This window comes from Bos taurus, chromosome 3 (assembly GCF_002263795.3).
Source record: "Bos taurus isolate L1 Dominette 01449 registration number 42190680 breed Hereford chromosome 3, ARS-UCD2.0, whole genome shotgun sequence".
Lineage (NCBI taxonomy): Eukaryota > Metazoa > Chordata > Mammalia > Artiodactyla > Bovidae > Bos > Bos taurus.
Window position 1 is genome coordinate 36,307,574 of NC_037330.1, and position 288,358 is coordinate 36,595,931.

At 39.4% G+C, this 288,358-nt stretch overlaps 1 protein-coding gene, 1 long non-coding RNA gene, 1 other non-coding gene and 1 pseudogene across 3 annotated transcripts; 2 read left to right on the forward strand and 2 right to left on the reverse strand.

Annotated features, from left to right (window-relative positions):
* Nucleotides 1–3,939: 3,939 nt before the first annotated feature.
* PRMT6 (protein arginine methyltransferase 6) lies at nt 3,940–5,298 on the reverse strand. Its single transcript, NM_001014962.1, has one exon. The coding sequence runs from the start codon at nt 5,282–5,284 to the stop codon at nt 4,157–4,159; it is 1,128 nt and encodes a 375-aa protein (NP_001014962.1). The 5' UTR covers nt 5,285–5,298; the 3' UTR covers nt 3,940–4,156.
* Nucleotides 5,299–17,359: 12,061 nt separating this feature from the next.
* On the forward strand, nt 17,360–94,194 carry LOC132344868 (uncharacterized). Its single transcript, XR_009493905.1, has 4 exons — nt 17,360–20,629; nt 23,235–23,386; nt 92,799–92,874; nt 93,663–94,194. It is a non-coding gene; the product is annotated as an uncharacterized lncRNA (long non-coding RNA).
* Nucleotides 33,226–33,297, reverse strand: TRNAC-ACA (transfer RNA cysteine (anticodon ACA)). Its single transcript has one exon. It is a non-coding gene; the product is annotated as a tRNA-Cys (tRNA).
* Nucleotides 94,195–121,699: 27,505 nt separating the features above from the next.
* LOC539546 (FK506 binding protein 1A, 12kDa pseudogene) lies at nt 121,700–122,288 on the forward strand (annotated as a pseudogene).
* The last annotated feature ends 166,070 nt before the right edge of the window (nt 122,289–288,358 follow it).

The following is a 288,358-nucleotide window of genomic DNA, read 5'->3' on the forward strand; positions in this document are numbered from 1 at the left end:
CATTTTTGCACTTGGGAAAAATTTTAAGGATGAAATTGGTAAGAGAGCTGGCCTCTCATCCTTCAGCAGGGGTAAGATTTAGTTGGAATGAAATGTTTCCAAGCTAAAGAATGACTGGAAATTATTGAATTCCCTGCTGCACCCCAGGTTTTTAAGTAAGATCTGCAATGGCACCCCACTCCGGTACTCTTGCCTGGAGAATCCCATGGACAGAGGAGCCTGGTAGCCTGCAGTCCATGGGGTCGCTAAGAGTCGGACATGACTGAGCGACTTCACTTTCACTTTTCACTTTCATGCATTGGAGAAGGAAATGGCAACCCACTCCAGTGTTCTTGCCTAGAGAATCCCAGGGATGGGGGAGTCTGGCGGGCTGCCGTCTATGGGGTCGCAGGAGTTGGACATGACTGAAGCGATGCAGCAGCAGCAGCAGCTTGTCACAGAACTTAAATGTTAGCTAGTTGGTGTTTATTAAATGAGTGACTGGTCAGAGGTCTCTCTGCTCTCCAGCACCAAGTACCAAGTAGAATGGTAGAGTCTGTCTACCTCTGCTACTGTGTTGAGGATTCAACTTCCTGGGGGAACCACATTTGCTCTGTTAGGGAATGGGAAGCAGCTTCCCAAGTGGCTCAGCAGTAAAGAATCCACCTGCCAATGCAGGAGACACAGGTTTGATCTCTGGCTGGGGAAGATGCCCTAGAGGAGGAAATAGCAACCCACTCCAGTAGTCTTGCTTGGAAAATCTCATGGGCAGAGGAGCCTGGCAGGCTACAGTCCATGAGATTGCAAAGTCAGACAGGACAGAGAACACATGGACACACACAGGGAAATGGCAACAGGGAATCCTTTGTTGAGTGTCTAGGATCTGTCAAGCTGAAGATCCTATATAGTGAAGGTGGCTCTTTGAGGCCCATGAGATAGAGCTCCAGTGGGACTTCCTTAAACTTGGGATTGTTTGGGGGTTAGGAATTGAAAAACTTGTGTTCAATTGTCAAGAATTAGCTGTATAGTCTTACGCTAAATTCTTCAAAATGTGTTAACTTTTTCCCTAATATGTAAGGGGCAGATAGTTACCTGCCCACCCTAACAACTACACCATCCTAGTCTTTTGCCCATTATTTTTTATTTACTGGTTTATTCTGTGAACATATTATACCTACTTGGAGATAGGAACTATGTTTTACTGGCTTCTATCCTAAGTGCTTATCACAATGACTAATATACTGAATACTCAATAAATGTCCACTGGTCCAGTGAGTTAATGGAAATAGCTGGAGAGTTTCACTGTGCTAAATAAATGCAAGCTATTTGAGGGAAGCAGGTAAAACTTAATCTTGTTTTCCTCTCCTTAGGGTTGGTAGGTCCTTCCTGTTGCCCAAATGACCCTAAGGATTCAGTACCAGTTCATACAGAGTCTGGACAGTGCCTGAATGTTGGTGCATCTCACAATCTCATCCTTCTCGAAGTATCATCACTTCCAGGGTTTGGGCTTCCTTTGGATCATGTGGTGTCCAGTGTCACACTGCTTATCATATACAGCCATGTTCACACTTTCAAACACCTGTAAAAAAATCAAAACGTTGCCTCATTTATTCTGTGGTACATTTTCTGTGTGTCTGAGTGCTCCAGGTTTGCATGTTAATTTTCTATAATTACAACAGCAAGGATCTTATTATGTACCAGGTACTACGTGCTTATGTGTATTAACTCACTGTATCTTCACATTTCTATGGGACAAATGTGATTGTTGTCCCATTTGCATGACAGCAGTAGAGGAAAAAACAGATACTAAGTATTTTGCCCACAGTCACACAGTTAAGAGTGATGGAGCCTAGATTGTAGCATGAGATGTCTGGCTCTACAGGCCATGACTTTTCACCACTACACTGTTGCCTCTTAACTGCTTTAGCTGTATAGCTGTATTTTTATGATAATCCATCTTACTTGGGGGAAACAGTTACAAAAAGAATTTTTAATTCTAATTATAAAATACTTACCTTTACTTCTATAGTTAACCAAAGTTTTAACTAGTGTCCCTTTCTGTGCTTATACTGGTAATGAGAACTTTATAATACTTGTATAAGACATATATTAAAAAATGGAATTTGGAAGAATGCTTTCAAGTACTCATACAACAAAGAGATTGTGGTAGGAAGTTAAAATAAACACTGGAAATTTACTCAAAACTGTACACTAAAATGCTAATAAATGTTCAACATAAAATATAGTTGACCCTAACACAAGGAACTCGGAGAAGGCAATGGCACCCCACTCCAATACTCTTGCCTGGAAAATCCCATGGACAGAGAAGCCTGGCAGGCTGTAGTCCATGGGGTCCCTAAGAGTCCGGCATGACTGAGTGACTTCACTTTCAATTTTCACTTTCATGCACTGGAGAAGGAAACAGCAATCCACTCCAGTATTCTTGCCTGGAGAATCCCAGGGACAGAGGAACCTAGTGGGCTGCCGTCTATGGGGTCGCTGAGTCAGACACGATTGAAGCGACTTAGCAGCAGCAGCAGCAACACAAGGAACTAATCTGTAACTCTAGTTTAAACTAGACCTAAGTTGCTATGACTGTACCATTTGCTTAAGCTAACTATCCTAATACCAACAATGGTGACAACTGTAAATGTATTGCAAGTCAAGGATCTTGTAAAGCTGATGACTTTGTACATGTATAGTTCCCTTACTAAGGGCAGATCTCATGTGTTGATACCAAATTTTAGCAAATTAGTTATACTTAAGTATTTTAATACGTAATGAATAAAGAAGAAAAAACTGTTACAATAAACAGAACTATGCTAGAGTGCTTCCGAAGACCAGATTTTCACACCTGTTTTCTATTAGCATACAAAAGCTACTAGTGTAAAGAAACCATACATTAAGCATAATTGATTATCCTTAAGCTATGCTCTGTAGGGGTTATCACACCATTTTTAAGAACAATATTAAAAAGGCAAAAGTTATAACTCAAACAGTACACAAGACTTCTTACTTCATCTATAAAAATAGAGAATGCCAGTGCTTTATTTGCCAGAGATAAGGAGGGAAACATGGGTAAAATAAATTTGATAACATAACTCACATTACAAATGATTTTCCTAAATTCACAACTTTCACATTTAGCTGACCTAAATAAAAAGAAAACAAACCAACAAAACACTAACAAAAAAATTTTCACTTGATATAAGTAGGCCAAATCACATCCCTCTGAATGAGGGATTTTAATTCTCAAGCTGGGAAAATATTTTCATTACTTAAATAATTTACCCAAGGTGATAAATAAGCCCTTGGACCAAGTTCAGAAGAAATCGCCTCTATAAGTTTGTTTTAAAGAAGCATACAAAATTTTTACTATGGAACTTGCATGAAATTTTCTTGGTTAAATCTTAACAGTAAAGACAAAAAGTCCATACTACCTTATTGTGTTTCAGGTCTTTTTCTTCCAAACGTACCTTCTAGATTTCTTAGGTATGCTGTACTAGTACATATGAAGTTTATTTCACTTAATGGAGTAAGGTGTCATCAACTTTAGCATCCTAAGGAAGTAGTAGGTGTTATTTAAACTTTATCCTCCTTCACCTCCCCCACGTTACCAGTAGTAAAACTTATTAAAAAAAAAAAAATGAGGACAAAATAGTCTAGAGGCACCTGGGAAGACAGGGAATTCAGAAAATGAGAGAATATGGCTCTGGAGTGATATCCCGTCTTATTGGAAATACATAGGTGTAACTATAAACCCCTTTACCCTTTCCCTGGCTTTAGACTTAGGGTGTGAGGTGTCAGGGATGTGAATGGAGCCTTCACAAACTGATATTTTTATACCCCTTTCCCCCCTTTATTTACACGAAACAAAAGAAATAGAAAAAGGAGTGCTTGGTACCACGTGCTTTTGAGGTTTAAAGAGGCCTTAATAAACACGCTGTTTCGGTCGTGGCAGGGGATTGAAAACATTTTTTAATAAATACCGCCAGAAGAATCTCCTGGAAGGGAGACTGAAGTCACTCTCCCTCCCCAGGAGCCCTGGGGGAAAAGGGAGACGGAAGATAATGCCCCCTACTTGCACGTGAAATCTCCCTTACTCCGCCGACCAACCCTCCGCCTCTCCCGCGCCGGTCTGGCCGCCTTGGGAGGTAGCTGGGAGAGAAGACCGCGCTCAGTCCTCCATGGCAAAGTCTTTGGTCTTTTCCTCCTGGTCGCCCACTTTGTAGCGCAGCAGCACGCGCAGGTGACGGTGGTGGTCCTGGGAGGGCAGCAGCGTGATCTCTCCGGAAACATCCGTGTCTTGCTCCACTTGCACCGGCTCGTTCAGGTAGAGGAGCGCCTGCTTCCAGTGCGTGACGGGGTGAAAAGGCGAGGTGGAGAGCACCACGGGTTTCTCCGAGTCCCCTCCGGGGAAGGTCACCTGGAACCAGATGGCAAAGCCGTGCATGGGAGCCGAGCCATAGCAGCTGAAGCGGAAGCGCCCGCCCACCCCGGCCTCCAGCTCCTGCTCCAGGCCGGCGCGGGCCAGCTCCAGCCGAGCAAAGCACTGCGGCCGGGCCAGCACATCCTCGCCGGAGAGGCCTTGTACCACGATTTCTGAGTGGCCCATGAGGCAGCGCGTGGCGAAGCTCTCCAGGCAGCTCATGTCCACGCCGTAGAGTTGCTTCATCTGGCTCCAGAAGCTTAGGCGCAACTCCAGCATCTGGTCGCTGATGGGCGCCACGAAGAGCTCGGCGGAAGCCGGCAGGAGAAGACCGCCCTCCTTCAGCCACTTGGTCCGCGCATGGAGCACAGAGCTCAGCATGGACTCGTGCAGAAGTCCGCAGCCCATCCACTCGCTCACGATGGCATCCACCTGCTCCGGCAACTCCACCGTCTCCACCGGTCCCGGCAGGACGTGCACCCGGTCCTCCAGCCCGTTGAGCCGCACCACTTCCCGGGCCTGTTGCCAGATGTCGCTGGCCTCCACCGCGTACACGCGCCGGGCCCCTGCCTGGGCACAGAAGATGCTGAGGATGCCGGTGCCCGCGCCCACGTCCAGCACGGTCTTGCCTCTCAGCGCTGCCCAGTTCCGCAGGATGCCCAGGCGGTAGGCATCGGTGCGGACGCGGTCGGCAATCATCTCCTCGTGGACCGATACGTCCGAGTAGCACTGGTAGTACAGCTGGTCCCGCTCCCGCCTAGTCCTCCGGGGTCGCGGCACAGCCACCTCCAACTCTCCGCCATCTTCCTCTTCAGTTCCCTCCCCTCCTTCGCCGCCGCCCCCCGACTCAAGCTTTCTTCTCTTGGGCTGCGACATCTTGGCGGCTTGGGCCGACTCCCGGCGTGCATTGCGCGCCGCGTCTCGGGCTCCAGGAAGCGGGGCCTTATGGTAGTTGTAGTGCGCGCTCGTGCCTCCCGGTTTTGGCAGGTCGCCGGGCTTATGTCAGCCAGATACCAATGATCTGTACTCTGCTCTTTTTCCTGCTCCTTTGGTGTCTTGGAATCCCCTTTCCATCCCCTGCACCCACATTCCATGGTTCTGTACGTTCCTTCTCCTTCTCTCAGATTCTCCAGTCTCTTGCTTTCACGCCCTTCGTGACACGGACACGCCCACTTAAAACTGAAAATCCATGTTTTGTCTTGTCCAACTCCCAGAATTTTTTATTACACAGAATTTTCTGGGCGGCACCGTGCACCTACTGCCTCATCTGGACAGTTGCAACTCTTAAAGCTCTCCAAACATGGAGATTTGGAAATTGCACTACGTGTTTTTTTTCTCCGTTTTCAGGGGAGGTAGAATGCAAAAGGGAAAAGGCAATGGCAGCCCACTCCAGTACTTTTGCCTGGAAAATCCCATGGACGGAGGAGCCTGGTAGGCTGCAGTCCATGGGGTCGCTAAGAGTCGGACACGACTGAGCGACTTCACTTTCACTTTCCACTTTCATGCATTGGAGAAGGAAATGGCAACCCGCTCCAGTATTCTTGCCTGGAGAATCCCAGGGACTGGGGAGCCTGGTAGGCTGCCGTCTATGGTGTCGCACAAAGTCGGACACGACTGAAGCGACTTAGCAGCAGCAGAATGCAAAAGTGTAAATGAAACTAAGTAAAAACCCAACAGTGTAAAACCCTGGTTTGGATTCCAGTGAGACCACAAATGAACGGAATGATTAGGACAAGTCATGTAAGTCCTCTTGCCTTCAATTACCCATGCACCTTCCAGCAACAAAGAATCTTCAAGGCAGTTGAAAATTAAGTTTCTGGTCTCTATTTTAGGAGAATAGTTATTTGGCTTTTAGTTCTGCTTGGGTAATTCTGTGACTCATTCAAGGGTTAAATCTTGGAAACTTCCAGTCCAAGGAGTAGTTGAAAAGCAACTGTTGCTAGGTGTATTCTGGTAGCTGATTTTTTTCCCTCCATAGGTAACTGAATCCTTTATCACCTGTGATCATTTCTCTGCTTCAACTCACTTTTTTCTGCCTGTTTCCATGTCTGGGCTAGATTGGTACTCCCTTCTTCCTCTTCTATGTTCCTTTCAGTCAACTATCAGCTGTTAACCTCTTCCCTCTGAGATGTTCATAGTAGAAATAAATGCATTTAAAAATACATGTGATGTCTATATGGGTGTCTGTGTTCTTCACAAGTAAGGTGAGGAAAAAATTTTCTCCTGGCTTAAAAAAAAAATAACACGAAGAAAATTGACTTATTTTCTTGTAGTCTCAAACTGTTTCTTTTTAACAATGGGCCTGTATTCCTTATCTGGGGGAGGGTTCCTTCAGCCCATTCTCTATTAATCTGTCATTGAATGAAATAGATTTATTGACCTGACATCCTCAGCTGTACTTGTTTATTACAGTTTTTTCATTTATTTTTGGCTGGGCTGGATCTTTGTTGGGCTACTCTCTAAGTTGTGGTGCCAAGGCTTCTCTTTGTGATGGCTTCTCTTGTCTCAGAGCAAGGGCTCTAGAGCATGAGGACTTCAGTAGTTGAGATGCACTGGCTTAGTTGCTTGCCTCGCTGCATCTTCCAGGACAAGGAATTGACCCCAGGTCCCCTGCATTAGCAGGAAGATTCTTAACCACTGGACCACCAGGGCACTCCCTTTAGCTGTATTTCTAACTCAGGGCTCAACTCTGGCTGCTCATCAGAATCCTCTGTGGAGCTTTTAAAAAATACCTGTGTCTCACCTCAAACTAATTAAATCAGAAGCATTCCAGTGGAGCCTGCACATATAGTTTTAAAAACTACACAGGGAATTTGTGCAGCCAGAATGAGAACTATTTCTCACTAAAATGATGTTAGTTAAATTTTGCTTCATTAGTTTCATTGGGTAAATTATCTTTTTTCAGTGGCCTAGGCTGAAGCATTTAAGGCTAAAAATCTTCAGAGCATTTCCTCTCTGCCCAGCTTGATATCTTTTTAAGAAAATAGAGGCCCAGAACAGAACATGTGATTAAAGTTATAAATGTGACCACTTTAATATATTACTTCTAGGCTATTACTTAGTGTATACTTCTCTCATTCCTTTTGTCCTCAAAATCTTCTCCCTCCTGTTTTAAATGTATTCACTCACTACCTTATTTTCAATTTACTTACTTGCAATCTTTTTAAGGAAACATCTGAATATAAGTTTTGTTGGTTTTACCTCCAAAGTATATGAATCCATCTTTTCTCCACTGCCTACACCCTAGTCTAATTTTCCATCTTTGCTTATGTGGAAATCAGTCTCCTAAGAAATCTCTCAATTTCCAGTCTTACCCCTGTCTAATCCATTCTCCACAGAGCTACAAAAATTAGTTGTTCGAAGTCTAAATTGGACTATGTCATTCTCTAGTAACTTCTTCCAGTTACTGAAGCAATCCAGTAACTTCAAGTAACTTCCCATCTTATCTCAACTACTCATCCCAACTCCTCCTTGGGCTTGAGATAGACTGGTCTTCCACGTTTTTCCTGTCTTAAGTCTTCACTTAAGCTCTTGCAGAGGCTGGGACATTGTTTTTCTTCTTAGCACTTCCTTTTCATCTGTCAGATTTCAGCTTAAATATTATTGCCAAAGAAAGTCCTTCCCTGGCTCTTTTAAATACTATTTTCTGGGACTTCCCTGGTGGACTAGTGGTTAAGGTTTCACCTTCCAAGGCAGGAGTTGTGGGTGTTTGATCCCTGGCTGGGGAGCCGAGACCCCACATGCCTTGGGGTCAAAATACTAAAACATACAACATAAACAATTTTGTTACAAATTCAATAGTCAATAAAGACTTTAAAAATGGATCACATCAAAAAGTCTTGAAAAAAGGAAACCCTATTAAAAAAAAACAACTCACTATTTTCTAACCCCAGGTATGGTTTATTTCCTTCATATCTTTATTATTAGCTGAATTTCCAGCTGAATGTATGTAATTTGTCTATTTTCTGTAAAATATAAACTCCAAGAGACTTGGAGTTTTCCCCCCCATTATTGTATCAATAGTTCCTAGCAATAGAACAGAGCCTGACGTAGAGTATAGAGTATTTAGTAGTCTTCAATGAAGACTTGTTGTGGAAACGATTTTCAATAAAGTTGCCTGATTTATAGCAGAAATTGTTAAATTGTCATAACCAATATTTATACTTAATATTGTTAAAATGCCATATTTAATACACTAAGGGCTCAATAAATTTAAATTGAATTGCTAATTGTGGATTAAGTTCATAATATCCCTGTTGTGACTACCTAAACAATTCAATACACACAATTTTCAAAAGAATTAGAACTACTCATAATATTATAATCAGGGAACTATGAATTTGCTATTCATCTGTTTTAGTATTATGTTTAATCATGGGCCAATACACTGTGGATCTAAAAGATACTATACATATTATGAGAGTTACATATACCTGGGCTTTCTATTTTTGATGTTCCAGTTTGTTTAAATACAGAAATCACCACCTTTTGTGTTCATTTTCTATAAAGGATTTTTTTTTTTTTTTTTTTGACAGAAGTGCCTCTTTTTATGCTGGCAGCTTCCAAGTAACTGAAACATGGCAAGAACTACATCATTTAATGAATATTCATATCAAAGAGATATTTATAACATTTTCATGTCATTGTTCCTTTACCCTTCCCCAACATACACTTAGAGAATTATAATTAATTAATCCTTGAAATCCTAAAGAAACTACCTTCAATTCTTATACTAGGATTTTAAAAAATATATTTTTAAACAACAGATCTTCAAATTAAAGAGGAAAAGAATTTAAAAATAAGCATTTCTGGGAGGAAATCACATCAGAGCCAAAGATAAACAACTAACACAAGAAAGAAAGTTGAGAGTTAAAAATGGTATAATAATTTACCTATGTAAAAAAAATGTAAGAATAACAGATAACATTAACACAAAACATAAGCTTTTAAGGGTAAAGGGTTTTGTCTTTTTGTTTATTAATGTGTCCCTTGTTTCTAAATACTTAGTGTAGAGTAGATGTCCAGAATGTTTGTGGAACAAATGAATGAATGGATAAATGCATGAATGTGTACGATGCAGAAATTTGAGAACTCCTGCACTGGACAACCTGCAGACCGTTGCAGGCCATGCAGAGATTATGGGATGAAAGGTCTATTATTCTTTCTGCTGTGGTAAAACAAATTACTACAAATTAGCAACTTAAAACTACAAACATTTTTTAATCTCATGGTGTCTGTGGGTCAGAAGTTCAGGCATGCCTCACTGGGACCTCTGCAAGGCTGCAATCATGGTGTCCATCTGGCTACATTTGTTTCTGGATTTTGGGATTCTCTCCTCAAGCATGTAGTTGCTGTTCCTTGCAATTGTAGGACTGAGGTTTCCCTCTTTTCCCGACTTCCAGATGGAGGGTATTTTGGCCCTTCGAGGCTGCTGGCAGCTCCTTGCCACAGGGTCGTTTCCCAGGTTCTCTCACAACACACAGCTTCCCCAATGCCAGTAGAAAAAGCTGTCTTATCTCAGGGAGGGTCCTATTCCAAATAACTTCCCTGCCTCCCACCTTGCCAGGATGATGTTCCTTTTGATAAATTCAAAATAAACTCATTTGGGATTTCAATTACATCTGTTAAATAATGCTTTCTGCTGGAAAAAACAGCTCAGCATAGAGACCAAGTGTGTATTCCCACTGAAAGTTGCTAAATATTGAAACTATCTCAAAATTAGTCTATGGCTCAGAGAACTATGGGTATGGCTCATGGCAGTGGTAAAGAATCCTCCTGCTAGTGTAGGAGATGCAAGAGCCGTGGGTTCGATTCCTGGGCCAGGAAGATCCCCTGGAGTAGGAAATGGCAGCACACTCCAGTATTCTTGCCTGGAAAATTCCATGAACAGAGGAGCCTGGCAGGCTATAATCCATGGGGTCATGAAGAATTGGCTGTGACTGAATACACATGAGTAACTACTCAAGGCATGGGGAGATGACTGATCAAATAGATCAGAAACAAAGTTTTGAACAAGCTGTTCACCATATCTAAGCCAAAGATTTTAATACAACAAAGTTGCCTTAGTCACCCTTGAGTTTCTGAACCCCGCCATGTGAAAAAAAAAAAAAATCATGTATCATGGCTACATTTTTAGTTTGGGTCCAGGAAGAGAAGATTCCTGGAATGAAGCCAAGCTGAGCTGAGCCTAAATGAACCCAGTAGACTGTAGCTCTCATATAATGGAAGAAAGAAACATAAAACTTTCGTTGTTAGAAGCCACTGGGATATTGGAGTTCTTGTTACTACAGCAAAAACAAAGCTGTCTATTAATAACATAAATATACATACAGAATGAACAATCATTATTGTTCAAGATCAAGATATAAAACATTACCAGTGTCATAACTGTACCTGTGTGCCTCTAATCCTGTACTTTTTCTCCTTCCCAAAGGCAAGTATCCTGATAATACCATAAAATACTCAGTGACCTGGCTTTTTGAACCTCATATACACCTAAATCATGCAGTATATGTTCCCTAGTGTCTGATTTCTTTTGCTCACCATTATGGCTCTGAGATTCACCCATGTGACTATGTGTAGCAGTATTTTTCACTTTCCTTGCTTTATTTTGTAGTATTCCATTGTATGAATACACAATTTGTTTAACTAGGTTTCTGTTGTTGCATGGGTCCTTTGAGATAGAAATAATCATTCCTATCAGTAATTTCATATTTTTTGTATGGTTATTTTGACTCAATATTTTATACTTTATATAATTTATTTATTATTATATATTAAGTGCCTTAATAATAGCTAAAGTTTGTGTGTTTGCCATGTATGAGGCATTGTTTAAATGTTTTATATGCATCATTAATTAATTCATTCAGCAAATAGGTGCTGAACACTCGACACTCTATATCAAAAAGTATAAGGGTAAACAATACAGAAAAAATCCCTGCTTTTATGGAGTTTATACTTTAGGGAATAATCTCTGATTCTCAAAATCTATGAGGTGGACATTAATAAATCAAGGCACATAATAGTTATGTCAATCACTTATTTATCTTTTCTATAGGATCGTAAATTTCTTTTAGGCAGGAACCAAGTTCCTTTATCTTCCTACAGTCTAGTGGAACACCATACACATAGACATAATATTAATTATTTTGATGGCAATTAATATTTATTTTGTGCTTTCTATTCCCCAGAGACAACTGAAGTTTCATAAAACCTCTCTGGTTCAGTTCAGTTCAGTCACTCAGTCATGTCCGACTCTTTGCAACCCCATGAATCGCAGCACACCCAGGCCTCCCTGTCCATCACCAACTCCCGGAGTTCACTCAAACTCACGTCCATTGAGTCGGTGATGCCATCCAGCCATCTCATCCTCTGTCGTCCCCTTCTCCTCTTGCCCCCAATCCCTCCCAGCATCAGAGTCTTTTCCAATGAGTCAACTCTTCTCATGAGGTGGCCAAAGTACTGGAGTTGCAGCTTCTGCATCATTCCTTCCAAAGAACAGCCAGGGCTGATCTCCTTCAGAATGGACTGGTTGGATCTCCTTGCAGTCCAAGGGACTCTCAAGAGTCTTCTCCAACACCACAGTTCAAAAGCATCAATTCTTCGGCACTCAGCCTTCTTCACAGTCCAACTCTTGCATCCATACATGACTACTGGAAAAACCATAGCCTTGACTAGACAGACCTTTGTTGGCAAAGTAATGTCTCTGCTTTTGAATATGCTATCTAGGTTGGTCATAACTTTCCTTCCAAGGAGTAAGCGTCTTTTAATTTCATGGCTGCAGTCACCGTCTGCAGTGATTTTGGAGCCTCCAAAAATAAAGTCTGACACTGTTTCCACTGTTTCCCCATCTATTTCCCATGAAGTGGTGGGACCGGATGCCATGATCTTCCTTTTCTGAATGTTGAGTTTTAAGCCAACTTTTTCACTCTCCTCTTTCACTTTCATCAAGAGGCTTTTTAGTTCCTCTTCACTCTGGTAGGTATCATAATTAACCCCTTTAGAGATCAGAAAATAAGCAAAAAGAGGCTACCTGACTCGTCATTGGTCTAGGTTCCTTTGCTGTCTATATGTGTTTTGAAATTAATCCATGTCATTGCATAAAACAGTACTTCCTCCTCTTATATTTCTGCATAGCATTCAGTTTTCAGCTTCCTCAAAGTCATTATGGATCATACTGTATCTATGGATGACTTTGCATCAAGGAGGGACCCAAGCTTTTTGTTTTTTTTCATCTCTGTTCTGCAGCTTTTCTTTTTCTATACATCAAAGAAAAGGGGAAAATTATACATCATGTTTTTATCTAACCACTGCCTGTGTTTTACTCAGAAGAGTTGTGGTGTGGGAATTGTTAGTAATGCTGTACTAGACTGACTATATATATGAAAACCTTAGTTGGTTTAATAAAAGTCAACTATACTTCAATAAAATGAGAAAAAAATAAAGTGAAATTTTTAAAGAAAAAGAATATTAGTTTATTCACTTAATATTGTTGAGCTCCCTCTACATATCTAGCACCATGCTGGGTTTTAAGGAAAAGAGGAGGAAACAGTATCGTTTTTCACCATAAGGAGTTCACAATTGTTGGAGGAGGTCACTCAAAGGATTTTACTGCCTATTGTTGGACCTGGGCAATCAGAGGCTCCCTGCACTCTCTCCTGCCCTTGGAATGTATGCTCTGCCCATTCTATCTCATCAATCAGTCAGTTCAGTCGCTCAGTCATGTCCAACTCTTTGCGACCCCATGGACAAGCAGCACACCAGGCCTCCCTGTCCATCACCAACTCCCGGAGTCTACCTAAACTTGCGTCCATTGAGTCGGTGATGCCATCCAAACATCTCATCCTCTGTCGTCCCCTTCTCCTCCTGCCTTTAATCTTTCCCAGCATCAGGGTCTTTTCAAATGAGTCAGCTCTTCACATCAGGTGGCCAGAGTATTGGAGTTTCAGCTTCAATATCAGTCCTTCCGATGAACATTCAGGACTGATCTCCTTTAGGATGGACTGGTTGGATCACCTTGCAGTCCAAGGGACTCTCAAGTCTTCTCCTACACCACAGTTCAAAAGCATCAATTCTTCGGCACTTAGCTTTCTTTATAGTCCAACTTTCACCTCCATACGTGACTACTGGAAAAACCATAGCCTTGACTAGATGGATCTTTGTTGGCAGTTTTTAATATGCTGTCTAGGTTGATCATAACTTCCCTTCCAAGGAGTAAGCGTCTTTTAATTTTATGGCTGCAACCACCATCTGCAGTGATTTTGGAGCCCCTAAAAATAAAGCCAGCCACTGTTTCCCCATCTGTTTGCCATAAAGTGATGGGACTAGATGCCATGATCTTAGTTTTCTGAATGTTGAGCTTTAAGCCAACGTTTTCACTCTCCTTTTTTGCTTTCATCAGGAGGCTCTTTAGTTCTTCACTTTCTGCCATAAGAGTAGTGTCATCTGCATATGTGAGGTTTCTGGTATTTCTCCTGGCTATCTTGATTCCATTTGTACTTCATTCAGCCCAGCATTTCTCATGATGTACTCTGCCAGAGCAATATCCAGGATATATAGTTTTAAGAAAAGTTGCAGTTGAGACCATCTGTATGTGTATATGACTGAACCCCATTAAAGCCTTTATATAAAGTTTAAATAAGAGTGGCAAACAGGTATGGAGACCCACTCAGCTTTCTGCCACCCAAGAAAAGCCTTGTATACAAGTTCCCTTGCTTATTAAACCTGCCACCTACCAATTCAGATTGATCTTCCTGATTCTTTGGTCTCTCCTTGCTCTCTGTGTAGGAGGCTAGTTTCAGATTTTCTTTGGGTAGCTCCTAAATTTGATGAACCAACAATTGGTGAGCCAATCGGGAGACCAAAGACGTGAGCCTTGAGAAAGAGACATCAGCTGGGGAAGACTGGAGCTGGCCACTGAGCTCTGTGTGGGAAGGGGTGGCCCATATGTTAGTTAGATGATTATGGACTTTATGTGTGTGCAGGATCCACAGACACAGCAAAGAAGGAAAGCACATGGCTGGGCAGGGGGCTGGCCTCTACTGTGGGCTGGCTGCCAGCCACCAATGCTCGACTAGAGGCTGACGCCCAAGTCAGAAAGCAGGAAGAGGGGCTGCTATTAGAGAACGATGTGTGGCTGTCCACTACTCTGCCAGCTGTAAGCCTGGCAAACAAGATGGGAGAGCAGGATAAGACGCTGGAGATCTTAACATGCCATTTGCAAAGACAGAAGTGCTCAACCTAGAGGCTAGGTGATGAACTCTCAAAAAACTAAAGGCACAGGCACAACCATAAAGTTTTTGGTAGTCATATGATCAGGTAAAACCTGCATTGTCCCACAAACAATGATTGACAAGATGCAAGCCTATCCAGTCTATAAGAGCATGCAGTGCAAGCCTTTGTGGATGTGGGGGTTTGGGAAGACTTTTACTCCCTGCTGTTTTGATGCCTCCATCCCTCACACTGCCTGGTAAAGAAAGGGCATATGTGGGACTGGGGATCAGAGCGATAAATCACCTTTGACAAATGAAAAATACTAACGAAATGGGTAAAAGTTCTAATCATCTCCCAAGCTGGGCTACCATTTAAATTAGATGTGTTTGTGATTTATAAAGGTATGGGTTGGGCACTGAGATCCTGTTGTGCCACTGTAAGCTGGACCTACTGAAACATGCTGTATCTGGAATAGAACATGCACCATTGAAAGATGGGAAAACAGGAGGGTCCTGATCTAGAACATCCCACCTTCAGCATATCTCCACATGCCTGACAGTGCTGCCTCCCTTGGCCAATATGTATGGTATGTGCAACCAGGTCAAATTCTTAAAGCTGCAGTCACTTAAGGATCAGGCCACATGTGTAATTCTTAAAAGGAAAAGACTTTCCCATCAAGATTTCTCTTAAATATCTGTCTTTTGCCCTTAGGCGTCTGCTGCGCCTCTGTTTACTGGTCACAGGATGAACAAAAAAATGGAAATACTTTTATATAGTGAGCCCACATGTATGCCCAACAAAGGAATCAATCCAACTGTTGGGTATTGTGGAAAGCGGCCCCTTTCTAGCGAATCAGGATTACTGTGGTGGCAGTGCCATTCTGGGGAGAGAACTGGAAGGCCATAAAACAGTACATAAGGTAGAACAAGCTAGGACTAGTACTCTTAATTCATCTGGCATTACCAATACGTGATCTGAAGACCTGGCCTGTGGCACGGATATCAACAACTCTGGGCATGGGTATTCTTTTTCTCAGTCAAACTACACAGGCAACCCATCAAACTGCTGACCAGAAGGGTCCAAAAAATACCACCACTATCATCAGGGGTGACTAACACTCAGATTTAGGATAGTTTCCTGTGGCTCACGCTGGGTTATTGACATTTGAACACCTGACATCCCCATGCTGGAAACAGATGAATCACTCTCGACAGAACCAACACTATTGTACTAGGAATATGGGATGGATACCACCAGAACAGTGTGGTCATGCCGTCGCATGGAAGGATAGTGACCTTTAGGCATTGACTGGTTGTGACACCCAGATATTTGTTGGAGAGCCCAAAAGGAACCAGTGGTTGTATGGCACAAATCTTTGGACATGGCTTCCACCAGGGTGGTTGGGCCACTGTGCTCTATCCAGGTCTTCCCTGGGGACTGGGGAGACACCCGCCCCCCCTCTGCCCTGCCAGGGTCCAGCCCCAGCAGGATCCAGGAGTACCCTCAGGATGAGGGCTTAGGCGATAAGGATAGCAAAGCGGAGAGCAGGGCTTGATCTTCCTTGATAAACACAGAAAGCCAATAAAGCTCCTGTGTTCCAAGGAGTCATCCTGAAAGAAGAACAGAGAGAGAAAAGGAGGGAAAAGGAAAAAAAGAATGACACGGGGAGACTAAGCTTCCGTGAGTGAGGCCCATAACTTTATTTTCAAAAGGACCTTTTATACCTTGACTTGTACATAGAGGGAAATGAAAGATGCAAAGTCATACAAAGTCAGCCCAAACATTACATCTGTTTTGTCTTTATCAAAACCAGGATTTTTTCTGCACACCTTCCTCATAAACAATGTTGTGTACATTATCTTCTGGCCTTGGAGGCCTGTGGACATTTTATGACCCTTTTTTGATAAAGGTTGCTCAACCAGAAAACTTGTTTTCCCTTAAAGTGTTTCTTCTTTATTTCTCCCAGCCTCAGAAAGTACTAAATAAAGATACATTCTCATGGAGCAAAGGTGCAGTGGGTCACAACAAAGAAAGAACCGATTAGCTCAAAGGTCTGATGTGGTTAATTCCAAGGCTGCTACTTGTTTTTCTTACATTCCAACTATGTTAACCAATGCACTTCCAGGTGCACAATGGATAAGGGATATGGGAACTCTGCAGCAAGCATTGGCTCAATAATGAAGCCCTTTACCAGTACTATCTATTCTAATAATTTTTCATCCCTTAAAGGACTCTATGCTCATTAGGACTTTTAGAATGTTTTGGCTTCCCGTGCCTTTCAAGGTTGAGGAGTTGTGAACAATCATGTGTGTTAATTGCAAGAGTATGGCTAAACCTGTCAGGCAAGCTAGAATGCCAACAGAGGGGCTAAAATAGAAGTATTTCTTTTATGTCCAAGAGACTTATTAACTAAAGCCCTAAGTTGACTTTTTCCAGAGAAAGCTGGTTGGGGACAGCCCCCTGTTAATGTCAGAAGAGTTGGTGAAAGGCATAATATAATAAACAACAGACAGATTCTGGTTTTGGGGTGGATGCTCGAGCAGATTCAGGGGGTCCCTTGAGGCCTGATCCGCCTTTGCCTGTCAGGTCTCTTCCGCATGACCTTTGTCATGGGTGGGATCTCCCGTGGTGGCTCCCGGCACACCGCCCCCCCCCCCCCCCCCCCGCCCCCGCCAAGTAACAAAAATGGTCACCCTCCTTCTCCTCTGGGCCGGATGAGCACATTCTGTTTTCCACTGCTACAGTCACTTGGCTACTGTCTTTGTTCCCTTCACTGGCCTGAGGATGTTACAGCCCACATACAAAGCCCTCACTGAATTCACCCAGCAAACCTTAAATGATAGTCAGCAAAGCCTGTCTTTACTGAACAATGAAATGCCTCTAATGAAATGTCTCTAATGAAAAATACTGTCCTCCAAAACTGGATGGCCTTGGACATTATTACTGTCTGGAAAGGAGGCACTTGTGCCATTATAGGAACAGAATGTTGTCTGTTCATACCTAATGAGTCTGCTTATCTTTATTAAATCACATGGGGAAACACGTGACAGCTATGTGATCTGACCACCCCACCCCCATGCCCATCCTAGGGGGCTTAATAAATCAGCGGTTCAAATAATCACGGCCTTTTGGTGAAAAACACTGTTACTTATTTTGGGAAGCATTATCTTTTCCTGCATTTTCTCTTGCATGTGCCTATATGGCTTCTGTGGAATCTGCCTCCAGTGCAGCCTGAGAATTGCCAAATGAGCCACCTTCCTGCTAGTGAAACCCTTTGCTGACCGCTCAGGGCACAGAAATGCAAAAAAGCAAAATGGCTGTCTGAGGAGGCCTTACAAACAGCTGTGAAAAGAAGAGAAGCGAAAAGCAAAGGAGAAAAGGAAAGATATAAGCATCTGAATGCAGAGTTCCAAAGAATAGCAAGGAGAGATAAGAAAGCCTTCCTCAGCGATCAATGCAAAGAAATAGAGGAAAACAATAGAATGGGAAAGACTAGAGATCTCTTCAAGAAAATTAGAGATACCAAGGGAACATTTAATGCAAAGATAGGCTCGATAAAGGACAGAAATGGTATGGACCTAACAGAAGCAGAAAATATTAAGAAGAGGTGGCAAGAATACACAGAAGAACTGTACAAAAAAGAGCTTCATGATCAAGATCATCATGATGGTGTGATCACTCATCACACCTGGAGCCATACATCCTGGAATGTGAAGTCAAGTGGGCCTTAGGAAGAATCACTACGAACAAAGCTAGTGCAGGTGATGGAATTCCAGTTGAGCTATTTCAAATCCTGAAGGATGATGCTGTGAAAGTGCTGCACTCAATATGCCAGCAAATTTGGAAAACTCAACAGTGGCCACAGGACTGGAAAAGGTCAGTTTTCATTCCAATCCCAAAGAAAGGCAATGCTCAAAGCACAATTGCACTCATCTCACACGCTAGTAAAGTAATGCTCAAAATTCTCCAAGCCAGGCTTCAGCAATACGTGAAACGTGAACTTCCAGATGTTCAAGCTGGTTTTAGAAAAGGCGGAGGAACCAGAGATCAAATTGCCAACATCTGCTGGATCATGGAAAAAGCAAGAGAGTTCCAGAAAAACATCTATTTCTGCTTTATTGACTATGCCAAAGCCTTTGACTGTGTGGATCACAATAAACTGTGGAAAATTCTTCAAGAGATGGGAATACCAGACCACCTGACCTGCCTCTTGAGAAACCTATATGCAGGTCAGGAAGCACCAGTTAGAACTGGACATGGAACAACAGACTGGTTCCAAATAGGAAAAGGAATATGCTAAGGATGTATATTGTCACCCTGCTTATTTATCTTACTATATGCAGAGTACATCATGAGAAACGCTGGACTGGAAGAAACACAAGTTGGAATCAAGATTGCCGGGAGAAATATCAATAACCTCTGATACGCAGATAACACCACCCTTACAGCAGAAAGTGAAGAGGAACTAAAAAGCCTCTTGAAAGTGAAAGAGGAGAGTGAAAAAGTTGGCTTAAAGCTCAACATTCAGAAAACTAAGATCATGGCATCTGGTCCCATCACTTTATGGGAAATAGATGGGGAAACAGTGGAAACAGTGTCAGACTTTATTTTTTTGGGCTCCAAAAATCACTGCAGATGGTGACTGCAGCCATGAAATTAAAAGACGCTTACTCCTTGGAAGGAAAGTTATGACCAACCTAGATAGCATATTGAAAAGCAGAGACATTACTTTGCCAACAAAGGTCCATCTAGTCAAGGCTATGTTTTTTCCAGTGGTCATATATGGATGTGAGAGTTGGACTGTGAAGAAAGTTGAGCACTGAAGAATTGATGCTTTTGAACTGTGGTGTTGGAGAAGACTCTTGAGAGTCCCTTGGACTGCAAGGAGATCCAACCACAAAGGAGATCAGTCCTGGGTGTTCATTGGAAGGACTGATGCTGAAGCTGCAACTCCAGTACTTTGGCCACCTCATGGGAAGAGTTGACTCATTGGAAAAGACCCTGATGCTGGGAGAGATTGGGGGCAGGAGGAGAAGGGGACGACAGAGGATGAGATGGCTGGATGGCATCAAGGACTCAATGGGCATGAGTTTGAGTGAACTCCAGGTGTTGGTGATGGACAGGGAGGCCTGATGTGCTGTGATTCATGGGGTTGCTAAGAGTCGGACATGACTGAGCGACTGAATTGAACTGAACTGAACTGAACAGGGCACATTGTGGAGGATGGGTGGGTGTGAAATTTTAAGAGCCAGTCAGGAGCGATGAAGTGCTGAGGGAAGTAATTGAGAGGATGTGACCGCCTGTTGACCTGTAAGCTGGATCCAGGCAACTGGAGGCTCCTAACCCCTCCCCTGTCCTGGAAATGTACATTTTGCCCTCCGTTACCACACCCGCGTGCTCAGTTGCTTCAGTTGTGTCCAACTCTTTGCGACCATATGGATTGTAGCCCGCCAGATTCCTCTGTCCATGGGCGTTTCCAGGCAAGAGCACTGGAGTGGATCGCCATGCCCTCCTCCATACCCAGGGATCAAACCAGCGTCTCGTGGGTCTCCTGCATTGGCAGGTGGATTCTTTACCCACTGAGCCATCTAGGATGCCCCTCCGTTCCCACAGCCCAAGCCATTTCATGGATGAAGCCTTGAGAGAGTAAGACGTTGTTGAGACCGTCAGTCAGGTATTGTTGGACTTTGTACCTGATTGAACCCCATTAAAGCCTCTATTCAAACTTAAGATCCTGCCAGACGAGTGGGGAGATCTTACCGTCTTACCGCCACCCACGACAAGCCTCTTAGGTAAGTCCCCTTTCCTTTTAACCTGCGGCCTACAGTCCACAGGGTGGAAACGTGCCCGGCACGACTGAGCATGCGCGTGCATGCCACCAGTCTGGACAGGTCTGTTTCTTTGTTAAATCGCCTGGAGCCAGTTTCAGATTGCAGTGGAAAGTCCAGAGGGTGCAAACCAACATGAGTACACAGAGTTGAAAATCGACTTGCTAGTCCTTTAAACCAGGTTTGTATACGGTTTGCAAATAATGCTGAGTTTCTTTCTTGAAAACTTGAGGGTAATTCTTGTATTATTCAAATGTTTTCCTCACATGGCTCTGCAGATATTTAATTCTCACTCTGAGTTTTCTTGCTGATTTGAGGCACTATGGTGTTACTCTTCTGATGAATACTGTTACGTTCTCCATTTACATGCCTTTAGGATATCTGGATAGTGTAATGGCCATACTTAAGAATTCAGTTAATTTTCACTTTCATGTGTATTAAAGCTCTTTGTAAAGTGCTGTAAAATGATATTATAATTATTGTTGTTGTTATTGGGTTTATGCTTTCTCTGCCTAGTTAACACGAGGAAATGCCTGGATGATTAAATCTGCTTTTTTGTTTTTAAAATGTCTATCAGGTTGAAGACTTTCTTCAAGGACGGAAAGCTAAATTTAACAGATACTTGCAGGCTTCTCTTTATATTCTCAAGTATGGTTTACAGCCTCAAGCATGGCTGTCTTTAATGACAGAACTACCTTTTATCTTCTCTTTGCAAGATAAGATTGATCTATTTTTTAAGTTAATACACCACTGGCTTTATATCCTTGTATATAGGCTTTGGGAATAGGTTAAAGCCTCTTTCTGTTGTATTATTTACTGTGCAGCCCTATTCGAAAATACAGTGAATACACTGAAATTAATAACTCTAGAAGGGTGCAAAGTGATAGTATTCACATTCAATTACAGAGCTCATCTATTACATTAATATAATAGTGATGTGATTTGAATGTAATATTTTAGTGAATAAAAATAAAGTGACAGGCTAACAGAATTTTAGCTTTTGAGTTGAGAAAAAAGAAGGAAGATAAATGGTTAGCAGACGTGGCTAATAGCTCAAATGCATGTGCTATAAGCCCTTATTTGAGTGTCAACTCTTAGCAAAGGACACCAAAGAAATGAACTTGAATATCCATTTGATTAACTAACTTCTTAAAAACTGAAATAGGCTTTTATGTACTTTGGAGAGAATTGCTAGCAAAAAGGATAAGAGGGTGGGTTTTTAATGGAGTTAATCTTCTAAGAAATTACTCCTTAGGAGTTAGAAATACAGAAAAGCAAGATAAACTTGAAATAAGCCTGATAAATCCTATCTTACTCATTGTCTTCACTTAATAGATACTTTGGATCCGGATTAATGTTGCTCAAGCACCAGGAGAAATCCTATTCTTTATGTGTCATCTACCCCTCTTACTGAACTAATGATTACTTTTCTACTTACAAGTTATGAGTTAAGTCACTGAAAGCAGTTACTGGGTAGAGTCCTAGTTCTTGCCTTAAGGCTCTAATGAGTCTTCATATGTTCTGTAAATGGCTATTGTCAGACCTGCCTGAGGATTGGAATCATCTGTGTAGCTTGTAAGAAATATGCATGCCTGGGTCTCTTTTGGAAAAGACCCTGACGCTGAGAAATATCGAAGGCAGGAAGAGAAGGGGACGACAGAGGATGAGATGGTTGGATGGCATCACTGACTTGATGGATGTGAGTTTGAGCAAGCTCTGGGGATTGGTGATGGACAGGGAAGCCTGGCGTGCTGCAATCAATGGGGTTGCAGAGTTGGACATGACTGAGCTATTGAACTGAACTGAACTGAAGTAATACCTGCACACTGTAAAAACATCGGAAAAGACAAGCAAAAAGAAGAAAATAACTTCAAATATGACCACTGTTCATATTTTAGAATACATAAATGGATATTTGGAGTTTAACTATAGTACAGAGCATTTGCCTTTGCAATCAGAAGCTTAATTCCATAGGTGCTCCATAGAGTGTTTTTTTTTTTTTTGTATAAAATTATATATTATTTGTTCAATTGACCTTCTTTACTGAAGGGAAGATCCCACTCATCCTTTCTTTCTCTTCTCAAACATTTTTCTGGTTCTTTCCTTAGTTAAGTGTCTTATCTGAATTTACTGTGGGGGTCCAGCAGAGCTGATAATGGGTTTTTGGAATGATCAGCCTTGGGGACATACCAAACTGGTGTGATGACAATTCCCCTATCCAATTACTTATCTGCTCAAAACATTTACTGAGCACCTACTTATATGCCAGACACTATGCTATGTGTTGGTAACACCCAGTCCCTTCCCTGGAGAAACTTTGCACTCGAATATGGAAGATTGACAACAAATAGAAATTAGGGTATATTCCGTATGAAATATGAAAGATGTATGCACAGGGTGTTGAGTGCACAGATAAAGGATATCTAAATCAGAATAGGGAATTGGGGGCAGGGGGATGCATTTATAAAAAGGATGTGAAATCTGGATGTGGGAGCCCAAAACACCAAATGTGATTGTTACTGATTCTGGAAATCCTTACCAAGGAGAGTACTCAGTCTTTACCTACTGTGTTACAGAGGAGACTGGAAAGCTGTTTTATTTCCTGATGCTCATTTTTAAAAATAGCATTCTGTTCTCTTTTTCATGGATGCAGTATTTTTTTATTTTATTTCTGATAGTCTTAGTAATATTTTGAAAATTTCTTCTCCCTGCTTTAGTGACTTTTATTTCTTCTGAGGTGACTTTTCCATTTACTTGTTTGTTTTGATCCCTATCTGTCAAGGTAGACATCATATTCTTCTGAGAAAGCTCTTCTAATCGCCTGTCTGACAAGTTATTTTTAAGCCTGACTTTCCACCTTTGTGAAGTACAAGGGTAAGCAGCCTGAAGTCTCAGCATTCAGGATGTGAATGTGCCCTGCGGAGAAACCATCACCCAGGTGATCTGGTCTTATAATGGTGGGCGGGATTCCTGTTCTTTAAAAGACTTCTTACCAGACTTCTTGTTTTGGCTTTGTTTTCACCTATGCCTCAGACAGGGGTGGGGTGGGATAGGGTGGTGTGTGGGTATGGGGCACAGTTATAGTCTTAAATGGGGTTATTTTTCACTTCCTTCATTGCCTGCTTTGCCTTTTGCCTTCCTGAGTCTGCTGTCAAGTTCCAATTACTTATCATTTACTTTTTTGACTTCTAAACTTTCCTTCCTTTTCTCTGTTCTCTTTGTCCTTGTGGCTTTGTGCCTTAAAACAACTCCATTATGGTATGGTTTAGGAGGGAGAGAGAATAAATTCATGTAATCTGTCTCTTTTTGACCTGCCTTAAGTGCTTTCTTTTTTGTTGGACATTGTACTAAGAATTTAATTTATAATAATTCTAAGAGACAGGCATTATTATTGGGAAGTGAAGATTTATCATTTGGAGATTAGGCAAGTGAAGTTCAGAGATCAAGTGGCCAAAGAGCTAGTGGTGGAGCTGTGGCAAGTAAGTGACTCTCAGATCTGTAGAGTGGTTCACGTAGGTTATGATTCTTCTTTGGGCCTAATGCAGCAAAGATAAGATTGTCCTGCATTTATCAGATTCCTGGTTCCAAACCCAGCTTTAGATTTGAGGACAGTAAGGACCATAGGAAATAGATGGGGAAACAGTGGAAACAGTGTCAGACTTTATTTTTGGGGGCTCCAAAATCACTGCAGATGGTGACTGCAGCCATGAAATTAAAAGATGCTTACTCCTTGGAAGGAAAGTTATGACCAACCTAGATAGCATATTGAAAAGCAGAGACATTACTTTGCCAACAAAGGTCTGTCTAGTCAAGGCTATGGTTTTTCCAGTGGTCATGTATGGATGTTAGAGTTGGACTGTGAAGAAGGCTGAGCGCCGAAGAATTGATGCTTTTGAACTGTGATGTTGGAGAAGACTCTTGAGAGTCCCTTGGACTGCAAGGAGATCCAACCAGTCCATTCTGAAGGAGATCAGCCCTGGGATTTCTTTGGAAGGAATGATGCTAAAGCTGAAACTCCAGTACTTTGGCCACCTCATGAGAAGAGTTGATTCATTGGAAAAGACTCTGATGCTGGGAGGGATTGGGGGAGGAGAAGGGGACGACAGAGGATGAGATGGCTGGATGGCATCACTAACTCGATGGACGTGAGTCTGGGTGAACTCCGGGAGTTGGTGATGGACAGGGAGGCCTGGTGTGCTGTAATTCATGGGGTCGCAAAGCTTTGGACATGACTGAGCGACTGATCTGATCTGATCTGATCTGAAGGACCTGTGAAGGGAACATTAGGTTTGCAGAGCTATGAGAGACCCCATCTCTGGGCAGAGCAGTCTTGTATCAGCTCTGTTACCAGTATGGATTGGACCATATTCTGATATAGGAGCTTTTAGGAGCTTGACAAAGTTGCATTTTGATGATCTATTTTAGTATTTGCTAATTATGAAACAAAAGCCACCTGCTTTCAAAAGAAGCTGAAAGGAAGGATAACAGAAGTGTAAATATGGTGACTTTCATGGGCAAAAGAAGATTTTTAGCCGCATGTTTTTAAAAATTAAGTATTTAACAGCTGTTTTGAAAAATAAATGAAAGGCTTCCATATTGTTGAAGAATGTGCACAGGTAATTAATTTTAAAGTAGACCTTGTGACCTCATTTGACTATTTAACATCACTAAATTAATTAATTAACTAATTTAATATCTCAAATTATTGGCCAGATTCTAAGTCTCTGCTCACTAAAAGTATTATTTATTTATTTTTAATGAAAGGTAAATTAGCAGAACCAATTTTCTTATGTACTTTGTGAAATTGACTTTTATGTCCATAATTGGTATGGAATGGAATATATATTACCTTTTCTAGAAAGATTTCAAGATGAGATTTTTGGTGGTATAATAGTTGTAAATTAGAGAGTGAAGTTTTGAGAGGAGACAGTTTTAAAAAAAAATTCTTTATTTATTTTGGGTTGTGTGGATCTTTGTTGCTGTGGGCAGGCTTTCTCTAGTTGCAATGAGCAGGGTCTTCTTTATGGTGCATGGGCTTCTCATTGTGGTGGCTTCTCTTGTTGGGAAGCAGGGCTTTAGGCATGAGAGCCCAGTAGTTGCAGTACATGGGCCCAGTAGTTTTGACTCCCAGGCTCTGGGTACAGACTCAATAGTTGTGCATGGCCTTAGTTGCTCTGGGGCCTGTGGGATCTTCATGGACCAGGGATCGAACCTGTGCCTCCTGCATTGGCAGGCAGATTCTTTACCACCGAACCACAAGGGAAACGCTGTGTGGAGAAAGATTTTTAACTACACTGAATTTGAAATACAAAAGAGTGGAAGAGATCATTGAAATGTCATATCTCTTCTAACCACATTTCCATTAACTTTCACATTTCTTACTCAGCAAATGGTTTACTTCTGCTTCTTTTATGGACCAAATGTTTGTGTCACCCCCATAAATTCATGGGCTTCCCAGGTGACTCAGGGGTAAAGAATCTGCCTGCGAATGCAGGAGACTCAAGAGACTTGGGTTCGATCCCTGGGTTGGGAAGATCCTCTGGAGTGGGAAATGGCAATTCACTTCAGTATTCTTGCCTGGAAAATCCCATGGACAGAGAAGCCTAGAAGGCTACGGTCCACGAGGTCACCAAGAGTCAGACACGACTGAGCGTGCACAAGCACACACAAATTCATATGTTGAAGCCTTGCCCCTGCTATCCATGTGGCTGCAGTTGAAGGTGGGGCCTTTGGGAGGTAAACAGGCTTAGATTTGGTCATGAGGGTCTTGGGGCTCTCATGATAGGATTAATGGTTTTATAAGCACAGGAAGAGAGAGGAGAGAGATAGCTGACTACCCCCCACGTGTGTTCACAGCAAGAAGGGCTCTCTGCAAAGCAGGAAAACAGCTCTTACTAGAACCTGAACATGCTGGCACCCTGTTCTTGGACTACCAGCCTTCAGAATTATAGGAAAATAAATTTCTGTTGTTTGAGCCACTCAGCCCATGGTATTTTGTGATGGCTGCCCAAGCTGTCTAATATACGCCTCAACACTGTGCTTCATCTTGTTGTAAGCTTTCTAGGCTCCAGGCCCCTGGTGGTTTCTCTCACATGGTGCTTCCTCTGTTCTCAGTGTAAAAGACATCCCAGGGTTCCTTAACACTTCTACTTCTCAATGCTTGGTGGTCCTCTGTGCCCCAGTTTTGAAAAGAAACTGAAAATCCAGATTTTTATATGAAAGTGGCTAGCATATTTAGTATTGACATAGCATTCTATAATAAAATATATTTCTGTGCTGGACTGACTCTCAAGCAACAAGTTTATAAACTTGGTTTTAATGTGCATGTCCCATCTCCAAAGCTCCCTGGAGGGAGTGTTTTTTTTTTTTTTAATTTTCTGATTCCCAAAGTCTGAAATGCTTGGTAATTAAATAATGTGTTCTTACTGATGCTGATTCTACTCACCTTTTTTCTTACCCTTCTTTTCTTTAGGTAGAATACTCCCAATTCCATTCATTCTTACATATATCTTCAATTACATTTTCAGTTCATTTGGTTACACCCCTTTGATCTCCCAGTTTTTGGTGAAGACTCTTGTTAGAGCTATTAGTGGGAGAAATCTATTTGTCTGTACTTGTACTCACCACTTTTGAACAAGATACTTTTGTACAAAAGTTTTGGCATCAGAGTCTTCCTTCATCTGAGGGCCTTGAACTATACATATAAAGGAATTAATAGATGTAAAATATAAGGAGGATTACCTTCAGTTTCTGTATTTTCCTTCTGTTTTCATCACCCACTATCTTGATTGTTATTTTAACAATAGTGCTGTGCTGCTCCTCTGTGGTCCAATTTTTCTTGGTCTCAGTGGGAAGGCCTCTCTTTTATTTATCTGTTTGTTCCTATTATGTGGAAATTAAACTTTAAGTGGCTATACACCTGTTTATTCATTCTGCAAGTGGTATTGCTCACTGTGAGTGGTTGTTTTTGATGCTAATACTGCTTCTTGCCTTGTTTTATTTGGATTCCTGACATGTTTTCAGGCCTGCAGTATCTAATAAATAACAGTAATGAATTCTTTACCAGTTCCTGTTCTTCCCTCGCCACACTCATCCTGTAGTCAAAATGGAGAAATGTTCTTTTTGTCTGTTTTCATATTTGGTATATATAAAGTGTTTAGTCAAGGTGTTTATAAAAGTAAGTTAGTTGGAATTTCAATGATGTAGCATTGATATGATTTTCTTATGAGCTATTTATCTGCAACTATTTTTAAAATGTGTTTATTAGGATAGATAATACATTATCATAGTTGAAAAATAATATACAAAGTGCAGAAAGATACACAGTGAAAAGTTTCCTTGGTGGCTCAGATGGTAAAGAATCTGCCTGCAATGTTGGACACCTGAGTTCAATTCTGAGTTGCGAATAACCCCTAGAGAAGGGAATGGCAACCCACTCTAGTATTCTTGCCTACAGAGTCCCCTGGACAAAGGAGCTTGATGGACTACAGTTCTTGGGGTTGCAAAGAGTTAGACACGACTGAGCAACTAACACTTCCACCTCTTTATTCTACAGGTAACACTTATATTAATTTTTGAGAAAGTCCCCAACATATGAACAGGTTCCATTCTGAAGGTGCATTTGTAAATTCAGTTTGTTCAGAAGTCCAACAAGGTTAGCCTAGGCACCCAACTAACACAACTGGCTATGTAACAGTGTGCTGTGTTAGGTTTACACCACTTTTCACCTAAATTATACATAAAAACAAATAAAACATCCTTAATCTTACAATACAGTACTTTGAAAAGTACAGTAGTACCCTACAACAGCTGGCATGCAGGGGCTAGCACGAAGTAAACAGGCAAGAAGAGTTACTGACTGGAGGAGGGAGGGTTTCTTGCTGGAACCATATGCATGTTCACATCTTTGAAAGTTCTCAACTTGAAGATTCATACGTAGGGGACTTACTGGGTGTGCTTCTAGTGTTTGTTCTTATACATGTAAGCAAATGCCAGTATTTATGTGTATTCTTATTTCTGTTTTTTAAACATAAGATACTGATGTTCTGCTTGATGTAGTATTCACTTAACATTGTATCTTAGAGTTTCTGTCACAACAAAATATAAAGTTTTACATTCTTTTATACAGTTGAAAAGTATTTCAGTTGGTGGAGATATCATTTATTTAACCAAAGTCTTACTGATGAACACTTTCCAGCATTTTAATAATGCATGGTGTATTACAATGAATTATCTTTTACAGACCTCATAATATGCAAATAGATTCATACAGAATAAATTTCAGAAGTGGTATCATTTATTCAGAAGGTCTATTCATTTGTGATTTTGTCAGATTTTGATAAATTGCTTTACAAAGAACTTGTACCAATTTGTACTTTCAGCAGCAATGTATGAGCACATCTACAAAGTGCTTTTGGATTTTATCAATATGATTCATAAATATAGTATCTCATGGTAGTTTTAATTTGTATTATGAGAGAAGTTGGGCATATTTTCATATGGTTAAAAACAATTATTATTTCCAGTCCTGTATAAATTGTATATGTGAATCAAGATTTCTGGGAGAAGTATCAATAACCTCAGATATGCAGATGATGCCACTGTTATGGCAGAAAGTGAAGAGGAACTGAAGAGCCTCTTGATGAAAGTGAAAGAGGAGAATGAAAAAGCTGGCTTAAAATTCAACATTCAAAGAACGAAGATCATGGCATCCAGTCCCATCAGTTCAGTTCAATTCAGTTCAGTCACTCAGTCGTGTCCGACTCTTTGCGACCCCATGAATCGCAGCACGCCAGGCTTCCTGTCTATCACCAACTCCCGGAGTTCACTCAAACTCACGCGCATTGAGTCCATGATGCCATCCAGCCATCTCATCCTCTGTCGTCCCCTTCTCCTCCTGCCCCCAATCCCTCCCAGCATCAGAGTCTTTTCCAATGAGTCAACTCTTCATATGAGGTAGCCAAAGTATTGGAGTTTCAGCTTTAGCGTCAGTCCTTCCAAAGAATACCCAGGACTGATCTCCTTTAGAATGGACTGGTTGGATCCATTTCACGTGAAGTGATGGGACCAGATGCCAGTCCCATCACTTCACACCAAATAAATGGGGAAACAATGGAAACAGTGTCAGACTTTGTTTTCTTGGGCTCCAAAATCACTGCAGATGGTGATTGCAGCCATGAAATTAAAAGACGCTTACAGCTTGGAAGGAAAGTTACGACCAACCTAGACAGCGTATTAAAAAGCAGAGACATTACTTTGCCAACAAAGGTCCGTCTAGTCAAGGCTATGGTTTTTCCAGTACTCATGTATGGATGTGAGAGGTGGACCATAAAGAAAGCTGAGTGCCGAAGAATTGATGCTTTTGAACTGTGGTGTTGGAGAAAACTCTTGAGAGTCCCTTGGACTGCAAGGAGATCCACCCAGTCCATTCTAAAGGAGATCAGTCCTGGGTGTTCTTTGGAAGGACTGACGCTAAAGCTGAAACTCCAATACTTTGGCCACCTCATACGAAGAGTTGACTCATTGGAAAAGACTCTGATGTTGGGAGGGATTGGGGGCAGGAGGAGAAGGGGAAGACAGAGGATGAGATGGCTGGATGGCATCACCGACTCAATGAACATGAGATTGAGTGAACTCTGGGAGTTGGTGATGGATAGGGAAGCCTGGTGTGCTGCAGTGCATCAGGTCACAAAGAGTTGGACATGACTGAGGGACTGAACTGAACTGATCAATTGTATGTTCCTAGCCTTTATCTATTTTTCTATTGGATTTATAAAATAATAAGATTATCTTATTAATTTTTAGGAGGCCTTTATATATTATAAGGATTAACCATTATCCATGATATGAGGATCAAATTGTTTTTTGAATTTGAGATTTGTTTTAGTTTAAGGTGCTTTGTTGGGCAAATTAAAAAAAAATTATTATATTCAAATTATTTATCTTTTTTGTGGATTTAGGGTTTTGAGATCTAATAGAGAGGCCTTTTCTATACAAGTCTCCTACCCACTGTCACCTTACTCAACACGCAATTTTCTTCCAGCATTTGATAAGCTTATCTTTTTAACATCTAAATTTTTGTTGGATTTGTTCATCCATTTATAGAACACATATTTATTGAGTGTCTCTCATGTACTAGGAACTATTTTAAGTACTTGGGATGTATCACTGACCAAGACAAATATCCATCCCATTGTGGAGTTTATATACTAGCGGAAGGAGATAGATTTAAAAACCAAACCAAAGCAGAAATCCCCAAAACAATATAATACATAAATTATGTAGTATGCCAAAAGTGATGAGTGCTATTATAGTTAAGGTAGAGAAAGTTGGTGAAGGGGAACTGGAATACCAAGTGGCAGGCGTATGCTGCAGTTTAAAATAAGGTGATTGCTGTAGACCTCATTGAGAAGATAACATCTGAGTAAAGATAGGAAGGAAGTGAGTGACTTTTCTCTGGGAGAAAAACTGGCTAGGTTAAGACTCTTAAGTTAGGAGCATGCCTGAGAAAGAGCAAGAGCCATGGGGCTGGAGTGTAATGAATGGCAGTTTAGAGAAATCTCAAGAAATTTTGTTAGGAGGGAAGAACAAAATGAGATGGTATCTGATAGAGAAAGTGAGGCTGAAAGAAAGTTTAAAGAATTGTTGTTTTGAGAGAAATTAAATGCACATACAAGCTATGCTGATGGACATGGGACAGAAGGAAACAAGAATTTGATGATAAAGGAGAAAGTGACAGAAAATGTTAAATATTGACTTGCTAAAGTGAGGGGTGGGATCTAATGTACAAGATTATAAAGATGGATGGTTTATCTATGCCAATAGGAAGGAAGACAGACTCTTCCTGAGTCTAGATGGACATAGGTACACAGATGTCGTGGTGCCAGGACTTTCTGAATCCTTTAATTATCTCAGTGAGGTTAGTAACAAGGGCTTTAAGAATGAGGAGGTATTGGAGGGTGGGAAGAGAGAACAGGTGTCATGGTCATCTTGGAGTGTTGGGGAGTGAATATATATGGATCATAACTGTTCTGGTAGCAGCAAGGGCCCTCTTGAGGAATTTAGAGTGAGACTAGTTTTGTTCAGCTGTAAGGTATGCAGGAACAGAATGGTGAGAGTTGGATTTAACCAGGATTATAGCATTTCCAAATTAGTTCAATGAAGGGAGAGGAGGGAAAGAGAAGAGGGGAATCGTAATATCAAAGGGCTGGGGTAGGTGATAGGAATCTTTTTACTGGGACTAAAGGGTTACTGTGACTGAAATATTTTTAGGAGTAGGCTGGGAAGAGGAATCACCAGAGGTTGGGAAGCAATAAATTGAAATTATGAAAGAGTTGCTGTTATAGCAAAGCCTCTATGCAGTCTTGATAATGAGTAGCTCAGATAGGTGAATGACATAATATGACGTAAATATTTAAAGGATCTATCTTTAGTGACAAGATCATTAAAAGACATGAAAGCACACAAAAGAGAAGACAAGTATGAAATGGATCATCCACAAATGTTATGGGCTGAATTGTGTTCCCTCAAAATTGAAGCTGTAACTCCTTAAACTTCAGAATGTGACTGTATTTGGATGTAGAGTCTTTAAAGAGATAATTAAGAAGTTATCTTTTTAAAATGAGGTCATCAGGGATGTTAGGACATACAGAGACCTTAGAGAGGTTTGTGCACATAGAAAAACCATGTGGAAGGGAACAGCAGGTGGGTGGCCATCTGTAAGCCACGGAGAGGTCTCAGAGGAAATAAATTTGTAAGCACCTTGATCTTGGACTTTCAGCCTCCTGAACTGTGAAAAAATAATTCTGCTTACTAAGCTACCCAGTCCCGTGTATTTTGTTAAGCCGTCCTAGCAAACCCTTTTAGACTGTTCACTGCTGTTGTTATTCAGTCACTCTGTTGTGTCTGACTCTTTGCTACCGCATGGACTGCAGCATGCCAGCCTTCCCTGCCGTTCACTATCTCCTGAAGTTTGCTCAAGCTCATGTCCAGTGAGTCTATGATGCCATCCAACCATCTCATCCTCTGTCACCCCCTTCTCCTCCTGCCCTCAAGCTTTCCCAGCATCAAGTTCTTTTCCACTGAGTCTGCTCTTTGCATCAAGTGGCCAAAGTATTGGAGCTTGAGCTTCAGCTTCAGCATCAGTCCTTCCAATGAATATTCAGGATTAATTTCCTTTAGGATGGACTGGTTTGATCTTGCTGACCAAGGGACTCTCAAGAGTCTTCTCCAGCATCATAGTTTGAAAGCATCTATTATTTGTTGCTTAGTCTTCTTTATGGTTCAACTCTCATATCCATGCATGACTACTGGCAGGAAGGTAGAGTATTGTGAAGAGAGACTCAGGGGCTGGACTTTTTGAGAAATTATCAAAAATGATCTAGAACATTTGATATGTCAGAAAAATAGGGAATATTTAGTGATGTAATCTGCTGACAGTGTATTCAAAGCAGGTTATTTTAGGGAGGGAACAGTCTGAAAACAGCAATGAGGACTGAGGCTGATATTTACCTCACTTGTAGCTTAGTGACATTCAGATTAGGGGTCAGTAACAGCTGCCACTTCAAAGAGTTGCAGGAGAAGGAGGGTCCATGGGGAGAACCAGACTTCTTGAAGATGAAGGGAAGATGATCTTGCTGATCATGGAACCATGAATTGCAGAGGGTAGAGTGGAAGATGAAAGTGAAGTGAAGTCACTCAGTCCCGTCCGACTCTTTGCAACACCACGGACTGTAGCCTACCAGGCTTCTTCATTGCCATTTCCTTCTCCAGGAGATCTTCCCCATCCAGGGATTGAACCTGGGTCTCCTGCATTGTAGGCAGATACTTTACCATCTGAGCCACCAGGGAAGTCCCTGGTGGGAGATGTAAAGATGAGCTCAATAAGAGACAGAAATGGTATGGACTTAACAGAAGCAAAAGATATTAAGAAGAGGTGGCAAGAATACACAGAAGAACCGTACAAAAAAGATCTTCATGACCCAGATAATCGTGATGATGTGATCACTACCTAGAACCAGACATCCTGGAATGTGAAGTCAAGTGGGCCTTAGGAAGCATCAGTATGAACAAAGCTAGTGGAGGTGATGGAATTCCAGTTGAGCTATTTCAAATCCTGAAAGATGATGCTGTGAAAGTGCTTCAATCAATATGCCAGCAAATTTGGAAAACTCAGCAGTGGCCACAGGACTGGAAAAGGTCAGTTTTCATTCCAATCCCAAAGAAAGGCAATGCCAAAGAATGCTCAAACTACTGCACAATTGCACTCATATCACACGCTAGTAAAGTAATGCTCAAAATTCTCCAAGCCAGGCTTAAGCAATATGTGAACAGTGAACTTTCAGATGTTCAAGCTGGTTTTAGAAAAGGCAGAGGAACCAGAGATCAAATTGCCAACATCCACTGGATCATCGAAAAAACAAGAGAGTTCAGAAAAACATCTATTTCTGATTTATTGACTATGCCAAAGCCTTTGACTGTGTGGATCACAATCAACTGTGGAAAATTCTGAAAGAGATGTAAATACCAGACCACCTGACCTGCCTCTTGAGAAATCTGTATGCAGGTCAGGAAGCAACAATTAGAACTGGACATGGAACAACAGACTGGATCCAGATAGGAAAAGGAGTATGTCAAGACTGTATATTGTCACCCTGCTTATTTAACTTATATGCAGAGTACATCATGAGAAATCCTGGGCTGGATGAAGCACATGCTGGAATCAAGATTGCTAGGAGAAAAATCAATAACCTCAGATGTGCAGATGACATCACTCTTATGGCAGAAAGTGAAGAACTAAAGGGCCGCTTGATGAAATTGAAAGAGGAGAGTGAAAAAGTTGGCTTAGAGCTCAACATTCAGAAAACGAAGATCATGGCATCCAGTCCCATCACTTCATGGGAAATAGATGGGGAAGCAGTGGAAACAGTGTCAGACTTTATTTTTTGGGGCTCCAAAATCACTGCAGATGGTGATTGCAGCCATGAAATTAAAAGACGCTTATGGCTTGGAAGGAAAGTTACGACCAACCTAGACAGCGTATTCAAAAGCAGAGACATTACTTTGCCAACAAAGGTCCGTCTAGTCAAGGCTATGGTTTTTCCAGTAGTCATGTATGGATGTTAGAGTTGGACTTAAAGAAAGCTGAGCTCCGAAGAATTGATGCTTTTGAACTGTGGCGTTAGAGAAGACTCTTGAGAGTCCCTTGGACTGCTAGGAGATCGAACCAGTCCATCCTAAAGGAGACCAGTCCTGAGTGTTCATTGGAAGGACTGATATTAAAGCTGAAACTCCAATACTTTGGCCACCTGATGCTAAGAGTTGACTCATTGGAAAAGACCCTGATGCTGGGAGGGATTCGGGGCAGGAGGAGAAGGGGATGACAGAGGATGAGATGGCTGGATGGCATCACCGACTCAATGGACATGAGTTTGAGTAAACTCTGGGAGTTCGTGATGGACAGGGAGGCCTGGCCTGATGCAGTCCAAGGGGTCACAAAGAGTCCGACATGACTGAGTGACTGAACTGAACTGAGAGTGGAAGAGTTTCAACAATTGTGTGGATTGGTGGAATTAGAAAAATGATGTCAGGATTCTTTCCATGATTAGAATGTAGCTGTCTGTTCTAAGAGTGTGGTGATGGACACATCTGAGGATAAAGGGCCTGATGAAGTAAGTCCCCAAGGGTATTTAAGGCAGAGAGCCTCTTTAGGACTTAAGAGTTTAAATTGGAGAAGGGAAAGGTGAGTTTCTGGTTCAGTTCAGTTCAGTTGCTCAGTCGTGTCAGACTCTTTGTGACCCCATGAATGGCAGGAGGCCAGGCCTGCTTGTCCATTACCAGCTCCCGGAGTTCACTCAAACTCATGTCCATTGAGTCGGTGATGCCATCCAGCCATCTCATCCTCTGTCATCCCCTTCTCCTCCTACCCCCAATCCCTCCCAGCATCAGGGTCTTTTCCAATGAGTCAACTCTTAGCATCAGGTGGCCAAAGTATTGGAGTTTCAGCTTCAGCATCAGTCCTTCCAATGAACACCTAGGACTGATTTCCTTTAGAATGGACTGGTTGGATCTCCTTGCAGTCCAAAGGACTCTCAAGAGTCTTCTCCAACACCACAGTTCAAAAGCATCAATTCTTCAGCGCTCAGTCCAACTCTCACATCCATACATGACCACTGGAAAAACCATCCTAGTAGGTATTGTTTTAGTCTCTTGACCTTGAATGGAGTGGGGGTGATCTATTCAGAATATACTGTGTCTTACCCCATGTTGATGGCCTTGAGGACTCTGGGGGAGCAGAGTGTTACACTAAATGTATGAGCTGCTTCACTTCTGATTATTTGGAACTTTATCCTATTTTTCTTTGTGAAGTATTGAATCAACTTCACTGTATTCTAGACAGTTATCAATTGGCTCAAAAACGTTCTTTGGACAGGCTGTCTTTCCTGTCATGAATTTGAGATGTCGCCTTGAAGGTATTATTATTCCCATTATTATTCTGGACTCTGTGCATGTATGTATTATTTTTTTCAAAGCTATTGTGATGAACATATGTTCTTTAAGAAGCGTTACATAATTTATAATTGTATATTTTGTTAATGTGATTTTCTCAAAAGTAAGTCATAAAAGTATACTATCATTGGCTGGTGGTTTATTTGCTCAGTTGTGTCCGACTCTTTGCAATCCCATGGACTGTAGACCTCCAGGGGGTTTTCCAGGCAAGAATACTGGAGTGAGTTGCCATCATTGGCTGGGGGAACATTAAATCATTGAAGTTTCCTTTATGTTATAATAGAATTATTAAACCAAAATGTGTGAGAATAAACTTTTCCCTCTTTTTCTTCACTGAGTTTCTAATTCTGCAGATGTTGGTCACTGCTTTTCACTATCAGTGGTGCAGCAAAATAGCATAACTCTCAGGAGTAACGTTATCACATACTACCATCTGCCATGTGGTAAGTTAAGAGTGCAAGATTGATCGAGTCTCTCTCTAAAGTAACCAGTAGATCCTGGCAGGTCAAGTACGTATTATAGTTTCACCTGGGACATAGATTGTTTGTTCTCCAACCAATTAAGTTAGACTTACAAATGATTAGTAGTAGTGATGATAATAAAAACTACTGCTACTACTTATAAATCAGATGTTAATCTTTAAGCACCCTATTAAATGCCTGGTACTGTGCCATGGATTTTGATAGTGTATGTTTTAAACAATAAGTAGTTACAGTTTTTGTTTTACAGAAGAGAAAGTTAAGGTTCAGAGAAGCTGAGTAACTTGCTCAGGTCATGCAGCTAGTACGTGACAGAATTACACATCTGTGCCTTTCTCTTAAATTGGAGATTTTTTTGTTTGCATCTCATTTTACTGCTAAATATTGTTTTGATTAGTTATATGACAAAAATTTCATAAAAACTAACCTCCAGAGCAAATAATATAAGACTATCTTAATTATTTTGGTTGTAGTTATCATGCCCAATTGATATACTCATATAATTAATGCATACATACTTTAATCCATCTCACAATTTATCTATCCATCCATCCCCAATGCCAGAATAAATTTGTATAAATTATTATAAAAATAACAAGCTCTTAATGTAAATTAAAATATTAAAAAACAAATAAAAGTGGTTTGTTTTAATTTTATAAAATCCAGGATTATGGAAATTCCAATGGCAAAAATATATAATTGAGAGCCTCTTATCTGTTGTTATAAAGCACATACCTCAAAAGAGATCATCTTTATTAATAGTGTCCAGGGGAGTTTAGGGGCTTCTCTGGTGGTTCTGAAGGTAAAGGGAGTTTAAGAATGAAAGTCTAGTTTTATCAGGCTGTGAAGTTTGTATTCTAATTCCCCACAAGAAGTGAATGGATTTGTAAGCATTTTTTTTTTTTTGCTTTCATATGGAATGTAAGTTAGATTTTTGATTTGACATAGAAAATATAATTAAGTAATTTTCTAAGGCATCAGAAAAAATGCAACAATACTTTGGTTTTTGTTTAATAAATCACGATTGTGTTTTTTCTCCTTAACCTAAGTGTGGTCCACATATTGATCATATTGACTTTTACTCAGTATGTCTATGCATTTTGTGCAAAGCTTTTACTCTTAATTGTGTTAGGCAGTAGGCATTTAAGACCATGATGTGGAAATCTAACAGTCACTGTAACACAAACTCTAACATGAGGGATTTCTCCTTGTATTCTACTGACATGTACCTCAGTTCTGTTCCCAGAATTTGCCCAACACTCTGCCATGAGGCCCAGGTGCTAGTCTCCTTGTCCCAGCATGCACTGACCCCAGGTATCCACACATCTTTCTCCCTTGTTTCCGTCAGGTGTCCTGTCATCTCTGACTTCGTTGAGTCTTTCCTGGGTGGCCTTTCTAAAAGGGTGTTTCCTCTTCTCTGTAGCCCTGTACCTTCCTCTTATCCTGAACTTAGGACTACCTCAGACTCTATTTTATATGTATATATTTGTTTATTGCTGTCTCTACACTAGAATATAAATTATAGTCTATCAGAGATTATTGTTTGTTCACTAATGTATCCCCAGGATCTAAATAGTGAGACACCCAATGAATACTCCAAAAGGCATCTGTTGAGTGTGTTGACTTTTTTGATCTAAGAGAGCACCTTTCTTTTTTTCTTTCTTTAAAACAGAGTCACCATATATTGTATCTTGTTAGATGGTGTGAGTACTATCCCATAGAGTATCTTCCATGATCTTTTTCTTATTTTTCTGTAGAAAATGTATGGAATCAAATGATTTCATTTAAGCAAGTCATTAGAATTCCCAACACATTTTATCCAGTTTGTAAAGAACTGTAAAAATATTCATTAAAAAGAAACATGAAGAGAATATTTATCTTTACATAAGGATCTTCAAAGATGTGTATTCCACTATTTATTGACATATTTAAGATTGATTAATATGAATAATGCCTATAAAAATACTTTGAAGTACTTTTTAGGTATAAGATATAATTACTATTTAATATTTTGACTGTATTTGGAAAATATCTCTTGAATAAACAGTGACATTTTAATTTTCAACAGAACACATTTACTTAGATTGCCCAAAGTCCATTTCTAAATATTTAATCTTAAAATCATGCAAAATGTGTTAAGAGATTTGAAATTTCACTACTAATGTAGCTTAATTGCTTATAATTGGTGAAAACCCAACACTAAATATTTAAACTTAAAAGTCATGGGGAAAAAACATTTTGGATTAGTAGTCGTTTTTTTGATAAGCAGTCTGCCTCTGTTGAGAGCTGGTCTTCTTGGAAAGTCATTTAGACCATTTAACAAGAGAGTAAACCCATTAAAAATAAGCAAACTCTTGGAAAACAAAATCCAGTATACTAATTAGACTTTTTAAGGCAATTACAAAGAACTATAAATGATGTAAAAGTTGGGTTCCTGATGGTACCACTGACAAAAAACCAAGGACTCCCTGTTTTTCTAAATAGAGATAAAGAATCTGGGTGATTAATTTCAGCACTATCGAGTTAATTTGCAGTGAGTCAACAGCAGAAAGCATTTCCGTGGGCATCAAACAATGGTAGAAGATGATTATACCACTTGATGGTAATACAGCTATTTGTCAGGGAATGCCTTAGTAATGAAAGGAAAAGTACACCCACCTGTTGCCAAGAAAAAAGAGACATAAAAAGTTTCCTGAAACAGTTTGTGGTCTTCACTTGCAGCTAAATCTCGGAGATTTCCCTGATTAGTGTGCACAGTTGAGAAGATTCTTAACTGCTGCCTTAATATTCTTTGATGGGTGATCAAAACATTATGACTTCTGTTTCAGAAGACAACTTCAGGCTTATGAACCAGTAATAGAAATTTCAAACTTGTCCCTTGAAAGGCACCGATTATTGTATGGTATTATGGAAAACCATCTCATTTAAGGAAATTAAAAATGAGACTGTGGTTGATAAAACCTTAAAGAAAATGTTGTCTGTACAGACTTGTGAGAAACTAAAATCTTTTTAAAGTACTTAAAAAAAAAAACCCTTCAATTATTACTTAGAATCACTCTGAAGTAACTGAAACAGATATAATTATTCCCTATAGCTATTCTCTTCAGATGAATGATTGAGGCAGAAAAGTTAAGAACTTTCCATAAGATTTTCAGTAAGGGAGGAGAAGTATTAGGTCAAGACATATCTTTTCCAACTCCTTATCTAGCATAAGATGGCTACAATGAGGTTGTCCCTGATACCCTATGATTGTTTCCCCAATCTCAGCTGCATAATGAATTTTCTGTTGTTGGTGCCTTGTAGCATCCCCTATTGCATAAGCATATTTATTATTATTCACCAAATTATGACAGATGTGCAAAGTCAGCTAGGGTAGAATAAGCGTGAAGGAAGGACAACCAACAGCATATGTGCAGATGTAGCATCTATTAAAGTCATCCTCAGTGGTTTTGCCAGGGACAGAAAGCCATCAACAGAACTGCTTGAGGCTGCAGAATCTCATACAGTGCCCACCTCCAGAGCTAAACACAGCAGAACAACTTAGTTGTGTTGGTTTTGCATTCGTGATTGTCATCTACACTTAATGTGTTCATAAAAACACCATGCATACATTTTAATTGGTATATGACCCATGACAGAATGGAGTAATATAAGAAGATGAACCAAAAATAAATATAATTAATGGCTCATTTTTACCTCCTAAGATCCAGGATTTAAAAATCCCAATTGCAAAGACATAGTTAATTGTGTCCCCTCTACTGCAGCACACATTCTTTAAGAATGGGTATTTCTTAATTGAGGTCTTTTTAAAATTAATATTTTCTTTTTCTTCTGACAAGGTATAGATTAATAATGGTGTGAAATGAATGCCTCAGGGAATCGATAGTCTGTAGACTGAGCAGCTTAGTTCTTGGTCTGTCTTCAGATTGCCTGTCATGATCTTAAAATGCATTGACCATGTAAAGAATCCGCCTGCAATGCAGGAGACCCTGGTTCGATTCCTGGGTCAGGAAGATCCGCTGGAGAAGGGATAGGCTACCTACTCCAGTATTCTTGAGCTTCTCATGTGTCTCTTCTGGTGAAGAATCTGTGTGCAATGCAGGGAACCTGGGTTCGATCCCTGGGTTGGGAAGATCCCCCAGAGAAGTGAAAGGCTACCTACTCCAGTATTCTGGCCTGGAGAATTCCATGGACTATATAGTCCATGGGGTCGCAAAGAGTCGGACATGAATGAGCAACTTTCACTTTTCATGTAAGGCATTTTTTTGGGTCAAGTTCCATTACAAGCTAAGAGTTCATTGACAGCAGAAACTTTCTCTCTTTTTATAAGTCTTGCTTAATATTATACAAGTATTGAATAAATGGTGAATAAACCCCAAATTTTATATCCAATCAACAAAGTATTGATCTAGAGAGACTTTGTATGTAGTTCTGAAATGGCTGACTGGGAAGAGAACTTTGTCTTTGGAGAAATTACACAGGAGACTTGGTGAAAGTAATTGAACATGATTATAATTTTACTATAGGATGAATAAAGCTTCTGAGAAAGACCTAGAGAGCGCATCTAGGGTCTGTGAAGAATTGGGTTCTTTCTCCTTGGAGGAGAAAGGAAGATAATATTCAATTAAGAACTTGGTTGCTAGATGATGTCAACGTTTTCCTGGACAACTGTTTAAGACTGCCAAAATGATGAGCTCATTGTGGGAAAAATGTAACTCCAAGGATGGAGAAAATTCTTTTAATAAGAGGTCTGTCAGGCTGATCAGCTGAAAATAGATCAGGCATTCTAAAACATGTAAATATATTCAGTTATTGCAAACTGACCTAGAAAGGGGAATAACAATGGAGAAAGTTGCCAATAGGTCATACTTAAAAAAAAAAAAAAGAAAATACCAGAAAAATCCTCACAACTTAAGGTGACAGAGTATGACACATCTTAATTATATGAATCTAAAGATATTAGTGAGATTTAGGAAAATAGGATATATAAGAATTTTGGTTATGGGACAGTGTGTGTGTGCACGTGTGTGCTCAGTCATATCTGTCTCTTTGCAACCCCATAGACATAGCCTGCCAGGCTCCTCCATCTATGGAATTTTCCAGGCAAGAATACTGGAGTGGGTTGCCATTTCCTACTCCAGGGGATCTTCCTAACTCAGGAATAGAATCCACATCTCTTATGTTTCCTTCATTGCCAGGCGGGTTCTTTACAACCAGCACCACCTGGGAAGGCCAGGTTATGGAACAGTACTTGAGCCACATAGTTAATTTAACAATATTTGGTAGTCACATTAGTAGTGTAGCCGCAGTGGACTTGCCCTAAGAGAGGTTTAGCTTTTGTCCTTGCTTGTAGGAGTCATCTATACCATATCTGATGTCATAGCTTCTGTGTCTTTGTTTAGGGTGGGGGCTGGCAACATCAGATCTTCAGGTGGGACCAGCCACACCTAATAGCCTTGGAGTGGAGTCTGGGCACTCTGTGCACTGAAGCTTGGGTGAGCACCTCTGGTTGGCAGTGCTCTGTGTGGATTGCCATACATCCTGTGCAACAACCATGGCAACTGCATTTGGAACTGTCCTAGACTTTTCCTTATGGGTTTCTTCTCATGGTTGATTTCACTTTATGTCCTTTCCCTATAATAAAACCCTACTGTTCATGGGGTTCTTGAGGCAAGAATATTGCAATGGTTTTCCATTCCCTTCTCCAAAAGAGCTGGCTTAAAACTCAACATTCAAAAAACTAAGATCATGGCATCTGGTCCCATCACTTCCTGGCAAATATGGGGAGAAAAAGTGGAAACAGTGGCAGATTTTATATTCTTGGCCTCCAAAATGGCTACAGATGGTGACTGCAACCAGGAAACCAAAAGACACTTGTTCTTTGGAAGAAAAGCTATGACAGACCTAGACAGTGTATGAAAAAGCAGAGACATCCATTTTGCCAACAAAGGTCCATGCAGTCAAAGCTATAGTTTTTCTAGTAGTCATGTGTGGATGTGAGAGTTGAACTGTAAAGAAGGCTGAGAGCCAAAGAATTGTTACTTTCAAATTGTGGTGCTGGAGAAGACTCTTAAGAGTCCCTTGGACTGCAAGGAGATCAAACCAGTCCATCCTAAAGGAAATCAATGAATATTCATTAGAAGGATTGATACTGAAACTGAAACTCCAATACTTTGGCCACCTGATATGAAGAGCTCACTCATTGGAAAATACCCTGATGCTGTGAAAGATTGAGGGCAGGAGACGAATGGGGTAACAGAGGATGAGATAGTTGGATGGCATTATTGACTCAATGGACATGAGTTTGAGCAAACTCCAGGAGACAGTGAAGGCCAGGGAAGCCTGGTGTGCTACAGTTCATGGGGTGGCAAAGAGTAGGACATTACTTAGCAACTGAACAATGTGATAAAACCATAACTGTGAGTATAATAGCCTTCAGTGTGTTCTGTGTTTCCTTTTAGCGAGTTATCAAAACAGAGTGGCTTTGGAAACTCATTGAACTTGCAGTTCATGCCTAAAGCGAGGGCAGTTTTCCTTCTGATTTTGTGTTTGGACTGCAACTCCTTTTAATTGATATCAGAAGTCTTGGGCACACTTGGTGATGAAAGTCTTGGGCACTGGTGGGGGGTGGGTGGGAATGGATTGGGATATTGGGATTGACATATGTATACTTCTATGAATAAAATAGGTAACTAATGAGAACCTACTGTATAGAACAGGAAACTCTACTCAGTGCTCTGTGGTGACCTAAATGGGAAGGAAATCCAAAAAGAGGGGATTTATGTATACATATAGCTGATCCACTTTGCTATACAGTAGAAACTGACATAGCAGTGTGTTGGGGGCCAGAGTGAGGTACTCCGCCCGTGACAAAGGTCATGAGGAAGGAGGCTCGACATACGCAAAGGCAGGATCGAGCCTCAGGAGATCCTCGAGCATCTACCCCATAACCAGACCCTGCCTACTTTGTGCTCATCTACACCTCTGACTTTACGGGGGGCTGTCCCCCACCACCTCTTTCGGAGAAGGAGTTAATTTAGAGCTCCAGTTAATAAAAACTCCTGGGCGTGACAAGAGTGTTTTAACCTACAAACTCCTCTGAAGGTTCTCTGGCCTGCCTGACAGGCTTGTCTGGCCACATGTGATCACTCACAGCCTCCCAACCGTGAGAGGCACGAGATGCTTTAAATCTTCTAAAAACAGGTTCCTTAGAAAAGTTAGAAAACTATTAGTATAAGTATAATGGGCTGATTAGAAATTGTATTGATGAAGGGTTTTTCATTTGTTGAGCCAATGTTTGTTGCTAAGTCTCCACATCCCCTGCCCTTACACACATTAATGAATATATAGAAGAAATAAGTATTAACCTTTGATATTAATCACGTTAGACCTTAGGCTAAGTAAATTCTTTCCTTAACTAAAACCCACTACACCCTCACCCTATAGGAATGTAACTTTATTTGGGTGGCGTCTGTTTTAAGAATAATCACCCTTGGAGAAAAAAGTGTTCTGGTTGACTGACCACTGTCACAAGGAGAGGGTCGTAAATTGAAAGCAGGCCCCCCTGGCCAGAAGATGATGTAACACCCCTAAGACCTCTGTATACATTTGTGTGAAGCACCTGACTTTAATAAAAGTCAGGACTGCTGTCCCCACGTGACTTTTGTATAACATCTCAGTGTATAAAAACAGACTCTGGAAAATAAAAAATGGGGATCAGTTTCTCGAAATACTGGTCTCCCCATGTCTCTCTCTCTTTCACTCTGGCTGAGTCTCCATCTGGAGTGCGGAACCCACCATGCTTACTAATTATGCCTGGGCTTCTAAGATCCGACCGGGGAGGCCTCAGTGTCTTCTCTCCTTCGGGAGAACAGAAGGACCCCTGCGGCCTACGTAAGTGGTGCAAACTTCTTGTCTTGAAGTTTTATTGGTCTCCCGCGTAAACCAAGCTACTCAGCCTCTTTTCTCCACTGAATTTTCCTACTGAGCTATCCTTATTCTATTACTCTTTATATCTTTAATTAATATCTAATTGAAGCTATTGTATCCTGACCCTCGCCAACGCCGTCCCCGCTTCGAATACCCTGAATCAGCCGGGGCTGGACCCCGGCAGCAGTGCAAAGCAACTTTACTCCAACTAAAAAAAAGAAGTCTTGGTTACAGCTGGCAGTCTGGAGGAATGTGCCTTCAACTTGGCTAATTCTGGGTACATATTAGTAAAGTAAAAAGATACAAGTTAAATAATATTAGCTAAATATTTTATTTAACTCAATATATTAAAATACTATCATTAAAACATGTAATCAAATAAAAATGATTAATCAGATTTTTATGTTATTTTCTACATAATAAGTTTAATGGCTAGTGGCTACCATGTTGGACAGGGCCAGGTACAGACTGTTGAAAAATAACAGAATGCTAAACAGAAGAGATCAAATATTATCATTTGTTAAGACAACATTCACCTATCATAAAAACTCATGAACCTGAAGGTTAAGGCAGATTGCAGAACATTTGGATAAAGAGTAAAAGGGAAAAGAATAGAAGTAACAAAAGACTGCATATACAGGTCAAATACAATACATGGGCTTTGTATCCCTGAATCTGATTATAAAACTGGCATAGAGGCAGTGCATGGCAGCAGCATTGAGGGATTTTAACTGTCAGATCATCTACTGATATTTTCATCCAGGAAAAGTCAGTACTTATGATAAACTCTTGCCACTTATTGCAGGGCATCTCTGTTTCTCTCTGTCTCTTTCCTCCTTGACTTCTGCTTTTCCTCTCCTCTTCTCTCCTCCCTCCCTTCTTTCTCCATTATTTTTTTTTCCTTTCTTTCAACAAATGTTTATTGACTACTTCTTTATATGCCATGTACTGTTTTTCTCCTAGCAACTTGATCCTGAATCCCAGTGGACAACTGACTGTGTCTGAAGACATTTTTAGCTGTCCTAACTTGAGGCAAGAGTGCTACTGGAGTAGAGGCCAAGGATATTACTAAATACTTGATGGTGTATAGGAAAATGCCCAACCTTGGAAATTAATCCAATCCCAAATATTAATAGTACTGAAGTTGAGAAACCCTGTCCTAGAATGTTTTAAAGATTAAGGGAACTTGTATTCAAGGTGTAACTTCGCTTAAGAAGGAAAATGTGGAAGTTTAGTGAAACCAGTAATTACTAATACTGCTAATATAATAATTAATGCATTTACTATTTTATAAGGAAGATGTTAAATGTTTTACTTATATTAACCTCCTTGATCTTTTGTTGTTTTCATGTACGTGCCCAGTCATATCTGACTCTTTTTAACCCCAAGAACTAGCCTGCCAGGCTCCTCTGTCCATGGGATTTCCCGGGCATGAATATGGAGTGGGTTGCCATTTCCTTCTCCAGGGAATCTTCCCAACCCAGGGATTGAACCTATGTCTCTTGAGTCTCCTGCATTGGCAGGAGGATTCTTTACCACTAGTGCCACCTGGGAAGCTCTGTTGTTTTTAGTCACTAAATTGTCTCTGACTCTTTGTGACCCCATGGACTATAGCCTGCCTTGCTCTTTGCAACCTAATAAATAAATATAACTATTATCTTAATTCAAATAAATATTACTCTTGCTTAAGGATGAGGACATTGAGACCCTTACCTATCAGCTGAAGCTGTGAAGTGATGACATCATCATGCTTGAGTAATGAGAGCATTTGACTCACTCAGGTGCTTACCATCAACACTAAAGATATGGCTTTCAAAAATAAAGGAAATATAGTGGGATTCTGTGATCTGGAGCTATAATATAGGATGGCTTAATAAGATTTGGGGGTTTCCCAGGTGGTGCTAGTGGTAAAGAGCCCACCTGCCAATGCAAATAGACTTACGAGACGTGAGTTCGATCCCTGGGTTGAAAAGATCCCCCGGAGGAGGGCGTGACAACACACTCCAGTATTCTTGCTTGGAGAATCCCATGGACAGAGGAGCCTGGTGGGCTGCAGTCCAGAGGGTTGCACAAAGTCATCAGACCCAACTGAAGCGACTCAGCACGCATGCACGAAATAGGACTTGGAGTTTTGAAAGTGCATCCTAATAATAATATAGAGAAAGATCATTAAAATAAAGAATGGGTGTCTTTTTCCATTTTTATTTTTTTAAGACTAAAAACATATTTATTTGTTTTTGGTTGTACCAGGTCTTCCTTGCTACAAGCCAGCTTTTCTCTAGTTAAGGTAAGTGGTAGGTACTCTCTAGTTGCAGTGTGAGGGCTTCTCCTTGCAGTGGCTTCTCTTGTTACAGAGCGCAGGCTGTAGGGCATGTGGGTTCAATAATTGTGGTGCACAGGCTTAGTTGCCCTGTGGCATAAGGAATCTTCCCGAACCAGGGATCAAACCTGTGTCCCCTGCATTGGTAGGTGGATCCTAACCCCTGGACTACCAGGGAAGTCCAAAAATGGGTATTTTTTATAGAGACATATTAGTCATTTTGGTGTGTAGAAGCAGATGCTGTCCATATACTTGACCATTTCCACTGAACACATATAGTCCCCATGCTTGCAGAGCTGACCCAAGAGCCTCCTACTGTAAATACCTGCAGCTCTTTGCCTGAGACTTTTGGTGGAGAGTTCTTGGCTTGCAATGGGCAGCCCAGACAATTTTTAGAATTGATTTCTTTGGTATAAGCCTTCACTAATGGTTTACAAGATTGTGTCCATTAAGTGAGCTTCCTTGGTCCTCTGAGGTGGATTCTATGCAGTTTCCCAAGCTTCTCAGTAGAATTGATCCTCTGTTACCTACAGTAGCATCCTGGTTTTTAACATGGCTTCCTTTGAATTCCTTCCTTTCCCTGTCTCATCTTGATAGCTCACAGTGAATGATGTAGGGGTTTGTAATCTCTGATGAAGAAAATTTAGTTTTAGGACCAGGGACCAGGCTTGATCACTCAGAGCTTTTGTGTGGCGGAACTTTTACTACAGTGAAAAAGGACGGAGAAAGGTTCTGACACAGACATCAGAAGGGGGTCCGAGAGTGCCCCACTGGCTAGTCTTTTATACTTTTACCAGACCCACTCCCACAACATACATCTTAATTGAATAAGATTAGAACCAACAATAGAAAGATCTTACCAGACCTACTCCCACAACATACAGTCTAGTTAAGGAGAAACATGTACTTGAGCAAGTTACATTGTTGTTATATACTCCCTGGTGGCTCAGACAGTAAAGCATCTGCCCACAATATGGGAGACCCGGGTTTGAACCTGGGGTTGGGAAGATCCCCTGGAGAAGGAAATCGCAACCCACTCCAGTACTCTTGCCTAGAAAATTGGGCTACAGTGGGCTACAGTCCATGGGGTCGCAAAGTCGGGCACAACTGAGCGACTTCACTTTCACTTTCTTTCACATAGAGCTTAAGGAAAAACGTGCCCTTGAGCAAGATGAGTTATTTTGTTGTGTAATCATAAGCTCTGGGATTAAAGAAGCAGTAGTAATTGTTGTCAGACTCTGACACCCCACAGACTGTAGCCCACTAGGCTCCTCTGTCCATGGAATTTTCCAGGCAAGAATACTGGAGTGGATTGCCATTCCCTTCTCCAAAGGATCTTCCCAACCCAGGGTTTGAACCCAGGTCTCCTGCACTGCAGGCAGATTCTTTACTGTTTGAGCTACAGGGAAGTTAGTCTTAAAGATTGTTGTCATAACAACTCAGAGTTTAAGAAAAAACATGTGACTAAGACATAGCAATGTAAAAAAAAAAAAAAAAATTGTCCCTTTCTCCTCCTTGAGGGATCCAGACTCCTTTAGTTCAGTTCAGTTGCTCGGTCATGTCCAACTCTTTGTGACCTCATGGACTGCAGCACACCAGGCCTCCCTGTCCATCACCAATTCCCGGAGTTTACTCAAACTCATGTCCATTGAGTCGGTGATGCCATCCAACCATCTCATCCTCTGTTGTTCCCTTCTCCTCTCACCTTCAATCTTTCCCAGCATCAGGGTCTTTTCCAATGAGTCAGCTCTTTGCATCAGGTGGCCAAAGTACTGGAGCTTCAGTTTCAATATCAGTCCTTCCAATGAACATTCAGAGGGGTCTATGGGGGTTCATCAGAGAAGGCAATGGCACCCCACTCCAGTACTTTTGCCTAGAAAATCCCATGGATGGAGGAGCCTGGTAGGCTACAGTCCATGGGGTCGCTAGGAGTCAGACACGACTGAGCGACTTCCCTTTCACTTTTCACTTTCATGCATTGGAGAAGGAAATGGCAACCCACTCCAGTGTTCTTGCCTGGAGAATCCCAGGGATGGCGGAGCCTGGTGGGCTGCTGTCTATGGGGTCACACAGAGTCAGACACGACTGAAGTGACTTAGCAGCATGGGGGTTCATGAACATTCTATGGGGTTGCAAAGAGTTGGACACCACTGAGTGATGAACAACAGATGTTGAAGAAACAGAAACAACATTGCTTATGTTTTCTCTGTTAAGAAAAAATACCTTTACCTTGAATAAAAAAAAAAAAAAACAAATTTAGTGAAAGGGAATTGAAATGAATTCAAATACTTTGAAGGCATGAACATTTCTCAGATCAGGGGCAGGCAAGACAAATTTGAGAGTTAATCACTTTCTGAAATGACTTTAACTAATGATTGACAAGAGTTTGTGCATAATAATTTAGCTTCATTGCCCCTCTGAAACGTCTTCTATACAGTCTCTGAGGTCTTCAGCAGTCTAAACTACTTAAGAATCTTGATCCAAATTATACTGTAGGAAACAGGACACTTGAAAATGATATTGCTTAACTTCTCTCATAGAGCCTAGAAGAACAATGAAAAACAGGCAAGAATAGATATAATCTGTATAAGAATAAATATATTTTACTGATCAACTGACTTCTGCCTACTACATATGGACAGGACTCCAAAATAAATTATAGGGAAGAATAGTTTGTGAGCATTTGTCAAGTGAAACTGTAACTCTTCAGTGCTTATATTGGTTCTTTGAGTATTCCTGGTTTACTTGAATTTGGCCACCTCATACGAAGAGTTGACTCATTGGAAAAGACTCTGATGCTGGGAGGGATTGGGGGCAGGAGGAGAAGGGGACGACAGAGGATGAAATGGCTGGATGGCATCACTGACTCGATGGACGTGAGTTTGAGTGAACTCCCGGAGTTGGTGATGGATAGGGAGGCCTGGCGTGCTGCAATTCATGGGTCGCAAAGAGTCGGACACGACTGAGCGACTGAACTGAACTGAACTGAACTGAAAGAAATAAAATGTCTTCCCTGATAGCTCAGAAGGTAAACAATCTGCCGGCAATGCAGGAACCTTGGGTTCACTCTCAGGATCAGGAAGATCCCCAAAAGAAAGGAATGGCTGCCCACTCCAGTATTCTTGCCTGGAGAATTCCATGGACAGAGAAGCATGGTGAGCTGCAGTCCATGGGATCCCAAAGAGATGGACACGACTGAGTGACTTTCACCAAAAAAAACCCCAGAACTCTCCCCATCCAATGACAGATAATTTAGTCATGCTTATTGTAACTCCAACTGTTACAATTTTTAAAAGATAAGGAAATTAGAAATATACATTAAACTCAGATTTGATTTTTTATCTCACAAATAAATGGTGATATAAGGAGTCTTAACTGGATGAAAATAGCTTACTACCTTTTGAAAAACAAGCCTAAAATAAATTAAAAGGGATGTATTTGGAAACAACTTTATTTCTTTTCTTTTTTTTTCCTGTTGATTGCTCAAAGCTTGCAACAGTCTAGAAGACTAAAGAAAATTAAACCAGCTGTAAGAGAACTACATAAATTACAAACTCTTTGAAGTGATGTTGATTATATTAACTTAAATATTAACATAGAGATACAATTTAAGGTGATTAATGTTTTCCAGTATAATATTAACGATTGGAATGTCTGGTGACAAAAATAATGAAGTATTCTATTGTTACTTTTGTGCCCTGCTTTTTGACTCATTTAGATATCTTTGCATTTCTTTTGAAGTATATACAAGGAATTTTCTCTGTGCATATTTATGATTTAGTATGCACACTCAACAAATATTAAAATGTTAATCTATTTGAGAAAACATAGTGTTCTCACATGCATCAGACAAATTCCAAAATAGGAGATCCAGTGAATAGAAACAGGTTTGATTCTCAAAACATTGTTTTCACTAAGACAAGATTACAGTTTGTTGGTGTTTAGTCGCTCAGTCATGTCCCACACTTTGTGACCTCATGAACTGTAGCCCACCAGGCTCCTCTATCTATGGGGTTTCCTAGGCAAGAATACTGAAGTGGGTTGCCATTTCCTTCTCCAGGGTATCTTCCTGATCCAGGGATCGAACCTGTGTCTCCTGCTTCGGCAGATGGATTCTTTACCTCTGAGCTCCCAGGGGAGCCCATATTACAGTTTACTCATCTCTAAATGTCTATATTTTTAGTATTTTATGGTGGAGGTGGTGATGATAGTGACAACGAAGAATTCAGGCATGGGTCTCGGTGCACAGGAAGATGGTTAGATCTATTAGGAATATGTTGGCAATTTAAAAATTAGGTAGAGGAAATGAACAACTTGACATGATTTAATCACAAGGGGTTCGGATATCTGCTTCTCCTCAGCACATAACCTAGAGTAGGGCTGTGTCTAGGTCAGTGTTATCCTTTCATGTTAAGTGTCCAGTGGCTGAAAATAATCATCTCATGAATACCTATTAGTGGTTTTTAAAGCTCTGTATTGCTCTTTAGCTACTCCTGAGACAGAGCATACACAGATGTAAGATCCTGACTGTAAGCAATCCAACAATTTATCTCTGTGTTTTGTAGGCTCTTCTGATGCGAAATTGTTGAGCCATCAGGAAGGTCTTACTTTGTCCCCACATTTAGTTAATTAAACATTTGTGTGTCCAGTAAACATAATGAAAACTATGTGGATCAGTTCTTTTCTATTTTACTTTCAAAACTTTTGTCAAAGCTCATTCTCAAATCAGCCTTGTGACAGCTCTCTCTCACACACAGGATTGCTGGGTACTTGGAGGGTTAGACAATAGGGTGTTTTGGTTATATGAGGAGTCAATCCAAATGAAATATACGCAAGTATCAACTTAGAGTAACACAGAAACATTGAACAAGGCTTTATTTTTTTAAATCAATATTGCAGTTTTAAAATTTTAGAGTTATAGATGCCTCAAATGTAACCACATAATTTGAAGAATCAAATAAATTAATTCATTAAATAAGATTTGCTATGAAAAAACAGTCTTCCTCTTCCTTCTCTCATTCATTTTCCCTTCCTCAAAGAAATCGCTTTTATATCTTTTAAATATCTATCTATCTGTCTGCATTATCTATCTGGAGCACATATGTGTGTGCATGTGGTATTTACCTCCTGTTAACATGCTTATGGGAGAAGGCAATGGCACCCCACTCCAGTACTCTTGCCTGGAAAATCCCATGGACAGAGAAGCCTGGTAGGCTGCAGTCCATGGGGTGGCTAAGAGTCGGGCACGACTGAGCTACTTCCCTTTCACTTTTCACTTTCATGCATTGGAGAAGGAAATGGCAACCCACTCCAGTGTTCTTGCCTGGAGAATCCCAGGGACAGAGGGGCCTAATGGGCTGCCGTCTATGGGGTCACACAGAGTTGGACATGACTGAAGCGACTTAGCAGCAGCAGCAGCAACATGCTTATACTGTTACTTTTTGATTTTTCATTATTTTGGCATTATCTACTGACTCCCTGTGGGCTTCCCAGGTGGCTCACTGGGTAAAGAATATGCCTGCAATGCAGGAGATGCAAGAGACACAGGTTCAAACCTTGGTCTGGAAGATCCCTTAGAGGAGAGCAGGGCAACCCAATCCAGTATTCTTGCCTAGAGGATCCCACAGACAGAGGAACCTGACGGGTTGTAGTCCATCGGGTCGCAAAGAGTTGGACACAGCTGAAGCGACTGAGAACGCATGCAAGCACTGACTCCCTGCAATGGAAAGCAAAGATTTTACTCTGTTTTCCCTCACTGTCATCTCTCTCCCCTCCTACTCAACTCTCCTCCTCTTAATATGTTGTTGTTCAGTCACTCAGTGGTATCTGACTGTTCATAACCCCATGGACTGCAGCACACCAGGCTTCCCTGTTCCTCACCAACTCCTGGAGTTTGCTTAAGTTCATTTCCATTGCATTGGTGATGTCATCCAGCCATCCAATCCTCTGTTGCACCTTCTCCTTCTGCCCTCTATCTTTGCCAGAATCAGGGTCTTTTCCAGTGAGTCAGTTCTTCACATCAGGTGGCCAAAGTATTGGAGCTTTAGCTTCAGCATCAGTCCTTCTAATGAATATTCAGAGTTGATTTCCTACAGGATTGACTGGTTTGATCTCCTTGCTGTTCAAGGTACTCTCAAAAGTCTCCAGCACCACAGTTTGAAAGCATCAATTCTTCAGCACTCTGCTTTCTTTATGGTCCAGGTCTCACAATCGTACGTGACTACTGGAAAGACCATAGTCTTGACTACAGCTGTATTATAATTCTGGTTGGAGTAGATTTCAATATTTATATTATAAAGACTAGGGAATTTTATCCAGAGCTTCACTATAATCTTGAGATATTGGAGTGTTGCTGTATAGAATTCAAGGCTACTTTGATTCCTGTTTGTTTGTGTATAAACTCTCCCCCACTCCCACCCCCCTGAAGCTTTTAGGATTTTGTCTCTTACCTTGGTGTTTGGAAATTTCATGATGTTCAGTGAGATGGCTTTATTTTTACTTTTTTTTTTTTTTTTTTTACTGACACTTGTTGGGCTTCTCAGTTAGTCCTGGGACATTTTCTTTCATTATTTCCCTGGATCGGGTTTCTGTCAGCATTCTGTCTTCTTTTGTTTCTATTATTTGGAGTTTGGGTCATCTAGATCATCAGGTCCTCTCTGGTGGCTCAGATGGTACAGAATCTGTCTGCAATGCAGGAGGCCCAGGTTTGATCCCTGGGTAGGGAAGAACCCCTAAAGAAGGGAATGGCAACTCACTTCGGTATTCATGCCTGGAGAATTCCATGGACAGAGGAGCGTGGCGAGCTACCGTCCATGAGGTCTCAAAGAGTCAGACACGACTGAGTGACTAACACTTTCTCAGTTCAGTTCAGTTGCTCAGTCATGTCCAGCTCTTTGCGACTCCTTGGACTGCAGCATACCAGGCTTCCCTGTCCATCACCAACTCTCGGAGCTTGCTCAAACTCATGTCCATCAAGTCGGTGATGCTATCCAACCATCTCATCCTCTGTCGTCCCCTTCTCCTCCTGCCTTCAATCTTTCCCAGCATCAGGGTCTTTTCAAATGAATCAGTTCTTTGAATCACGTGGCCAAAGTATTGGAGTTTCAGCTTCAGCATCAGTCTTTCCAATGAATATTCAGGACTGATTTACTTTAGGATTGACTCACTCATCTGGATTAATCCTCTCATTATATTATTTTTTTTAGTTGTTTTAAGATTTTTAATATTTTTGCTTCCATTGTGGCCTATGTATTCATTGTTATGTATTGAGTTTCGCATATGTGTTATCATATTTTCATTTCCAGTAGTTTTCCTTTTGCTCTAAAAATGTTTCCTAAAAAACCAATATTCTGTTTTTGTTTCATGATTTTGATACCTTCTTTTGTCTCTCTGAGGATACTGATGATCTTTTTTTTTTTCTTTTCTCTTTTAAGAGTTCTCTGCTCTGGATCCAGTTTTACTCCCAATTGCTTTTCCTCTTGGATTATTTTGTTATCAGTTTCTCTTGTTGACTGTTTTTCTCAGATGCCTGGTTCTACTCATTTGTTTCATATTCAAAAGTCAGCGACTTAAAATCTTGGGGAGCTCTGAGACTATGAAAGAGGTTAATCTTCCATAAGCTTTGCTGTAGGATGATGAGGCTGAACAGTTTAGTTGTGAAGACCCTGACACCTCCATCTATAGGGCTTTTTCCTTAGGTTGGTCACGTTCTGCAGAGAACGATCCTCTATTCACCTGTGTGAAGATGAAAGACACCTGTTGGCATTCTGGGATTTGGAGCTGTCCTTCCCTAAAACTCTTCAGAGACTCAGAATTAAGTGAGATCAGTTTTCAGCTTTGCCCAGATCCCATTTAGGATTCAGTTGTATGCCAGTCTTCCACCTGTTTCTGACTTCCAAACCCTTATGCTGTTGTCCTTTCTCCCATACTCCTAGTTATTTTGGGATAATGTTAAAAAAAAAAGTTCATTTATTGTCATTTTGGTGGAGTTTTTTTGAGAAATAAAAAGTAGATGGGTGTGTGAAATTTGATTTTATCTGGGATATTAATCTTTCTGAAGCTATTATATAGAGACTGAAGATGAAAATCCATTTATTATCCTGGTTATGTTCAGGATTTCTGGGAATGTGGCTCCTAAATTTATCCTGTAAGATAAGCATTAGCCAAAATTGAAATGTAGTGTAAGAGCAAGGTTGACCTCGTGATGATATTGGTTGAAATTGGATGATACATACATGAAAGTTCGTCATACAAAAGCTCTGCTACTGCTAAGTCGCTTCAGTCGTGTCCGACTCTGTGTGACCCCATAGACGGCAGCCCACCAGGCTCCCCCATCCCTGGGATTCTCCAGGCAAGAACACTGGAGTGGGTTGCCATTTCCTTCTCCAATGCATGAAAGTGAAAAGTGAAAGTGAATTCGCTCAGTCGTGTCCGACTCTTAGCGACCCCATGGACTGTAGCCTACCAGGCTCCTCCGTCCATGGGATTTTCGAGGCAAGAGTACTGGAGTGGGGTGCCATCGCCTTCTCCGACAAATGCTCTAATATTGTATATATTTGAAATTTCCTACAATAGACAGTAAAAAAAAGTTACTGTACAGCCCTCAGTAGAAGTGTTTCTAAATTCAAGAAGCAAGTAATTTTTTTCTTAAGTTATTCATAGCATGCTGTCCTATATGTTATAAATTCAAAAGAGTTTAAATTATATGCCTCTGTGAAAGCTGTGGACTTCAGTCATAACACCATGAGTGTTTTTGGATTAAAATCAAATTAACTTCCTGATAATCGGGCATGCCACTGTTATTGACTTAAGTAACCTCTTCATTGCTTACTAGTACGTCCTTTTAAGGACCATTCTCAGTTTCTTCTCTTTCTCTTCTGCTTGAAACTCTAGCTTAATCTGGTTCACTCCAAATCTCAGCTTGGTATACATCCAGTTTCTCAATTTAGGTGCTCAATTTTTTTTTTTTTTTGCCTTTCACTGCTTCCCCTATATGTCAGCTGACATATGAAAAAGATGACCTTAATTATTATACCTTATTTTATACCTTATAAAATAAGGTATAATAAGGTATTTTATTATACCTTAATAAAATAAACTCAAGGACATTAAATATCAATGCAATTACAATTTGTCTAAAAATACATAATTCTCATGGAATAAAAATTTAGCTTAATGTTTTATAAAAAGTAAAATTTTGAAGTATGAAAATTGTTTTAGATGCTGTATTGTACTTGGAGAAAAGCAAACAGTTATGATATCCTGTAGCAGTACTGCAAAATAGTAACTCTTTGAACAATAATGCACTTGATCAACTATATGAAAATATGTCATGGTCATTAGGAAATTTTGGCTATTTTTAGCAATTACTTTAGAACTTGGAAATTAGAGGCAAGCAGGCAGAAATTGAAGACATTAATAGTAAAGAGAAATGTCAAATTTATGAAAATGCTCTTTGCAATCGTACTAAATATATTTAGTTCCACTGGCTACACTTAGACCTTTGTGTTATCATCTACTTTGTTTTCTCTTGAATTTACTCTGGTTTAATATGTCAAAACCCAAGTATATCTATAAAATGACATTTCTTCAACATGAGGTGTCTGTACAGAACCTTGATTTCTGTACTTAAGAACATGTGTAATTAAAACGAAAGGATCAAGAAGAGGTTTTCTATTGGTATGTGGGAGATCAAAGATTCATGTTTGGAAGAAGCCGTCAGAGTCCCAGCTAGTCAAACAGTTCTCAGCTGGGGTTGCTTATAGCCCCTCTAAGAGGGTATTCAGAGATATGGGTATTTTTCATTGTTACGTGACTGAACGGAAGGCCCCGCACTAGCATTTTAGTGGCTGGAAGGCGGAGATGATAGGATAGATACTCTATAATGTCTGAGATGGTTAGGATGACAAGGAATTGTCTTTCCCAATTTCTCATCAGGCCAGTCACCATTTGACAATTGAATCCTTTCCGCATTATGGATTTATTGTAAAAATAATGAATAGGAAATTCAATTTTAGAATTATAATCATGAAATTCTGAAAATTTGAGGAATAGATATGAGTGGAGACAATACAAATTCATTGGAATTGGAAGGTCACATAATTGAAATCTATCTATAATCTCTCTATAACAGTTAAGGTTCCCAAGATTTTCTGTATAAAATATCTCCAGATTTAAATTCACTCAAATTAACTCAAGTATGTTAAAATAATTGTTCTTTCCTTCCCAAATGGAGTTTCGGGATTAAAACAAAGCAAGCACCTGCTCCTGCAAATAATCCAGAATATAGAGAAGCACAAAGAAGAAACAACCATAACTATTAATTTTATTACCCAGAGAAACTGTCATTAATGTATACATCAGGATTTTTCAATAGTAGCACAAATGAAATTTTGAATTAGGTGATTCTTTGAATTAGATAATGGGAAGCTGTCCTGTGCATGGTAGGATGCTTAGCAGCACTCCTGGCCTCTACTCACTACATTTCAGAAGCATCATACAGCTTGGACAACCAAAATGTATCCAGAGATTGCCAAATGTCCCCTAGGAGAGAAAATCACCCCTGGTTGAGAACCACTAAGTTTAAATGTGTAACCTTTCCTCTGTGTGTGTGTGTGTGTGTGTGTAGGTGTTTAAACACTATGTCCCTTTGGATGCTATTAAGAATTCCAGTGCTTAAGCAAACTAAACTCACTATAGCTAGATGCCATAGTGTATTTTGAAACACCTTTCAGGGTTGTGACTTTAATGGGATTCCTGGGGTTCAGTGGATTACATAGATTCTTTTACGTGTAGCAGGAGGGTCTTCTTTCCTTACTATGATTTATTCTTTATCAATTTTCTCATCTTCTAGATGTGAACCAAGGTCTCCAGTGATGATGATTTGCATAGGTAAACCACCTGCTCTAATCTGCTTGGGGAACGTCATGGTCTCACCTTGTAGCCATTTAATTTGTTGCTATTTTTTTTCTCTCTCTCTCTCTCTGTAGTCTGTCCGTTCTGGGCTGACATCTGTTTTAATTCAGGCTGAATATCTTCCATTGGTGGTTGTGTGTGCTGCTTGCATGATGGAAAGACATTTTTAATAGACAGCACACATTTTCTTCTGTACTGTCTTGGCAGTTTCATACTCATTTCTGCTTAAGCTGGTCACTAGGCTGACTGATGAGAATTCATTCTCTGGAAGAGCATGACAACTATTTTCTACTTTTTCCAAGTGAGTCCGATTGTGAATGCTATTTCGTGATTTATTAAAACATGAAAAATATAGTGGCAAGTAATAACATGTGGTAGATTTACAGTGTGCATTCTGAATGGACACATCAGGACTTTTTTTTAGCTTTCCTGCATCCATACAACTAGACTCACATGACAAGTTCTTTACATAAATTAAAAGAGCCCCTCCACACCTGGACTCCGCGTGTCATTCTCTTTGTCTGTGACAAAAGAGGCAGCCAGGCAAGGTATCACCCCACCCTCTATCCTCAGCCCCACCCAAATTATCCTGAAAGAATAAACATTTACTAAAAACTGTGTTATCAAATTGTTGGGAAATTGAATGTATTCCAAGAGTAAGAGATGCTAAGATTGGAATAAAGTCCCCTCCTTCCCCCACCCCTGAGACCTTGTTCTTTGAGAGTGAGCAAAACTGTAGCATTAGAAAATCTCAGCTAAAAGAAGAAGCATAGTTGCAGAAGTTCACATTAGTGTCAGAAATGATGAGCGCTTAACCACTGCCTATGCACACCTCCCAGCCTCCCTTGCATATGTTGGTTCTAGCCAATGAAATGTGAGTGTACCTCTTGCAGGATATAGAACCAGAAGCCACCTCATCCCCATATTTTCCTGCTGTGACGACCTTAGAGCCTGCAAGTATTGGATGACATGGCTATAAGATGAAAGGCACCTAGATCTCAGAGTTGCCACACACAACTGTGCCAGTCCTTCCTGTGACCTGAGGAAGATGTTTTTGTTACTGCAGTATGGCCTCTCCTAGACTAAGATATCAGTCAACCTTAAGGGGTTGGAAAATGAAAGAGAGGAAGTGTGACTCAAACACAATCAGATAAATGAAATGGAGCAGAGAAGCAATTAGCTCAATTTGAGAATTACAGAAACATTTTAGACAATTGTTTTCTTTATAGCAGAAAGAGGGATTTTGTCTGAATTGTTGGTCTGTTGATGGCAATCAAATTTCCCAGGAAATTTCTGGGAGGAGAACCTCATTGTGTTAGTATTTTACTCTTCTGTTAAAAAAATTAAAACCCCAAAAGCTAAAATAATTATTCTTTTATTACAAAGTTTAAGTTGTATTAAGTGCCAAGTGTTTATCAGATGTGCTTCAAAATTACCCTTTTTATTAAAGTTTTATTTGTACTTAAAAGGAAAAATATATATTTTTAATTAAACATTTCTTTTTGTTTTTCTTTAACATGGTGTTTTATTGTTGTTTAGTTGTAAATCATGTCTGACTCTTTGTAACCCCGTGGACTGTAGCCTGCCGGGCTCCTCTGTCCATGGGATTTCCAAAGCAAGAATACTGGAGTGGGTAGCCATTTCCTTCTCCAGGATGTCTTCCTAACCCAGGGATCAAACCCAGGAATCCTGCTTGGCAGACGGATTCTTTACTAGGGAGCCACCTGGGAAGCCTTTTGTTTAACATACCTGCCTGAAATTGTCACAGTCAGAATCACAGTCTCGTGATTAATGCTGACCTTTTGTGTTGATTTTGTTTCAATGCAGTTCTTGGGTGCTCTTATTATTGTTGTTCAGCCTCTCAGTTGTGTCTGACTTTTTGCAACCCCACTGATTGCAGCATGCCAGGCTTCCTTGTCCTTCACCATTTCCTGGAGCTTGATCAAACTCATGTCCATTGAGTCGGTGATGCCATCCAAGCATCTCATCCTCTGTCGTCCCCATCTCCTCCTGCCTTCAATCTTTCCCAGCATCAAGGGTCTTTTCCAGTGAGTCAGTTCTTCACATCAGGTTGCCAAAGTATTGGAGCTTCAGCTTCAGCATCAGTCCTTCCAATGGATATTTAGGACTGATTTCCTTTAGGATTGACTGGTTTGATCTCCATGCAGTCTAAGGGACTCTCAAGAGTCTTTTCTAATACCACAGTTCAAAAGCATCAATTCTTTGGCGTTCAGCCTTCTTTATGGTCCAACTCTCGCATCCATACATGACTACTGGAAAAACCATAGCTTTGACTAGATGGACCTTTGTCAGCAAAGTAATGTCTCTGCTTTTTAATATGCTGTCTAGGTTGGTCATAACTTTTCTTCCAAGGAGCGTCTTTTAATTTGACGGCTTCAGTGATTTGGGAGTCCAAGAAAATAAAGTCTCTCACAGTTTCCATTGCTTCCCCAGCCATGAAGTGATGGGACCGGATGCCATGATCTTAGTTTTTTGAATGTTGAGTTTTAAGCCAGCTTTTTCACTCCCCTCTTTCACCTTCATCAAGAGCCTCTTTAGTTCCTCTTCACTTTCTGCCATTAAGGTGGTGTCATCTGTATATCTGAGGTTATTGACATTTCTTCTGGCAATCTTGATTCCAGGTTGTGCTTCATCCAGCCCGGTATTTTGCATGATGTACTCTGCATATTATTTAAATAAGCAAGGTGACAATATACAGCCTTGACTTACTCCTTTCCCAATTTTGAACCAGTCTGCTGTTCCATGTCCCGTTCTAACTCTTGCTTCTTGACCTGCATACACATTTCTCAGGAGGCAGGTAAGGTGATCTGGTGTTCCCATCTCTTGAAGAGTTTTCCACAGTTTGTTGTGATCCACACAATTAAAGGTTTTAGTGTAATCAATGAAGGAGAAGTAGATGTTTTCTGGATTCTCTTATTTTTCCTATGATCCAACAGATGTTGGCAATTTGATCTCTGGTTCCTCTGCCTTTTCTAAAACCAGCTTGAACATCTGGAAGTTCTTGGTTCACGTATTGTTGAAGCCTATCTTAGAGAAGTTTGAGCGTTAACTTTTCTTGCATGTGAAATGAGTACAATTGTGTGGTAGTTTGAACATTATTTGGCACTGCCCTTCTTTGAGACTGAAATGAAAACTGACCTTTTGCAATCCCATGGCCACTGCTGAGTTTTCCAATTTGCTGGCACATTGGGTTCTAGGCACAATTTAAAGGCACAATGATATTTTTATTCTTTTTAATATTCACTCTTACTACAAATCTCAGAAGCTAGGAGAATAAAAACAGTTTTGAACATTTTTTTAGTTTATACTTGGTTGCAGTTCTTCTTTTTCAACTTTGTTGTTACATTTTAAATATAAGTGAAACCTCAAAAACTAGTTATATTGTTAGTTTTAAAATGTTTTCAAAGGATTCACTGCTGTTGTAGCACTAGCTAAATACCTGAACATAAAAAGTTTGGGAGAAGATTTAGAGATCCCAGATATCTTCACTCTGACCTTCTTAAAAATACCTAAACATTTCCAAAAGTTGTAGGAAGAAGGGATTCCCCTATTTTTGTCATCTTCAAAAGATGACAGAAAGAATTGGCAAATAGATTAAGTCTGGGAGGAAGGCCACCTGGCTCTTGTAATTAGACAAGAAGGAATCAGTCAAGCCAAAGGGTTTTCCCCATAAGGAGACACTGGTAGTGAGAAAGATTCTTGACGATGGATAGAGATAGAGTGTAAGAAGCTGGAATCTAGCCTAGATCCACACATAATTTGGAGAGCTAGATTTCACACTAAAATTGAGCCAAGGCTTAGTGAAAGCTTTGCAGTTTAGCAAATGTCATTTGAGTTTCAGATTTCAGAAAAGAGCCTTAAAGAAGAAACAGAGTTTTGGCAGTGATGGTGACTGGCTGCTAATGGCTGCTGCTAATGGTGGCCACACAATTTGCACTTCCTGCTCCCCCAACCACCGCCACCCCCCCTCACCCATTACTGACTCAGCTAAATGATGCAGGGGTACACATTTAATTTCTGAAAGTGTGTAGCAGTAGTGCATATCATGTGTTCTCAGCTCTCTGGATGTTTTTCATGTTGAAATGCAAAGAACCAGTAGCAATTTAAGAAATACAGAGGAAATGAAGGGCTTTTTAAAAAGCATCTATTTAGTTACCTATTTATTTTATTCCATGTATTGCAGCCCACAATTACACAAATAATTAAAATAAAGATGCAGTCAACTCTTGGCTATCAGCTATAATAAGCTTTCCCGACACAAGCTGTATTATAATAGGGTAAAGTGGCCAATTAAGGACTTGTTTCTGAGCAGTGAACAGAGGTGTTAGATCCAAAATCTAAAGAGTCAAAGAGCAGGAGCAGACAAAGAAAGGTCCCCATGCAGGCTGGAAAGCAGATCCTCCACTGAGAGAGGAACCAAAGTTTGTGAAGAGGGAGATAAAGCTTTCAGACTTAAGTCCTATGTCTTGGCAGAACATTTACAAATATTCTGACAAATAGATAACTTCCTGCTTATCATCTGTAGGTTATAAGCATCTTGATGCTTATAACTTGTGGGTACACTCTTAAGAAAGTAACTAGGACAAAGACAAAAGCAAAAAATAGTTGGAGTAATAGATGCCAATGAATTTTGCCATGTTTTTCATGCTGGCTAGAGTGTACTGTGGCTCTTTGGTGTAATAAAACATTTATCATCACATTTTAGGTTTTAGTTCCAACATTTTTCAGGTTCCAGTGTTTACTCATGTGTTGGGCCTTCTGTTTAACAGACACATGTGTAATTGGCTCTTTGTCTTTGTCTGGCCCTTAAAATTAACATTTCTTTACTCCAAACGCTGTTTTGATTTGTTTGATGTTATTGTGCATCAGGTACAGAAACTTGGGTTCACCATTGACAATCACAATAAATGTGAATGGATTAACCTGCCAGGTGAAAAAGAAATTGCCAGACTTGAATTTTTAAAAAAAATCTAGCAATCTGTCTTTTTTTTTTTTTTTTTAAGTGCATATTTAAATATATACAGAAAATTGGAAGTGAAACAATGAAAAATGTATAACAGACAGCTATTAAACAGAATGAAGCTAGTATATATAAAAATCAGACAAAATAGATTTTAAGGCAAAAAAAATTATCAAGCTATCAAGACAGTTTTGTGCAGTGCTGGAATAGACAAGTTGAGGGAATAGAGATCTCAGAATCAGACTCAGAAACTTAATATATGACAGAGGTGGCATTTCCAACTCTAGGGAAAGGTTGATCTAGCTGGAAAAAAAAACGGTACTCAAACAATGATGACCCATAAGGAATAAAATATATATTAGATTCATATCTCTCACCATACCCACAAGTTAATATCAGAAGATTAATAAAACCTACTGTGCAAATTAAATCTTTAGACCTTTAAGAAGTTATAAAGAACTTCTCTGTTAGAAAAATATCTTTTAACACTTCTAGGAGAGGAGTATAATAAATTGAATGCACAGAAAATAAACTATAAAGGGAAGAAATTAAGTTTTACTACATAAAAATTAAAATGTAAAAAAGTATATTATGAAGAGATGCCATAAGTAACAGAAAAGTAAAATCATAAGCTATATACTAGAAGATAATTTCAATGCATATAGCCAGGAGAGGATTAAGATGCAGAATTTACCAAGACTCCCATAAATCATTACAGAAAAGATTAACAACTCAATATAAAAAAGACAAGGTATCTAAACTTAAAAGGAAATTAAAATGTCCAACAAACAAGTGAAAATATGTTCAGCCTAACTAGTAATCAAAAAATGCAAATTACAACCACAATGAAATACAATTTTACACCTATTTGATTGATAAAAATGAAAAAAACCTTGAAAATACTAATCGGTGGAGAGGATGTTGAACAGTGGAAGCACCCATACACTAGTGGTGAGATTATATATTGATAAATCCATACAGGAAATGGTTAAGGACTGAATGAGTTTCCCCAAATTCATATGTTATAGCTCTAATTCCCAGTGGGATGATAGTTGCGAGTAGGGCCTTTTGGCCTGGAGGAAGGCATGGCAACTCACTCCAGTATTCTTGCCTGGAGAATCCCTATGGACAGAGTTGCCTGGTGGGCTACAGACCATGGAGTCGAAAAGAGTCAAATATAGCACAGCCCAGCACGGGGCCTTTTGGAGGTAATTAGGCAACCCACTCCAATATCCTTGCCTGGAGAATTCCATGGACAGAGGAGCCTGACTGGCTACAGTCCATGGGGTGGCAAAGAGTCAGACATACCTGAGCAACCAACAGACACAGGTTTAGATGAGATGGTGAGAATGGAGGGACCATTGATGGTCTCCTAATCTCTCCATGATGAGATTAGAGTCCTTCAAAGAAGAGGAATACAAGATATCTGTCACATGGGGTCACAGCAGAGAAGGTGGTTGGCTGTCTGCAAGCTAGAAAGAGAGCTCTCTCTAGGAACCAGATGGGATGGCACCCTGATCTTTGAATTCCTATCCTCCAGAAGCATGAAAAATAAATTTGTCATTTAAACCACCCAGTCTATTTTGTTATGGTATCTGGAGTTAACTAAGAGATCAATTTCACAGTATGTAGCCAAGTGTAAGGTGCGTAGATACTCTGTGGTGGATACAATGAAGGTACCCCAGCATTGCTTCCCAAGTTGGTCGACTGTGCGTGTGTGCTGCCAAGTCACTTCAATCGTGTCTAACTCTGCAACCCTATGGACCATAGCCCGCCAGGTTCCTCTCTTTTGTTAAAAGTTTGAGAGCTAACATCAATATTTCTCAGACTCTTGAGAAGTTAGAACACCAGAAACATGTGGTTCTGTTAATTAAATACAGTTGGGAAATACTCAGGGAGTCAAAATGATATGGGGGCAATTCCTAAATTTATGTTTTGGTTGTCAGGCAGAGTTTGTTTGGTTTTTCTTACAGTAACACTGAATGTCAGGTCGCTATTTTCATCAGAGTTGACAGACAGTTGTAGTTCAGAGGCTGTGGTTTCTTGATCCTGGGGTCTCAGCGATAGTGGTTTATTTCTCAACTCAACAGTTCCAATAATGGCTTCCTGATTTTCAACCTTTCTGACAGTAGCCAAGGTGGACTTCTAGTGGGTTCTTCTAGTGGCATTGTTCTGAGTCATTCTTAAAAGTCTGGAGCCCACTCATGTAGCCTCTTCATTGATTTTTGAGGCATTTAATACTGTGTTGTGTATTTCTCTCCTTAAAATAATTGTTGTTTCTGTCTCCTACAATTGAACACTGACCAAAATTTGACCTAGAATCCTACATCTAGATATATACCCTAGGAAAACTTTTTGCATATGTACTCAACTTCTACATATATTTCCTAAGTACACTCTGGTGTTTGTGCCCAAGGAGACATATAAAAAAAATTCATAGTGGCATGGTTTCTAATAGCAAATCTATACTTGATAGGAAAATGAATAAAAAAAGTAGTATAATCTTGCAATCTCTGACATATTTTATAATAATTAAAAATAATAAACATAAGCACGTAAGACATAATAGCAGCATTTGGTTAGCTTAACAAAATAGTGGCAGTTTCTAAGTGCAAGGCTTTAGGAATCAGATGATTAAAAATGAATCTCCTTCTCCTTAGTTCTCAGTTATATATTCCTAGGGTTTGTTCACTAAACTTTTCTTCTTACCATACACATTCTTCCAGGGCTTTCTCATGCATTCCTACAGTTTTAAGTACACTGTACATATTGATGATTGTCAAATATATATCCCAAAGTTTCCAATTCGTTATGTCCACTGACTACTGGCCATCTCTCCACGTAGGTATATTGAGGTTATTTTGAATTCAGTAAGGCAGCAAATGATCTTTTCTTCCAAACCAGCTTTTCATTTGGTTTTGCCAATCTCAGTCTAGAGACGATGCCATTCTTTATTTCCCCAAATTAGAAATCTGGTATCATCCCTGCCTATATTGTTTCCTTCACACCCTGCCCCTCACACACAGTCACTTTGTTGAAATTTTTCTCATCAATTATACTGTCACTTCATATATATACCATTCAAAACCCTTTTAACTTATTGTCACCTTGCCTGAAATCTTACCCACCTATCCATTCCATATAACAAAATAAGTCACATTTCTAAAGCAAAATATCATTATATCATTCTCTTTTTTAATATCTCTCAGTGGATTCTTATTGCTACTAACCATAATACTCATGGCCTTCATGATATAGCTTCCAACTACCTTTCAGTGTTCCCACTTTTTTACTGCTCTACAATGCAATCCGTATTATGCCTCTCAGTTTCTCAGATTGTGGTCTTTCTGATATTCACAGCTTCCCATGTGCTTTTTGTTTTGTGTGGCGTACACTTATCTTCCCTTTTTACTCATGTCTATTAGGTCTCAGGTGAGACATTGATATCTTCCAGTAGTATGTATCTCTAACATTCTCTTCTTTCCTCACATTACATTCCCTTTCCCACAAGTCTGTATGTGTATCTAACAGTTAAGCCCTTAAGAAGAACATAACCACCATATCCTCATCATATTGACTATATTTAGCAGTTAGTCTCTATATCAATTAATGTTCATTCTGTGTACAAACTTCCTTGATTGACTCAAAACAGTTTACAGTGGATTTGCTTGAATCAGAATCAAAATCCACACATTGCTCTGCTATGCTATGCTAAGTCACTTCAGTCGTGTCCGACTCTGTGTGACCCCATAGATGGCAGCCTACTATGCTCCCCCGTTCCTGGGATTCTCCAGGCAAGAGTACTGGAGTGGGTTGCCGTTTCCTTCTCCAATGCATGAAAGTGAAAAGTGAAAGTGAAGTCACTCAGTTGTGTCCGACTCTTTGCGACCTCATGGACTGCAGCCTACCAGGCTCCTCCATCCATGGGATTTTCCAGGCAAGAGTACTGGAGTGGGGTGCCATTGCCTTCTCTGCCACACATTGCAATAGGTTTATTAATACGTCTTGTCTATTGTAGTTGCTGTTGTTCAATCACTAAGTCATGTCCAACTCTTTGCGACCCCGTGAACTGCACCATGCCAGGCTTCCCTGCCCTTCACTATCTCCTGGAGCTTACTCAAACTCCTGTCCATTGAATCAGTGATGCCATCCAACCATCTCATCCTGTGTCACCCCCTTCTCTTCTTGCCCTCAATCTTTCCCGGCATCAGGGTCTTTTCCAATGACTTGGCTATTTGCATCAGATGGGCCAAAATATTAGAGCTTCAGCTTCAGCATCAGTCTTTCTAATGAATAGTCAGGGATGATTTCCTTTTGGATTGACTGGTTTGATCTCCTTGAAGTCCAAGGGCCTCTCAAGAGTCTTCTCTGGCACTACAGTTCAAAAGCATCAATTCTTTGGTGCTCAGCCTTCTTTATGGTACAACTCTCTCATCCATACATGACTACTGGAAGAACTATAGCTCTGACTGTAAGGACCTTTGTCAGCAAAGTGTTGTCTCTGCTTTTTAATAGACTGTCTAGGTTTGTCATAGCTTTTCTTCCAAGGAGCAAGAGTCTTAATTCTGTGGCTGCCATCACCATCTGTGTTGATTTTGGAGCCTGAAAAAATAAAATGTGCCACTGTTTCCACATTTTCTCCATTTATTTCCCATGAACTGATAGGACCGGATGCCATAATCTTTGTTTTTTGAATGTTGAATTTTAAGCCAGCATTTTTACTCTCTTCTTTCACCTTCATCATGAGACTCTTTAGTTCCTCTTCACTTTCTGCCATTAAAGTGGTGTCATCTGCATATCTGAGGTTATTGATATTTCTCCCAGCAATCTTGATTCCAGCTTACGCTTTACCCAGCCTGGCATTTCACATGATGTACTCTGCATATAAGTTAAATAAGCAGGTGACAATATACAGCCTTGACGTACTCCTTTCCCAACTTTGAACCAGTCCATTGTCCCCTCTCCAGTTCTAACTTTTGCTTCTTGTCCTGCATACAGATTTCTCAAGAGGCAGGTAATTTGGTCTAGTATTCCCATTTCTTTAGTTCCTTTTCCCATTTCAGTGGCATTTTAGGGAAGAACTCATGGATTTTTCTGATGGAATTTCCATATACCATATTTTACTAATGTGAGTTTCATGGTTACATTTAGCTGGTTCCTCTATCCACCACATTTTCTAATAGTTAGCATTTAAATCTAAAGGCTTGATTAGATGCATATCATGATTTTAGTAAGAATATTGAACAGATTGTGCTGTGTGCTTCCTGTTGTGTTCAAAAGGATACAAATAACAGCTAGTTGTCTCTCTTTTAGGGCTGTTAAGGTGATCAGTCACTTCAGGTGGTTCCAACCTAATCTGTCTATTACAAAGTTACCCATTAATCTTTTATCTAATGACTTTCATAGTCACTGATGATTGTTGTCTAAACCCAATATTCCATTAGAGTTGTAGTATGATGATGCTTCTCATTCTTTCATTTCTCCTGCATTTGGTTGCTCTGGAACATAACTGATAGAGAAAAAGCAGCATGGGTGTTTGATTCTTTCTCTTTACTTACTAATTTTAAGAATATTGGCTTGGTGCCTGTTTTGATTACCCCATGGGAAAAGGGCTCAACTTCCCACACATTATTTAGTTGAATATTGATATTGAGGATGCCACAAATGCATCAAGAGGATATGAAGAGATTTGTTATTCATATAATGAGTCTTCCTGAGGACAGCTGCAAGCTCCCAAGGAGCTCTCTGAAATGGTTCAGAGAGCAAGGTAGGAGTGACTGGGTTTGCCTTCTGTTGTGGTTAGTGGATGGGGCTGGAGGAATGGCTCCTGCCTAAAGATTGTGGCTCATTTGGCTTAAGCATTGCAGAAGGGAGCACACAGGCTTTCCCAGGAGTGGAAATTATATGAGAAGGGGGAAAAGTGGGGCTTGAAACTATCAACAGTCAAAAATTAAAAAAAAAAATACAGTCAACCTGTTTACTGTGGTTCACCCTGATATTTGTCCAATGATTGAAAGGTGCTACATTTTATTTAATTAAATTTGAAATTAGCCATTATGGTGTTTATGAGGCCTGAAGCCTAAGGCTAGTGGAGGAGGTAAAATTTCTATTGAATGCCTTAGTGTCATCACCTCTTCTCTAAAGAGTCTTATATAATGGGTTTCAATCTGTGAAGGACCTATTTTAATTTACCTTGGGCCATATTAATTATTTTTAACCAGGGGGATACATGGATTCCCATCTTGTCAAACTGATTATAAGTGCAAAAATTTAATATAATTTAAATTTATCACTTGTTGGTTCAGAGTATACATGCCCACCCTGGAATACTTTAGAGCAATGAGTGCTACAGCTGTAGAGAATTTAGACATGGAAACAGTTCTGATGGCTAAGGTGAATCTTGCCTGTTTGTCTTTTACCTTTGGTGACTACCTTAAAAATATAGGGTTTACATTATTGAAATTTAGTGGAATCTCAGGTATAATTGTAAATTGAACCCCAGTATAAAGATTTGTTAACAGATGCTTTTCATCACATGTTAAAGTTAACTCAGACCTTATGCTTATAGAAGCACAAAAGCCAATCACATGTCTATATTTGGGGGCAGAGGATTTTTTAAACAAACTTTTCTTCCCAAAGAAATTTTAGCCTCACAGTGAAATGGAGCATAAGGTACAGAAATTTCTTTATACTCCCTCCCCTGACGTAAGTGTTGCCTCCCCCATTATCAACATCCACTACTAGCCTGGTACATTTGTTAACTGCTTAACTTACATTGATACATTTTTTATCACTCAAAGTCCATAGTTTACATTACAGTTCACTCTTGATGTACTTTCTATGGGTTTAGTATAATGTACAATGACGCAAGTCTGCAATTATAGTATCATATATACTAGTTTCCCCCTGGAGGAGGGCATGGAAACCCACTCCAGTATTCTTTCCTGGAGAATCCCATGGACAGAGGAACCTGGTGGGCTAAGGCCCATAGGGTTGCGAAGAGTCAGACATGACTGAAGTGATTTAGGACGCATGCAAGGATGTATTTATTACATTGAGCATATTTTAATATGCTGTGCCTTCTTTGGTGAGGTGACTGTTCCTGTCTTTATATCTTTCATCCATTTTTAAATTGAGTTGCTTATTTTCTTATTGTTGTGTTTTAACTGTTCCCTGTATATTTTGGATAACAGTCCTTTATTAGATATATCTTTAGCAAATATTTTCTTCCAGTCTGTAGTGTCTTCTCATTTTCCTAAGAGTGTCTTTTGCAAATCACAAACTTTTAATGTTAGCAAAGTTCAGCTTAGTGATTTTTTTCTTTTAAGAATCATGTGTTCGGAGAAGGCAATGGCAACCCACTCCAGTACTCTTGCCTGGAGAATCCCATGGATGGAAGAGACTGGTGGGCTGCAGTCCATGGGGTCACTAAGAGTCGGACACAACTGAGCGACTTCACTTTCATGCACTGGAGAAGGAAATGGCAACCCACTCCAGTGTTCTTGCCTAGAGAATCCCAGGGACGGTGGAGCCTGGTGGGCTGCCATCTATGGGGTCGCACAGAGTTGGACACGACTGAAGCGACTTAGCAGCAGCAGCAGTGTTTGGCATATCTAAAAAGCCATTGCAACAGCCAGGCCATCTAGGTTTTCTCCTATGCTACCTCATTGTGAGCTGAATATTTTTGTATTGCTATAAATATTCTTGGGCTTCCCTTGTGGCTCAGATGGTAAAGACTCCGCCTGCAATGCAGGAGACCTGGGTTCAATCCCTGGTATTCTTAAGATGTGTTCTGGGAATGCAATACAGTCACTTGAAACCATTTCATCCTTTTGGTCTTGCTTTTAAGATTTGCTATATGGAGATACAGCAGCATTTAGTCTGGGGCTAATTTTACTCTGGGCTTCCCTGGTGGCTCAGCGGTACAGAATCTGCTTGCAATGCAGGAGATAAGGGTTTGACCCCTGGGTTGAGAAGATCTCCTGGAGAAGGAAATGGCAGCCCACTCCAGTGTGCTTGCTCAGGTAATCCCTTGGACAGAGGAGCCTGGAGGGCTAGGGTCCATGAAGGTGGCAAAAGACCTAACCTAGCAACTAAACAACAGCAATTTTCCTCCACTACTGAGGAAAAAAAATCCTTATGAGTATTCCTTCCAGTGCCCTATAAGTTTTGATGTCTTTCAGCTTGGCTCGTGGGAATAGACAATATCCCAGTGAGTTTGGTCCTGTCCCTTCTAATCCTTCCTAGGACTTAGGTTCTTTTCTTACACACTATGGGTCTTTAGAGTTCCTCCTCTGTGTAGCATTTTTAAAGTCCTCCGTCCTGTGAAGTTTAACTTTTTTTTTTAATTTTATTTTATTTTTAAACTTTACAATATTGTATTAGTTTTGCCAAATATCAAAATGAATCCGCCACAGGTATACCCGCGTTCCCCATCCTGAACCCTCCACCCTCCTCCCTCCCCTACTCTCCCTCTGGGTCATCCCAGTGCACCAGCCCCAAGCATCCAGTACCGTGCATCGAACCTGGATTGGCGACTCGTTTCATACATGATATTATACATGTTTCAATGCTATTCTCCCAAATCTCCCCACCCTCTCCCTCTCCCACAGAGTCCATAAAACTGTCCATACATCAGTGTCTGTTTTGCTGTCTCGTACACAGGGTTATTGTTACCATCTTTCTAAATTCCATATATATGCGTTAGTATACTGTATTGGTGTTTTTCTTTCTGGCTTACTTCACTCTGTATAATAGGTTCCAGTTTCATCCATCTCATTAGAACTGATTCAAATGTATTCTTTTAATGGCTGAGTAATACTCCATTGTGTATATGTACCACAGCTTTCTTATCCATTCATCTGCTGATGGGCATCTAGGTTGCTTCCATGTCCTGGCTATTATAAACAGTGCTGCGATGAACATTGGGGTACATGTGTCTCTTTCCCTTCACACTGGTTTCCTCAGTGTGAAGTTTAACTTTGTATGCCCTGAGCTCACAAATCCATGTTTTTACCTCAGGAAACTATTGTCTTTTGCTTGGGTTCCTCCCACCCAGTCTGTGTCATGCCTGGGAAACCTTTCAAGGCACTAAGCTGAGAAAATTTTAAGGATATCCTCATTTGACTCCTGTCCCTCAAGGATCAATATTCTCCACTACCTGATATCTAGTATCTTTAAACACCATTATTTCATGTATTTTAATCAGTTTTTTGGTTCAGGTAGGAGAATGAGTCCAATATACGTCATTTGATCTGAGCTGGAATTCGAAGACTGTTTGGTTTCTTTTAGCAATTAAATAAAATAGCATGTTAAAATACTCCATACATATACTCATTACTTCCAGAAAATGTGTGAGGTATGCCAACTACAAATTGGCACTTGCCATTGACATTTGCCGTCTACCTCTACAAGGATTAAATCATATGCTGCTGTAGCTGCTGATTTTCAACATGCCCTGAAAGGAGTTCAGAGTAGGGAGCAGAAATGAGGCACTCTATCCTGGGGGAAAAATGGCTGCACAGGTCTTCTGATAATGAGATATTTTCTGGAGCCCATTTTATAAGCCCAATTTTTGTATCTCATACTCTAGAAGAGCACTAAGTCCTTCACGGTGATGACTGTTCCTCATGACTAGCAGAAACCTTCAGTAAAAAAATATGTGCTTGATTGCATGTGTTACCCTTCATCAAAATTACATATACAGTTACCTTCCCCCTTGCTTATTTGGGGCAGGTTCTTGGAGCTATCTGAGGTGCTGGGTCCTGGGCTGCAATCCCCATTTTGCTCCATATAAAGTTTAACTCACAACTCTCACATTGTGCTTTTTTTTTTTTTTAAGTCAGCAGGTATACATGTGTGTGTGTGTGTGTGTGTTAGTTGCTTAGTCGTGTCCGACTCTTTGCAACCCCAACCCCATAGACCACAGCCCACCAGGCCCTTGTCCATGGGATTCTCCACACAAGAATACCAGAGTAGGTTGCCATTTCCTTTTTCAAAAGAAACTATAGAAAGAAAGAAAGTGAAGTCACTGAGTCGTGTCTGACTCTTTGTGACCCCATGGACTGTAGCCTACCAGGCTCCTCCATCCATGGAATTTTCCAGGCAAGAGTACCAGAGTGGGTTGCCATTTCCTTCTCCCAGGTATAAATATCATCTTATTATTCAAAAAGTTAACCGTGAAGTTCTATTTTAATATGGATTTTTTAAAATTATAAAAGTCATAGTATATGTATTTTGTAGATTATTTGGAAAACAGAAACACTAAAAAGAATATTAAAATCATCTATAATCATACAATCAAGATATAACCAGTGATGATATATTGGCGTATAGTCTCCTAATTCATTTTTTTGCATGTACTGGGATCCTTCCCTCCCAGTATGATACGATAAGAATTTTTGATGACATTTTTGATGACATGGACTGTTTTTTAAAATATGATTCTCAATGAATAGATGAAAATCTATTTATAGATCCACAATTCTTTATTTAACCATTGTCTTTCTATGGGGCCATTTAGATAATTTTGAATTTTTGCAACTCTCACATTTTCCATAATCTTTTTCATAATTCTGATTATTTCTTTAAAGTAGATTTTTTAAAGTAGACAGATAATTACCAGTTCAGTCTTTCTTGTAGAAATAAAGGAAGGTCATAACTTTTGTTTGTAAAAGGTCTTTTTTTAGTAGATAGTATATTTTCTTTTGTGGGATTAGAGTTGATTAATGCTAAAAATCATTTGCCATACTGTATTGTAACACTGCAGGTATAAATAAACTTAGTTTAGTCAAGACACTTCTCTGTATTCATGCTGGTTAATTGAAAATCCCATAACCAGAAGGAAGATTCTCAAAGATTAATGAAGTTTGTCAAAGAAGCTAGGAGACAGTGATCCAGATGCTGAGATAATTTTTCCTGCTCCCCTTTTTACTTTCACCATATTGGAATAAACACATCATTGGAAAAAAGATGACTTCAGTAAAAAATGTATATGAAGGGACTGGTATACCTATAATGAATGAAGCTATGATCTGGTGACCATACCATTGGTATTCAAATTCTGGCCTTTTCATTTAAGAATTAGGTGGACTTCTTAATATCTTTGGGTACCAGTTTTTGCTTCTGTAAAATGAGAATAGTGTAATATCTCAAATGGTTATTTTGAGAATTCAGTGAGTAAATCCATAGCATTAGAACAGTGCTTGGCAAGTAGTAGTTAAGATTTAGTAGATGTTACTGTCAATCCTCTACAAGACCTTGATGGAAAATTCACTTTTCCTTTGTAAATTATTATTAAATACTTATTAGATGAATTAGTTGGTTAGTTTCTGTTAAAAAAAAGAGAGAGAGAGAAAGTTCATATTAAAGCCTTATGAGGTCAGTAGGTTTTACGTAGTCTTCTAGTCATGAACTTTATCATCAATCAGTGTCTTGTAAAGGAAACCAACTTCTGTCTACCATAAGACTCCCTTTTAAAGTTTCTTTGGCAGCTGGTCTCACCATTCTTTTTTATTATTGATTTATTTATGGCCGTGCTGGGTCTTTGTTGCTGCTTAGGCTTTTCTCTAGCTGCGGCGAGCAGGGGTTACTCTCTAGTTGCAGTGCTTGGGCTTCTCATTGTGGTGGCTTTTCCTGCTGTGGAGCACAGGCTGTAGGGTACTCAGGCACATGGCCTCTGGGCTCTAGAGCACAGGCTCAGTTGTTGTGGCTCATGGGCCTAGTTGTCTGTGGCATGTGGGATCTTCCCAGATCAGGGATCAAACCTGTGTCCCCTGCAGTGCCAGGCAGATTCTTTACCATTGAGCCAGCAGGGAAGCCCCTGGTTTTACCACTCAATCCCAGTCCCCAAAGCTGACTTCCTTCCTGAAATTGTATGCTTCATTGTGGGATAGTGAAGACTAAAAAAAAAAATATTCTTTATGTTATGTATCCATTATTTCTACCTTTGCCTTTAGGTTTCACTTTGAAGAAGTCAACTATCTCCACTTTTATCTACACTATAGCTTAGGTTTTACTCCTTCAAGCAATTCACTAGATTTTCTTTAATCTTTTTCTGTTATAGACAAGTTTTCCTTGTCTTTTATTATCATCCTGGGCCAATCTTTCTCAGAGAAAACAACCAAACTGCATAGTTTTTAGCTCCAACATCAAGTAAAAAAGATAGCATTTCTGTAGCTAAATTTAGCTATAGAGCACTTAAAATTGAGATATTAGAGAGGCATATTAAATTTTTATTTTTTTCATGTATGTGAAATAGAGATTTATCATGAGTGTAATTGTCTTCTTGTGTAGTAATTTTCAATTCCCTAGGATATAGGGAATTATACAGATTTTGACATATTTTTAAAATCACTGCACATGTTTGACTTTTCTTTCCTAGAAACTGTTTTCTCTTTCAGTAACATCAAATGCTACAAAAATTTACATTAAAAATCAATTTTACATTTCTGATTCTCTGTGCTATGAAATTGCAATAGTAGATCCAGGAATAAACAAATAGGATCTCTTCTTTGCTCTCTTTTTTAATTTATTTATTTTAATTGGAGGCTAATTACTTTACAATATTGTAGTAGTTTTTGCCATACATTGACATGAATCAGCCATGCATGTACATGTGTTCCCCATCCTGAACCCCCCCTCCCACCTCCCTCTCCATCCCATCTCTCAGGGTCTTCTCTGTTTTAACCATCTACCTATTTTGGTTTTTTAAACACTTATCCTTAGTCCCTTTGTTCACTTGTAATTGAAAAAAAAATTGCTAATTTTTTAAAGTATTTAAGCCAACCCATTTATTTTACAGGTGAAAACATGGAGGCTCACAGATATTAAGTTACTTGTCCTATATCATTTAGCTCTTTGACATAAAACCCTAAATTAAAAATGAGATCTAACATGTATGGTTATTACTAATATTTTAGAAAAGATTTGATTAACAAATAGCTTACTGGTAATCATTTAAAATTATTTCTCACTTACTGAAACTTAAGCATGACTAAGTGCTTGGCAGTAATACGGACACTCCAAGGCGACCCCAGAGATGCAATACTGCATCTCTACTCACTGTACTCCCAATGGAGGAGACATATACAGGACTTTGAGGTAAACTGCAGTGGCAGACCCCACTTCTTGCCTGGAGAATCCCAGGGACGGGGGAGCCTGGTGGGCTGCCGTCTCTGGGGTTGCACAGAGTCGGACACGACTGAAGCGACTTAGCAGCAGCAGCAGTGGCAGACAGAACTGGAGGTGGTAGATTGAAGCGAGGGCCACCTGGGGAGAAAGGTGAGGAAGATAGAGCAATCAACCAGAGTGAAAGCAGTTACAGAGAAATCATTTGGGAAATTGTGAGAACATTAATAGATCCACCTAACCACCACCTTACTCTTATCTACCTTGTGCTATGGGTTAGAGCTGAAGAAAATACCTAACAGAATGATGGAAGCAATTCTTTACTTCCAGCAATTATTTACTTGAGGTCAGGTGAGCCTCAAGTTCCCAGCAATCCTATAGATCCTAATCAGTTCTTTTTCCATTGAAATCATGTGGCTTTCTAAATTCTTCCGTACTAAGACCCCTAACTGTACACACCTCTTAGAATTGATTGATGATGAAGATTATTTTGCTAAGTTTTATTGTTATAACTACAAATGTAAGTACACTTCAGCTAAAAAGAATACCATACTATTCATACTAATTGGAGAATCTATTACCATTAGGAAGAAACTAAACAATTAAGGAATATATTCTTTCCATTTAATTCTAAGTGAGAATTGACACTGGGGGATAAAACTCTTAACTTGCTGCTGTTTTTTTTCCCCATCACCACCATTTGTTATCTTTATAACTTTATCCAACTTTTCCACCTTCTCTCCCAGCATAGAGAATGAAATAAGCCTTTGCATCCTAAGTGAATCCATCTACTTGCTTTCAAGTGTCTCGATCCATTATATTTTTTTCATTATGTTTTTAGTCTCCCATCATTTACTGGCTCCTTTATACTATGTATGCTCAACTGTTTCTCATTTTTGTAAGAGAAAATAAATCTCTATCAAGATTGTTTAATATTTAATGCCTTATCTCTTTCCTTTCATAGTCAATTTTCAAGTAAGTACAACCTCTACTTCTTTAGGAAATATTCACTATTTCTTAAAGCAGCTTTATTGAGAAACAATTTACAGACTGTAAAATTTACCTATACTTAAAATATACTAAATTTTAAGTATATAGGTCTCTATGAGTTTTAATAAATATATACATTCACCACACTCTAGTTTTATGAATACTTCCATTATCCCAAAAAGTTCTTTCATGCCTTTTAGAGTTAATCCCATTCTTACTTCTAGCCCCAAACAATCACTGACCTGATTCTGTCTTCACAGTTTTCTAATTTCTAGAGATTCCAAATACTTGGATTTGTGCAATATGTAGTTTTTTGTGTCTAGCTTTTCTCAGATGGCACAGTGTTTTGGGATTCACTGTTATTTTACATGTATTGCTTGTGTGTTCTTTTTTTATATTGGAGAGGTATTTCATTGTACAGATATACCATAGTTTATTCACCTGCTGATAGACAGTTGGATGTTTTCCAGGGTGTGGCTGTCATAAATAATGCCTCTATGAATATCATGTACAAGTCTTTGGCCGTATGTTTTTATTACCCTGGGAGATATCTAGGAGTAGAATTGCTATGTTATACAGTAAGTTTTTGCTTACCTTTTTCAGGAAATACCAAACTTTTTTCAAGGTGATTGTATCATTTTTACATTCCTAACAGCAGTGTATGAGAATTCCACTGTCTCCACATTCTTTCCAACTTTTGAAAAGCCTCCACTATTTATATATATAATTCAGACATTTTTAAAATTGGAGTAAAGTTCCTTTACACTGCTGTGTCATTTTCAGCTGTACAACAAAGTGAATGAGCCATGTTGCTGCTGCTTAGTCGCTTCAGTAGTGTGCAGTGTGACTTAGTCGTGTGTAACGTGTGCAATGTGTGTTTAGTCACTTCAGTCGTGTGCAACTCTGTGCAAAGCTATGGGCTGCAGCCCACCAGGCTCCTCTGTCCATGGGATCCTCTAGGCAAGAGTACTGGAGAGGGTTGCCACGTCCTCCTGCAGGGGATCTTCCCCATCCAGGGATTGAACCCAGGTCTTCTGTATTGCAGGCAGATTCTTTACCACTGAGCCCCTAGGGAAGCCCCTGAGTCAGCCACAGGTATACATATATCTTCTCTTTTTTGGATTTCTAGGAAAGCCCTTTGGATTAGATTTATTCAAGTGGGTTTTTAGTGGTATTTTTTGTGGTTGAGTGTATTTTGATGTTGAGTATTATTTCCTGTATTTATCATTTGTATATTTAACTTGGAAAGGGCTTATTCAAATTTTTAAATCAATTTTAATCTATTAGGTTTTTCATTTTATTACCATTGAATTATAAATTTGTATATTCTGAATACATGTGTTTTAAGAATTATATTATTTACAAGTATTTCTTCAGTATAAGATTTGTCTTTCCATTTTTGAGGTTATTTTTTAATTTGAATTTATAAAAATAAAATGTCCCTTATATAGACTGTAGTTTTGGTGTTGTATTAAAGAACCATTGCCTAACCCAATGTCACAAAGATTTTCTCCTCTGTTTTTGTCTTACAGTTTTCTAATTATAGGTTTTACATTCAAGTCTGTGATTCATTTTGAATTATATTTGGATATGGTACAAACCATGGATGAAAATTTGTTTTAATGCATATGGATATCTGATTGTTACCACAATTTGTAGGAAGTCGATTATTCCCCCTGACATGTGTGCTCTTTGGAAGAAAGTTTCAATGGACAGCCAGTTCTTCAGGACTGACAAATTATGCTCCATCCACCTGAGAGTGGAGTAACTATACAATTATATGGAATTCTTCTGCATAAATAGTTTATCTGTTTTTCCACAATTATTAACTTATTCATTCATTTTTATCAGTGTAGACTCGATATTTTGGAGAAGGCAATGGCACCCCACTCCAGTACTCTTGCCTGGAAAATCCCATGGATGGAGGAGCCTGGTAGGCTGCAGTCCATGGGGTCGCTAAGAGTCAGACACGATTGAGCGACTTCACTTTCACTTTTCACTTTCATGCTTTGGAGAAGGAAATGGCAACCAGCTCCAGTGTTCTTGCCTGGAGAATCCCAGGGACAGGGGAGCCTGGTGGGCTGCCGTCTATGGGGTCGCACAGAGTCAGACACGACTGAAGTGACTTAGCAGCAGCAGCAGCAGCAGCAGACTTGATATTTATCTTACACTCTGGGTTATAATCCATTACTGTTTTATATCCTTCTTCTTGTGATATTCCAGTTATGACTAAGTTACACTTTTAGAAATTGTCCTACATTTCTTAGATGTCTGTCCTATTTTTTACAAGTCTCTTTATTTTCATTGCAGTTCAGTGTGGGAAGCTTCTGATGAATTATCATCACAGTCAATGATTCTTTCCTGTGCTATGTTGAGCCTACTGATCAGCCACTCAAAACACTCTTTTTCTTTATTACAAAGATTTTTATCTGTAGCATTTCTTTTTGATTATTTTTAAGAGTTTCCATCTCTGGCATGGTCCAGAGTTTTGTTTGCTTTTAGCATTAGATCCCTTAAAAGGTTAATTGTAGTTATTTTAAGGTCCCTGTGGGATGATACTAACATCTGTGTCATAACAGATCCGGTTCTTTTTTTTTTTTTTTTTTCCTCTGCTGTGTTTGGCATGCCTTGTAATTTTTTGTCCAAAGCTGGACATCTTGTACCAGGTAATAGGAATTGAGGTACTTTAGTGTAAGAATATATGGTGATCTGGCTGGGAGTGGGGTGTGTTTAATGTTTTTTGTAACTATAGGTGCCAGAGGCTTCAATTTCTCTAGTGACCTGCTTTTGTCTCCATTCTTGACTTTGGGATTTCCTTATGCCTCCTTCTGAAAGAGCCTGTGTCTTGCAGTTCTTTCAGCTGTAATCCACTGTCTCTATATTGGAGCCCTGTTGGTGTGATGGTGAAGTGTTGGGGAGAGAGGTATTCTATAATCGTACATTTAAGTCTCGATGTTTTAATGGATTTGTGTCTTAGGTTTATGTCTTTTACAAGCGTTTCTCAACTGGTATAAGCATTTTTTGTTTACTTTTCCTTCTTTTGCCTACCACTTTCCCTGGATTTATTTCTCCCTATCCTCTTTTTTTTTTTTTTAATTTTTATTTTATTTTTTAACTTTACAATATTGTATTGGTTTTGCCATATATCAACATGAATCCACCACAAGTATACATGTTCCCCATCCTGAACCCTCCCCCCTCCTCCCTCCCCGTACCATTCCCTCTGGGTTGTCCCAGTGCACCAGCCCCAAGCATCCAGTATCCTGCATTGAACCTGGACTGGTGACTCGTTTCATATATGATATTATACATGTTTCAATACCATTCTCCCAAATCATCCCACCTCTCCCTCTCCCACAGAGTCCAAAAGACTTCTATACATCAGTGTCTCTTTTGCTGTCTCGTATACAGGGTTATTGTTACTATCTTTCTAAATTCCATATATATGCCTTAGTATACTGTATTGGTGTTTTTCTTTCTGGCTTACTTCACTCTGTATAATAGGCTCCAGTTTCATCCACCTCATTAGAACTGATTCAAATGTATTCTTTTAATGGCTGAGTAATACTCCATTGTGTATATGTACCACAGCTTTCTTATCCATTCATCTGCTGATGGACATCTAGGTTGCTTCCATGTCCTGGCTATTATAAACAGTGCTTCGATGAACACTGGGGTACACGTGTCTCTTTCAATTCTGGTTTCCTCAGTGTGTATGCCCAGCAGTGGGATTGCTGGATCATAAGGCAGTTCTATTTCCAGTTTTTTAAGGAATTTCCACACCGTTCTCCATAGTGGCTGTACTAGTTTGCATTCCCACCAGCCGCTCCCTAACCTCTTGAATCTTGACTTTTGTTGAATTTTTCCCACCTTTTTATGAAATAAAAAGGCTAGATAGTGCTGGAGTGGGAAAATGCCCTTCTCCCAACTGGGATAGGCTTTGGCCAAATATTTTCCTCTGGAGCACAGGTATATGTCCTGATAAGGGTCTGGACACAGTTCTTAATGATTATTCTTCCCCCTGTTTGAGATGTAAGGCCAAAAGTTAAAACTGTGTGTTGTCTTGGCATCTGGTAAAACCAGGAGGACCTTGAATGTCTTAACCCAAATTCCTTTGTTTTCGAGGTAGCTGTGATTTGTTTTATTCAGGTATGGTAAACACATGACATGATATGACTGTCATGAAGGAAGAACGTCTATACTCACAGATCCCCAGAAGTAGGAAGCATAGCACATTACACAGGGCCACAAGGGGAATTACCACGGTCGATCAGCAGACAGGAAGCCAGGGGAGGATGTTGTCAGGAATCTTTATTGTAGTTTCCACAGGAAGGAACAGGTAAGGCAGGGTAAACATAAGTGGCTACTTTGAATAATTTCTGCAGACTTGGGTGTATGGGGACTATTCCTGGTTGTCTGATACCTGGTCCTGGAGTGAGTACAGTGGGAGATTAATGGCTTGAAGTGTAATAAATTCAGGGGGTGGACACTGGAGTGGGGTGCCATTGCCTTCTCCGTGGCTTTTTAGTTCTTCTTAATTTCTGCCAGAAGGGTGAGGTCATGTACAAATCTGAGGTTATTGATACTTCTCCCAGCAATCTTGATTCCAGCTTTTGCTTAATCCAGCCCAGCATTTCGCATTATATACTCTGCATGTACGGAGAAGGCAATGGCAACCCACTCCAGTACTCTTGCCTGGAAACTCCCATGGATGGAGGAGCCTGGTAAGCTGCAGTCCATGGGGTTGTTAAGAGTCGGACACGACTGAGAGACTTCACTTTCATGCATTGGAGAAGGAAATGGCAACCCACTCCAGTGTTCTTGCCTGGAGAATCCCAGGGACGGGGAAGCCTGGTGGGCTGCTGTCTATGGGGTCACACAGAGTCAGACACGACTGAAGCGACTTAGCAGCAGCAGCAGCAACTCTGCATGCAAGTTAAATAAGCAGGGTGACAATATACAGTCTTGACGTGCTCCTTTTTCTGTTTGGAACCAGTCTGTTGTTTCATGTCCAGTTCTAACTGTTGCTTCTTGACCTGCATACAGATTTCTCAGGAAGAAGGTCAGGTGGTCTGGTATTCCCATCTCCTGAAGAATTTTCCACAGTTTATTGTGATCCAAAGAGTCAAAGGCTTTGGCATAGTCAATAAAGCAGAAATAGATGTTTTTCTGAACTCTCTTGCTTTTTTGATGATCAAATGGATGTTGGCAATTTGATCTCTGGTTCCTCTGCCTTTTCTAAAACCAGCTTGAACATCTCGAAGTTCGCAGTTCACATATTGTTGAAGCCTGGCTTGTAGAATTTTGAGCATTACTTTACTAGCATGTGAGATGAGTGCAATTGTGCGGTAGTTTGAGCATTCTTTGGCATTGCCTATCTTTGGGATTGGCATGAAAACTGACCTTTTCCAGTCCTGTGGCCACTGTTGAGTTTTCCAAATTTGCTGGCATATTGAGTGCAGCACTTTCACAGCATCATCTTTTAGTATTTGCAATTGGTTCAACTGGAATTCCATCACCTCTGCTAGCTTTGTTTGTAGTGATGCTTCTTAGAGCCCACTTGACTTTGCATTCCAGGAAGTCTAGCTCTAGGTGAGTGATCACACCATAATGGTTATCTGGGTCATGAAGCTCTTTTTTGTACAGTTCTTCTGTGTATTCTGGCCACCTCTTCTTAATATAGTCTGCTTCTGTTAGGTCCATACCATTTCTGTCCTTTATCGAGCCCATCTTTGCATGAAATGTTCCCTTGGTATCTCTAACTTTCTTGAATAGATTCCTAGTCTTTCCCATTCTGTTGTTTTTCTCTATTTCTTTGCATTGATCACTGAGGAAGGCTCTCTTATCTCTCCTTGCTATTCTTTGGAACTCTGCATTCAAATGGGTATATGTTTCCTTGTCTCCTTTGCTTTTAGCTTCTCTTCTTTCCTCAGCTATTTGTAAGGCCTCTTTAGACTTGGTTTGCAAATGAAAAGTGTACTCACAGGCAAGTCCTAGCCTAGACTAAAAAGTGGCTAGTCCTGAGACTGGCAGTTCCTCCAAGGTCAGCAACGCCCAAGTGTCAATACATCAGTTACAGAAAATAGAAACCTTTGTGGTTACTTTCGCCTCACTCTGCTTCCTTTGATATGACCCTCTGCTTAACCATCCTCCCTATCAAATGGACTAAATACAGGTGGTTTTAATCCGTGAGTAGTGAGTTTCAGTTCCATGCCAGATTACAGAATTATTTAAACAAGCCAACCACACCTTTATGTAGAAACTGAGGTGCACCTTCTCCTCTTGCTACTATAAAACTTGCCTTCCACAGTCCTTCACTTTTCACTCTGTTCCCAAGTGAAGCCCCCATGTGTTCCTTTAATGCATATGGTGTCCTCCTCTCTCAGGCTGTGACTAGATGTGACTCATAAATTGCTGTCAAGCTCATTTATCCTGTGTCGGTTGTGAGTTTGGCCATTCTTGTAATCCTAGAGCGAACCCCTGCCTCACCAGTGGGGTGAAGAGGAAGTGATCAAAACACTCTCCGTGACTGATTCAGGGAGGGATTTTTGCTAGATGATCACCTGGAAGGAGAACCCATGATATTCTGGAAGGTCCCAGGAGTTTCTCACACTCATGCTAGTCCATGCTCATCCTCCAGTGATTTGCCAAAATAACCTTTTAAGTATTCCAATCAGTTGATGGCTCCAATGGCTTCTACTTCAGGTAAACACAGCAGGCTCATTTTTCTTGGATGATCCTTTCTCCAGATTTTGGAAGTGTGTCAGTTTTCTTTTGGGTCCAAGAAAAGTCACTTATTTTCAGTTTGTCCAACTTATTTTTTGTTGTTATAAGGATAAGAGCAATGAATTCTAAACTTTTTACAAGTTGTGGCTGAAACCAGAGTCCTAATTCATTCATTTTTTTTCTCCTACCCTAATCTCGTTTCATCACCATTGAAATTTTTCTTAGCAAAGTCACAACTGTGTTCATTTCCAAATGTAATGGATATAGTTCTTCTCTTACCTTAATCTCCCTGTGACATTTAAAACTGTTGATCAACTCCTCCTTCTTAAAACTGTTGCCTTGTTGAATTTCTAAAATATCATGATTCTGTTTTTTCTCTCCCAAGTTTTGCACCCGTCTATTCTTTAAATGTTAGTGTTTTCCAGATTCCATCTTCCTTTTTTCCAGTTTCCAGTTTTTCCCATCTTTCCAGTTTCCTTCACTTGTCATACTCTCTCTTTGGGTGATGTCCTCTGTTCCCTGTTTTTTTGTTTTTTTAAATTAGCTCTTCAACTTTAATCGCTCCTAAGATCACTTTTATCTTAATCCTTCTTCCTATATTCAGATCTCTCTGTTGTATTATGATTCTGGACATCTCCATTTGAATGTCTAAAATTTCAGATATGATGCATCCTAGGTGGCTCAGTCTTCTCTTGTGTTGTTGGAAGAGGGTGTTTGCTATGACCAGTGCGTTCTCTTGTCAAAACTCTATTAGTCTTTGCCCTGCTTCATTCCTTATTCCAAGGCCAAATGTGCCTGTTACTCCAGGTGTTTCTTGACTTCCTACTTTTGCATTCCAGTCCCCTATAATGAAAAGGACATCTTTTTTAGGTGTTAATTCTAAAAGGTCTGTAGGTCTTCATAGAACCATTCAACTTCAGCTTCTTCAGTGTTACTGGTTGGGGCATAGGCTTGGATTACCATGATATTGAATGATTTGCCTTGGAAATGAACAGAGATCATTCTGTCATTTTGGAAATTGCATCCAAGTACTGCATTTCTTACTCTTTTGTTGACCATGATGGCTACTCCATTTCTTCTAAGGGATTCCTGCCCACAGTAGTAGATATAATGGTCATCTGAGTTAAATTTACCCATTCCAGTCCATTTTAGTTTGCTGATTCCTAGAATGTCGACATTCACTCTTGCCATCTCCTGTTTGACCACTTCCAGTTTGCCTTGATTCATGGACCTGACATTCCAGGTTTCTATGCAATATTGCTCTTTACAGCATCAGAGCTTGCTTCTATCACCAGTCACATCCACATCTGGGTGTTGTTTTTGCTTTGGCTCCATCCCTTCATTCTTTCTGGAGTTATTTCTCCACTGATCTCCAGTAGCATATTGGGCACTTACTGACCTGGGGAGTTCCCCTTTCAGTATCCTGTCATTTTGCCTTTTCATACTGTTCATGGGGTTCTCAAGGCAAGAAAACTGAAGTGGTTTGCCATTCCCTTCTCCAGTGGACCACATTCTGTCAGACCTCTCCACCTTGACCCTCCTGTCTTAGGTGGCCACATGGCATGGCTTAGTTTCATTGAGTTAGACAAGGCTGTGGTCTGTGTGATCAGATTGGCTAGTTTTCTGTGATTATGGTTTCAATGTGTCTGCCCTCTGATGCGCTCTTGCAACACCTACCGTCTTACTTGGATTTCTCTGACCTTGGGCGTGGGGTATCTCTTCACAGCTGCTCCAGCAAAGTGCAGCTGCTGCTCCTTACCTTGGGGTATCTCCTCAGGGACGCCCTTCCTGACCTTGAACATGGAGTAGCTCCTCTCGGCCCTCCTTTGCCCATGCAGCCGCTGCTCCTTGGATGTGGGGTTGCTTCTCTTGGCCGCCACCCTAACCTCGGGCGTGCGGTAGCTTGTCTCAGCCACTGCCCCTGAGAGATGGAAGATAGATGGGGAAACAGTGGAAACAGTGTCAGACTTTATTTTTTGGGGCTCCAAAATCACTGCAGATGGTGATTGCAGCCATGAAATTAAAAGACTCTTACTCCTTGGAAGGAAAGTTATGACCAACCTAGATAGCATATTGAAAAGCAGAGATATTACTTTGCCAACAAAGGTCCATCTAGTCAAGACTATGGTTTTTCCAGTGGTCATGTATGGATGTGAGAGTTGGACTGTGAAGAAAGCTAAGCACTGAAGAATTGATGCTTTTGAACTGTGGTGTTGGAGAAGACTTTTGAGAGTCCCTTGGACTGCTCGGAGATCCAACCAGTCCATCCTAAAGGAGATCAGCCCTGGGTGTTCTTTGGAAGGAATGATGCTGAGCCTGAAACTCCAATACTTTGGCCACCTCATGCGAAGAGTTGACCCATTTGAAAAGACTCTGATGCTGGGAGGGATTCAGGGCAGGAGGAGTAGGGGATGAGATGGCTGGATGGCATCACCGACTCGATGGACGTGTGTCTGAGTGAACTCCAGGAGCTGGTGATGGACAGGGAGGCTTGGTGTGCTGTGATTCATGGGGTCGCAAAGAGTCAGACACGACTGAGCGTCTGAACTGAACTGAACTGAACTGAGGTGGCTCAGTGGTAAAGAATCCTCCTGCCACTGCAAGAGATGCAGGAGACGTGGGTTTGATCCCTGGATCAGGAAGATCACCTGGAGAAGGAAATGGCTACCCACTCCAGTGTTCTTATCTGGGAAATTCCACGGACAGAAGAGCCTGGCGGGCTACAGTCTGTGGGGTTGCAAAGAGTCGGACACAACTGAGCATGCGTGCACACAGAGAGAATAGAGAATAAGCATTTATTTTCTATGCTGTACCATTAATCTTATATTTTCTTATATTTCTATATCTCTCAAAGGCTCCACTAGGCATCAGTCACACAAATCATAAACCTTCAATTTTTTTTTTTGATTTCTTCCTTGTCATCTAACCAGTCATCGTGTCTTCCAGTTCAGTAGTAGCTGGAAAGTGCGTTTTCTGCTCTCTGAAGCCATTTCCACTAATCTTGTTTCCCAGTACTCAGTCAGTGGCTCACATCCTTCAGTGTGCATGAGCATCACCTGGAAGCCCTGCTACAGTGCAGGTTGCTGGGATGGAACCTGTAGTTTGTGCTTTGGTAGGTCTAGGATGGGGCGTGACCATTTGCAGTTCTAACAAATTGCAGTTTCAGGTGATTCTGATTTTGATAATTTGGAGGCCATGCTTTGATAATAGTTGTCCTAGATAATTACAGCAGCCTCCTAAAGAATCTCCCTGTTTTATATTCAAGGCTTCCTCCAAGTCATATTCCACACCTAAAAACCAAATCTCCTTAAAACCTCAAATTGCCCCTTATGGCCTTTTGGAGCCTAGCAAGTGCCGAGCACATGCTCAGTGTTCTGTGCTTGTATATACAAGATAGGCTTTAGAGCATGAGTAGAATTTGCAGAGGAAAAGTTGAGACATATTTTGTTCTGGCAGTAGGGTGGAGTGAGAGGAAGGTCAGGGCATAGCATTAGTTCTAATAGCACCATAAGGAGGCAAAGTCTTTCATGGAAATCAATGGCTAAATAAGTAAATTTGTTTTGAATATACAGTCAGTGAGGAAATGAGCTAGACTAGAGCAAAAAGATTGTACTAGAGCAATCTCCTCAAGGACAGAGAGGAATTCAGTGTTTTAAACATTTTATTTTGCTTCACAGTGTTAAAGAAAACTGGATTTACTTTTACACTTTCACCCATCTTGCATAGTTTGAATATATATTTTAGCATTCCTCCATGTGTGTGTTTTTTTTTTTTTTAGAACTCAAGAAATATATATTTATAGAGTATGTCTACTTATTCGGTGTGTGTGTAGAAATTTTTCCATTAAAATTAGCTCAAGGACTTTATTTAGCTTGCCACCACAGTCAAGAATATATTTGCTATATCCCTAGAGTCTTAATATTATGATTTCTTTATGAAAAGAATTGCGGTTTCCTTGAAGCTTCTCCTTCAAAGAGCTTTTTTATGTGGAGCATAAAAACTTGTTTCCTAAAATATGATTTCTCTTATTTAGGAAAATCCATTGTAAACTATTTGTCCCCTGTCCATAGAGGTGAATAAATTCAAGAAAAACACAAAATAAAAAGATATGGGTCTTCCAGGGATGAGAGTTGAGGATTCTCCCATGAGAATGTGGATGTCAATTAGGGTCTGTATCAGAATCTTATATAAGAATACACATCTCCCGTCCCTCTCCTTCCACTTTCCTTCTGAGAGCTCATAGCACAAGGGGTGGGGAGGGGGGTTGTGCTTGTAAACTACTTCCAAGGTAATGCTAATGTACCCTCTGGAAGAGAACTGACTCAGATTGTTGGGTCTCAGACTTTTTTTTTATGGATCAGAATTTTGAGGGGTAGGTGGGTAATATAGTGTTGTTGATTGTTAATTTTAATCATTAAGGCATTGAAATGAACAAATGAACTACCATATTTTGTCACAATCTCTTCCAATTACATGGTATTTTAATACAAAACTGTATGTAGAATGGGCTTCCCAGGTGGCTCAATGGTAAAGAATCCACCTGCCGGTGGAGGAGACACAGGAGACGTGGGTTTCATCCTCGGGTTAAGACGATCCCCTGGAGAAGAAAATGGCAATCTGCTTCAGTATTCTTGCCAGGAAAGTCGCATGGACAGAGGAGCTTGGCGGGCTATAGTCCATGGGGTCACAGAGTTGGACATGACTGAGTGACTGAGCACATAGGTAGAACATACTCCTAGAATAAGTATTAATCCCTTTTTAAAAAAACAACTACCCTTAATAAAAAAAAATCTTTTAATTTTTAAATCTTTTAATGTTGTCCACTTTGTAGGAGAACATTAAAAACATCATTATGGACCAGCACTTTTTCCAGCATCTGAAATCCATTGCCCTAGATAAGTTAGCAGCTTCAGGAAAGAAAGTTAACATCACCTTTGCTTTCTTTACCCTTTATTTTAATTTGTCATTTTGAAGCTTTGATTTCCATGTATGTCATAGTAGCTTATTTTGGTTCAATTAAGCATTTTCCTTTTCTGTTTTTCTCTGTTCTGCTCCAGGGGAGCCATCGTCAGCGCTAAGAATTCATGGCTTTAGATCAGATGGTCCTTTCTTTCTGTCCTTCATCCAGTGGCAGGTTTAAAACTCTTTGATGGTTTAGCTCTATAATATTTAAAGTTCTATTTCAAATCCTTCGAACTTAGGGTTTTAGGAAATAGCTAGCTGCGTGGGAAGGCAAGAGAAGAGTCTATTAAAATCTACAATCCTCTTAGTGACCCATTCACTGGGGCTCTCAGCAAATCTGTTTGAGTTTTTCCCTCTACTGAAAACAAAGGAGAAAGCAAATGGGAAACAGAAACCCTACCAAGACAAATCTAAGAGGGGCCACTTCGAAATAAACCTTATTAAGAGAAAATATTGTAAGTACTACCAATTTTGTACACTCTGAACACCAGAATCTTAAATTTAACAGCTGAGTGGGGGGTCCAGCCAGTTTAGGCAACTCTCTTTTACAATCCCTGAAGGGACTTTTATATTTAGAGGTCTATAAATATGGGAAAAAATTAAGGCTCCATACTATACAAAGAACCATATACTGTTTGCATATATAACAACAAACTTTCAAGGCTTAGTAAGATTTCTGATATCAATGTCATTTTCTTCTTCATTCATTGGTTATCATAAGCTTTGAAGAGAGGTAGCCAAAGGGATGCCTCAGTCCCAGTCTGTCTTCACCTCCTTCTCCCCATGGTGCTGTCCTCAATTCATCCAAGTTAGTCAGATCTATTCCACTAAATTTGAGTTTGTTATGTATAATACTTACTCAAAGACTTGTTATTAGATACTGACTTTTTAACAGCTCATTTCCATGGAAGGCTTTGCCTCCTTTCAACATTTTTGTTTATTGTTAGTTGGGTCTGTATAATCCCCAGCTTTCTGTATCTCTGGGTTCATGCATGTATGGTCAGTCGTGTCTGACTCTTTGTGACCCTATGGACTGTAGCCCACCAGACTCCTCTGTCCATGGGATTTCCAGGCAGGAATACTGGAGCAAGTTGCCATTTCCTACTACAGGGGATCTTTCCGACCCAGGGACTGAACCAGCATCTCCTGCATTGGCAGGCAGATTCTTTCCTACTGTGCCACCTGGGATCCCTCTGTATCTCTAAGCTGAGCCTTTTAAGTGTCTCTTGTTTGGGGATCAGTGTCCTTCTGCACACTAAAGCAATGGTTCGTGAGGAAGGAGTAATAAATCCCTTTGGCAAGAAGAGTGATTTTCTGTTTGAAAAAAAACTGGAAACACATTTACCCATCTCTGTAGGCTATATATGTATATATAGTCCTGATTATATTGGTATAGTATTATTAAATATCTCTTCTGCCACTCATCCCAGCCTCCCAAGTAATAGTAGTAATGGTAAGTATATTAATGAGAAGCATTTCTATGTTGCTTCCTATGTGCCAGGCATTGCTCTAAGGCTTTTAAAAAAATCAATTAATTAAATATTTAAATAATACTTTGAATTAAGTACCTTTATGGGGCATCCCTGGTGACTCAGATTGTAAGGAATCTGCCTGCAATGCAGGAGACCCAGTTTCAATTCCTGAGTTGGGAAGATCCCCTGGAGAAGGGAATGGCTACCCACTCCAGTATTCCTGTCTGGAGTATTCCATGGACAGAAGAGCCTGGTAGGGTTTGTAGGTTCATGGGTCCATGGAGTTGCATAGAGTCGGATACGACTGAGCAGCTAACACTTGACACTCTGCTCACTTAACAGAGAAGAAGTCTGAGGCACAGAGATGTTAAGCCTGAAGTCATCTAGGTAGTGACAGAGCTGATATTATGAACATAGCAGGCCTTGCTGTAGAATCTGATTCTGGAACTGCTATTTTTTCATTGTGAGAATGTAAACCAGAAACTGCCTTTCAATCACTGCATGTCCAAAAATCATATGTGTTATATATTTTTGTAGACAACAAATTTGGGACCAAAACATATTATAATAAGTAATAACCATCTTGCAAAATCTCTGGGGACTCTGGGTAAGCAGAGTATAGAGAGCACAGATTTGAAATCAGACATACTAAGATTATAAATATTGGGTGTCAGGTAAGATGTGGACAAGTTTCTTAACCTCTGTAATCTGCTTTCTCATAATTATATACAGCAAAACCCTTCTCCTAAGGTGCTCTGAGCTGGAGTATAAAGAGGGAAGGACAGCTGAATAACTGCATTAATAGAGAATTTGAACATACGCAGTCCTTTCTCACGTGTTTATTTAACCATTATGCTTATCACATTTACTGTTCTGTGCTTAGGTTCTTTTCAAAAAATTTTTATTGAAGTATAGTTGATTTACAATGTTGTGTTAATTTCTTCTGTATGGCAAAGTGCCTCCATTATACCTATATATTCTTTTTCATTTTATTTTCTGTTATGTTTTGTCACAGGATATTATTGAATGTATATAGTTCCTGTGCTGTACAGTAGAATGCTGTTTATCCATTCTATATATAATAGTTTGCTAATCCTAAACTCCCATTCCTTCCCCCCCCCATACCCCTCCTCCTTATTGGTGCTTTATGTCAACTCATCAAAGCCTCCTATAACAACTCCATGAGAAATTACTATTGTCGTCAGGCTATTTTACAGATGAAGAAGCTGAGGCACAGAGTGGTTAATTAGTTTGCCCAGGTTCAAACAGGGTTGGGAATTAGCAGAGCTGGGATTCAAATCCAATCACACTGGTACCATCTGTGTTTTTAACAGCTAGGCTGTCCTGCTTAATGCTGGTTAAGCCATGGAATGATAGGCTGTTTGGCATCTTCCCAGTCATGCCTTTGCATAAAGAGGGAGATTGGGACTGCCACCCAAACTGCTTAGAAACATTTTAGGGCACAAGCTGAGTGGTTGAGCTGGAGCTAGAAGTGTTTTCTCATCAGCCACAGATTTGGGTTTCAAAGTCACAGTGATCATAATTTTGGAACCTAAGGATAGCACCTAGAATTGATCAAGTAGGAATTTGGGACTTTTCCAGAAAATTCAGGGCCTAAGCTCACGAAGACTATACCCTGCTGCCAGTGATATAATCATTCCAATATTATATCCCTGCACAAGGATAGATAAGCTAAGCTCACACTATATTGTTCTCTTAGGTAGAGAGGTAGTGAATAAGACTGAGATGGGGTTTTCTGCTTGGTTTGTTCATGAAATATCTGAAAGCCCTTTCCGCCACAGTAACAAAATGCTCCTGTACTGGTAATGCAGACAAATTCCAGCTGAGTGATTACATTCTGCCTAGTTAAAAATTCTTTCTCTAATTTCAGATTTTCCATGTTTACAATGTTCTTTACCTTCTGTCCTAAATTGTTGTTTATTGTGTTTTCCTGCTGCTAAATTCTTTACTGCATTTCTCCCTGGAGGTAGTTGTATACTGATAATGGTTAAAATAATTCTATATGTAAAGTAGGCATGGTATATGTAAATATTTATACTTTAACATTGGAATAAATCTAAATTAAAATGTATAAATATATTGTTCTCAGAACTTATCTTAAATGCCTCACACAGTCACAATTCCTTTTGAATGTGGGTTGAAGATACGACACGTAGTTGTAATTATTTATTAATCATACATTTAATATCCCCACGCTGCCATAAAATGTCTGAGGGGACATGCTGCTAAGAATAACTTGCTCAGCATTGCAGTACAATGCAGACAATTTTCCATAGGGAAAGAAAAAAAGAAACATGTCTTTTCACCTATTGCTGAGCAAATCGCTAGCGATTTTGCCTGTTTGAGCTGAGAAGTAATTAGTGGTATGGGATAGAGGCCAAGCATATCAAGAACTTGAAAATGTGTTCCTGCTTATGTACTGATATGCCCATTTTGGATTTAGCTGTAATTTCTGCACACTTTATGAATTTCCCTTACTTGTGTCACAACCTTAATCTTGATAACTTGCTTTTCTGAAATAGTAATTTAAAAATAATGGTCACAGTTTCTATAGACACAAATTTTAATTATATGAATAATAATAATAAAACCTAAGCCAATTAGGTGCATATGTTAATTTTTGGGGGATGACAGCTCAATCTGACTTTTATTTCTTCTGTAACTCAGCTCCAAGCAGTACAGAGGCTCAGAGCAGGCTCAGAATATTAGAAAATTTAACAGCTAGTGGCAATGGCTTAATGAATTAATCCCTGGCATTGAGTATAGCCTTATTATTTTAAGGTTGTAAGTGGCTTTTAAGGTTATCTGGTTTTCTACCCTGATTTAATATGTTGTTGTTTAGTCAGTAAGTTGTGTTCAACTCTTTTGCAACCCCGTGGACTGTAGCTCATCAGGCTCCTTCTGTCCCTGGGATTTCACAGGCAAGAATGTTGCCATTTCCTTCTCCAGAGCAGCTTCCTGACCCAGGGATCAAACCTGCATCTCCAGCCCCCGCAGGTGAGTTCTTTACCCCTGAGCCACCATGCTTTCAAATAGTGGCCTTATCCAATCTTTCAAACCTTCTAATAGATAGAAGGATAGACTAATGTGTAGCCTCCCTACACAAATTTTTCCGGGATTTTAACTACCCTGGAAGTAAAATAAATCAGTAATCAAATGTATAATCTCATCCTTTGTTTCAGGAAGGATGGCAGCTTTACTAATGTTTATTTCTGTGTCTTTGTATAATGTGTTAACTGACATGGGTCTGGATAATCTTAGAAGCTGAGAATTAGTGAAAGACAGGCATCCAATTTACAAGAAAAAGGACAGGAACACAATAGAAAAACACAGTTTTTATTTCAGCAGTCATGCTTGCAGTTGTTGCCATTTTTAAAGTGTATGTTCTTGGACATGTCTGCTGCTAATGGTGAGCCATTCTTGCAAAGAAGAAATTATATTTGTACTTATAAAATACATTGCACAAAATTTATAGGTGGTTTTCTAAGATATATAAGTGGCATTCCAAGAAACAAGTTCTGAAAACAAATCATTTCATTGTAACTTTGGCATGTGATTCTGTGTAGTGCTGTTGCTTTGCTAGACTATCTTAATAATATTGCGCATACTAAGTTGTTTCAGTCACGTCTGACTCTGTGCAACGCTATGGACTGTAGCCTGCCAGGTTCCTCTGTCTATGGGATTCTCCAGGCAAGAATGCTGGAGTGGGTTGCTCTTCCCTCCTCCAGCGGATCTTCTGAACCTAGGGATCGAACCTGACTCTCTTATGTCTCCTTCATTGGCAGGTGGGTTCCTTACCACTACCACGACAGATGATGAGATGGTTGAATGGCATCACTAACTCGATGGACATGAGTTTGAGTAGGCTCCAGGAGTTGGTGATGGACAGGGAAGCCTGGTGTGCTGCAGTCTATGGAAAGAGTCTCTCTATGCAAAGAGTCAGATAGGGCTGAGTGACTGAACTGAACTGAACTCTACAGTTCTTTTAGACACTTTAACAGAGGACATGCAAAGAGAAAAAAAGTTGTGACTGTTGTATGGAATGCTTTAAATGAAATCAGAAGTTGATTTAAAATCTGAATTAGCAAAAGCAATATTGACATTGATGGCAAAGCAAAAATCAGAACAAGGAGAAAAGATATTTTCTTCCTAAAAAAAAGAAAACCAGCTGATATGGAACAGCATATACTCTAATGTCCAATTTGAAGATGCTTTTAGAACCAGTCTTAAGAATTTAATCAAGGAAAATGAAAAATTAAGGTTTCTATGTCTGAAATATTTTTAATGAAACAAAGAATAAAACTATCAAGGAACTAATGCTTTGTGTATTTTAAAATTTCATTTTAAGAACAATAACTTAAAGGAGGTGGGTGATATTATCAAAATGCAGTCCCCTAACAAGACCAACCAGGGGCTTCCAAGATGGCAATGGTAAAGACTCTGCCTGCCGGTGTAGGAGACACAGGAGATGCAGCTTCAGTCCATGGGTTGGGAAGATAACCTGGAGAAGAAAATGGCAACCCACTCTAGTATTCTTGCGTGGAAAATCCCATGGACATAGGAACCTTGTGGGCTACAGTCCATGGGGTTGCAAAGAGTTGAACACAGCTCAGTGACTGAGCATACACAAATAAGAGCAACTAGCCATGTGCCTAGACAGGAGAGCGTTGTGAAATCAAAGAACCCAGCTGAGGCTGAAACACTTGCTAGACAACAAAGACTGAGAATGAATGAATTATAAGAGTAAGAGGAGCAGTTTCACTTTGACCACATCACCTCTCCCTTGGTAGGGGGCACAGTGCCCTACTGAGAAGGCTCCCAGGACCAGTGAGAAAAACAGAACCTGAGGTGGAAATCCAGCTTCCCTAGCATTTTTGGCTGCTTCCTGGTAGGCTCAGTTAGGTCCTACCTCACAGGGATCACTGGGAGAATCTGTGGAGCTCAATTACTGGATTCAGTTCACCACCTGGCCAATGGCATTCCTGCTTGCAGTAGGGCTTAAGCAGAGATCCCAGCCAGCAGTTCTGCAAAATTGCAGAACCAAGCCAATGACCCAATCAGGTCAGGGAGCTCAGCTTGCCGTTTGGCCTGATTTGGATCGCCACCACCAGGCCATGCTGGCCATGGAGCACATACTATTCCCTGGTAGGAGAGCAGATTCACAGCCCAACTTCTGATTATAGCATCTGGATCCACTGCTTTAGAAATCATGGCCACAACACTCTGCAGCATTGGAAGACATCTTCTGGCTTTTGCACGCAGGGAGCCAAGCCAGCAGCCCTGTCCATCTGTTAGGCATAGTTTCTGTCCCTGAAACCAAAGCTATGGTTTTTCCAGTAGTCATGTAGGGATGAGAGAGTCAGACCATAAAGAAGGCTGAGCAGTGAAGAATTGATGCTTTTAAACTTTGGTGCTGGAGAAGATTCTTGGGAGTCCCTTGGACTGTAAGGAGATCAGACCAGTCAATCTTAAAGGAAATCAACCCTGAATACTCATTGGAAGTACTGATGCTGAAGCTGAAGCTCCAGTACTTTGGCCACCTGATGGGAAGAGCTGACTCATTGAAAAAGACCCTGACCACTGGGAAAGATCGAAGGCAAAAGGAGATGGGGGTGGCAGAGGATGAGATGATTAGTCCACTGACTCAATGGAAATGAAATTGAGCAAACTCTGGGACATAGTGGAGGACACGGAAGCCTGGTGTGCTGCAGTCCTTGGGGTTGTAAAGAGTCAGACATGACTTAGCAAATGAATAACAACTGGCCCTAAATAACCAGGGGGCCTGAAAAGACCCCAAAGAGGCTGAAAACTCAGCCTGTGGAGCCACCCAGCTACAGAGCTCAGCCCACAACCCTACCGATCAGTGGAGCAGGGCATGTGATCCTAAGGGATTGCTGTACTTCCAGTAGCCTCCCTGATGCAGGGACCCCGACCCTACCCAATCGCAGAGCATAGCTTGTGTCCTTACCTGACCAAGAAGCCAGGATAGAGATTCTTCTCAATCCTAGAGCATACTCATCATCCCCACAAAACTATGGGGTACTAGCATGCCCTCCAGACCAGAAAATCCACCCTACAACCTCTCCCAACTGTGAGCACTCCCTGATCTACCCAACCATAAAGCCAAGCTTGTGGCCCTGCCTTAATATAAAGACCACACAGGGTACCATCTAGGTTGGGGAGGACAGCCTGAGGCCCCATCTGACCAGGGATGATTCCAGAGCCAGATAGTGGCTCCATCCAAATATGGAAAACAGCCAGCAACTCTGTCCAGCTGGGGAGCTCACCCAGAGACACGGGTTGAACAAGAAGCTCAGCTAGAAAACCTACCCGACTGTGGAGCCCAGTCACTGGCAACTCTTCCCTCAGCCTAAGAGGAAAAGGCAGTGACCTCACCCAACTAGGGATCCCTGTAATGTGCTCCATCTGTCCACAGATACTACTACCTGACCCATCCACTACCCTAAGCAGAAGTGATTGCCAAGGGTCTTAACCTGCTAACACTAAAACTGTTAAGTCTGAAAGAAGAGATTGTTTACTCAAAGGCACAGAAACCTACAAGTTTACAAGAATCACAAATAATCAAGTAAACATGACACCAGTAATAGGAACTAAGCTCCCATAACTGATGCTAAAGAAATGGAGATCATTGAATTGTCTGACAAAGAATTCAGAATAACCCTCTTAAAGAAGTTCAATGAAGTACAAAAAACAGACAGACAACATTAGGAAAAGCACGCATGAACAAATGAGGAGTTTAACAAAGAAATAGAAACCATCAAACAAAGCAAATGAAAATGCTAGAGCTGAAGAGTGCAATGATGGAACTGAATAATTCAAAAGAGAACTTCAACAGCAAGTTCGAAAAAGCAGAAGGAAAAATTAGGTTCCAATTGCCATTGAAAATTATCCCATCAGGGGAGCAAAAAGAAAAAAAGGATAAAAAATTTATGAAGAAAACCTGTGGTATTTTTGGAACACTGACAAGTAAAATAAACTTATGCATCACAGTAACTCTAGAAGGAGAAGAGAGAGAGAAAGGGACTGAGAGTCTATCTAAATAATGACTGAAAACTTCCTAAACTTAGGAAAGCAATGGATATTCGGATTCATGAGGCTCAAAAGACCCTAAATAAGTTGAACCCTATAAAAGGGTTAAACCAAGACACATTATAATTAAATTGACAAAATTCAAAGAAGAGAAAAATTTGAAAACAGGGGAAAGGCAACTTAGCACACATGGGCAATCCCATCAGATGGGTGAGGAAGTTCATTATATTGAAAGAGAAACACCTTACATTATTTTGAACCCCTTTGCTAATTCATCTCTAAAGATGAACACTGAGGATGTATTTGTTTTCATAGTGATAATATGACTACAAATATTACATTACTATATAGTGCATGGTTAAAAAATGGTTTTCTCATAAATTAAGAAATTCATGGGGCAGACATGTGCAGGAAATTTGTTATGGTACATGCATAGTTTATAATCCAAACAAGCTACTGCATTCTGCTTTTTGATTATGCTATTTTTTGAAGTATAGCTGTAATTATCAAAATTTACAAATATCTTATACATACACAAAATTTTGGGACTGGTATCATTGTGACAATATATTAATATTTATTTTCTCTTCTTATGGCCTATCACAAATGTAATTTTAGGTATGTTTGAACCTATAATAAATGATTTTGTAATTTCCCTATAATTCTATTGACCCTTTTTTGTAGTCAGGTTCTCTATTTCATTTTATTAAAAAAATTGGAAATATTTAATCACAGTGTTAAGAGTTGAACAAATTTTTGAAGATTCAGAGGAAATTTTAAATATTAATAGGGCTTTAACCAATAGCTTAGTTGGTAAAGAATATGCCTGCAATGCAGGAGACCCCGGTTCGATTCCTGGGTTGGGAAGATCCTCTGGAGAAGGGATAGGCTACCCACTCCAATATGCTTGAGCTTCCCTGGTGGCTCAACTGGTAAAGAATCCACCTGCAATGAGGGAGACCTGGGGTCGATCCCTGGGTTGGGAAGATCTCCTGGAGAAGGGAAAGGCTACCCACTCCAGTATTCTGGCCTGGAGAATTCCATGGATTGTATAGTCCATGGTGTTGCAAAGAGTCGGACAAAACTGAGCGACTTTCACATTAACTATTAAAGACAAAACATGCAATCAGGTAGACACTGAAATTTATCCCTACAAAAGAAACAATTTAACAATTAAATGATGAGAATGTAATGAGAATGAGAATATAAATGTGCATAATTGTCTTTTGGAAAATCTTACCTGCTGGTACGAATTGTTTAATCAAACTTTTGATTTTACTTGTATAAATAAATCTTATATCCATAATAAAATGAAATTGAGAGGATTACGAATGCAAATTTAATGACCCATTCAAAATAATAACAGAACTAACTAGTCAACTTAATGACATTGTAATTATAAAAAATTTGTTGAACATTGTTACTTTTAGTGGAGGCAGAAGATAGCTTCTGTGAAAGTATTTAGCTGAAATATTTCCACATTTAATAGGAAAAATATAATTCAGATTAGCAACCCCACGTCTAAGGAGTGGTGGCTGCGTGGGCAAAGGAGGGCCGAGAGGAACTACTCCACGTTCAAGGTCAGGAGGGGTGGCTATGAGGAGATACCCCTTGTCCAAGGTGAGGAGCATCGGCTGGACTTTGCTGGAGCAGCCGTGAAGAGATACCCCTCGTCCAAGGTAAGAGAAACCCAGGTCAGACGGTAGGTGTTGTGAGAGGCATCAGAAGGCAGACACACAAACCACAATCACAGAAAACTAATCAGTCTAATCACATGGACCACAGCCTTGTCTAACTCAATGAAACTAAGCCATGCCATGTAGGGCCACCCAAGATGGGCGGGTCATGGTGGAGAGGTCTGACAGAATGTGGTCCACTGGAGAAGGGACTGGCAAGCCACTCAGGTTTGCCAAGGTTTTCTTGCCTTGAGAACCCCATGTACTGTATGAAAAGGCAAAATGATAGGATACTGAAAGAGGAACTCCCCAGGTCAGTAGGTGCCCAATATACTACTGGAGATCAGTGGAGAAATAACTCCAGAAAGAATGAAGGGATGGAGCCAAAGCAAAAACAACACCCAGTTGTGGATGTGACTGGTGATAGAAGTAAGGTCTGATGCTATAAAGAGCAATATTGCATAGGAACATGGAATGTTAGGTCCATGAATCAAGGCAAATTGGAAGTGGTCAAACAGGAGATGGCAAGAGTGAATGTCGACATTCTAGGAATCAGCGAGCTAAAATGGACTGGAATGGGTGAATTTAACTCAGATGACCATTATATCTACTACTGCAGGCAGGAATACCTTAGAAGAAATGGAGTAGCCATCATGGTCAACAAGAGTCTGAAATGCAGTATTTGGATGCAATCTCAAAAACGACAGAATGATCTCTGTTCATTTCCAAGGCAAACCATTCAATATCACAGTAATCCAAGCCTATGCCCCAATCAGTAACGCTGAAGAAGCTGAAGTTGAACAGTTATATGAAGACCTCCAAGACCTTTTAGAACTAACACCCAAAAAAGATGTCCTTTTCATTATAGGGGACTGGAGTGCAAAAGTAGGAAGTCAAGGAACACCTGGAGTAACAGGCAAATTTGGCCTTGGAATATGGAATGATGCAGGCAAAAGGCTAATAGAGTTTTGCTAAGAGAATGCACTGGTCATAGCAAACACCCTCTTCCAACAACACAAGAGAAGACTCTACACATGGACATCACCAGATGGTCAACACCAAAATCAGATTGATTATATTCTTTGCAGAATATGGAGAAGATGGAGAAGCTGTATACAGTCAGCAAAAACAAGACCGGGAGCTGACTGTGGCTCAGATCATGAACTCCTCATTGCCAAATTCAGACTTATATTGAAGAAAGTAGGGAAAAACCACTAGATCATTCAGGTATGACCTAAATCAAATTCCTTATGATTATACAGTGGAAGTGAGAAATAGATTTAAGGGACTAGATCTGATAGATAGAGTGCCTGATGAACTATGGATGTAGCTTCGTGACATTGTACAGGAGACAGGGATCAGGACCATGCCCATGGAAAAGAAATGCAAAAAGGCAAAATGGCTGTCTGAGGAGGCCTTACAAATAGCTTTGAAAAGAAGAGAAGTGAAAAGCAAAGGAGAAAAGGAAAGATATAAGCATCTGGATGCAGAGTTCCAAAGAATAGCAAGAAGAGATAAGAAAGCCTTCCTCAGTGATCAATGCAAAGAAATAGAGGAAAACAACAGAATGGGAAAGACTAGAGATCTCTTCAAGAAAATTAGAGATACCAAGGGAACATTTCAGGCAAAGGTGGGCTCAATAAAGGACAGAAATGGTATGGACCTAACAGAAGGAGAATAAGAAGAGGTGGCAGGAATACACAGAACTATACAAAAAAGATCTTCACGAGCAAGATAATCATGATGGTGTGATCACTCACCTAGAGCCAGACATGCTGGAATGTGAAGTCAAGTGGGCCTTAGGAAGCATCACTATGAACAAAGCTAGTGGAGGTGATGGAATTCGAGTTGAGCTATTTCAAATCCTAAAAGATGATGCTGTGAAAGTGCTGCACTCAATATGTCAGCAAATTTGGAAAACTCAACAGTGGCCACAGGACTGGAAAAGGTCAGTTTTCACTCCAATCCCAAAGAAAGGCAATGCCAAAGAATGCTCAAAGTACCACACAATTGCACTCACCTCACACACTATTAAAGAAATGCTCAAAATTTTCCAAGCCAGGCTTCAGCAATATGTGAACCGTAAACTTGCAGATGTTCAAGCTGGTTTTAGAAAAGGCAGAGGAACCAGAGATCAAATTGCCAACATCCATTGGATCATGGAAAAAGGAAGAGAGTTCCATAAAAACATCTATTTCTGCTTTATTGACTATGCCAAAGCCTTTGACTGTGTGGATCATAATAAACTGTGGACAATTCTGAAAGAGATGGGAATACCAGACCACCTGACCTGCCTCTTGAGAAACCTATATGCAGGTCAGGAAGCAACGGTTAGAACTGGACATGGAACAACAGACTGGTTCCAAATAGGAAAAGGAGTACATCAAGGCTGCATATTGTCACCCTGCTTATTTTTTTTTTTCTAATTTTATTTTATTTTTAAACTTTACATAATTGTATTAGTTTTGCCAAATATCAAAATGAATCCGCCACAGGTATGCATGTGTTCCCCATCCTGAACCCTCCTCCCTCCTCCCTCCCCATACCATCCCTCCGGGTTGTCCCAGTGCACTAGCCCCAAGCATCCAGTATCGTGCATTGAACCTGGACTGGCAACTCGTTTCTTACATGATATTTTACATGTTTCAATGCCATTCTCCCAAATCTTCCCACCCTCTCCCTCTCCCACAGAGTCCATAAGACTGTTCTATACATCAGTGTCTCTTTTGCTGTCTCGTATTCCGGGTTATTGTTACCATCTTTCTAAATTCCATATATATGCGTTAGTATACTGTATTTATGTTTTTCCTTCTGGCTTACTTCACTCTGTATAATAGGCTCCAGTTTCATCCACCTCATTAGAACTGATTCAAATGTATTCTTTTTAATGGCTGAGTAATACTCCATTGTGTATATGTACCACAGCTTTCTTATCCATTCATCTGCTGATGGACATCTAGGTTGCTTCCACGTCCTGGCTATTATAAACAGTGCTGCGATGAACATTGGGGTACACGTGTCTCTTTCCCTTCTGGTTTCCTCAGTGTGTATGCCCAGCAGTGGGATTGCTGGATCATAAGGCAGTTCTATTTCCAGTTTTTTAAGGAATCTCCACACTGTTCTCCATAGTGGCTGTACTAGTTTGCATTCCCACCAACAGTGTAAGAGGGTTCCCTTTTCTCCACACCCTCTGAAGCATTTATTGCTTGTAGACTTTTGGATCGCAGCCATTCTGACTGGTGTGAAATGGTACCTCATAGTGGTTTTGATTTGCATTTCTCTGATAATGAGTGATGTTGAGCAGCTTTTCATGTGTTTGTTAGCCATCTGTATGTCTTCTTTGGAGAAATGTCTATTTAGTTCTTTGGCCCATTTTTTGATTGGGTCGTTTATTTTTCTGGAGTTGAGCTGTAGGAGTTGCTTGTATATTTTTGAGATTAGTTGTTTGTCGGTTGCTTCATTTGCTATTATTTTCTCCCATTCTGAAGGCTGTCTTTTCACCTTGCTAATAGTTTCCTTTGATGTGCAGAAGCTTTTAAGGTTAATTAGGTCCCATTTGTTTACTTTTGCTTTTATTTCCAATATTCTGGGAGGTGGGTCATAGAGGATCCTGCTGTGATGTATGTCAGAGAGTGTTTTGCCTATGTTCTCCTCTAGGAGTTTTATAGTTTCTGGTCTTACATTTAGATCTTTAATCCATTTTGAGTTTATTTTTGTGTATGGTGTTAGAAAGTGTTCTAGTTTCATTCTTTTACAAGTGGTTGACTAGATTTCCCAGCACCACTTGTTAAAGAGATTGTCTTTAATCCATTGTATATTTCTTGCCTCCTTTGTCAAAGATAAGGTGTCCATATGTGCGTGGATTTATCTCTGGGCTTTCTATTTTATTCCATTGATCAATATTTCTGTCTTTGTGCCAGTACCATACTGTCTTGATAACTGTGGCTTTGTAGTAGAGCCTGAAGTCAGGTAGGTTGATTCCTCCAGTTCCATTCTTCTTTCTCAAGATCGCTTTGGCTATTCGAGGTTTTTTGTATTTCCATACAAATTGTGAAATTATTTGTTCTAGCTCTGTGAAGAATACTGTTGGTAGCTTGATAGGGATTGCGTTGAATCTATAAATTGCTTTGGGTAGTATACTCATTTTCACTATATTGATTCTTCCAATCCATGAACATGGTATATTTCTCCATCTATTAGTGTCCTCTTTGATTTCTTTCACCAGTGTTTTATAGTTTTCTATATATAGGTCTTTAGTTTCTTTAGGTAGATATATTCCTAAGTATTTTATTTTTTCCGTTGCAATGGTGAATGGAATTGTTTCCTTAATTTCTCTTTCAGTTTTCTCATTATTAGTGTATAGGAATGCAAGGGATTTCTGTGTGTTGATTTTATATCCTGCAACTTTACTATAGTCATTGATTATTTCTAGTATGACATAATCCTCTACATAGAAAACCCTAAAGATTCCACCAGAAAATTACTAGAAATAATCACCCTGCTTATTTAACTTATATGCAGAGTGTGTCATGAGAAACGCTGGGCTGGAAGAAGCACAAGCTGGAATCAAGATTGCTGGGAGAAATATCAATAACCTCAGATATGCAGATGACACCACCCTTATGGCAGAAAGTAAAGAGGAACTAAAAAGCATCTAGATGGAAGTGAAAGAGGAGAGTGAAAATTTGGCTTAAAGCTCAACATTCAGAAAATTAAAATCATAGCATCTGGTCCCATCATTTCATGGGAAATAGATGGGGAAACATTGGATACAGTTTTTTGGGCTCCAAAATCACTGCAGATGGTGATTGCAGCCATGAATTAAAAGATGCTTACTCCTTAGAAGTAAAGGTATGACCAACCTAGATAGCATATTGAAAAGCAGAGACGTTACTTTGCCAACAAAGGTCCGTCTAGTCAAGGCTATGGTTTTTCCAGTGGTCATGTATGGATGTGAGAGTTGGACTGTGAAGAAGGCTGAGCGCCGAAGAATTGATGGTTTTGAACTGTGGTGTTGGAGAAGACTCTTGAGAGTCCGTTGGACTGCAAGGAGATCCAACCAGTCCATTCTAAAGGAGATCAGTCCTGGGTGTTCTTTGGAAGGACTGATGCTAAAGCTGAAACCTCAATACTTTGGCCACCTCATGTGAAGAGTTGACTCATTGGAAAAGACTCTGATGCTGGGAGGGATTGGAAGGATAATTGCTTTACAAAATTTTGCTGTTTTCTGTCAAAAAATAAAGTTTGACACTGTTCCACTGTTTCCCCATCTAATTCCCATGAAGTGATGGGACCAGATGCCATGATCTTTAGTTTTCTGATTGTTGAGCTTTAAGCCAACTTTTTCACTCTTCTCTTTCACTTTCATCAAGGGGCTTTTTAGTTCCTCTTCACTTTCTGTCATAAGGGTGGTGTCATCTGCATATCTGAGGTTATTGATATTTCTCCCAGCAATCTTGATTCCAGCTTGTGCTTCTTCCAGTCCAGCGTTTCTCATGATGTACTCTGCATATAAGTTAAATAAGCAGGGTGACGATATATAGCCTTGATGTACTCCTTTTCCTATTTGGAACCAGTCTGTTGTTCCATGTCCAGTTCTAACTGTTGCTTCCTGACCTGCATATAGGTTTCTCAAGAGGCAGGTCAGGTGGTCTGGTATTCCCATCTCTTGAAGAATTTTCCACAGTTTATTGTGATCCACACAGTCAAAGGCTTTGGCATAGTCAATAAAGCAGAAATAGATGTTTTTCTGGAACTCTCTGGCTTTTTCCATGATTCAGCAAATGTTGGCAATTTGATCTCTGGTTCCTCTGCCTTTTCTAAAACCAGCTTGAACATTCATGGTTCCCGTATTGCTGAAGCCTAGCTTGCAGAATTTTGAGCATTACTGTACTAGTGTGTGAGATGAGTGCAATTGTGCAGTAGTTTGAGCATTCTTTGGCATTGCCTTTCTTTGGGATTGGAATGAAAACTGACCTTTTCCAGTCCTGTGGCCACTGTTGAGTTTTCCAAATTTGCTGGCATATTGAGTGCAGCACTTTCGCAGCATCATCTTTCAGGATTTATAGTACCCCAACTGGAATTCCATCGCTTCCACTAGCTTTGTTCATAGTGATGCTTCCTAAGGCCCACTTGACTTCATATTCCAGGACAGCACAGAAGTGCGGCCTAGAGGAGCTACCCCATGCCCAAGGTCAGGGGTGGCGACCAAGAGCACCAGGCTGCCACTGAGCAGGAGCGGTGGAGAGGAGCTACCCTACGTCCAAGGAGCAGTGGCTGTGCGGGCGCAGGAGGTCCGAGAGGAGCTACTTCACATTCAGGGTCAGGAGGGGTGACCTCATCCAAGTTAAGGAGCAGCAGCTGCACTTTGTGGGAGCAGCTGTGAAGAGATACCCCATGTCCAAGGTAAGATAAACCCAAGTAAGACGGTAGGTGTTGCAACAGGGCATCAGAGGGCAGACACACTGAAACCATAATCAGAGAAAACCAGCCAATCTGATCACACAGACCACAGCCTTGTCTAACTCAATGAAACTAAGCCATGCCGTGTGGGGCCACCTAAGATGGGCGGGTCATGGTGGAGAGGTCTGACAGAATGTGGTCCACTGGAGAAGGGAATGGCAAACCACTTCAGTATTCTTGCCTTGAGAACCCCATGAACAGTATGAAAAGGCAAAATGATAGGACACTCAAAGATGAACTCCCCAGGTCGGTAAGTGCCCAATATGCTACTGGAGATCAGTGGAGAAATAACTCCAGAAAGAATGAAGGGATGAAAAAAAAAAAAAGAAAAAAAAAGAATGAAGGGATGGAGCCAAAGCAAAAACAACACCCAGTTGTGGATGTGACTGGTGATAGAAGCAAGGTCTGATGCTGTAAAGAGCAATATTGCGTAGGAACCTGTAATGTCAGGTCCATGAATCAAGGCAAATTGGAAGTGGTCAAACAGGAAATGGCAAGAGTGAATGTCGACATTCTAGGAATCAGCGAACTAAAATGGACTGGAATGGGTGAATTTAACTCAGATGACCATTATATCTACCATTGTGGGCAGGAATCCCTTAGAAAGAAATGGAGTAGCCATCATGGTCAACAAAAGTGTCCGAAATGCAGTACTTGGATGCAATCTCAAAAACGACAGAATGATCTCTGTTTATTTCCAAGGCAAACCATTCAATATCATGGTAATCCAAGTCTATTTTCCAACCAGTAATGCTGAAGAAGCTGAAGTTGAACGGTTCTATGAACACCTACAATACCTTTTAGAATTAACACCCAAAAAAATGTCAGTAAAGTTAGTAATTGTAAATTGTAAGAATAAAAATCTTTATAGATTTCTATGAGTTATTTTCATTTTCAATTCTAAAAATGGGCCTTCTTTATATCTTTTAAAAATTTTAATCTGTATTGGTCCTAATGCAAAGATTTAGCTCACTACTGAGACAGAGGGCATGGTGGCTGTTAAAAACAACCTCAGGGTCTCCATTGCTGTCCTGCAGATAGGCTCATCAGTACCATCTTTCTAGACTATGAACATGGGCAAGAGGCGAGGAGGAAGGAGAAGGTTGAACTAATGGAGAAAGTAGCACGGAAACATATACACTGCTGCTGCTGCTAAGTTGCTTCAGTCGTGTCCGAAACTTTGCGACCCAATGGACTGCAGCCTACCAGGCTCTTCTGTCCATGGGATTTTACATGCAACAGTACTGGAGTGGGTTGACATTTCCTTCTCCAAACATATACACTACCATATGTAAAATAGATAGCCAATGGGAATTTGATGTATGGCTGAGGGAACTCAACCCAGGGCTCTGTAACAACTTAGAGGGATGGGAAGGGGTGGGAGGTGGGAAAAAGGTTCAGAAGAGGGGATAGATGTATACCTATGGCTGATTCATGTTGATGTATGGCAGAAACCAACACAATATTGTGAAGAAATTATCCTTCAATTAAAAATAGATAAATTAAAAAAAAAAAAACAAAAAACAGTAACCGCAGGCTCAGAGGATAAGGAGATAATAGCGTTGGGGCAGCTGCCTTTGCTTATAACACCTTTCTAAAAGGACAGGCCACGTAAGGTTTGCTGCTCCCAGAAACTTCTTTGTCATCGATGTTTGTCAACTTCTTTGATTTCATAGATGTTTGCCTGGCCTACTGGATAAAAGATATTCAAAATTTGCTTTAAGAAATTTAAAAATTTGAGGTGAAATATGGTCATAAGTTAGACTGAGCACATATGTAAAGGAGCTAATTTTTAAACATTTTTGAAAACTGTTTCTCTGTTTACAGTCTGCTCTCTCTTAAGATGTATGTTCAATAGATTTTTTTCTAAAGATGAACTATCTAATTACCCTCCTATACACAAACACAAACATGTTCCTTTTACAAGATTGCCTCCTTTCCATCTAAGTAAATTTCTCTAGCAGTTACCACTCCCCCTCTAAGCCCTGACTGTGACTTCTGTCTCAACTACTAGTACTTTCTTGTCCTTTGAGGTGACAACAGGCAGTGGTGGCAGTGAGGATGCCATTGACAAGAGAGAAAGCCCCCCCAGGTAACTAGCATTTTCAAGTGTCTATCATTTACTGGGGTGATTTGGTATTTTAACATCCTCTGCTTCTCTGGTGGCTCAGACAGAATCCTTCTGCAATGCGAGAGACCTGGGTTCAATCCCTGGGTTGGGAAGATCCCCTGGAGAAGGGAAAGTCTGCCCACTCCACTATTTTGGCCTGGAGAATTTCACGGACTGTATAGTCCATGGGTCGCAAAGAGTCAGACATGACTGAGTGACTTTCACTTTCATTATCATGAAAATTTTAAAAAGAGAATTTTCTGTGGTTGCTCTAAGATTTAGATAATTTTTTTCATAAAATAATCAAACATTCATTAAAAAGTAAGCATGTAGTACATATCTTGAAGCAGCTTAGTTTTTATCTCCACATATACATATGTTTTTATTTTAACTTCCTCCATTCTTCCTCCCTACCTGTTGATGGCTTACTGTATTTTCTGAAAATGTGTAACAACTATTCACAAATTCTAGGAGAGGTATTTGATAAGTATTAAATAAGTAATTCTTTTAGTAGCATTGGATGTCAAACCCATAAATTAGCTCATATAATTCTCACAACAACCCTTGAGAAATGAGTGTATTATAATTTATCTTTATATAATATGTGACAAAATAAGGACAGGAAGCATATAAGGGCTTAAGTAACCAATGTAAACACAGAGCTAGTGAGTAGTAAAGGCAGGATTTAAGCCCATGACTCCATATGCTGATTTCTGTGTTTTTCCCCTTATTTATACTGCCTTCCCGATGCTGCACTGTAGGAGTTTAGGCAAATCACATGACTGGATTTAGGTGGTAGAAAGAAGACAGTCCATAAGAGGTGTGGCACATGGCACGAGCTTTCTTGTGAAAATGGTTTTGGAGGAACTGGTCCTCCATATAGAATACAAGCCCGTGACTTAAAGTCTATCTGCCATACCTCTCGGCATAGCCTTGTTTTTTCTGTCACTCATTTTATAGGATCTTAACAGGGAGGGATTGGGGGCAGGAGGAGAAGGGGACGACAGAAGATGAGATGGCTGGATGGCATCACCGACTCGATGGACGTGAGTTTGAGTGAACTCCGGGAGTTAGTGATGGACAGGGAGGCCTGGCGTGCTGTGATTCATGGGGTCGCAAAGAGTCGGACATGACTGAGCGACTGAACTGAACTGTACTGAACAGATTTTAATGGCATAGTATTTTCAATACATTTTATGATGAAAGTGTGCTATGATAAAGAGGAATTATAATGCTGCAGTGTAGCCCTAGATCAATAACCCCTAATTATAAATGTTATACCATTTGTAGGATTTTTTTTTTCACCAGAGGAAAAGTATTTGTGCTTGTCATATAAACATGTGTGATACACATAGTTAGTAAAACTGATAGTATTAATAAAAATCTTAATAGGCTTCATGATTAGGATAAAATGATATTTTGATCCAAATCCCTAATTAGAACAGTACATTTACCAACTGTTCTCATGGGAAATGGAGCCAGAATTCATCATTTAAAGTAATACCTAATTAATCCTTCTTTGTAACAGATGTCAGCCTTATTTTCAAATCTTTTGTAGACAATGACTTGCTGTATGAATCTTTTAATTGTCTATCTTAGGTTATTTATTTTTAACACTATAATATATGGTTAAATAAAGGAGATGGAAGTAATCAGTTTAAGTGTGATTTGAGTCTGCGTAGCTACTGTAGTAGAGAGACAGGTTGTTGAACACAGCAAACATATTCATAATTCCATCAGAATCAGTTTAAAACAAAATGCAATAGTAAATCTGTTAATCATGGTATAATTGAGAAAAACTGGGCTAGGCATTAGGTGATCAGCATCATGATTCTGCCATACAATATTGCCTGATCTCAAGCAATTCATTCCAACTCTTTGGACTTCAGATACTGAATCTGCAATATTAGGCTTCTGAACTGTGATTTTTACTGTCCCTTCCAGGGCCAAGATTCATTATCTTTTAAAAACCATTCTGTTTTTAGACTCACAGACTTGGAAAAATGAACTTATGGTTACCAGGGGGCAGTGGTAGAGGGAAGGGATAGTTAGGGAGTTTGGGATATTTAAAATGGATAACCAACAAGGACCTACTATATAGCACAAGAATCTCTGCTTAAAGTCATGTGGCTGCCTGGATGGGAGGGGAGTTTGGGGGAGAATCGAGATACATCTATATGCATGGTTGGGGCACTTTGCTGTGTGCTTGAAAGTATCACAACATTGCTTATTGGCTATATTCCAATAAAAATAAAAAGTTTAAATTAAAAAAAAATCTGTTTTTATAATTTACATTCCATTTTTATTTACTCTGTACATATGTATATAGATATGTATATGAGATTATATGTGTGTGTATATACACATAGACACAAACACACACACATATTTATCTCTACTTACACTTAGTTTCAGTTCTATTCTACGGGTCTTTTGATGAAGAAGAGGAATAGGATAATGATTTCTGATAACGTTAAATAAGTTTTTAGATAATATATTCACTATTATAGGTAAAAAGGGAACACCTTATTCACTGGAAAATTTCAGCATGTACTTCTGGGAAGCATAATATATTACATTTTAAATGCTTTTTCATTGGTTAGTTGGAAAGATAATTATGACATAAATTTAGAATATGTAGCTTTGGAAGTATATATCAACACCTCCTTACTTAACTAATGCATATTTGTATTCCAGTAACCACTTATTGAGCTTCCTTGGTAGCTCAGCTGGTAAAGAATCTACCTACAATGCAGGAGACCCTGTTTGATTCCTGGGTCAGGAAGATCCCCTAGAGAAGGGATAGGTTACCCGCTCCAATATTCTTGGGCTTCCCTGGTGGCTCAGATGGTAAAGAATCCACCGGCAATGTGGGAAACCTGCGTTCAATCTCTGGGTTGGGAAGATCCCCTGGAGGAGGGCATGGTAGCCCACTCCAGTATTCTTGCCTGGAGAATCCTCATGGACCAAGGAGCCTGGCGGGCTACAGTCCATGGGGTCTCAAAGAGTCAAACATGACTGAGCGACTAAGCCCAGCACACAGCACAACTACTTATCAAAGATGACAAAAGTATAATCTGAAAACAGAAAAAACATGGAATATTATATGTCAAAATGGTGTCAGTTAAAGGCAACAACTTGTAGTTGTTGATGATTTTTTACAGTGTGATCTATATGTGGATGAAGACTGAAAATATTTAACCTGTGGGAGTTTGTTGGCTTTGCGTTATCTCTATAACGTTAAACAAATGTCCATGAATTTGGTAGCCTTTTAGTACCAAAAAAGGCTATAATGTCTAAGAAGTATTAAGAGCTCACTCTGTGCAAAGCTATTTTATGCATATTACTTCTTTTGTTTCATTTGACCTTCAAAACGATCTTGTGAGTTGGGTCTTTTCATTAATTTTATTTTACAAATGAAAAAACCTGAGGCTTGCAGAAGTAACTTGATGGAGACCTCTGAACAACAGCAGACGGGACTCAGAATTCTAATTCAGGTATCTTGGTTCCAGAGCCTTTTGAATACCCAGTGACAACAAAAGCAACCAATTACCCGGCAGTGATGGAGATCCCTCCTAAATGTGGACAGATAAACCTAAATGTGTTTATCTTTAATCAGACCTGCCAACCTGAGCCCTGGACCTTTTGCCCGCCTCCTGCTAGACTCACTGACTAGGAAGTCTTAGGGTCCCAGCCACGGCAGACAGTCACTGGGCTTTCACCCTGTGCATGAAGTTTGCTCTTCCTCCAGTGATTTTTCTGTTTAGGCAACGGCTCATCATTCATCTATAGTTCGAGATTGGGAACAAACACTTCTCTCACTTCACTTGCTACATCCAATTATCTATTACATCAATTCAGTTCTATTACTCAAATACTTTTTAAATCCAATTGTTCTTCTGTATTGCCGTGGCCTCCACCCTGGTCCAGGAGACTGTCATTTCTCATGTGGACAACTGTAAAATTTTCCAATACTGGCTGCTTTTCTTCCAGTTTTGCTTCTCTCCAATCCCTTCTCTATGTTTTAGCTACAATGCTGTTTTACAATCACATATCTGATCATATAACAAGCTGCTTAAAACATATATCTCTTCATTACTTTTGGATAAAGTCCCTCTTCCTTAACATGCTTATCAGTTCCACTCTTTTCTTACCCATCTGCCCCTCAGCCCCAGATTGCCTGGTGCCATTATTTCTTTCTCTCTTATGTCACAGATTTAGTGCTTTTCTTTTAGTGTCTTGCTTTTTTTTTTTTTTTTAACCTTTACTGCTTCAAGACCTTCACATATTCATGTAAAAGTCACTCATCAATCACCACCTAAGTGATGGCCACTGTTCTAAGCATTCAAGTCTAGTTAGTAGTAAGCAAGATTGATAAAGTTCCTGCTCCCATGGAAATTTTCTTTTAATGGTTTAGAGGGACAGACCATAAGCAAGGAAAATAATGTATTTTCAGACTGCTGTGAATTCTATGAAGAGAACAGGCAATGCTACAGTGAGGGGATGTCTGGGCTGGAGAATAGGACAGACATGTGCTTATAGATGCCTGGACTATACATTCTTCCCTTGCCATCCCACCCCAGTTTCCACTCCCGAGGCCTGGCTAACTCCTACTTACATCTCAGCGCTCAGCTTAACCTCACTTAATTGGAACTCTTTTCTTGACCTCTTCTCTATCCAGAGCAGAATATGGACCTCTCTGTTCTCAGACCTCACACTACTCTGTGCTTTATCTTTTTGTAATTCTCATCACACTTTAAATGACTAAACTATTTAAATAAGTAAAACATTATATATATAAATTTTTTACATAAAATTATTATACTTATATAGTTATAATAAATAACATAGTAAATTGTCTGTTATAACATATAATACATAATGATACTTAAATGATTACTTAAAAAATAATTACTTAATAATTATTTTAAATAACTATTTTCAACCTATTTCATATACTCTAAATTCTGCACACACACACACACACACACACACACAAAAGACCACTTACTTATTTCTGGGAGATACTGCAGTATCTTATGGTACCTGATTGGCAAAAAGGATGCAGCCATGAGAATGCCAGGACCGTACAATTTCAGAAGGAGAGGAGAGGACAGAAGTCCTAAGATATGAATGAGCTTGGTATCGTCTAGGAAAATTAAGAGAACTAGCATGGCTGAGGCACAGTGATCAAAGGGCATTGTGGTAAGAGACAAGGCCTGAAAAGCAGGCAGAGGCCAGATCACAGAAGGCCTCACCACCCATTGCAAGGAATTTGGACTTTATTCTATTTGCATTGAAAAATCTGTAAGGTTTAATGCAGGAAAGTAGTGTGTCTTATTTATATTGTAAAAAGATTACTCTGTAGACAAAGGATCTTAGGGAGCAGGAGGGCAAGCATTGAGACCAGTTAAAAGCTCATAAATAACATAAAAGATCACCTTTGTAATGTGAATGAAGGGCCAGAATGGAATGTTGTACACTCTATCATAGGGATTATTTTCTTTGGGAACAAAAGAAAGATGCAGTGAAAATACTTAGGAGTCTGGAGCTTGCTATGGAACCTTGAATAAGGAATTTATATGAAAGGAATTCCTCACAGAGTTACTGAAAAGACCAATGAGGTAGTGCTTTTGAGCCTATCATAGTATTGGTGCATGAAGAAGCCCAATAAATAGGCTTCCTTTCTCTCCCTTTAAAAGACACTTGAGGAATAATAACATTAAATCACTGGTGACGATTGAATTTACAGCAGAGAATATTGTCTAAGGGTCTGCTATATGCCAGGCACTGTGCCAGGAGCTATGGGTACAAATTACATTTCTCAGGCACTTACAGAAGAGTGGGAAAGATAGACATTAAACAATTATGTGAAGAGTTTTATGATGATACTTGCCATGAACCCTGCAAAGGACAAGGTTCTTAGAAGTGTATACTAGGAAGAGGTTATCCAATCTGAAGCTCAAGGGAGGGTTTTAGGTGGAATTTAGTGGGAGACCTGAAGGATGAATCTTAGTTAGGTGATAATTTACTTAATCTGGTCATTTCCAGGGTGACAACTTGTAAAAAATAAGTTTTGATAAGGATTAGAAAGAGAAACCAAGGAATGAAACCTGGCCTGAAATGAGAAGCCCAGTATCAAGGATCCAGGTGGTGGGGGTCTGTGATCAAGAGGCGGAAGAGGAAGCATACAAGTTCACTGTTCAGTGTAGACAGTGGGCAGTATCCTGGAGGGCCGAGGCAAGTATCATGCTCATAACATCATATGTTTTCTCACCGGCTTGTAAAACATTGTGAGCGTAAATGTGGAGGAGGGTTTAGACTCAGGGAAGTGGGGTTAATAGTTTAGGAGTTTGGGTAGTGTTTTCAGTAATGTGAACTGAATAGTTTCAGGCATAAATAATTGAATGATAATTTCTTCTTGCTGGTATCCATAAAAAAGCAAAACAAAACAAGATCTATTCAGAGCTCCTCTACAAATTTGCAACTGTGTTAATTATGGTTTGAACACTGAAATATAAATTATGATCCCAAATTTAAATTGATTCATGAATAAAAAAGACCTTATAGATATAAAAGTATTTTTGATCTATTAGTGCCTATTATCTCACAGATCATTTACTTGAAAAAACATTATGTAAACGCAGAGATGATGAAGAAATTCAGAATGTAAGGAGGCTGTTCCTATACCTCAATTCTGTTTTGTTAAAACTTTCAGCTTGAAATGAAAGTAAAAGTGTGCAGAATATAGCCTTTGATCGAATACCTTTTTGTATTTGAAAAATAATATTAAAGGGAATGTATAAAGTCTGTATTCTCATTTGGCAAATTATTATGAATACATTGAAAAAAAACACTACAACAAACAAAAACAAAGGCCCAACTCCATCCTGGGAGAAAAATATTTTTGCTATTCAAAGTCTCTTCATTGGGAAGGAATTTCTCCCCTAGATTTTGAAGCCACATTCATTTTCTGTCCCTGCCCATTGCATTTAGTGAGGGCCAAGTTGACAGTGTTCCTTCCTGTGTGTGCTGATGTAGCTGAAAATCATAGCAGCCAATCAGCAATTTTTGCATGCTCTGGTTTCCAGTCCAGTCTGTCCTTTGAGCAAGGATCCTAAGTGCAGATTGCCAAGCGTGCTCTGTTGGTGGTCTTGGCCGCAAAGTCAGAGCGATGTCAAACTGAATTGTTTCACCTCTGATCACAGAACCTACAGCTGCTGTGTCTTCTTTATGTCCTACAAGGTTACAGTCCTTTAAATTGGGTCATTGGAAACGTTTTTCTTGCCTGCTGCACACAAGCCAAAACCCCTTTGGTTTCTTCTAGTTATTCTTCTCATCACCTGGAATATTCCATTCTTGTCTTGGGAGAGGAAGCTCAACTTTTAAAAAAATTATGAGTCAGGATGGAACTCTGCCATTTAGAGATATTCAGCTTTTACAAAGGGAGCCAGAATGTAAGAACAGTTTCTCTCTTTGCTCTTCTAACTTACAGGGAGAGTATAAATCACTGCAAGCCTCTGGCTAGATTGACTTGGTATAGGGGTTAATTTCTCCTGTGTGCTTTCTGAGGACAGTCAACGCTTTTTGCCTGTGGCCTGGGTTCATACGTGTGCTCATAGAATGTAAGAAAGGGTATTCTTTAAAGGAAATGTGGAATTTTACTCTGATCTGGTGCTTTCATTCATCCTCACCCTCTCCCTTCAATTTAGGCTCTTTTAACCTCTTTAAGAGAGAAAGCATCAGCTTTGACTGGAGTGTTGTTGGCTTCCTTAAACATAATATATAAATGTAAAATGCCTAGCAAACTGCCTGATATAAAATAGGTGCTAATATAGGTAACTTTATTTCATTTTTTTCTAGTACATTCACCTTTAAAGTAACTAAAATGATTTTTCTCTTTCTTTGAAGAATTTCCATAGTATATTCTTTATTTCCCAAATTATTTTAAATCACTGGGATTAAAATAGTGTTAATATGGAAAGATGTATGGTTCATCAGAGAACAGATTTAGGACTGGATTTCTTTGTTTATAGCTTTTTTTTTAATGGAATGAGGAGATGTTTGCATCTATTATTAAATAGAAAAGGAAGTTACAAAACCATAATATACAGTGTATAGTGTATACCTACTTTTTATTGTGTTTACAGTTTTAACAAGAATAAGAAAGAAACATGCTTAAACAATGAGTTCATCTAACTTTTTTTGGTTAACGATATGTGCTGTTTCAAGGGATAAATTTTTGAATTCATAAATGGATCTTCATACCTTTTAAGATATTCTCAAAATGACAGTTTCTATGAAGCAAATGCCATCTAATAATGTGTGTCTTGAGAAGGGCTTTATCTAAACAAGCTGCTACAAGAATAGGTTTGTAACTCCTACATCTGAAAAACCCATCATCCTTCTGCTTCCATTGCTTCAGGATAGATTCTTGCCTCCCAAAGGGAGATGTTCTTCATCATCCATAACAGCCAACCAACTGTTTTGATCACTGGCCTTAGAGGCACCAATCACATTACCCTCCTCAACACAGATTCTTCTAGAGACGGTTGATAAAAATAGTATGAAAGTGAAAGTGTTAGTTGCTCAGTGGTTTCGACTCTGTGACTCCACGGACTACAGCCTGCCAATCTCCTCTGTCCATGGAGTTCTCCAGGCAAGCATATTGGAGTGGGTAGCCATTCCCTTTGCCAGGGGATCTTCCTGTCCCAGGGATCAAACCTGGGTCTCGTGCATTGCAGGCAGATTCTTTACCATGTGAGCCACCAGGGAAGCCCCAAAATAGTATAATTTCCTTTAATCTCCCTGGAAGTAATACAGATTTTATAAAATAATTGAGAAATTCAAGACAGGAGTGAGTCTTAAGCTATCAGTAATGTGCAGAAGAAAGTTAGAGGAAAAAAAAAAAAACATCATCAGGGAAACTGCATGGAGAAAAGGAATTTGACCAGATACCCTCTTGTGTTTTCTTCCAACCCACATTCTGCAAAGTCCCAACACTTGCTTGATCAAATATTTCTTTTCAGGGGTAGGAAGAGAAATAAAAATAAGTATTATAGAGCTCTAACCATCATAGATTATTGAAATTCAATAAACTCATAGAAAATTCGTATATATTAAGCAGATTTATTTTCATTATGTGAGCATGAAAATGAAAAAAAAAAAGTTTGCATAACCTTAAAAGAGCTGAAATGATTTTCTCTACAAAAACTGTGTTCTCAAGTTTCATTGCCTTGTGCCAGTTTTCAGCCTAGAGTGAATTTTTATAGTTGAGTCATAAACCTCTGAAAATCATACCATAGGTTTATAGTGGAAGGAAGGCTGACACCACTTTAATTACAGAGTGGCAGGGGCTGGGGTGAGAAGCATGGCATTAACTCTTTCACTCATAAGCCACTTCACAACACTTCAAAACAAGTGGATTCCACCATTCAATCCTGAAAACTTGGATTTCAAAAGATCACTGAGTTTGTACAAGTCTTTTTTTTTTTTTTAATTTTATTTTATTTTTAAACTTTACATAATTGTATTAGTTTTGCCAAATATCAAAATGAATCCGCCACAGGTATGCATGTGTTCCCCATCCTGAACCCTCCTCCCTCCTCCCTCCCCATACCATCCCTCTGGGTCGTCCCAGTGCACTAGCCCCAAGCATCCAGTATCGTGCATCGAACCTGGACTGGCATCTCGTTTCATACGTGATTTTATTTCAGTTTCTTTGCCCCTTCCAAGAAATGCTATCTTTAGAGTTATAATGAATAGTTTGGGTCCTCATATTTGGATCAAAGCAATCTGCCATCTCTGCAGAAACCAACCTTCTTAGGCTATTGCAGCGAACCTACTTCAGGCTTGCATTTATGAGCTGTTCTGATGACTGTTATTACTAAGATCTTTCTCTGCCAATAGATAAAAAGTAAAGGTTTGGTTTCTACTTTGCAGCTAAGAAATGACTTCAAAACTCATATCCTGAAAGAGGAAAATCCAAGGCTTTTGGCTGCCACTATTTCTTTGGCTGCATTGCCCACATTTTGACGAACAAGGAAATGATCAAGCAACTGTTTAAGAGGATCAATGGCCCCAAATAACTGACTCATGAAAGCAGCAAAGCTTTTCATAGCCATCTTAGGGATCTCAAATATGGAGGCTTCTTTCATATATATCCATAGGGCATATTTATATAAACTGCTGAGGGATCATAACCATGTGTTATATAGCTTAGTACATTGTGAGCTGTTAAAAAAACACAAATCAATTATAATATGTTGAGGAAAAAGAGTAAAGGAAGAGAGGCGTTTTCTTTGTACTAAGATACCTAGGAAATTTCATCCTAAAATGGCTGAGGAAACAGCTCTAATGAAATAAGCTAAGCTGGGACAGATCCATCAAGTCAATAACTACATTAGCAATTACATCCTTTTAGTGAAAAAGCAGTCCTGGGCCATGTCTCCATAGCTATTGAGGGGACGTCTCTTCAGCTATGCTGGAAGAGTCCAATACCTTTGGCTGCCTCAGCTCTCCAGGGCTTTCACTTAAAGGAGTTGATGGATTAAGTTGGCAGCACACAAGGGCCAGCCACCAGAATGTATCGGGATTGTGTCTAGAAACTCATGGAAAATTCTGAGAGTCTAGCTCCAATCAGAGTTTAGAAAATAGACTTGATAGACCCTGAGATGTTTCTTTCTTTTTTTTTTTTATAAACGGGTCATTCTCTTTTCCATTAATGACTAACAAACAACTACATGCTACTATAGATGGAGATGCTGATAAACCATGTTTTCAAGGTATCTTCACAGAATCATCTGTTAATGCTGCAAGAGATCTTAGAGAAAAACTGCCTAGCAACTTACCCAAGGTATTTTTTTTCCAATTCATAGACTTATAATTCTTAAAAAATGAATTTAATACTATAGATGTGTTGCTCATACTCTACTAATTTTATTTTTCACTTACTAATTCATGCTGTGTAGGTAGCTTATTTTGTGTTTTAAAATCCACAAGCATTGCCCCCTTTCTCCCCAGTTTTGTTCCCTGTTGTTCATCTCCAGGGTTTATAATTCTCAAAATCTGGTAAGATAGAGACAATGAGTTTAAAGTCGATATAAGCAGTGGAAGTTGAAAAACCTTTGTTTATCTGTTTAGCTGACTGGTGTTCTGAACCACTCAATCAATCAATCTTGGCTAAAAGTGGTTCCAGCTGATCTCCATACATTTAGTCCTGCTTGGAATTGCTATTATATTACTTAAACTGTTGAATTCTCAACCATTTAATGGACAGGCTTTGTCTTCTCCAGATAACCTGCATGCTGCTTGATTAGCACTGGTTTGATTCTCTTCTGGACACTTTTCCTTTAATTAAATCCGACAGCTTTTTTGGCATGGTACGTTTACAAGCACCCTAGGATCACTGTGTCCTTTCTATTTATAAAAGTCAGCTCCTAGATTCCACAGAATAATGTAGGTGAAAGTGTTTTGAAAAAGTGAAATGCGTCATAGAAGTACAAAGTGTGTGTGCTGTGTACTTAGTCACTCGGTCATGTCCGACTGTGACCGTATGGACTGTAGCCCACCAGGCTCCTCTGTTCATGGGATTCTGCAGGCAAGAATCTGGAGTGAGTAGCCATTCCCTTCTCTAGGAGATCTTCCTGACCCAGGGATCACACCCAGGTCTCTTGCGTTGCAGGCAGATTTCTTTTACTGTCTGAGCCACAGTACATTACTGGTATTTTCTCATTTGGGAAAGCAACCTTAGTAAAGCAGGTTTGGTACAGCAACCTAGTTCAACTTTTGTTCTAGATCTTTTTCTGTTTCTTTTTCTCTCTCTCCTTCCTTTGACGCACTTTGAAAACTTTCTCCTTTGTATCTCTGAAGACCCGAAGTTGCTTTTCCAGTAACATAAAGAATAAACAAAGCAACAGATAAATATTTCAGAGCTAGCATTTTGGGAAAAAAACCCTATCCTTAGGGTCAGCTGTTTAATGATTTTCCTTAATCCATCCATACATTTGCTTCTATTGAAATTTATAGGTCCACTCACATGTAAGGCTCACACGTAAGAAAAAATATAGTTAAAAGATATTAATTAATTTTATATTTCTGTTTTCTATAGTTCTCTAGTGTTTCTTCCACAATCAAATGGCAAAAGATATTATAATTAATATAAATATGATAGCTATTAAAAATAATATATCCCAAAGATTCAAAGATAGCTCTAACAGGTTTTGGGTAAAATTGCTAGTCAAAAAGAAAAGTAATTTTTTAAAAAATGGCAGAGAAAAAGAGTAAGTAAACTCAAAAGCTTCAGTTAACAAAGTTAATACCATGTTGGCTAATGCACAAACAGCTTCAATTTCCTTTAATTAGTTCAGAGTTAGGTGACAACATATTTAATCAGTGAGCTAACAAGTGCAGCAGCTGATTGCTCTCACCGCCCTGTGTGTATGTGTTGACTGAAAAAGTAAATAAAATTACTTTCACTGCAATAATAAAGTGGCATCCTAATTTTATTACAGTAGCAACCTTTTAGAAGTGGCATGCAGCAGTGAAAATTGATTATTTCCTAAGTGCTTTCCCCCCCTTTAACATGTCACTGTGGTTTAACCCTTTGGGAATGAGATGGCTAACTTCGAGTACATCTGTCAAAAAGACTGACCACATCACCCCCATGTTCTGTGTCTTTTCTGCAAGGTATTGAGATGGTGCAGAATGCATTGCTTGAATTCATGTTAGCATCTGTATTCCTAGGTGGCAAAATGTAGCCTTCAGCAGACAGAGGAATCTGCTCAAAATTCAGTGTTTTTCCAATTAGTTAAACACACCTAGAAGCCAGCCGTTGTCTTTTTTTTTTTTTTTTTAAGTGTCTTTGTCAGTGAGATAGAAAATAGGTGTCATTTTTCTCATCCTCTTCATGACCTATATAGAGATATTCATTTATTTTTTATATTAATTAGCTTGGATTTTGCTATGATTTTCCTGGGTTGGCAAAAAACAATGCTATTCACTCAGGAAACATTTATTCCAATATCCTCAGTCCTTTGAGGGTTACAGTGTTTAGAGTACATTGTTCTTCAAACAATTGTGCAATTGAAACCAATAAGTGGTAATAAAAATTGCTAAGTATAACCTGTTCCTTTTGCCATCATTACCCATATCATATGAAGGACTTAGTTGATCTTCATTGGGTTTCCATGCCTTTAGCCCTCATAGAAAATACTGAGACAAAGATCTTACTAAAATGTCTTTTGTTATTCCCTTATAAAGACTCTTGATCAAGCATATCAGGAGGAATTTTAATTAAAAGAAAACAGAATCTATATTGTAGGATCCAAGATACTTTTGTTAATTTCAGCTGGAGTTGTGATGTTGTCGCTTCATTGCTCGCTTTATTTGATGCGTAGGTGCCAGGTAACCTACCTGCGTTATTTCATTTAATCCTCACAACCACCCTGGGAGGTAGACACTATTTCAACACCCATTTTTCTGGTGAAGAAACAAATACAGAAAAGTGAATACTGCAGCTGGAGCTGAACCAGGCTCGTACTGTGAATCTCAAGGTGGGAGAAAGGTGATCTTGCCCACACTGCTAAATTCCTTTCCATTCTGCATATGCATTAGGGCTACTCCGGAGAAGGCAATGGCAGCCCACAATAGTACTCTTGCCTGGAAAATCCCATGGATGGAGGAGCCTGGTAGGCTGCAGTCCATGGGGTCGCTAAGAGTGGGACACAACTGAGTGACTTCACTTTCACTTTTCACTTTCATGCATTGGAGGAGGAAATGGCAACCCACTCCAGTGTTCTTGCCTGGAGAATCCCAGGGATGAGGGAGCCTGGTGGGCTGCCATCTATGGGGTTGCACAGAGTCAAACACGACTGAAGTGACCTAGCAGCAACTTGGTTTTGGCATCCTGGATTTTACAGGAAAGTATTACAGGAGTTCTTTATCTGCGATCCCAGTGGGGCTCTTAGTTTTCCCCATAAGACAGATATGCACCAAGGTCTCTGTTTTACAGACCAACTTCCTCTCAAGACCAGAGATTGATTCAAGTGGGACATCATTGTTTTTCTTTCCAGAATGATAAACCTCTTTCTTTTGCACTTATTTCAAAAGACAGGATAACCTAGGTCTTGGAGCCTGGTAGGCATGGGTTCAACCCCTGACTTATTATCTATGTAACTCTTGAGTAAGTTACTTAACTTTTGAACTTAAGTTTCCTCATTTATAAAATGGAGCTGCAGAAAAACACCATTGTATATAAAATAAACAAGGATTTACTATATAGCACAGTGAAATATATTCAATATTTATAATAACCTATGATGGAAAAGAATCTGAAGGAGTAGATACATACATATATATACACACACATGTAGGTATAACTGAATCACTTTGCTGTATACTTGAAAATAACATAATATTGTAAATCAATTATACTTCAACCTAAAAAAAAATGGAGTTACAGATACCTACTATATAGACCTGTTGTCAGAATTAAATGAGATCACAGAGCTCAAAAATTATTATTCAGTTCAAGAGATGTATGAAACCCATCAAACAAAAAGTCTTGAGCAACCACCACACCTCCACAATTAACAGAGCCAACAAAAATTTACGTAGTACAGCAGAGCCGTGGAATCCCGCGAGATCCGGTCTCGGTCCACGCTGCCGGTCGCGCAGCCCTTCGGCCAACCCAGCGTCCGCCGCTACCGCAGCCATGGGAGTGCAGGTGAAGACCATCTCTCCCGGAGACGGGCGCACCTTCCCAAAGCGTGGCCAGACCTGCGTGGTGCACTACACCGGGATGCTTGAAGATGGAAAGAAATTCGATTCCTCCCGGGACAGAAACAAGCCCTTTAAGTTTGTGCTGGGCAAGCAGGAGGTGATCCGAGGCTGGGAAGAATGGGTTGCCCAGATGAGCGTGGGTCAGAGAGCCAAGCTGACTATCTCCCCAGACTATGCCTATGGTGCCACTGGGCACCCAGGCATCATCCCACCAAATGCCACTCTCATCTTTGACGTGGAATTTCTAAAACTGGAATGACAGGAGTGGCCTCCTCCCTGAGCTCCCCGTTCTTGGATGTGCCACAGAGGGATCCGGCGCCTCCAGAGGCACACAGTGAGTCTATATGGAGCTCTTCCTGATGTTCCACTACACTCTTTGTGTAAACATCTTCCCAGACTGAATGTGTTCTGCCACCCGCTTTGCTCTTCCCCTTTCTCCTCGTATGTGTGTTGACCTGAACTATATGCCGTAAACCTCAAATTACTCAGTTTGTTTTTGTTTTGGGGTGAAGATTGAGTTTCAGTCCTTTGGATCTAGGTTTCCAATTAAGTATTAGCCAAGTATTAACAGCACAAATAATGGGTTAACTTTAGGAATTGGTGTTGGGGTGAGGTGCAAGAATATTTATTTTATTTTTTTGGATAAAAGTTTTATCTATTATATATTAAACGTTCTTGCTGCTGCACTGCAAAGCCATAGCAGATTCGAGGTGCTTTTGAAGGCCGAATTATTCTCCAAGTTGAGGGATGTCCTCGGGTTGAATTGAAAGCCCTACCCAAAATTGCAGTGGGAAGGGGGAGAGCCTTTGCCTCCACTGCCCCACCCTCACCCTCCTTGTAGACCCTCTGCCTTTTGAAAGCACATCATTTTCACTGAGATGTTGGACATTGCAGATGTCTGTTCCCTAGGCCAGCAGGGACCTCTGAAACCTTCATGGCCTGGCCTTTTTTTTTTTTTTTTTAATCCTGTGGTTTTTCTAATGAATATCCAGGATTTCTGTAATTGCATAGCTATCCAAGCTCTACTTCCTAAATTTTAAGAACTTTAATCCAAAGTTAAATTGAAGGCGCTGTTTGTAGACACTTAATACCCATGAAAGCCCACCTATCGTGACAAATCCTGGAGTGTGTTGTCTTAAGAAAATGATGCTGGTCATCACAGCTTCGGCATCTCCTGTTTTTTGATGCTCAGCTCCCCCTGCAGATCTGAGTTTCTGACTTCTCATTGCCCCCTCTCACCCTTTTGCTGTCCTGTGTAGTGATTTGGTGAGAGAAATTGCTGCCTACTCCCCCAGCCTACCCCCACCCCCTGCACTACACATGAGTTTCAAGTTTTATTATTGCAATAAAAGTGCTTTATGCTGGCTTTTCTCAAAAGAAAAAAGATTTACATAGTACAGGCTGGCTTCTCATGTTTGTAGTATACATACCACTTGTGCTATCGATGTCTGGGAGGCTGGAAATCTAGTTAAATGAGGAAAAGTTGATGTTTGTACTACTACTAACAGATATTATGTGGGAGTACCCTGACTTTTGAAATGTCTTTTTCTACTTCTACGGGATGACTTGAGTAGTTTACATTTCTCAGTGCCTCCGGGTTTCTGCTGCCATTGAATTCATTTAGTTGTGGGTTATCTCATCATCACAAATCTGTTGCTGCTGTTTTCCAGGGGCTCCCCACAACTGGATAACCCTGTTATCCTTCTTGTCTCATGGTATCAGTGACCCAAAGCTATGAGATTAGCAGTCATTCATGGAAGCTTGTGGGCAGTGATTATGTTGCACCTTTAAGTAAGCAATTTAAATTTGAGATTTTGTGATTCGCAATGGATCAACCAAAAGCAGATCAAATTTTCACACTTGTGGAGCATCTCTCTTCCTCCCTCCCAACTTATTCCACTTTCCCAATCCTTCTGGAAACACTCAAGCTTGTACTTACTCATGCAAAGAAATCATTTAATTCTTCTCCTTTCTCCCCTCTAAACTTTTCTTTCTCCCACAATTAAATGGCTCATCAGTGTGTTTTTTTGTGATGTTTCAGAGAGAATTAATTGATACTGTCTCAGAAAATAGAAACTGCCATAGTCAGTTATAGTTTCAAATCACCTTCCTCCCTTCCCCAACTCTTAGTTCTTTCATAAAGCTTTTATCAAGTTCCTATTGTATGTGCAGTTCAGTTCAGTCGCTCGGTTGTGTCTGACTCTTTGCGATCCCTGTCCATCACCAACTCCCGGAGTTCACTCAAACTCACGTCCATCGAGTTGGTGAGGCCATCCAGCCATCTCATCCTCTGTCATCCCCTTCTCCTCCTGCCCCCAATCCCTCCCAGCATCAGAGTCTTTTCCAATGAGTCAACTCTTCGCATGAGGTGGCCAAAGTTCTGGAGTTTCAGCTTTAGCATCATTCCTTCCAAAGACCACCCAGGACTGATTTCCTTTAGAATGGACTGGTTGGTTCTTGCAGTCCAAGGGATTCTCAAGAGTCTTCAGTAGTGGTAAGCAAATGATAAACAATGTCTCTGAGTCTGAAGTGTTCTTCTTGGTTATCTTTATCATTCTTGTCTGTTAACTATTGTGACTTTGGGGAACATCAGCAGAGTGAAAACGGAGATAAAATGTATTCTTTCCGAATAATGTGGGATTATAAAAATGCTGCTTCTAAGTCACTGTCTTCACTGTTGGAGGGTCAAAGTAGCATACTAGAATTGATATTCTGAAGAGTAATAAAGTAAAAAAGATAGTAAAGACCTCACAGAACAACCAGGTCCTGAGAGAGAAAAAAAATGGCCAAAGAAATGAGAAACAGAATCTGGGTTTAGAATTTAGGTTCTTGTTTTTTTCACTTCTGGAGTCACAATTCTTCCATTGTCACAATGGGGCCATGTCTCTATATTTCTTTGTCCCCCTGGAATATTCATTTATGACTCTAAGAGAAAGTTGGCAGGTAATTACTTATTATAGTATTTTGAGGGAAAACACAACAAAAAAACCACCAGCTGGAATAGTCAACATGGTGGATACACAAGTGAAATGGAAGTATTAAAACTTCTATTGGGTAGACTATTCATATATTCATCTTTGGCTTTAAGGTTATAAATTTTGTAAAAGCCAAAATTTAGTATATTAATATGGCACACATGAACTCTTAAAATCTTGTTTTTAATGGCAGCAATGACTGAAGTGAAGTTACATCAAGGCATCTGAAAGAGGCCGTTAAAATAAAACCTCAGTTGTGATCTAAAAGGCTTAAGTTAGAAAGCTAACATATGTACCAGGTGCCTCCCTGCCTAAAATACTCTGTAAATTAAGACAGGATTCTCAGAACAATGACCAAAATGCACATGTAGCATTAAGATATTTTGTTGCCTCCTAATGATTCATGTGAAAAACATTAAATAGTTTTAGGTGGACATCAGTCTTGTTTTCCTGCCCCTGTGGATTAGGCTATTTTATCATCTGCAGGAAATCAGAGAAAAATAATTGTATTGTAAAAATGATTTTGGCTTCCTTCAAAGTTTTTAATTGCTTTATTTTTTCCCTTTGAAACACCTGATATTTAATAGGCAGAAAAAGTACATGGATAATAAACATCTTTAGAAATAAGCGAGAAACACCAAAGATTATTATTGATGCTGCTGCAGCCTCCCACAAAAATAGATTAATAGAAAAAAATAAGGCTCTCTTCCATAAATTGGCTTAACAGGATGTGCTGTCTTAAGGTTCTCTCCTGGATTGTGAAATACTGTCACTTCAGTGATGAGAGGAAGCTAAGTAAATTGTACTCACTAGTGACATGTCTGGCGATGCAGACATTTCACTCCTTGCTGAGAGCCCAGACACAGGGCAGAACTAGCCAAAATGGACAACAGCATGGAAATGTTGCTCCAAAGAGCAACTCTACTGGTATTTTCCTCAAGTTTTAGCACAGAATGGGGCCTTTCCCTGCTTACAAGAAAACTCCATTTTTCATCCTCGGGAGAGCCATGATTGCATCCTGTTTTTAATGCCTCAGAAGGAACTGAAGCCTTTATTCAGATTAAAGCCATCGTCTGAGAGACATCAGCAAAGAATCTATCAATTATCACCCAGGGAACAGACTTGTCACCAAGGGAACAGTTTTAGAGGAGCAAAGGCCTGAAGGTATATTTTTATAAGACACAGGAGTTGGCTATTTCCAGGATTTTTAATGGATAAGGTTGCAAGTTGAGATAATTCTACGGCAGGAGAGTTGGTTGCTCTGTCCATAAGAAGTTCAGCTACAGCATTCTCCATTTTGATTAAAGCCAAACTAGGTGTGTTTAGTTTCCATTGGAAATATCCCTGTTTCCTTTTCTCTGGAGTGAATCCTGCCACAGGCATACTACAGTTTCTGTTATCCACAATCTTTGGCCAGCAAGGATGCCAAGCAGGATAATGAATGTTGAGGGCAGTAAAGGAGTAATCCTGTGTGTTCATATTTAAAAGAAATACACTCAAACAGCTGCCAGAGATGGGCTGCAATTCATTTTCTCCTGTGGTTTAATATTCTTTGGAAACTGGAAACACAGTTTCTCTCTGCAGAATGGTGTGCTCAGGGTAATTGTCAATGGAAATGACAAATTTAGAGAAAAATTACATCCTTTGGTCAGAGTGAAATAGTAATAGATAGCAAGACAAAAAACAATCCTTCTCCCTACCCACAAAGTTTAATTGACCTCTTCTTGCAAAGGATCAGTATAGTGAATTGTTTAAGAATATCAGCCAAGGGAACCTGAAAGGCTGTTGGTTTGTTTTAAATATTTATTTATTTGGCTATTCTGGGTCTTAGTTGTGGCATGTGGGATCTAAGTCCTTGACCAGGGACTGAACCTGGGCCCCCTGCATTGGGGGCCTGAAGTCCTAGCCCCTGGACCAACAGGGAAGTCCTGAAAGGGTTTGCTTTGAATCTCAGTTGTATTAATCCGTGACCTTGAATAGTTCAGTGCCTCATTTATAAAATGAGGATGATAACTGCATTACCTTATGGCGTTGCCATAAACAGAAGATATGTGACATTCTTGGCACGTGCCTGGCATACAAGACGTGCTCAAAAATGATAGCTGTTGGTTAGCATAGAAGTATGGCTGTGCGGGAACATAGCTGCTTGATTAAAGAGAGGTGAATAGAGTTTACTGATTAGTTCAGCAAAGCACTGACACTTTAGACTAGATATAGGTACTGTGCTAAAAAAGCCAGTCTCTACCCTTATGGTGCTTAGACTTGAGTGGTGGTTATATGCATTAGATAAAACACATGCATATGACTATATGAACTGCAATTACACTAAATGTCTTAAAGAAAATATAGCTAATGCCATGAGAAAATATAACAGAGATCCTAAACTGTACTTGGGAGTCAGGAAAGAGCTCCCTGAGAAGGTAACATTCAAGCCTAAAGTTGAAGAATCAGTAAGAGTTAGCCAGATAAAAGGGACTAGGGCTGGTGGTGTGTACTTCAAATAGAGAAAGCCATGTGTACCAAAGGGCTAAGATAGAACTCACTTAGCATATTTGAGGAAAGGAGAGCTGGTCAGTGAGAAGAAGCTGAGTAAGAGAGGGAAAGTGTGAGACAAGAGAAAAAGTTCCAGAGGCAAGTAGTGGCTAAGTTATGCAGAAACTTCTAGGTTTTTGCTAACGATCTTGATTTTTTTTTTTTTCCTAAAAATGTCAGGAAGCAGTTAAAGAGCTTTGAGTATAGTGAGTGACATAACCAGACTTGCCTTTTGTAGAGGTCATTCTGGCCACTGTTAGAGAATGGATTTGGAGCGGAAAGAAAAGATGTACAGAGAAGTCAAACTTATACTGGACAAGTCTTTGTAAAGGGTGATGGACTAGGCTGGTAAATCATGAAGACATGGGAAATCTGAGTGAATTAGAGATGTCTGAAAGGTAGAGGTGAGTGGAGTTGGTGGTGAATTGGCAGTAATTGGGATGAAAGAGAGGCAAGGCTCAAGGATGACTCACAGATGCCTTGGCATGAGCAAGTAGATAGAAACATATGTCAATTCCTGATGATCTATTTGAGTTAATACCATTGCTGCTGATAAGGCTTGTAGATAGCCATTAAGGATAATGTCATTTGGTATAAACATTATTGATTTTAGCTTGTGAATGTATAATCAAAAATTCCTACTAGCGTTTTGTAATAAGTTGCCAAATAGATCTCCAGTGCAAAAGTTCGTTTCTCTTATGTACCCCCACTGCAATCCTAGTGTTTTTTGATGGATTTTACACATACAAATGTGTATTTAGTAATTTGTTTTCTTCCTTCTCATCCTCCCTCTCCCCCTTGTCTCTCTCACAGCATCTAGCCCTTCATCATAACTTCTATGAGAGCTGCCTCGATAGGAGACAATAATAAGATGGATAAAACTAGAGCACTAAATAGACACCAGCCACAGAAAAGATAAGGCTAAAGAGGTGAGGTGGCTTTCCCAGTGGCTTGCTGGGTGAATTGAACGGGAGGAATAGAAGGGATATTTCTTGTTTCCAGAAGTTGGAGAACTCTTGGATGTTTGCCATTGCTATAATCTCATACTTGGGGATACACATGGGATAAAATGCTATTTCTGCTGCTTCAGTCAAACTGTTCTAGTGGTGACTATAGCATTTTGAGGTATTTTGACATCACTGCCCAAAGGTAATGAGAGAATATGGAACTGTGTTCTTTTTTCATTATATTTTTTTTCTCTATTTCTCTTTATCTATTGCATTCCTATTATTTTCAAACAAAAACTCAGTTAAAAAGCTAAATTAGAGAATCTTTCTCATTTGTTTGACTCTGCAAAGAAAACTTTGTCATTCCAGGTATTGGTTTATAAACTATGCTTTTTAAAAATTTCTGCTTTAAATTATTGATAAAATATTACCAATATTGTTAACAGATAATAAGCCAATAAAGTGACTGCTGTTCAAAATAACCATATAACACCTTCAGAGTCATGAAATGGAATGAGGTGGCTACATTTTGCAGTTTTATGAGTAATACATGACGTGTGGTATGGACTTAATGGGTCCTCTGCTCCAATCCATATGTTGAAGCTTTAATTCTCAATATGATGGCATTGGAGGTGTGGCCTTTGGGGTTAATCAGGGTAAGATTAGGTCATGTGAGTTAGGCCCTTATGTTGGGATTAATGCCACAGCAGGGTGCTGCAAGTTGGATATATACAAGTCAGAAGTGACTCATCAGAATGCAACCAAGCTGGCTCCCTGATCTTAGACCTCTAGCCTAGAGAACTGGAAGAAATAAATGTTGTTTAAGCAACTCAGTCTAGGGTGTTTTGTTATATCAGCCTGAAGTGACAAAGATACAACATGGTTCCAGGACTTTTGTGTGTTTGCGTTCTTTCTGAATGAGTCTTTCCTTAGGTCAGACATGTATTTCTTATATTGTTGTTGGGTTCAACAGTTTTTTATCCGTCACAGTATTCTTACACAGGTATCAACTGCTGGGAATTGTGTTTGGGTGGGGAGGAGAAAGAAAGAGTTTATAAGGCAGAGATGGAGAAGCAAAGAGATTGAGATTCCAGGTTCTGGTCTCTATTGGATCACTCAAAAAGGAAATGGGAACTGACATTTATTGAGTCCTTACTATGGCCCAGGCAGTGTGCTAGACTTTTTGCGTATGTCATTTTTCCTGGCCCTTGTAAGACCTTTATTTTGTACACAAAGAACCTGAGGCTCAAAGAGGTTTAATAATTTGCCCACAGTTGCACAGCTGGTAGAAGGCCGAGTTATAGTTTCAAACTGGGTTCTGGACCTCAGTGTCTAAGTTCTTTTCTATAATTCTCATTCCTCTATGAGGATTTCTTCCAACTTCACTCAGTTCATTGACTGTGGAAGTTATGAGATAGCCCTCACTTAGACACTGCCTGGTTCACTGGGGAAGTACGACAGGAAACCCTGATGGCACTATATGCAATGACTAGATGACCCCACACACAGAATGACTGGGTGGGAGTTAGACTCCAGGCACATTCATGTTTGGAGAAGAGCAGTGCATTGTGGTTAGCATTAGCTGTGAATACCCTCTGAGGGGATACACACACACACACACACACACACACACGTCTTGAGAAGACCTCTATGGTCTGTGGGATGTTTAGGTGTCAGAGAAGACAGTGGAGGACATGATTCTTCTCAGAGATGATTATGAACACCGAGAGTGGCAGAGCTGGCGAGGCGTCTCCATACCAGGCAGATGAAGCCACGCACTGACCGAGACCTCCAGCCAGATTGAAGAGCCTGGCGTTGATCCCATTTTAGTGAAACAGTCAGTTCAGCTCAGCACTTGTAGTGAGGTCTGGGAGCTGCTTGTCCCGGTCCCCAGTGCTAAGCTTTTAGGCTGTGCCAGAATCAGAAGCAGTCTGGCCAAACTATGCAAAAGTTATGTCGGGCTTACAGTGCAAATAAGACTAAATTCTAGTTATTTTGTTTTCTGGTTTAGTTTGGATGCACAGGAACTCTTTTCTGCAAAGCTGATGATAAATTAAGCATGTTTTCTGTCACAAAAATTGACAAGATTAAGCGTCCCGTGGTCACTGCATTTCTGATTATGGAAGGATCATTAACAAGCAAACATCTGGCCATTATTCCTGATGAATCTGTTTCTTGATATCTCTTGACAAGGAGAGTGGGAGGGGTCAGTGAATTCAAGCACAGATGAACCGCGTTGTGGTGACCCTGGCCATTGACTCTAGTAGTTATTGTTAATGAAGCATTTTGCATAATTGATTATTTGAAACCGAAAGATATATCCATCATATTGTGCCATAGGGCACTTGCGTTGGCTCAGAAGCAGAAAAGCTACTCAGAAGAATGTGTGTTTGAAGCTGGGGAGTCGGCAGAGTGGATGCAGGAGACAAGGGGGTGCTGGGTGTGAAGCGTCCATTAGTCGCAGGTTCCTGACATCAATCTACAGATAAAGGAGCAAAAAAGTAAAAGGTCTCCCCCAACATCCAGAAAGCCTGGTGCTTAGTGGGCTGTCCTCACAGACAGCCTTTTCCTGAGCTCTGAGGACAGACAGCGCCCTGCCTGAGTACCTGCCATGGCAGGTGACACCTCAAAAGCTTGCTGAGAGAACCATCAGGGAGGGCATGCACCAGGACAGCCTTCTGCACTGGGTGTGCTATTTCTGAACCCTGCTGCATAGAGGCAAGCTGCCAAGGCACACCTTTCTGGAGCCTCTTCTGCCACCTCATCAGGCCATGTGTTCAACTTGAGCTTGGGGAGAATGACAAACAACCAAGCAGAATTCTCCTTGAGCTCAGACAGGAGAGCGACTTCTTCCTCCTCAAACCCTCCGGCTCCAAAGATGTGTGCACCAGCTTTGTTCCAGGTGGAAGCATCTTTCCACCTGGCAGCCACCTTGGCTCCCGTGTGTCGTCTCACGGCTGAGATTTAGAACCACTGTCACAGAGTGGGAAGGGGCATCAGACATCATCCAGACAAGGCCTCCTGTTACAGGAGACAGCACGAGCTCAGAGAAGTGACTTGCTGGACACTGTGAAGAGTCGGCACAGGTCTGGGATGGAGCACAGGGTTCTTTCTGTCCTACTCTGTCTCTTCTGTATTCAAACAGGAATTAATAATGGGTTTATAACAATAACAATAACACAGATTTAGGGCAGAAGCAATTACTCTCCACTACTCCCTCTCATTTTCCTGCTCTGCTTTTCTTCCCAATGGTTTGGTTGTCCTTTCACAGTGCCCCTCATATCTGTCCCATCTAAGGCATTCGTGTGCCACCACTCTGGTTCAGGTGGGAGCAATGTCAGCAACATCCCTGCCTGTCTCCCTGCCTTTAGCCTCTACCTCTCCTCTTACAGTGCTGGTTGAATCTGACGTCTGCATCCCTGATGAGGATTCTCTGCTGCTCAAGGTTTATCAGTGTCATATCACTTCTAACAGAGGAAAACTAAGACCCTGAGTACGATATTCAATTTCATCCATTTTGTGTTCTCAACTATTAGATAATGGAAACTGAACCAGCCTGGGAAGCTGGGTTGCTGAGGGGCACCTCAGCTCAGCCATTAACTGTGTAACATGGGGATGACAATTAATCTCTGAGATGCAATTTCCTTATGTGTGATGTAAGGGGTTAGGACTGGCTAAACATTCACACATGTGTTTTCAGGTTGTTCTAATTCTAACCTCCACGCTTGCTACTCTCCATCATGATTCCTGTACTTTGGTCAGTTCTACCTCCTGTTAAAGTTATTTTCTAGCACAAGCCATACTTCCTATCATTTAATTTCAGCCTGTTGAAATCCCATCCTTCTTTCAAGACACAGTCAAAAAGCTGGTGGTGGTAAATTGTGTCTGACTCTTGTGACTCCGTGTCCTGTAGCCTGCCAGGCTCCTCTGTCTATGGGATTTCCCAAGCAAGAATACTGGAGTGGGTTGTCATTTCCTTCTTCAGTGGATCTCCTGACCCGGGGATCTAACCCAGGTCTCTTGCATTGCAGGTGGATTCTGTACCAACTGAACCAGCAGGCAAGCAGCCAGAAAGCTGCCTGGAGCCATTTCTGACTGCAAACTCTTGACTATGTTCTCTTAAACCTCATTTCTGTACTTCTACAACACTTTTCTTCATGCCTACCTGTGCACCCAACTTATTTTTCTTTCTTCCTTACAGGTATGTCTGTGTCTTGCTCATCTGTTTCCCTTATAATGTCTGGCTCAATGCTTTCCAAAAAGTCAACGTCCAATAAATATTTGTTGAATTGAAAAACTGTAATTTTTGCCAAGAAAATGTCTTTTTATCTTTGAAAAATTGATTCAGTTCAGTTCAGTTCAGTCCAGTTCAGTCACTCAGTCGTGTCCGACTCTGCGACCCCATGAATTGCAGCACGCGAGCCTCCTTGTCCATCACCAACTCCCGGAGTTCATCCAAACCCACGTCCATCGAGTTGGTGATGCCATCCAGCCATCTCATCTTCTGTCGTCCCCTTTTCCTCCTGCCCCCAATCCCTCCCAGCATCAGAGTCTTTTCCAATGAGTCAACTCTTCGCATGAGGTGGCCAAAGTACTGGAGTTTCAGCTTTAGCATCATTCCTTCCAAAGACCACCCAGGACTGATCTCCTTTAGAATGGACTGGTTGGATCTCCTTGCAGTCCAAGGAACTCTCAAGAGTCTTCTCCAACACCACAGTTCAAAAGCACCAATTCTTCGGCGCTCAGCTTTCTTCACAGTCCAACTCTCACATCCATACATGACTACTGGAGAGACCATAGCCTTGACTAGATACTGGGTATACCTAAATTCATCAAGAAATTATGTAATGAGATTTAGTTATAAGTCACCTGGATATTTTTGCTAATTGGTTCATTCAAGCATTATTGAGGTATTCAGAATTGAACTAGTCTGTTCATTATTGGACAGTTAGACACAAATGTATTAATTGGAACTATCTGTCTTGTCTGTTACTATTTACTTTTTTTTTTTTTTTTGGAAGTGGTCTTAGCCTATATCTATCATATTCCATGGAACTAAGCACATCTAGGTATATTTGGCAGTTGGATGAGAAGGTTCATATAGATCCAATTTGCATAAGGGAACAAGGAAAGTCCTTAAAGAGAATGTATCCTAAAGGCAGATGGAGTCAGACAATCTTGGTCAGTAATAAAGACCCAGTAGTAAGGGAGAACATGTCCTAATGAGAAACGATAATTACAATACTTAACATTTATTGAATCTTACCAAATGTCAAACATGGTGCTAAGAGCTTTATAGGCATTATCTTGCTTAATCTTCATTCTGTCTATTAAGGTAGAAACTATTATCCATCTTTTAGAGATGAAACTTAGGGAGATCAAATGTATCTGGTAAATATTTAGTTAGTGACAAAGAAAGAATCAAACCACAATCAGACCTGACGGATTGGTCCGACTCTAGAGCAGGGTTTGGCAAACTACAGGCGAATATGGCTTGTGGCCTGTTTTTCTGCAGCCTCCAACTAAGAATGTTAGTACATTTCTAAATGGTTATACAAAAACAGACCCAAACAAGACAGCTGGCATATGAGGCTTGCAAAGCCTGGAATATTTACTATCTGGCCCTTTGTAGATAACTTTTGCTGAGCCTTGAGTTCTAGTACCATACCCCATTGCTGCTCAGTATGTCAGGGCCTTCATCTCACTGGGTTTAGTTCTCCCATGGGACTTGTCTTTCAAGACTAGGGAGAGAAAGTGTAGCAAATAATACCCGAGAAAGTGATCTTACTGAAGATTCTTTAAGATGCTGTGTGATAACAGTACCACTTTTGTCCACATGTGACAAAAATATAGCACAAGAAAAGGACAGAGGCATGGAATACAAGGTGGCTTTTATATCCTAAAGATTACCAAGATTTTGCTGTGCTCTGGTATTCAGGGAGCTGCAGCTCTTCTGCTATTTAGGCCGTGCCCTGCATTGGTGCTGAATGTCTGTGGTATGAGGCAGCCTGTGACCACAGACCAGCCTGAGGAAAGATAAAACGGGGGAAGAACGAAGAGTCCCTCACAGGGCAGCTGACAATAGATTTTTATGAACAGACATTACTTAAAACCTAGATTCTATCAAGGAGGGAGAGATGAATAGGTAGAGCACAGGGGATTTTTACAGCAGCGAGGCTATTTTGTGTGATACTGCAAATAGTGGCTATGTGATACTATGCATTTATTGAAGCCCATAGAACTATACAACACAAAGAGTGAACCTTAATATAAACTACGGGCTTTGGTTAATAATACTGTATCAATATTGATTTTTTAGTTTTAACAAATGCAGCACTCCAACACAAGATGTTAGTAGTAGGGGAAGCTGTACAGAAGGATGGGGTAGAGGATATATGGAAACTATGCTTTCTGACCAATTTTTCTGTAAATCTAAAAACTTTATTAATTAAAAAAAACCCATTGAGATTGTATCAGAAAAAATTATTTGTTGGGGGAGATTTTTCATAGGGCTATGATCTCATAATAAAAGGTGAGACTGACTCATGAAATGCTATTTATTCTCTTAAGAGAAACTCATTAATGTCCTTCTTCCCAGAAGACTCGTGTGGCCTGAAGAAATCCATTTACTTCCAGTAATTTATGATTTAACTGTTGTCAGTTTGAGTTAAAATTAGCAGACATTTCTCTTATTAAGAAAAGTATTTAGTAGTTAAATGGAGAAAGTCTGTGATTTCATCAAAAAATTGTTGGAGAAACATGAATAAATGTATCAAGGAAGCAAATATTTACTAAATTCTCACCAAGTCACAAATTCTATCAGTACATCAAAAGGAGTGTAAGACGTGACTTTTATCCATAAAACAAGTGTCTCAGTGGTGATGAGATCAAATGTATATGCATACGAGTAAGAGCACATTTTTCATTAACAATTAGTTATCGAATACTCACCGAGTGCCAGACACTGTTGAAATCCCTGAAGAAAAACTCCTATTCTGTGGAGATGATATTTTAATGACAAAAATCATATAGTAAGCACAGGAAAAAATACGTGAACAAAATAATTTTAGTTAATAATACATGCTATGAAGGAAATAAAATAGGGCCAATGTAACAGTGATTTGGAGTGACAGCTGGCTTAGAGTTTGTCTTTAGGAAAGGCCTCCCAAACTCTGGACATCTAAACTGAGATTTGAATTGTAAAACACATTGCATATTAGTATTTTAGGCTCTGTGGACTGGCATGGGGAGGGAATTTCTCATTTCTTTTTCTGATTCCTGTGCTCATAAAGGAGGACACTGCCTTGGAACCTACGGCAGTCTCCCTCTATGTCCCATACTTTCTCCTCTCCATAGGGGAGAGAAAGGATTTATCTGATTCCTCCTGATCTAAGCATTTCACTGAAGTAAAGTTTACTAGGAGGATGGAGTCACTCTGCCACAGCCCTGTTTCATTACCTGAGGCCGAGGATCGCAGGCTCTCTTGGTTGGCTTAAGGAAGCATGTCTCGGGAATCTCCCCTGCAATTCCTTCTGAGTGTCAGCTGCTGCTGGCAATGGCAGGTAAGTCAGGTTGTACATGTGTGCTTAGTCACTCATTCGCATCCGGCTCTTTGTGACCCCATGGACTGTAACCTGCCAGTCTCCTCTGTCCATGGAATTCTCCAGGCAAAAATACTGAAGTGGGTAGCCATATCCTCCTCCAGGGGATCTTCCTGACCAAGGGATCAAACCCTGGCCTCCTGCATTGCCAGTGTATTCCTTACCACTGAGCCACTAGGGAGACCAAGTCAGCCTGGACCTGTCCTTTGAGTCTTGCTATCTTCAATTAAGGAGGGGAATGGAAAATCCCACTTCAGCCTCAGGCCTAAAAGCTTTGTTATACCTCATAGTTGGTTGAAAGCGTTAGTCACTCAGTCGTGTCCAACTCTCTGTAACCCTATGGACTGTAACCCACCAGGCTCCTCTGTCCATGGAATTCTCCAGGCAAGAATACTGGAGTGGGTTGCCATTTCCTTCTCCAGGGTAACTTCCCAGCCCAGGGATCGAGCCTGGGAGATTGCATTACAGGCAGATTCTTTACTGTCTGAGCCACCAGGGAAGCTCAGACATAGTTGATTAACATGGGTTATACAACACAGTTTGATAAGTTAGACTTTATTTCTTACTTGACTAGTAAAGCTTATGCACATATTTCTGGAAAGGAGGAGTTGTTAATGATATCCTGAGTTCTGAGAAAAAAGAAAAAGTATTAACTAAACAAAATATTTAAATTGCTGACAAGAAAAGAACAGTTTGGAATCACAGAGCATATCTCCTATTGTCTGCAAGTATCTCACTGACACTGCATTAGCTGTCATACATTATGTCTATTACATTGTAAAATATGATGATACTAATAGCATATGCTGAGGAAAAAAACTGTCCTTTAAAATGACTTTTTAAGACCCACACAAATTTAGAATTTAGACCATGGTTTGTTGTTTACTCATTATTCTAAGGGATTCCCTAGTGGCTCAGACGGTAAAGTGTCTGCCTGCAATGCGGGAGACCTGGGTTTGATCCCCGGGTCGGGAAGATCCCCTGGAGAAGGAAATGGCAACCCACTCCAGTACTCTTGCCTAGTAATTCCATGGATGGAGGAGTCTGGTGGGCTACAGTCCATGGGGTTGCAAAGAGTTGGACACGACTGAGCGACTTCACTCACTTCACTCACTTGTTTACTAGTTGTATGGTACCTAACCCTTTTTCATTAGCAAAATAGGGACATTATTCTTATTTGGAAAGATTTTTGTGAGGATTATACATTTGTAATGATTATTCAGACATTTTCTGACACAGTATGGCTACTCAATAAATGGTAGCTAGTACCATTTATCAGTACTATCAATCCTATAGGAAATCAACTCTGAATATTTATTGGAAAGACTGATGCTGAAGCTGAAGCTCCAATACTTTGGTCATCTGATGCAAAGAGCTGGCTCATTGGAAAAGATCCTGATGCTGGGAAAGATTGAAGGCAGGAGGAGAAGGGGACGACAGAGGACAAGATGGTTGGATAGCATTACTGACTCGGTGGACATACGTTTGAGCAAGCTCCAGGAGATGGTGAAGGACAGGGAAGCCTGGCGTGCTGCATTCCATGGGGTTGCAAAGAGTTGAATACGACTGAGCAACTGAAAAACAACAACCAGTTATCAGGAATCAGTTCACAGTCCTCAGCCCATGAATATGCTGACTCTATATGTGTTGTAAAGATGTGCATAACTTGACTGGAGTAGAGTTCTAGGGACTGTCACTCTGCAGGCCTGCACAGACCACCCAACCATCCGTCCACTCATTCATTCAATAAATGATGACTATCTAGTTGGTGTTTTGGTGGCTCAAAGATAAAGCAGGCTTGATCGTTTTTCTTCAGGAATTTCCAATGCCGTAGGGAAGATTTGGAGGCTCACAAACAGTAATAGAATGCCGAATGTGGTAAGAATTTTAATATGAAGAGTCAAAGTGCTATAGGATATCTGAAGACAGGAAAGCAACTTCTTTGTGGCCAACATCTATAGCAACTGTTAAGGTTTGTGGTGAGCCACTGGGCATCACTCAAGAGGATAGATGTCCCCGACTTAATAACTCCTGGTTCTAATCCTAGAGGTTAGAGCACAGGGTTTCATGTAGCACATAGGTGTTCAGAAAAACAGAGCCAGAGTGTCTCCTTCACATGACTATTGTACAGTATTTCATTTAAGTTTTCCCCAGTAGCAGTGTGTACATGTTTAGTCATGTCTGACTCTGTGACCCCATGGAATGTAGCCCACCAGGCTCCTCTCTCCATGGGATTTTCCAGGCGAGAATACTGGGATAGGTTGCCATTTCCTTCCCTAGGGGATCTTCCCAACCAAGGGATCAAACTGGCATCTCTTGCATCTCCTTCATTGGCAGGTGGATTCTTTACCCCTGAGCCACATGGGAAGCCCATTTTTCCCTACAGCCAGCATCAAATAAGGAGTCCCACCCAGTTTCTGAGGGATTTTACCAATGAAATTCTGAATTTAAATACGTTGTCATGTCACATTTTCAAGTTCTTCTTCTTGAGTTATTTATTATAATGAGTGTTTCAGTTTGAGCATCTTAGGGAAGTGAGCTATAAATATGAGAAGTTAAAGAATGATTTATTTAATAATGAAAATAAAAAGCACTTCCAATTTATAAATGTTTGAAAAATGACTATTTTAAATGAAGGGTTGTAGTTTATCTTTCACTTCTTAGGAGTCACAAAGAGAACTTTGAAAATAAAATTATATTTTGAAAAAAATAATTCTCTCACTTAAAACTTCAGTTCTTCGAAGATTTTTTATGTCATTGAAAAAAAAGCATTTTTAATATGATTAATTTGATTTGTTTATGTTTATAGTTTCCACTAAGTAACTTAAATGTTAAAGAATGCAATCTTAAAATTACCTGTTGGATTCATACAGAATAATTACTAGGAGGACAAATGGAGTCTGCTGGTAAAATATTAGTTGTATGGATTGTTTTTATCAGTACAGGCCTGGGACCAGTAAGTCATGAATGTCACTTGAGTTCCCATTCTGTAAAGCAGAGTAGGTTTTGCCCAACAGGGATATTTTCAGTGACCTTGAGTCAATATTCAGTATATAGGGTGTTAGTTGAAAGTGTGATTTCTGGAGTCAGACTGGCTGGACTCAGATTCTGTGGCCCTGTACTAATGGTAAGGTCTTTGACACATCGCTTAAATTTCCTATGAGTCACTTTCTTCATTTATTAAGTGGGAGAGGTAGGAGAGGATAACTGTTTCACCTCATGCAGTTTTGTTACATAAAAATTAAGTAAGTAAATCACTAAGAACAGTACCAAACACATGATGAGTGTTAATTACCAATAATCCCCAGAAATTCTGTAGGATGGCTGGTTAGACTACAAGGTGCGTGTGCATGCTAAGTTGCTTTAGTCGTGTCTGACGCTGCAACCCTGTGGACTGTAGCCCTCCAGGCTTCTCTGTCCATGGGATTCTCCAGGCAAGAATACTGGAGTGGGTTGCAGTGCCCTCCTCCAGAGGATCTTCCGACCCAGAAATCGAACCTGCGTCTCTTATGTCTCCTTCATTGGCAGAAGGGTTTTTTTTTTTTTTTTTTAAACCCCCCTCCGAGCCACCTAGGAAGCCCAAACTAAGAGGTGCTGGCCCCCAATTCTCATTCATGGGAAGGGTTTCTTGTTTGTTTGTTTGTTTGTTTTGTTTGTTTCACTTTGTCTTTTATTTTTTAAGTTTTTGCCAGACCAACTAATAGTTCTTGAATACCACCTGGGTATCCTACAATTCAATTCAATTCTGACACTATCTACTTGGAGATAGCATCAGATTCTACTGGTTACGGGTTCAGTCCTACAAGACTGTCCATTTCAGACACCATTTTCAAGGCCAGGTTGTCTGTCATCTGTGCTTCCCACTGACTGGCTATAGATTGCAGGTTTCAAGGACTCCTTTTATGGGTTTAATTTGCTAGAGTGGCTTGTAGAACTCAGAGGAACATTTCATTTACTAGAGTCACTGGTTTATTATAAAAGGATATAACTTAAGAACAGTAAGATGGAAGAGATGCCTAGGACAAGGTGTGGGGAATGGGCATTGAACTTCTTTGGTTCTCTTGTGATGTGCCTAGCAAGCAGCCTCCATCCTTAGGTGCTTTCCAAAAGTCCCCTCATTAAGATGACAAGAGACAAGTTTATAACTCTCATCACTTAGGAAATTCTAATGGTTTTAGGAGCTCTGTCTGTGCCAGAAACAGGGACAAAGACCACATGTGTATTTCTCATTGTAAATCACGATATCATTACCCCAGTTCTACAGGTGAAAAAAACTGAAAAGTCTTAAGGGAAACTGGTTTGTCCCTAAAAAGGGTTTGGAAGGTAGCAAGATGAACCTAAATTTTGACCTTTAAAACTTATTCAGACAGAAAGAGTACCAAGTTTGAGGTTTTCAAGTTGTTTTTTGTTCAATGCTTGTCCCCATATATGAAACAATTCCTGGATTTTTTTTCATTTGTTGATAAACACTTCATGCTGCAGTTGGAAGAAGTAAGCGATAGAATGATACAGATGGAGGATAAAACGTGTCAAAAGTTATTTTAGAAATACAGCAAGGTAAGTGAGGGAGAGAAGAGGCTGTATAGCATAGCTCAAAAAAATAAGCACACAGACATGGTATATTATTGTATGCCAGCTTGTCTGAAGCTAGAAATAAGTCCAATAAGTAAGGAATCGTTCCTTTTCTTGCTAGATTTAGGATGTGTATGTGCTTAGTTGCTCAGTTGTGTTTGACTGTCTATGATGCCATGGACTGTAGCCCACCAGTCTCCTCTGTTCATGGGATTCTTCAGGCAAGAAGGGAATGGCTACTTAGTCCCTTCTCCAGGGGAATTTCCTGACCCAGGGATCAAACCCAGGACTCCTGAATAGCAGGCACATTCTTTACTGTCTGAGCCATCAGGGAAGACCACACATTTGGGATAAAGTTTTATTAAAGATTTGAAATTTTATGAATATAAAATTGTGGTATCTACCATGTTTATGCCATGAAAACTACAATTTGTTTTTTATTCACTGAATAATTATCTAGAGTATATATTGTAGTTTCTAACAGCAAGAACTGCTGGTGTTTTTCTCTAGACTCCTGACCCAAAACTCTAATGAGCCTAACCAAAAGAAGAAGAATATGACTCTCTTTGCAGTAGAATATTACTGTAAATAGATGGAATATTTTAAAGGATTATTTTTTTGGATGGAGAAAGTTGGGGGAAGAAAAACAGTGACTTGAGATAAACCACCACAATAAAGGTGTACCTTTGATCAGTCATTTTAACCCTGTTATCATGTACTTGCACATTTTCTGAATTCTGTTTAACTCTGGGTCAGCTATTAGTCCTGACTGATCTCAGAGTTCGCATTCACTATTAAGAAGCTGCATGTATGCTGAATGGTCTGGGAAGCACATTGTTTCATACAATAAGCAGGAAAAATCAGTATTTTTTTTTTTTGGCAAAGACTGGCAAGTTGTTTCAGAGCATGTTTTTTTTTTTTTCCTTTCTTTCTTTTCTTTTTTTTTTTTATGTTTTTCTTTCTTCCTGAAAGTGTAGATTACTTGCACTTCTTGGTTTCCCTTGGGTATGCATGGTCAAGTGACCAAATTCTGCCCCTTGGAATGTGGCAAGACCAATAGATGCCATTTCTAGCCTTAGTTTATGGAAATCTTCTATGTGATCCTCCTCTTTCTCTTTTCCCTCCTGCTGGTTGAATGAAGAGGGTGCTGAAGCCTTAAAGGTGAGGGAGGCCATGTGTAGAATGATCCATGTGTAGAATGACCCATCCTGAATGATGGCATAGACAGAACACACCCAGTGCCCAACACCAGTTGGACTTTATGTGAGATAGAAACTAACTTCTCTTGGATTAAGTCTTTGAGATATGGAGGTTAATCTATTGTCTGTGGTGGAAACTATGATGATTCTTCTGCAAGAAGGTCCTTCTTCAGAAATGAAGGACTTATTCTCAGGAAATGGTGCTATCAGATGGCCCCCTCCCACCATCAGCCACCTTGGAGGATGTCTGGATAGAAGAGCTTTATTTTGTCAAAGGTCATAGTCCCTTGTAAGAATAGATTTTATCCAATCACTGGTGAACAAGCTGGTACAAAGTTTATAGCTCCTCAACTCAATTAGCAGTAACTAAAAACGTATCTTAGTGGCAGAGTCCCCATAAAGTGGGCTGAGGACTTTGCCAAGACTTAGGCTACCCTGGTGGTTCAGCTGGTAAAGAACCCACCTGCCAATGCAGGATACACAAGTTCAATCCCTAGTTTGGGAAAATTCCCTGGAGAAGGAAATGGCAACCTGTTTCAGTATTCTTTACTGGAAAATTCCATGGACAAAGAAGCATGGCGGGCTTCAGTCCGTGGGACCCCAAAGAGTCAGGCATGACTGACTGACAAGAATATTCTCTTTATAACAGTGTTCTGCATGGCAGCATACAAGTCTGCAAGGAGTTCATGACAATTAAATCATTTCAGATACACATTTCTTTTGCATGGACCTTGTGCTTTTTCCCACATAGCATTTCTTTGTATATCAGGGATTGTAATGTTTGCTTCTTTAGAACCCAAATCTTTCCTGCCTTGAGCTTTCATTGTAACACACATGAATAGTTGAAATGAAAAATGGAAAACCTTAACTAAAAATTAATTCCAGATGGTATGTTTATTGATTTCAGCTCAGACTTTAGTCTCTGATTAACTTGATAAAATACCCAGATCTCCTACTTGCTAGTGTGAGAAGGTAGGGGTCTTCTTAGCCTCCATCATCTTCTGTGTCTTCATCTATAAAATAGGATAATATTAATATATATTTACAGGGTTATTGAGAAGATCAAGTACAACTATATATTCAGAACATAATGTGTACTTAATAATGATAGGCTATTCTAGTTTTAGTTTATCTTTTAGCCTTATCTATTCTTACTGCCTATACTAGAGGCTCACTTGGCTAACCAACTTGCTACTCAGCTACACAATCCTGTTCTACCACACTGGAATACTCTTCTGCTTTGTATATTCTGCTTATACTTCAAGGCCTACCTAAATTGTATCCTCAAATTGGAGAAGGAAATGGCACCCCACTCCAGTATTCTTGCCTGGAAAATCCCATGGATGGAGGAGCCTGATGGGCTGTAGTCATGGGGTCACTAACAGTCGGACATGACTGAGTGACTTCCCTTTCACTTTTCACTTTCATGCATTGGAGAAGGAAATGGCAACCCACTCCAGTGTTCTTGCCTGGAGAATCCCAGGGACGGGGGAGCCTGGTGGGCTGCCGTCTATGGGGTCGCACAGAGTCGGACACGACTGAAGCGACTTAGTAGTAGAAATTCTTGTGACTTCTATCTGTGTAAAATATTTCCCTTTTTTGAACTCTTGGAACAATTCACCGTCAGTTTTCTTGTGACATCTATGAGTCACCTCTGTTAGTAGATTGTAAGCTGCTCCAAGTCAAGTCTAATGTCTGATGTATCTTTTCATTTGCTTAAGCCCTAGCATTGTTCTTTGCATAAAGAGCTCAATAAATATTCATTGCTTAATTGCATTAATGAAATGGGACAACATAATATCTTCACCTGAAATTTGCATATATGCAAAATGACATTCTAATCTATAATTATCAAGAACAGGGTCTTATACCGAACTTGGCCATGTTGTATAAAATATCATGGTTTCCAACAGAAAAGATTTTCATAGAATGCCAACAGATTGTTATTGTTAGTTTTTTAAGGGAGAATCAAAGTGCAGCTAAATTTAGAAGTAAGCAAATATGAAATATCAATAAAATTTTTATTTACCTATATAATACTTATGACCAGTGCATTTTCTTGGCAAAACTCTATTAGTCTTTGCCCTGCTTCATTCTGTATTCAAGGCCAAATTTGCCTGTTACTCCAGGTGTTTCTTGACTTCCTACTTTTGCATTCCAGTCCCCTATAATGAAAAGGACATCTTTAGTTCTAAGGACATCTTTTTTGGATGTTTTTAGTTCTAAGGACCTTTTCAGTTCTAAAAGGTCTTGTACATAGAACCGTTCAACTTCAGCTTCTTCAGTGTTACTGGTTGGGGCATAGACTTGGATTACTGTGATATTGAATGGTTTGCCTTGGAAACCAACAGAGATCATTCAGTCGTTTTTGAGATTGCATCCAAATACTGCATTTCGGACTCTTTTGTTGACCACAATGGCTACTCCATTTCTTCTGAGGGATTCCTGCCCGCAATAGTAGATATAATGGTCATCTGAGTTAAATTCACCCATTCCAGTCCATTTCAGTTCACTGATTCCTAGAATGTCGACATTCACTCTTGCCATCTCTTGTTTGACCACTTCCAATTTGCCTTGATTCATGGACCTGACATTCCAGGTTCCTATGCAATATTGCTCTTTACAGCATCAGACCTTGCTTCTATCACCAGCCACATCCACAGCTGGGTATTGTTTTTGCTTTGGCTCCATCCCTTCATTCTTTCTGGAGTTATTTTTCCACTGATCTCCAGTAGCATATTGGGCACCTACTGACCTAGGGAGTTTCTCTTTCGGTATCCTATCATTTTGCCTTTTCATACTGTTCATGGGGTTCTCAAGGCAAGAATACTGAAGTGGTTTGCCATTCCCTTCTCCAGTGGACCACATTCTGTCAGATCTCTCTACCATGACCCGCCCATCCTGGGTTGCGTCACAGGCATGGCTTAGTTTCATTGTGTTAGACAAGGCTGCGGTCCTAGTGTGATTAGACTGACTAGTTTTCTGTGAGTATGGTTTCAGTGTGCCCTCTGATGCCCTCTTGCAACACCTACCGTCTTACTTGGCTTTCTCTTACCTTGGGCGTGGGGTATCTCTTCATGGCTGCTCCAGCAAAGCGCAGCCATTGCTCCTTACCTTGGATGAGTGGTATCTCCTCACCACCGCCTTTCCTGACCTTCAAGGTGGGATAACTCCTCTAGGCCCTCCTGCGCCCACGCAGCCACGGCTCCTTGGAGGTGGGGTTGGTCCTCCCGGCCACCGCCCCTGGCCTTGGGCATGGGTTGCTCCTCCTGGCCACTGGCCCTGGCTTTGGGCTTAGGGGCATGGGGTAGTTCCTCCCAGCCATCACCCCTGACCTGGGAGGTAGGGTAACTCCTCTCATCACCCCCCCCGACCTCGGATGCGGGGTAGCTCCTCTCGGCTGTTCCTGAGCCGTTGCAGTCTGGTACTTTCGGCCGCTGCCCCTGACCTTGGACGTGGGGTAACTCCTCTTGGCCGCCACCCTTCAGGCATGGGGTCCTCCCAGCTTCTGCCCCTGACCTTGGACGTGGGGTGGCTCCTCTTGGCCGTGGTTAGCGCCCTCTTCCAACAGCACAAGAGAAGACTCTATACATGGACATCACCAGATGGTCAACACCTAAATCAGATTGATTATATTCTTTGCAGCCAAAGATGGAGAAGCTCTATACAGGCAGCAAAAGCAAGATCAGGAGCTGACTATGGCTCACACCATGAACTCCTTATTGCCAAATTCAGACTTAAATTGAAGAAAGTAGGGAAAACCACTAGACCATTCAGGTATGACCTAAATCAAATCCCTTATGACTATACAGTGGAAGTGAGAAATAGATTTAAGGGCCTAGATCTGATAGATAGAGTGCCTGATGAACTATGGAATGAGGTTCGTGACACTGTACAGGAGACAGGGATCAAGACCATTCCCATGGAAAAGAAATGCAAAAAAGCAAAATGGCTGTCTGGGGAGGCCTTACAAATATCTGTGAAAAGAAGAGAAGTGAAAAGCAAAGGAGAAAAGGAAAGATATAAACATCTGAATGCAGAGTTCCAAAGAATAGCAAGAAGAGATAAGAAAGCCTTCTTCAGCGATCAATGCAAAGAAATAGAGGAAAACAATAGAATGGGAAAGACTAGAGATCTCTTCAAGAAAATTAGAGATACCAAAGGAACACTTCATGCAAAGATGGGCTTGATAAAGGACAGAAATGGTATGGACCTAACAGAAGCAGAAGATATTAAGAAGAGATGGCAAGAATACACAGAGGAACTGTACAAAAAAGATCTTCACGACCCAGATAATCATGATGGTGTGATCACTGACCTAGAGCCAGACATACTGGAATGTGAAGTCAAGTGGGCCTTAGAAAGCATCACTACGAACAAAGCTAGTGGAGGTGATGGAATTCCAGTTGAGCTATTCCAAATCCTGAAAGATGATGCTGTGAAAGTGCTTCAATAAATATGCCAGCAAATTTGGAAAACTCAGCAGTGGCCACAGGACTGGAAAAGGTCAGTTTTCATTCCAATCCCAAAGAAAGGCAATGCCAAAGAATGCTCAAACTACTGCACAATTGCACTCATCTCACACGCTAGTAAAGTAATGTATAAAATTCTCCAAGCCAGGCTTCAGCAATATGTGAGACGTGAACTTCCAGATGTTCCAGCTGGTTTTAGAAAAGGCAGAGGAACCAGAGATCAAACTGCCAACATCCGCTGGATCATCGAAAAAACAAGAGAGTTCCAGAAAAACATCCACTTCTGCTTTATTGACTATGCCAAAGCCTTTTACTGTGTGGATCACAATAAACTGTGGACAATTCTGAAAGAGATGGGACTACCAGACCACCTGACCTTCCTCTTGAGAAATTTGTATGCAAGTCAGGAAGCAACAGTTAGAACTGGACATGGAACAACAGACTGGTTCCAAATAGGAAAAGGAGTACGTCAAGGCTGTATATTGTCACCCTGCTTATTTAACTTATATGCAGAGTACATCGTGAGAAATGCTTGACTGGAAGAAGCACAAGCTGGAATCAAGATTGCTGGGAGAAATATCAATAACCTCAGATATGCAGATGACACCACCCTTGGAGCAGAAAGTGAAGAGGAACTAAAAAGCCTCTTGATGAAAGTGAAAGAGGAGAGTGAAAAAGTTGGCTTAAAGCTCAACATTCAGAAAACAAAGATCATGGCATCTGGTCCCATCACTTCATGGGAAATAGATGGGGAAACAGTGGAAACAGTGTCAGACTTTATTTTTCTGGGCTCCAAAGTCATTACAGATGGTGACTGCAGCCATGAAATTAAAAGACGCTTACTCCTTGGAAGGAAAGTTATGACCAACCTAGATAACATATTCAAAAGCAGAGACAGTACTTTGCCAACAAGGGTCCATCTAGTCAAGGCTATGTTTTTCCAGTGGTCATGTATGGATGTGAGAGTTGGACTGTGAAGAAGGCTGAGTGCCAAAGAATTGGTGCTTTTGAACTGTGGTGTTGGAGAAGACTCTTGAGAGTCCCTTGGACTGCACGGAGATCCAACCAGTCCATTCTGAAGGAGATCAGCCCTGGGATTTCTTTGGAAGGAATGATGTTAAAGCTGAAACTCCAGTACTTTTGCCACCTCATGCGAAGAGTTGACTCATTGGAAAAGACTCTCATGCTGGGAGGGACTGGGGACAAGAGGAGAAGGGGATGACAGAGGATGAGATGGCTGGATGGCATCACTGACTCGATGGATGTGAGTCTCAGTGAACTCCGGGAGTTCGTGATGGACAGGGAGGCATGGTGTGCTGCGATTCATGGGGTCGCAAAGAGTTGGACACAACTGAGCAACTGATCTGATCTGATCTGATCTAATACTTATAATGGTTTATATTATGTGGCAGACATTTTTCTAAGAACTGCTTAAATATTAAATAATTTTATCTTCATAGTGACCCTGTGAAGTCAGTGCTATTGTTAGTCTCATTATACAGATGAACAAAGTGGGAGGTACAGAGAACTTAAGTAACTTGCTCAGAAATACTCTGACAGAAACTGGCAGAGCCAGCTACCAAAGTCTGTTAAACTCAACTGCCTTGTACCTCTTTGGAGTCAATCTCACTGCACTCCATCAAGATTTGCTGCTGTTTCCCCTGTTTTTGTCTCATGCTAAAAACATTTTCTACTGGCTAATAAGAGTTATATACCAACCACTGCATCAGTTCAGGTCAGTCGTTCAGTCATGTCCGACTCTTTGCAACTCCATGAACTGCAGCACACCAGGCCTCCCTTTCCATCAACAACTCCCGGTTTCCCCCAAACCCATGTCCATCGAGTCGGTGATGCCATCCAACCATCTCATCCTCTGTCATCCCCTTCTCCTCCAGCCCTCAATCTTTCCCAGCATTAGGGTCTTTTCAAATGAGTCAGCTCTTCGCATCAGGTAGCCAAAGTATTGGAGTTTCAGCTTCAACATCAGTCCTTCCAATGAACACTCAGGGATGATCTCCTTTAGGGTGGACTGATTGGATCTCCTTGCAGTCCAAGGGATTCTCAAGAGTCTTCTCCAACACCACAGTTCAAAAGCACCAATTCTTCAGCACTCAGCTTTCCTATAGTCCAACGCTCACGTCCATACATGACCACAGGAAAAACCATAGCCTTGACTAGATGGACCTTTGTTGGCAAAGTAATGTCTCTGCTTTTGAATATGCTGTCTAGGTTGGTCATAACTTTCCTTCCAAGGAGTAAGCGTCTTTTAATTTCATGGCTGCAGTCACCATCTGCAATGATTTTGCAGCCTGAAAATGTAAAGTCAGCTACTGTTTCCACTGTTTCTGCAACTATTTGCCATGAAGTGATGGGACCAGATGCCATGATCTTAGTTTTCTGAATATTGAGCTTTAAGCCAACTTTTTCACTCTCCTCTTTCACTTATATCAAGAGGCTCTTTAGTTCTTCTTCACTTTCTGCCATAAGGGTGGTGTCATTTGCATATCTGAGGTGATTGATATTTCTCCCGGCAATCTTGATTCCAGCTTGTGCTTCTTCCAGCCCAGCGTTTCTCATGATGTACTCTGCTGCTGCTGCTGCTGCTAAGTCGCTTCAGTCGTGTCCGACTCTGTGCGACCCCATAGATGGCAGCCCACCAGGCTCTGCCATCCCTGGGATTCTCCAGGCAAGAACACTGGCGTGGGTTGCCATTGCCTTCTCCATTGTGTGCAAGTGAAAAGTGAAAGTGAAGTCTCTCAGTCCCATCCGACTTGTAGTGACCCCATGGACTGCAGCCTACCAGGCTCCTCCAACCATGGGATTTTCTAGGCAAGAGTACTGGAATGGCTTGCCAATGCTTTCTCCTCTGCATATAAGTTAAATAAACAGGGTGACAATATACAGCCTTGACGTACTCCGTTTCCTATTTGGAATGAGTCTGTTGTTCCATGTCCAGTTCTAACTGGTACTTCCTGATCTGCATATAGGTTTCTCAAGAGGCAGGTCAGGTGGTTTGGTATTCCCATCTCTTTCAGAATTGTCCACAGTTTATTGTGATCCACACAGTCAAAGGCTTTGGCATAGTCGGTAAAGCAGAAATAGATGTTTTGCAGGAACTCTGCTGCTTTTTCGATGATCCAGTGGATGTTGGCAGTTTGATCTCTGGTTCCTCTGCCTTTTCTAAAACCAGCTTGAACATCTATAAATTCAGGGTTCACGTATTGCTGAAGCCTGGCTTGGAGAATTTTATGCATTACTTTACTAGCGTGTGAGATGAGTGCAATTGTGCAGTAGTTTGAGCATTCTTTGGCATTGCCTTTCTTTGGGATTGGAATGAAAACTGACCTTTTCCAGTCCTGTGGCCACTGCTGAGTTTTCCAAATTTGCTGGCATATTTATTGAAGCACTTTCACAGCATCATCTTTAAGGATTTGTGATAGCTCAACTGGAATTCCATCATCTCCACTAGCTGTGTTCGTAGTGATGCTTTCTAAGGCCCACTTGACTTCACATTCCAGTATGTCTGGCTCTAGCTGAGTGATCACACCATCGTTATTATCTTGGTTGTGAAGATTTTTTTTTGTACAGTTCTTTGATATATTCTTGCCACCTCTTCTTAATATCTTCTGCTTCTGTTAGGTCCATACCTTTCTGTCCGTTATTGAGCCCATCTTTGCATGAAATGTTCCCTTGGTATCTCTAATTTTCTTGAAGAGATCTGTAGTCTTTCCCATTCTATTGTTTTCTTTTTTTTTTTTTAACCTGTTGAGCTAGCTTCATTTATTTATTTTTTTAATTTTATTTTATTTTTAAGCTTTACAATATTGTATTAGTTTTGCCAAATATCGAAATGCATCCGCCACAGGTATACATGTGTTCCCCATCCTGAACCCTCCTCCCTCCTCCCTCTCCATACCATCGCTCTGGGTCATCCCATTGCACCAGCCCCAAGCATCCAGTATCGTGCATCGAACCTGGACTGGCAACTCGTTTCATACGTGGTATTATACATGTTTCAATGCCATTCTCCCAAATCTTCCCACACTCTCCCTCTCCCACAGAGTCCATAAGACTGTTCTATACATCAGTGTCTCTTTTGCTGTCTCGTACACAGGGTTATTGTTACCATCTTTCTAAATTCCATATATATGTGGTAGTATACTGTATTGGTGTTTTTCTTTCTGGCTTACTTCACTCTGTATAAGAGGCTCCAGGTTCATCCACCTCATTAAAACTTATTCAAATATATTCTTTTTAATAGCTGAGTAATACTCCATTGTGTATATGTACCAGAGCTTTCTTATCTATTCATCTGGCTAATGGACATCGAGGTTGCTTCCATGTCCTGGCTATTATAAACAGTGCTGGGATGAACATTGGGGTACACGTGTCTCTTTCCCTTCTGGTTTCCTCAATGTGTATGCCCAGCAGTGGGATTGCTGGATCATAAGGCAGTTCTATTCCAGTTTTTTTTTTTTTTTTTTCATGCTCTTAGGTTTTTATTTTATTTTATTTTTTTTCCTTTATTTCTCATGTGTTCCCCATCCTGAACCCTCCTCCCTCCTCCCTCCCCATACCATCCCTCTGGGTCGTCCCAGTGCACCAGCCCCAAGCATCCAGCATCGTGCATTGAACCTGGACTGGCATCTCGTTTCATACATGACATTTCACATGTTTCAATGCCATTCTCCCAAATCTCCCCACCCTCTCCCTCTCCCACAGAGTCCATAAGACTGTTCTATACATCAGTGTCTCTTTTGCTGTCTCGTATACAGGGTTATCGTTACCATCTTTCTAAATTCCATATATATGCGTTAGTATACTGTATTGGTGTTTTTCCTTCTGGCTTACTTCACTCTGAATAATAGGCTCCAGTTTCATCCACCTCATTAGAACTGATTCAAATGTATTGTTTTTAATGGCTGAGTAATACTCCATTGTGTATATGTACCACAGGTTCCTTATCCATTCATCTGCTGATGGACATCTAGGTTGCTTCCATGTCCTGGCTATTATAAACAGTGCTGCGATGAACATTGGGGTACACGTGTCTCTTTCCCTTCTGATTTCCTCAGTGTGTATGCCCAGCAGTGGGATTGCTGGATCATAAGGCAGTTCTATTTCCAGTTTTTTAAGGAATCTCCACACTGTTCTCCATAGTGGCTGTACTAGTTTGCATTCCCACCAACAGTGTAAGAGGGTTCCCTTTTCTCCACACCCTCTGAAGCATTTATTGCTTGTAGACTTTTGGATCGCAGCCATTCTGACTGGTGTGAAATGGTACCTCATAGTGGTTTTGATTTGCATTTCTCTGATAATGAGTGATGTTGAGCAGCTTTTCATGTGTTTGTTAGCCATCTGTATGTCTTCTTTGGAGAAATATCTGTTTAGTTTTTTGGCCCATTTTTTGATTGGGTCATTTATTTTTCTGGAGTTGAGGTGCAGGAGTTGCTTGTATATTTTTGAGATTAGTTGTTTGTCGGTTGCTTCATTTGCTATTATTTTCTCCCATTCTAAAGGCTGCCTTTTCACCTTGCTAATAGTTTCCTTTGTTGTGCAGAAGCTTATAAGTTTAATTAGGCCCCATTTGTTTATTTTTGCTTTTATTTCCAATATTCTGGGAAGTGGGTCATAGAGGATCCTGCTGTGATGTATGTCTGAGAGTGTTTTGCCTATGTTCTCCTCTAGGAGTTTTATAGTTTCTGGTCTTACGTTTAGATCTTTAATCCATTTTGAGTTTATTTTTGTATATGGTGTTAGAAAGTGTTCTAGTTTCATTCTTTTACAAGTGGTTGACCAGATTTCCTAGCACCACTTGTTAAAGAGATTGTCTTTAATCCGTTGTATATTCTTGCCTCCTTTGTCAAAGATAAGGTGTCCATATGTGCGTGGATTTATCTCTGGGCTTTCTATTTTGTTCCATTGATCTATATTTCTGTCTTTGTGCCAGTACCATATTGTCTTGATAACTGTGGCTTTGTAGTAGAGCCTGAAGTCAGGTAGGTTGATTCCTACAGTTCCATTCTTCTTTCTCAAGATCGCTTTGGCTATTCGAGGTTTTTTGTATTTCCATACAAATTGTGAAATTATTTGTTCTAGCTCTGTGAAGAATACTGTTAGTAGCTTGATAGGGATTGCATTGAATCTATAAATTGCTTTGGGTTAGTATACTCATTTTCACTATATTGATTCTTCCAATCCATGATCATGGTATATTTCTCCATCTATTAGTGTCCTCTTTGATTTCTTTCACCAGTGTTTTATAGTTTTCTATATATAGGTCTTTAGTTTCTTTAGGTAGATATATTCCTAAGTATTTTATTCTTTCCGTTGCAATGGTGAATGGAATTGTTTCCTTAATTTCTCTTTCTGTTTTCTCATTATTAGTGTATAGGAATGCAAGGGATTTCTGTGTGTTGATTTTATATCCTTTATATATATTTATATATATATATGTATATATATATGATTTATATATATTATATATATAAATATATAATAAATTATATATATTTATATAATTGGTATAAATATATAAATTATATATTTATATATAATCATTTATTAGTTCTAGTAATTTTCTGGTGGAGTCTTTAGGGTTTTCTATGTAGAGGATCATGTCATCTGCAAATAGTGAGAGTTTTACTTCTTCTTTTCCAATTTGGATTCCTTTTATTTCTTTTTCTGCTCTGATTGCTGTGGCCAAAACTTCCAAAGCTATGTTGAATAGTAATGGTGAAAGTGGGCACCCTTGTCTTGTTCCTGATTTTAGAGGAAATGCTTTCAATTTTTCACCATTGAGAATAATGTTTGCTGTGGATTTGTCATAGATAGCTTTTATTATGTTGAGGTATGTTCCTTCTATTCCTGCTTTCTGGAGAGTTTTTATCATAAATGGATGTTGAATTTTGTCAAAGGCTTTCTCTGCATCTATTGAAATAATCATATGGTTTTTATTTTTCAATTTGTTTATTTATTTTTTTAAATTTTATTTTATTTTTAAACTTTACAATATTGTATTAGTTTTGCCAAATATCGAAATGAATTCGCCACAGGTATACCTGTGTTCCCCATCCTGAACCCTCCTCCCTCCTCCCTCCCCATACCCTCCCTCTGGGTCGTCCCAGTGCACCAGCCCCAAGCATCCAGTATCGTGCATTGAACCTGGACTGGCGACTCATTTCATACACGATATTATACATGTTTCAGTGCTATTCTCCCAAATCTCCCCACCCTCTCCCTCTCCCACAGAGTCCATAAGATAACAGCTGATCTTTCAATAGAAACTCTTCAAGCCAGGACGGAATGGCAAGACATACTTAAAGTGATGAAAGAAAATAACCTGCAGCCCAGATTATTGTACCCAGCAAGGACCTCATTCAAATATGAAGGAGAAATCAAAAGCTTCTCAGACAAGCAAAAGCTGAGAGAATTCAGCACCACCAAACCAGCTCTCCAACAAATACTAAAGGATATTCTCTAGACAGGAAACACAAAAATGGTGTATAAACTCGAACCCAAAACAATAAAGTAAATGGCAACGGGATCATACTTATCAGTAATTACCTTAAACGTAAATGGGTTGAATGCCCCAACCAAAAGACAAAGACTGGCTGAATGCATACAAAAACAAAACCCCTACATATGTTGTCTACAGGAGACCCACCTCAAAACAAGGGACACATACAGACTGGAAGTGAAGGGCTGGAAAAAGATTTTCCATGCAAATAGGGACCAAAAGAAAGCAGGAGTAGCAATACTCATATCAGATAAAATAGACTTTAAAACAAAGGCTGTGAAAAGAGACAAAGATGGTCACTACATAATGATCAAAGGATCAATCCAAGAAGAAGATATAACAATTATAAATGTATATGCACCCAACACGGGAGCACCGCAATATGTAAGACAAATGCTAACAAGTATGAAAGGAGAAATTAACAATAACACAATGATAGTGGAAGACTTTAATACCCCACTCACACCTATGGATAGATCAACTAAACAGAAAATTAACAAGGAAACACAAACTTTAAACGATACAATAGACCAGTTAGACCTAATTGATATCTATAGGACATTTCATCCCAAAACAATGAATTTCACCTTTTTCTCAAGTGCACATGGAACCTTCTCCAGGATAGATCACATCCTGGGCCATAGATCTAGCCTTGGTAAATTCAAAAAAATAGAAATCATTCCAAGCATCTTTTCTGACCACAATGCAGTAAGATTAGATCTCAATTACAGGAGAAAAACTATTAAAAATTCCAACATATGGAGACTGAACAATACGCTGCTGAATAACCAACAAATCACAGAAGAAATCAAAAAAGAAATCAAAATTTGCATAGAAACTAATGAAAATGAAAACACAACAACCCAAAACCCGTGGGACACTTTAAAAGCAGTCCTAAGGGAAAAGTTCATAGCAATACAGGCATACCTCAAGAAACAAGAAAAAAGTCAAATAAATAACCTAACCCTACACCTAAAGCAACTAGAAAAGGAAGAAATGAAGAACCCCAGGGTTAGTAGAAGGAAAGAAATCTTAAAAATTAGGGCAGAAATAAATGCAAAAGAAACAAAAGAGACCATAGCAAAAATCAACAAAGCCAAAAGCTGGTTCTTTGAAAGGATAAATAAAATTGACAAACCATTAGCCAGACTCATCAAGAAACAAAGGGAGAAAAATCAAATCAATAAAATTAGAAATGAAAATGGAGAGATCACAACAGACAACACAGAAATACAAAGGATCATAAGAGACTACTATCAACAATTATATGGCAATAAAATGGACAACGTGGAAGAATTGGACAAATTCTTAGACAAGTACAACTTTCCAAAACTGGACCAGGAAGAAATAGAAAATCTTAACAGACCCATCACAAGCACGGAAATTGAAACTGTAATCAAAAATCTTCCAGCAAACAAAAGCCCCAGTCCAGACGGCTTCACAGCTGAATTCTACCAAAAATATTTTTCAATTTGTTAATGTGGTGTACTACATTGATTGATTTGTGGATATTGAAGAATCCTTGCATCCCTGGGATAAAGCCCACTTGGTCATGGTGTATGATCTTTTTAATGTGTTGTTGGATTCTGATTGCTAGAATTTTGTTAAGGATTTTTGCATCTATGTTCATCAGTGATATTGGCCTGTAGTTTTCTTTTTTTGTGGGATCTTTGTCAGGTTTTGGTATTAGGGTGATGGTGGCCTCACAGAATGAGTTTGGAAGTTCACCTTCCTCTGCTATTTTCTGGAAGAGTTTGAGCAGGATAGGTGTTAGCTCTTCTCTAAATTTTTGGTAGAAAAAAATTATAAAAATATATATATATGAAGTTTGCTTTAAAAAAATAGGGTCTTTTTTTTTTTTGCAAAGTAATAGGTTATAAAAGTGAAAATTAAAGGAATAATAGAGGACTTAAATTTTTTTTAAAAAAATTGAAAAAAAAAAAAGAAAGAATGATTGTAAAAATAGTAAAAATATATCTAGGACTTTCTCTGGTTTTGTTGTGAGTATTGTGGGTTCAGTTCATTTTTGGCTAGTTCCTTGGTCCGACTTATAGGCCCCTTCCTTTGTAGTTGGTAGTAATCACAGGGTTTTAATCTATTGCCTGTAGCTTCCAAGGCAGTTCCCTGTTATAGCTTCTTCTATTTGCTGGTCTCTTCAGTGTCTGGTTTCCGCCCTGACACAAAGGGGATGGTGGAGGACACTTTTTTTTTTTTTTTTTAGGCTCACTTGTTCAGTTGCGCTGTGGGGAGGGAGGGAGGGATGCTGCAAACAAGTAACACTGGCGTGTGCTCACAGTGCCTCAGCCACACTGGGTCTGCCCCCGCTCAGGGCGCCTGTAGCCTCCCTGCCCACACTGCTCAGGCTCTAGGTTGCTCCGCCAGGAGCCATCTGTGGCCGGCCCTGGGCTGCCTTCACCTCCCAGGTCCAAGCCGCTCAGGTTCAGGCACACGGGTAGTCCTCAGAGGCGCAGACTCGGTTGGCCCTACGTTTTGTGCCCTTCCCAGGTCTGAGCAGCTCAGGTGATGAGGTGTTTGGCGAGCGCGATTGCTGCGACTTATCGCCTCCCCGCCACTCGGTTATCTAGGTGTACAACCGGCACACCTTCTCAGGCAGATGTTGACAGTCCAGACCCCCAAGAAGTTTTAGTTAGCAAAGAAGCCTGCTTACAGTTTTATAGATAATGTCTCTCTGGGGCTGCGATTGCCCCCTTCCAGTTCTGGCTGCCTGTCACCGGAGGGGGATGGTCTGCAGCCGGCTATCTCTGTTCAGTTCTTTGTTCCGTGTGCGGGCCTGGCGGTGTCTTAGGTTAGGGATGACTTTTCACGTGGTAGATATCCCACAGTCTGGTTTGCTAGTCCAAATTATTTTGCTCAGATAGCACTCAGGTTATTCAGGCCAGATCCTTACTCTAAGCAATGCAGCCCACGCCACGCCTCCCTGCCCAGCCCCCGCTTGCTAGTGGCATGTGCAGGCATTTGCCCTGCTTCTCTGCTGGGGGAGTTACCGTAGGGCTTGCAATCTGCGGGTTTTAATTCTTTATTTATTTTTCCTCCCTGTTATGTTGCCCTCTGTGCTTCCAAAACTCAGCACAGATTCGGCAGTGAGAAGGTTTCCTGGTGTTTGGAAACTTCTCTCTTTTTAAGACTTCCTTCCCAGGACGGAACTCCGTCCCTCCCTCTTTTGTCTCTTTTTTTTGTCTTTTATATTTTTTCCTACCTCCTTTTGAAGACTTGGGTTGCTTTTCTGGGTGCCTGATGTCCTCTGCTGGCATTCAGAAGTTGTTTTGTGGAATTTACTTGGTGTTTAAATGTTCTTTTGATGAATTTGTGGGGGAGAAAGTGTTCTCCCCGTCCTACTCCTCTGCCATCTTAGCTCCTCCCTCTCCATTCTATTGTTTTCCTCTATTTCTTTGCATTGATCACCGAGGAAGGCTTTCTTATCTCTCCTTGCTATTCTTTGGAACTCTGCATTCAAATGGGTATATCTTTCCTTTTCTGCTTTGCTTTTCACTTCCCTTTTTTCACAGCTATTTTTAAGGCCTCCTCAGACAGCCATATTGCTTTTTTGCATTTCTTTTTCTTGGGGATGGTCTTGATTCCTGTCTCCTGTACAATGTCATGAACCTCCATCCATAGTTCATCAGGCAGTCTGTCTATCACATCTAGTCCCTTAAATCTATTTCTCACTTCCACTGTGTAGTCATAAGGGATTTGATTTAGGTCACACCTGAATGGTCTAGTGGTTTTCTCCACTTTTTCAATTTAAGTCTGTATTGGACATTAAGGAGTTCAAGATCCAAGCCACAGTCAGCTCCCGGTCTTGTTTTTGCTGACTGTATAGAGCTTCTCCATCTTTGGCTGCAAAGAATATAATCAATCTGATTTTGGTGTCAACCATCTGGTGATGTTCATGTGTAGAGTCTACTCTTGTGTTGTTGGAAGAGGGTGTTTGCTATGACCTGTGCATTCTCTTGGCTGAAATCTATTAGCCTTTGCCCTGCTTCATTCTGTACTCCAGGCCAAATTTGCCTGTTACTCCAGGTGTTTCTTGACTTTCTACTTTTGCATTCCAGTCCCCTATAATTACAATGACATCTTTTTTTGGTGTTAGTTCTAGTAGGTGTTGTAGGTCTTCATAGAACTGTTCAACTTCAGCTTCTTCAGCGTTACTGGTTGGGCATAGACTTTGATTACAGTGACATTGAATGGTTTGCCTTGGAGACATACAGAAATCATTCTGTCATTTTTGAGATTGCATCCAAGTACTGCATTTTGGACTCTTTTGTTGGCCATCATGGCTACTCCATTTCTTCTAAGGGATTCCTGCCTGCAGTAGTAGATATAATGGTCATCTGAGTTAAATTCACCCGTTCCACTCCATCTTAGTTCACTGATTCCTAGAATGTCAATGTTCACTGTTGTCATCTCCTGTTTGACCACTTCCAATTTGCCTTGATTCATGGACCTAACATTCCAGGTTCCTATGCAATATTGCTCTTTACAGCATTGAACCCTTCTTCCATCACCAGTCCCTTTCACAACTGGGTATTGTTTATGCTTTGGCTCCATCCCTTCATTCTTTCTGGAGTTATTTCTCCACTGATTTCCAGTAGCATATTGGGCACCTACCGACCTGGGGAGTTCATCTGCATATGGGTTCTTAATAAGAAGATTTTATGCTTTCTGTGATTGGTTTGTAAAATATAAGTCAGGAGAATGACCACACCGAAGGAGTTCTTGGCATTATAATCAGTGCCAGGAGCACAGTATGTAGGCTAAATAAATACTTCTTGAATGAACAAATTAGACAGGAAGAGAATGTGTTTTTGTTAGTGAGCAGTAGAGTAATCCCAGATGTATTTGGGTAGTTAGCTGCAGACTCATATGCTTGAAATTTCATGCCTTATTAAAAAAAGATAAATCAATGGACAATGTGCTCAGAGCTTAGATCACTTTTTAAGTCTCAATCTAAAAATATACTAATTATATCACTGAGTAAGTGTTTAAAAATTACATATCTAAGAGGACTCAGACTTACCAGAGAGGAGACATTGCCATCCTATAACTGATAATACAATTACAGTGTAATAGATTTTAACCATTCCAGAAGAAATTATAGCTATAAGAGAAAAAGAAATTGGCTGCTTTTTCATAGCATAGTCTTCTAGGGGTAAAGAAATTCCCTGAGGAATATATACAATATGACATACTTTTTATATAGTTCAAAGGTAAGTATACATCTATATGTGAATAAGGGGATGAAAGCCAACAAAGGAATGATAAAAGTAAAATTCAGGATAGAGGTTACTCTAGCATTGTGGGGATTGGGGTGTGGAATAAGAAATAATACAGAGATAGATATGAGCAACTATTTATATTCTATTCTTAGGTGACTTGATGAATTTATAGAATTACATTCAGTAAACAAGCAAATAAACAAAAATTTAAAAGGCATTGATGACCAGTGATGATAGTGTTCATGAGTGAAAGATTATAGTTAATTTATTCCTATGCCCTGATATAATAACAGTAAAAAGTAAACTATTTTAAAAATAGATTTATTTATTATAATTAATATTAACCAATTTGTAAATGTGTCAGGAGCCCATAAAGCTAAGAGAGGTCAGTGTTTTACCAATTTTAATGATCAGTGACAAATTTAAGTGGAAGGATGATGATGGTTTGATAAAACCTAGGCAAAGGAAAGTGGAAAATTTCATTCATTTTTTTTCACCCCTCTATTTGTCTACTCAGCAACCTTTAATTGAGCACTAGCTATTGCTCTGGAACAAATTCTGTAGGTAATGGATGAAGTGGAAGACATATATAGATGAACACTACTAATTTGTTTATCCCTCTGTTCAGCCAAGCCTTTATACACCTTTGTTGTTGTTCAGGCGCTGAGTCATGTCTGACTCTTTTGTGACCCCATGGACTGTAGCTTGCAGGGCTCCTCTGTCCATGGATTTTCTAGACAAGAATACTGCAGTGATTGCCATTTCCTCCTCTGGGGGATCTTCCAAACTCAGGGATTGAGCCTGGGTTTCCTGCATTGGCAGGCACATTCTTTACCACTGGGCCACCTGGGAAGCCTCGTCATAGACTACATGTGATATAATAGGCAGTGACTGAGGTGTTGATGATACAATTATTAGTAAGACAGATTGTCTGCACTTCCATTTTGGTAGGTAAAGCAAGTATTTTCCGGTAATTATTATAAAGTGTGATGAGTATTATGATAGCAGAAATATAGAGTGCTAACAGAGGGCCAGGGAAACAGCCTGAATAATGTGAGTATTTATCTTAAAGCTTATGAAAATCCTAAGGCAAGATAATAGTTGAGAGGGGTCTTAAAGGCTGAATAGGAGTTTACTAGGTAGAGATGAGAATGGACTTTCAGGTAGATTGACCAGAATGTAGAAAGCATGAAAATAAAACAAAAGGTAACAAGTTGCTTTTAGAAAAAACAAATAGCTTGATATAACTAGGACATGGAATACATTAGAAAGAAAGGTTCTGGTAAAAGATGAAGCTGGAAAGAAGAGTTGGGAATATATTTTTGTGAGAGATTATTTTCTGTGCTAAAGGATTACATGTCATGCTAAAGAGATGAACTTTATTTATAGCAATAGAGGAATACAGATATTTGTTTTGTAGAAATAAAGAAGGATAGAGTGGTGAGACAGAGAATTCAGTTAGGAAGCAGTTGAAAGTACCCAGGCAAGAGTTTGACAAATTAATATTTCCAGGTCTTTGATACTGAAAGGATAAGTCCAGAGTAAACAGAATCATTCCTAGCATTGTCACAAAGAGTTTATGTCCTAAGGAAACAACTGTATATGTCACTATATATATGTGTATATGTGAAGAGAGTAATATGTAGAGTGAAACAATTTCTCAAAAAAAAAAAAAAAAAAAAGCCATGATGTAAGAATGTATGTGTCTAAATGCCTCCATAAGATCAGAGAGAGAGAAAGATTTAGGATGGAAGGGATGACTTCAGTGCAAAGTTGTAAGATGAGAGAAGACTTAGGTAAGCCTGAAGAAAGAAACAGGACCTAGTGAACAGGGAGAACCTGAAGCTACTAAGAAAAATGAGACAAATATGGAAGTAAAATTTTTCAGGAATTGAAAGGGTTGGGATTTATAACTGTGGTGGAGTTATATAAAAGGACAGATTTCTGATCCTGTGAAGGTGAAAAAGGATGAGTAGGTACGCATAGTGGTCAACATTTGGAGGATTGAGATGCAGGATAGTTAGGGAGCTCAAATCCTTAATAAAGTCTGAAATAAAGTCTGCTAAGAGAGAAGTGGTAAGATTTTAGATGTTAATGAATTAGGTAACTATATATATCAAGGGGTCAGTTATAATCAAGTTTCTTAATAATCTATGCTTGAGTATTAGAGTCTCAGTGGCAATGAAGAGTAATAGGTTTAGTGAATGAAAAAAGATTGAAGTATACATTACAACAAAATTATTAGAGGCTTATAAAGAAAAAAAATGTGACAATGAAGTTTAAAATATTGTCAAGTTTGTGCATGAATGATGCAGGGTGGAGGAGACTGTTGGCTGACAGATGGAGGGACCACAGGCTGAGGTTGAAATTTGACTAGGTCATGGTATGAATGTAAATGTCAGTGAGAATGAAAGCAAAGATATGATTATAGATAAGAAAGGAAAGAAAGAGAATTGTACATAGTTGTAAATTTTAAATGGGTTCTGTGGGGTTTAGAAAATTATGTTAATAAAAGAACATTGTAAAATGCATTGGTATAGTAGAAGGAATAAAGGATCACAAAATTTTCAAACTAACCTGTGTTCATATTCAACTTCTCTGTCTCTCACCCTACATTCTTATTCAGATAATAAAAGTAATGTATTTACATAGACCTCTATTTTTATTTTTTCTCATACTTACATTAATAAAACATACAAATACATAACTATGTGGTAAGGAATTAACTACACTTACCCTTGGACTGTAAGGAGATCCAACCAGTCCATCCTAAAGGAGATCAGTCCTGGGTGTTCATTGGAAGGACTGATGCTGAGCCTGAAACTCCAATACTTTGGCCACCTCATGTGAAGAGTTGACTCATTGGAAAAGACTCTGATGCTGGGAGGGATTGGGGGCAGGAGGACAAGGGGACGACAGAGGATGAAATGGCTGGATGGCATCACCGACTCCATGGATGTGAGTTTGAGTGAACTCCGGGTGTTGGTGATGGACATGGAGGCCTGGCGTGCTACAGTTCATGGGGTTGCAAGGAGTCAGACAGGACTGAGTGACTGAACTGAACTGAACCTCAGGTACATCATCATTTTTGATCTATATTAGTTCCCTCCATTGTTTCTTTTATTTAATGATTCCATTGTATCTTCATTCCCAGCTCCCATCTTCCTTTCTTTTCTCACCTTAGGCAAAATTTCAAATGTGCACAACATGAAACTTTTTGCTTGCCTGTGCTCTTGCAGAATGTGTATTGTTGTTTCTCAGTATGTAAATTAAATTAGCATAAAGTAGCATTGTGTAATATATTTTGTTCAGTATTTTTCACTTTCAGTAATGCCTTTAATCCATCTATATTTTTATTTTTATGATTACATCCAAGTTGTTGCTTTTAATGTGCATTGAACTCTGTGGTGTGCCTTCAAAAATTTTTGCCTATCAGTCTTTGAGTAATGAACACAGGAGTTTGCTAACACAAATAACACTGCAGGGAATATCCTTTACATACCCCTTTGGGACTTTTGAACAAACTTCTTTGAGATATATATCCAAAATAGAGTTGGAAGTGAGAAGTTGTACACATACTATTTTGACTGAGTAGAGCCAGATTGTTCTCAAGAATAGCTGCTCTAGTTCACACTCCCAGTAATAGTACCTGTAAGTTCCAACGGCCCTACATTACTGCCAGCACTTGGCATTACCACCTTTCTTATTTTTGCTGAACTAATAGGTTTAGATTGACTTCTTATTGTGGCTTTAATTTACGTGTCGTTGATTACTAGAACGTTATAGCATCTATTCACATACTTCATGGATGTTTGGATTTTCTCTTCTTTATACTTTTATCCATTTTTCTGTTGGGGTGACTGTTTTATTTTCTAACTAATTTTCAGGAATTTCTGTTGTATTCTGATTATAAATACCATGTCAGGTTGGGGTGTTACCAATATATTTTCCAATTCTATCATCTCTGTATTTACTTTGCATATAAGTATTCTCATTGAACAGAAATTTTTAATTTCAGTGCAAACATCTTAGAAGAGGAATGGGTCAATAAGTCTCTGCTTCTCTAAATTTAAAATTTTTGAACTTAAGGACCTTAAGACTCAGTTGGTTTTTGAGATACACTGATGACAACATTAGCTGCTACTGAAATTTCACAACTTGTTTCTGTCCCTTACTTCAAGAGATTTACTTTTTAAAAAAACTCTTCTTTGAAATCTGTGAGATATCTTAATATTCTTTCAACAAATTCTCTTCTTGTTGAAGTCAGAGTTGCTTTTTAGAGTTTACAGTCACAAGAACCTTTATTAATATAGTCGATGAGAAGACAATGGCAAAATGGTATTCTTGGAATCACAGTTCATAAAATAGTCATGCAAACCTTTGTAATCTATGAATTTCCAGCCACCAAGAGGTATTTCCCTAATAACCTATTCAAATAAACAGAGAACAAAATGGTATATTCTCTGATAGTAAAACTTTTATTATTGGTAAATGACCTTCTCACCTTGTTCGATTGTTACCTTTAGTTATAAATATATAATAGGGTATAAATATATACCCTAATAACAACATGATAATTTTATTATTCAGTAGTGCTAAAAACATTTTAAATGATGGACTTAAAAATCCAAAGGTCTCTATTAAGAGAACTCTGAATAAGCTAAATTTTCTCATTTTTTGGTGACTTGTTAATCTGGGCAGCACTTGACTCATCAGCTACATCTTTCTAAATATGGATACTTAGAGAATAAATACATCTTCTTCCCAGGACAAGGTTTGTGTCCTATCAAAGGATCTATTATTCTTCTGCAAGGGAGCAATGCATTACTAAATAATGTCAAAACTGTGATTGCCTTATACAATAATGACAGAACAATGTTTATGTAAGAAATGCTCAAGGAATGTAGGTTTTTTTTTGTTTTTGTTCTTTAACTGGTAATTGAAATATGCCCAGATCCTAAAATAGGAATTCCCGAGAACAGATGTGATTATAATTCTGTCAAGGACTACAGTTTGAATTTTTGTTACATTATAGGAAATGAATCTTTCAGGCCAGTGTGAATGAGAACTCTTTTACTCTTTTATTTTAGTACATCTCAAACTTTGTTAGGCATAAGATTTTGATTCAAGAATTCTGGGTAAGGCCCTGGAATCTGTATGTTTAACTAGATCCCCAAGTAGTCCTTAGGAAGTTGGTCCATATTCTGTCCTAGAGGGATTCTGTTTAAGTCTATCAGAATAACTTGGAAAGGAATTGATTGGAGTGAATATCTTTGGGAAGTTTATGATATGAACTACTGTGAATTTATTAAGGGCTTCCCTTGTGGCTCAACTGGTAAAGAATCTGCCTGCAATGTGGGAGACCTGGGTTCGATCTCCGGGTTGGGAAGATCCCCTGGAGAAGGGAAAGGCTACCTACTCCAGTATTCCTGCCCAGAGGATTCCATATTAAGTCTATCTAGAATTTTAGAAAATTGTCTTTATTGATAATTTGCAATAGTATCAAATGTCTCATCTATAAATATAGCACAGAGTTGCTTGAGAAATTAGATGAGGTGGTTTATATAAAGCATTTATTTTTATCCACTTCTTCACTTAGAAAAAATTGATTAGTTCCTACCATGTTGAAGTTAGCTTGGAAGATACAGGGCATACAGAGATTATAAAATGTAGTTCTTGACTTCAAAGAGTTCATGATATATTAGACAAATTGTTAGTCACCAAGTTGTGTCTGACTCTTTTGTAACCCCATGGACTGTAACAGCCCAGCAGTCGCCTCTGTTCATGGGACTTCCCTGGCAAAAATACTGGAGTGGGTTGCCATTTCTTTCTCCAAGGGGTCTTCCCAACTCAGGAATTGAACCTGCATCTCCTGCATTAGCAGGTAGATTCTTGGCTGCTGAGCTGCCAGGGAAGCCCATTAGACAAATACATAATGAATATTTGCAGTTATGTTGAGATGTTGATGATAATACCATATATGTTAGGGTTCTTTTCTAGAAATGGTGGTGTTCAATTGTGTTAGTATGTAGTCCCTTTCATTAACTCAGTAAATACTAATCAATTATTTGCTGTGTCTAAGGTGCTGTGAGAAGGCAATGGCACCCCACTCCAGTACTGTTGCCTGGAAAATCCCGTGGATGGAAGAGCCTGGTAGGCTGCAGTCCATGGGGTCGCTAAGAGTCAGACACGACTGAGCAACTTCACTTTTCACTTTCCACTTTCCACTTTCATGCATTGGAGAAGGAAATGGCAAACCACTCCAGTGTTCTTGCCTGGAGAATCCCTTGGACGGATAAGCCTGGTAGGCTGCAGTCCATGGGGTCACACAGAGTCGGACACGACTGAAGCGACTTAGCAATTAGCGAGGTGGTGTTAGCTATATAAAGTACTACAATTGTGAATTAAAGATAATCCCTGTCTTCATGATAATTACAGTCTAGTGGAAAATCCCATGGACTTAGGAGCCTGGTAGGCTGCAGTCCATGGGGTCGCTAAGAGTCAGACACGACTAAGTGACTTCACTTTTACTTTTCACTTTCATGCATTGGAGAAGGAAATGGCAACCCACTCCAGTGTTCTTGCCTGGAGAATCCCAGGGATGGCAGAGCCTGGTGGGCTGCCATCTATAGGGTCACACAGAGTCAGGCACAACTGAAGTGACTTAGCAGCAGCAGCAGCAGCAGGTTACAAGCACTGAAAAATTAACAGAAAATGAAAATGTAGTATGATAAGTGCTATGATTGTAGAAATGTAGTGTATCACATTATAAGAATTTCAGATCTATACTATGGAGTATAGGGACAGATAAATTGGTAACTAAAAGATGAAAAGGACTCACACAAACAAGAAAGGAATTATAATAGTTTATACAGAAGGAATATCATCTGAGAAGACATGATAGTGATGGAGAGAATGGCATAGTTGATCTGATGTGGGACTAAAGCTTGGTATGAGAGGAACATCATATTGAGAGAAAATGCTGGAGAGGTGATCAGGAGTCGAGAGTTGTGGGTCACGCTGAATAATTTGTAGCTTATTTCTGAGCTGTGAGAAACCACTGAAAGCCATTTTGCAAAGGAAGGAATGTTTTAGAAATCTTCAGATTTATGTTTTAGAAAACCACTCAGGCTTCTGAATAGAGAACAGATTTATAGAGTGTTAAAACTGCAGGTAAGGGGACTGGTTGGACTGAAACATTAATTGAGTTGAGAGGAGATGGAGATGTGAATTAGGGTAACTTGGGGTGGGTAAAGAGAGTTGGGCCAATCTGAGAGGTAAGAAGCAAGCAGACTTAATAGTACTTAGATATTTGTATTCTGAGATTTGTGCAGTGAAAAGGACATCAGTTCAATTCAGTTCAGTTGCTCAGTTGTGTCTGACTCTTTGCAACCCCATGAATCGCAGCACGCCAGGCCTCCCTGTCCATCACCAACTCCTGGAGTTCACTCAAACTCACATCCATTGAGTTAGTGATGCCATCCAGCCATCTCATCCTCTGTCATCCCCTTCTCCTCCTGCCCCCAATCCCTCCCAGCATCAGGGTCTTTTCCAATGAGTCAACTCTTTGCATGAGGTGGCCAAAGTACTGGAGTTTCAGCTTCAGCATCAGTCCTTCCGATGAACAGCCAGGACTGATCTCCTTTAGAATGGACTGGTTGGACCTCTTTTCAGTCCAAGGGACTCTCAAGAGTTCTCCAACACCACAGTTCATCCCACCCTCTCCTTCCCCTGCTGTGTCCATAAGTCTGTTCTTTTCTCACTGAAGCATCAATTCTTCAGTGCTCAGCCTTCCTCACAGTCCAACTCTCACATCCATACATGACCACTGGAAAAACCATAGCCTTGACTAGATGGACCTTTGTTGGCAAAGTAATGTCTCTGCTTTTGAATATGCTATCTAGGTTGGTCATAGATGGCATTAAAAAAATAAGTTTATTGGATGAGTCAGGATAAAACTTTACAAAGGAGATAATAGAGCTTGATTGTGACAAATCTTACGTATGGGACACATTTTCTGGATTTTCAGCCAGATCTTCAAACTCAGTGTTTCCATATTTGCATATGTCTTTGCCCATGAAATCTACTCCTCTTGACGTTATTTTGTGGATGTGACATTAAATCTCCTCCTGCTAACCCAAGAATGGAAATAGTTTACCTCTTTTTCTACAGTCTCTAGCACAATACTTTGCCAAGACAGGCAAATGTATTTCATAATTTTTGATTGAATAAACAACTCCATGAGTTTACTCAACCTCAAAACTTCACTTTGAATGAAGTGTACCCACTTACATCAAATCAGTGATCAAAGGACTGAACCTATCTTTGCAATTTTTTCTGAATTCACTCCTTTTTCCTCTATTGCTGTTTGCTTTAGTTGACACAGGCAGGTCTCTTTCTTTCCAAGCTGTGCCCTCTTCAATCCATTCTAATATAGTTGTCACATAAATAATTTTATAAAATGTCATGACTCTCTTCTATTCAGAATGTTCAGTGACCCTCTCTCCCCAAGCTAACCTGCCCCCTCATGATCTTCCTTTGTTTCCCTTCTGATTTTCTCTTCTTTTTCCCCTATTGCCCTCCTTTCAACCCCTACACACTAGTCTGTTTCAGCCATAATGGTGTTAATGGTTTCTTAAAATGACTTCTATTTTGGCACATTTATATTTTGGCTCATACTGCGTTTTGCTTGGAATTCTCTTCATTTTGGATTCTACTTGTTCAAGTCTATCCTCTCTTCAAAGCTTAGGCCTAAACCTTATCTTCCCCATGGGAATGTCTGATCTGTCTTCAACTAGCAATGACTTAAGGACATTCTAATTTGCATATGTCTCATAGTACATATCCGGAGAAGGCAATGGCACCCCACTCCAGTACTCTTGCCTGGAAAATACCATGGACGGAGGAGCCTGGTGGGCTGCAGTCCATGGGATCGCTAAGAGTCGGACACGACTGAGCGACTTCACTTTCACTTTTCACTTTCATGCATTGGAGAAGGAAATGGCAACCCACTCCATTGTTCTTGCCTGGAGAATCCCAGGGACGGGGGAGCCTGGTGGGCTGCCGTCTATGGGGTCGCACAGAGTTGGACACGACTGAAGGGACTTAGCAGCAGTAGCAGTAGCATAGTACACATCACTTTCTTTTTTTATTTATTTTTAATTGGAAAACAATTGCTGTACAGTGTTGTGTTGGTTTCTGTTATACATCAACATGGATCAGCCATAGGTATACACATGTCCCCTCCCTCTTGAAACTCTCTCCCACCTCCCAACCCATGCCACCCTTCTAGGTTGTCAGAGAGCACTGGGCTGAGCTCCCTGTGCACTATAGCAACTTCACACTAGCTATCTATCTTCCCATTAGCTATACCTTGCACATGGTAATGTATATACTTCAGTGCTACTCTCTCAGTTCATCCCACCCTCTCCTTCTCCTGCTGTGTCCATGAGTCTGTTCTCTATGTCTGAGTCTTTATTCCTGCCCTGCAAATATGTTCATCAGTGCCATTTTTCTAGATTCCATATATATGCCTTGTTGCTGTGCTGTGCTTAGTTGCTCAGTCATGTCTGACTCTTTTCGACCCCATGAACTGCAACCTGCCAGGTTCCTCTGTCCCTGGGGATTTTATAGGCAAGAATACTGGAGTGGGTTGCCATGCCCTCCTTCAGGGGATCTTCCCAACTCAGGGATCAAACCCAGGTCTCCCACATTGCAGGTGGATTCTTTACCATCTGAGCTACCCATATATGCCTTATGATACTTATTCTTCTCTTTTTGACTTACTTCACTCTGAATGGGGCTTCCTGGGTAGCTCAGCTGGTAAAGAATCTGCCTGCAGTGCAGAATACCCCAGTTCAATTCCTGGGTCAGGAAGTTCCCCTGCAGAAGGGATAGGCTACCCAGCTCCAGTATTCTTGGCTACCCTGGTGGCTCAGGCAGTAAGGAATCCTCCTGCAATGTGGGAGACCAGGGTTTGATTCCTGGGTTGTGAAGATTCCCTGGAGGAGGGCATGTCTACCCACTCTGATATTCTTGCCTGGAGAATCCTCATGGACAGAGGAAACTGGTGAGCTACAGTCCATGGAGTCAAAAAGAGTTAGACAGGACTGAGAGTCTAAGCATACGGCACACTCTGTATTACAGCTTCTGGGTTCATTCACCTCACATCACTTTCTTTTAAATATTATTTGTATTTTTGTCCTACTTCGCTTTATATACTGTAAACAGGATGTGGATTGTATGTATTTTCTTTTTGGTGACATGGTGATACCTTGTCTTTTGCCTTAAGGACAATATACCCATTAAATATTGAATGAATGAATGAGTGAATAGCCAAGATTCATTCCTGGCTAAATCCAAGAAACTGTTTTGTCATTCTCCTTAAAATTTTATTCTCAAAAAGGGCTATGATTTTCCCCTAGGGAGAATTGAGAAGTAAGTGGAGATGTTTTGAATGTAACAATGTCTAGAAAAGGGTCATTACTAAGATTCAGTGGTTAGGATACTAAATTTCTTAAGGCACTCTGAACAGTCTTGTCCATTTTTGTTGAAAAACATTTATAGGCTTTGAGTTTTAGTGTATGATAGTTCTATTCTTGGCTGTTCTTTCTTGGGCTTTGGCCATGCAATTATGTTAAGAATTTGATGAAATAAGGTTTATAATGCATCTAGGTTACTTTGTAAAATAAGCTTGTCCTGTCAGCTGCTTGTCTAGAAAATGAAGATAATGATAATATTAGGAAAATTAAATACATTAGTGCATAAGAAGTTCTTTGAACAATGCCTGACATATTGTAAGTGCTCAGTAAACATAAACTATTATTATTATTGTTATTCTATTATTAGTATTATTTTCAGATGTTTCTTACACCTATGATGGAAATAAGCTCAGACCTTGCTGTTCTTTGGTTCCTTTTGAAGGCTGATGGGAAATTCCAAGGTAAACCAGACTTAATGCCTGTGGCCTTTACACACAGCATTGAGAAAAGAATATCAAGGTGAAGCAAAACAGCAATTTGATTCTTTTTGCATTGAAATAGATCTGGCACTGTGCTGCTTTTTATGTGGTATTGGAGTCGCCTGTCCACTCAGCATTTGGTTTTCTAGAAAAAGAAATGTATGAAGACAAAAATTCGCTGAGGGGCTAGTTTTTAATTTTTATTTTTTTACTACTGCATGTTTCAGTGGGGCTTACAAAGCTATCCATCTTCCAATCTAGTATTAACTTTCTTTTGTTTGGTTCTTAAGTTATTTTTTATTTAATAAATTTGACATTATATTTTATAAATGTAAGGCATATGGTGTCACTTTGATACATTTATCTATTGTAATATGACTGCCATTGAAGTGATATCTATTGCAGTGTATCATTATACAACAATACTATTATCTATATTCATGATATTGTACATTAGATCTCTGAGACTGATTTACAACTTGTTACAAGTTTGTACTCTTAAGCATCGTAAATATTATCCCTCCAGCCCCCATCCCTTGGTTACTACTATTTTACTCTCTCTCTTTTTCTTAACAGATTTTCTATTTTTTATAGAGATTTTAGAGTCTACATAAAAGTAATATCATACCGCACTTGTTCTTTCTCTGTCTGACTAATCTTGCTTAGCATACTGTGCTCAAAATCAATCTGTTTTGTCACACACATGGCAGGATATCCCTTTTTCTTATGGCTGAATAATATTCTATTGTATATTAACAAAATGAAATGGCAGTCTACAGAATGGGAGAAAATTTTATAAACCATATTTTGAATATGGAGCCCTATATATCTAGGGTTTATATATATATTCACATATCCAAAATATCTGAAGTTCTAACACAATAACAAAAAGTAGGATTAAAAATGGACAATTGAATAGACATTTTTTTTCAAAGCAAGCATCAAAATTGCCAACAGACACATGATTAGATTCTCAACATCACTAATCATCAGGGAGATGCAAATAAAAGCCACAAGGAGATTGTCACCTCACACTTCTTAGATGGGCTATCATCAAGGCATGAGACAAGTGCTGGCATGGATTTGGTAAAAAAAGGGAACCCTTGTGCACTGTTGATTGGGAATGTAAATTGATTCAACCACTATGGAAAACAATATAGAGTTTCCTCTAAAAGTTGAAAATAGAGCAACTGTATGATCCAGTAATTCCACTTCTGGGTATATACTCAATGTAAATGAAAATAGACTTTTGATGAGATACATGCGTATCCATGTTTATTGTAGCAGTATTCACAATAGCCAAGATATAAAATTAGCTTTTTGCTTGCTTTCATAATAATTGTTACCATCACTGGCTCACAAAACTTTCATGTGTGATATACCTCATTTGATTTTTTCACAATAGCCCTGTAAAGTAGGGATCATTATTACCTTTTACCCATGAGGAAACTGAGTATATTTTTGACTCACACATATAATGTCAGCTCAAAAATTTACATTTGAGTTTTCTTATTCTAAAATCTAAGATTTTTAGTAAAATGATAAGAGTCTAAGGGATTCTTAGAATCAGATTGTTTGACAGAAAAAGTGAAAGAAAGAAAAGTGGTCGCTCAGTCATGTCTGACTCTTTGTGACCCCATGGACTGTAGCCTACCAGGCTCCTCCGTCCATGGGATTTTCCAGGCAAGAATACTGGAGTGGGGTGCCATTTCCTTTTCCAGGAGATCTTCATGACCCAGGGACTGAACCCCAGTCTCCCACATTGTAAGCGGACGCTTTACCGTCTGAGCCACCAGGGAAGTCCATTGGCAGGTCAGTATAAACCCCTGACAGTGTTTCTGCCATAAGCCATATGAGGTCGCTGTGGAACTGAAGAGCAGGGCTCCTCACTTGCTTTTCGCAGGTCGTGTCATTCATTCACACAATCACACGGTATAGTTAGTTGACAGAACAATGAGAGGAAAAAAGGAAACTATTTTACTCTATGGATGGATTTTTATTTACCAGTCAAGTTGCTAGACATTATTCATTAGCCATTTCCTGTGGTTTTTCCTGTGGTCATGTATGGATGTGAGAGTTGGACTGTGAAGAAGGCTGAGCACTGAAGAATTGATGCTTTTGAACTGTGGTGTTGGAGAGACTCTTGAGAGTCCCTTGGACTGCAAGGAGATCCAACCAGTCCATTCTGAAGGAGATCAGCCCTGGGATTTCTTTGGAAGGAATGATGCTAAAGCTGAAACTCCAGTACTTTGGCCACCTCATGTGAAGAGTTGACTCACTGGAAAAGACTCTGATGCTGGGAGGGATTGGGGGCAGGAGGAGAAGGGGATGACAGAGGATGAGATGGCTGGATGGCATCACTGACTCGATGGACGTGAGTCTGAGTGAACTCCGGGAGTTGGTGATGGACAGGGAGGCCTGGCGTGCTGCGATTCATGGGGTCGCAAAGAGTCGGACACGACTGAGCGACTGATCTGATCTGATCTAATCTGATGACCCTATATATAGAGCACAGAAACTGAGTAAAAAATAAGTAATTTAGCACATCCAAACTATGTACAGGCTGTGTCTTAATTTTTTTTAGGTTTGTTTACAGCTGATAATGCTTCCAGTGTTCAAAGTGTTCAAAGTGTTGGTTAACAGTAATCAAAAGTGGTTCAAAGTTCTCCAGCAAAGTTCTCACAAAGCTTGTTGTTAAGTGCCATTTTTATCCTTGGCCCTGTAGAAGGTGAGCTAATTATGATTTTAAACATAGAATGCAGGGGAAGGGATTTTCCTGATGGCAGTGGTATGGGCAAAATAGGATGGCTTCAACCAGAGCCATTTGTAATAACAATGTTAATTTAAAAAAAAGTATCAAAGCATCTAGGGCTTCATTTTTCTATCTTTTTTGTTGGGACTTGGAGGGATCAGAATTCTCTTGAAAAAAATGTATATTTTTCCTCTCATTGACTCAAATAATGAGAATCTTCTGGGAACAGAATATTGTGGATCAAATTTACCCATCAATTATTTTCAGTTATTTAAAACACTTACAAACTTGAGTTTAAACAAAGCACTTTATGATTCTGATTAAAACAGGTATAGAGAAAACTTATCCATGAGGTATTCTTGCTCAAGCTAGTGTAAAAATTTAACAAACTCCATAGGATGAGCAGTTTTCAGAGTTTTATGAAAACTATTTATGTTTTTTATGTGTTTCAGAGAGATAAAATTTTGCATTTAGTATATGGACATACTGAATATGTATATATACATATTTCTCATTTTCGTCATGAACATATCAATATTTCCTACTTGTGATAACTTTTAAAATAATTATAATTATTTGTTTTATCTTTCAATTATATTACTTCTATGTGCCTTATTATTTTTACCCAATTTTTAAAAAATCTAAAGGAAGAAGAGGTGTATCTGTCATCTATGGCTGTATGGCATCAGATGAATATTTTAAAAGCAAGTTATAGAAATGTCTTAGAAACTTATGCAACAGGTATATGTTTATTATTCAGTGCCTTCATGAAAAAATAGATTTTTCAACTCCTGAGGTTATAGTGGTGAACATAATTTAAAATAAAACCTGAGAAAAGTAAAAGAGATTAAATAAATATTCATGAAAATGCCCTCTTCAGGAAATAGGGTCATTTGAACAGTCTATTCCATTAAAAATCGCTTTATTTCACTTAAATTGGTTACCTCACAGGGAAGGAAGACATAAGAATACTAACGGATTGATTCTGAAATCTGGACCAAAGAAATGACTTTGAAATCTCTCCATTGCATTACCCAGATGGAATTTATCACAGAAAATCTAGAACTGCTCAGTTGTTTCAACCTGTATATACTCAGAAGAGTACCAAGAATCCATTTAAGTGCTATGTCAAAATTTTTTGAAATATTAGTAATTTTATTATAAATATTAATAAACTACAAACTACTTTGGACTTTTATTGGATTTGGAGTGATCTAAAACTAGCAATTGCCTAAATATCATTTGCTAACACTTATAAGGATTATTAATATTAACTCAGAATATCACAAAAGACTGAAATCATTACCATAATTTGATTTTTGTTAATGAAAATCACTAGAAATCAAACCAAATAATCTTTAATCAAAACTAAATTTGAAACTATAATATTTTATCAGATATTCATACCCATATTTGCTGATGAACTATATCTGAAGCTTCATTCTAAACAATTTATAACTGCTGTGTAGATGGCTTCTCAGACATATGCTTATTCCACCATCCATCTCCCTCCCACCATGCCTCCATTATGTCCCTTTAAGTGCTGCTTTTAAGTTTTAAACAAGCTATGGTCTGAATGGTTGTATCCCCTCAGAATTTATATATTGTAATTCTAACGCCCAATGTAGTGATATTATGAGACTTGGCCTTTGGGAGGTGCTTGATCTTGAGGGTGGATCCCTTTGAGAATGAGATTAGTGTTCTTATAATCTCACTTGGAGCTCCCTAGCTCCTTCTACCATGTGTGGACATAGGAAGAAGTTGGAGATTTGCAGCCAGGAAGAGTGTCTTCACCAGATCCTATTGTGATGGCAATCTGATCTTGGACTTCTCTGTCTCCATACCTATGAGCATTAAGTTTCTGTTATTTATAACCACCCAGCATTTTGCAGCATTTTGTTATAGCAGCCGCAACAGACTAAGACAGTACATAGTCCAAGCCTCTTGGGACCAACTTAAAGAATCATGGAAAAGTTAGGAGGTTAGACATGGTTGTTTTAGACCACTGATACTCAAATGTGTCCTGGGACCAGAGATATCACCATCATCTGAGAGTTTGTTAGAAATGTAAATCCTAGGCCCCATCCTCAACCTATTGAGTTGAAATTCCCAGGTAATTTATATGCAAGATAAAGATTGAAAAGTACTGTGCTGTGAGGTGCCATGAATACTGCAGGAGCAAAATTGGTTCAGATACCTTTCCATTCCTGACCATAGCGTGGCCATTTTGAGGTAGAAGTACTTTGGGATGGGGACTTGAATGTCCCGTCCTATTACACAGGAGAATGTTTTCAGTCCTGCTGCTCATTTAGTCTCCTAGTGGTTAGAATGAAGGGGGCTCAGCCATTTAATTTTGCCCCTTCTTCCAAAATTCATTTAGGCAAGAGATCAGACAAGTTTGAGTTAATGATTATCTGAAAGCTGTTAAATTAATTAAAGAAGGGAGTTATTAGACTGAAGTTATTCTAATGCCTTAACAGCTGTGAAAATGAATAAAGAAAACCTCATTTAAATTGGATTTGGGAAGGTTGGAAGCAGGAGCTCTGATGCCCATCTGCAGACCCCAAAAAGAAGAGATGTACCTTGCATCTCCCATAGAAAGAAACTTGCAACTTTACTATCCCAGCAAGAGGTAGGAAGATTTCCTCTTTGCCTGTTAACAGCCCAGCCAAAGAAGGATTGTCACAATTCAGCCAGTGAAAAGCCACTGTACCTCAAACTCTCAGTTTTTTCCAAAGGACTCTTTGTGTACTACAATCCCTCCCAACCTTCCCTTTTCCTCTGTAAAAGTATGATCTTTTCCTTTAGAAAAGGATGCCTGGATGCCTGTGGTTTTTGCTGTAGCAGGCTTGTTCTGAATTGCATTTCTGTGCTATTCCCACTTTACTGGCAAAATAATTGGCTATAAGATAGCAGCCTAAGCTGAACAAACCAAGACCAAATCCCATAAGCATCTCAGGATTAAGAAATCAAAATCTAAGGACAACCAATCACACAACAGCTCACTTCAGTTCAGTTCAGTCGCTCAGTCGTGTGCGACTCTTTGTGACTCCATGAATCGCAGCACGCCAGGCTTCCCTGTCCATCATCAACTCCCGGAGTTCACTCAAACTCATGTCCATCGAGTCAGTGATGCCAGAAGGGGACCTTCTTCTCCTGCCCCCAATCCCTCCCAGCATCAGGGTCTTTTCCAAGGAGTCAACTCTTCGGATGAGGTGGCCAAAGTATGGGAGTTTCAGCTTCAGCATCAGTCCTTCCAATGAATACCCAGGACTGATCTCCTTTAGAATGGACTGGTTGGATCTCCTTGCAGTCCAAGGGACTCTCAAGAGTTTTCTCCAACATCACAGTTCAAAAGCATCAATTCTTCAGTGCTTAGCTTTCTTCACAGTCCAAATCTCACATCCATAACATGACTACTGGAAAAACCATAGCCTTGACTAGATGGACCTTTGTTGGCAAAGTAATGTCTCTGCTTTTGAATATGCTATCTAGGTTGGTCATAACTTTCCTTCCAAGGAGTAAGCATCTTTTAATTTCATGGCTGCAGTCACCACCTGCCGTGATTTTGGAGCCCTCAAAAATAAAGTCTGACACTGTTTCCACTGATTGCCCATCTATTTGGCATGAAGTGATGGGACCAGATGCCATGATCTTCGTTTTCTGAATTTTGAGCTGTAAGCCAACTTTTTCACTCTCCACTTTCACTTTCATCAAGAGGCTTTTGAGTTCCTCTTCACTTTCTGCCATAAGAGTGGTGTCATCTGCATATCTGAGGTTATTGATATTTCTCCCAGCAGTCTTGATTCCAGCTAGTGCTTCTTCCAGCCCAGCATTTCTCATGATGTACTCTGCATATAAGTTAAATAAGTAGGGTGAAAATAAATATACATCCTTGACATAATCCTTTTCCTATTTGGAACCAGTCTGTTGTTCCATGTCCAGTTCTAACCGTTGCTTCCTGACCTGCATATAGGTTTCTCAAGAGGCAGGTCAGGTGGTCTGGTATTCCAATCTCTTGAAGAATTTTCCACAGTTTATTGTGATCCACACAGTCAAAGGCTTTGGCATAGTCAATAAAGCAGAAATAGATGTTTTTCTGGAACTCTCTTCCTTTTTCCATGATCCAGCAGATGTTGGCAATTTGATCTCTGGTTCCTCTGCCTTTTCTAAAACCAGCTGGAACATCTGGAAGTTCCACGTATTGCTGAAGCCTGGCTTGGAGAATTTTGAACATTACTTTACCAGCGTGTGAGATGAGTGCAATTGTGCAGTAGTTTGAGCATTCTTTGGCATTGCCTTTCTTTGGGATTGGAATGAAAACTGACCTTTTCCAGTCCTGTGGTCACTGCTGAGTTTTCCAAATTTGCTGGCATATTGAGTGCAGCACTTTCACAGCATCATCTTTCAGGATTTGAAATAGCTCAACTGGAATTCCATCACCTCCACTAGCTTTGATTTAGTGATGCTTTCTAAGGCCCACTAGATTTCACATTCCAGGGTGTATGGCTCTAGGTGAGTGATCACACCATGGTGATTATCTGGGTGATGAAGATCTTTTTTGTACAGTTTTTCTGTGTATTCTTGCCAACTCTTCTTAATATCTTCTGCTTCTGTTAGGTCCATACCATCTCTGTCCTTTATCGAGCCCATCTTTGTATGAAATGGTCTGTTGTTATCTCTAATTTTCTTGAAGAAATCTCTGGTGTTTCCCATTCTGTTGTTTTCCTCTATTTCTTTGCATTGATTGCTGAGGAAGGCTTTCTTATCTCTCCTTGCTATTCTTTGGAATTCTGCATTCAGATGCTTCTATCTTTCCTTTTCTCTTTTGCTTTTCACTTCTCTTCTTTTCACAGCTATTTGTAAGGCCTCCTCAGACAGCCATTTTGCTTTTTTGCGTTTCTTTTTCTTGGCGATGGTCTTGATTCCTGTCTCCTGTACAATGTCACTAACCTCCGTCTATAGTTCATCAGGAACTCTGTATATCAGATCTAGTCCCTTAAATCTATTTCTCACTTCCACTGTATAGTCATAAGGGATTTGATTTAGGTCATACTTGAATGGTCTAGTGGTTTTCCCTACTTTCTTCAATTTAAGTCTAAATTTGGCAATAAGGTGTTCATGATCTGTATAATCAATTTGATTTCAGTGTTGACTATCTGGTGATGTCCATGTGTAGAGTCTTCTCTTGTGTTGTTGGAAGAGGGTGTTTGCTATGACCAGTGCGTTCTCTTGGCAAAACTCTATTAGCCTTTGCCCTGCTTCATTCCTTACTCCAAGGCCAAATTTGCCTGTTACTCCAGGTGTTTCTTGACTTCCTACTTTTGCATTCCAGTCCCCTATAATGAAAGGACATCTTTTTTGGGTGTTAGTTCTAAAAGGTCTTGTAGGTCTTCATAGAACTGTTCAACTTCAGCTTCTTAAGCATTACTGGTTGTGGCATAGGCTTGGATTACCGTGATATTGAATGGTTTGCCTTGGAAATGAACAGAGATCATTCTGTCGTTTTTGAGATTGCATCCAAGTACTGCATTTCGGACTCTATTGTTGACCATGATGGCTACTCCATTTCTTCTAAGGGATTCCTGCCCGCAGTAGTAGATATAATGGTCATCTGAGTTAAATTCACCCATTCCAGTCCATTTCAGTTCACTGATTCCTAGAATGTCGACATTCATTCTTGCCATCTCCTGTTTGACCACTTCCAATTTGCCTTGATTCATGGACATAATGTTCCAGGTTCCTATGCAATATTGCTCTTACAGCATCGGACCTTGCTTCTATCACCAGTCACATCCACAAATGGGTATTGTTTTAGCTTTGGCTCCATCCCTTCATTCTTTCTGGAGTTATTTCTCCACTGATCTCCAGTAGCATATTGGGCACCTACTGACCTGGAGAGTTCCTCTTTCAGTATCCTATCATTTTGCCTGTTCATTTTGTTCATGGGGTTCTCAAGGCAAGAATACTGAAGTGGTTTGCCATTCCCTTCTCCAGTGGACCACATTCTGTCAGACCTCTCCACCATGACCCGCCCGTCTTGGGTGGCCCCACATGGCATGGTTTAGTTTCACTGAGTTAGGCAAGGCTGTGGTCAGTGTGATCAGATTGGCTAGTTTTCTGTGATTATGGTTTCAGTGTGTCTGCCCTCTGATGCCCTCTCACAACACCTACCATCTTACTTGGGTTTCTCTTACCTTGTCATGGGGTATCTCTTCACGGCTGCTCCAGCGAAGTGCAGCCACTGCTCCTTACCTTGGAAAAGGGGTATCTCCTCAGGGCTGCCTCTTCTGACCTTGAACATGGAGTAGCTCCTCTAGGCCCTCCTACTCCCATGCAGCTGCCGCTCCTTGGATGTGGGATTGCTCTTCTTGTCTCCAAGAACTCACTAGGTTTTTCCAAATAAGGCAAATGTTTAAGCCATAGCCAATCAAGTAATTTTCTTGTTTTGCTTCTATCTCTTCTCCATACAAGTCTCTTCCTAGCTCTTGTGGATAGAATTCTTCTAACCATTTCCATTTTGGTGCTGCCTCATTCAAGTAAATTTTTGATCAAATTCAAAGTTTTTATTATGCCTCAGTTAACTTTTCGGAGAAGGCAATGGCACCCCACTCCAGTATTCTTGCCTGGAAAATCCCATGGATGGAGGAGCCTGGTGGGCTGCAGTCCATGGGGTCGCTAAGAGTCAGAAATGACTGAGCGACTTCACTTTCACTTTTCACTTTCATGCACTGGAGGAGGAAATGGCAACCCACTCCAGGGTTCTTGCCTGAAGAATCCCAGGAATGGTGGAGCCTGATGGGCTGCCGTCTGTGGGGTCGCACAGAGTTGGACACGACTGAAGCGACTTAGTAGTAGTAGTAGTTAACTTTTAACAAAGCCTTAACCGGGAATGCTGGTCCAGTTCTTACAGACTTACTGGTGCATTCCTGGCAGGACAGAGGTAGAAAGTTGAGGCTTGTGTGGGACAGTGAGAATTGTTGAGGGACAGGCAATAAGGAGGTACATAATCTCTTATGGCAAAGAAAAATAACCTGAGCTAACTTAGTTCTGTCATCCTGCGTGACCATTTGGAATTTTGTGTTACAAATTTTTTTCCAAATTATTTAATTTTTAATTGAATGAAAGATTCTTTAAATTCTATAGTGCTTTATAATTTTCAAAAGTTTCACAAGCATGGTTTCATAAAATCCCATAAAACCCTGTTTTCTTCTCCTACCATCATATTGCCCCTCCCTCTTCCCTCTTCACATAAGTAACCACTAGTGTGTTCTCTGTATCTGTGAATTTGATTATTTTTTGCTTCATTCATGAGTTTGTTGTATTTTTATGTTTCCACACATAAATGATATCATACAGTATTTGTCTGTCTGACTTATTTCACTTAGCATAATATCTTCCAAGTACATTCATGTTGCTGCAAATGTCAAAATTTTACTCTTCTTTATGACTGAGTAGTATTCCATTGTGTGTGTGTGTGTGTGTGTGTGTATGTGTGTGTGTATCTCACTTCTCCTTTATCCATTCATTTGTAGATGGACACTTAGATTGCTTTCATACCTTGGCAATTGTAAATAATGCTGCTATGAACATTGAGGTGCTTATGTCTTTTCAAAGTGGTGTTTTTGTTTTTTTTTTCATACATATGCCATGGAGTAGAATTGCTGGATCATAGAGTAGTTCATTTCATAGTTTTTTGAGAAGTCTCTGTATTGTTTTCCACAGGGGTTAGGCCAATTTACATTCCACCAACAGTGTAAGAAGTTTCCCTTTTCTCCATATCCCTAACAGCATTTGTTATTTGCATTCCTTTTGATGATAGCCATTCTGACCAGTGTGAGGTAATATCTTATTGTGATTTTATTTGTTTAAAAATGTAATACAGTGAAAGAGAAAACAAACTGTAAGGTGTGATATTTTTTTGTTTGGAAAGTGCAAATTTTAGTCCATATTATGAAATATTTTATGGAATGCAGATATGCATTTTAAAATTGCTTATTATTTTAAAATTATTAGCCATTTGTTTTAAAGCTAAAAAAAATGAATCAAGAAAATAAAATGTTATGTCAGTGGTAAATTATGAGCAAGTGTTTTGATTTTATTAAAATCTACTTAATGGACACTATAATATTAGTATCTACTACTGCTACAGAGTAATATTAAGTATACATTTTTTCACCTTTTAAAAAATTAGAGTAATTGAAAGTGTTAATCCATTACTTCTTTCTTTGCACTGTAATATTTATTTTATTTTAATCTTGAAATTATTTTAACTGACATAATTTTACATATTGTTGTTCAGTTGTTCAGTTGTGTTGGACTCTTTGCAACCCCATGGATGGCAGCATGCCAGATTTCCCTGTCCTTCATTATACCCTAGAGTTTGCTCAAACTCATGTCCATCGAGTCAGTGATGCCATCCAACCATCTCATCCTCTGTCACGCCCTTCTTCTCCTGCCCACAATCTTTCCCAGCATCAGGGTCTTTTCTAATGAGTCAGTTCTTTGCATCAGGTGGCCAAAGTACTGGACTTTCAGCTTCAGCCTCAGTCCTTCCAATGAATATTCAGGACGGATTTCCTTTAGGATTGACTGGTTTGATTTCTTTGCAGTCCGAGCTTCTCTCAAGAGTCTTATCCAGCACCACAGTTTGAAAGCATCAATTCTTCAGTGCTTAGCTTTCTTTATGGTCCAAGTCTCACATCCACACACGACTACTGGAAAAACCATAGCTTTGTCTATACTGATCTTTGTCAGCAAAGTTGATGTCTGTTGGTCATAACTTTTCTTCCAAGGAGCAAGCATCTTTTAATTTCATGGCTGCAGTCACTGTCCATAGTAATTTTGGAGCCCAGGAAAATAAAGTCTGTCACTGTTTCCATTGTTTCCCCATCTACTTGCCATGAAGTGATGAGACAAAGTTCTCATCTGTATTTCTCCATTGACTATCATAAGTATTCCTTTCATTTGATGACTATAACTGGCATATTTTTGTATTGTAGAGGAGGAGGTGTTAAAAATGATCCACTCCTGATGTCAAATACACTAGGTACACTGCTACCTGGAACCGTCTGTGCCAGAAGTAGCTTTGGTTCTGTGCCAGTATTTCTGTTCCTTTTGACTTCCTGAACTTGGATGTTAGAGTGATGTAAGTTTTACCCAGCATCAGGGTCTGCGTCATAGTGCAGACCTATTATTGTTCCTGGAAAGGATTCTTTGTGGGAAGTATTTCATTTCTTTGCTTTTTCAAATAAGGATTATCTGACTCCAACTAAAGAGTGACATGGGACTTGAGATTTGGCCTTTAGAGATTCTAAGATTTCACCTTGTGTTCATTTGTATCCAGCTTTGGATATGAAGGTGGGAATGGAGAAAATACCTTCTTACCCATATTCTCTTCTCCGAGGACACTTACTGAATGCTCCTAAGCTGAATGTGTTAACCTGTATGGTTTTCCAGAGTTTATGAACTCTAAGCGGGCTATTTGTCTTGAGCTGTCTGTTTTCTAATTTCTTGGAGACTGAAACCTTTGAATGCATTTCTGCTGCATTCTCTACATTTAGTCAAGGTTAAGGAGGAGAGGGAATGAATATATTTTTGGAACTTCACAAGGAGAAATATAGTACATTATGACTAACTAGGATGAATGAATGAAATAGGGATTAAAAACAGCTACCTAGGAAGGGCAAGCAGGTAAAATAAATGTATGAAGCAAGTAATAGGAAATAGAAGGGATCAGGGTAAACTGGAGACAGCCTGTCCAATTTATAGGGACAACCACTGTTCAGCTCCAGCTGACTGCAGTCAGGGCGCTTTCTGTGCATAGAGTTGCCAGATCATTCAATAGAAGCGTGAAATCTGAATTTTCACATGGCATCTCTTAATGTTTTACAATATGGTGCAAGCAAAAAGGAATGTATCTGATGGACAGATTCAGTCCACAGGCCACAAGTTTGCCACTTCGAGAAAAACAAATTTCCATAATCCATTCCAATAATTATCAGTTGCTTCTCTAAGGAAGTTATTCCTTTCAGATGTTATAAAACCATTATGTGTTAATTCATATCCCATTTTCTTTTGTCCTTGAGGAGAAGAACGGTATCATTCATTTTTTGCATAAAATTGAAATGCATTTAAAACTTGAGCAGCCCCACAGAGAATTTATTAATCTCTCAGTGAAATGGTATGAAAACATTCTTATAATATAACTCATATACAGTTAATTTTCTCAGGATTTTTGCTAAGGGGATCTGATGGGTCCCTGTTTGAGATAGGAAAACAGGGCCTTGTCTTCTTTCAATAGAGTATCTCTAAACCTCTAAAGGAACTCCTGGTAAATCTGAAAGTTTTTGATGTGCTTAAATTTGCTTAATTATCACTAACACTGAATGTTTAGTCAAAACATACTGTCATATAGTGAACAACCTCAAAGACTGTTTCTATTAATGGCAATTGCTTTAGATAATGAATGAGCTAAAACTGTCCTGCCTTCTGTATTCCTATATATGTCTGTATCGGTATAAACAGAGGTCTTCAGAAAACGAATTTTGGATTTTGTAAGTCACTGAGACTCTTAACCTGATATCTATTTACCTTAAATATTTTATCTGTAAACCTTACTTCTCTGTTAAGTGATAATGCCATGATTTACCAGAATCTTCTATTCCTATTTAATCTTTTGCCCAGGAACAACAATTTGAAAGCTTATACTGACAAACAAATAAAAATGACTATTAGGTCAAGATATCAGAGCAAGTTTTAATATGCACTCTGCTAAATGAGTGCTTTAAACTTATATTTAAACCCAAAGTCTCCCAAATGCATTGTTGTCTGTGTTTTAATTTAAGGGGAAAAAATGAAATTTGAGGTATTTTTAGCAATCTAGGGGAGAACAGTGTGATTCTTGTGGGAAGAGGAGATTGCTAGGCCATTAGGGAAATGTGAAAATGTTCTTTATTCATGTTTGTGTTCAAGGAAGCTAGTACAGTGTCTAGCACTTTGCAGTAACCCAGTGAAGAGCAGAATGAGTAATGGGAACCCTGCTGCTCCATGACCAGGTTCCTGTCAAGGCCTGGTTGAACCCAAGATGAGTATTGAAAGCCCATCAGCAAGGAGCATCCCTCGGGCTGATCTTTCCAATTCTAGAGAAAGTGGAAGAGGGGTGAGTTTCAGTTGGATTATGTGTGGGGAGCGTCCACATTCAAAGATCCTATATTTTTTATTCTTGTAGCAGTATTTTTTTAAGAGCATATTCAAACCCACTCACTCATTTATACTAAAAGTTAATTGTCAAGCAAACAATATTTCAAATTTAGAAACCCTACTCATTCCTAATTATAGTTTCAGAGCAGCAGGGCTTTGTGAACTAGCAAGTAAACATGGAAAGCCTTCCTAGTAAATCAATAAGGTGGAGCATTTTGAGAGATGTGTGGTTAATTATTTAGAACAAGGAAACACTATGCAGCTTGTACTGTGTCTACATACAATTGCACAGATTCTTTTCTTTCTAATAGAAAGTTAATTTCTCTTAAGTACCTAGGATACAAATCACTTGATTTTCTAAGCATGTAGTCAGTGCCTACTTGTGAATATATTGCAAATATGGTTATGGAAATAAATGGAATGGATCATTCACAGCCTTCTTTATAACACCTCAAAGGCATCTATTATGCAGGCAAGCACTTCGACTTAACAATTTTGTCCTTTAATAAAGAGGCTTGTTAAAATATAGTCTATTCAGAATATGCTGCTCCTTCAGTAGTGATTTCTGATAGTTTATAGTAGGATGCAGGGAATTGTGACAGTGACTTATTGAAAGTTATTAAAGTAATTGCAAACATGGTATTAATTAAATTATTTTCTTAAAATTTCAACATAGAAGAGAAAAAAATGTAGACACAGAAATGTGTAATTAACATTGTGGACAATATAGGTTGTATAAAAAAACTTCCTGCATTCAGTTTCTGCTCCTGTCATCTAATAACTGGGTGAATTGGTCGATGTACTAATGTGTCTGGGCTGTAGTTTCCTCAGTTGGAATACAGATCTGATAATAATAACTATACTCATTGGATGAATGAGGATCAGATATGATAATGTATGTAAAATGCTTAGATGGTGCCAAGTGTGTAGTAAACATGCAATTATCTTTGTTATTATTGCTTCAAAATTAAGCCAGGAATTGGGTGCATTTTCTGCACTTCCAAAAAATATTTAATAGTCATTTGAAAACCAGTGGTTCGTGTCAGCTTCTATAAATATTCACAATGTGCTATGCTTAGTCGTTCAGTCGTGTCCAACTCTTTGTGACCCCATGGGCTGTAGCCTGCCAGGCTCCTCTGTCTATGGGGATTCTCCAGGCAAGAATACTGGAGTGGGTTGCCATGCCCTCCTCTAGGGCATCTTCCCAACCCAGGGATCAAAGCCAGGTCTCCCGCATTGCAGGTGGATTCTTTATCATCTGAGCCACCTATTCTGTTGTATAGTGAAGGAGTTAAATGGATGGAGATGCTTTTTCTCCTGAAGAAACTTATGAGAACATCTTATACTTCTACCTGTCAGTCTCTGTGTCTTTGTCCTTGAATGAAATCCATTATTGATATGAGACTGATACTTTAGCTATCTACAAATTCAGTGATTTTGCAAACTCCTCTGTCTGGAAGACGGCTTAGCACCAGGAAATAAACAGGCCACTCTAAGCAGAAAAATTGATGTCACAAAATATATGTCCCCAATTCTCACACTTTATTTACAGAAGTGTCTTTCAGACCTTTACTCAAAGTTTATTTGTCCTTTATTTCAATATATAGTTTTTTAAGAAAAAGTCATTGTCTGGATTCCTGCTAAAGAGACTAGGATGCAATAAATTAGGAATAGGAAGAATAATTATATCTATATCATAAAGAATTTAGCAAATGGCTTGATGACAACATTGAAGATAGAAAAATTACAAAAAGCAGAAGTGATGTAAAAGAATAAATCTTAGACCTTTGGGGGCTACTTTGTATTGAGACAGAATTTGTATCTCCATAGATTCTGGTGAAATCCAAGATTATAATAATATAGAAGAATAATTGATATTTACAAATAGTCTAAGTCATCAAGAAATAATTGGATCTGTTTAGGTTACTCTATTTAAGAATATAAGGAAGTATGTGATATATCAGAAATGTCAAATTCGTGTCCTGCAGGGACAATCTAGCTGTTGAATATTTTGGTATGTAAATTTATTTGAAACAATTGAATTACCTGACAATATTTAAAAATCAGAAACTTGCACATAAAATCAGAATCTCTCAATTTCTTGGAAGAATTAAAAACTGTGGTGATACTGAACCCACAGTCCCACTTTTCAACCATCAACTCTACAGAAACACTCATAATGGGATTGCCAATGGGATTAATAGTATGGTCTCCACTTTAGAAAGCAGAAATTTTATTATAAAGTTAATCATAAATCTAAAATGTGGTCCAGAAATTCCACTCCTAATTGAACCAAAAGGATTAAGTATATGTGCCCAGAAAAAGGTTTATCTAATAATAGTCATAGCAACTTTCACAGTAATAGCTTCAATCTGGAAACAACTCAAATGCCCATCAAGAGGATGCAGTAACAAGCTGTGGTATACAATGGAACCTACTCAACAATTATAAAAATAAAAACAAATTATTGATATTTAACAACATGGATGGATCTCAAATACATTACATGGAGCAAAAAAAGCCAGGCATAAAAAGCACATCCTATATGATTCCAGATATAATGTCATTAAATAATAAAAAAAAATAGCTTATGATGCTAGAAATTAGAATAGAGATTGTATTTGGGGAGAGTGGCAGAGAAATTAACTGAAAGAAAAATTTATGGGCTGATGGAAATATTGTGTATTTTGAACATTCTTAGATTATATACATTTGCTAATGTTAAACTATGTAATTATGATATATGCATTTTATTGTGTACACCTCAAGTTCCACAAGTCCTATTAGCATAAAAACAAGAGAGCAAACAAATAATTGGAGCTTAATAGCTGCCATCTCCTTTAGCCATGCTCTACCTGCATGACTCCTGCATTTGCAATTCTTAAAAAGTATATTTTTGTTTATTATTTTTCTTAAAGATGTACATTTTTGCTATCTGGAAAACTCAGCTGTTCAGAATATCTAATTCCTTTAAGGTTCTAGAAAGTTGTAATTCTTGTGTGTTTTGCACAATATCATTTTCTGAACTTGCTTTACTGTGGGTGTTTCAATTGGGTATCTGTCCTTATACATCAAGTGATTAACTATTAGCAGTCATAACATTTCGAACATTTCAAATAAATGGAAGTACTGCTTGACACAGCACGTAGCAAGCTTATGGTGAAATAATGAAACTCATTTCCCTAGAAGATTTATACATATTCAAAATAATAATAAAAAATAGCTGCACACCAGCAAATAAAATTATGTGTTTCAAATGTTAGATTTTAAATCATAGCTCATAGATCCATAATAATTTTCTAAAAGAAGCTATGGATGATTTCAAGTGAATAACAAGGTCTTGGTCAACCATATCTCTTTCATAATACATTTCTTTGATATTTTTTTTTATCAGGTACTGGATTCTGAGCTGAACAGATTAAATATCTTACCAAGTATGGAATTTTCATATTAAACAAATTCAGTCACTACCAGAATAAAATATTTCTTCATGAAATTATAAGTCTGTGTTTTTCAGAAATTTAAGGTTATGCACATATACAAATACAGCCCTTTTATCTGTTAAGTTCATTTACATTCAGAGCACACCAGTTTTAAAGCTTTTGTAAAAGAGAGATCTATTCAAGGTCAACTATTATACTTGATAACCAGCATTAAAAGTAGTTTCTGAAAAACACCTGTTATTAATTAATAATGCAACAGAGTTCTGTGTTGAGATTAAGCAATATTTATGCATGTAAGTATGACTCATTCTTTTCCTAATGATTTATGAGACAGAATTTTTATCTAACAGACATTTCCAGGTATCTAATCAACCAGAAGGTATTGCATTTTCATCATGGGCCAGAGATGTTTCAAATTTAATTACAACCCATTGACCTATGGTAGGTTTGATTTGTATAGTCATCACCACCAAGTTGAAGCTGACCATTAATTAGAAGAAGTCTGAAGATTTACAAAAAGACTGTAATTGTGGGCTTTTTATGTTTTCCCTTAATGCTCCAAATTTGGAGATGTTATAATGAAGTCATATATGTCCTGGCTTATGAGTTAACCATGCCTATATAGATCTGCAAACATCCCTGCATCCCCAGAATGTTATATAAGGTTTCTACCTTATGCTCCTTCCCAGGTACCCTTGCTCAGCATGCCCACATGAATAAATTCATCCACCTCAAAGACCATTTTCACAAGTTGTCTGATACTCAAGATGTTTCTAATGTCAAAAAGCAGTATAAACCTCTTCTAAAAGCTCAGAGGTAGGTTCCTTGTCAGCATCTGTCATGATATAGCTATACAGCCTTATTTTAACTTAGGCCATTTTGGCTTTTCAATCTTATTTTTCTCATACAAATGGATACAGTAAGTACTTCTTGTTATCCCTGCCTCATGTGTTCAGTAGTAAACAGCGTAGTCCACTTTGGCTGCAGGTAATGAACACCTGGAAAATAATTAAACAGTACCGATAGCTGTACCTGAGACATTGATAGTATTTAAATCTCCACAAGTGATTCCAATGTGTAACCAAGATTAGGAAAAATGATTCTGTTGAAAGAAATCAGAAAAGGCTTCTGAAGTGGTAAATTCTCTCAAAACCTTTCAGCATCTTTATCAAACTAATTCTAAAGTGCCATATTCTAGATTCTTTGTCATATTGTCTCTCTATCCAGAATTTCTTCCTGATGATTCTTTCTGTGTCCCCATTTCTAAAATGGGCCCAATTCTACAAAGCACTCACATTATTATCATAATACATCATTAATTTCTAGAAAGAATTCTGTCTCTACCACATCTGAAACATCTCTAAGATATTCATGCCTATTACCTCCTCAACTGGGACTCAAAAATAATTTCTTCCCATGATGTTGTACACATTCAGGTGTTTCATTTCCCCTAAACAAGGAAAATTAAAACATCAAATTATCGTTATATATTGTTTTGTCATTATCTAGCTGCCTCACTTACGCAAGTTTTCCTTTTCTTAAAACTAAGTTCCTTGAAGGAATAGCCATGTCTCTGGTGTGTTTTGCTTTTCTTTCATATGTTGTCTACAGGGCATTAGTTTTTCAAAATTAAATTTTAACTATTTAGTATTTTCCTTGAAAAATATCATAGATACATTTCTACTATTTCCCTTTAAAATATTCATGGTGATATGGACACTTGTGATGGCTTCTATTCCTTTTTTAAAAGGCCATCAGCCAGTGTGGGCAGGCTCCCCAGGTGGCGTGGTGATAAAGAATCCACCTACCAATTCTAGAGACATAAGAGACAAGGATTTGATCTCTGGGTTGGGAAAATCCCCTGGAATGGGAAATGGCAACCTACTCCAGTATTCTTGCCTGGAAAATTCTGTGGATGGAGGAGACTTAAGGATGACTGTTCATGGAGTTACAAAGAGTCACACATGACTGAGTGGCAGAGAACACATTCAACCAATGTGAGCAACGATTTCCCTTTGGCTCCAGTATAACCAGTATGAATCTGTGACTATTTGATAATTTGGTAAAATGGAAATGTGTTCCTTCTATAAGTTAGAAGGAATTCATTTATTATAGCTAATAATATGAGAAGAAATTAAAGTGGGCAAAGACAAGCACTCTAATGTTTTTTTTCTTGTCACAATACAAAATTCTAAAAATAGGAAAAGTCAGCTTGTCTTTCTCCATGAGACCTAGAATATACATAAATCTTGATACCTTAAACAATGTCTGGCATTATGACTTTCAAAGACTTGATGGATGGATCATCTCTCAGGATCTCTAATCCTCCATCATTAGTGCTGAGTGAAGGGCTTTTCAGAAGAGGTGATGATATAGGTAGTGTCTAATCAAAAAATGCAAATTTGAAGAAACCAGACTGCTTGTGCCGGTGTTGTGATAATATGGGTTGAAAAAGATAAGGGTGGCATGTTTTTCTGACTTCACCTTGGCGGACATAAATGCCCCAGCACTATGTGCTAATTCAGACAGGAAATAGAGAGACAAATCAGCTTAGATATTTGACAGCTTTACTGCAGCTGGCTGTAGATATATATCTTTTTTTTTTCCACCCTTGGGATTTTACAAGGAAAACATATTGTAGTGTGGATCGTAATGCAAGGAAACTATGTTTATTAGCGATTGACAGCTATAGGTTTCTGTCATCTTCAAGAAGAAAAGATGCCTGGCAATAAAGGAGCTCATCCGTAAATCTGTACATGATTTGGGAGACAATCTGTTAGAGTTCTGTACAGATGGGAGCATTTCAGCACAGAGCAGGCAGAAGTTCTCTGACTCTTTGTCTTAGAGTTCCTATCTAAGGGCTTCAGGGCTTCAAAATTTTGTGTAATATTTAAAACATTGATTACCTGCTGTGACTGCAAAGATAATGCAATTACTTGGCATCATTTAAATGCATTCTTCTCCTGCAGTGTTGGTGAATCTACATTCAGCCGCTTACGCCTGTTCATTCAGTTTTCCTAGTAATCAAATGCAGGCACTTCTGAAATGAGTATTTGGAATTATAGTTAATATCTGGAGTGGAAAGGGGGAGTGACTAACTCACCTGCTTGATACTAGAGACACTTCAACTTCTTTTTGTCTTTTAATGCCAAACTTATCGACTGAGTAGGGTCTAATTATTGCCTCCGTTTCCTACCAACTAATGATTTGTTTCACCACCCCAGTGAGATTGCTTGTTTAAAGGGCTTCAGATGACCCCTTCATTTATACTTCAACAGTGCTTTCTTGGTCCTCAGTTTTCTTGATGGTTTGGCACACTGAACACATTTGACTACCTCCTTTATCACAACACTGTTCCTCTGGCATTTAGTTTATATTTTTACTTCTTTTCTGTTTCCTATTCTGATTTATTTTCTTCCCTTTGTAGAAGACCTAAGGATTTGATAGTTTTGTCTAACTTTTCTCTGATCTCTTTACATCTCCTTCAAAGATTTTATCCATTCATATCTCCAATTGTCATTGTTAAGAAAACAGAGAAGACAGTCACAAATCTCCCATGGAATTTATCTGCTGAACTTTCACTTGAATGTTTGAATGCATGTAAGATAAGAACAGGATCTCGTTTGAATTTCTCTGTGTTTTCACATTCAGTGAGTTTCTAATTCTTGTGAACTTTTTTCTTTGGAATCTTTGTCAAATCTTTCCATTCTCCCTGCCTCTGGTCTAACCCTGAATCTCTTCCTATCATTTTGAGTCATTGCAATAGCATTACAGAAGAAAAGTTTAGTTCCAACATGCTCTCATTTCTTCTGATTATGACCATCTAATCAATATTTCTAAAATATAAATCGTATCACATTACATCCTTGTTCACAGCCATCAGTATCTTTCCTTTGCTCAGTGTAAGCTCCATGAAGATAGGAATTTATCCATTTTATGTATTAGTATATCCTCAGTTATTAGGTGACTGGCAAATAATATTTTCAATAAAATTACTGAATGAATAATAAAGATTTCACTCTAAATGTAGCCTGAATTCAATATTTTCTACCATTTGACACCAATCTGCTTCTTTAAACCCACCTTTCTTTACTCTTTTCTGTGAATCCCAAATTTCAGGTTGGCTAATCTACTTCTTACTTCTGCCTTATAAATCTTGCTTTACTTCAAATTCTAAAGCCTGACTTCCTTTGTTAATCCCATCTGAAAACTGCCACTCATTTTTGCATTCACTGAGGACTCTCACTGTGCCTTGCACTTTGCTATGTGTTTTCCATAGGTTACCATTTACCCTTCCCAAATACCTTCCCTTGCCCTGTGAGGTTGGTATCATTTTCTCCTATTTTATGACTAAGGACCTGGCAGTTCTGAGAAGTGAAGTCACAGAGCAGTTAAACTGGAGGGTTGAGATTTGATGCTTGAGTGGTCCAGCTCCAGAGCCTAGACTCTAAGTTCCCATGGCTTTCACAATCATTGCATTCTCCTCTGAATGCTTGGCATGTGAGGTCTGTGTTACTAGTTTGGTATTATTCATATTTCCTAGCAGTGTGTTTAATTTTTCATATCTATTAACCTTATCTCTCAAGTGAAGAGACTTTATCTTTCACTCTCATCATTCACAGATACAAATAGAGATAAGAACAATGATACTGAAGTAACTCGATCACCTGGTGGGATTTCTTTTGGATCAAAACCCACACTTCAGGCCTAGTGAACTAAAAACTGAATAGGTATTGCCTGTTGAGTGCTTTATACTCACATGAGCATTACATCCACTTAGTAAAATGTATTTTCAGAACTGCAGTAGGTATAAAATAAGAACACCTCTTTATTTATGTAAATAATTAAAAATAAATGTCAGGCATATCCCATTCCAACTCATTTAAGTCATTTTAATGATACATGAAATATAAAAGGAGATTTTGTTAAAGGTCTCTAAGGAGAAAAGGGCAACTCTACTAAATAAAGAAGCATGAGCATGCTGGGGCAAACTTAAAAGGAGATGGCATTTATACAAAATGCAATTTACTTTGACAGTAATTTTCTGAATTTCCCTGGTTGTTATTGAAGATATATGTGTGTTTGAAAAAGAACGCTCCCTTTTCCCTTTCTAGCCAGCTGCTCTGTTTGATCCTGCAGTGAAGTCACCATCCTGTGTTAATGGCTTCACAGTTTGTTCCTGGAGAAAAAAAAATTATTATGATGTCACAAATTTGTCATTTTGACTTCACCACAGGGTCAGGTTGGGGGAGAAAATGCATTGTAAAGGATTAAAATCTTGCAGGCAGAAACTTCTTTTTTCCTCCTTGTAACATGAAATAGGTAGTGTTAGGACCAGCACCTAAAATCAAGTAGGTGAAAGGGCACCCGTCTATAAAGGTTCACAGATATCATGTTAGAAATAATCCATCTGAAATTCTCTTACATTTAATGATGCCATCATAACTTTTACCTCTACACTTAGGCCAATCTTTTTCTTTATTTTTCTATATATATACCCTAAAGATCCCAATTTCAAAACAGAGAGTTTCCTTTCCTGCAATTGCAGTTTTTTGCAACCTGTTAAACTCTTTGAGGAATCACAATAGTATATCCTCTCTTTGCACAACTATTAAAGAGCTGCATTGTCCCAGGATTTTAAAATTAATGCACGTGAACCTCAGTTTAAGACAGCAGGGTTGCTATTCTTTTCCTTTCTTAAATCCATCAAAAATAATGACTAGAAATTAAAAAAAAAAACTAGTTAAAATGAAACCAAAAAAACGATTGTAATCTCCAACTACTAACTGTTCACACACCCAGCAAATGATGTGAAATCTGGTTCTAAACAGGGCAGCATCTGAGAGCCAATGCATGCCTTCTTGAACATTGATGGATATCGATTTTCTCCAAAAGTAAAAGTTACACTCCAGAAGGGCATAGCTGATGATTCTTTGATTCAAGATGACAAGATCCAGGGGGTGTAGTGACTGCAGAAAAGCACAGAACCTCCCTGTAGAATTTGTTTAATAGCATAGAATGGCAGGAGGTGGCACTGAAGGAGAAACTGAACAGACACTCCCTATTGCTATTGACCGCAGGCTAGTGTTCTTCGCAAGAGTGAGTGCCAGAGGTGACGTAGGGAGAGGAGGCAGCAGCACAGGGAACACTTGACATAAAGGATTTTCTGTGAGTCACGATCACTACTTGCACACAGAGGGGAGTCATGCACTTAGGAAAAGGCAAGTAACTGAAGTGATATGAAAGTATTTGAGAGCACACATTTCCACTGAGACTCTGGACTTCCCTGTCCTATAGCTCCTTCTCCCCAACACTCCTATACATTAGTATCCAGCAGGCAGTGAGCCTCATTCAAATTTGAGTAAAACTTAGAAACCAACACATAAACTGTAAGGAAAAAAGTGGATGGAAAAAAAAATGGATATAAGCAAATGGTAGCAAAGTAAACATCCTTACCTAAAAATACACAGGACAAATTTAATAAATAACTTCTCCTATTCTCAAAGAAGTGTTTTATATATATATATAAAACACTATATATAAGTGGTGGTGAAGAACCTGCCTGTCAATGCAGGAGACATAAGAGACGTGGGTTAAATCCCTGGGTTGTGAAGATCCCCTGGAGGAGGGCATGGCAACCCATTCCAGTATTCTTTCCTGGGGAATCCCATGGACAGAAGAGCCTGGCAGGCTACAGTCCCTAGGGTTGCAGTGGCCAACTGCTAGTCCTCAGAAAAGAAATGTAAGAAACAAATATAACATGCTGGAAGCAAAGCCATATTATGAAGCAATTTAAAATATAATAGAAGTGACTTAAAGCACAAAGATATAGTGGGTATAATGGGAAAAAACACACAAAATTAAATGTGAAATAACAAAGATACAAAAATACTAATGAAGAAGATATGGAGAATGCAGAAGATATCTTACTGATGCATATTTTGTGTTATTGAAGAAGAGATCAGAAAGGAAAAAAGCATTCAAATATAAGAAAAAGTCCTGAAAAAAGACTTTAATTTACAGCTAAAAAGGGTATTTTGTGTCTTTAGAAAAGATGATACAAATTTGGTGAAATTGCCAAATATCAGTATCAAGGAAATAATCATATAAACAACATGGGAGAAAACAGATTAAAAATCAGACTATCCTCAAGCTTATTTGAAAGAGAACCAAAGATCAGAAGACAATACATATGCTTTAAAACTTTTGAGAAAAAGGTGGTGTGGTCCAAGATTCATACTCAGTCTAGTTGACCTCTTAGTTTAAAAGGCAATTAGCAGACCACTTTATGCTCAGAAGAAGTTAGGGAATGCAACAAGGAAAACATTGTTTACATAAATAAATAAATATCCAAACTGCTGCCTGGATCTTTCTGGCCAGAAGGTGAATCAAGATGAAACTGAAAAATAGAGAAACATGTCAAAAGAAAGAGAAGTAAGTTCTGAATTGGTTAAGATATAAAATTATGACTAGAGAGTAGTATTTATAGCTAAAGGGCGGAATTTAAATGCTATCAAGTAGGCAAGGGAGGAAAATAAGAATCATGGAACATATAAGAAAGGAGATAGGAAAATATCTAACTAATTTATTCATCTATCATGAAGGAAAGTCAATAGATTTGTGTAAATTTGAAATTTGTAGTTAAAATATGAATATTACAAATTTTAAAACATTTTTTATATTAAAATAATCAAGTTCTTTTAGGAACTAATACCTCTACATAGAAGAAACAATTAGGTAAATTCTAGCATTTTATTCCCACTTGTTTCTTTTTCTTAAATTTGAATGAAAATAATTTTATATTTGTATTAAAACAGTTCATATGAAGTGATTCCATTCTTCCAAAATTATTACTTAAAGCACTTATAACTATCTATATCTAGCTGCCTAAGAATCTAACCAGATAGGTCTCTTTAGATAACAAGTTCTCCAGCATCTAGCTCTAATTCCATATATCCTTATTTATTATCTTCCATCTATGTAACAACATTGAGATGCCAGAAATTAATCTTACCTAAAAGTAATGATGATTCTTTTTGGTTGGGGAGATTCAGAATAATATTTTATTTTCTATTTATCCTCTCATCACTACTTGACTTTTTATTTTTATCATAATTTTTGTTTTTAAAAACCCACACTGGATAATAAAGCAGAGGGGTGTGTCATCACAGTTAAAAAACATTCACATTAAAAAAAAATATTTGGCTTGAATAAATAATTCCTAAGTGTTGGTAATTACAAATAGCACAATTTAAGAATTTCTACATATTTTGGAAGTCTTTGTTCTTTTAAAACCTTATCGCTCATTTGGTTTCAACCTTATTATTCTGTCTTTTCCTTGGACTGCTTTTCTATTTCTTCATTTCTAGACTTCAGATTCATTTCCAGCTTCTTTTCCTAAATGGAGAATTTCACTAAGACTAGCTCTGAGTTCTTAGTTTTTCTCTATGCTCTTCTCTTCTCACTAAAGCCTTCCTGGAGCCATGACTCGTCTTGAGATGATGACCTAATTCATTTTTCCAGCTCTGTCTTCTTTCTTGAGCCTTGGTGTTCCTCTACAGATGTTTGAAACTTTAATGTTTCTGCCATCCTCCCAAATTCAAGTTGGTTAAAACTGAATTGTTATTTCCTTAAAAACTAACAACATATACAGACACACACATTAAAGTAACAAGAACAACAAAACTTTATTCTTCCTTTCAAAAAGTTGATTTTATTAAGTCTGTTAACTGCCAAATGTTTCAAACCGAGCTGTCTAGTTTCTCACCTCCCACTCAGTTCGTATCCAACAATAATTTGGCTTTTATTCCTTCTCCTCCTCCTAAAACTACTTTCATCAAGGCCAACAGTGCCCTTCATATAATTAAATCCAATAGGAGGTCTTTTTTAGGCTTCAACTCGTTTGTCCACAAAGCAGTTTTCAAAGATGTTAACCACTTCTAGCAGGAAACAATCCCTTTCTTAATTCTCTCACACCATATCCTCCACATTCCTCCCCACCATCATCCATCAACTTATTAGTCTCCTGGGCAAGGATATCCTCTTTTGCTTCCCTTCTGAACATTGCAGATTTCCAGGCTTGCTCTAAGTCCTGTAAGCCTCTTACTGTAAATTTTCTTCCTAGTGGTATGACTCATCTCTTTGCTAGGAACTTTCACATTTAGATCTGCAGCCTAGACTGTTCCTCTGAGTGTCAAACCTGTACTTCTATCTAATGATTCAACATTCCCAACTGGATGTCTCAAAGAAGCCTCAAACTCAACTTGTTCAGAAACGAACTAATAATTTCCCCTTCCAAAGCAGGACCCACACTATTCTTGTTCTTAGGAATACTCTTCTACTACTTGCCTAGTTAAAACCACTTCCTCAGAGAAACTTCCTCAAACCATCCCAGCTCATACAGTCTTCTTGTTGCATGCATGCATAGCTTCCTCCATTTCTTTTATAAGCCCTATCAGAGTTCAAAATTATATACTTATCATCTGACTATAATTAATATATCATTTATTTGATTAACATCAGTCTTCATAAGTGTGGGTGTGTATGTATAAATATTAATAAGATTACATGTATAATAAAATACATATTTTTCCATCATCATAGACTATAGCCTTACCATGGTGAAGGGGCTTGCATAATTCAGTGAAGCTATGAGCCATGCCCTGAAGGGCCAGCCAAGAGAGATGGATCATAGTGGAGACAAAACATGGTCCACTAGAGGAAGAAATGGCAGCCCACTGCAGTATTCTTTCTTGGAGGACACCATGGACAGTATGAAAAGGCAAAAAGATAAGACACTGGAGGATGTGCCCCCCCCCCAGATTGGAAGGTGTCTAATATGCTACTGGGGAAGATTGGAGGGCAGTTACTAATAGCTCCAGAAAGAATGAAGCAGCTGGGCCAAAGAAGGAAGGATGCTAGGTTGTGGATGTGTCTAGTGGTGAAATTAAAGTCTGACACTCTAAAGAACAATACTGCATAGGACCTCGGAATGTTAGGTCCAAGAATCAAGGTAAATTGGGCAGACTCAAGCAGATGGCAAAATTGAACTTAAACATCTGAGGAATCAGTAAACTACAATGGATGCGAATGGATGGATTTGATTCAGATGACCATCGTATCTACTACTGTGGGCAAGAGTCCCTTAGAAGAAATGGGGAAGCTCTCATAGTCAATCAGAGTCTGAAATGCAGTAGTTGGGTGCAGTCTCAAAAATGACAAAATGATCTTGGTTTGTTTCCAAGGCAAACCATTAAACATCACAGTAATCCAAATCTATGCCCCAAACACTGATGCCAAAGAAACTCAAATTGGCCATTTCTATGAAGACCTACAATACCTTCTAGAACTAACACCAAAAAAAGAAACCCTTTCCATCATAGGGGATTGGAATGCAAAACTAGTAAGTCAAGAGATACCCAGAATAACCAGCTAGTTTGACCTTGGAGTAAAAAAATGAAGTAGGGCAAAGGCTAACAGAGTTTTGTCAAGAGAATACACTAGTCATAGCAAACACCCTTTTCCAACAACCCAAGAGATGACTCTAAACATGGATATCACCTGATGGTCAGTACCAAAATCAGTTTGATTATGTTCTTTGCATCCAAAGATAGAGAAGCTCTATGGAATCAGTAAAAAGAAGACCTGGACCTGGCTGTGGCTCAGATCATGAGCTCCTTATCACAATATTCAGGCTTACATTTAAGAAAATAGGGAAAACCTCTAGGCCATTCAGGTATGACCTAACTCAAATCCCTTATGATTATACAGTGGGGGTTATGAATAGATTCAAGGGATTAGATCTGGTAGGCAGAGTGCCTGAAAAACTGTGGATAGAAGTTTGTAACATCATATAGGAGGCAGTAAACAAAACCATCTCAAAAAAAAAAAAAATAAAGTAATGCAAGAAGGCAAAATGGTTGTCTGAAGAAGCTTTATAAATAGCTGAGCGAAGAAGAGAAGCAAAAGTCAAGGAAGGATGGGAAAGATATACCCTGCTAAATGCAGACTTCCAGAGAATAGCAAGGAGAGATAAGAAGGCCTTCTTAAATGAACAATGCAAAGAAATAGAGAAGAACAATAGAATGGGAAAAGCTAGAAATATTTTAAAGAAAATTGGAGATATCAAGGGAATATTTCAGATAAGGATGGGCATGATAAAGGACAGAAACAGTAAGGATCTAACAGAAGCAGAAGAGATTAAGATGTGAAAAGAGTACACAAAGAACTATGCAAGAAAGTTCTCAATGACCCTGATAACCACAATGGTTTTGTCATTCACTTAAAGCACACATCTTGGAGTGTGAAGTCATCTTGGCCTTTGGAAGCATTATTGTGCTTGTGTTTAGTCGTTCTGTCGTGTCCAACTCTTTGCAACCCCATGGACTACAGTCCTTTAGGCTCTTCTATCCATGGGGATTTTCCAGGTAAGAATACTGGAGTGGGTTGCCATGCCCTTCTCCAGGGGATCTTCCTAACCCAGGGATTGAACCTATGTCTCCCAAATTGCAGGCAAATTCTTTACCTACTGAGCCACCAGGGAAGCATTACTACAAATAAAACTAGTGGAGGTGATGGAATTCCAGCTGAGATATTTAAAATTCTAAAAAATGATGCTCTTAAAGTGCTGCTCTCAATAGGTCAGCAAATTTTGAAAACTCAGAAGTGGCCACAGGACCTGAAAAATGTCAGTCTTCATTCCAATACCAAAGAAGGGCAATGCCAAAGAATGTTGAAACTATCATACAATTGCACTCATTTCACATGCTATCAGGGTTATTCTCAAAATCCTTCAAGCTAGGCTTTAGCAGTATGTGAACCGAGAACTTCCAGGTGTACAGGCTGGGCTTAGAAAAGACAGAGGAACCAGAGGTCAAATTGCCAACATTCATTGGGTCATAGAGGAAGCAAGGGAATTCCAGAAAAACATCGACTGCTGTTTCATTGACTACCCTAGAGCCTTTTACTGCGTGGATCACAGTGAACTGTGGAAAATTCTTGAAAAGATGGAAGTAGCACACCACCTTACTTGTCTCCTGAGAAACCTGTATGTGGGTCAAGAGACAACAGTTAGAACTAGGCATAGAAAAACTGATTGATTCAAAATTGGGAAAGAAGGATGACAAGGCTGTATATTGTCAACCTGCTTATTTAACTTCTATCCTGAGTACATAATGCCAAATGCCAGGCTGGATGAATTACAACCTAAATCGAGATTGCTGGGGGAAATATCAACAACTTTAGATAGAAATATCAACAACAACAGATAATAATACTGTGATGGCAGAAAATGAAGAGGAACTAAAAAGCCCCTTGATGTGAATGAAAGAGGAGAGTGGAAAAGCTGGCTTGAAACTCGACATTCAATAAACTAAGATTATGGCATTCTGTCCCATCACTTCTTGGCAAATAGAAGGGGAAAAAGTGGAAACAGTGACAGATTTTATTTTCTTGGGCTCCAAAATCACTATGATGGTGACTTCAACCATGAAATTAAAAGATGCTTGCTCCTTGGAAGAAAAGCTATGACCAACCTAGACAGTGTAGAGACATTACTCTGCCAAAAAAGGTCTGTATAGTCTAAGCTGTGGTTTTCCCAGTAGTTGTGTACAGATGTGAGAGTTGAACCATAATGATGGCTGAGCTGAAGAATTGATGCTTTTGAACTGTGGTTCTGGAGAAGACTCTTCAGAGTCCCATGGACTGCAATGAGATCAAACCAGTCAGTCCTAAAGGAAATTAACCATGAATACTCATTGCAAGGACTATTGCTGAAACTCCAATACTTTGGCCACCTGATGGGAACAATCAACTCATGGAAAAAGACCCTGATAATGGGAAAGATTGAAGACAAAAATAGAAAGGAGCTACAGAGGGTAAGATGGTTAGATAGCATCACTGACTCAAGGAACATGAATCTAAGCAAACTCTGGGAGATAGTGGAGGAGGGTGGTGCCTGGGGTGCTGTAGTCCCTGCGGTCACAAAGAGTCAGACACAACTAGTGACTGAACAACAAAAACAAAAATACGTATTTATATTACATGTATGTGTATTTTATGTATAGTATAATATATGTATGTAATATGCATATGTGGAGCTTCCCTGATGGCTCAGTGATAAAGATTCCACTGCCAGTGCAGGAGATCTCTGGTCTGGGAAGATCTCCTGGAGAAGGAAATGGAAACCCACTCCAGTATTCTTGCCTAGAGAATCCCATGGACAGAGGAGCGTGGAGGACTATAGTTCTTGGGGTCTCAAGAGTTGGACAAGACGTACTGACTGGAAAACAACAACAATATGCATATATGTCCATACATTTAGAATATTTTCTCTATAAATGCTTATAATTAATAGATATGTGTTGGTTATTTCATATCTATCTATTTATCCATCTTCCTCTGAAGCTTGCAAACCTCAATGAACGCTCGTGGACTTGCACAATGTGTGACAAATAGTATACTGTTAAAAATATTTGTTAAAAATACACTTTTTAAAGTAAATTAAGAAGTGGTAGAGTATTCTCTCTGCTGTTAAGCCTTACAGTCATGAGGTCTTTATTTATTCCTTCAACCTCCTATCCAGCTATTATAAGACCCTGATGATGGGAAAGATTGAAGACAAAAGTAGATAGGAGTGGCAGAGGATACGATGGTTACATAGCATCACTGACTCAAGGGACATGAGTGTCTTTGAAATAAAATGCCTCTCTTAGACTTTTTCTTCCTGTTTATATTGCTACCATTCTGATCTAGGTCCTAATCATCTTGTATTTAATGTATTTCAAGTTAAAATTTGACCCCTATTCCTTTAATATATTCTTTATAATACTGTGGGAATTAAACATCAAAGAATTATAATTTGTACCTAATATCCTCTCATTCAAAAGTCTTTTAATATTTTAAATTAATTAATAACTAAAAACCCACATTTCAGTGCACCCTGGATCATCCAGGCTACATCTTCACTGTCCTCTTAAAATGGATAGTACAGTCTAGTACCTTTGGTTCCTCTTTCTGGAAGAAACTGCCCCCTCTCTCTCACCAAATCCAGAGTACATATGCACATGCTACTCCATACTTAATGAAATGCTACCCAAACATCAAAGCCAGTCATACACTACCTCCTGTGAGTTCTTCTCCAATTACTCAGATAAAAATATTCTCTCCCTTATATGACGCTCAGTGTCGGTCCCACACAATACAATATATTAATTATGATTTTTAAGCACACATATGTGGCTTTTCACAAACTTGAGTGTGTATGTGTGTGTATGTATTTGTATGTATTGTATTTTGCCAATGAGATGTTAAATTATTTCAGAGTAAGGATAATATTGCCTATTTTATTTCCCAGTGCCCACAATCATAGTAGGTGCTTAAACTCTTTTGATTGATTTTGCAGTCAAGGAGTTTGGGCAACTGAAAGGCTATGATTATGATGGTGTATTTTTATTATCATTATTCCAAATGACTTTCTTATTAGTCATTTCATTAGAGCTCCATGAGAGACTAGCTCAGCATTAATAATAAGAGAACTGAAGCATTTTTCTCTTCCAATTTATGGAAATGAATTTAAAACCCATGTCTTATGATATGTTGTGTGCTGTGCTGTGCTCAGTCGCTTCAGTCGTGTTTGACTCTTTGCAACCCTATGGACCATAGCCTGCCAGGCTCCTCTCTCCATGGGAGTCTCCAGCAAAGAATAATGGAGTAGTTGCCATGCCTTCCTCCAGGGAATCTTCCTGACCCAGGGATCGAACCCATGTCTCCTGTATTGCAGGCAGATTCTTTCCTGCTGAGCCACTAGGGAGGCCCATGTCTTATGATACCTGTTAGAAATAATAGTTATTTTGTTTAACATTGAAAGAGGTGAAATTTTTATACACACTTAGTAGGAACTTCTAAAATAAATTTCGGGAACAGATGAACATGTAGAGATATACTCAAAGTTTACAGTGGTGTTCATGATTTTAAGATTCAAAACTTACCTTAAATCTTTAAATGCCCTTTAAATCTGAGTACTCTAGGTGAAAAGGGACTGCTGCTGCTGCTGCTAAGTCGCTTCAGTCGTGTCCGACTCTGTGCAACCCCATAGACGGCAGCCCACCAGGCTCCCTCGTCCCTGGGATTCTCCAGGCAATAATGCTGGAGTGGGTTGTCATTTCCTTCTCCAACACATGAAAGTGAAAAGTGAAAGTGAAGTCGCTCAGTCGTGTCCGACTCTTAGTGACCCCATGGACTACAGCCTACCAGGCTCCTCCGTCCATGGGATTTTCCAGGCAAGAGTACTGGAGTGGGGGGGACTGTAGGTAAATAAATAAATCAGAATATAAATTTCAATATAGGGAGAATAGGAGAGTTAGAGAGAGAGACAGACAGACGGATAGCCAAGAGAGAGAAAGGAAGAGAAGAAATACGGGAGGTTTCCCCTGACTTTTAGCAAACTCTTTGGACCAATGTCATAAAATTAAATAGCTCTAATAAAAATGTTTTAAGACTACATGAAAACGAGTCCCTTTGCTCAAATCAAACCAGTTCAAGAAAATTTGGCTCCTTTAAAGTTGACCTCATTAATTTCATGATCTTTGGATGGCATATAGCACCCCAACTGTGCAGATTAGTTTGTATCTTTGAAACCCACCAGCATTGGGTATCTCTGAAGATTAAAAAAAAAAATACAGCATAGAACTCTGAACTTGTGAAATTAAAATGCAGGCATTTGTTCAAACAGCTCTTGTGTTTCAACTATAAATAATCATTTTAAAAAATTTAAAAATTAAAATAGGTGTGACATAGGGATGTAATTAAGCATTCCTTTGTTAGAGATGGCTGGTCCTACACGTTGAGGAAGGGGAATGTTCCCTGTTGCTGGTCATGCAAGTGTACACTCTTCTCTTGACATTGACATAAACACAGAATAACAACCATTTTGAATACCAAGATAAGTTAATATCAATCAATACCCCTATATTTCTTTTAAGAAAAAATCGGCAGTTTCCACAATTTGACAGAGAAGTGATAGATGGATATTTGCTGCCACCCATTGTACTGCCCCAACTTGATTAATGCTGCATTCTGCATCTCCGTTTATGAGCGTTCATTCTAGATCTATAGGAGAAATTTCCTGTATTTAAACTCTCATTTGTTTTCACAGTTATACTGTAATAGACCTTCACATTACTAGAATAGTTACACAAGCAATAGTTTTAGTTGAACTATTTTGCATGCAGTTTTAAAACATGCTCATCAGAAAGACTGATATAAGAAAAGGCAGATTTATAATCTCTGGTACCAAACTACTTGGGCCCATCAAATTGTAAGACAGATTTTGCCTTTCATTTCTGGAATGGGTTTGGATATTTTTTGCTCGCCATATGTTGGATGTAAAACTAGAAACCAACAGGAAATGTAAACATCATTCATGATTAGAGGTTTAACAAGTTTGGGAAGCCTTCTGATTTATTTTACTGGAGAAGTAATTCCACTCTATTGAGCGCCACATCGCTTATAACCATAAGAAGTATAATTTGCCTTCCTGAACTTATTCCCCTCTGATGGTTTCTGTGCTCCAAGAACAATTACGTAAATGAGCAAATAGGTTTGGTAGGTATGAAATAATAATGTAAGGGTTCAACCTCCAAGCTGTGGCTTTAGATGTTGTGTATACCAGAGTCAGACAATTTTCTGCCAACAACTATATTATTTGAGTCCTGTAGTCCCCTCTTACAAATGCATCCTATGGTAATAATTTCCTGATTCATATGGAAGGTCTAATTTTGAGGCTACCAGATTTTCTTTGAGATAGAAAAACCATCATTTTGTTTGCAGGTGTGTATGATGATAATCTAGTATGATGACCCCAGAAAGAATAAATCTAACTTGTCTTACAGGTGTAGGGAACTATTTAATTTATTCCTTAAGTCATAGGTAAATAGGTAACTGGAAACACTTCTCATTAATCAAAAGAAAGAACTCTAGGCACAAACTTGGCATCATGCTAAAATGTTCTTATATGCTGAGAGGTATTAAATACTTTTTCTCAAGAAAATTGAAAATTGCATTTTTCCTGATTCAGCAAAATGTCATAATTGCCCAGTAGAAAGAAAACCATACATTATTTAATCACAGAATGTTAATTAAGCACTGCATGGGTTCAAATGGTTATATTTTTACATAAAAAGCCACTTATTTGTGATAAAGGTATGGTAGTGAGAGGATTGCAAATAGATGGTCATTGTGTTAAGTTAGACCAGTGGATCTTCTTTGCTGTGGCCTTGTGGTCTTAACCCACAGGATTTGCTATTACTGTTAAAAGCCCTTGGATGCCTTTCCTATATAAATCCATACTTTCAGTTTCTCTTGAAAAAAATGGCAACACTGAACCTCCATTCCAGCTTTGAAACAGTGGGTTGGAGCCCCTCCTGTTCTGCTTCTCCAGGCCTCTCCAGACCTCATACCCTGTGAAGTCTAGGATTCTTCACTTGTTCCCTTACCTTTAAGACCCCTCTGGGGACATGTGTGTGACCTCTATACTAAAGTTTTTCCTTTTTGTGACCCCCCCCCTTATATTTGTTATCTATAATAGTGCTTATAAAAGTGCTTATAAATCATGGCAAGTGATTTAGATATTTTAAAAAAATCATCAATTGTGAATAAAGAATACCTTGCATAAAATACATTAAATGTCAAAGTCTTTTCAGGGTACAATGGAGTGCCATGCTGTAGAGTGGCATCTCAAGCGGGCATAATGTCTACAGTCAGAAGGTAAAGCAAAAGTTGAGTACAGGCAAACTTGCCTTTCCCTTGAAAATATCTTAGGGAAATGCCAAGTTTGAACCTGATATACTGTGTCTCAATAAGTCTAGTACAGCCAATTTTTCTTTCTAGCTTGGGAACAGATAGATTTTTCTTTTTTGGTTGAGCACCAGATGAAGTACTTGCATTGAATTTAGGAAGCATATTATATGCAATACACATCCTTAAAAACTAGAATACTCAGAACTGCAGCAAGATGATCACTAAAAGAGACGCGTGGGAAGTGAACTCAGCAGAGGAAAAGACAGAATCCCATTTTCCATCTCATGCTCACTCTGGGGCATATGCTAAGTGAGTGGAATGACAAGTGAACTGTTCATACTATTTAATTCTCTATCTCTGTCTCTATTACTCTCTCATCCCTTTTATGAGTGAATGTACTTGAATTTGACTACATTTGAGTTTGTGCATTTGGTAGAGATACACTGACTCAAACTACAGTATCACCTAGCACACTCTTTGATCACTTACTAAATTTTTAGACCATAGGACAAAGAAAGTGAAGAATAGAGATTTTATTTCTGCTGATAACAATTCACAGATAGGAAAATGATTAAATCAGTTAATCTATTTGGTATACCCCCTTAGTGTATGAGATACTCTGATAAGACCTGTTTGGGATAAAAAGAGGTATAAGGTCACTATCTTAAGGTCTCATAGATTTCGTAGCCTATGTTTTTTTTAAATTGAAAATCTGACAAAGAGTGAATAATTGTTTTATTTTGGAGATTGAGTGCATTTAAAAGAATATACTAATCTTAGAGGGAGAATGGCCAAGATGGCATAGTTTGAAAACCCTGAGCTCACCTCCTCCCATGGAACACAAAAATTACGACCATTACAGAATAGCTACTGATAAGAAAGACCAGAAGACTACAAAAAGACTTCTACAACTAAATATATAAATAAGGAATCATGAAACAGAACACCTTGGGCCCCTGAACTAGCCATTCCAGGATTTAACTCCACATGTCTGCTGGCCAACATAAGCTTTGCTGCATTTAAATCGCTTCAGTCGTGTCCGACTCTGTGCGACCCCATAGACGGCAGCCCACCAGGCTCTGCCGTCCCTGGGATTCTCCAGGCAAGAACACTGGAGTGGGTTGCCATTTCCTCCTCCAATGCATGAAAGTGAAAAGTCAAAGTGAAGTCGCTCAGTCGTGTCCAACTCTTAGCAACCCCATGGACTGCAGCCTACCAGGCTCCTCCATCCATGGGATTTTCCAGGCAAGAGTACTGGAGTGGGGTGCCATTGCCTTCTCCAACATAAGCTTTAGAGCAGCATAAAATGCAGCCAGCCATGTCAGGAACTGGACTTGCCTACCAGCAGGTTAGCACTAGGTTTGTGACCTCAGACCCCACAACCATCCACTCAGAACACAGCTTTGTATATCAGTAAGGTAGCACTAGTCCCATAGAACCCTGTGGCCCTGCAGCCAACCTCCTTGTGGCCTGACCTTGCCTACCTGTGGCCAGCAGCCTCTGCACAAGGCAGTTCTTGGCAACCTGACTAGGGACCAGTCACACCTACCAGACCACCCATAGTGGTCAACCTGCCACAGAAGAAGGACCCAGCGACCCATACTGGGGGCACCCCCTAGAGCGTATTATCTGGTGAAAGGAGAGGAGCCTTGCTGAGTTTCATAGCATGTCTCCTACAAAAGGCCATTTCTCCGAGCTCAGAAAGCATAACTAATCTACCAAATACATATAAATAAAACCAGAAAATTAGGCAAAATGAGGCAACAGTGGAATATATTCCAAAGGAACAACCATAAAACCCCAGAAGAACAACAAAATGAAGTGGAGATAAGGAATTTACCCTATAAAGAATTCAAGATTACGACTGTAAAGAGGTTTAAAGACCTCAGGAGAAGATTGGATAAAGAGAGCAAGAAGTTAGAAGTTATAAACAAAGAGTTAGAAAAGATAAAAGAACTAGAAATAGGTGAGGAATACAAACTGAAATAAGAAATACACTAGTAGAAATCAAAAGTAAATTAGATGATAAGGAGGAACAGATCAGTAAGCTGGAAGATAGAAGAGTGGAAATTGCTGAAAAGAAGAAAGAAAAATATGAATAAAAAATGTGGATAGTATGAGACCTCTGAGAAAACATCAAGTATACTAACATTCTAACATTCATATTAAAGAGGTTCCAGAAGGAGAAGAGAGAGAGGGAGTAGCAGAGAAAATATCTGAAGAATTAATTGCTAAAACATCACTAACCTTAAAGGCAACAGACACCCAGGTCCAGGAAATTTAAAGTCTCAAGCAGTATCAACTCAAAGAGGGTCACATCAAGACACATTGTAATTAAAATCACAAAAATTAAAGATAAAAAAAAAATTTAAAAGCAGGAAGGGAAAAGTAAATTTATATACAAAGGAACTTTATAAGGTTACCAGCTGACAGTTTAGCTGAAAGTCTGCAGGGATGATATATTTAGAGTGATGAAAGGGAAAGACCTGTAACCAAGGGCAAAACCTTTACCCAGCAAGCCTCTTATTCAAATTTGGTGGAGAACCAAAAGTTTTGCAGATAAAAGATAAAAGTACTCAGTACTACTAAACCATCTTTACAAAAAATGTTAAAGCTACTTCCCTAAGCAAAAGAGAAAAGGCCATAACTAGAAATATAAATTTTGAAAGGAAAGCTTTCATTGGTAAAAGCAAATGTAAAGGTACTAAATCAAAAATGTATAAAGCAAGTAGGAAGGTAAAGAGACAAAAGCAGTAAAATCGTCTGTATCCATAAGTACTTAAGGGATACGTGAAAGGATGTAAAATATGATGTCAAAAATAGTAACATGGATGGTAGGTAGTAAAAATGCAGGGTTGCTAAAATGCATTTTAAATAAAGAGATCAGGAACTTAAATATATATATATATACATATATATATATATAATATATGGATTGCTCATAATAATCACAAACCGAAGGTCTGTAATGTGATACACACACACACACACACACACACACACACAAGAAGGGAATTCAAACATAACAGTAAAAATAATCAGAACACCAGAAAGAGACAAAAAGGAAGAAAAAAGGAACTACAAAAACAACCCCAAACAATGAACAAAATGGCAGTCAGTACATGCATAGGATAATTGCTTTAAATGTAAATGGACTAGTTGATCCAATAAAAAGATGTAGAGTGGCTGAACAGATACAAAGCCAAGACCCAAATAGATAATGCATAGAAGAGACTCCAAATCTAAATATTCACACATATAGAAAGTGAGGAAATGGAAAAGGGTATCCCATGCAAATAGAAATGAAAATAAAGCCAGGGTAGCAATATTTCTGTCAGACAAAATAGGACAAAATAGACAAAACAAAGACTGTCACAAGAGGGGAAGAAGAGAATTGCATAATGATCAAGGGATCAATCCAAGGAGATTTAACATTTATAAATATGTATGTACCCAACATGAGTGCCTAAATATATAAAATAATTATTAACCGCCATAAAGGGAGAAACTGACAGTGACACAATAATAGTAGAGGACTTGAACACCTCCTTAACATCAATGGACAGATCATCCAGACAGAAAATTAGTAAGGATACCTTGGCCTTAAATGGATAAGATGGACTTAATATGTATATTATATACATATGTGTGTGTGTGTGTGTGTGTGTATTTGGCATCATGTATTTATATATGTTGTTGTTGTTCACTTGCTTAGTCATGTCTGACTCTTTGTGACCCCCATCACTGCAGCATGCCAGGCTTCCCTGTCCTTCACCATCTCCCAGAGTTTGCTCAAATTCATGTCCATTGAATTGGTGATGCCATCCAACCATCTCATCTTTTCATTTTTTGCCATCCCCTTTTCCTCCTGTTTCAATCTTTCCCAGCATCAGGGTCTTTTCCAATGAGTCGGCTCTTGGCGTCAGGTGGCCAGATGATTGGAGCTTCAGCTGTAGCATCAGTCCTTCCAATGAATATTCAGGGTTGATTTCCTTTAAGATTGACTGGTTTGATCTCCTTGCAGTCCAAGGGATTCTCAAGAGTCTTCTCCAGTACAAGAATCTGAGCAAACTCTGGGAGACAATGAAAGACAGAGGAGCCTGGTGGGCTGCAGTTCATGGGGTCACGAAAAGTCAGACTGTGCTTAGTCACTCAGTCCTGTCTGACTCTGTGACACCATGAACTGTAGCCCACCAGGCTCCTCTGTCCATGGGGATTTTCCAGGCAGGAATACTGATGTGGGTAGCCATGCCCTCCTCCAGGGGATCTTCCCAATCCAAGGATTGAAGCCAGGTCTCCCACATTGCAGGCGAATTCTTTACTGTCTGAGCCACCGGGGAAGCCCAGAATACGACTTAACGACTGAACAGCAATAACAAATCTACCACAAAGAAGACAAGAATATACATTGGGGAAAACACCACCTCTTCAATAAATAGTGTGGGAAAAATAAATTCAAAATGGATTGAAGACATTTAAATACAATACCTTAAATAAACCTTCTAGAAGAAAATATAGGCAGGGAACTCTGAAACATTACTCTTTTGCATCAGTCTCAGTAATATTTTTTTAAGCTATATCTCCTTATCCCAAGCAAGGGAAACAAAAGTGAAAATAAATAAATGGGACTACATCAAACTAAAATGCTTTTGAATAGTGAAAGAAACTGTCAATAGAATGAAAACGCTGCCTACCAAATGGGTGAAGATATTTGCAAACAATATATCTGATAAGGGGTTAATATCCAATATATATAAGGAACTCATATAACTTATCAATATAAAATACTGTTAAAGTCTTAGAGGATTTGAATAGATAAATCTTTAGAGGAGGAGAGATAAGTGAGGGTGATTAAGAGGTATAAACTTCCATTATAAAATAAATGAGTCATGGGTACGACAGGTACAGTATGGGGAATATAGGCAACAACTATTAATACCTTTGTATGCAGACATACCAAAACTCTACTTATGTGGTGATCATTTTGAAATGTATAGAAATATGGAATCACTAGGTTGTATAGCAAGAATCGATATATTTTAGGTCAGCTAATACTTAAATGGCTCAGATGGCAAAGAATCCACCTGCAATGCAGGAGACTTGGATTTGATCCCTGGGTCGAGAAGATCCTCTGGAGAACGGCATAGCTATGCACTCCAGTATTCTTGCTTGGAGAATTCCAAGGACAGAGGAACCTGGCAGGCTATAGTCTATGGGGTCACAGAGACTCAGACACAACGACTGAACAACTATAACAGAGGGCACTTACTATTACCTGGAGCACCTAAATACTTTCCTCAACCTCCAGTGCTTGATCGCTCTCATTTTGGCTCATAAAAGCCTCATCTACACTGTTCAGTTGACTCTTCACTCTTTCATTTGTCTTGCTGAGTTGATTAATTTTTCAAAAACATGTACCATATCTTCACATTTAAGTTTGTGGTTTCTTGATAACATTTCATAGTCAAAGATATAATAAGGCAGGAGTGATTTTCATAAAGTTATGTATTCATTTTAAAGGACTGTATTGTATTATGAGTGATACTCTATTGTTTTTTTTGATATTAAACTTTTTTTTTTAGTTTTATTGAGATAAATAATTGCAACAAATATGAGGGTGCAGATATCTCTTCAAGATAGTGATTTCATTTCCTTTGAATATATACCCAGAAGTAGAATTGCTAGATCATATAGTAGTTCTATTTTTGGAGGAATCTCCTTAGTGTTTACCATAATAGCTGGACCAATTTATATTTCTACCAAGAGTGCTGAAAGGTTCCCTTTACTCCACCATCCTTGTCATCACTTGTAAACTCTTATCTTTTGTGTAATAGCCATCTTAACCGGTGTGAAGAGATTTCTCATTGTAGTTTTGACTAACATTTTTGTGGTGATTAGTGATGTTGATAACTTCATATATATATATCTGTTGGACATTTGTGTATATTCTTTGGAAACTATCTATTTAGGTCATTTGTCCATTTTAAAATTGACTTGTTTACTTTTCGCTACTGAGTTGTAAGTCCTTATAGATCACAGACATTAACTCCTTATCAGATACTTGATTTGCAAACATTTTTTCTCATTGAGTAGGTTATCTTTTTATTTTGTTGTTCATTTCTTTGGCTGTATTGCCTTTTTAGTTTGCTGTAGTAATACTCCATGGGGTTGCAAAAGAGTTGTACATGACATAGTAACTAAAAAACAACAATAAAACAAAAGTAATACTTGTTTATTTTTGTTTCTGTTGTTTGCATTCTTGGTGTCATATCTAAAAAGTTATTGTTGAAACCAATGTCAAGGAACTTTTTGCCTATGTTCTTCTAGGAGTTTTATGATTTCAGGACTTACATCTAAGTCTTTCATACTTTTTTCCTTAATTTTTGCATATGATTTAGGAAAGGACTCCAGTTCATTCTTTTGGATAGGATATTCAGTTTTCTCATCACCATTTACTGAAGAGACTATGTTTTCTCCACTGAGAGTCTTAGTGGCTCTCTTGTCAAATATTAGTTGACCATATGTGTGTGGGTTTACTTCTTGGCTCTTGATTACATTTCCATTAGGCTATGCACTGATTTTTATGCCAGTACTATACTACTTTGATTACTATATACTACAATTTTATAGTATAGTTTGAAATCAGGCAGTGTGATGCTTCCAGCTTTGTTCTTTTTTATCAAGATTGCTTTGGCTATTTAGGGTCTTTTGTGGTTCCACACAAATTGTAGGATATTTTTTTCTGTTTCTGTGAAAAATACTATCGGAATTTTGATAGGGATTTTATTCACTATTATAGATGGCTTTGGGTATTATAGACATTTTAATAGCATTAATTATTTCAACTAAAGAACCTGATATTTCTTTCCATTTATTTGTGTTTTCTTTAATTTCTTGCATCAGTGTATTATTATAGTTAGTGTTTGGGTCTTTAAATGTGCAATTTCCTCAATCTGGAAGGTTGAACTTTTATTCAAAGATAATTTCTAATTACACTCAGCTTCCAGTTTGCATGTGACACTGTTAGGACTGTCTTCCCTTAACTTCGTAGAATAATTATATCTTGTTATGTATTGTCTTCATTTTCTGTAGCTTTCTTTCATAGCACTGAGAATGTTGGTAATGAAATAATTATTTATGTATTTACATTTTCATCTCCTCCACCAAACTGCATGCTCCTCAGGGCTACAAATTTTATCTCCTTTCTTTCACGGGTGCTCTATCCTTTTGGGTTGAGTCCTGCTTTTCACTAATATGGCTTCCGGTCACCACTCTAATTCTTGTTTGTATCACACTGTGCTATGATGTTTTCACTCGCTTTCTCTGTTCTATATAAGGATGTGATATAAGACACATATGCAGAACTTCTTGAGGGAAAGGATCAACTACATCTTTAACTCTATTACCATACCATCTAACTGAGTAATTGGAAAATAGTAAGGCCATTAATAAATACTTGACTAATGAATGAGTGAATGAATGACTGTTGTATTGTGTGATTTTTTTTTATATTTTAGGGATGAGATTCTGATTTCAGAAATTTCAAATATATAAAGTACTAAATTCAGTATTCTTCTGAATTTAAAAAATAGTCCATTCTTTTTACTCAGATATCAGTGAAATTCATTAATGTTATATCTATTTTAAACCAGATTGTCATGAACAATCTATAGACTAGAAGAAAACATAGGAGAAAACATTTGTGATCTTGGATTAAGCAGACATTTCTTAGATACAATATGAGAAGCATAATCCATAGTAAGAAAAAAAAAAAAGACTGATAAATTGAATTGCATTGGAATGAAGACTTTTGCCCTATGTATGACATGGCTAAAAGAATTAAAAGACATAGACTATGAACTGGGAGAAATTTCTGAAATAACATATGTGATGAAAGACTTGTATCCAGTTTACATAAATACTCTCAGAAGGCAGTAATATGAAAACTATATGTCCAACCTTAAAAAAAAAAAAATGAGCAAAAGATTTACAATGACACTTTATCAAAGAAAATATACGAATGGCAAATAAGAACATGAAAAGATGCTTAACATTTTTATTAGGAAAATGCAAGTTAAAAACCACACTGTGATGCCACAGTAAATTTATTAGAATAGCTAAAACAAACATACAAAATAAAGATTCCAACTGCTAACAAGGGTGTGGAGCAACTGAAATCCCCATACATTGTTTGTAGCAAATCAAAATGGTGCAGCCACTTTTCAAAACAGTTGTCAGTTTTTTTGTAAAGTTAAACATACTCTTACCATACAATTCAGTTAGGTTTTTACCCAAGCCAAATGAAATTTTATGTCTACACAAAAGTATATATGTTAATATTCATAGTAGGTTCATTAGTAATCACTGAAAACTGGAGTCAATCCAAACTGAGGTACATTCAATCAATGAAGTACTACTCAGTGAAAAAAGAATGTACTCCTAGTACCACAACAACATGGATAGATCTCAGTTGCATTTTTCTGTGTGAAAGACCACAGACTTAATAGACCATATACTACAAAATTCCACTGATGTAACACTCTGGAAAACATTAAACTATAGGGATGGAAAAAAGATCACTAGTTGCCAAGGACAAAGTGTGTGGAAGGGGTTGATTACAAAGGGGCAGGAGGAGATTTGGGGAGATTATTGAACTGTTCCATTTTTTTCTCCCTCTCTTAAAAAAAAATTATTTTTAACACCAAAAACTTTAAAAAAATTGGTTAATAGCTGATTAACAGCATTGTGATAGTCTCAGGTGAACAAATGGATACACATATATGTAAGGTTGAATTCCCTTTACTAAACTGTTCCATATTTTGATTGTGATCATGGTTACATGACTATATGTCTTTGTCAAAACTCAGAGTGGTACACTAAAAGGATGATATTTACTTTATTATACTTTATTACAGGAATGAAAAAAAATGTTAGTGGCAGATTTTTTTTCATTCTGAATTATTAATACTTTCAAAGTCCATGTCTTATGATCATGTGCCTTCCCTGTTCTGAATATATGCAATGTTAGCAATGTCAGTATGTATCTTGCATGCCTGTTTTAAGAAGAAATGTAGGACAAATTATAGATTTAACTAGCTTTAAATGTCATTTAATAGTAGAAGTCATTAAAAGCTATTTGACTAATAGCAGCTAGAAAAAGAATCTAGATTCATACTAGAGCATTACATTGCTGAGTGGCTAGATTCCAGGTAAAGTGATTGATTATATTATTGAGGAACACATGTTTTACTGGTCTACCTATAAATTATCCTCAGCTCCAGGGCTACAGGAATAGGTTTTCATTTCAGAGCATTTTCCTCCATTTAAAATTCCATGATTTTTTCAGTCTAATCTTTGCCCACTTCTATATTATTCATTTGTGGAAATAATTTCTATTTTGTATTATTTGCTAGACAACTACCATCCAGTGAAGTGAAAGTCACGCAGTTGTGTCCGACTCTTTGTGACCCCATAGACATAAAATCCATGGAATTCTCCAGGCCAGAATACTGGAGTGGGTAGCCCTTCCCTTCTTCAGGGAATCTTCCCAATTCAGAGACCATCCAGTACAAGTGCCTAAAATGCTGGTAGTAATTATTTGAATGACTTTGTTAGGTAGTTAGAATAGGGAAAAGGAGTCCAGAATGGCGGCGGCTAAAAGATAAGGAAGAAAAAAGCCTGCGAAAATAGAACAAAGGAAGGCCCAAGGACCGGAGTGAGGACCTCAGGTAGAACAAACAACACTCCTGGCTAACCCAATTTACATAGGGCAGGCCCAGGGGGAAAAGAAAAACATATAAAAAGAGGAGCCAAAGGGATCTCTCTCTCTCTCTCCTGCGCGCTGGGGTGCTCTTTGCGTCTTTGGGTCGACATGCCCTCACGCCTTGAGGATGGATTTTCCTGTTATTATCTAAATAAAATAGAGCTGTAACATGGAGCTGTAACATTGATTTGTCTAAGAGCTATAACACGGTCCGTTTGAGACCTGAGAGCTATAACATGGCCTGTCCAAGACCTGAGAGCTGTGACACGTCGAGGGCTTTAATGTCCATCACTCCAAATCTTTGTTGTGGATGAGACAGAACCAAGGAGCATACACTCGCCTGACATCTATGGTGCCATGACTCAGGTTTAACCTGGCTGTTACAACCTCAGCACGGCCCCCCACAAGGAGGAGGCCAAGCTCAGCAGGAGCCCAACTCAGCGAAGCTCCTGTGGTAGAAGCTGAACGTGAAGAAAACCCAGCGCAGGGGAAGTGACAAGAGGCCCATCGTGCTGGAAACCAGGACAGCGAAAAACGAAGTCAGCAGAAAGCTCACACAGCTCAGTCTCAGATTCCAGAAGACCTCCAGTTAAAGTAGGAGATCCTCACTCCTATGGCTGCAGGGACATATGCCTAACAAAATCTTAATTCCTTTACAATCTCTCGTTTCTTGTCTCCTTGAACCTCCCGCAAACAGGCGGGCGGCAGTGGGCACAATTGAGGGACCCTGGAGAGGCTACTCCTCAGCATGTCCCAAAGGCGCTATCTGCTGAGCCCCAGTAGCTGTTACACAAGCCTGTGGGGGTTCTTCTATCCTTACTCTTCTTTGTACCAAGGATCGGACCAATGAAAACTGTGAGCACCGGTCAGATATTTAGCAAATTTTCCGGCAAGCTGTGAAGGGGACTCCTTGGCACGTTTTTCCCACTGCTTTTTCCTCCTGTCCTTCAGCTCTCTCTCCCAGGAATTGAGTCCGACCAAAACCCAGGAGGCCCAACTTCAGGACCTAATGAAGTTCAGGCTCTGATGTCTCATTGCAAAAATTCAGTGAGAGACAAAGCTATAAGTGAGAAGTGGATTTGTTAGGATTCAGAGAGAAGTGCCCACTCTACAGGGTACTGGTACCAGGCGATGAAATGCAGCCTGGCTAGGTTTTGCGAGTGGGGTGAATTCATATGCTAATGAGTGGGAGGATCATCCCAGCCATTGGGGAACCACTCACTCCTCTGTCTTTTGACAGTGCCTTAGAGCTGTTCTGCCATCTCTGGGTGTGCCTTTTGGCTTACAGGTTGGGGATTAAGGTTTGCTTGAATTTGACTTGTCATCTTGGACCCAACTGATCTTAATTGGTTTACATTTATGTCCTTGTGCTATGTCATTCTTTCGAAGGTTGTTATCTGCCCCCTTCCCTCCTGTTTCATGCTCTTTTCCTCAGCCCCATCTGGGCCCACACTGTCTCCTCTACAATCTTATGGAGGGACAACCAGAAAATAGCTGGCCCTTGGGAGGGAAATACTGTATAATATCAAATCCCTCTAGATATTCAGGCCTTCATCTTTCATGTTTCCTACAACATGTGCAACACCAACATCTCTCAGTGAACCTGCTATGGCGGGCTATAGGCACACAGTGCCTGCTAGAAGTTCATCAGTTGGCATCCCTTCAAAGGCAGTTAGGCTTCTATGGATAATGTTTGCCACTTTGGGAGTTAGCCCTGCAGGCCGTTTGGGCCCAAACCCTTGCCACCCTTCTCCTAAAGTTACAAACATATCCCTGGATCAAATCTCCACTCCACTTTTATGGAACATTTGGTCTGTTGCCTCTTACCAATTTGTTCTTGAGCCAATTACTAACTCTTACAATTAGGACCCTGCCCCCTTGTAGGCAACATTGCTCCACCAAGCCTACTATTAAAATACCTTAATGTCCCTAACCCGGCCAGATAACCCACTCCTTTGTCACTACTTCTGTTATTACCTAAAGTGGGTCTATGACAACCAAGTGTTTACCATTGGAGACACCCTAACCTGCTCTTATGGAGGACTAGGGAAAGAAATCAGTAACTTACAATTCCTTATAGTAAGAGGATAAGGCTTATGACTGTTACATTGTTTCCCAGTCTCAGGGCACAGGCTTGGATTGCTTTACATCATGGTATCTATTCCCATCCACGGTGGACAAACCAGCAATGAGTTAAGATTACAACCCGTTAATCCTACCCAGCATTGGTCATGGTGGAGATCTTGGGGACACCCAACTCCAGTCTGGGGGTCCCAGAAGGTCAACCTGCCTTGATCTGCCTAGGGATCTGGCCCTCGAAAGATTGTCACGCTTCAACCTGCTCGGGTATCCACCAGTCCAGGGGTCCCAGGAGATCGTCATGCCTCGACCTGCCCAGGGACCCAATTCTCGGGAGGCTATCACGCATCGACCTGCCCGGGGATTTGATCTCCAGGAGCCTGTCATGCCTCAGCCTGCCTGGGGATCTGCACCCTGACCCGGAGACTCCTGGCTCTCAGGTTGCAACAGTACTGGGTAGGATAAGCTTCAAAAAGACTCACCCCTAAGGAAGTCCAGCCATGGAAATAGAAGGAGGCCTATTAGTTTTTTTTCTTTTTCTTTTCTCCCTGTCATGACTGTCTTTCAGAAGGGAAATAACCAATCCACTTCCCAGCAGATGCCCTTGAGATGCATCCTTGATAACTGGAAGCTGTTCGATTCTCTAACTCTGAGGAGGAGTCGCTTAAAATTCTTTTGTGCCACTGTGTGGCCACAATATCCACTGGGGGACAGGGAACACTGGCCTGAGGATGGGAGTTTAAATTACAATACCATCCTGCAACTAGAATTATTCTGCAAAAGACAAGGAAAATGAACAGAGATCCCCTATGTCCAAATTTTCTTCCGACTAAGAGATATGAAGGAACTCTGGCTTAAGTATGAAATTGTTGTACACCCTAAAAGTGAGCCCACTAGGCAAATGGTATTAGGCACAGGCAACCAAGAAAAGGAACCCCCCCCCCACCCCATGAAGGCTCACCTCCCACAGGTCCCGAGTTGCCTGGTGCTCCTTCCTTGTATCCAAACGTGCCCCCATTTTGTGGAGCACCCCCTCCACAAAAGCCAGCTAGAGTATGTCCCTTAGTTGAAACTGGAGGAGAATTCAGACCAACCCAGGTCCATAAGCTCTTCTCCCTCTTAGAACTAAGACAGATCAAACAAGACCTGGGAAGCTATACAGATGACCCAGTCAAATATATAGATACATTCCAACATATTACCTTGACATGGAAAGACATCATGGTTATATTTAGCCAAACTTTATCTGACCCTGAACATACTAGGGTCTTAAAGGAAGCCCAAAGTTATGCAATGGGGCTTCACATGTCAAGTGATAGATATCCAGTAGGGGAAACTGCAGTCCCCTCCTCCGATCCTAATTGGAATTATAATGACCCTGAGCACATCTAGGAAAGGGATCATTTTCTAATCTGTGTGAAGGCAAGACTGAAAGCAGCCCAAGAAAAAGTAATTAGTTATGCCCGGGTCTCAGCAATAACTCAGGAACCCAATAAGAATCCCATTGCCTTTCTGGAAAGGCTAAAAGAGGCCCTCCAAAAGTTTACCAATCTGGACTTAGACTCTTATGAGGGACAGGTGATTTTAAAGGACAAATTCCTGTCCTAATGTGCGTCAGATATCAGAATTAAGTTACAACAGCTACAGCAGCAGGACCCTGCTTCCTCTTTAGATGAGATGGTCCAGACAGCCACCAATACCTTTTATAACAGAGAACAGGAGAAGGAGGCCAAGGCCCAGGAGAGGGAGAGAAGGAACGAGACAAGGCATGCCCAGATGCTGGCCGCCCTCCACGGAAGCCCTATGGCAAACCCCGAGTCCTTGAAGGACAAGGCATGAGACAAATGCCTAATCTGTAGACAGGCGGGGCATTGGGCCAAAGAGTATCCAAACCGTGACAAGTCTCCTAAAACAGCTTGCCACAAATGCCATCAACTGGGACATTGGGTGGCACTCTGCCCTCAGGACCCAAGAGCCTCAATCAAGGTCAAGCGCCAAGCCTTCCCTAATGATGGTTCAAGAGGACTGAAGCGGCCCGCTCCAGCCAGCCCACCTGTCACAGATAACCATCACGGGGCTGGAGCCAAGGGTACAACTGGATATGGCAGGTAGGTCTGAGAATTTCTTGGTTGACATGGGGGCTACCTACTTTGTCTTGGTCTCCTACTCTGGAGCCTTCTCCTCCCAAATCTGTACCATTTTGGGTGCTACAGGAAAAAAAAATACTACTAAAAGATTCACCCAAGCACTTCTTTGTTGCTGGGAAGGACAAATATTTTCTCACCGGTTTCTGGTGGTTCCTGAGTGTCCTACTCCCTTAATGGGAAGAGATATACTCACTAAACTGGGGACCACCCTTGTGATGGGAAGCTTTTCAACCCCTAGAGCCCTACAGCTCCTGGTTACTACTGAATAACCCATTACACCTTCTCCAATAGGGAGGGACCAAAAACTATGCAAAGACAAAATTAACCCCCAGTGTGGTACCAGGGGAGTCCTGGACGAGTCCACCAAGCTGAACCGGTCATCATTGTCCTCCGAGATCCCACTCAGTTTCCTAACCAGAAACAATGTCTTCTCAAAAGAGAGGCTCAGGAAGGACTACAGCCTTTAATAAATAAATTCCTTGCTTGTAGGCTATTGGTTCCAATCAATTCTCCATGTAACACCACAATCCTCTCAGTAAAGAAAAAGGATGGAACCTGGCGAATGGTTCAAGATCTCCAGATCATAAATGAAGCTGTAGTCCCCCTCCATCCCACAGTACCCAATCCCTATGTAATCTTGGGAAAACTCCCACCCAGTGCCAAGTGATTTACAGTCTTGGATCTCAAAGATGCATTTTTTTGCATCAGTTCAGTTCAGTTCAGTCACACAGTCCTGTCCGACTCTTTGGGACCCCATGAGTTGCAGCACACCAGACCTCCCTGTCCATCACCAACTCCAAGAGCTTGCTCAAACTCATGTCCATCAAGTCGGTGATGCCATCCAGCCATCTCATCCTCTGTCGTCCCCTTCTCCTCCTGCCCCCAATCCCTCCCAGCATCAGAGTCTTTTCCAATGAGTCAACTCTTCACATGAGGTGTCCAAAGTATTAGAGTTTCAGCTTTAGCATCAGTCCTTCTAATGAATACCCAGGACTGATCTCCTTTAGAATGGACTGGTTGGATCTCCTCGCAGTCCAAGGGACTTTCAAGAGTCTTCTCCAACACCACAGTTCAAAAGCATCAATTCTTTGGCACTCAGCTTTATTCACAATCCAACTCTCACATCCATACGTGACCACTGGAAAAAACACAGCCTTGACTAGACGAACCTTTGTTGGCAAAGTTATGTCTCTGCTTTTGAATATGCTATCTAGGTTGGTCATAACTTTCCTTCCAAGGAGTAAGCATCTTTTAATTTCATGGCTGCAATCACCATCTGCAGTGATTTTGGGAGCCCAGAAAAATAAGGTCTGACACTGTTTCCACTGTTTCCCCATCTATTTCCCATGAAGTGATGGGACCAGATGCCATGGTCTTAGTTTTCTGAATGTTGAGCTTTAAGACAACTTCTTCACTCTCCTCTTTTACTTTCATCAAGAGGCTCTTTAGTTCCTCTTCACTTTCTGCCATAAGGGTGGTGTCATCTGCATATCTGAGGTTATTGATATTTCTCCTGGCAATCTTGATTCCAGCTTGTGTTTCTTCCAGCCCAGCGTTTCTCATGATGTACTCTGCATATAAATTAAATAAGCAGGGTGACAATATACAGCCTTGACGTACTTTTCCTGTTTGGAACCAGTCTGTTGTTCCATGTCCAGTTCTAACTGTTGTTCCTGACCTGCATACAGGTTTCTCAAGAGGCAGGTCAGATGGTCTGGTATTCCCATCTCTTGAAGAATTTTCCACAGTTTATTGTGAACCACACAGTCAAAGGCTTTGGCATAGTCAATAAAGCAGAAATAGATGTTTTTCTGGAACTCTCTTGCTTTTCCCATGATCCAGCAGATGTTGGCAATTTGATCTCTGGTTCCTCTGCCTTTTCTAATACCAGCTTAAACATCTGGAAGTTCACAGTTCACATATTGCTGAAGCCTGGCTTGGAGAATTTTGAGCATTACTTTACTAGCATGTGAGATGAGTGCAATTGTGCGGTAGTTTGAGCATTCTTTGGCATTGCCTTTCTTTGGGATTGGAATTAAAACTGACCCACGGCCAAGGTAAGAGAAACCCAAATAAGATAATAGGTGTTGCGAGAGGGCATCAGAGGGCAGGCACAATGAAACCATAATCACAGAAAACTAGCCAATCTGATCACACAGACCACTGCCTTATCTAACTTAATGAAACTAAGCCATGCTGTGTGGGGCCAGCCAAGACGGGAGGGTCATGGTAGAGAAATCTGATAGAATGTGGTCCACTGGAGAAGGGAATGGCAAACCACTTCATTATTCTTGCCTTGAGAACCCCATGAACAGGATGAACAGGCAAAATGTTAGGATACTGAAAGATGAACACTCCAGGTCGGTAGGTGCCCAATATGCTACTGGAGATCACTGGAGAAATAACTCCAGAAAGAATGAAGGGATGGAGCCAAAGCAAAAACAATACTCAATTGTGGATGTGACGTGATAGGAGCAAGGTCCAATTCTGTAAAGAGCAATATTGCATAGGAACCTGGAATGTTAGGTCCATGAATCAAGGCAAATTGGAAGTGGTCACAGGAGATGGCAAGAATGAACATGGACATTCTAGGAATCAGCGAACTAAAATGGACTGGAATGGGTGAATTTAACTCAGATGACCATTGTATCTACTACTGTGGGCAGGAATGCCTTAGAAGAAATGGAGTAGCCATCATGGTCAACAAAAGAGTCTGAAATGCAGTACTTGGATGCAATCTCAAAAAACAATGTGATCTCTGTTCATTTCCAAGGCAAACTATTCAATATCACGGTAATCCACGCCTATGCCCCAAACAGTAGTGCTAAAGAAGCTGAAGTTGAATGGTTCTATGAAGGCCTACAAGACCTTTTAGAACTAACACCCCAAAAAGATGTCCTTTTCATCATAGGGGCTGCTGCTGCTAAGTCGCTTCAGTCGTGGCCGACTCTGTGCGACCCCATAGACAGCAGCCCACCAGGCTCTCCCGCCGCTGGGATTCTCCAGGCAAGAGCACTGGAGTGGGTTGCCATTTCCTTCTCCAATGCACAAAGTGAAAAGTGAAAGTGAAGTCGTGCCCGACTCAACAACCCCATGGACTGCAGTCCACCAGGCTCCTCCGTCCATGGGATTTTCCAGGCAAGAGTACTGGAGTAACTGCCATTGCCTTCTCCTCATAATAGGGGACTGGAATGCAAAAGTAGGACGTAAAGAAACACCTCGAGTAGCAGGCAAATTTGGCCTTGGAGTACGGAATGAAGCAGGGCAAAGGCAAATAGAGTTTGGAATTTTTTTTTGCATACCACTGGCTAAAGAATTCCAGTATCTTTTTGCCTTTGAGTGGAAGGCCCCAGAAGAAAAACAACAGGTGACTTGGACAGTATTACCTCAGGTGTTCAGAGATAGCCCCCACCTGTTTGGACAGGCCCTTAGCCATGATCTCCCAGATCTGGACTTGAGACCTAATGGGAAAATATTACAATATGTAGATGACCTATTAATCTGCTCTCCAGATGAGAAAAATGCCTAACAACACGCAATTCAGGTTCTAAACTTTTTGGCAGAAAGGGCATATAAAGTCTCCCGTGCTATGGCACAGATGGTCGAGACAAAGGTCACTTACCTGGAAGTTCAGATTACACAGGGGTCCAGGAGGCTGTACTCTGATCGGGTACAAGGAATCCTCCAGTTGCCCTCCCCCATGACTTGAAAACAATTGGGAGCTTTCCTGGGGCTAACTGGGTATTGTAGAATCTGGATACCCAACTATGGTCTAATTGCCCAGCCCTTATATGAAAACTTTAAGGGATGAGATGATTCAATCCCACTGATGTGGGGAACTCCTCAAAATAAGGCAGAGGCTACACCAAAACAGGCCTTAACTCAGGCACCTGCCTTGAGGTTACCAGATCCAGAAAAAGCATTCCAACTTTATGTCCATGAAAGAGAGGGAATGGCCTTGGGAGTGTTAACTCAAAGGTTGGGATCTGAGCCCCAGCCTGTATCTTGCTTATCCAAGAGGCTCGATCCAACCACCCGAGGCTGACTCCCCTGGCTTTGTAATCTTGCAGCTATTGCAATCATGATAGAAGATGCTTTAAAACTCTCCTTTGGAGGCAAATTATTTTTATCAGCCACCAAGTAAAACAACTCCTAAATGGGTGAGGCCATTTATGGATGTCTGATCAAAGTATCCTCAGATATCAAGTAATGCTGAAGGAAAATTCAGGCCTCACTATATCGCCTTGTGAGGTTCTTAATCCAACCACCCTCTTGCCTACCCCCGAGGGCTGTCTCCCCTTTCACTCTTGTCTAGAAACCTTGGACCTCTGGACAAAACCCCGAGAGGGATTGTTAGAAGATCCTCTGACCAATCCTGAGGAAATCTGGTACACTGATGGAAGCAGCTTTGTCTTGGATGGGAAAAGAAGAGTCAGGTATGCAGTAGTCTCCAATTTTGAGATCATAGGGGCTAAGCCTCTGCCACCAGGTACTTCAGCCCAATTAGCCGAGCTCATAGCCCTGACTTGAGCTTTAGAGCTGGGAAAAGGAAAAAGAATAGCCATTTGCACTGACTCCAAGTATGCCTTTCTGGTGCTACATGCACATGCAGCTATTTGGAAAGAAAGGGGCCACTTGACCACCTGAGGGTCCCCAATCAAATATGGTGATCAAATTCTTAGACTCTTGGAGGCAGTCCATCTGCCCACTGAGGTTTCAGTCTCCCACTGTAAAGGACACCAAAAAAGGATCACGGAAGTGGCACGAGGGAACCAAGCAGCTGATCAGGCAGCTAAGAGAGCAGCATTACAGAACCATGACCTAATAGGGATTGCCACCTTAGTTACACAGACTAATTTGCCAGAAACTCCTTCATATACTGAAGGTGAGACTCTTAAAGCTAAGAGTGAGGGCTTTCAAGAAGATCATATGGAGTGGTTCCAAAAGGAGGGGCTCCTTTTTCTGCCTGGAAATCTCCAATGGAAGTTGGTTAACTCCTTACATGCCACCACTCATTTAGGGGAAAAGGTCCTCCAAAGATTACTAGAAAGGTCCTTCAGAGGAACAGGCTTCCAAACAACTATAAGACAAGTGGTCTCCTCTTGTCCCACTTGCCAATCAAACAACCCCCAAGGAGCTCGAAGACTGGATGGGGCCAGCCCATCCAATGACATGGGGCCTACCCAGGAGAAGACTGGCAGATGGACTTCACCCAGATGCCAGTTTCTCAAGGGTATAAATACCTATTAGTCGTGATAGATACATTCACAGGATGGATTGAAGGCTTTCCCACCCAGACTGAGAAGGCTAAGGAGGTGGTAAAAAAAAAACTGCTCCATGAAATCATTCCAAGATTTGGTCTGCCCAGGTCATTACAAAGTGACAATGGGACATCATTTACTTCTAAGGTCACCCAAGGAGTCTCGAAAGCATTGGGCATTACTTATCATCTCCATTGTGCCTGGAGGCCTCAGTCTTCAGGAAAAGTAGAAGAAGCCAACCAATTCTTAAAATCAGCGATAAAAAAGATAACCCAGGAGACCTCCCTGGATGGAAGGAGGCTTCTCCTCTGCACCCGTATTGCCCCTAAGGAACAGGTTGGTCTTAGTCCTTATGAAATGCTATAGCGGAGACCTTTTGTTTATGTCAGTGACCTCTTTTTAGATCCAGAGGTTCAGACCCTCCAGTCTTATACCATGGCCATTGGACAATTCCAACAGGATATACGCTTGTGGGGTATGAACCAGGACCCAAGAGATTCTAAGGAGTCACCACTATATGCTCCAGGGACTCAAGTCCTAATTAAAATCTGGAAAGATGGTTGCCCAAAGGCTCAACTCCAGCCCATATGGAAGGGCCCCTACTCTGTAATACTTTCTACCCCCACAGCAGTCAAGGTGCCAGGACACGACTCCTGGATTCACTACTCACAAGTCAAGTAGTGGAAGAAAACAGAAGAGGACACTCAACTCACCTGTGAGCCCCTGGGAGATCTCAGATACCTATTCAGGACTACCAATGAGTGCCATTCTAATGAACACCCCCAAAATCTGGTCTCTGGGGATAAGATTTCTCAGGATAACTTTAAAGAGCCAACACAGCTTGGCAGGGATAGTACTCCAAAACAGATAGGAGATAGATCTTCTGATCCCTAAACAAGGAGGGACTTGAGCTATCCTGGCGATGTGAATTTGGAATTGGCTAATGGCCCACTAGTCCTTGTTATGCCATATTGATGCTGCTTATGATTATTGCATGTAGTGTCAATTGTCTAACCTGTTTTGTCTCTGCCCAGGTCAACAAGCTACAACATGCATACAACAAAGTTGTAAGACTACAGCAGACCACAAAAAATATCACTTACCCTTAGATGGACACCTCCATAAGGACTCTGAGGCCTGAGACTAGCAAGAGGGGGAGGCCCAATGCCCCTTGCTGTCCTAGTTCAGCAGGAAGTAGCCAGAAAGACCTCGATGCCCCTATTCCCAAAGAATTGAGCCTCCTGTCTCTTGAGGGGGGAATGTTAGGTAGTTAGAATAAGGAAAAGGAGTCCGGAATGGTGGCGGCTAAAAGATAAGGAAAAAACCTGGGAAAATAGAGCAAAGGAAGGTCCAAGGACCGGAGTGAGGACCTCAGGTAGAACAAACAACAATCCTGGCTAACTCAATTTACATAGGGCAGGCCCAGGGGGAAAAGAAAACCAAATAAAAAGAGGAGCCAGAGGGCTCTCTCTCTCTCTCTCTCCCCTGAGTGCTGGGGCACTCTTCTCTTCGTGTCTTTGGGTCGACATGCCCTCACGCCTTGAGGATGGATTTTCCTGTTATTATCTAAATAAAATAGAGCTATAACATGGAGCTGTAACACTGAATTGTCTAAGAGCTATAACACGGTCCGTTTGAGACCTGAGAGCTATAACACGGCCTGTCCAAGACCCGAGAGCTGTGACACGCCCAGGGCTCTAATGTCCGTCACTCCAAATCTTTGTTGAGGATGAGATAGAACCGAGGAGCATACACTCGCCCGACAACTTGTTTCTGAGGGAACAAAAAAGAATGTGGAGGTCTTTCTTTAGCACATTCTCATTTCAGGGGAAAGGTCAACAATTCAGATAAAGCCTATTTCATATCTCTGTCGGGCTCACAAGGAGCCAGCCTTACTGAATTAATGAAAATCTCTCCAATTTAGAGTAAGGGGCAAAAATTCTTCCGGAAAGGTATGATCTTCAGTGTTTGAGATTACTTCGTTTAAATAAATACGCATGTTATTTATTAAACTAAAAGATATTTGCCTTCTAAGTGATGAGGTTTGTGTTTTCATTTCCATTTCCTCCAAGATTTCTACCAACGAGTAACCTTTATTGGGTTGAAGGAGGAAGAGGGTGTTTGAATGACATTCAGAAACATGCAGTCTACAGTGGACCAACAGAGTGGTGACTCGGTTACCTCCCTCAGGCCATTGGCCATACATGGTGGTTTTTCTGTGACAAACTCTGCTTCCTTCAGTAGTTTCCACAACCCAAGTCCTTGTCTTTTTCATCATATTATGATAGCCTCCCCTTCTCTCTGTACTCCCACACATCCTTATGCATAGATACTTAAACAATTTCCTTTATGCACATCTTGATTTCTTATCAGAAATCAATATTTTGAAGACTTTTTTTTTTTCTTCATGGAGTACTATCATTTCAAAATCAAAATATTTTGCAATTGTTGAAAACTCACAGAAATATTCCATGCCTGAGCTGACAGGAAATTGTAATCATATTGTCAAGCAATTGCTCTGACTGTGGCAAAGTGAGAATGTTAGATTACATGTGTCAGCATGTGAAGATAAGGGCTGCGCAGTGAACAGCATGTTGAAGGCTTGATAGGAGACGGGGAGTTTATCGCTGTAAACCGCAGCCTGCTGTCGACAGTACTGCCACCTCAGCATTCCTCCATTTGCATTAGGAACCCTTTATGATCAATAAAGCGTCTCAGTTGAACTATTTGGAAAGCATTCTGAACATTCCTGGAAGAGCCTGTTCTGTCAATTAATTTGTGATAATCTGCAAGCCAGGGTTAAACAACTAATGGTTTCAAATGGGTGATATCGGTCCATCTTTCTCAGACTGGATCTAATAGCATTAATACATTCATTTCATATGAGCGACTATACAGCAAGAGAATAAATGCTTTTCTGCTAAAATGGATGAAATCCTTTGGTAGCCAGTTTTCTTGGGTATTGAAAGATGTATTGCCAATCTCTCCTGGTTTTTCCCCTGGTCACAGCAAGACCCTTAAGGTTCTTCATCACCTTCCTCTCCTCCCATGGCGACTTGCAGCCTCCACCAAGGATATCCATTATTCAGAGCCTCAGTGTGCTGCGGCTACTTCCATGGCCTCATCACTCAGCATCCACTGTGTCTTCTTCCCCAGAGGCAGGAGAAGGCTGTGGAGTCTGAGGTCAGCATGTGCTGGCTTCATTCTTTTATCCAAGTTGGCAGTCAGGTATTTTAAGGTGCTATATTTATTATTCAGTTGCAAAACCAGGGCGATTTCTGTGACTGATATTGTGGTATATATACTAGATGTTTATTAAATAAATATATACTTTATGATGTGCATTATTTATTAAACTAAACATTATTCTACTCGTGTATCTTTTGGGCCACTCTTTTTCTTCCTTTCTCTTTACATTCTTTTAGTTTCACTTTGCTTTATAACTCTATTCCTGCTCATTGGGACCAATATTCTATAGACATTCTCTTGTAAGAGTTGGACACTTTGGGAAGCTAAATTAACTCCTTCTGACCCTTTGGCCATCACTTTGTAATTGTTTGTTTCAATACCCTGAAGGGGACCTTAGCTTCCTGAGTTGATGAGTTAAACTTTCAGGAAGCCGGTGGGCTCAGGGAGGCAAGTTTTAAAACAAACCCTGCAGATTTCCTCAGAGTAGTTTTGGGCACTCTACCTTGTTCACATGGACTGTGAGTAATCTCAGCTGCTGAAAGGGAAGCAGACCCAGGAAACACTGAAGGTTTTTGTCTTGTGTGTATTCACTCCAGTCACCTCTGCTCCTCACTTCCCCCACCTTGCTTCACTTAAAACTCTTGGAGCCTTAAGGCAGTGCAGGTAGCTGTGGGGAGCAGATGGTCATCTCATGAAAACCTCTTTTCATGTTAAAAAAAAAAAGTCAGTGAGGGGCTTAATTTTCTTTTCAGGATAAGATCTAAAATAGGAAACAAACTGGCACGTATTCTGTGTCCAACACAGGTTTGTGGATTTTCAAATACTTACAGTGTGGAAGAAGGTTACTTCTCACCTTCAGTGATTTGTTATATAAAAAAATGCATTATTTAACAGTTGTTAGATAAGCAGTAGCCTGTGATGTTATTAGAGGACATCAAATGAACTGGAGAGTCAACTTGGTATTTCATTTTTGTTTTTCTAGCCTCTTTCAAAACATCCAGTACAATAGAGTATCTTGGGACTCCTGCTTTAAAGATGGGCATGAGAAATCTTGCAACTGTTTTATGAGTCCCCAGGTGAATAATAGGCCCACCCTTAATATTTGTGGTTTTTACTTGGAGCCAGTGTATAAATGGAGGCTCTTGCCTGGCATGCTGGGCCCATGCAGAAGTCTATAGCTGGGACCCTGTTGTTGGCTAGTCTATGGGGAGTACAGAAAACAACTAGCAACACCAATTATCTGTTTCCTTGTATTAATCATCTTATGTGTTTTGGAGTATTTTGTCTCTACCTACCCCAAATGTCTGAGATTTTCAAGGAAGCACTGGCACAGCTTTTACAGTCTTAGTAGTGCTTGGCACAGGGCTGTGGACATAGCAATAATAATGATATAATAATAATTTTACTGTTTTATAACTGCATAAAGATTTAGGTTATATGAAACTCCTTATATCTCAAATCTGTGAGATAAATATTAGATGCAGATGCAAGGAAATTATAGTTGAAGAAGAATGATGTATGACTTAGAAAATGCACCCCAGCAATTTAAATCCATTGTTTCCAAGAATCCTTTTGAGCCCTTTTCTTTCTCAAGTAGGCGCTTTCATTCCAATCCCAAAGAAAGGCAGTGCCAAAGAATGTTCAAACTACCGCACAATTGCACTCATCTCACACGCTAGTAAAGTAATGCTTAAAATTCTCCAAGCCAGGCTTCAACAGTACGTGAACTGTGAACTTCCAGATGTTCATGCTAGATATAGAAAAGGCAGAGGAAGCAGAGATCAAATTGCCAACATCCGCTGGATCATCATAAAAGCAACTGAGTTCCAGAAAATTATCTACTTTTGCTTTATTGACTGCAACAAAGCCTTTGACTATATGGATCACAACAAACTGTGGAAAATTCTTAGAGTTTTGGGAAAACAAGACCACCTGACCTGCCCTGAGAAATCTGTATGCAGGTCAAGAAGCAACAGTTAAAACTGGACATGGAACAACACACTGGTTCCAAATAGGGAAATGAGTACATCAGGCTGTATATTGTCACCCTGCTTATTTAACTTATATGCAGAGTACATCATGAGAAATGCTGGGCTGGAGGAAGCACAAGCTGGAATCAAGATCGCCAGGAGAAATATCAATAACCTCAGATATGCATGTGCCACCACCCTTATGGCAGAGAGTGAAGAGGAACTAAAAAGCCTCTTGATGAAAGTGAAAGAGGAGAGTGAAAAAGTTGGCTTAAAACTCAACATTCAGAAAACTAAGATCATAGCATCTGGTCCCATCACTCATGGCAAATAGATGGGGAAACAATGGAAACAGTGAGAGACTTTATTTTTGGGGGCTCCAAAATCACTGCAGATGGTGACTGCAACCATGAAATTAAAAGACATTTGCTCCTTGGAAGAAAAGCTATGACCAACCTAGAGAGCATATTAAAAAGCGGAGACATTACTTTGCCAACAAAGGTCCATCTAGTCAAGGCTGTGGTCTTCCCAGTAGTCATGTATGGATGTTAAAGTTGGAACATAAAGAAAGCTAAGCACTGAATAATTGATGCTTTTGAACTGTGGTGTTGAAGAAGACTCTTGAGAGTCCCTTGTACTGCAAGGAGATCCAACCAGTCTATCCTAAAGGAAATCAGTCCTGAATATTTACTGGAAGGATGATGCTGAAGCTGAAACTCCAATACGTTGGCTACCTGATGTGAAGAACTGACTCACTGGAAAAGACCCTGATCCTGGGAAAGATTGAGGGCTGGAGGAGAAGGGGATGACAGAGGATGAGATGGTTGGATAGTATTACTGACACGATGGACATGAGTTTGAGTAGGCTCCAGGAATTGGTAATGGACAGGGAAGCTTGGCGTGCTGCAGTCCATGGGGTCACAGAGAGTCGGACACGACTGAGCAACTGAATTGAACTTGGGTTTAGCAGCCGTTAATCTCTGGTCCTTTTATGTTCTCTTGACAATTGTTCATATATCTCTTTTTAGCAACCCTCACATTCTATTTATATTATTGTTCTTTAAGCATATATCTTAGCTTGCCTTCTGGAATGTGAGATGTTAAAGCAGAAGGAGTCTCACTCACCTTTGCGGGATCCTGTACATTCCAGAAAGACTTAATCCTTGCTTGGTAAATGTGTGTTTGAATTTAAATATGGAAAATAGTTAATGCAGCATCTTTTCATTAAATGCACTTTGGGGAAAGATAAATATCACACAAATAAATCATTGTTTATACTCTGTAGACCCTGAGAACAGATCCTCAAAAATACAATATTGTGTAGTTGTGGTTTTTTTTTTTTTTTAGTTACTAAATCATGTCTGATTCTTTTGTGAACCCATGCACCAGGCTCCTCTGTCCATGGGGTTTCCCAGGCAAGAATACTGGAGTGGGTTGTCATGCCCTCCTTCAGGGGATCTTCCTGACCCAGGGATATAACCTGTGTCTCCTGCATTGGCAGGCAGATTCTTTACCACTGAGCCACCAAGGAAGTATAGTTATGAGTGCGTGTGTGTGAAGTCGCTTCATAACACCTTTTTAAAAAAGGAACTTTAGATTTGAAAACTGGTTTATGTCATTACACATCAGAAATCTACACCATCTTTGATCAAAACTCTATCCAGATTAACTTGATAAAATAACTGATTAATATAAAAACAATATTTAAAAATTACCAGTTGAAGAGTAATAAAAGTTTCCCTCTTCAAACCATGGTTTAATAAGTACTAGGATGGTGCTCACAATCAACATATAAATGTTTATCAGAGCATTTGTTCTTTAGGCAAAGTTACTTATTATTTAAGAAAGGACTGGGATAAGTGATATGCAAATCTTCAAACTACATGAATTTGCTACTGCAATGAAAGTGAAAGTTGCTCAGTTGTGTCCAACTTTGCGACCCCATGGACTGTACAGTCCATGGAATTCTCTAGGCCAGAATACTGGAGTGGGTAGCTGTTCCCTTCTCCAGGGGATCTTCCCAACCCAAGTATCGAACTCAGGTCTCCCTCATTGCAGGCGAATTTTTTACCAGCTGAGCCACTAGAGAAGCCCAAGAATACTGGAGTGCATAGACTATCCCTTCTCCATGGATTTTCCTGACCCAGGATCTGAACCGGGGTCTCCTGCATTGCAGGCTGATTCTTTACCAGCTGAACTACCAGGGTAGTGTGTGAATAGCTTTCACCTTCAACAACGAATTAAAACATGTTTTGTCCGGTATGAAAGACTTTTTCACATTACACTAGACAATTCCCTTCTAACTTCCACCCACTCATTATATTTTTAAAAATTTAACAGTATCTCCTAGGTGATGATTGAATAGTGGTTATCTTTTTTGTTGTGTCACCTGTACTGACTGCTACAAAATCATGTGATGGAGTCTTATACTTACCATAGAGGATTTTACATTAGAAGTGAGGATGTAAATGATGTCTAAAAGAACTTTAATTACTGACATATCATTTGTGTTAAATCTTTCATATCCCAAGGGGGTCTTAAAGTTCTGAGAACAGCATCTCCTTGTATTCTCTTTCCTTTAAACATCACCTTACACTTCTCATGCACTCCTGTGCTTTTCCTCTTCTTTCAACTAGATAGGTTCATATCTCTACTGAGTGATAAGATTTCTGAGCATTTATAGCTAATTTTTTACTTGGTCCAAGAATGAAAACATGTTGAAAAATTAAAAACTTCTTGAACAATTAGACCACAACTTGTCTCCTTTGCTAGGAAGTAGCATCAAGTAGCCATTTCATTATTTTTGCTTTTAAATTGTGCCAATACAACATAAACCAGATAATATATAGCAAAAGCTATCTAACTATGAAAATATTTATTACCCTCCCTGCTTCTATTTTTTGAAAAGTCTGGTCAAAGTTTGCTGCCAAATATGATAACTTTAAAGATTGATGAATTTGGGTATCTGTTTTCATTGTAATTCTTAAAGATCCTACCATTTTCTCCTATTCCTGCCAATCTCAAAGCCAGTGATCTCTGGTTTATCCTCTATGACCTCTTTGTATGGTATTATCTTAATTTTTAATTTTCCTTAAAGCCAAGATCCTTCTTGCCTCAGGACCATTAAATTTACTCTTCCTTTTCAGTCTAGAGTGTTCTGCTTTTATCCCTGTTTTCTCCTTTTCTTCCTTCTCCTTTATGCACTTTTTTGGGAGTTGGTATATTATTCTATTCTCAAATTCTAACTTAAATGTTATTTCTTGGAGGACTTGAAGAGAGATATTAACAAATTAAGAGACCAGGGGAAGTTTAACAGTGATAATACAAAAAATTAGTATTCGCCAGGATTTGGGGTGAACAAAAAGATGTTTGGACCTACATTGCCCATTCTCTACTTGGGAGTCCCTTGTGTGCTCATACTTACTTGGTCAATCGTGTCCAACTCTTTGTGATCCCATGGACTGTAGTCTTCCAGGCCCTTCTGTCCAAGGAATTTTCCAGGCAAAAATACTGGAGTGGGTTTCCATTTCCTCCTCCAGGGGATCTTCCCAACCCAGGGATTGAACCCTTGTCTCCTGCATCTCCTGCATTGTCAGGTGGATTCTTTATAATTGTGCCATCTTGGAAATCCCTCTTCCCTCCCAAATATGAATGGCACTGCCTCTCTTTCTGACTTTTCACTCCTTATTGTTTCTAGCAACTACTTTAATCATATTTGTTTTCTTCCATTCCTCTGAGAGAAGCCCAGCCACTCTAGTGTGTACATTTTGATGGAACAGAATAGAGAATCTGTAGAATACATGTTTACAATGAGGCTTAAATTTTTCTCTTGTTTTCTTTCTCTGAGGCAGGCTTGCTTATTCCCCAAGGCCTGATGGATGTCATATAATCAATACAATCTCCTATACTTCTTAAAGCTAAATGGTCCCTGCCACCTTCTTCCGTATTAGTTATTCTAGGGTTCTGATATAAACTGAATGCCTATGTTCCCACAAAATTCCTAAATTGAAGCCCTAATCTCCAGTATGATGCTATTTGGAATTAGAGCCTTTGGAAAGTATTTTTGGTTTAAATAAAATCATGAGCTCATGATGGGATTAATGCTTTAAACAAGAAAGAAGAGACATGCAATGACTCTCTGCTTGTACACACCAAGGCAAGGCTATGGTACATAACCAGCAAGAGGGCCCTTATCAAGAACCTGACCATGTATGGCACTCTGATGTCGGATTTCCAACCTTCAGAAAGTGAGAAATAAATGTGTGTGGTTTAAGGCCCCTTGTCTGTGGTATTTCATGATAGCATCCAGAACAACCCACAGATTCCTAGAGATCGTGGATCATGGGCACAGTAGGAGCCAATCAGAGAGTTAAAGAGCTGGTAGTTTGTGCAGTAGAGCTTGAAAATAACCCCTGAAGCAGTGATGTACTTTTGGGAAAGACTTGGGGATGTGGTGCAAGGGTAGAGAAGCAGTGGGTACTACATGCTGGTGAGCATGGGCAGGGCTGGGTCCTGAGGCTAGTAAGTTAGATGGAAGATTCCAAAATAGTGCTTGCCAGCACCAGTGTTTTTACAGTAGAAAGAGCTCCCCAAATGCCTGCTGCCAGTGTCCAGATCTCCAGGATGAGCTCCTGTTACCTCCTGCTTCTGTAGGAGACTCCAAGATTAGCAGGTGGGTCTGACCTAGGCTCCTCTCCAATTATTGCTTCTTTCCTGGTCCACAGTTTGTGAGATTTTCTGTGCTCGCTTTAAGAGTGGAGTCTCATTTCCCACAGACCTCTGGAACTCCTGCAATAAGCCCATTGGTTTTCAAAGTCAAATGTTCTGGGAGCTCATCTTCCTGGGTAGGGCCTCTGGGCTATAGATCCAGAAGTGAGGCTCAGACCCCTTGCTCCTTGGGGAGAACCCTGTAATTGTAATTATTCTCCTGTCTGTGGGCTGCCACTCCAGTGGGTATGGATCTTGACTATACTATGACTCCACTCCTCCTACTTGTCTTCTGGTTCCTCCTTTAATCTTTAGTCATAGAAAATCTTTCCTGGGAGCTTCCCATCTCTTTCACGATTGTGCGTGCATGCTAAGTCACTTAAGCTGTGGCCGAATCTGTGGACTCCACAATCTGCAGTTGGACTGCAGCCTGCCAGACTCCTCTGTCCATGGGATTCTCCAGGCAAAAATACTGGAGTGGATTCCCTTGCCCTTCTCCAGGGGATCTTCCTGACCCAGGGATCAAACCTGCATCTCTTGCATTTACTGCATTGGTGGGGGTGGGGTTCTTTACCACTAGTGCCACCTGGGAAGCCCTTTTCATAGATAGTTGTTCTGTAAATAGTTGCATTTTTGTTGTGAGAGAAGGTGAGTTCAGGTCTCTATACTTTGCCTTCTTGGGAATTCCCTCAGGCCCTTTTTCAATTAAATTGATTTTAAAAAGGGACTCTAGAACACTGTAGTTACATAAATATCAATAATATATAGCATATTAACATAAGTATGACTATCAAGAATATTTTAATATAAAAATTTTCAAAATTTTAATTGAGAAGTAAGTAAAATACTTTATTCTAATTTTGTATAATACATGTTTGATTATTCATGTTTTTAGAAAATATGTCTTTAAATTTTAGTAAGAATGTAGATGACATAAATTTTTTTTTGAAAATGCGTTTTTTTTGAGGTTTCATAACCTATGGTTCCTTTAAGGACTTTCTATTTAGATGAGTTTTATGTTCATATGTTTTCCTATCCTAATGGATAAACTTCTGCTTAAAGTTGGAGAGCTGTCATACTCCCAAGATAAACTTAATGGTGCAAAAATATTAAGCTCTCATTAAACAATATAATGAGACTCTCTTCAAATCTGCGTTTGAGAGTCCCTATAATTCTCTCCTCTCTCACTTTAGGTATCTCTCTCTCTCTCTCTCTTTTTTTTTTTTGCTCAGAATATTAGTAAATGAATCAATGGTTGTAAGAAATTCTTGGGTGTCTTACCTCAAAACTTGTGATTGTTTTTCTCAAAAACAGCATTGAGCTTTTAAAGAGTGGTTTACTTATCCATTGCTGCATACTGAATTATGCCATAAATCCTGGCTTAAAAAAATAGACATTCATTATCTCACAATTTCTATAGGTCTTAAATCTAGACATGGCTTAGCTGGGTCCTTTGGGGTCAAGGTCAGTCATGAGTTTGATTGAAGTTATGATTGTGGCCCAGGCTTGGTCTCATCTGCAGGCTTGACAAGAAGAAGATTCACTTCTAAATCTACTCCTGTGGTTGTTGGAAGGATAGACCTCCTTGTGGGCTATTGTACTTAAACCTTATTTGCTCACTGGCTCTTGATCAGAAGCCTCCCTCAGTTCCTGACCACATGAACTCTCATTACAGAGGCTCATCATGGCAGCTGGTGTCCCTAAGAGGGGTGACAGAGAGTATTAAAGACTGAAGCCATGGTCTTTCTTTAACTTAATGTAGTAGTTGACTTCCCATCACTTTTGCTGTAATATATCTCATGAAACAATTCTCTAGCTGCAACCCACACTGAAGGGAGAGTCAGATGCAAGAACATGAATTCCAAGAAATAGGGTTCATTAAGAGCTGTTTTAGAGTCTGCTTACAACAAACCTGCTTCACCAACAACTCTCTTCCTTCACTAAGTTGGGAGCAATATTTTCTTTATTTGGGACAATCAAAAACTTCAGAGCCAACTTTGAACTGTCTTTTTTCCCCCTCTAATGACATTCTAGACTGTGAGGAAGTCTTGTCAGTTCTGTTTTAAAAATAAATGCAGACTTTTATCACTTCCCATGCTTTCACCGCTGTCACCCTGGCCTTAGACCCCAGCACCTTGAGTCTAGATGACCGAAAGAGCCTCCTAATAAGTGCTTCTGCTTTTGTCCTTACCCACCATAAGTCTACTCTCTACACGACAGCCAGAGAGATCCTTGTAAAACAGAAATCAGCCGTGTCATTCTCTTTAAAATCTCCTTTGGCTTTCCATTTAACTCCAAGTAGAAGCCAAAATTTATGATGCACTCCAAAGCTTTTCATGAGTTGGCTCTTCATTCTTTACTACTCTCTTAAGTGCTCTGCTCCAACCACACTAACTTCTCTCTCTATTCCTCTAGCTCAAGGACAGGCTATGGCCAAGGGCTTTTCCTATGGCTTTCTCATCTGCTTGTAAGGCTCTTTCCCTAAATATCTGCTTGGCTAACTTTCTCTGCTACAAAAGTTCTCTTTTAAACCTTAATAAAGCCTGCCCTGATCATTCAAATTTTGTATACCAACCTATCCTCCTCACCTCCATCCCTCCAACCTGATCTACTTTCTTTATACCATAGCACATATCATCTCCTATGAATTGAATTAAGTTCTTCCAAAAAGAGTCATATGACGAAGTTTTAACTCTCATTATGTCAAAATGTGACTTTATTTGAAAATAAGGTTACTGTAGATATAATTGGTTAAGATGAGGTCAAATTGAAATAGAGTGGGCCCCTAGTCAAATATGACTGGTATCCTTATAAACAGAGGGTTAGGACACAGACACACACAGAGAAAGAAAGCCATGTGAAGATGAAGGCAAAGATCATGGTAATGTGTCTTCAAGCCAAGGAATGCCAAAAATTGCCTGCCAACCACCAGAAGCTAGATGAGAAGCTTGAAATAGATTCTTTCTCATAGCCCTCAGAGGGGCTGGCCTACACCTTGATCTTAGTCTTCTAGCCTTCAGAACTGACAGATGATTGCTTTTTAAGTCACCTAGGTTGTAGTACATTGTTGTGGGATGCCTAGCAAATTGATATATCATCTCTTATTATATTAGCAACTTAATTTTTATTATTTGTATATTAATAGTTTAATCTTGTGTGCCACACAAGATGCAGGTTTGATCCCTGGTTCATGAAGATTCCTTGGAGGAAGAAATGGTAACCCCCTCAAGTATTCTTGCCTGGAAAATTCCATGGACAGAGGAGCCTGGTGGGCTATAAAGTCCATTGGGTCACAAAGAGTTGGACACAACTGAGTGACTGAGCATACACACACTGTGTTTTTTTATTGAAATGTAACCATCTTAAGGGCCAGGATCTTTGCACAGTTTGGTCACTGGCAGAGATCCATCCCTGGCATATAGTAGGGTCTAGACAAATAATTTGGAGAAGGCAATAGCACCCCACTCTAGTACTCTTGTCTGGAAAATCCCATGGATGGAGAAGCCTGGTAGGCTGCAGTCCATGGGGTCTCTAAGAGTTGGGTATGACTGAGTGACTTCACTTTCACTTTCCACTTTCATGCATTGGAGAAGGAAATGGCAACCCACTCCAGTATTCTAGCCTGGAGAATCCCAGGGACAGAGGAGCCTAGTGGGCTGCCGTCTATGTGGTCGCACAGAGTTGGACACAACTGAAACGACTTAGCAGCAGCAGACAAATAATTATTGAATGAATGACCAAGAAACAAATTTTCTCCATGAAATTATTTATGCTATATTAGGTTATGCTCAAAGAACTAATTGCAAAGTTCTGTAATGTCCAAATATAGAATGCCTCACTCAAATGTAGATTTTTGTCTTTACAATCTGCCTGGAAACTGCTAACATAATACAGGGGGGTCAATGATGCAAATAAAATAGAAAATGTACCACTTTTGACTAATGAGATTAGTAGATACATTGATGACTGGTTGGATTACATAGAGATCACACTAAGAAGTTTCATTACAGATTGAATAGTACTTCAGTAATGATGCTAGTGAGTATCCCTAAAGAGAAATGCTTTGAAGAACTTTATTTGTTCTATAAAATATCAGAAGAGCTTACAGGAGATGAATTATTTAAACTGATAAGTGAATACGTTAGATGCAAACCAGATATCATGGAAACCCTAATGTGTGTGTCCTGAGACTGAGGGAACAATGACAGAAAGTTGTAAAGGCTTTTACATCGGTTCATATTATAAACTGTACGTTTCAAGAAATATATTCTATTCTTCACAGTGAGGCTTTCAGATGTAGACATTGGCTGTAGATCAGAATTCTACATTTCATGATGTTATCAAAGTGGTGAATCTAATAATATCTAAGCTGCCCCATCCTGTTTTCAGCTTTATGTGAAGAAATGGGATCAGGCACCACTTTTTGCTGTTTCATACTGAACTTTGTTACTCATCCAAGGGAAGAATTTTGTCAAAAATTTAAATGAGCTGTAGGAATCAAAAACGTTTTTTTCCCTGAATGATTCTCACCTTGACTGTTTTGAATCATAGTTATTGGCTTGCTCAACTTTACAGCATTGGACTTCTAAGGAATTTAATGAAAACAATAAGGACTCCATTAAAAACATTAATACGTACAGAGTTTATAACTCAAGTGAAAAACAAATCTTGAAAACATCGAGTGAAAAATATTTTGCTAATAATATTTAGTAGATATTATAATATTAATTGTAATGAAGAATCATTAGCATACAACAGAACATTTGGGTGTATCATCATTTTGAAATACTTGATGTGAAAAAGTTGCATTGGATTTGAAATCCAAATAGATTATCACAGGATTTTTCAAAATTACTTTGGTGAATGAAAGGAAAAAAAAGAGTTATTAGATTTCATATTGTTGTTGAGTCACTAAGTCAAGTATGACTCTTTTGCTACCCCAAGACAGAGGAGCCTGCCAGACTCCTTTGTCTATGGGATTTCCCAGGCAAGAATACTGGAGTGGGTTGCAATTTCCTTCTCCCAGGGATCTTCCTGACCCTGCAGTTGAACTCCAGTCTTCTGCATTGGCAGGAAAATTCTTTTCTGCCAAGCCACCAGGGAAGCCCTAGATTTTGTGCCATGCTAAAGAAAAAAAAAATGCTCCAAATTCTGGCAATGATGAGAATTCCATTCACAAGTCAGAAGACTATTAATAATCTTAATGATATTTGCTACCTTTACTTGTGTGAACAAAGTTTCTCATTAATGGTTGAGTATAAAAAATTGATGGAGAAGGAAATGGCAACCCACTCCAGTACTCTTGCCTAGAAAATCCCATGGACGGAGAAGCCTGGTGGGCTACAGTCCATGGGGTCACAAAGAGTCAGACATGACTGAGACTTCACTCACTTCATTCTATAAAAAATTGAAGAGGTTATCTGTTTTGGTTACTTATTTCTACACAGCAAAGAGCCCAAAGACTTTGTGGCTTAAAGCAATAAGTTATTATTGCTTACAGTTCTGTAGGCTGATTAAACATTATACAATTTGGCTTTGGATCTCTTATATGGTGGCACCAGTTTTCAGCTGGTTCTATAGTCATTTGAAGTTTGACTAAGATGAGCAGGGCATCTCAGATGATGCTGGCTGTTAGCTGATAACTCCACTGACATTGTCAACCTGAGTGCCTACACTTGGTCTTTCCATGAAGCTTAGGCTTTTTCCTCATGGCAGCTTGATTCTGAGATGACCATCCCCAAAATAAGGGCTTCAAGATCCCCAGATGGAAGCACCAAAGCTTCTTAAAAGATTTAGTTTCAAAAGATCAAGAATGTTACTCTTGCTGCATTTAATTGGTTAAAAAAATTACTAGGAAATTTCTGCGCTCAAGAGAAGGAGAGCTAGATTCTGCTTCTCAATGTGGGAGGCAACATGCATACACAGTGAGGAAAGGAATTCATGGAGGTCATCTTGGAGATGCTCTTCCCATGTGAAGTTTTGATGAAAAATCTAATGTAGACATTTAAAAAATAAGAGTTAAATATGTCCATTAAAGCAAATTTAAGAGTTAATAATAAATATTTCACTTAAAAATAGGTATACTTCATGGATAGGCTTAATGAGTGTCTTTCTCATAAGATAGACTCAATGCTGCTGCTAAGTCATGTCAGTTGTGTCTGACTCTGTGTGACCCCATAGAAGGCAGTCCACCAGGCTCCCATCCCTGGGATTCTCCAGGCAAGAACACTGGAGTGGGTTGCCATTTCCTTTTCCAGTGCATGAAAGTGAAAAGTGAAAGTGAAGTTGCTCAGTTGTGTCCAACCTTTGGTGACCCCATGGACTGTAGCCTACCAGGCTCCTCCGTCCATGGGATTTTCCAGGCAAGAGTACTGGAGTGAGTTGTCATCACCTTCTGCAATAGACTCAGTAAGTATTGGCTATTAATGAATGTTGACTTTTCAGTATTGCACTTGGTTAAAGTTGTCAGAATAACAGTGATAACCTCTAATATTTATATGACAATTAATGTATACCAGGTACCATTTCAATTGCTTTGCAAATATTAACCTATACTAACCTCACAATTACACTGTGAGATAGGTATTATTGCTTGTTTCATGATAAAACTGAGACATAGAAAGTTTAAGCAACTTACCCAAAGTCACACAGTAAATAGATGACAGAACTAGTATATAACCAAGGATTCTTGGTTTTAAAGCCTGAGCTCTTAACCAGTGTACTATACTATGTAGATTATACTTTTAGTGGGGGAAAAAAGAAAATAACAATTGTAGATCAAATCACAGGTTGTTCAATTTCATGCTTACTTGTACTATAATGTACTTGGTCAATAATATTGTGTTTCCATTTAAGTGATTAATACCTAGAACCCAGGTCTTAATTTTTAATACCATTCTTGAATAAAGGGTATCAGGGCTTCTTGGAGAAATGGCTAAATTTATGGCTGGGGTAGGAAATACACAACAGAAGCCTGGAACATCTTGTAATGCCAGAAATTCAGAAAGTGCTCAAAAACAAACAAAAAAGTAGGACTGGGTATTTCAAGACACAAGAGCCAACAGGAAAGAACTCTCAGTAGCCAAACTGGGGCCAAACTGCACAACAACAGCAAGTAGTCTAACTCAGTGTGTACAATAAACATTCATTAATTCATCCTGATGGAAATAAACAGTGAAGAGACAAATCATTCTTAGAAAAAATTCCAAATTATGTATATAACTAATTTTCCTTTAGGAGGTGCAGCTTAATTTCTTGTATCTTCAGGGTGGGCTGGGTGTAGAGAATAATTAATTACATGGTGGCTCAGATGGTAAAAAAAAATCTGCCTGCAGTGTGGAAGACTCAGGTTTGATCTCTGGATCAGGAAGACCCACTGGAGAAGAGAATGGCAACCCACTCCAGTATTCTTGCCTGGAGAATTCCATGGACAGAGGAGCCTGGCAGGCTACAAGTCCATGGGTCGAAAAGAGTTGGAACATGACTGAGCAACTAACACTTTCACTTTCCAAAGAGAAGAGTATGGAGAGTGAAAAATAGTAACTTTGCAGTGAAAAAACCTGACAGACACCGCCTTAATCAAGAGATCAAGGTTAACTTCACCAGTGATAAGTTATATTGACATCATGCACTCCCTGACTGAATGTGATGAGAAGGGCTATAATTATGAGAAAACATTAAAAATCCAAATTGAGGGCAAAGCTATGGTTTTTCCAGTAGTCATGTATGGATGTGAGAGTTGGACCATAAAGAAAGCTGAGCACTGAAGAATTGATGCTTTTGAACTGTGATGTTGGAGAAGACTCCTGAGAGTCCCTTGGACTGCAAGGTGATCCAAACAGTCTTATGCTAAAGGAAATCAGTCTGGAATATTCATTGGAAGGACTGATGCTGAAGCTGAAACTCCAATACTTTGGTCACCTGATGTGAAAAACTGACTCACTAGAAAAGACTCTGATGCTGGGAAAGATTGAAGACAGGAGGAGAAGGGGATGACAGAGAATGAGATGGTTGGATGGCATCACCAACTCAATGGGTATAAGTTTTCATAAACTCTGGGAATTAGTGATGGACAGGGAAGCCTGGCCTGAACGACTGAACTGAACTGAACTATGAAATATGGAACCAGTAGTCTTCAAAGTATCCAGACCATGAAAAACAAGGAAGACAGAGAAACTGTCACAAATCAGAACAGACCAAGGAGACATGAAAGATAAATATGACATGGTGGATTTTGTCATAGAACAGAAAAGAATGCTGATAAAAAAACTGGTAAAATCTGAAGAAAATAAGTGGTTTAGTGAATAATTTTTGAGCAAACTCTGGGAGATAGTAAAGGACCGGGAAGCCTGGCATACTGAAGTCCATGGAGTCACAAAGCATCAGACATGACTTTGCGACTGAACAACGACAAAGTTATAATTTCTTAATTTTAAAAAATAGACCATAGTTACATAAGATGTTAACTAAAGGAAGCTTGATGAAGGGTTTATAAGAACTCTCTGTACTATTTTGGAAATATTCTAGAAATACAGTGTTTTTCCTCCCAGATTAATAAAATAAGTGCAGCATAGAATATCTGTTTATACAATATATGCCCTAGTAAAAATACATGCACAAACACAAACAAAAAGGAAAACAGGTGAGAGGAAGGAAAAATTAATATATCATCAACTGATTGTCTCTCGATTTTAGGGTTTTGGATTAATTTTTCCTCCCTTTAATGTTTGTCTATATTTTTACTTGCTGATAATGGGCATATTTCACTTTCATAATTAAAAATGTGAAAAAAGGCAATGTAGTATAAATACAGCTTATGAACAGCATTTGTTAGAGTTCTCAGAATGTTAATTTATGCAAATAAGAACATTAACTAATTTTTTCAAGTAGTTCAGAACAAGTACAGTGGGAGCTAGGACACTAGTTGGGTGAAGCATCTGGAGGATGTAGAATAGCTTTCTGTCTTCTGATACTTCATCACTTTTGAGAAAGTAAGCGTCAGTGCTATTGATGCTTTCTTCCCATTCCTACTATGGAAAGAATTAACTTTGCAAATTGAGTTTGTCTGAACCTCAGTTTCCTTAGTTGGCACTAAATTGAGAATACCAAATATAGGGTAAAATTGGAATGAAATATGTAACTACTTTGCAAAGAATTATGCAAATGTTAGAGATTATTAGTAGTAGTAGTATTAATACAGGGGTAATAATAGTAGCAGTGGTTGCAATTTGCTACTATTATTATTCAGTATTCTTCAGTGTCCTCTTCATAGGTCATAGTCTTGTCATGTGAAGCGGCTTGTGTAACTTGATGAAGCTAGGAGCCATGCTGTGCAGGCCCACCCAAGATGGACAGGTCAGAGTGAAGAGTTCTAACAAAATGTGGCCCACTGGAGGAGGCAATGGCAACCTACTCCAGTATTCTTACCTGGAGAACACCATTTTGTTGTTGTTATTTAGTCATTAAGTTATATTTTACTCTTTGCAACCCCAAGGACTGTAGCCCACCAGGCTCCTCTGTCTGTGGGATTTTCCAGGCAAGAATCTTGGAGTGGGTTGCCATTTCTTTCTCCAGGGGATCTTTCCGACCCAGGGATCAAACCTGCATCTCCTGCATTGGTAGGCAAATTGTTTACCACTTAGGCAATAGATAAACTCAGAGAACAACCATGGACAATAGGAAGAGGCAAAAAGATACGACAAGGGAAGTTGAGTCCCCCAGGTCAGAAGATGTCTAATATGCTACTGAGAAAGAGTGGGAGGCAATTATTAATAGCTCCAGAAAGAATGGAGCAGCTGAACCAAAGCAAAATGATGCAGGGTGTGGATATTTCTGGTAGTGAAAGTTAAGTCTGATGCTGTAAAGAATAATATTGCATGGGAACCTGGAATGTTAGGTCCTTGAATCAAGGTATATTGGATGTGGTCAAGCAAGAAATGGCAAGATTGAATATCAAAATCTTAGTAATCAGTGAACTAAAATGGATGGGAATGGGAGAATTTAACTCAGATGATCATTATATCTTCTGCTGTGGGCAAGAAGAGTAGAGATGGAGATGGAGTAGCCCTCATAGTCAACAAAAGCATCTGGAATGCAGTACTTGGGTGCAATCTCAAAACAGACGGAGAAATGTCAGTTCATTTCAAAGGCAAACTGTTCAACATCACAGTAATCCAAGTCTATACCCCAACCACTGATGCTGAAGAAGTTGAAATTGATCATTTCTATGAAGACCTATAACACACTCTAGAACTAATGTCCCCCTCCCCCCCAAAAAAGATGTCCTTTTCATCACAGGGGATTGGAATGCAAAAATAGGAAGTCAAGAATATGCCAAGAATAACAGGCAAGTTTGGCCTTGGAGTCTAAAGTCAAGCTAAAGGCTAACAGAATTTTGTTAAGAGAACACGCTGGTCATCACAAACATCCTTTTCCAACAACCCAAGAGATGACTCTACATATGGACATAACCAGATAGTCAATACTGAAATCAGATTTCTTATGTTCTTTGCAGCCAAAGATGGAGAAACTCTGTACAGTCAGGAAAAACAAGCTGATGGTGGCTCATATGGAGAGGCTCATTGTAAAGCTCAGGCTTAAATTGAAGAAAGTATGGGAAACCACTAGGCCATTCAGATATAACCTAAATCAAATCCCTCATGATTATACAGTGGAGATGACAAATAGATTCAAAGGATTAGATCTGGTAGACAGAGTGCCTGAAGATCTATGTATTAAGCTTCATAACATCATATAAGGAGGCAGCGACCAAAACCATCCCAAACAAAAAGTAATGCAAGAAGGAAAGTAGTTGTCTGAGGAAGCTTTAAAAATAGCAAAGGAAAAAAGGGAAGTGAAAGGTAAGGGAGAAAGGGGAGGATATACCCAGCTGAATGCATTGTTCCGGAGAATAGGAAGGAGAAATAAGAAGGCCGTCTTAAATGATCAAAGAAATAGAGGAAAACAATAGAATGGGAAAGATTAGAAATCTCTTCAAGAAAATGGGTGATATCAAGGGAACATTTCATGCAAGAATGGGCACGATGAAGAACAGAAAATGTAAAGACCTAACAGAAGCAGAAGAGATTAAGAGACTGTGGCAAGAAAATATGGAAAAACTATACAAGAAAGATCTTAAAGACTTAAATAACCACAGTGATGTGCTCACACACCAAAAGCTGGATGCACCAGAATGTGAAGTCAAGTGTGCCTTGGGAAGCATTACTATGAACAAAGCTAGTGGAAGTAATGGAATTCCAGCTGAACTATCCTAAGAGAAGATGCTGTTAAAGTGGTGCAATCAGTATGTCAGAAAATTTGGAAAAATCAACAGAGGCCAGAGGAGTGGAAAAAGCTAGTTTTCATTCCAATCCCAAAGAAAGACAATGCCAAAGAACGTTCAAACTACCAAATCACTGTGCTCATTTCATATGCCAGTAAAATTATGCTCTACGTCCTTCAAACTAGGCTTCAGCAGTCTGTGAACAAAGAAATTCCAGATGCATAAGCTGGATTTAGAAAAGGCAGAGGAACCAAGATCCAGTTGCCAACATTTGTTGGATCATGAGGAAAGCAAGGGAGTTAAAAAAAAAACAACACACATCTACTTCTACTTCATTGACCATGTTAAAATCTTTGACTGCGTGTATTATAACAAACTGTGGAAAAGTCTTGAAGAGATGGGAATACCAGACAATCTTACCTGTCTCCTTAGAGACCTGTATGCAGGTCAAGAAACAATAATTAGAAACGGAAATAGAACTGACTTGTTTCAAATTGGAAAAAAAAGGTATGAAAAGGCTATATATTATCACCCCACAGCAGATAGTGTAGTCTTTGGGGCACACTGGGGAGTAACCCCTGCCAGAGTCCCTCAGTTGCAACCACTGTCGCTTGCCTGTTCACAGGGGATTTGAGGAAACAAGAAATAAGACATTGTAAAGGAATTAAGATTTTGTTATTCATATATCCTTCCAGCCATAGGAGTGAGGACTTCCTACCTTAACCAGAAGTCTTCTGGAATCTGAGACTGAGCTGCATGAGCTTTCTGCTGAGTTTGTTTTTGTTGTCCCTGTTTCCAGCATACTGGGCTTTTCATCACTTCCACTGTGCTGGGTTTCCATTGCTTTGAGCTTTCACAGTGTGAGTTTTCTGCTGTGCTTGGCCTCTGCCTCATGGGGGCCAAGCCAAGGTTGCTTCAGCCAGGTTACATCCAGGTCATGGCACAGCAAAGATTTGAAACGGTGGACCAGTGTTACAACTCGATTACAGCTCAGAGTTTTATTTAAAAAACAAAGGACAGTATACCCTGGAGGCGTGAGGGTGGGCCGACCCCCAAAGGAGAGTATGCAGAGTACATCATACAAAATGCGGGGCTGGATGAATTACCAGCTGAAATCAAGATTGCCAGGAGAAATAGCAACAACCTCAGCTAAGCAGATGATACCACTCGAATGACAGAAAATGAAGAGGAACTCTTGATGAGAGTGAAAGAGAATGAAAAAGCTGTTTTGAAACTCAGCATTCAAAAACTAAGATCATGGCAACTGATCCCATCACTTCTTGGCAAATAGTTGTGGAAAAAAGTGGAAACAGTGACAGGTTTCATTTTCTTGGGCTCCAAAATCACTGTGGACAGTGACTGTGGACAGTGACTGCAGCAATGAAATTAAAAGATGCTTGCTCCTTGGAGTAAAAGCTGTGACCAACCTAGATAGCATACTTAAATACAGAGATATCACTTTGCTGACAAATATCCATATAGTCAATGATATGGTTTTTCCAGTATTCACTGTGAGAGATGGAACATAAAAAAGACTGAGGATACCAAGGAATTGCTGCTTTTGAATTGTTGCTGGAGAAAACTCTTGAGAGTCTGTTGGACTGCAAGGAGATCAAACCAGTCAATCTAAAGGAAATCAACCCTGAATATTCACTGGAGGAACTGATGTTGAAGCTGAAGCCCCAACATTTGGCAGCCTGATGTGAAGAGCTGATTCACTGGAATATATACTGATCCTTGGAAAGATTGAGGGCAGGAGAAGAGGGCAGCAGAAGATGAGATGGTAAGATAGCGTCACTGACTCAATGGACATAAATTTGAACTAACTCCAGGAGATAGTGAAGGACTTGGGAGCCTGGCATGCTGTAGTCCATGGAGTCTTAAAGAGTCGGTCATGACTTAGTTTCTGAAAAACAACAATGAATTGTTCAGTGTAATGTAGTATCCTCTGTTGGACCCTGGAATTGAAAATAGTCATGAATAAAACTATCAAGTGCTCACATTGCAAACCATGATTCCTCCGCAAATTTATTTCATTTATTTTACTTTGACTGGTATCAGTTCTTGAAGTAAGGTACAGGGTTCAAGCAATGCTGGAAAACACCATTTAATTGTCTTACATTCTGCAGGGTGACTTTGCTGTCTACCCTGATAAGAACTGGCCAATCTTTCTTTTGTGCTTTCACTGTCTTATGATTCTGCCTATCACAGCACACAGTTCACTTCCAGATGTTTATTTGCTTATCTCTTTCACTAGGACTCTTTTAGGACAGGTCTTGTCTTATCCACCCCTGTATGCTCTATAGCTCTCAGAACATTTTTTTCCCTGAGCTGTATTAAGTATTCAAAAACATTTACTATATCGAATTATTAGTGTGTTATTCAGATGCATTTGAATTATATTTTAAGGCCCTTGGAAAACAACCAGAAATTTAGATGGTAACATCATATTCCAAGAAAAGTGATAATACATTTCAGATGAGTTATTTGATGGGTGATATACCTCTTGTTTATATAATGAAACATAAATGCAAAGTATTTTTTAATGTGCAGTGAAGTACTGGTGAAAATACGGAATGGAATCTACTGCTTTTTGTAAAAATAGCAAGCAGTTGATAAAGTCACATTCTGTGCTGTCAACTGTAAGGGACTGTGACTTGCTAAGGAAGTGTTGGGGATGGGCTCAAGTAATGATTATTTTTGTTTTTACTACTTGTCAGACATTCTGTGAAGAGTTCCCTGGTGGATCAGTGGTAAAGAATCTGCCTGCCAATGCAGGAGATGTAGGTTTGACCCCTAGGTCAGGAAGATCTCTAGAGAAGGCAATGGCTACTCACTCCAATATTTTTGCCTAAAACGTCCCATGGACAGAGAAGCCTGGTGGGCTACAGTCCATGGGGTTACAAAAGTTGAACACAGTTTAGTGACTAAACAACAACAACAAGATACCATAAAGCCTTTTGTTTAATGTTGTTCAAAATTTCACACATTTGTGTGAGGCAAGTATTATTGAATCCTATCTTTTACATAACAAAATAGGTAAAGGCATTTCATAACTTGTTCAAGTTCACACAGAGTTAAGATCAATCTGACTTCTTCATCCTAAACAAAGATGTTTTTGCAAAATATCAGTTCTCATAGGTCATGTGTATTTGTCTCCTTGGGCTCTATAACAAAATATCATAGATTGGGTGGTTTAAACAACAGACATTAAATATTTTTCTTACAGTTCTGGAGGTTGGAAGTCCAAGATCAAGGTGTTGGCAAGTTTGGTTCTTGGTGAGGGCTCTCTTCCTGGCTTACCGATGGTTGCTTTCTGTGTCCTCATGTGGTAGAGAAACATAAAGTTCTCTGGAGTCTTCACATGTGTGTGCTCAGCCATATCCCACTCCTTGCAGCCCATGGGCTGTAACCCATCAGCCTCCTCTATCCATTAGATTATCCTGGCAAGAATATTGAAGTAGGTTTCCATTTCCTTCTCCAGGGGATCTTCCTGACCCAGTGATCAAACTCATGCCTTCCACATTGGCAGGCAGATTCTTCACCACTGAGCCACCTGGGAAGCCAGAGTTTCTTCTTCAGATCAGATCAGTCGCTCAGTCGTGTCCGACTCTTTGCGACCCCATGAATCGCAACATGCCAGGCCTCCCTGTCCATAACCAACTCCTGGAGTTCACTGAGACTCACGTCCATCGAGTCAGTGATGCCATCTAGCCATCTCATCATCTGTCGTCCCCTTCTCCTCCTGCCCCCAATCCCTCCCACCATCAGAGTCTTTTCCAATGAGTCAACTCTTCGCATGAGGTGGCCAAAGTACTGGAGTTTCAGCTTTAGCATCATCCTATGATGAGTGCCCCAACCTCATGCTCTCATCTAACTCTAATTACCTACAAAAGGACACGTCTCCATACACCATCAAATTGAGGGTTAGGGCTTCAATTTACGAATTTTTAGGGATACAAACATTCAGTCTACAACACTGTCATAATGGATTTAGGGTATTACCATTTTTTCTTGAGATGTATAGACTGAATTTTTATGCAGGTATCACTACTTTAAAGGATTTATCCTTTAAAAGGGCATCTTCTGTTTTGTAGTCTAAGACAGAACTAATTTAATCAGGAAAAAAGTCCGTAACATGAAAAAATATGAGGGCTTTTGTAAACTGAGTTAAAATCAAAGGGAAGCAAAGTTTATAAAGTCAGGTTTAAATTTTTAAAAAATTCTTCTAAAACTAGGGGTTATTACCAACTTGTAGCTGGTTTCATTAGTCAATTTGTATTCATTCTTGTTGATTGTCTTTCTGTCTCTTAGGAGTTCCAGGCACTACTCTACCTGTGAATGCACTCCTTTAATGAAAATTTGTTGATTGTGGTGCTTGACAAGTACAAGCATTGACCACTTTCATGTATTTTCTATGACTAAGTAATTCCCATTGGTAGATTGTGTCCCTGTATGAGATGCAGAATAAAGAAAAATAGAAGAGCTAACATGACTGCTTTAACCCTTGACTAGAGACTCCTCACTGGAATACTGTTTTCTTCCATATGCCTAGAGCTTTTTTTGCATAAAACTGTGGGCCGGAAATTGAATTCTGAATGCTGGGTTACTATAAAGACACATACTACAGAGGCTTAGAGAGAGAGAGAATGAAAAAAGAAATGACAGAAAAACCCTTCCTCCTGACTCTTTGTATACAATAAAGGAAGGAGAGGCTCTACAAAATTCTGTTGCCTGTGCTACTACTGTACTCTTTGCAAATTTACTTCCATGTCTAAAAATAAGCTTAAAGTGACAAACATATTGGAAGAAAGAATCTCAGATATGTTTTTTATTCCTTCTCTAATGCCCTACAACTGAAAATTTTGTTTACAGATCTTAAATGTGGCATTTTTGGTTTGTTTTGCTTCCTTTAAGAAGAAATCTTGTTGTCTCTCAAATTTACTGGCCTTTAGTTATTAGAGTTCCATAGGATCAGGCAAAAATGACTCAAACTCAGAATTAGTTTGGAACAAGTTGATGCAGATTTTATTCATTTTTCAACAATCAAGTCAGTCTGCTGTGTTCACTACATGGGAAGCAGTTTTACTGAAGCATCGTTTAGGGAAAGAGCATTGCCAAATCTTTTATAAAATGACTCTTGTCTTAATTAAATCTTACAGCCCAAATTTTCACTCCCTAGCCACATAAACAAGACAGTTTTGTAATCATTATAGTCTAGTTAAAAATAACCAAATCAAACCCCAGATTGCCATTTATGTGTTTTACATGGAAGGGTTCCAGAAATAACACAAAATAACAAGGTTATTTGATTGAGGATCAACACATTATGAAAGATAAGACACTTGAATAACTGGTTCAGAGTCAAACCATATTTGAGCCAGATGAAGTTGTTCCCACACTGGACTTTAAGTGGCATACATGTTACAATCTGGTTCCAAATATTTGTCCAAATGTTATATTTACCTCAAGCAACTTAACCAAGGGTGGAAAAAAAAAATAAAAGAATGAAATTACTTGCTAATTTTTTGTCCAAAATACAAGCCCCTCACACACTGTGGTTCCATCATATGGCTTAATTATGTGGGTTGTTTGCACCGGGTTTCATGTCAAGGCTCTTGATTATTCTTTCTTCCTTTTTTTTTTTTCTCCTTCTTCTTTTCTTTCTTTTAGTACTCTTAGATGTCTTGGTCCAACTCCATCAAGGAAGAGTAGTTCTGCCACAATTTCCTTTGAATTATAGGTCTTGGAATTTAGTTGGTTATTCTGCTTCAGACTATTTGCATTGCCACTGAGCAGCAGTTTGGAATGTGCTCCACATAGTGGGTTTTATGGAATAGATGGAGTTAACCAAAAGGGACTCTAATACTTTTAAATTAATATAAAAATAGAAGTCATTATTAAAACAGCAGAACATTAACCAGGATTACTAAGCACTATTTTTAAAAGAATTTACAAAGAGATGCAGGTTTCGAAGAAAACAAGCATCTAGCTGCAATTAGATTCCTTTTTCATTATCTGTAATTGTTACCTACTTATTCCAAACCCAGTTTTATTAGACTCTGATGAGAATGTTTTTTTAAAACTCACCAATTTTTCTTAATTCAAGGGGCAAAGGAAACCTTTCTGGATCATGGAAATATGCACAGAAATTAGAAATAGTTTCCCTCAACTTGCTTAATTTTGTTTCCTGAGATAAGAATTTTGTAACTTACTTTCCTCTTTTATTAAGGTCTCCATGTGCTTCCCCCATACTTTCAATCAGCCATTTAGCTGTAGCTTTCTTCAAAAGCAAAGAAGGAAGAAATTTTAGTCATTGCTACATGAAGTTTTCTGATCGTCACCTTCCAGTTTTTATTAAATGATATTAAACGATATCTCTTCTTTATTGCTCTTTTCTCAATGCCAAATTTATGGCAAACCTACAAAGCAAAAAGCTTGCAAGAAAAAAAGAAAATCACGTTTGGATTTTTGGAGGGAAAAGTTCATATTGTTTTAAGTTCTGAAATTTATTAGCTATAAACATCCAAAAGATTACAGAAAACATCATAAGGTATAAATTAAATGCTAATATTGATATAGCTTATTCTCAGTAATTTAGAGATAACTCTATTATTGGATTACGGATCTACCAGTTGTCTAAGCCTTTTAAACCACAAATATCATTGCTTCACAGCAAAAGCCAAGGAAATATATTGGTAAGAGAGACTGTTGTCACTGCAGTTAAGGATCAATGAAGAGCAAAATAAGGAACAATCTTATGAAAATATCAAATTCCTTTCCTGGGTAATTAGTTAAGTTGAGATCTTGAATTCCTAATTATATTCCTTACAAAAATAAACTCAGAGATTTGGAGCTGTTTACAAACCCCCCCTCTCTCTCTCTTTCCCCTCACATGAAAACTAACAAAAGTAGTGTAGTGGATAATGTAGATTGCCTCTTCAAAACTGTCACATCCTTCTCCCCCTTTCCTGGCTAACAGAAGCCCAATTTTGTTCTAATAGCATGAAGATATCCCCGATTTAATCTCAGGAGAGTCAGATAGGACATTGGGGTAGAAATAAGGAGAAGGCTGGTGAGGTGTATCCCTCAGAAGACAGAGGCGATGTTTTGCTTTTTCTACTCTTGAAGATAGTATGTGGGTCCAAGATACTCGAAGCTCCCACATCCTTCTTCAAACTAAACTAGGAATGCTGAAAATGACTGAAATTTCAGTCTAAGGTCTTGGGACTGTATTTCTGGAACCAAATCTGGAAGTGATTCCCTCAAGGCACCTTGTTATGGAAAAAATAATCCATGATTTATAGGGGTAAAGAATATAAAGGAATATAATTTTTGTTTTCAAAATAAGACTATGACCCATTCCACTTTTAGTCAGATAATGATAGCACACACACACACATATATACATATATACATTCAGTTCAGTTCAGTCGAATGTATGTGTGTATGTGTGTGCTCACCCATGTCTGACTCTTTTTGACCCCACAGACTGTAGCCCACCAGGCTCCTCTGTTCATGGAATTTTCCAGGCAAGAATACTGGAGTGGGCTGCCATTTCCTGCTTCAATAATATATGCATAATACTCATCAATTTGTAATAATCATTTTTGGGTAGTGGAATAGTTCAGGTTTTTATATGCATTTTAATAATCAGTAATTTTTTATGATTAGGAATAGCAGTTTTATTTTAAAAATACTATCATTGTTTGACTAAAAGTGGACTGGGTCATAGCCTTATTTGGAAAAAAATTATATACATATATATCAACATATCATATTAATATTTAATAAAGTTCCATTTAATTTTTTACAAATTTTTACTAACAAAATGAAATTAAACTTGAAACTGAAAGAATAAAAAACTTTTTAGAGTATGCTTTCACCTAAAAATACATTGGTATTCTTTCTCAGGTTAGAAAAAAATACCCATTTTTAAACTTAAGTCTCTCTTTTATTGAAAATTGAATTTAGTGTCAACAGTGGTGTCTAGCATCCACATGTAGCAACAGAGATGCTCTAAGTGGGCTGTTTTTGGGCTTGCCCATGTTGTGGGTACAGTTTTCAGATTTCAGTGATCCTTGCCCATTTTTTTTTCTGTTGATACACATCCTTTATTTCACTTCGTGTAATTTTTTGGTAACTTTTTCACTTTTTTTTTTCCAGAAGGTAAACATTTTTTAAAAATAGCCCTCTTTTTGGAGCCTTCCCCCTCATCCCACTCCTCTAGGTCATCACAGAACACCAAACTGAGCTCCTTGTGCTGTGCTTCTGCTTCCCGCTAGAATTACTTTTACACATGGCAGTGTATATCTATCAATGCTACTCTCTCTGTGCACAGTATAGGTAGCATTTTTTTCTATCCAATATGTTGCAAATATTTTTCCTAATCTTTTTTTTTTTTACTTTGGTTAGGGTATAATTTTATATATAGATATGTTTAATTTCTGGTTGGTGAAATACATCTATCTTATTTCTTAGATGTTCTGGATTTTCCATTTTAGTTAAGAAAGTTTCCCCACCCAAAGTTATATCTACATATCTATTTTTCCCTATGTACTTTGTTTTATATTTAAGCTCTTAATCCATCTGAAATTTATTTTTTTATCTCTCCAGTGTGAAGTACCAGTTCAGCTTTATTTTCTGCCAGATGGATAGCCAATTGTGCCAACATCATTCATTAAATAAACTCTATTTCTGCTGATTAATTTAAAATCACCTTTATCAAATAGTAGATCTCTACATATGTTATGGTATATTTCTAGACTATTTTATTCCATTGATTTATGTTTTCTTCCTTTGATGATGCTATTGGATTACAGAGAATTTAAAATATTTTTTAACCTCAGGTAGGATAAGTTTTCTTTCATTACACTGTTTCTTTACCATTTCTTATAATTCAGTCACATGAACTCTAAGATAATTTTATTCATTCCCTACCCCCTTTAAGAAAACTTTGATTAAGAATTAAAATCAGTCTGATATTGGGAGAAACTCACACCTTAATGATATAAAGTTTTCCATTCAAGATGATATCTTTTCATTTTTTTACTTGGTTCTGTGCCTCTTAATAAAAAGGCTTTGTATGGTCTTCTTCACATAAATCTTGATTTTTTAAAAAATTAATGCCTTAGTATTTAATAGCTTTTGTTACTAATGTGAATGAATTACTTCATCCCATTACATTTTAAAGCAGTTTCACTAGTATAGAAAAGTTACTGATTTTTGTTTTATATCTTGTAACAATAGTTCTGTCATTGGAGTATTTTATGTTTTTGCTTTTTGTTTGTTGTTGAGGGGCTTGGAGTAGAAATTAGGGTTGGGATTAAATGAATTTGTAGGGAAATAAAGTTAGTAGAATACTGAAGCAAGTTAATTGAATATTTTTAAAAAAGAAAAATTTCCAAATCCTTTACCTCCTATTAAAAATTTTAATATAAAGTACTAAACTTGATGTAACATCACAATTTCTTCCACAGTGATATGAAGTCACCTCAGGACATAGCATGGAAAAATTAAAAGGGAACTCTGTCTCTTTTTTGGTCTTGAGAGCATTATGGGTAGAGATAACTGAAATAATATGAGAGTGAAGTTGGAGAGATAGTGGATGAAATCTTTGAGTCCACAAGGTCTTGTTTTTCGGTTTTGAAATTCTATATGGGGGAGAACGCTTGCCTATTCCCCATTGGTAAGTTGAAGAGGTCACTATGCAAAACAAGCCCATGCCAACATGAAATCATGGTCAACCACAGAAAGAATCTGTTCTGTACATAAGGACCTCTGTTGGGTCTCTTGGTGGACACAGATTTGAGCACCAGTAAGAATGTCATAGGCCATAGAGGAAACCAGGTATCATATAGCAGAGTCTTTGGTGGTGCAGGATTGTGGAGGGAAGGCATACCTGGACCAGGTGCCACATGAGGTATCATGGAGACTCAGCGTGGTCTTCAACATTACTGTTGTTGTTTACTAGGTAAGTCTCATCCAACTCTTTGCCACCCCATGGAGTATAGCCCACCAGGCTCCTCTATCCATGGGATTTTCCAGGTAAGAATACTAGAGTGAGTTGCCATTTCCTACTCCATCAGCATCACTGATTGTCCAGCAAAGTCTTAGTCAGCTTGCTGATCAAACTGAGAAATTATAAGTCACAATTTCATTAGCCAAAGAGAAGAGCCCGACAGTTATAAGGATAAAGCCAACTAAACACTAGTGAACTCTATGTCACTTCAGTTCAGCTCAATTCAGTTGCTCAGTTGTGTCTGACTCTTTGCAACTCCATGGACTGCAGCACGCCAGGCTTCCCTGTCCACCACCAAGTCCCAGAGCTTGTTCAAACTCATGTCTATCGAGTCGGTGATGCCATCCAACCATCTCTTCCTCTGTTGTCTCCTTCTCCTGCCTTTTATCTTTCCCAGCACCAGGGTTTTTTTTCCAATGAGTCAGTTCTTCACATCAGGTGGCCAAAATATTGGAGCTTCAGCTTCAACATAAGTCCTTTCAATGAATATTCAGGACTGATTTCCTTCTATGTGGTACATGCCAAAAGTCTAGCACAAGGTCAAGTATCCAAGTAACAATTTAAACAGAAGCATAGGAAAGAAGGAAAGAAACAAAGAATGGGCCACATTTAAAAAGAATGTTTAAATTATTAAGTATAAAAACATTCAAACAAAATTAGATTTTAAAAAAATTATTGCTACTGTTAAAGAGGCAGCTCCCCTGGTGGCTCTGTGGTAAAGAATCCACTTGCCAGTGCAAGAGATGTGGGTTAGATCTCTGGGTTGAGAAGATCCCCTGGAGAAGAAAATGGCACCTGGGAAATCCCACCTGGGAAATCCCACCTGGGAAATCCCATGGACAGTGGAAAAGTGTTGCAAAAGAGTCAAACATGACTTAGCGACTAAACAATAACAACTGGTAAAAAAAAAAATAAATAAATAACTGGACATTTGTCTCAAATATCAAGAAATTCTTTATTTAAGATTTCCTAAATGGCAACAGAACTCAAAGGAGTCTGTCAAGGAGAGATCCTATGTCACTACTCATCAGCGGGGGGTTTTTAGGAGATTTCAGAAAAATGTAAAGAATAGATAACAATATTGATACTTAACACTTATTGAAGTTTACTTTGTGTAAAAGGATAGTATATAACTTCTCCAGACTAACATTTAATTCTCAGGTGACCCTCTATGTAATGGACACTTATTATCCTCATTTCACAGGGGAAAAAAATCAGCTCACTAGGGGTAAGTATGTTTGCAACATGACATAGCCTGAAAATTACTGTGCTGAGTTATGAACCCCAGGACTCTTGTTCCACAGACTCTTACTCATCATTCTTTGTACAATATCACTGATTCTAGTAACTAGTACAACAGTGGTCATCACTGCAGTGTTATTTATGATAAAGTAGATGTCATTTGCAAGTAACGAAGAGTTTTCAGAAACTGATTGTATCAGCTGGGTTTCATCAGGACAATGAAGCCAGTCTAAATGTGTTCAAGGGTTTTCATATAGAGAATTGGAGTCTTAATCAACCACTGCAATGCTCACACCAAGGACGAGGAAGCTCTCTTAGATTGTCTCTGCTTGTAAGCATTCATGCTTGTGGTTTTAAGAGCTCACCAGGAAATGACCCAACCCCCAGAGCTCCCGCTAGAACTAACACACACAAAAAAGTCCCCTTTCCATGACAGGGGATTGGAATGCAAAATTAGGAAGCCAAGAGACACCTGGAGTAACAGGCAAGTTTGGCCTTGGAGTGCAAAATGAAGGCTAACAGAATTTTGTCAAGAGAACACACTGGTCATAGTAAATACCTTCTTCCAACAACACAAGAGAAGACTCTACACATGGAACTTACCAGATAGTCAATACCATCATCAGATTGACTATATGCTCCCAAAGAGGGAGAAGCTGTATATAGTCAGCAGAAACTAGATCAGGAGTTGACTGTGGCTCAGATCATGAGCTTCTTATTACAAAATTCAGATTTAATTGAAGAAAGTAGGGAAAATGACTAGGCCATTCAGATCTGACCTAAATCAAATTCCTTGTGATTATACAGCAGAAGTGACAGATAGATTCAAGGGATTAGATCTGATAGAATGCTTAAATAATTATGGATGGAGGTTCATAACATTTACAGAAGGTAGTGACAAACACCATCCCAAAGAAAAATAAATGCAAAAAGGCAAAATGGTTGGTTGTCTGACAATGTCTTACAAATAACTGAGAAAAGAAGAGAAGCAAATGCAAAGGAGAAAGAGAAAAATATACCCAATTGAATGCAGAGTTCAAAAGAATAGCACGAAGAGATAAGAAAGCCTTCTTAAATGAACAGTACAAAGAAACAGAGGAAAACAATAGAATGGGAAAAACTAGAGGTCTCTTCAAGAAAATTAAAGATGCCAAGGGAACATTTCAAGCAAAGATGGGTACAATAAAGGACAGAAAACACAGGGCCTAACAGAAGCAGAAGAGATTAAGAAGAGGTGGCAAAAAATACACAGAACTGTACCAAAAAGGTTTTAATGACCCAGATAACCGTGATGTTGTGGTCACTCACTTAGAGCCAGACAGCCTGTAATGTGAAGTCAAGTGGGCCTTAGGAAGCATTAGTATGAATAGAGCTAGGGAAGTTGATGGAATTCCAGCTGAGGTGTTTCAAGTTATAAAGGATGATGATGTTAAAGTGCTACATTCAACATGCCAGACAATTTGGAAAACTCAGCAGTGGCCACAGGACTAGAAAAGGTCAGTTTTCATTCCAATCCCAAAGAAGGGCAATGCCAAAGAATGTTCAGACTGCTGTACCACTGTGCTCATTTCACACGCTAGCAAGGTAATGCTCAAAATCCTTCAAGCTAGGCTTCAACACTATGTGAACTGAGAACTTCCAGATATACAAGCTGGATTTAGAAAAGGTGGAGGAAACAGAGATCAAATTGCCAACATTTGTTGGATCATAGAAAAACACGGAAATTCCAGAAAAACATCTATGTCTGCTTCCTTAACTATGCTAAAGCCTTTGATTGTGTGGATCACAACAAACTGGAAAATTTTTAAAGAGATGGGAATACCAGACTGCCTGACCTGCCTCCTGAGAGAAACCTGTATGCAGGTCAAGAAGCAACAGTTAGAATTGGACATGAAACAACAGACTGATTCAAAATTGGGAAAGGTGTACATCAAGGCTGTATATTATCACCCTGCTTATTTAACTTCTATGCAGAGTACATCATGTGAAATGCCAGGCTGGATGAAGGACAAGCTGGAATCAAGATTGCTGGGAGAAATATCAACAACCTCAGATATGCAGATGATACCACTCCAGTGGCAGAAAGCAAAGAGGAACTAAACAGCTTCTTGATGAAGGTGAAAGAGGAGAGTGAAGAAGCTGGCTTAAAACTCAGCACTCAAAAAATGAAGACCATGGCATCTAGCCCCATCACTTCATGGCAAATGGATGGGGAAAAATGGGAACAGTGGCAGATTTTACTTTCTTGTTCTCCAAAATCACTTCTGATGGTGACTGCAGGCATGAAATGAAAAGTAGCTTGCTTCTTGGAAGAAAAGCCATGACAAACTTAGCATATTAAAAAGCAGAGACATCACTTTGCTGACAAAGGTCTGTATAGTCAAAGCTGTGGTTTTTCCAGTGGCCATGTACAGTTGTTAGATTTGGACCATAAAGAAGGTTGAGTACCCAAAAATTAATGCTTTCAAATTGGGGTGCTAGATAAGACTCTTGAGAGTCCCTTAGATAGTAAGGAGATCAAACCAATCAATCCTAAAGGAAATCAACCCTGAATATTCATCAGAAGGACTGATGCTAAAGCTGAAGCTCCAGTATTTTGTCTACCTGATGCAAAGACCCAATTCACTGGAAAAGACCCCGATGCTGGGGAAGATTGAAGACAAGAGGAGAAGTGGGTGAGAGAGGATGAGATGGATGGATGGTATCATTGACTTAATGGGCATTTATTTGAGCAAACTCTGGGAGATAGTGAAGGACTGGGAAGCCTGGCGTGCTGCAGTTCATGGGATTGCACAGTTGGACAGGACTTAGCAACGGAACAACAAACAGGAGCTCCCACTAAATCTCAGTCTGTAGCACTGTTGTGTATGATTCTGAAGACCCCATGAAATCTGTTCTAAACTTCATGACAGCTTTTTGCCCAGGCATTTGGCTGCAACTTCTGCTAAGAAATGATGATCTACTTTTCTATAGCATTTCAATTTTTGCATGAAGCATCTCCATCTCTAAGCAATGGGGATGTTGGAATCTATAGGAGAAGGAAGAGGATGTTGGGAAACATAGTTTTTGGTGTGTCCTCTGCAATGTAGAAGGCATTTTGAAAGAAGGTGGTGGTAAAGCTGATTTGCCAACATATAGTTGTGCTGATCCAAAAGATTATTTTTATTGTTCTAAAGCAGAATTAAATCTGTTATGTTATGCTGTGCTCTTTCTATAATTGTTTCATATACACAGATTAAAAAGTCAAATAGTTTTATAAGCTTAATAATAACAAATAGTAATTCTTACCCCATCACATAACACCCCCTAGATTCCTTAACAAAAGTTCATGCTGTTGATCTTAATAGATATCTCTTCAATCATGATGTGGATGAAATTACATTGGTTGTCTTTCAGAGCTCAGGTTTATTTAGAATTCACAATTGGGAACAACAGAGATTTCTCAGAGATCTTGTGTTCCTTATAACTGTTTTGGTAAAATTCCAACTATTTAATTTCTTTTTTATTTTTCAACATTGAGAAAAACTGTTTCATATGATTTTACTTATCTATTCTTTCTCTTCCTTCCCTCTCTGTTTCATCTGGTTCTTTTGTTAATTCTTCTTGGACCAATTCAAATAGCTCTTAACCACTGTAGATTGTTATCTTCTTTTTTGCTCCTATTGTGTCTTTTTGGCACTTAACCCATTGTTTATGACACCACCCTTATGACAAAAAGTGAGGAAGAACTAAAGAATCTCTTCATGAAAGTGAAAGAGGAGAGTGAAAAAGTTGGCTTAAAACTCAACATTCAGAAAACTAAGATCATGGCATCCAGTCCCATCACTTCATGGCAAATAGATGAGGAAAAAATGGAAACGGTGAAAGACTTTATTTTTTTGGGCTTCGAAATCACTGCAGATGGTGACTGTAGCCATGAAATTAAAAGATTCTTGCTCCTTGGAAGAAAAGCTGTGACCAACATAGAGAGCATATTAAAAAGCAGAGACATTGCTTTGCCAACAAAGGTCCATCTAGTCAAAGCTATGGTTTTTCTAGTAGTCATGTATGGATGTGAGAGTTAAGACTATGAATAAAGCTGAGCACCGAAGAATTGATGCTTTTGAACTGTGCTGTTGAAGAAGATTCTTGAGAGTCCCCTGGACTCCAAGGAGATCCAACCAGTTCATCCTAAAGGAGATCAGTCCTGGGTGTTCATTGGAAGGACTTATGCTGAAGCTGAAACTCCAATACTTTGGCCACCTGATGTGAAGAACTGACTCAATGGAGAAGACCCTAATGCTGGGAAAGATTGAAGGGAGGAGGACAAGGGGATGACAGAGGATGAGATGATTGGATGGCATCACTGACTCGATGGACATGAGTTTGAGCAAGTTCTGGGAGTTGGTGGTGGTGCTGCTGCTGCTAGGTCACTTCAGTCACGTCCAACTCTGTGCGACCCCATAGACAGCAGCCCACCAGGCTCCTCTGTCCCTGGGAGTCTCCAGGCAAGAATATTGGAGTGGGTTGCCATTTCCCTCTCCAATGCATGCATGCATGCTAAGATGCTTCAGTTGTGTCCGACTCTGTGCGACCCTATGGACAACAGCCCACAAGGCTCCTCTGTCCACAGGATTCTCTAGGCAAGAATACTGGATTGGGTTGTCATTTCCTTCTTCAGGGAGTTGGTGAGCAGTAGGGAAACCTGGCATGCTGCAGTCCATGGCATTGCAAGAGTCGAACATGACTGAGCAACTGAACTGAATTGAACACTGTTTATATTACAACAATTGTCTGTTTGTCTCCTTTTTTAATTTGTGAGTGAATGGAGGGCAGAAGCTGAATCATACTCACCTTCATGTGTCCAGTGCTAGCACATGGCTGGATATGGGATTGATGCTCAAAAATATTTTTGTGAGTTTGTCCTGTGGAGTAAGCAGAAATTTAAAAATCTTTGTGATATGTCCAAACTGTATGAAAAGACACAAAAAAGCTAGCTTACTTTTTTTTCTTATCAAAGAGATAGATTTCCTATCTTTTCATTTAACATGAAAATGAAATGATTTTTTTTTTTTAACATTTTGACCTTTTGGATGCTGTTTCTTTTTTTGTTTATTTGTTCATTTGTTTTCGGTTATATTTTGACTAACTGGGGCTTTCCTGGTGGCTCAGTTGGTAAAGAATCTGCCTGAGGTGTAGGAGACCTGGGTTCAATCTCTGGATTGGGGAGATCCCCTGGAAAAGGAAATGGTGTCCCCCACTCCAGGATTCTTGCCTGGGAAATCCCATGAACAGAGGGCTACAGGCCATGGTGTCGCAAGAGTCAAACACGACTTAGCGACTAACCACCACCACCATGACTAACTGGGAAGAAAAGAAGGGAGAATTAGAAGAGAATTAAGAAGGAGACAGAAAATGTGATTAGAACACCAGGAGGTAGAGATGAGAGGAAAGAGCAAGTTTTGTGTTCATCCCAGAGAGATTTTTAGTTTTACGCTCAATTGAGCTATTGAATTATGTCAGTACACAAGCCTGAAGTCTAGGGGAGCAATATATTACTAGCAAATAAGAAATAACTGTACCTCTCAGTTGTAAAGACCATTTATAAAAATATTTTACATCATTGGGAGCTTTCAAATTGAACCTGAATGACCGTATATCAGTAATATTTTGGAAGCTTTGGTCTAGATCAATAGTTTCCAAACTCATTAGGGATGTTTCTTAGTGGTCCTTGGGACCATGGAGAAGAGGGTGCAGTCAAGGTTTTCATCTTCCTATTTAATTAGAAGAATTCTACTTTTATTAATTTTACACATTAAGGTTCTAAGAAAAGAAGTGGAAAAATGCTTTCACTGATTTAACAACATTTGGAAACTGCTAGTCTATATTTCATTGCTTCTCAAACTTGGCTGTGTGTCAGAATCCTGTGGGGAAGCTTCTTAAAAGTACTAATTTCTGGGTATTTTTCCATAGCTACTAAATCAGAATCTATGGGGCTGAGTTGTAATATCTTTATTTTTACCAAGATCCCCAGGCAAGTTTTACTCAGCTGGCCTTTGAAACTAATGACCTCTAAGTTTCTTTCTAAATTTTAAGACTCTATAATTCTTTTTAAGTTCAGTTAGAGTTGTAGTTAGAAAAATATCATAACCACAGAGAGATTCCACTTCTATACTTGTAAATTATTAGGAGGAATGGGTCAAAGAATAAAATAATTAAATAGATATCTAACACCAACAAGCCTAAATTTGGTTTATGAGATACAAAAAGTGATTGGTGAAAACAAAATATTTATTATTTACCTGAGTAGAATCCCAGGGACAGAGGAGCCTAGTGGGCTGCCGTCTATGGGGTCACACAGAGTCGGACATGACTGAAGCGACTTAGCAGAAATATAGAAAGGCATAAGCAATAACTAATCCTTATATATGCTATATTTAGAATAATGAAAAGGAAAAATAGAACCTAAATAAGGAAGAGGGAAAGAAACTTTTCAGGAATCTTAGAGGCCCAATACATTTTTAAGAGTTTTAGGTATATAATCTTATTTATGCCTCATAACAACTCTATTAGGTAAATAATATTATTATTCTTATTTTAGAGATAGGAAAACTGAGATTTAGAAAGTATAAGTAATTTACCTAAAGCTACACTGATGTTAATATTCGAATTTATATTTTCTTTTTTTTTAATTTTTATTTTGTATTGGGGTATGGTCGATTAACAATGATATGATAGTTTCAGGTGAACAGGGAAAGGACCAGTCATATATGTACGTGTATCCATTCTCCTCCAAGCTTCTCTCCCATCCAGGCTGCCACATACTATTGAGTAGAGTTCCATGTGCTATTCAATAGGTCCTTATTAGTTATCCATTTTAAATATAGCAATGTGTATATGTCCATCCCAAACTCCCAAACTATCCCTTCCCCTACCCTTCTCCCTGGCAACCAGAAGCTCATTGTCAAAGTCCGTGAGTCTGTTTCTGGTTTTTAACTTCATTTGTATGATTTCCTTTTAGATTCCACATATAAGGGATGTCATATGATTTGGAATATTACTCAGCCATTAAAAAGAATGAAATAATGCCATTTGCAGCAATATGGATGACTCTTGAGAGTGTATACTAAATGAAATAAGTCAGGGAAGGAGATATATTGTAGAATTTATATTTTCTATCTTCAAAGTAAATGTTCTTCCAGATATGCTGCCCTGACGTAGGGTAAGAAATTAAGAGTTGAAACATTTTAGCTGATTAATTTTAGGGGATGGGATGAATGTTGGGGACTCACACGGAATCTATTCTCTCTCTTTGTCTTTTTCTCACACACTACACACACCCACACACCCACACACCCACACACATCCTCCCTACCTCTTGCAGACATGAAAATCAGGTGAAAGAAAACGAAGCAAAAAGATTAGCAAAACTACCAGTGTTGATGTCTCTTTCATTTCAGCACCATAGACACCAAGAGACTCAGAATTTCATTTGGAAGAAAAAGCAAAGTATTTGGAGTCAGAATCTCAGTTTGTGTACCACTTGTGAGTTTCCTTACCTCTGACGTAGGATAATAATACTCTCACAGAGCATTATGAGGATTAAATGAGGCTTAGTGCAGCGATAGGGCATCCTTCATGACAAGGGATTCTAGCTCTTTTAGAGATAAATAGTTTTATCGCACTATCTCCTATTGGGAGGAAATGTATAATCAAGGCAAATCTGAGAGGCAGCAGAATATGTATGTAATATGCATGTCAAAGTTTGAATGAGGCAAGTATGAATGTACTCCATCATTCATTCATTCATTCATTCATGTCACAAGTACTCACTGAACCCTTTCTTCATTCAGTCGTATTCTGGGCTATAGGGAACATAGAGAAGGCCCCTGGTCTTATGAAACTTACATTCTATCTGAAGAGAGAGAAATAAGTACAAGTAAAATCCAAATTAAGATAATTTAAGATGCATAAGAACCATAAAATATAAGCTGGAAATGTAATCACAACTGTCTGGGATACTGAGAATATATATAAAGGAGGGTGTCTAGAGAAGGCTTTTCTGAGGATGTTACCGTTTATACTAAGAACTGAAGAATATAAAAGAAAGTCATGTAATGGTGCAAGGGAAAAACATTCCGGGCAGAGATATCAGAAGTGCAAAATCCCCTTGCCCTCCCATTTCGGTCCCTCCTCCCTGGTGTAGCCCCTGTCCTGCCTCTGGCTCTTTGGAGGTGCACAGCTCTGATTACCTGGTCCCAGAATCCTGGACCTTGCCCTCTTGTCCATGCATTGCATCTTGGGTACCAGAGAGTCATTGGCCACTTACATCAGTGGGTATGATGTTCTTATTAGCGTTTTATTCTATTCTTCCTGTGTTCAAAAATATAGATTTCTTGTTTGAACTCCATTGTCAGTTTTTTAGCTAGATAATACTCCTACAGATTTTGAGGAATGTACTTTTTATATTTTGGGGCGCATGGTACCTGAAAACTTATGGCATGAGTAAATTTTCACATCTAATTGTAGTATTCTTTCAAGACTGGAGTATGGGTATGCAAGGCTGGATAGAGAAAGGGATTTTAACATCAGGGTAATTCATTTGATTCTAAGGGCCTTGGGAGTTCTGGGGTCCCATAGGAGTATTTGATAGTGACTTGCCATTTGTAAAAGCCACTGTTAGTTTCTGATTTTCACTTTACATCATCAAAGTTAGAATTTCCTGGAGGGGCAGATATTCTGAGTTTTGGTTCAATGGCAGTTTTGTCAATAGTCAGCTGTTTATTGATGATATGCTGCAGGGTGGTCTGAAAGCCCGTTTTCATAAATATTCATCAATATCTTGGGTGAAGGAAAAGCAAATTAACTTCCTGTGTTAGCAGAAGATACTAAATGTGATGTGGAGAATGGCATTAGAGAACCAAATTGCACTTCAAATAACCATGAGAGGCTTATTCCACAGTGAGAATAAATAATGATCCAATGTTTATATTTATTCTCTTACGTCCGCTTTAGAGTATGGAGTATCCAGTAGAAGTAGCAGCAGACTAAATATTATAGTAGACTGTTACATATGTGTATGTGTATGTATATATATATATATAGTTGACATGATTAAAATGGTACATTTCCCGTTATGTATTTTTATCACAATAAAAAAGAAAAAGATTAGAAACAATGAATACCTCACTCTTCAGTGAAGTAGGTATTATTTTATATTATATATATATATAATTTTATATTAATACATTTTTATATTATGTATATATGAGAGTGGTATATATTTAATATAATTTTATATTAACATAGTGTATATATATTTATCTATATATATCTGGCTGAAAGTTAGTTCAACATGGGAAAAACAAAAAATGCAAAGATTGGCCTTTTATCTGCCTGCTTCCAATTTCCCTCAGATGAGCCTCCTCTCTGGAAAACTGAGAGCTGGTGAATGGAAGCATAGAGCAGTGTATCTCTCAGTTTTGGTAGATTTGGAGGCCAGAAGAGGGAGAAGGAAGATGTCAGGAAGAAGGTAAGAGCAATACGACAAGGCTTCATTGCTAGTGTCTGCAGTCTAGAAAACTACCTCCTTTTGAATATACATTTGTATAAATAACACCTTCAAAGGAGCTATTAATGGTTTTAGGGGGCTAGGAGTTTTCAGGTACATCTGTGAATTTCAGACATCTGTGGTTCCACAAAACATAGAGCTAAAGTGGAGCTCAATTTCACCATGTGATAAACTCCCACAATTATATTTCATTTCTTTAAAGTTTTCTTTGCTTTCATGAGCTTATTGCATACTTTCCTTTAACTCTAAGCTCCTTACTGTCATATTGGAAGTGGGGCCATATAAATAATTAGGAAATTAATGTCTATATTATCCCCTTGTCTCTTGAGAATAGACCATAGGGAACTAAGACATAGGGATGAAATCAGTGTTTATCTAGGCTACCTAACAGTATGTGCTATATATTTTGATATTGTTACTGAGATTGTTAGAGAGGTAGCTCTGCTTCCATATTCAGGCACCATTTATTCATTCACTGATGATTATGAAACACTTAATAGTATACAGACATTGTGCTAAATCCTGGAAAATTAGCAATGAGCAGATAAACCCTTTCTTCTTAGAGTTCATAACTGAGTGAGGGAGATAGAAAATTAAACAAGCATTGCAAATAGAAAAATAAATGCTTGGATGGAGAAGTATGTTTGTCTCTAGTCAGGGTTAGAGGTGATATTAAGGAGAGCTCTCAGAGAAAAGATGTCCAACTTGGCCCTTGAAAGATGGCAGGAAGTGAGCAGGAGGAAAGGAAGGGATGTAAGAACATGCAGTGATTTCAGTAAGTGGAAGGTGATGTGTGTGCGGGAAGAGAGCATGGGTGCTTGTATACACTGCTGGGACTATTTCTGGGGCTTCAGATGCAACAGTTAATTAAGAATCTTAGGTTCAGCGAGGACAATGCTGCTTGGGGAAATAGTATATGTGTTTTTGGTAGTTTTTCTCTGGGATAGTGGCTTTTTAAAAAAACCTTGACCCCCCATAAGAAACACATTTACTTCATGACAAAGTACACATGTATATGAGATAAAGGTGTCATAAAGCAATTGTTATTTAGTTGTTGCTAAGTCATGTCCAACTCATTTGTGACCCCATGGACTGTAGCCTGCCATGCTCGTCTGTCCATGGGATTTCCCAGGCAAGAACACCAGAGTGGGTTGTCATTTCTTTTTCCAGGGGATCTTCCAGACCCAGGGATTGAACCTGCATCTCCTGTATTGCAGGCAGATTCTTTACCACTGAGCCACCAGGAAAGCTCCAGAGAACAGTACCTACTTCAATGAAGTGTGAGGCATGCACACTTTCTTATCGTTTTCTTTTCTATTGTGATGAATTGTGTCATTTTAACCATTTTAAAATGTACAGTAATACAATGCAAATGCCGCTCCGCTCCCCTGTGGGGTACAGCCCCAGTCTGGCTCCCTTGTACATAGCTCCTTGTGACCGTCCCCTGTTGAGGTTCCAGACCCATTTCTGCTGGGGATTTTGCTTTGTTCTCTACTTGTGCTATCGCAGAACCCACTCACCCTCTGTGGTGGTCTCCTTCCTGCCCCAGTACCCCAGGCCTGTCCCCAAATCAGACATCCTTCTCGCTGTGGCTTGATTGGGGATAAAGGGTATTTTCACTTCTTAGGGGTAGGTCCAGCTCTGGGTCGTCACATCTGATCCTCGGGAAGAACAAAGCGAAAGCTGCCTTTTGTCTGTTATTTTATTTTTTGAACTTTAAATAAAGTTTACTAGTTTTGACCAAAAAATAAATAAATAAATAAAATGTACAGTAATACAATGCAAATTCACATTGTTGGGCAACCCCTACCACTATCCATTGCTAGAGCTTTTTTCATCTTTCCAAATAGAAACTTTCTACCCATTAAGCACTAACTCTTTAGTTTCCCACCCCCAAACCTTGGCAACCATTCTTCGACTTTCTACCTCTATGAGTCTGACTACTCCAGTACCTCACATAAGTAGAACAAACAATATTTTTCCTTTTGTGACTTGTTTCACATACCATATGTCTTCAAGTTTCATTCATGTCATAGCTGTGTGAGAATTTTCTTCCTTTATAAGTTGTCTCCAACTTTAAGTTAGTGTTGTACGGTTGTATACTTTACAATGAAAATGCAGAAACTTTTATTCTTTGGATAGAGTATTCATTGGTAGTAATTTCCTGTTTCTCAAAGGAGATCTGAAGGCTGACCTTTCAGACACAGGGATAACAGTCCTTTCCTCATGGGCCAGGTTTCCTGGTGCCCTGGAGTCTTCTATTTAAAAAGGGGTTGATTCTGAATCACTTCCTTCCATTCTAAGATATTGAACCTTGATCCTTTCTTCCCACCCTTCCTTCTGTTATCTTCTTTTATGAAATATGAATTGTATGTATTTATAGATCTTTTTTCTCTATAACATGTCATTGCCTTTTTCAGCCACAATTGGAGGCAAGTTATCACATCTTTTTTCCCCTTTCTTTTCCATCTGTTTTTCCTTTATGTTCTATTTTTCACTTCCAAAACAACACATTTCATTGGTTTGGGGCTCATTAATAAGACTGATTATTTGCTTGACATGAATTATTTTCCTATTATCTAGATAGGCCCAGAGGTATTAATGTATACTTTTGTTTTCTTAGTTTTCAGAGAGTAGTCCATGATGAGAAGTAGGTACATGAGATTGGATATGCTTGTGTATTAAATTATGTGATGTTGAAAACATTAAGTTGATATAGCAACTAATGAATTATTATCATTAATGAAGACAATATTATTCACAAATAAATTTTATAATAAGGGCAAAGTTAGCATTCTAAATGCTTTACATATACAAACACATTTAAGCATAACAGCAACTCTAAATTTTTTCTATTCTGTTCTAAAAATCCATGTTTAGATCTACTGAGGTTTTCTTTTCTTACCCATGGATCAAAATTTACAGTTGACAATCCCTCATCAATGACATACCCTGAGGATAAGTCTGAGCTAACAAGACACAGATTCAGGGAGAACATGAGATGGAGAAAACTAAAGATACGCAAAATGGAACCAGTTGATATATGTTTATATTCTGTGCACTCTCTGAGCTGAGAGGTACATATTCTGCATTGCCCAGGAGCAAGCATGAAGCCTAAGATCCAGTGAAAGACCCTTAATCATGATATTTTAAGAACTGCTGGAAAAAGCAAGAACATTGTGCTCAGCAAATGTGATCACTTTTTAAGTAATAAGGGTTCTTACCCTCATAATTGGGCTTTCCAGGTGACTCAGTGGTGAAAAATCCACCTGCCAGTGCAGGAGATGTGGGTCCAATCCCTTGGTTGGGAAGATCCCTGAAGAAGGAAATGGCAACTCACTCCAGTATGCTTGCCTGGAGAATCCCATGGACAGAGGAGCCTGATGGGCTACAGTTAATAGGGTTGCAAAAGAGTCAGAAGTGATTTAGGATCTAAACAACAACAACAATCATCATAATTGCTCTCATTGCTGGTATCTCCTAATATAGTTATAGTGATAACCCACTCATTAGGAAACTCTGTTTGTTAGGCACTCTTCTTAGAGCTTTCAGCAGAGACATTACTATATACTTATTAAACCCACTTTCTTTCTTCCTGGAAGATCACTATGCTTTATTTTCCAAGTTTTTCTGTTCAGATGTAGCAGGTTACTAGCTCTAATCAATGGGATGTGAGAAGAAGAGGTGAGTGATAGCTCTAGACCATGGTGACTAAGACTTTGGGTGTTTTGCCAATCTTTTGTTGGCTATTATTTCTGGACCAAATGCACAGGATTCAGTGGAAGAATCTGAGGTCCTAGTGGATGATATTTCTCCAAGAGAGAAGGGCATGAAGATAGATAATGTGATTTTCTGTATAGCTATTAGGTAGATGAGGAAAGTTAAACTAAATGTTTAAATAAGTTGCCCAAGGTCATACAGCTAGTAAGTCTTGGTGCCAAGTTTCTCATCAAGCAGGCTTGTTCCAGAGTCTGTGCTCTTTACACTGAACTCTCCCCTTTGGCCCTGAGTAGCATGTAACACATGTAATTCTTACAGCAATTCCATGAGGTGTCTCTCTTACATAGGTGAAGAGATTGAATTTAAAGGTCCCTCTAGTCAAGGCTATGGTTTTTCCAGTGGTCAGGTATGGATGTGAGAGTTGAACTATAAAGAAAATGGAGCGCTGAAGAATTGATGCTTTTGAACTGTGTTGATGGAAAAGACTCTTGAGAGTCCCTTGGACTGCAAGGAGATCCAACCGGTCCATCCTAAAGGAGATCAGTCCTGGGTGTTCATTGGAAGGACTGATGTTGAAGCTGAAACTCCAACACTTTGGCCACCTGATGCGAAGAGCTGACTCATTGGAAAAGACCCTGATGCTGGGAAAGATTGAGGGCATGAGGAGAAGGGGACGATAGAGGATGAGATAGTTGGGTGGCATCACCGACTTGATGGACATGGGTTTGGGTGAACTCCGGGAGTTGGTGATGGACAGGGAGGCCTGGCATGCTGCAATTCATTGGGTCGCAAAGAGTCAGACACAACTGAGCAACTAAACTGAAGTATTTCTAAGTTCCAGTATTTCTAAGTTACCATTTGAGTTCAAGTTTGTAAGATTCCAGGGCTCCTTTTAATATGCTGTATTCTTTGCAACATGGCTGACAATGTAGATAAAAAGGTGTATGCAATTCTGGAGAGCAGAGGAAGGCACAAGAGTGGAAGATACAGGGAAGCCAATTTTGGTTTAATGATGGAAAATTTTTCTAATGATTTGATCTGTCCAACAGTGGAATGAGGCTGCCTCATGAGGCAGTGATTCCCCACCACAGGATTGCAATGCAGGCTAGCTGAGTCTTTAAGACAGAAGTTTTCAAGATGATTAATGCACATGCTATGTATCCTGTGTCTGCATGCTCAGTCATGTCCCACTCTTTGTGACCCCATGAGCCCACCAGGCTCCTCTGTCCATGGAATTTTCCAGGCAAGAATACTGGAGTGGGTTGCCATATCCTTCTCCAGAGGATCTTCCCAACCCAGGGATTTAACCCATATCTCTTGTGTCTCCTGCATTATCAGGTGGATTCTTTACCACTGTGCCACCTGCTGTGTATTGGGTTGGCCAAAAAGTTCATTTGTGTTTTCCCATGATAGTATATAGAAAAACCAGAACTAATTTTTTGGCCAACCCAGTATTTTACTTGTGATATCTAAAATGTCTTCAAATTCTGAAACTCTGTGATTAGGGCCTTTTAGAAGGTCAGGACTTCCCTGTAGCTCAAAGGGTAAAGAATCTGCCTGCGATGCAGGAGACCAGAATTCGATCCCTGGGTCAGGAAGATCCTCTGGAGAAGGGAGTGGCAATCCACTCCAGTATTCTTGCCTGGAGAATTCCATGGACAGAGAAGCCTGGCAGGCTACAGTTTGTGGGGTCACAAAGAGTCGGACACAACTGAGCGACTCACACACACACACACAGAAGGTCAGAACTTGATATTCTAGAGTAGCAAAGGGCTGTGCTTCAAAGGCCCATGAAAAGTGACAATCTATGGAATCTGAATGTGATAGGTTAGATTGATTTAATCATTAACAGTCCATAAACTCCATTATCTACTTGATATTGTTAGAATTAGGTGCCAGCCCCAGGTGGAGACTTGATCACTGCTGTTAGACCTCTGTTCTAATTAGCAGGCTTTAGAATCTGGCTGTGAACCTAAGATGTTGCTGAAGGCATGGGAAACAACCTCAAAGGGAAGTGACAGAAGAAGAACAGATGTATATATTTTATGGCCAATAGGCCATTTCCTTGCCCCTGCCTCTGTCTGGAGACTTGAAGTCCTGAGACACATCCACTCTGTTTCAAGGAGGCTGCCTGACCCTGACCAGCTGCTTCATCATTTAATGTATTCATTATGTCTGAGGTCAGCTTTAATTTTTCAGGTCCTCATCTCAGTGCCTGGGGATAAGTGCATAAAAAGCCTATCATCAAAACATTATGCCCTCAACTCCACAAGTCTTTTGGTATCCTCTTCAGGATTTCAAGAACACAGACAAAATGCAAGTCACATTTTACATCCAATGTGGAATAATTTTTTTTCCCTCTTCTTTACAGTATGTGCCAAATTTGATTCCTGTGACAATTCATATTGTACAAAGTGAAAGGAAGCTTTCAGCCTGTTCTTTTTTTCTTCCTTCCATATGGCTGATTGATTCATCTCATACTACAAACTCTTTTTCTTACAAAAATGTGATCTCTGGTGCTTTAAATGAATATATCATAGCTTAAATGGTGCAGCATGGCATAGTGTTTCCATTTCAAAGCACAAGCTACAGAGTTGGAGAGAACTGGGAATGAAATACAGCCCTGACTACTTATTAGCTATGAAACACTGAGCAAGTCACTTAACTTCTCTGGGCCTCCATTCCCTCAACTAACTGCAAAATCAGGGTGCATCTAAAGTTGCAAATTCCTTCTCTTATCTAACAGACTTTATGTCTTTTGATTATTTTATTTATCATTTTTAAAATTTGGCAACCAAAATCCATTCTTCTACTTCTGTGTGCCAGTCACAGTATTTGGCATTAGGGAGACAGCAGTAAATAATACAGCATGATCATTGCTATTGTGGAGCTAAGAGTATGCTAGGAAATACAGTTAAATAGCCTGTTACCCACTTAATTGCTCAATTACAATTTTGAACAGTGCCTAGAAGGAGAAATGGGGGCTTAAAAAAGTGATCAGTAGGAATGTAGGGGAGAAAAATTGCTCCTCTATCTTCTTTGGAGAAGACTCTTAAGAGTCCCTTGGACAGCAAGGAGATCAAACCAATTAATCTAAAGGAAATCAACCGTGAATATTCATTGGAAGGAGTGATGCAGAAGCTGAAGCTCCAATACTTAGGCTACCTGATGAGCCTAAGTATTGAGCCGACTTATTGGAAAGGATCCTGATGCTGGGAAAGATTAAAGGATCAGAGGAGAAGGGGACGACAGAGGATGAGATGGTTGGATAGCGTCACTGACCCAATGGACATGAGCCTGAGCAAATTCCAGGAGATAGTGAAGGACGGGGAAGCCTGGCTTGCTGCAGTTCACGGGCTGGCAAAGAGTTGGGCATGACTTTGGGAGCGAACAACAATCCTCTTTGAGACTCCGGCTCTGTCTAAGAATTAAACTAACATGAAATGGATTAACAGGAGAAAAGCATGCAAATTTATTAACTTTTAGGTATCTATGAAAGTGAAAGTCGCTGAGTTGTGTCCGACTATTTGTGACCCCATACAGTCCATGGAATTCTCCAGGCCAGAATACTGTAGTGGGTAGCCCTTCCCTTCTCCAGGGTATCTTCCCAACCCAGGGATCAAACCCAGGTCTCTCACATTGCAGGCGGATTCTTTACCAGCTGAGCCACAAGGGAAGCCCAATAATACTGGAGTGAGTAGCCTATCCCTTCTCCAGCGGTTCTTCCTGACTCAGGAATCGAACTGGGGTCTCCTTCATTGCAGGCAAATTCTTTACCAACTGAGGTATGAGCGAAGCTCTATGAGAGCCTTCAAAAGAGAATGAAGACCCACAGAGGTGACCAGAGAAGGAAGCTTTTGTATTTTTTAGACACAGAAACATTTGTGAAGAATTTAAGACAAAGGGATTTGAGCTAGCAGGAGTAAATGGTGAAGGAGTAACTAGGAACATAAGGGTGAGTTTAACAAGGTTTATTTGAATAGATTTCTCAGCCCCAAATTCCCTGTGATAAGATGTTTTCCTTCTTCCTTGTACAGAGATGGTGGCTTTCAATGGGGGTTTTATTTCTTGCTTTTAGGAAGAAAAAAGAGGGTCAGAATGTCCTTGTCACATTTACTATTTCTTAAGTGTCTTTGATTCAGAATAAAGAAATATGACTTATGAGGGATGAGAGAAGTCTGAGAAAATACTATTTAAGCTAACTTTATTCATTCATTCATGTATTTATTACTTAATCAACAAGTATTTACTAAGCATTCATAGATTTTAGGAATATTTTGGAGGAAAAAAGACAAAACTCTCACAAAGAGCTTAAAATCTAATGATTTTTTCCCCCAACTTCATTCTCAGTGCAAAATATGCTATTGGAAGCTGAGGAGAATTTGTTATAAGACAATAAAATAGAGGAGGCACTTTGAGGTGAAAGTACTGGCACTCATTTTATGGGAGATAAGAAAAACAGGAAAGAAATTTAAAGTAAAGCTTTGGCTGAGAGAAATATGGAGAACAAGAATTTATGTGTAAAACTTGGTAATTTGTCTAGGGAACTTAGTTTGATGCCAAAATGAATTCTGATGAGAATATTACTGAGAGCCGTTACTCAGCTCTCTGATTTGGTTGGGTGCTTATTCCTTATTCTAGAATAAATGGTGACATTGTTCATTAGCTTGTGGACTCAATGACAAAGCACAGAAAGCTACAAAGTCTGTGAATTTTGCTATCAAATTCAGATAACACTCTAATACCTATTAGGAAAATCAGGACTATTTTTCCTCACTGTGGGTGTTCTATTTCTTCTTAATATGGAGGAAAATTCATGTAGGTTGTATGTTGTTAACATGCAAATGTGACTATGGAATCCATATTTAGAGATGCAATAATCATCATCCTGCTTACCTCATCAAGTGGGTGTCATATAGAGGAAGTTCTACTTATCAACAAGATTCTCAATTTTGTTTCTAAATGTCTCTCAGGCACTCACTCCTCTCTCCATCATCACCTTTTCTAGGTCACAATCACCTTTAACCTGGAATAATTACAACACTCTCCCAAGTGGTCAAAATTCCACTCATTTTGGCACCCCGTAACCTCTTCACGGGCTTCCCTTGTGGTTCAGCTAGTAAAGAAACCGCCTGCAATGCGGGAGACCTTTTCACTTTTTCACTCCCTTCACACTGCAGGGAGACACTGCAGTCAGAATGACCGTTTCAAAAATGCAAATCTGATCAGGCCACTTTCTGCTTATTATCTTCTTGATTATGACAAAATTTCTCTATGGCCTTGTCTGGCTAGTCTGGCTCCTTTCTACCTCTCTGGCCTCATCACAAATGAGGCTGTTCTTGACTTTTGTACTATAAACACTATGACTTCCTTTCAGGCTTCTTCCCACCATAAGCCTTTGCACACAGTTATTTCCTCTTACCCAGCCTTTTGGCTAAGATCAAGTATAGTAGGGGGGCTTCCCAGGTGGCACAGTGATAAAGAATCCACCTGCCAACGCAGGAGACACAAGGGAAGCAGGTTCCATCCTTGGACCCGGTAGATACACTGGAGTAGGAAATGGCAACCCGCTTTAGTATTCTTGCCTGGGAAATCCCATGAATAGAGGAGTCTGGTGGGCTATATTCCATGAGGTTGCAAAGAGTCAGACACAACTGAGCACATTTCCTCTTTCTAGAAAGATCAGGGCCATTCATGAGCAGTCATTTCAACCCCTTGTCCTGGTGAGCCATCTGCCTGGCAAAACAGCAAACCTAGGTCAATCTGTTTTCTTGATGCAAGGGAAAAAAAAAAAAAAAAGCATAGACTGAGTTGGAAGAGTTTCCAGCACTGTTAAGGACCCTAAAATCCATTTTCCGTAAGAATGATCTGCAGCCTTCATGATTATTTTCAAGTTGCCTTCCTATTACCCTACTGTTGTTATACAAACTTAATTCTTACCCTACCAAGAAAACGAAAGTTATGAAGTTTTCAACATTCTCTACCAACTTCCTGCTATCACCTTCACAAATTGATTTTCCAACCTTCCTTCACTGGTTTTCTCCATTCAGTTGTCTGAGGATAATCCTGGCTATTTTACATCATTCTCCTCCCATCTCCTCAGAGACATTACTTTACCTATTACCATGTTTTCTTTATGAAAGTGAAAGTGAAAAGAAAGTGAAGTCGCTCAGTCGTGTCTGACCCTGCGACCCTGCGGACTGTAGCCCACCAGGCTTCTCTGTCCATGGGATTCTCCAGGCAAGAATACTGGAGTGGGTTGCCATTTCCTTCTCCAGGAGATCTTCCCAACCCAGGGATCGAACCCTGGTCTCCCGCATTGCGGGCAGACGCTTTAACCTCTGAGCCATCAGGGAAGCCCTGTTTTTTTGTTGTTGTTGTTGTTGTGGTCCTCCCTAATCAGCATCATTCAGTGCTTTCCATTTCTTCCTCCCACTTCTTGAAATCTCTTTTCCTATTTGTTCCTAATTTAGTCTTCTGGTTCCCCTCCCATCTGTCTAGCTTCTTCTTTTGTGCCTCTCCCTTTCTCCAGTCCCTTGAATATGTATGCCTTGCTTTGCTTAGTTGCTCAGTCGTGTAGCCTGCCAAACTCTGTCCATGGGATTCTCCAGGCAAGAATACTGGAGTGGATCGCCACTCCCTTCTCCAGAGGATCTTCCTGACCCAGGGATCGAACCCAGGTCTCCTGCATTGCAGGCGGATTCTTTACTGTCTGAGCCACCAGAGAAGCCCAAAAATACTGGAGAGAGTAGCTTATCCCTTCTCCAGGGCATCTTCCTGACCCAGGAATCGAACTAGGATCTCCAGCCTTACAGGTGGATTCTTTACCAGCTGAGCTACCAGGACAGCCCTTAAATATGTATCAGTCAGTCAGTCAGTCAGTCAGTTCAGTCACAGTCGTGTCCGACTCTTTGCGACTCCATGAATTGCAGCACGCCAGGCCTCCCTGTCCATCACCAACTCTGGGAGTTCACCCAAATTCGTGTCCATCGAGTCGGTGATGTCATCCAGCCATCTCATCCTCTGTTGTCCCCTTCTCCTCCTGCCCCTAGTCCCTCCCAGCCAACAAATAGACGGTAAACTATTTTACTTTTTTCTATGCAGCTTCTCCCTTAAAAGTCTCATTACCTTATGTACTAAAAATTGGTTTTATTTTTAGGTTCTTTTTTGGTTTAAGGATGAATACACCCAAAATGTAATATTGAAGAAGGAAATGGCAACCCACTCCAGTATAAATTGTAGTGTAGCTGATATATTATGCTTGAAAACAAAATATCTTATCATTATTTTTTCCAGTTTTAAGATATAATTGACATATGGCACTGTATAAATTTAAGGTGTCCAGCATAATGATTTGGCTCATGTACATCATGAAATGATTATCACAGCAAGTTTAATGACCATCCATCATCTCATATCATTAGAAAATTACAGAAATAAAAAAAAGATTCTTTTTAGTGATGAGAACTCTTCAGATTTATTCTCTTACCAACTTGCATATATAATATACACCAGTGTTGTATTTATCATTTTTTATGTTACATCCCTAGGACTTATTTATCTTATAACTGGAAGTTTGTACCTCTGGACCACCTTCATCCAAGTCCCTTCACCTCTGGTAACCACCAATCTGATCTCTTCTTATATGCTTGCTTGTTTGTTAAGTATAGTTGACCTACTGCTATGTTAGTTCCTGGTACCCAACATAGTGATTCAATACTTCTATACATTTTAAAGTTGACACCATTATAAGTCTAGTTATAATATATCACTGTACAAAGACATTACATAATTATTCCCCACACTGTACATCTCATACCTGTGACTCATTTATCTCATGACTGGAAGTTTATATCTCTTCATCTCCCTCACCTATTTCTCACCTACCCCCCATCTCCTTCCCTGATAATTGTTTCTTCTCTTTACCTATGGCTCTTTTTCTATTTTGTTTCTCAGATTTCACATATAAGTGAAATCATGCAATATTTGTCTTTTTCTGTCTATTTCACTTAATAAAATAATAATACATTTTAGGTCTACCCAAGTTTTCACAAAAGGCAAAATTCTATTTTTTATGACTAATATTCCAGTGTGTATATATACCACATCTTCTTTATCCATTTATCTATTGATGGACACTTAGGTTGCTTCCATATTTTGGCTATTGTAGGAAAAAGCAAGTTGCAGTGAAAAAGGGCCTGCATGTGTTTTTTTCTAATTAGTGTACTTATTTTCTTTGGATAAATTCCCAGGAGTGGAATTGCTTTATCATATGGTAGCTGCATTTTTAATTTGGGGAGAGAGAAATGCCATACTCTTTTCCATAGTGTCTATACCAATTTACATTCCCACTAACCATACATACGGTTCTGCTTTCTTCATATCCTTTCTAACACTTGTTATTTGTTATCTTCTTGATAATAGACATTTTTAATAATGTCTTTTTGTCATTCTGAAGTGTGTGAAGTGTTATCTCATTGTGGTTTTTATTTGTATTTCCTTGATGACTAGTGATGATGAACATCTATCATTTCATGTGCCTGTTGTCTTTTTTGGAAAAATATCTCTACAGGTCCTTTGCCCATTTTTTTAGTCAGATTGTTTCTTTGATGTTGAATTGTATAGGTTCTTTGTCTATTTTGGATATTAACCCCTTATCAAGTGTATATCTTCTTCAGTTTATTAGGCAGCCTTTTGTTTTGTTTCCTTTGCTGTGCAAAAGCTTTTTAGTTTGGTGTAGTCCCATTTGTTTATTTTCACTTTCGTTAATTTTATGTGTCAACATGGCTAGTCTACGGTGCTCAACTGTTCGATCAAACACCAGGTGAGATGTTGCTGTGAAGGCATGTTTTAGATGTGAATATTTAAATCAGCAGACTTTGAGTAAAGTTCATTCCCCTCGTAATTGTGAGACCCTCATCCAATTGGAGGCTTTAAGAGAATTATCTGAATTCCCCAGAAGAGGAAGGAATTCTGTCTCAAGACCGCCTTCAACTCAAGTTGCAACACTCACTCCTGCCAGAATTTCCAGCCTGCTGGCCTATCCTGCAGACTTTAAGCTTGCCAGTCTCACAATCATGTGGACTAGTTTCTTAAAATACATCTCACGTTGCTCTACACTGTCCTCATCATCTGTTAATCCACCCCATGAACAACTCATAAAATCTCTTCCTTCCTGCCTAACGAAAAATCATGATGCAAATGGATTATTAAGTAATTGTTGCATAGAATGCCAAATGTGATAGGCTGAATAGTAGCCTCCCAAAAGAATGGATTCTCTTCTAGAGCCTCCAAAAGGAACCAGCCTCATTAACAGCTTGATTTTAGCCTTGCAAGAGTAATTTCATACTTCTGATCTCCAAAATTCTAACAGAATAAATTTCTGTTGTTTCAAACCACTACGTCTCTAGTAATTTGTTGCCGTAGCAATAAAAAAGACTAATACATGAAGCATTCTTGAAATTCAGCCCTGATTGTAGCCTGTGCTCAAAATGAGATTTCTATTACACAAAAATAAGTGAATAAAATATAGTGTGATAGACTCCCACTTCTAACCAACTGGTGTCTGACTTGCTTTCATGCCATAAATAACTGGAAAAATGGACCATATATATTAAACAACTGTTTTCAGGCATTAGACGGTTGACATTTCAGCAATGTGTCCCTCAGATAAAGAAAATAAATGAAATAAGCCCTATGTTTGTCCCAGTTTTCTTCTTGTAGGCACTTTTCTGGATCATGGAGAGGGAGGAGAATCTAAACGAAGTACAGTGGTCTCACTGAGTTGAGGAGACGAACTTAGCTGAAATCTAGGATCTAAATAGAAAAAGAGTCCTAGAAATATGTGTGGACAGATTTATTTGTGCTTTTGGATGAAAACTAAGCTGCACATGTCAAAGGAAAACTACCACTGAGTTATAAGCTGAGCAATTCCCAAAGCTCAAGTATTACTGTGGGACATCTGAGCTCCAATCAGACAAAGTGAAGAAATGTCATTGGACATACAGGACTCGGCAGAGACCACAGAAGGATAACAGGGCTAAAGTAGTGTTAAAGAAAAATCTTCTTTAGACTTACTGTAACAAAATTTATAAACAGATCTCTAAGTAATTAAGCCAACTCACAGATTACTTGGTTGCCTGATACAACAAGGCCCAACATTCTCTACAGAAAGGCTTTAAAACAACAAACAATATAAAGTTCACTTTGTCCAAATTCACTTAAAAATCACAAGAAGCAGGATAATGTGACCTATTACAAGCTGAAAAAAATAGTTACTAGAAATAAACCCAGAAATGACAGAGTTAATAGGATTATCAATGACTTATAATGGTCAATAGACTTAAAATTTTTATTTAAGTGTGCTGGGATTTATGGAAAAATATAAACATAATGATGCTACAAGTGGAAAATACTTTTAAAAGGACTAAAGAATCATTTTAGAGTGGAAAATGTACTATATAAAATGAAAATATCAGTGAGTGATATTTACAACAGATTGAAAACTGCAGAAGAAAAGTTTAATGATCTTGGATATACATTAATAAAATCTATTCAAGCAAAAATACATAGAGAAAAAAACTAAAAAGGAAATAAAATATCTTTTTTTAAAATTTTTAATTTTTTATTATTTTATTTTTTAACTTTACAATATTGTATTGGTTTTGCCATATATCAACATGAATCCACCACAAGTATACATGTTCCCATCCTGAACCCTCCTCCCTCCTCCCTCCCCGTACCATTCCCTCTGGGTCGTCCCAGTGCACAAGCCCCAAGCATCCAGTATCGTACATCGAACCTGGACTGGTGATTCGTTTAATATAGGATATTATACATGTTTCAATGCCATTGTCCCAAATCATCCCACCCTCTCCCTCTCCCACAGAGTCAAAAAGACTGTTCTATACATCAGTGTCTCTTTTGCTGTCTTGTATACAGGGTTATTGTTATCATCTTTCTAAATTCCATATATATGCGTTAATATACTGTATTGGTGTTTTTCTTTCTGGCTTACTTCACTCTGTATAATAGGCTCCAGTTTCATCCACCTCATTAGAACTGATTCAAATGTATTCTTTTTAATGGCTGAATAATAACTCTATTGTGTGTATGTACCACAGCTTTCTTATGCATTCATCTGCTGATGGACATCTAGGTTGCTTCCATGTCCTGGCTATTATAAACAGTGCTGTGATGAACATTGGGGTACACGTGTCTCTTTCCCTTCTGGTTTCCTCAGTGTGTATGCCCAGCAGTGGCAGTGCCCAGATCATAAGGCAGTTCTATTTCCAGTTTTTTAAGGAATCTCCACACTGTTCTCCATAGTGGCTGTACTAGTTTGCATTCCCACCGACAGTGTAAGAGGGTTCCCTTTTCTCCACACCCTCTCCAGCATTTATTGCTTGTAGACTTATGGATCGCAGCCATTCTGACTGGTGTGAAATGGTACCTCATAGTGGTTTTGATTTGCATTTCTCTGATAATGAGTGATGTTGAGCATCTTTTCATGTGTTTGTTAGCCCTCTGTATGTCTTCTTTGGAGAAATGTCTGTTTAGTTCTTTGGCCCATTTTTTGATTGGGTCATTTATTTTTCTGGAATTGAGCTGTAGGAGTTGCTTGTATATTTTTGATATTAGTTGTTTCATTTGCTAATCTTTCATTTCAATTTGTCAGTTGCTTCATTTGCTATTATTTTCTCCCATTCTGAAGGCTGTCTTTTCACCTTGCTTATAATTTCCTTTGTTGTGCAGAAGATTTTAATTAGGTCCCATTTGTTTATTTTTTCTTTTATTTCCAATATTCTGGGAGGTGGGTCATAGAGGATCCTGCTGTGATGTATGTCGGAGAGCGTTTTGCCTATGTTCTCCTCTAGGAGTTTTATAGTTTCTGGTCTTACGTTTAGATCTTTAATCCATTTTGAGTTTATTTTTGTGTATGGTGTTAGAAAATGTTCTAGTTTCATTCTTTTACAAGTGGTTGACCAGTTTTCCCAGCACCACTTGTTAAAGAGATTGTCTTTAATCAAATATCTTAATGGTATTTATGGAGGAGGAAATGGCAACCCACTCCAGTATTCTTGCCTAGAGAATCCCGTGGTTAGAGAAGCCTGGAGGGCTGCTGTCCATAGGGTTGCACAGAGTCGGACACGACTGAAGTGACTTAGCATGCATGCATGCATTGGAGAAGGAAATGGCAACCCACTCCAGTATTCTTGCCTGGAGACTCCCAGGGACAGAGGAGCCTGGTGGGCTGCCGTCTATGGGGTTGCACAGAGTTGGACACGACTGAAGCGACTTAGCAGCAGCAGCAGCAGCAACAGCGGTATATGAGATAGTATCAAGTGGTACATGAGGAAACAACTTATGAAACTAAAAAAGATACAGACAGATTGACAATCATATTTGTAAATTTCCACAATTCTCTCTCAGTAACTGATAGAACAAATACACATGTTAATAGGTATCAACCTACTTGATCTAATAACTCCAAGTATGCATAGGTCAAGTGGAAATTACATGAGGATTTAGAAAATATTTTTTACATAATGACATTGAAAACAGCACACCAAAATTTGGGTGCTGTGACTAAAGCATTATATAAAGGGAAATTTATAGCTTTAAAATTTCTTATTTTAGAAAAAAAGAAATCATGTCTAAAGTAAATTATCCGTTTCCTTCATAAATGTTACCAAAGGAAAAACAAATTAAACTTTAAGTAGAAGATGAAGTAGAAGCAATATAAATAAGTGAAATAAAAATAATAAAAAAAGTAGAAGGTTATAATTAGGAGTCAATAGGAATGGAAAGCAATGAAAGAAAAATGGGAAAGAAGTAGAGAAAGTATAAGGATTTTTCTTTGATAACATCTAAGATTGAAAACACTCAAGTAACTGAACAGGAAAAAAAGAAAATGGTATAAATTACCAATGTCAATAGTGAAAAAGACTACAGGTTTTATAGAAATTAAAAGAATAACAAAGGAATAATATGACATGATATAATATGTCAATAAATTTGGCATTTTAGTTATAATAAGTTTCTTGAAAGACACATTTTACAGATATTGATTCAAGAAGAAATAAAATTTGAATAGCCATATAGCTAAGAAATAATTTTATAATTAAAAACTTTCCCATGAAGAAAAGTCCAGTTCAGGATAACTTCACTTGCAAATTCTATACAAACTTTCAGGAAAGAAATAATATCCTTCATTTACAAAATACAAAACAAACACTTCTAAACTCACCTTACCGTATTCAGTTCAGTTCAGTTCAGTCACTCAGTCATGTCTGACTCTGCGACCCCATGAACCACAGCATGCCAGGCCTCCCTGTCCATCACCAACTCCTGGAGTCACCCAAACCCATGTCCATTGAGTCAGTGATGCCATCCAACCATCTCATCCTCTGTTGTCCCCTTCTCCTCCTGCCTTCAATCTTTCCCAGCATCATTGTCTTTTCAAATGAGTCAGCTCTTCGCATCAGGTGGCCAAAGCATTGAAGTTTCAGCTTCAACATTGGTTCTTCCAGTGAACACTCAGGACTGATCTCCTTTAGGATGGACTGGTTGGATCTCCTTGCTGTCCAAGGGACTCTCAAGAGTCTTCTCCAACACCACAGTTCAAAATCATCAATTCTTCGGTGCTCAGCTTTCTTTATAGTCCAACTCTCACATCCATACATGACTACTGGAAAAACCAAAGCCTTGACTAGATGGACCTTTGTTGGCAAAGTAATGTCTCTGCTTTTGAATATGCTATCTAGGTTGGTCATAACTTTCCTTCCAAGGAGTAAGCATCTTTTAATTTAATGGCTGCAGTCACCATCTGCAGTGAATTTGGAGCCCCCAAAAATGAAGTCAGCCACTGTTTCCACTGTTTCCTTGAGTATTAATGTTGCAAAATTACAGCATTCCAGAATAGAAAACTACAGATGAATACTCGTATATACTCCTATGTGAACATACATGATTAAATCCTTTACAAAACATTAGAAAAATCATATTCAACAATGTATAATAACTAATATATCTTGAACAAATGAAATTTGTCTCTAGAGTATAAAATCGATTTATAATTTGAAGACCAATGGATTTTTACCATATTAGTAAAATAAGGGAAAAAAAAACATTTAATATTCTCAATAGATGCAGAAAGTGAGCTTGGCAATGCAATACCAAATCATGATGAAAGCTCTCAGGATAGTAGAAATAAATAAGAACTTTAAGTTAAAAAAGAGCATCTTCCCAGTCCTTCATCTAATACCACATTTAATGGTTCTAAGTTTGGGAAAAAAGATAAAATCTCCATCCTCAATATTTGTCTTTAGTATTTTACTGGATGTCCCAGTCAGTGTAATAAGGCAAGTAGAAGAGATAAATATAAACTGGAAAGAAAGAAGTTAATTTGTATTGATTTGCAGATTACGCACATAATCTTAAGAATCCACAAAAAAAGCAGCTGGAAACTAAAAAATGAATTTAGCAAGATCCGAAAATACAAAAATCACTGAAGAAACATCAGTTGTATTTCTCCACACTAGCAATGAATAACTAAAACCTGAAATTACTACTAGATAAATATGTCAAATGTCAAGTCGACAGCAAAAACATGTACTATATCTAGGATTGAATTTACTTAAATATACGTAAGAGCTGTGGGCTTCCCAGGCAGTGCTAGTGGTAAAGAAACCACCTGCCAATGCAGGATACAAAAGAAAATACCGGTTTGATCCCAGGGTCAGGAAGATACCCTGGAGGAGGAAGTGGCAACCCACTCCAGTATTCTTGTCTGGGAAATCCCATGGACAGAGGAGCCCAGCAGGCTATGCAGTTCATGGGATCACAAAGAGTCGGACATGATTGAAGCAACTGAGCAGGCATGGATGCACGCATGCATGGATAGATTTAGATAAAGAAGAGTTTCTGATAGAAAGTTTCTGATAGACAATTATGAGCCTGGCACATGTAGCCAGCCAGGCGTTCAGTAAACTTGTACAGAATGTAAGGCATGGATTCTGAAAGATGAAACTAGAAAAGATCAGATCATGAAAAGACTCTTAACAGGACCTTGAGAATAAACATCTCCTTAAATATTGTATCCCTGGCACTTTTATCCATGCCCTGCTTGTAAGAAATGCTATGGAGTTTTGAATTTTCCTTAAGAATCCTTTATTTTTTCATTGTGTACAGGTAGGTTGAAAACTAGATACCCTGCCCTTGGGGCAGAGAGACAGGTTTGAATGGCTTCCTACTTGAATCTTCCAAGGTCCCCTTCCCTGTCCCCTTTCCAGATAAGATAGATGTAGTAGTGGGGTTGGCCAGTGCCATATAATGCACATATTTAGAGGAGAACAGCAGAGCACTCATTGAATCAGAAACAGAGAAAGATATTTTCACACAAAGTGATAAACCCAGCCCAGGCCGTGTTCTTTATTTCTCGATAAAAAGTATCCCAGACCCAAGGCCCATTCTTATACAGCTGAATGGGAGTCAAAAGACCGCACATATGAGACTACCTTTCCCAACAGAAGAATACAAGCCTCAAAGCCTTTTTGAAGGTGATAGAGGCTACTTGACTCAGTTTGTGAGTCGTATTCTTTTTTAGTTTATGTGTTAATACTTATCTATTTGGCTGGGCCAGGTCTCAGTTGTTGCATGTGGATATTTAGTTGCAGCATACAAACTCTTAGCTGTGGCATGTGGGATCTAGTTCCTTGACCATGGATTAAGCTCGGGCCTCCTGCATAGGGAATGCAGAGTCTTAGCCTCTGTGTCCCTGTGACTCATATTCTGTTAGGAGTTTGACTTTGACTCTGAAGGCCTAAGAGGGACAGACTAAGATGGACTCAGTTGAGGAAGCTAAATGCTGGTCACTGGCTGCTGAGTGCTTATTCCCATTTGTAGACATGATCACATCTGAGTATTTTTCTATATCAATTCGCTTAGCTCCCAGAACAGAAAGGATGACAGGAGCTCTATTAATATTATGGAAATGTGTTCCAAATTTGGCATTAGTGGATGAAGTACAGCAGCCCTGGAAGAAAGGCATTTTGAAGTTAATCCTCTTATGTACAGGCATACTTTATTTTATTGTACTTTATTTAGTGCTTCGTGGATATTGAATTTTTTACAAATTGAAGGTTTGTGGCAACTCTGAGTCAATCAGTTCTATTGGTGTCATTTTGTCAATAGCATGTGCTCACTTCGTGTCTTATGTCACTTTTGGCCATCCTTGCAATATTTCAAACTTTTGCATTATTATTATATTTGCTATGGTGATCTGTCATTAATGATCTTTAACTCTTTGAAACCTCAGATAATGGTGAGCATTTTTCAGTGTTATATTTTAAATTAATGTATGTATATTTTTTTAATGCAATGCTATTACATACCTAGTGGACTAAAATATAGGGTAAAAACTTTTATATGCACTGGGAATCCAAAAACTTCATGTGACTTGTTTTATAGTGATATTTGCTTTATTGCTGTGGTCTGGAATTGAACCCACAGTATTCTTTTTCTATGTAGTATTCCCAGCATCTTTAATCATTTCTCATCATGTTGATTATCATTCAATTACCCTTATTAGGCAATACACTTCTTAGAACTTCTGTGCCTCTGATAATTAACTAAAGAGTGCCTGATTCTTAGGGGAACACTGTATCACTGACTGGACTATCTCGTGCAAAGCAGAGTAGGACCAGTTCCACCCCTGATCTGGACCTCCTGGAGACCCCTAAGTTTGCATTAGTTTAGGTTATTTTTTTCCTACCATTGAAAACAAACTTTATTCTGCATAGTAACTCTGTGGAATAAGATATATTTGAGAGAAGGGAAAAAAAAAAAAAAAACTGATACCATCTGTAATGGTAACATAGAAAACTCAAATTTAATGATTAATTGTAAAACATCGTTTGGATTATTTACTCTTAAAAAGCCTATTGAATGGGAAGTCTTTAAAAATATATTTGATTTTTCATGTTTAGTGACTAAGTTAAATAAAAACAAACAGAAGCCAAACATGTAAGACAGCACAGAAATGTAGGTACATATTCCACTATTAAACACTATCATGGGGTTTGCCTTGAGCTGAAAAAAAAAAGTGAACATTTCTTTCTCTGGCTTATTTTTTAGTTAAAAAAATAAAAGCGTATCTTTTTGATGCAAATTAAGAAAATTTCTTAGGTTAAGAAGTCTGGTACTTTGACTTAGTTCTTCTGCTGAATTTCAGTAGTACATAAAAGTTATATTTCTAACTCAAAGATACATTTTCTTTTCTTCTAGAAAATTACTCAGCAACAAAAGATAAGTTATTATGCTGGGAATAGTGCCCCTGAAATTAATTTGTTCTTTTACTTTAGTCTAAAAATGTCAGACATCCATTCATGAAAAGCAATGATGAGTATATCCTTAGTAGATCATATAATATCCTGTGTTTTTGATATTTTACTTCTTCAAAAACTAAGCTTCCAACAATAGTTTTCATTTCTGAATTTCCTCTGAAGGATATCTCTATCAGTTCTATCAGATGCCATATTTCTAGGGCTAGTTTGTCTTGACAGAGAACCCCATTGAGGTCAGAAAGTGAGCTCAGTCACACATGGAAAGTCAAACAATATAATGGTCAGGAAATGCCTAAACAATAGAAGATATTTCACTGGATTTGGTCATGAAGAAATTTACCTTCAGTTTCAAACAGAAGTCAGAGGCTAGCATACCTCCAATTTCCCAGTAACAGATTAGTCATTCTATAGCTACACATTGAAATACCTTGCTGTCATTTTAGAAAAAACATAATCTGCTTGATTGCCAGTCAAATTCTAAGGAATAGTTTAAAATGTTAATCTTTAATGTATCATAGAGCACTGGGGAGAAGGCAATAGCACCCCACTCCAGTACTCTTGCCTGGAAAATCCCATGGACGGAGGAGCCTGGTAGGCTGCAGTCCATGGGGTGGCTAAGAGTCGGACACGAATGAGCGACTTCACTTTCACTTTTCACTTTCCTGCATTGGAGAAGGAAATGGCAACCCATTCCAGTGTTCTTGCCTGGAGAATCCCAGGGACGGGGGAGCCTGGTGGACTGCTGTCTATGGGGTCGCACGGAGTCGGACACGACTGAAGTAACTTAGCAGAGCACTGGAGGTTTTGCTCTGGTAGATAATGGATGGCAGTTGCAACTTCAGCAGATTGGGAACTAAGTGATATAGGAATATGCATGAACCAATTGAATGAGCAAACAGATCAAGAACTTTCTGAATTTC

Coding starts and splice junctions, on each gene's coding strand:
- PRMT6 (NM_001014962.1), bottom strand. CDS start 5,284: ATGTCGCAGCCCAAGAGAAGAAAGCTTGAGTCGGGGGGCGGCGGCGAA.